Genomic DNA, 226,707 nt, shown 5'->3' on the forward strand with positions numbered 1-226,707 from the left:
ACTAAACCTGTCTTAAAGGATCTGTGTTGACTGGGAGTCAGTAGACGGAGGGGAGTTGTCTTCCCTGAGATGAATCCACAGTAAAAAGATTTAACTGCTTACCAAATGTTCACAGTTGCTCACTGACTTGATATGGTTTGTGAAAACACAAACCAGGATCCTATTTTCCATTATTTTAAGTAGGAAAAACTAAAATCTGTATTAAACCAGTCCCAATCCCCAATCAATTTTCTAAAACACAGTAAAAATGTCACTATATAAGTAATAATCATGTTAGGGTATAAAGTCCTTGAAACTTTGCTTCATAATTTCGGAAAACAATGTGATTCTTTGCAAACTTGCTTTCTGTGCACCAAGCATTTAAGAAAGAAAAATTCAAAAACCACTACCATCATGTTCCGTATTCTGTGTCTTTTCAAACATTTATCTTTGCATTTGAATTTGAGTCTTCATTTGCATATAAATATGTTTTCATATTATATTGAGTTTTGGAGTTGCTAATGTTAATATTTCCCAAACAATCATTGGTTGTCACTTTTTATTGAGTGATATGCTCTCTGAAGTTTAAGTAGTAACACCAGAGTTTTTCCCACTGGAGAAATATTCTGCAGGGTGTTCCTATAAATGATGAATTTGGTTTAACAAATATATGTCCACATACTAGGTTATCACAAATCCTTAATATATTAGATGGTGTTCTCTGCTAACCGTTAGCTTCATATTACTCGTAGCTTGTGCTTTTATATATCAGAGACTGCTTTAATGACATTCAATGCCCACATGGGAGATGATGTCCAGAAAAATATGATGAAAAATTCAAATTCCTGCAGAGACTAATGACATGCAACCACAGACACTTTCTATAGGGGGATTTCTTTACCCTGTAAAGAGCCAAAAATAATTTCCTTGCATGTGCCATGGTTTCATTAAAGAATAAAAATGACATCAACAATCTTAAAATAATTTTAAAATCAGACACTATAGGGTTCATAATCTCTACACAAAATGTACAAAAACTAAAAGTTACTAGTTTTATAACAATACTTCACTGGGCAATAAAAAAAAAACCAAATCTTTCTATACTACTTCAGCCAAAGCAGTTTTTGAAATTGCCACTATGGAAAACAGAGCATTTTCATCTTCTAGGATTTAACCTCCAGGCATTTCTCATTGCTCCTTTCCTTTCATCATTGTTTTGGTTTTATCCATTTTCTTTTTTAAAAACTTGGTCTTGGCTTGGTCCCTAACAATCTTGGGATTCTTTTCCTGTTTGGGTGCAGGGATTTCTAGGTCCCTCATCATCATCATCATCATCCCATTATCACAAATATGTAGACTGCATTGCTAAAACCAAACACTGTTGTTTTTAAAATGATTTATTATTTATTTATTTGGCTGTGTTGGGTCTTCATTGCTGCGTGCGGGTTTTCTCTAGCTGTGGTGAGCAGGGGCTACTCTTCTTTGAAGTGTGCCGGCTTCTCATTGTGGTGGCTTCTCTTGTTGTGGAGCACGGGCTTTAGGTGGGCTGGCTTCAGTAGTTGTGGCACATGGGCTCAATAGTTGTGGCTCATGGGCTCTAGAGCACAGGCTCAGTATTTGTGGTGCATGGGCTTAGCTGCTCTGAGGTATGTGGGATCTTCCTGGACCATGTGCCCTGCATTGGCAGGCAGATTCTTAACCACTGTGCCACCAGGGAGGCCCCAAATATTTTTTAAATTGCATTACTTAACTAACTTATGCAATGATAATTTTATGTCACAGATGAGAAAACAAAGGCTTAGTTTTAACTTTTTATTTTGGGAGGGGAGGATAACTTGCTCGTTTCATGGGGACAAAATGCCAAGAATGTAACTAAGATATGGTGTGTGAGAGGCAAATTTTATGATTCCTAAATGTTTATAATCTGTTTTACATTTTGTCAATAGCTGACCGCTAAAGATTTCTACATTGACCATCAATCACCCAAAGCTTAAGTGTCTCATTTCACTTTCTTTGGTCATCAAAAGCAGCTAAGGAATTGATACATGGATTTGTATAGTCTTTTATAGGAATTTTTTAAAGATATTTTTTATGTGGACCATTTTTAAAGTCTTTATTGAATTTGCTACCATATTGCTTCTGTTTTATGTTTTGGTTCTTTGGCCACGAGGCATGTGGGATCTTAGCTCCCTGACCAGGAAATGAACCTGCACCCCTGCATCGGAAGGTGAAGTCTTAACCACTGGACTGCCAGGGAAGTCCCATGTAGAAGTTTCTTTAATGCTTTTTTTATCTGTAAAGATTTTAAGATCTCTATATTTGGTGTTTGTAAATTGTATCGTTATACCCAGGTACCAGCCTTTTTAATATTTGAGCTGTTCATACAGGCAATTTGGAAATTGTCTGGTTTATTTAATAATTTCTTTCTTTTTCCTCTGTTCTCTCTTCCAAAATCCCCAAAAACAGAATTTGGACATTCTAGAGCAATGATTTCCATGTTCTTTTTCCCTCCCAACAAGGTTTCTACTTCCTTTTCTCTTTGTATTTACTTTCTGCTACCTCTTCATTAACTTACTAGCAATTCTAATGATTTTTTTTCTTTCAGCTATTTTGAATTTATAATTTTTTCCTTTATTGATTTGTTAAATGTCTTTATCCAGACAATGGTGTTTTAAGGAAGCAATAATGTCCTGAACTGCACTGTACTGGATTTTGTTCGTTTTTCATTCTCTTTTCCCAGGGAGAGGGAGCTTGCAGCATTTATTTCCACTCCCCATTATTCTCTCCTCTAGATCACGGCAGCTGGCATCCTGGGAACTACATTTGAGGGAATCCCTTGCCAGCAGAGATCCAGATTCAATCCCATAATACAAGGCATTGTGTGATAGGAAGGTAGGAGGAAAGCAGAGCTGTTATTATTCCCCCAGAAGTGTTTGGTGTGTGAGTAGTAAGGAAAATGGTATCAAAGAACTGAAGACTGGAGAACACTGTGTACTCGTCGCAAAGCATTTAATAAAAGTGCAGCCTCCAATTACTCAAAATGCCACTCACATCCCCACTGAAGCCATCGTGGTCTTACTAATGCAAATCTGACCATGCCATTCCAGTGTTTTGACAAAATAAGTGTCCTCTATTGCCCTCAGGATACACTTAAAATAGCACCCACATATCATACTATTTTGGTCCCTGAATTATATCTTTTTTCCATTCAACTCTCAATTTGTACATGGTATTTCACATTACTTATAACTTAGACCCTGCCTATGCCTTCAGCTCTTTTGTATTCCTTTTTCATAGCACCTTCACATATAAGTATATGGAAGTATGCTGCATGATTTTATACCTCCATGCTTCACAAATGCTGTTGATCACCTTGAAATGCCCTTCATTTTCATTGTCCAAGTGGAAAATTCCTCATGTCTTCTAAACTCACCTTTTCTATGAAGTCTCCAAAATATATAAAGTACTCATATGCATCAGTGACATAAAGCCAAACAATTAAAAATAAGCAGCCGCATGTGAATCAATGAAGTTAGAACACTCCTTCACACCACACACAAAAATAAATTCCATGGCTTAAAGACTTGAATGTAAGACATGACACCATGAAGCTCTTAGAAGAGAACATAAGCAAAACATTCTTTGACATAAATCATAGCAATGTTTTCTTAGGTCAATCTCCCAAGGCAAAAGAAATAAAAGCAAAAATAAACCAATAGGACCTATCAAACTCATAACCTTTTGCAGAGCAAAGGAAACCATAACAAAATGAAAAGACAACTTACAGAATGGGAGAAAGTATTTGCTAACAATGCTACCAACAAGGATTTAATTTCCAAAATATGCAAATAGCTCATACAGCTCAATATCAAAAAAGCAGAAAACGCAATCAAAAAAATGGGCAGAAGACCTATCTAGACATTTCTTCCAAGAAGACATCCAGATGGCCAATAGGCACAGGAAAAGATGCTCAACATCACTAATTATTAGAGAAATGCAAATCAAAACTACAATGAGGTATCACCTAACACCAGTCAGAATGGTGTTCATCAAAAAGTCTACAAATAATAAATGCTGGAGAGGGTGTGGAGAAAAGGGAAGCCTCCCACACTGTTGGTAGGAATGTAAATTGGTGAAGCCACTATGGAGAACAGTATGGAGGGTCCTTAAAAAAACAAAAAATACAGTTACCATATAATCCAGCAATCCCACCCCGGGCATATATCTGGAAAAGATGAAAACTAATTGTAAAAGATACATGTATCCCAATGTTCATAGCAGTACTATTGGGTTGGCCAAAAAGTTCACTTGGGTTTTCTGTAAGATGTTCCAGAAAAACCTGAATGAACTCTTCGGCCAACTCCAACATTTACAGTACCCAGGACATGGAAGCAACCAAGTGCCCATCAATAGATGAATGGATAAAGAAGATATTGTGTGTGTGTGTGTGTGTATACACATATATATATATACCATGAAATATTGCTCAGCCATAAAAAAGAATGAAATAATGCCATTTGCAGCAACGCGAATGGACCTACTTCATACTAAATGAAGTAAGTAAGGCAGAGAGAGACAAATATCATATGATACCACTTATGTGTGGAAACTTAAAAAAATGATACAAATGAACTTATTTAAGAAAAGAAAACAAACTTATGGTTACCAAAGGGAAAAGTGGGGAGGATTAGTTAGGAGCTTGGGATTAACAGAAACACACTACTGTATATAAAATAGATAAAAACAAAGGTCCTACTCTGTAGCAAAGGGAACTATATTCAATACCTTGTAATGACCTATAATGGAAAAGAATCTAAATTTTTAAAAAAATGAGCAGAGCAACTAGATACACGTTTTTCCAAAGTAGACATACAAGTGAACAGTCAGTACATGAAAATGTGCTCAAAATCACTAATGGAAATTCAAACATCACCAAGGGAAATGCAAATCAAAACCACAATGAGATATCACCTGACACTTTCAAGACCTTGTGACTCTTTCACCTTGACATTTTCATTCTGCATATGGTCTCCCTCAGAGCCTGGTGGACCTGCTTGTTCCGTAGAGTGTAGATGACAGGGTTCAGCAGTGGGGTCACCACCGTGTTCACAAGGGCAGCCTCCCTGTTGAAGTCCAGCCTGTTCACTTGCTTTGGTTTCAGGTATATAAAGACACAGCTTCCGTACATCAGAGAGAGGACAATGAGGTGAGAGGAGCAGGTGGAGAAGGCTTTCTGTCGCTCCTTGGCTGATGGGAGATGCATGATTGTGATTACTATGTTGCTGTACGCAATGATGGTTATGATGAGGGATGTCAAAAGGATACACAGAATGAGGACAAAGGCCAACTTTTCAACAGACCTGGTGTCAGAACAGGAGAGATGGATCAGAGGACCGAGGTCACAAAAGAAGTGAGGGATGACACGGGGGCCACAGAAGGATAATTGGAACACCTTCACCACCAGACAAGTAACAAGAGTGAAGCCCAAAGCAAAGCAGGCTGTGATCAGGAGGAAGCAAGTCTTCAAGTTCATGATGGTTGGGTAATGAAGAGGCTTGCAAATGGCCAGGTACCGATCCAGAGACATCACTGCTATGAGGAGGAAAGCTGCTGCTCCCAGAAATATTAAGAAAGAGGCTTGTATGAAACAGGCGGCAAAGGAAATCGTTTGCTTGCCTAAAAGGAAGATGACCAGCAACTTAGGAATGACAGCACTTGTGACACAAGACTCAGTGAAGGAGAAAATGCTGAGGAGAAAGTACATAGGTGTCTGGAGCCGGGAGTCAGCACAGGTGATGGTGACTATGAGTGCATTGGCTGCAATGGACAGCAGGTATGCCAGCAGGTGCATCAGAAAGAGGACTTTTCCCAGGTGCTGAACAGCAGGAAACCCCTCCAAGGTGAATTCTTGGACAGTTGTCCCATTGCCCATTTCCATGGGCACTTCTTTCCACAACAGCATCACCAACTGCTCTTAATCTAGAAGAAAGATATTACAACAAGCACAAAAGTCTTAAGGGAGCATGAGATCAAGTTATTTGACTCCTCTAGAAAGCATCCAGGCAAATAGCAGTCTTGCAGTGAGTTGTTTCTTGAACTAGAAGGGCGTGAGTTCAATACCATTTCAATATTGACTTTTAACCCTGGAGAGATGGGTCATCTTTGGAAAGTTAAATTTTGTAAATTTCACTTTCATCCTCTGTAAAATGAAGATGTAAGTATCTATGTGTTCATGTTCTTGTGAGGGTTAAGTAAGATAAGCATGTAAGTCACTGACATACGATGTCAGTGTTTCTTTTATGTTCCTCAAAGTCTAACTTTAATATTAGGGTCAACTGTATACTCTTAAATACAGGGTGACCAGTAGGCAGAGTCACTGACATTTGCATATTTATGCAATAAATTATTGCATTTTACGTTATTATCTGTTTATAAATAAGAATAACATAATATTATGAATATTCCCTTTAAGTATCCCTTTTAAAATATACAATAAATTCTAGGGTCCAAAGCATCACCATCATCAGCATCACCATCACCGTCATATTTATGAGGACTGTAAGACTGCCTGATACTTTTATGGTCATCAAGACTCAGTATTTCTACTACTCCCCACGATAATGATGAGGGTCAGTTAGGTTGCCTCAACCCCTTAGTCTCCAAAAGGAGAAACTGAGGATTAGAGAAATTCCAGCACAATTTGGTCACACAGCTGGGACTTTAGCTAGATCTGCCAGAATCCAAAGCCCCAGTGTTTCCAAATGCTGTGACAAAATATCTTTAAATAGGAATATTTGTTGATAATCTCTCAAACTAAAGTGAAAGCTTAGCTTTATTTACCTTCATTTTTTTCTATCCTGTTAAAATCTTTTAATGCATTACTTACTTATAAAAAAACACGGGCCTTAGAGATGATCTCCTTTAGTACGAACACTTTACGGAGGAGACTGGAGACCAGAGACATTGTATAAATTGTAAACCCAGGAATTACTCCACTCTTCTGAGGCTCCATGCTGGCAGGTAAGATGTGTGGTGAATGACAGTAGTTCACAGGATTAGCCCACTAGGAAGGATATTTTGAGAACTTGGCAGCTGCACACTCACTCTTAGGCCAAAGCTCAATGAACATTCTCCTTCTCTCTTCAATCCCCTCAATAAAACACTTTTCTTAAGATGACAATGTTTGGCTCTCGCATCTCAATAGTAAACGGAAGGCCTGCTGTGTGGAGTGTGTGTGTGTGTGTGTGTGTGTGTGTGTGTGTGTGTCTCACTAAACCTGCCATGAGCCAAGTACTCTGAAGTGATGCTTATGCAACCAAACTGCTCACCCCGGAGTGGCACTGCCCCCAGGCAGCCTGAAGGTACCTCTGCTTCTGTTCCAGTTTACCTCCAGTTTACCACTGTCCCTGACACAGGCACACACAAGTCGCCTCATGAGGGACGGGGATGCCTCCTCTTGAAGTTAGTCTCTTCCAAGGAATCAAGAGATTTCTCTGGGATGTGGAGAAGGGATTGGAAAAGGAAACTCCTTTGTCATACCGTGTTGTCCTCAAATGGGGTGACTATACATCCCATGTTCCCAACGTTCCTGGTTGACAATGTCTTGATTCTAGAGCGCAGAATTTTTCATACCACAAGGCTTCTTCTCAGCCTTGACCACTGAAATCCCAGAAAGGAGCAGACAGAATAAAGCAATCACATTTCACTGCCCCATTCTGGGTGAAAGCTTGGTTCTGGAACTACTGAGGGTTCCGATTAAAGGTGTGGCTCTGCCTCCCCCAGCTGCTAACAGCCCAGCCTAACATGCTGTCCATCTCCTATACCAGCTAACAGGAGCAGGCAGCTTCTTTTGAGTCCAGCCCTGGGAGCTGCTAGGACAAGGCTCCTTCTGCTGCAGTACACCGTTGTGCTGACACATCTGCTGCTAGGCACCTATTGCACTATGCTCCTCCATCATATGCTCACCTTTCCACGTGAGAAGCATCATTGTTCCACTGTATTATTGACACATGCTCCTGACGTGCACGTCTGAGGCCTCTGTAATAGTGGCCTCATGACACTGTTTGGTCACCAAGCAGGATGTACCCAGCCAATAAGCAGAGAGCCCAGGCTCCCAAACTGCATTAGGAACTGAAAGGACAGGGACAGAAAGTAAAGACAGGGCTGGGGGAAGCCAACTGGTCGCTGTTGAGAACAAGGGTCACTGGCACACCCTTATAGTTTTCTCCCCATTGTCTATGGTGACACTGGCTCCCAGATGTCCACGTTGTTTTCTGCCAAGATTTGTCCAAGAAATTATACAACTTAATTTCCCAAGGGCTCCTAAAGTCCCAATTTGAATGTTGCTATCTATTCGAGGTTAAAGTCTAGATTAAAATTATCTACATGGGATGTGTGCACTGAGGCCAGAGCACTGAGGTTTAAGAACAGAGTTTATCATGAAGACGGGCTGGATCATACACTGGATTTTGTCAGGCTTTGGGAAGGATACTGGATTCTGAGGAAGGAGGTTGGGAAAATCCACCATCCACACTCAACCATTCTTCACGCCTCTACCAACATTATGATTCTTTTCATTGGATATTTCTGTCTGAAGGATATTTTCGTTGCCCTCCTCAATTTCTTTGAAAAAAGGGGAAGCACAAATTTCTTCCTCTTCAGGGAAGAAACAGGAACACTATGTGGTATCTTTGACATCTCTAACATGGCCAGCCTCTCTTTTTTAAATAAAATCTGTAACGTGGATGCTAGAGTTCTTCAAGATACAGGAGAGGAAGTTTGAGACATGACCTCCACTGTGAAGAAGCTGTTGCCATAGCAACCACTGGTTGGAAGCCTGCTTCTCCTCCTGGGTACCTCAGCTGGGCTGCTGTGACAGGAGTGACCCATTTTTCTTCAGCCTCTGGCTTCCCATTGAAAGCCAAGGAAGGCAACTAAGTTCCCAGAGTATATTTTCTGGCAATCCCGGGGCAAATGGTAGCTGTCTGGAGATCTGTCTCAATATCTCTTCACCAATCTTCAAAGTCAAAGCAAATTTCACAGAAAATTTCAGGAGTTTTTATGTGTGTCCCCACTTCCCACAAATTGACAAAATGGTTTCCATAACATCTGTCCTTCTACACACGCTGGTTTCAATCTAGGCCAAATGTGGACCTCCTGGTCATAACCTCTATTGGGAGTTAGGGAAAACAAAGAATGATGGGAGATGAATTACAGAAACTGGAACAAAGTGAGACTATACATATTAATGCCCAGAAAAAGCCTCATTTGCATGGGGTTGTTTATTTTATTCAGTGTATGATGAAGAAATACTTCTCCCACGTGAGCAAGTCTCAATGCCTACAAGAGCAACCGTAGTGGGAAGGTGGAAGGAGAGTGGGCTAGAATGTGGCCTGATGAAAGGCTTGTGGAGGGGACACACAAACAGAAATGGGGGGAACCTCCTATACTACACATCTAGCTTAAGGGGTGGAGACCTGGCAGGAAGAAATGTTTCAAATTTACCTTGCTCTATGTTTCTCTTTTCTGGATAGTGTCTTCACAGCTCCGAAATATCCAGTTTTTCTTTCTGCTTCTTAATGATACTTTGAGGTCTCAATTATCTTTGAATTTTTCAATATTCCTTGTGCTTTGAGGATTTAGTTGGCCAGTTAGAGTAATGAAAAGCATAGTTCTTTAAATTGTATTTGTCATTAACAACACATGGAATAAAACAAATATCCGCTTGTGGATTTTCCTCTGCAGAATACTATTATGTTTACCACTCTGTCCCTAAGCCAGTCTTGAAAAATAAGATCACACTAATAAGAAATTAGATAATGAGAAATTATATTTTTAAATATATCTGGTTAATTAGACCAGTACAGGGAAAGGTTTTGATTTCTATATTAACTACCTGAGTAAGAAGGCTAAGCAAGGACTAAGGAAAGGTGAAAAGATCCTGCTGGGGGATGGAGTCAAGACGGCGGTGTGGGAAGACGCGGAGATCGTGTCTCCCCACAAATAAAACAGTTGCCGGAGGCCGGCAGGGGACCTGAGGCCCAAGCACACCGCAGGAACCCTGCAGCAACCGGGTAGGACCTGGGGGAAGTCAGGAGGGCGGGGAAGGGGAAGCCGGACTGGACCAGAGCCCCTGGGGGGTGACTGGGTGAGGGGGGAGGTTCCCACCTGGAGGGGCCGCTGGGGGCTGGGGAGATCAGGAAACTGCAACTGGGTTTCTCCCGCCCAAGAGGCCAGGAGGCCTGCTGAGCTCCCCGGCTTGGGGGCCTGCTGGGCTCCCCAGCGGGGTCCTCCACCCTCCAGGGCCCCCTCCAGGCTGCCTGGGTCCTGGGGGTGTGGAAGGAGGGAGGAGGGGTGAGGAGGTGGAGAGGCGGACTGGTGGGGGTTGGGGCTTTGAGATTGGGGGATGGGGAGGTGAGAGGGCGTTTTGCCTGCCCTCTTGGCCAGGGAGGCCGACTGGGCTCCTGGGCCTGGTCCTTCACTCTCCGGACCCCTCCAGTTGCTTGGAACCTAGGAGAGTGGGGGGCAGGGGAGACAAAGAGAGGCAGACAGGGACCCTACCAGACTGGGAGATCTCGGGAAGTGCCACAGGCGTTACCCTAGCCCAGTTGGCTCTGGGAAGCCTGTTGGGCGTCAGAGTCTGGTCTCCTGCCTTTCAGTGCCCCCTGCAGCTGTGAGGGCTCTAGGGGAATAGGAGAGAGGGGATGAGAAAGAAGAAAACCCAAGGGGGGAGGGACTCTGAGACTGGAGGACTAGGGGAGGTGCCTAGCATCTTTCCCACCAACTCGGGCCCAGGGAGCCTGCTGGGTACCTTGACCTGGTCCTTTGCTCCCAGGACCAGAGGCATTCCTGGGCCCCTCTGCCTCACTGGGCCTAAGCCCCATTCCCCACCACCCCCAGGGCCTTTTCTAAGCTTAGGCCCTGCCCATTGCCTAACTAACCCCCCCTCACCCCTGCCCTTGGATAAGCCCCATCCCCACAGCCAAGGCCTTTTCTGGCTTTTTTTTTTTTTCTTTTTCTTTTTCTTTTTTTTCTCCCCATCTCCTCACTTAGGCTATTGCAGTTGTTTTACCTTCCAGTCATTGCTCCATCTTTTTTTTTTTAATTTTTTTCTAACACATCTGTTAGTTTCCTATTATCGTATTTTTTATCTTGCTATTGTCCTGCTGTTCTACTACTTTTTTTTTTTTCATTTTTCCCTGCTCCATACAGCTTGTGGGATCATTTTGTTTGTTTGTTTGTTTGTTTGTTTGTTTAAGAACTTTTATTGAGATACAGTTAACAGACAATAAACAGCATATATTTAGAGTGTACAATTTGGTATCCCAATCTCCCAATTCATTCCCTCCCATCCCTCCCTGCTTTCCCCACTTGGTGTCCATATGTTTGTTCTCTACATCTGTGTCTCTATTTCTGCCTTGCATTTCCTCTTTCATTGTTGTTAGCATTTGCCTTATGTACTGAGGTGCTCCTATATTGGGTGCATATATATTTATAATTGTTATCTCCTCTTCTTGGATGGATCCCTTGATCTTTATGTAATATCCTTTCTTGTCTCTTGTAACATTTTTTATTTTAAAGTCTATTTTATCTGATATGAATATCGCTACTCCAGCTTTCTTTTGATTTCCATTTGCATGGAATATCTTTTTCCATCCCCTCACTTTCAGTCTGTATGTGTCCCTAGGGCTGAAGTGGGTCTCTTGTAGATAGCATACATATGGGTCATGTTTCTGTATCCATTCAACCAGTCTGTGTCTTTTGATTGGTGCATTTAGTCCATTTATATTCAAGGTCATTATCAATATGTATGTTCCTATTATCATTTTCTTAATTGTTTTGTTTTTATTTTTGTAGGTCCTTTTCTTCTCTTATGTTTCTCGCTTAGAGAAGTTCCTTTAGCATTTGTTGTAGGGCTGGTTTGGTGGTGCTGAATTCTCTTAGCTGTTGCTTGTCTGGAAAGCTTTTGATTTCTCTCTCAAATCTGAGTGAGATCCTTGCTGGGTAGAGGATTCTTGGTTGTAGGTTCTTCCCTTTCATCACTTTAAATATATCATGCCACTCCCTTCTGGCTTGCAGAGTTTCTGCTGAGAAATCAGCTGTTAACCTTATGGGAGTTCCCTTGTATGTTATGTGTCGTTTTTCCCTTGTTGCTTTTAGTAACTTTTCTGTCTTTAATTTTTGTCAATTTGACTACTATATGTCTTGGCGTGTTTCTCCTTGAGTTTATCTTGCCTGGGACTCTCTGCACTTCCTGGATTTGGGTAGCTGTTTCCTTTCCCATGTTAGGGAAGTTTTCAACTATAATCTCTTCCAATATTTTCTCAGGTCCTTTCTCTCTCTCTTCTCCTTCTGGGACCCCTATAATGCAAATGTTGGTGCATTTAACATTATCCCAGAGGCCTCTTAGGCTGTCTTCAGTTCTTTTCATTCTTTTTTCTTTATTCCTTTTCACATCAGTGATTATCACCATTCTGTCTTCCAGGTCACTTATTCGCCCTTCTGCCTCAGTTAATCTGCTATTGGTTCCTTCTAGTGTATTTTTCATTTCAGTTATTGTGTGCATATCTCTGCTTGTTTGCTCTTTAATTCTTCTAGGTCTTTGGTAAACTTTTTGATCTTTGCATCCAGTCTTTTTTCAAAGTCCTGGATCATTTTCACCATCATTATTCTGAATTCTTTTTCTGTAGGGGTGCCTATCTCCTCTTCATTTAGTTGTGTTTCTGGGATTTTATCCTGCCTCTTCATCTGGTACAAAGTCCTCTGCTTTTTCATTTTCTCTATCTTTCCGTGGATGTGGTTTTCAGTTCCACAAGACGAAATACTACTGATACTGCTTGATCCTGCTGTCTGTCCTCTTGTGGAGGAAGCTATCTAGGAGGCTTGTGCATGCTTCCTGATGGGAGGGACTGATGGTGGGTAGGGCTGGGTGGGTGGAGCTCAGTAAGACTTTAATCCATTTGGTGGGCAGAGCTCAGTAATACTTTAATCTGCTTGTCTGCCAGTGGGTGGGGCTGTTGGTTGTTTGGCCTGAGGCTACCTAGCACTGGAGCCTACAGGCTCTTTGGTGGGCTAATGGCAGATTCTGGGAGGGCTCACACCCATGAGCACTTCCCAGAACCCCTGCCGCCAGTGTCCCCATCTCCTTAGTGAGCCACAGCTGCCCCCCACCTCTGCAGGCAACCCTCCAACACTAGCAGGTAGGTCTGGTTCAGTCTCCTATGGGGTCACTGCTCCTTCCCCCGGGTCCTGGTGAGCACCTGTTTTTGTGTGCCCTCCAAGAGTGGACTCTCTGTTTCCCCCAGTCCTGTGGAGGCCCTGCAATCAAATCCTGCTAGCTTTCAAAGTCTGATTCTCTGGGGATTCCTCCTCCTGTTGCTGGACTTCCAGGTTGGGAAGCCTGATATGGAGCTCAGTACCCTCACTTTAGTGGGTGGACTTCTGCAGTATAACTGTTCTCCAGTTTGTGAGTCACCCACCCAGCATTTATGGGATTTGATTTTAACGCAATTGCGCCCCTCCTACTGTCTCATTGTGGCTTCTCCTTTGTCTCTGGATGTGGGGTGTCTTTTTTGGTGAGTTCCAGTGTCTTTCTGTCAATGATTGTTCAGCAGTTAGTTGTAATTCCAGTGCTCTTGCAAGAGGGAGTTGACTTGTGGGATCTTGATACACAAGCCCAGTGACAGGCCTGAGCTCCTGAGGTGGGAGCTCTGAGTCCAAAACATTGGACTAACAGCGAAATCCAGTTCCCAGGGAATATTCATCAGAGTGAGGTCTCCCAGAGATTCTCACCTCAACACCAAAACCCAGCTATACTCAACAGCCTACAAACTCCAGTGCTTGAAACCTCAGTCCAAACACCCAGTGGGACAGGAACACAATCCTGCCCATCCAAAGTGGGGGGAAAATGAGATGACAAAAAAATATGTCGCAGATGAAGGAACAAGGTAAAAATACACAAGACCAAATAAATGAAGAGGAAATAGGAAAACTGCCTGAAAAAGAATTCAGAGTAATGATAGTAAAAATTATCCAAAATCTCAATAACAAAATAGAGAAAACACAAGAAACAGTTAATAAGGACTCAGAAGAACTGAAGAGCAAATAAACAATAATAGATAACAAAATAAACAAAATTAATAATACTCTAGATGCTCTAAACAGCAGAATAACTGAGACAGAAGAACGAATAAGTGAGTTGGAAGGTAGAATGGGGGAAATAGCTGCCACAGAGCAGGAAAGAGAAAAAAGAATAAAAAGAATGGAAGACAGTCTCAGAGACCTTGGTGAAAACAGTAAGTGCACCAACATTCGAATCATAGGCATCCCAGAAGAAGAAGAAAAAAAGAAAGGGTCTGAGAAAATATTGGAAGAGGTTATAGTGGAAAACTTCCCCAACATGGGAAAGGAAATAATCAAGTCCAAGAAGTGCAGAGAGTCCCAAACAGAATAAACTCAAGGAGAAATACACTGAGGCACATATTAATCAAACTAATGAAAATTAAATGCAAGGAAAAATATTAAAAGCAGCAAAAGGAAAGCAACAAATAACATATAAGGGAAAAGCCATAAGGATAACAGCTGATCTTTCTGCAGAAACTCTGCAGGCCAGAAGGGAGTGGCAGGATATACTTAAGGTCTTCAAAGAGAAAAACCTACAGCCAAGAATACTCTATCCAGCAAGAATCTCAATCATATTTGATGGAGAAATCAAAAGCTTTACACACAAACAAAAGTTAAGCGAATTCTGCACCCCCAAAAAAGCCTTACAACAATTGCTAAAGGAACTTTTTAAGCAGGAAACACAAGAAAAAGAAAAGACATACAAAAAGCAACCCAAAACAATCAAGAAAATGGTAATAGGAACATACATGTCAATAATTATCTTAAATGTAAATGGATTAAATGCTCCAACCAAAAGACACAGACTGGCTGAATGGATACAAAAACAAGACCTTTATATATGCTGTCTCCAGGAAACCCATTTCAGACCAAGGGACACATATAGACTGAAAGTAAAGGGATGGAAAAAGATATTCCATGCAAATGGAAGTCAAAAGAAAGATGGAGTAGCAATACTCATATCAGACACATTAGACTTTAAAGTAAAGACTATTACAAGAGACAAGGAAGGACACTGCATAATGATCAAGGGATCAATCTAAGAAGAAGATGTAATAATTATAAATATCTATGCACCCAACATAGGAGCACCTCAATACATGAGGCAAATGCTAACAGCCATAAAAGGGAAAATCAACAGGAACACAATAATAGTAGGATACTTTAACACCCCACTTATACCAATGAACAGATCATCCAAACAGAAAATAAATAAGGACACACAAGCTTTACATGACACATTAGACCATCTCGACTTAATTGATATTTTTAGGACATTCCATCCAAAAACTACAGAATACACTTTCTTCTCAAGTGCATACGGAATATTCTCCAGGACAGATCACATCTTGGGTCACAAAACAAGCCTTGGTAAATTCAAAAAAATTTAAATCGTATCAAGCATTTTCTCTGACCACAATGCCATGAGACTAGAAATCAATTACAGGGAAAAAACTGTAAAAAATACAACCACATGGAGACTAAACACTACACTATTAAACAACCAAGAAATCACGGAAGAAATCAAAGAGGAAATCAAAAAATACTTAGAAACAAATGACAATGAAAACACAATGATCCAAAACCTATGGGATGCAGCAAAAGCAGTGCTAAGATGGAAGGTTATAGCAATACAGTCCTACCTCAAGAAACAAGAAAAATATTGAATAAACAACCTAACCTTACACTTAGAACAATTAGAGAAAGAACAAAAAAACCCCAAAGTGAGCAGAAGGAAAGAAATCATAAAGATCAGATCAGAAATAAATGAAAAAGAAAGGAAGGGAACAATAGCAAAAATTAATGAAACTAAAAGCCGGTTCTTTAAGACAAACAAAATTGATAAACCTTTAGCCAGACTCATCAGGAAAAAAAACAGAGAAGATGCAAATGAACAGAATTAGAAATGAAAAAGGAGAAGTAACTACTGACACCACAGAAATACAAACGATCATGAGAGACTGCTACAAGCAACTGTATGCCAGTAAATTGGATAACCTAGAAGAAATGGATAAATTCTTAGAAAAATACAATCTTCCAAGACTGAACCAGGAAGAAATACAAAATATGAACAGACCAATCACAAGTACTGAAATTGAGACTGTGAATAAAAATCTCCCAACAAACAAAAGCCCAGGGCCAGATGGATTCACAGGTGAAATCTATCAAACATTTCAAAAAGAGCTAACACCTATCCTTCTCAAATTCTTCCAAAATATAGCAGAAGGAGGAACACTCCCAAACTCATTCTATGAGGCCACCATCACCCTGATGCCAAAACCAGGCAAAGATGTCACAAAAAAGAAAATTACAGGTCAATATCACTGATGAATATGGATGCAAAAATCCTCAACAAAATACTAGCTAACAGAATCCAACAGCACATTAAAAAAATCATACACCACGATCAAGTGGGATTTATCCCTGGGATGCAAGGATTCTTCAATATATGCAAATCAATCAACGTGATACCTCATATCAACAAATTGAAGGATAAAAACCATATGATCATCTCAATAGATGCAGAAAAAGCTTTTGACAAAGTTCAACATCCATTGATGATAAAATGGCATAGAAGGAAATTGGGCATAGAAGGAAATTACCTCAACATAATAAAAGCCATATATGAGAAACCAAAAGCCAACATCATTCTAAATGGTGAAAAACTGAAAGAATTCCCTCTAAGATCAGGAACAAGACAAGGGTGTCCACTTTCACCATTATTATTCAAGATAGTTTTGGAAGTTTTAGCCACAGCAATCAGAGAAGAAAAAGAAATAAAAGGAATCCAAATTGGAAAAGAAGAAGTAAAATTGTCACTCTTTGCAGATGACATGATATTATACATAGAAAACCCTAAAGCCTCTACCAGAAAACTGCTAGCACTATTGATGAATTTTTAGTAAAGTAGCAGGATACAAAATTAATGTGCAGAAATCTCTTGCATTCCTATACACAATCCTTTAATAGTATTTCTTTTTCAAAGTATTGTGCCATTGTAGTCTCATTTACTTATTTCCAAAGAGAAATCTATGTTATCTTTATCTTTGTTCCTTGTATGCAACTGTCTTTTTTCATCTGGCTGTTCTTAAGATTTTTCTCTTTAATACTGATTTTGAGCAATTTGATTATTATGTGCCTTGGTGTAGTTTTTTCATATCTCTAGTGCTTGGGTTTTGCTGAGATTTTTGGTTCTGTTTTCATGAACTTTGGAAAATTTTTGGCCATTACTTCTTTAAAACTTTTTTGTCATCCCTCTTTCACATATACACTTCTCCTTCAGAAATCTAATTATATGCATGGTGGATTGCTTGAAGTTGTCCCATACTTCACTGATGCTCCTTTCCATTTAAATGAATTATTTTGTGTGTGTTATTTTTAATTTCTTCTATAATTATATCTTCAAATTTGTTAATCTGTTGTCTGGAATGTCGAATATGCTACTCATTCTATCCAATACAGTTTTCATCTGAGACATATTGTTTGACTCAAAGAAGGTGCACTTTGCTTTCTTAAAGCCCCCTTATTGAGGTATGATTGACATATAAAAAGCTGTGCATACTTAATGTGTACAACTTGATGAGATTGGATATAAGTATGCACACAGGAAACCATCATCACAATCAAGGCCATAAATCTATACATCACCTCCAAAAGTTTCTTCCAATCCCTTTATTTTTGTTTTCTTTTGTGATTAAGAACACTTAATATAAGATCTGCCCTCTTGGGACTTCCTAGGTGGCACAGTAGTTAAGAATCTGCCTGCCAATGCAGAGGACATGGGTCCGATCCCTGCTCCAGGAAGATCCCAATGCCTTGGAGAAACTAAGCCCATGAGCTACAACTACTGAGCCCATGTGCCACAACTACTGAAGCCCATGCATCTAGAGCCCATGCTCCTCAACAAGAGAAGCCACATCAATGAGGAGCCCACGCACCACAACGAAGAGTAGCCCTCGCTCACCGCAGCTACACAAAGCCCATGTGCAGCAATGAAGACCCAACACAGCAGTAAATTAATTAATTAATTTTAAAAAATTAAGTTTACCTGTCCCTTTCCTTTATAAAAAAAAAAAAGATCTGCCCTCATCAAAATTTTAACTACACAATACAACATCATAACAATAAGCCCCATGTTGTACAGTAGATCTCTAGAACTTACTCATCTTGCAGCACTGAAATTTGTACATTTTGACTGCCACCTCCCCCTTCGTGGCCCCCTTCAGCCCCTCTTAACCATTATTCTACTCTCTGTCCTATGAGTTTGTATATTTTATATTCCCCATAAAAAATAAAATCATGTATTGAATAGTATTTGTCTTTCTGGGTCTGGCTTATTTTACTTAGCAAATGTCCTCCAGGTCCATCCATGCTGCCATGTATTTCAGGATTTCCTTCTTTTTTAAGGTCCAGTAATATTCTATTGATGTATATACCACATGTTTTTATCCATTCATCCATCGATAGACAATTAAGTTGTTTCTATTTCTTGCCTATTATGAATAATGTTGCAAGGAACCTGGGAGTGCAGATATCTCTTCAATATCTGGATTTCAATTTCTTGAACGCATACTCAGAAGTGGGATTTTGGATCATGTAGTAATTCTATTTTTAATTTTTTAATGAACCTCCATATTATTTTCCACACTGGCTGCACCAGTTTCCATCCCCATCAAAAGTGTACAACGGTTCTCTTTTCTCGACATCCGCACCAACACTTCTCGTCCTTTGATTTTTTGACAATAGACATCCTAGCAGGTGTGAGATGATATCTCAGTGTGGTTTTTATTTGCAGTTCCATGATGATTAATGATGTTGAGTATCATTTCATGTGCCTGTTAGCCATTGGTATGTCTTCTTTAGAAAAGTATCTACTGAGGTCCTTTATTCATTATTTCATTGGGGTTATTTGTGGGGTTTCTTGTCATTGATTCATATATGTTCTTTCTATGTTTGGGGTATTAACAGCTGTGTGGGGGCCCAAATTTGGCACTGCCTCCTATCATTAGCCTGCATGCTAGGCTCACCTTAAGCTAGCCCTTCCCAGCTGTGCACTTGCATGCCCCCAACTCCCCCCAGCCTCCACTGCCACACGCACTCACGTGAGGAGATCCTGCTGTCGATAACTACACAGTTCACTAGCAGTCCTGAGAAAAATCATTCTCAACACAATACCTCAAGCCAAAGGAACATCCCAAATGTGAGAAAAAGAGAGAAGCCTACACACAGAATATATAGGAATCTTTGTATATGCATAGAGTGGACAAAAATGTGTTCTGTAAGTTGAGTAAATCTATTCTTCAAATTCTTACATAATCGTGTGCAAAAATCTTCACAATATGGTATTTTATTACACCTGCAATCACAGAAAAATGTAGTCAGAGCAAAGCATGGTGGCTATCAACCAACCATGCCAAGCGATTTCCAGCTCCAGGATTTTTCTCAGTGTTTTAACCCAAAATCTATCATTTTCTATCAAAATCTTGAATAATTAAATTACAGTTGGAATTCTTTCATTGAAACATCCTATCATCTTCTCTTTGCCATGCTCAAACTGTATTTATATTACAGCATTTCTCATGTGTCATATCAGGCAGTAATAGTGTTATTTCATATTAGTACTAACAATGGACACCCAGAGATTATTGTATCAAACCTCTCATTCCACAAATGAAGATCCTTGTTTATAGATTTATTTGATGAGACTTTACAGTCACAATTAGACTTCTTTCCACCTCTGATTAGATTACCCCCAATTCCTTTAAATTTTCTGTAGTTTCCCTCCCTGTGGTCCTTCTTCTTCAGGTCTTTGGTACTGAAACCAATCTGGCAAAGCAGTAAAACCAATGGAAACTTTCCATTTCATCTAGAGACATATATGTTTTCACCATAGTGGGAACTAGAATTGTAAAGATTTATATTCTACTTATACACAACATATTCAACATTGAAAACAATTTTATTGAGTCATTTTAAGTAATTTTATTACTACCATGACAGTTATGTACATATGTGTCCTTCAAAACTCAATATAATGACCATGTTACATCTATCCTTGAACCAATTTGACATTCTTAATACTTGTGAATTTTACTTAACATTCCCTTGCACTTCACAAGTAGATACTTGAAACCACATCTTCCCAACTTTGAGATTCCACATGCATCAAAGAGATTTATGTATATTGGGTTCTTCATTAAAATTTGTTGAATGTTATTGATCTAAAACTAATGAATAGAAGATCCAGGAAGATTTTTTATCTCAATATAAAGAAGAATATTAAAGTTTTCAAATCGCGGATTGTACTGGCTTATAAGACCAACTGATCCCTATTCTAAGAATAAACAAGCAGAACCTTAAAAAACAAGTCTATATGGGAGATTCCAGAAATAGGAGGGAAACTGCATTAGAAGGAGAAGGTGCATTTCCCCTCTGAGAGTCTGCGGTTCTATTTCTGTAATGTCACCCTGGACAGAGCATCTCTCAGAGCCTGGTGGACCTGCTTGTTCCGTAGAGTGTAGACGACAGGGTTCAGCAGCGGGGTCACCACTGTGTTCACAAGGGCAGCCTCCCTATTGGAGTCCAGTTGGTTTGTTTGCTTTGGTTTCACATATATAAAGACACAGCTGCCATACATCAGAGAGAGGACAATAAGATGAGATGAGCAGGTGGAGAAAGCTTTCTGTTGCTCTTTAGCTGATGGGAGATGCGTGATTGTGATTACTATGTTGCTATATGCAATGACGGTTATAACAAGGGATGTCAAAAGGATAAACAAAGCAAGGTCAAAGAGCAACATTTCAATAGATCTGGTGTCAGAACAAGAGAGATTAGCCAAGGGCGCAAAATCACATAAGAAGTGAGGAATGACATAAGGGCCACAGAAGGATAACTGAGAAAGCATTATAACTGGAACCACCATGAGGAGGAATCCCAAAGCTAAGCAGGCAGTGACCAGGAGGAAACACATCCTTGGGTTCATGATGGTTGGGTAATACAGAGGTTTGCAAATGGCCAGGTACCAATCCAAGGATAATACAGCCATAAGAAAGAAAATAGTTGCTCCCAGGAAAAGAAAGGCAAAGGCTTGTTTGAAGCAGGCAGCAAAGGAAATTGTTTGCTTCCCTGACAGAAAGATGGCCAGCAATTTAGGAATAACAGTGGTTATAAAACAGCACTCTATAAAGGAAAAACTGCTGAGGAAGAAGTACATAGGTATATGGAGGTGATGGTCAGCCCAGGTGATGGTGATTATGAGTATGTTTCCTGTGATGGAGGCCAGATACTTCAGCAGGTGCACCAAGAAGAGGACCTTCCCCAGGTGCTGGATAGCAGGAAACCCCTCAAGGGTGAATTCCTGAACTGCTGTTCTGTTTCTTGCATCCCCCATGATTGACTTTTCCATTGCTTCCATAAGCTCTCTTTGAGCTACTCTGCAGAGTGTCATGACTGAAGAATGGAGAACCTTATTTTATTAAACATATAAAATAGTGTAGGCATGGTGACTAGATTTATTTATTATTTTAAACATTTTATTTTATATATAGCTTATGGCCATTATTAAGTAAAAATAAGTGATTTCTATCTTTGATTATGATTATGTTGACACAGTCTAAAATCTTGGACAAATAAGAACTGCATGTGGCTACAAGTTTTCACAAAATCATTTTAAAAGTGTTAGTCATTTTCCTATATAGTCTATTGCCAAGCAGAAAAAAGTCCTTCTTTTAGTTATATATCTAATCATGCAATATATTCCTGGTAAGATATCACTCACACCATGCATCTAGGAGGTGAATATTGCAAAAGGGAAATTGTAGCCTTAAAAAAAATTTTGGCCATGGAGTCTGTCAACCCACACAAAAAAATATCCTTGATGTCCTTAGGATTTTGACATCCATATTTGAGGTCATAGCATCACTTGTAGGAAAAATTCCTGTGAGCCCAACTGCAGCTTTCTAATGTGAGTTAGATTAGAAGAGTAGTAGACAGATTCTGATCAGATTGTTGGAGAGTCAACCAAGGTCATTTTCCTACAGAGCTTGAGACTAGTCAGTAAGAGAGGAGAATTTTTCCTTTGCCTGGTGCTAAGTGGTCAGTCTATGGATCTTTCCAGTCTATATATTTGGGAACACTAGGCTGAGGACAGAAAGACAGAGTGCATGCTTTGACTCCAGCAATTCTTTTCTGATTCATTCTCTCTCCTGTTGTCTACCTAAATAAATTATTACCTTTCACTCTTTAATCTATAAATTTCTTTCATGTGAGTCTTTCTCATTCAACTAACGTTCATCTCAGATCTCTGAACTAGCCTCTAATATTTCCAAACCCCCACTCTTTTTTAGTATGTAAGATCAGCTTAAAGAGAAACAGACTTTGCTTCAGTTTAAAAATAAATAAATGACAAAATAATCCAATGACACTAAGGTCGTGTACTCAACCACATGCAGCTTACAGTAACAAGAGACTTGTCCCCTGCTCTTTCACTCTTCCAGCAAACTAAGATGCTGGTTTTAGGCAGAAGGAAGGGAGAAGGAAGAAAAAAGAGAGAGAGACAGAGAGAGAGGAAGGAAGGAAGGAAGGAAGGAAGGAAGGAAGGAAGGAAGGAAGGAAGACAGAGAGAGAGAGTGTGAGGGAGAGAGGGGGAGGGGGGAGGGAGGGGAGGAAGGAGGGAGGGAAACACTTGTATTTGAGATGACCCTAATTTGTCTCAGAGAAAAGTTCAACATGTGTATCATGTGTGCTAAGCATCCTTCTTCATATGAATCCAGAGTTTTCCAAACTTGGGATAAACCAAAGTGATAGTGACAATCTTGCCTGATGAAATCCTGGGAAAGAAAGGAGAGCACATACTGCCCTCAATGCTCTACTGTAATCTGGGAGTGAGTTCTCTGGGAATTTCAAAAAGCCATCATACCCTCCTTGCAGGAGACCCTGCTTGCTGGGAAAATGCTACAGGGCATTTTCAACATGCTACAGCCTCCTCAACTCAAACCAGTCCCTGGTACACACACTACTCTAAAACAAATTCCAGGGCAGGTAAAATGCATTACCACTCCCCCACCTCTCCAGATTTGGGAAAATGCACATGTCACTGGGAGCAGAGATAAAAGTGAAATGAATTTTCCCATCTATATTTTAGCACTGGATTGTCTCTTGGCTCTAATCAGGATCCACTAGGACCAGTGGGCAGATCCCAGACACACCTGACCTCATTAGAGGAAGATAGAACAAAGCCTTCTAGAGATCAATGCCCCACCAGGATCCCTGGTGGCTGCTAATTAGGTGTTGTTGGAAATATAAAATTACAAGACACATTATAGTTACTCTTTCATTATGTATGCAATATAATAATATTGACTCCCAAAGGTCTGAATTTTCCTCCATGAATACCCTCAATGGTAGACCACATATAATCCTCCTGGTGTTTATAAAGTCTCATTGTATTATGTTACTAAGGTGGAGTTGTAAGTTCAAATGGAGAATATGGACCCATACCTAGCTGTAATAAGGTAAAGCTCTCCCTTACTCTGCCACAGCAGTGTCAAAGACACCAAATAAAACAAAAAAGTTTGAATAAGAGCTAGGGTCTCATAACCTAATACCCAAAAATGTCCAGGTTTCAGCTGATAATAACTAGTCATACCAAGAACAAGGAAGATTTCAATTCAAATGAAAAAAGACAATAAATGAACATCAATATCAAGATGACAGAGACACTAGAATTATGTGACAAAGAGTTTAATGTGTCCATGATAAAAATGCTTCAACGCTAAATTATAAACATGCTTGAAACAATTTTAAAAAACAGAAAATTTCAGATAGGAAATAAAAGACACAAAGAAGAACCAACTGGAAGTGAAAAATATAGCAACTAAAGTTTTAAAAAATTCAATGGATGGGTTCAACAGCACAATGGAAGGGAAAGACGGGGAAATCAATGAACTGATAGAACAATAGAAATTACCCAGTGTGAACAACAAAAAGAAAATAGACTGAAAAAAACTAGATACAGCCATATGGACCTGTGGAACTATAACAAAAGATCTAACATTTATGTCATTGGAGTCTAAAAAAGAAGAGAAACAGAGTAGGGCATTTCTGTATACCAGCAATGAACATGTGGACATAGAAACTAAAAGTACAATAACACTTATAATCACTTCATGTAAAAATGTAATGCTTCAGGGTGAATCTAACAAAACATGTGTAGAATGTATATACTGAAAACTACATGCTAGTGTAGAAGGAAGAAGACCTAAATAATAAAGAGATATACTATGTTTGAAAACTAGAGAGGAGAGATTAAGATGGAGGAGTAAGAAGACATGGAGCTCACTTCCCCCCATGAACATATCAAAAATGCATCTGCATGTGGAATAATTCTCAATGAAAACTACCTGGAAACTGGCAGAAGGACTCCCGTATAACCAAGACTGTAAGAAAGATACACACATAATTGGGTAGGAAAGGAAGAAAAGTGAAGGTTGGGACCTGTGCTCCTCGGAGAGCACTCAGAGGAAAAGGGAGATTGTACGTGCACTGGGAAGTGAGCAGGTCAAGTGACATCCTGGTCATCCCAGTCCTGGGGTCCTATGCACGGAGGATACAAACCCCCTTGGCTGGTTGGAGGACCACTGGGACAGACAGAAAGGCTAGAGAAGCCTGGACTCTGCTCATGAGGCATGTGTGTACAATGGCTTGCACCCAGGCAGGGTGAAGAGAGGTCTGCCCTAGTGGTCCCTGGGTTTCCCGCAAATACCTCACCACATGACCCAGCCCAAGCTGAGGAGACACTCTGGCCCCACTCATTCCATGCACTGAATTTTTGGTGACCAGGGCTAGGAAAAAGGCTCAACCTTGGAACACAGAAGTGACCCAGTCCAGAGTGGAACACAGGCAGGGTGACAGTGACCATTGTGGGCACTTACTCAAGCTTGTAACCACTAGTTTGTTCTCTATATCTGTGAGCCTGCTTCTTCTTTTTTTTTTTTTTTTGGATTATATTCACTAGTTTGTTGTGTTTTATGGATCCAACATATAAGTGGTACCATACGTTATTTGTCTTTCTCTGTCTGACTTATTTCACTTTAATGCCCTCTAAGTCCATCCATGTTGCTGCAAATGGCAAAATTTTGTTTGTTTGTTTTTATCGCTGAGAAGTATTCCATTGTATATATACCACATCTTCTTTATCCATTCATCTGTTGATGGACACTTAGTGTGCTTCCTTATCTTGTCTATTGTAAATAATGCTGCTGTGAACATTGGGGTGCATGTGTCTTTTCAAATTAGGGTTTTGGATATATATCCAGGAGTGGAATTGCTGCGTCACATGGTAGCTCTGTTTTGAGTTTTTCGAGAAACCTCTATGCTGTTTTCCACAGTGGCTGCACTAATGTACATTCCCACCAACAATGTACAAAGGTTTCCTATTCTCCACAGCCTCACCAACATTTGTTATTTGTGTTCTTTTTGATGATACCCATTCTAACAGGCGTGAAGTGATATCTCATTGTGGTTTTGATTTGCATTTCCCTGACGATTAGAGATGTTGAGTATCTTTTCATGTGCCTATTGGCCATCTGCATTTCCTCTTTAGAAAAATGTCTATTCAATTCTTCCACCCATTTTTTAATCAGGTTGTTTGATTTTTTGATGTTGATTTGTATAAGCCGTTTTCCAAGAGAAGAGGGGTTCTTAGGGTAAATTTAAAAGATAAAATAAAATAAGAATTTGCTCCATGCAGTGGAAATTAAATGTGATGCAACTTCTTCAGTCTTATGGAGGTGCCCTTTCTCTGGAACAAATGCCTGCACCTGCCAGTCAGAACTCTAAGAAATCTACATTTGGGAAAGTGGCTCAGGTATGCTGTTTCTGTTAATTAAGTGGCAGACAGCATTGCAACAATTCAGTAGTTCCAACAAAAGTTAGTAGAATCTAACTGTCCTCCGCTGAGGCTAGTGTAACATTTTTCAAAAACTTTGAAAAAGATTGCTCTTCCAGGCCCATTGGTTGGGTTGGGCAGGAGCTTCAGCAGGCTTGCCACTTATTAGCAAAGTCCCTTGTTGTTACAACCATGGACCAGAAGCTGGAGTCCATGACAGGCTATAATATACTTTGATGGTTAGGAGCTTATGCTCTGAATTCATGGAGCTTCCTTTCAAATCCTATCTCTGCCACCCACTCATTGCGTGACTTGGCTGTGTTACCTAGCCTCTTACAGCATTGCTGGAAGACTAGAGACAAATTGCCGCAGTACTTAGTCCCAGACCTGACATACAGAAACTCTCCTATTAGCTGGTTGCAGTTGTCATAGTGGCAGAAGGGGCATAGCAGCAACCATGAAGCTTCCAAATGTGAGAGAGGCCATCTCTGGTTGGCTCTAGTTCAGTGGTTTTCATCCAGGGACAATTTTGCTCCCTCCCCCCTCACCTCCCAAGAAGATCTGGCAATGTTTGAAGACGTTCTTGGTTGTCTTAAACTGGGGTTGTCTTACTGGCATCTAGTTGGTAGAGGCCAAGGATGCTGCTAAATTATCCTACAATGCACAAGACACCCCTACAACAATGATCCAGCCAATTGTCAGTGGTGTGAGGTTGACCAACCCTGAAGAAAAATGAAAGCCAGTCTAAAACACAACCATACAACTACCATGTTGTCTTGAGCCAAAGGACAGGAATGTGGCTGAGACTGCAGTTCATGAAGCAGCCTCCACAGAGAGGGAGCTGGATACACCGCAGGCCCATATCTTATCTCCACCAGCCAGAACCTTCTTTGTGTGGCGCTGGTGCTGGTTCCATTTGCAGGAGGTCTGCTTGAGTCAGTGAAGCCAAAATGGTAAGGGCTCATGACTGGGGAATCATTAGAAGGAAGGATGTGCTTTCCTTGACCGATGCTTATCAAAGATAAGAAGCAGAGAAATAGGAGAAGTGAAAGTTCTATCAGTTCCTCTCAATGGCTCTTCAAAGAACTGATAATGTGAAGCCATAGGAAGCGTTGCGTGCTGAATGCACATGGGATTATGAGTCTGTCTACATCAAATTACAAGGACTAATTTTAAAAGATAACATTACAGGAAAGCAAGAGCTGCTTCTCTGTCTCAGCTAAGGGAGGCACACTGGTGCCAGTTCCCACAAAAAGAACAAAGTCTCAGTTGCCAGGTCAGTTTAAGGAAAAGAATGCATTTGTTCTGAGAAGGCAAACTCCAAGCAGGACTAAGCAGGGAAGGATGCTCTACCTGGACCAAAAGGGCTATAGAGAGAAACATCAGCTTCTCAGATAGGGCTCAGATGCATAAGATGAATAGAGCCTGAGACAGGGGGGAAAAGAAGAAGTGATCTGAAAAAAATGGGTCGGTTTGAATTGGAAGAGCAGGAAAAAAAATTGGTTCTGAAAGAAGATGTGCTTGGGAGCTGGGAGAGACTCTAGGACTAAGGAAAGTTTGATGATCCATTTCTGTTAGGGAACCCCCTTTCTTGGCCTTTCCTGAGTAGGGATGGTGTCACTCAGGAGCCTGAGGCTTTAAGGTTTCTCATTTACCCATTCCAATAGTTTCTCCTCACTAGGTCATTTTTACAGTCAAATCCACAGCAGTCCCAGCGGCCCCTTTCTGTGTGGTCCCATGCTGCTTAGCTGCCACTTACCCTTTCCAGCTAACCACTGCAAGCATCACTCTGAGCCAGGCAGGGGTGAGAAGCTGTGACGTCCAGGCTTCCTTGGCTGCTCCTGTCCTCAGTGATCACTCACCAATAGCAACATCTTAAACCTACATAGCACTTGGTATCACTGTCTTCAGGTCTCTCATTCAGTCTTGGTCACATCTCTAGGCTGATTTATTGTCCTCATTATACTTAGAAAGAAACTAGGGTTCAAATGGATTGAGTGCTCTGAAAGAGCCTGAATATGAACCCATTTCTTCTTCCCCCCAGTTCAGGGCTCTTTCCACGTTACGCACATCTCTGTGCATCCCAAGCACCATTCTACCACACCCCGTAACGCAGCCCTCTTCATGCCTTTCCTTTTTATATTTACCAGCATGGGTACCAGTGTCTTCTTAATTGGGTTACCAGTTTTCTAAGGATATAAATCAATCAGAAAACAGAAATATTATATTTCTGTTTTGTCAAATGAGGAATGCTCTGTTAAACACTCAATACTTGTCTAAGTATTTTCTTTTTTAACCCATTACAAAATGTAGAAAAGATAAAAATTATAAGAAACCAAGATGAATAACACAACATATGCTCTTTACGGCATGTTGAAAATCTATTAGTGATCATATTGACTCATTAGCAGTAGTTTTCAAAGCCTTATTCATTCCACAGTCTCTGAGACCACTGAGGGCTTCGACATATTATTTGCATGGTCAGAATTCCATTAGAAGAGATTAGATTTCGTCCCTACCAATCTATGTGCCAATGCTGCAGTCAACCTATGGTTGATCAAATTCTTTAATTTCATGCCCCAAATCACTGTGCTTCTGATGAATGGCAATGAGAATACTGGATGAAGAACCATGGACAACACATCCCTTGTAAATTAATATCAAATTGTACTCTCAGCTTCCATCTACGATAGCAAACAACATGTGTTTTTCTTCAATCTCAAAGATTCAGCTAAACACTCACAACTTGCTTCTATCATTTTTATTGGGTCATAATAAAGAGAATCAATTTTTCAGTCCAGTTAGACGTGGAGGATTTGTCCACTCAGTTGTATTCTGAAACAATGGGAGGATAGCACTGCCTTCCTGCAACGCTGTGTAACTTTTAGAGCTAAATCATAGTAGTTGTCACCACTTCAGGTCAATCAGGTAGGTCAGATACTCATGATTTGGAAGAGTGAGAAATCGCAGGCATTATTCTAAATGCATAGCCCAGGTTTTAAAATTCTACATTCAAAACAAAGTAGTGATGGCATACATCATACTCATCAAGCTGTATGCATTAAATATATGAAGTTTTTATATATCAATTATAACTCAATAAAGCTGTTAAAACAAAGTGATGATCCTATACATTTCACCTTGAGTGTTACTGAGAAGAAAAGGGAAAAACAGAAACAACAGTTTTCATTAGAATCAGAAACTATTTTTGAAGTCTATTTGGCTCCAGAAGAAACACTTGGGGTAAAATAGTAGGAGTAGAAGCTTTCTTTGGGGCTAGTGGTCACCTTTAAGAAATTCTTGTCTGGCAATCTTCCAAGCGCTGTAAGGTCCACACATCCTGCCTAACTCTTTTCAGGCCCACACACCTAAATTCTAGGTGTGATTTCAGGATTTACAATTTGAACATTGTACAAACAAAAGAAAAAGAAAGCAGGAAAACATTTCCATACAGCTGTAAGTCTAAAACACAAGGAGTCTACTCTTCTCCTAGACAGCTTTGTTCCCCTGCCAACTTAGTACTGACCTTACTTTGGGGTCAGACCATGAGATCCCACATATTGGAGGCTCACATCCAGCCACAGTCCTCATGTCAGCCAGCCTCAGGGCACCAGAATTCCAAGCTCATCCATTCTTCTGGGCAGAAGAGACAGATCTACTTACTTTCCAGTCCAGAAACTTGCTCATCAGACCCTTCACAGAAAAGTCAGCTCCCACTTAACCTGCAGTCTCCAAGAAGAGCTTCAAAAGACACAAATTAATTTCTGAAGAAGGGGAAAAGCTTCCTGAGGGCTGCTTTGACCTCCTTGTTTCTCAAAGTATAGATGAGGGGATTAAGAGTAGGGCTCAACATGGTGTACAGCACACCAGCCAGCTTGCTCTTCTCTGCACTGTAGCTGGAGACAGGGCTTATGTAGGCGTAGAAGACAGCAGTGTAATACATGCACACCACAATAAGGTGGGAAGAGCAGGTAGAGAAGGCTTTCTTCTTCCCCTCCACAGTCTGCATCTTTAGGATGCTGGAGATAATGAAGCCATACGACACGATGGTCATGAGGAAGTTCAATATGCCGTAAAAGGCATCGGCCAGGACAATCATGATGCTGTTCACAAAGGTGGAGCTACAGGAGAGGAGTAACAGAGGAGGGGCCTCACAGAAGAAATGGGTGATGACATTGGGGCCACAGAAATTCAAGCGCAGCATCAGCCCAGTATGGATGGCAGTGTTGAAGGCGCAGAGCACCCATACACCTGCCGCCAGCATGCCGCAGAACGCCTTGCTCATCATGGTGCTGTAGTGCAAGGGGTGGCAGATGGCTGCACACCGGTCATAGGCCATGACTGTGAGGAGGAGCAGCTCAGAGGATGCAGCCCAGGTGAGGAAATAAAGCTGGGCCATGCACCCCCCATAGGAGATGGAGCTCTCCTCTGATACTAGACCCTCCAGGGCTTTGGGCATGATGGAAGAGGTGCAGATGATGTCCATAGTAGCCAAGTTGAAGAGGAAAAAGTACATGGGGGTGTGAAGCCCGGGGCTGAAGGTGATAGCCAAAATGATGAGGATATTTCCTGTGAGTGCCACAGAGTAGAGGGAGAGGAAACAGCTGAATAAGAGCACACGGTATTCTGGGTGCTCTGAAAAGCCCTGCAGGACAAACTCTGTTGCCAGAGTCTGGTTACTCATGGTCCTCAGGCTGAAACGGGTTTTTAGAACTGTCAGGTGAATCTCCACCCACAGTTTCATGTGATTTCAGGGCTAGAGAGAGAAACAAGAGGTGCCCTAAGGAAGGCTGCTACCCTGTTTCATTAATACCTGACATCAAGGCACAAGCACTATTACATAGATGTATTGTACTAGGACTCTTTGATCAGGATAAACACACAAGTATGACAATAAGCAAAGGGTATGAACATTCAATTCATAAAAAGTAGGTACAAATGGCCAATTTAACTCATGAAGCATCACTCAACCTCAAAGAAGTACAAGTTAAATCAGCGGTCCACTCTTTATCAACCATGATTTGACAAAGTTAGAAAAGCATGATATTGGCTAACGTTAACATGAGTGCCAAGATGCAGGCCTTTTAAAATTCATATTCCATTTGAGACAGAACATTCACCTCTAGGAATTTATCCTAAGGAAATAGTTAAGAGCATCTTCAAGCTGTCATCACAGCATTATCTACGCGTATAACAGTGAAAATTTAAAACCTATACTCTTACTAAAGATGAGTGTATATGATATTTTGATATATTATACTGCCGTGTAATTAGAATGATGCTTTAGAAGTGTTTTACTGATGCTTATGAAAATAAATGAAAAAGGTTCAAAAGTAGTGTGTACAACAGATCTCATTTTGAGTTAAAAAAAAAAAAAAAAGCATGTTTGTATATGTACCTGTAGAAAAAACAACTGGTGAGTGATAGACTAGAATTTGAACAGTGAGAATGGATTGCAGTTGATTTCGTGTCCTTGTTTTTCCTGCTTTGTATTTTCTGCTTTTTCCATTTCATAACCTTGCTAAAGGCATATATATCATGGAATTCTCCTTCTAAGAGTTCTTCCATAGCTCCCCATTGCTGACAGAATAAAGGCTCTCACCAACTACTCCTGGAGTCCACCTTCTCCCCAGCCACTGGCTTCCCCCTGGTCTTACCCCACAAAGCCAAAGCTCCAGCCACACCCAGAACTCCTGGTCTTGCCGATGCGTGAGCCATGCCAGGCTTTTGTGGCTTCATTCTTGCAACCCACTCAGCCAGGAATGCTCTGCTTCTCATGAACCAGGTTTCTTACCAGCAACCGCCCCCCCCCCCCACCCTTTTCCAACATCCCTTCCCTAGAAACAAAGGATCACTTTCTCCTTCGTGGCCCTTTAGGATTCTGTACTGACTTCTGTCCTTGAATCCATTACAAGTCACTTCATGATCATGGTATCCAACTATCTCCCTTAAGGTTGATACATTTGCCACATTTCTCTCTGGACATCCCTTTTGAGCACTAACCCCCATGCCTGGCATGGAATGAGTGGGCCCTCAAATATGTCTGTTGAAATAATGCTAAAGAATAGTCTAGTACAAATAAAAGCAGAGTCCTTTCTATTCTCAAGACAGGGTACATTCTGTATTGTTTAATATGAAATCGGCATGGTACCACATTTGCTTTTTCCTTCTTTTCAACTTTCTATTCATTAAAATAGTTAATTGAAGGAAGATGCTCACTTTCAATTCAGAGTTCTGTTTTTTGTCAAAATTCAATAAATGTAATTACATCCGAAGCATTAAAAAGTTTATACAAAATGACTAAACTTCACCTACAATTGAGTCATATCGCCATTTTGTAAGGTGTAATAATTTTGTTTTTTGAATAGGAGAGCATAAAATTCCTCTGACTCAGAGCAATAGGCTATGTTAGTGGAGAGTCTGTTTAAATTGGATGCAAATGACGGAGCTCCACTTGTATCTTCCCTGCAGCAATGTATTGGGTCCACTAATCATCTTGGTGGATATAATAAACACAGTGTGCTTCAGCTTATTTCATTTTTGCATGGGACAAAAATAATAAATACTACTTTGCCCAGTTTGTGTTGGGGGTCTGGAGATATTATTTGCTTCCTCTGTAACTTTATTTGCTCCTCACCAACCTGGTAAATGATTCCTGTTTAACTTCAGGGACTCCTGTGAGCCTGAAAAGCTGAGGCAGGCTGAAAAGGAACAGAGTTGGGTGTGGCCCCATGGACATCACCAGGTGAGGTTTCTGCATTTCCCACTATATCCTCCCTAGGATTCTAACCACCTGGTGCCCCCAGTCATCACTCTCAGTCACTCCACAGTATAGATTACAAACCAGAGACTGAAAATGCTGTGGCCACACCTAGGAGGAGACAGACACTGAGCAGTTTTGTGCAGGCCCATCACTTACCATTACGGGAGCACCAAGAGAACGGATTATGAAGGAAACCTTAAACCAGGTCCTTCTCTTAACTCAGCTCCAGAAAGAGGGTTAAATTTTTTTTTTTAATTTTTATGACATAAATGGAAGTTTTAAACAGATGCTGAGTACAAGGAAGTTTCAACAAACTGATTCACATCCAAGGAACAATTTACCCCTCAGATAATTACTTCTCTCACTGTAATTTCCAGGACAGGTGGACATCCTCCCCATCCAATTGGTCAACAGGGAGATCAGAGTCAGGGCACCAAGACTTTCTCTGTGAGAATGATCATGAAATCTCTGTTGGACCTCAGCCAGTTATTTCCTCTTCTGAAAACAGCACAAACCTTTACTCTCCTGAGGTTCAGAGGGCATTGGCTTTAATTCTCATCAAGGATCACAAAATTATTACAAAGGTGTGAGGGGAAAAAAGATTTCAGGTACCAATTGCCAAGTTTTAACACATAATTACATTCAGACAACATGACTCCCCACACGCAAAGTGATAGGACATTTAAACATTGGTCATTTTCCACACTTACCAGATCGTTTGGCACTCCATTTTCAGGGAAAATAAAAATGCATCTTGGATGATTCAATCACTTTGAGAAACAGTATACAGTGTCCTCAAAATTCCTGAAATTAAAAATGCATTTCATTGAGGTGGTTTTCATTTTTTTGCAAAAGAAATAGATTAAATTTTCTGTGGAAGACAATTTACTTTTAGTGATTTTTTGGTCTTAGTTGCAATTTATTATTCTTACTTTTACAAATGGAGAATTATTACTGTTTTAAGATATTTGATTAATAATAATAAGTTGAATACTCCCATTACTTTCATCTCTGAAGGGATCTGAAGATGTTCACAGACACCATATAATTAATCTCATGTCCTATTATGTGAGGGTGAATCAAAAATTATCTGTACTCCGGTTATATTAAAACTTCTATAAATTCTACAGCCAGAGTGCAGATAATTTTTGACTCACCCTTGTATATGAAGGTAAATATTCCTATTGTAAACATAATCCAAGAACAGAAAACTAAAATCAGAAAATGCCACAACTCATATGTTCAGGCTTAAATCTGAAAGATAGTTTGAAGATGACCCAGTTCAATCTATTTATTGTAAAGTCACAAAGGCGTCTAAGTGACTTATCGTAGTCACATAGATTAATAATGACAAACTCAGTATTTAGTCCAGGGCTTTGGGATTCTAGCCTAGAATTCTTTGCTATGTAATTTGTTAGTTGCCCTGTTAAATCCAACCTTGTCAAATGTCCAAAAAGAGTCAAGAAAAAGAAAACTCAAACAACCATTTATACGACAATGTATTATGATTGGGGTATGGAATACAAACCCTAAATGCTCAGCCAGTTTTGGCAACCTATTTGCTCCGTTATTTCACTTACTAATTAAGTGGTAAAAATATACAGTGAGAAATCCAGAAATGTTACTGACTCTGGGTCAGCTAAACAAAAAATATCAGGTCTTTTATATAGCTAATGATCCAAATTAAGCTGACTTACAGCTGTGAGTAGAATGACCCACCTTCAGAATACTGTTAATTATCTCAAAAAAAATTCTTTCACCTTTGTGGATTTTAAGTATAGCCGTCACTTCTCTGTCAACCACAGCTAAGGTTGGAAACATGGTGACATTGAGGCACTATGTAATCTAAGACAAGATCATTCCAGACAGGATGAAAGCTTTCTTTCCCTATTTAAGCTGATCTTGGAAATATTTTGTGGCTCATTAGCAAAGTTTGTCACTGCCTGTGGGAGACACTAAGGAAAGATGTTCACAGCTATTTCTCTAAGTGGACCCTGAAGGGGCAATTAAGTGTCTTTTTGCTGGCTAGTTGGCTGTCATTGGTGTTCATATAAAGGCCAATTCAGACTTCTGATTCAAATGTACAAAAATCTGTATAAGCCTGAGCAGAGGGCAGAACCAAAACTCTCTTCTAGTTCACAGAATCTGGGGCTGAGCAGACCCAGGTTCAGGTATTCAGAATAACGTGCTCACATATATGGACTGGGGAGAGGCTGCCTGCAGGCAGCTAGCATTTCTGGACTGACTCCTCGGAAGAGTAGAGGCATATAGCAAACATCCCCATGCTCCCTTGCATAAAATACCCCTGCCAGGGATGAGCTGGCCCCCTTGCTGTCCCTCACTCACACCTTGGCTCCATTACCAAGCTACCTCCCTTTCCCCTATCCCCATATTTTCTCTCCCTATCCCCATATTTTCTCTCCCTATCCAAATTCCACCCAGATCTAACTTCATCTCCTCTATCAAGCCTTCTCTGACTCCCAAAAGGGAAATGATCACTCTCTGATGAATCTCTGTCACGTTCAGGTGTTCCCCCACCATGCTTTACTGGTAATAACAGAGTCTTTACAGACCAGGGGTCAGATCCCAACCCTGAAAGTTACTGGTTGTGTGACTGTGGGTGAGTCTCTTAACCACTCCAGGACTTAATTATAATAATGATAAGACCTACCTCATTATCACAGTACCTAATACATGAAAAGGATTTAGCAATATTTTATCTCTTTTCCCCCAATTTGGCACATATATATAAATTCTATATTCATTAGCAATCAGAGAAAAGGCTGCATATCTGTTACCCATGAAAATTCCCTGAACATAACTGGCACTTAACACATGACGGTTGGTTAAGTGACTAATTTGTTTGGTTGGAGGGTTAAATGGGTTTGCTATTAAAAGACACTTCAAAGAGTTCTAATTTTATAAACAGTATGATATACTTGGAACTAGCTCTAAACTAAATAGTTTACAAATAGCTTTGAGACCTGACTCTCTTAGTTAAGTAGCTGTGTGAATTTGTGTAAGTCTCACAATCTCTCTGAATCCAAATATTTTAATAGATAGAATGGGAATAATACCTACCTTGGAGATATTTCCTTGGACTAAAAATTATGATACATATGAATCTATTTTAGTTATTAGTATCAATGGGTCATCAATAGAAACAATTACACAGAAAAACTCTGGTTTGGTAGTATTAAGCACAAGTAGATTTTTTTTTCCAACAAAATTAAAGATACATAAGCAAAAAATTCCCTTCCTGTGATGTTATTCATATGTTACCATTTGGGAATAAATGTGTATTAGTTAGATTAAGAGCTAAACTGCTATAATGAAGCAACCCAAATATGTGCTGGCTTTACCTTTTCTCTTTCACTCAACAATCTGAAGGTGTGCATGAGTGATGGGGTAGTTTTCAGATTGATGGGGTACCCTTGCTCTGTTAAGTCATTAAAGGACCCAGGTTTCTTCCACATCAGTAATTCTTGACCTTCTAGGCTATTATTCTTGTCACCATAATGAAAGTTGCTGTAACTGCTACATTTCAGCTTGTAGTAAGGGAAGAGACAGGAAGCCCAGGGAAAGCAATTTATTTTAAGCACATGAGGAAGATGCTACACACATAACTTCTGCTCACATTCTACTGGCAAAAATTTAGTAACATTGTCTCATCTAGCTGCAAGGGAAGCTAGGAAATGTAGCCAAAGCTGGGAAGTCACATGTAGAGGAAAAAGGGAGAAAAAATTTTTGTAAAAAGTTAACAGTTGCCACAGATCTGCAAGAGGAAACTGAAGACAATTGATTTACAAAACAGACTGGCAGTCAGAGTGAATTTTATGCTATTCCCTAAACAGAGATTCAAAACAGGAAAGGGGAATGATTATACAATTATACAGGAGGGAGGAGAAAGGTGATGGGAAGGTGAAAGAAGTAGAGAGGCAAAAGATCAACACTGAAAGATAAAGGAGGAAAGTAAGAAAATGAATGCAACAGTTCTAATATCCTTATGTAGTAACCAGAAAAATCCCAGAGTGATGGGACTTTGAAATGTGAAGCATACCCTTCCCCCTATAGCTGCCGTTTGATAGAGAAGAATGCCAAGCAGAAGTGTGGCATGTCTGACTGAAAGAGAGTAGCATCTGTGCTATGAGACTTAGCAGATAGGGGAGGCCTTCTGACCAAGCAGATGCAAACTTAGGGGTCTACAGAACATCATGAGGAGTCCTGCTTGGGCAATACAACCGCCTAACCTCAGATAGGACCAGATATTAAAACAATGCAATTATTAACTTTTTGTTGATTCTTTATTACCTGGCTGTAGCCATGAGCCTTTCATACTCTTCATGTCCTTCCTCTTCTACTTTTCTCTCACACGCAATTACTGGCCTTGCCTCATATCTTCCTGAGAAAAGAAATTCCATCCTTTCAGAGACTCCTCCCCACTTCAACCTTTCTACATTTTTATCCTCAGTCTTTGTTGTATCCTGTCCTCTGTCAAGGTTCTATGAGAAACCAGCAGAAGAATCAAGAAAGGCTCATTTTTCCCTAGAACAAAATGATGAACACGTTATTTTTTTTAAGATGACCACAGAATCTTCAAATAATTCCCATGCCAATCCTAATCTGCATACCAGACATGCAAAGAAGTAGGGAAATGTTCCCATAGTGAGAAAAATGAATCAAACCCAGTTCAAAAATGACAAAAATAACAAAATTAGTAGACAAGGATATTAAAACAGTTATCATAACTATATTCCATATGTCCAAGAAGCTAGAGAAAATCATACTATCTGGAGACAAAGAAGATGTAAAAAGACTCAAGTTGAATTTCAAGAGATGTAAACTACATCTGAAATTAATAATATGCTGAATGGAATTAACCGCATATTAGGTATTGCAGGAAAAAAGATTAGTCAATTGAAAAAACAGCAGCAGATATAGTACAGAGAACTCCACTCAATCGTCTGTAATGGCCTATATGGGAAAAGAATCTAAAAAAGAGTGGATATAGATATAACAGATTCACTTTGCTGTACACCTGAAACTAACACAACATTGTAAATCAACTATACCTCAATAAAAATTTTTTTAAAAAGAAAAAGAAAAAATAGCAGTAGAACCTACCCAAATGAAGCACAGATGGAAAAAAACAGAAAACCCTAAGATTAGTGCCTCAGTGAGCTATAAAACAACTTCAAACAGCCTAATATATATGTGATTAAACCCTATAAGTAGATAGATAAGAAGTGGGGTAGAATGTAAAAAATATTTTAATTAATAATGGCTAATTTTTTTCCAAAATAATGAAAAATGCAAAGTCACAGACCTAAGTTCAATAAACCCAAAGCACAATAGATACAACAATTCTAAAAAAATTAAAATTTAGTCAATCAAATCCTAAAAATATATTAAATGGATAATACATCATGACCAGGTTGAGTTTATCCTACAAATGCAAGATTGCTCTAACATATGAAAATTAATCAATGTCCCATATAAACAAACAAAAAAACCCAAAAATAAACAAAAAAGAAAATACCATGTGCTCATCTCAATAGATGCAGAAAAAAATTGACAAAGTCCAATACACAATATCCATTTGTGATGAAAATGCTCAGCAAACCAGGAATAGAAGGAAACATCCTCATTCTGATAAAGGAATTCTATGAAAATCCAACAGCTAATATCACACTTAATGGTAAAAGACTGAAGGCTTTCCTCTAAAGACCAGGAAAAAGACAAGGATATATGTGTTTTCACAGACAACTTGGTTGTATATGCAAACAATCCTATAGATTCTAAAAACAAAACAAACAAATAAACAAACAAAAAACCCTGCTAGAACAAATAAGTGAATTTAGGGGTGTTGCAGATACAAGGTCAATATGTAAAAATCAATTGTATTTCTATGTGCTAGCCATGAACAATTAGAAACTGAAACTAATAATTTTTCCTAAATATACAAAATATATAGAAATAAATCTGACAAAAGTCATGCAATATATGTACACAAAAAAAAACTACAAAATATTGTTTAAAGTATAAAATGAAGAGATGTTATTTGTGGATTAAAAGACAATAGTGTTAATGTCATTCTCTGTAAATTGATCTATAGATTAAAAACATCCAATCAAAGGTCCAGTAGGCTCTTTTTTGTAGATATTGCTAAACTAGGTCTAAAATTTATATGAATATACAAAGGACCTAGAATTGTCAAAGAAATTTGAAAAAGAACAAAGTTGGAGAACTACCACTACCTTACCTCAAGACTTATTATAGATTCCATACATATGAGTTAGCATATGGTATTTGTTTTTCTCTTCTGGCTTACTTTGCTCTGTATGACAGACTCTAGGTCTATCCACCTCATTACAAATAACTCAATTTCATTCTTTTTTATGGCTGAATAATATTCCATTGTATATATGTGCCATATATTCTTTATGCATTCATCTGTTGATGGGCTAACTCATATACATGGAATCTAAAAAAAATGGTACTGATGAACCCAGTGACAGGGCAAGAATAAAGATGCAGGTGTAGAGAACAGACTTGAGGACACGCGGTGGAGGAGGCAAAGGGGAAGCTGGGATGACGTGAGAGAGTAGCATTGACATATATACACTACCAAATGTAAAATAGATAGCTAGTGGGAAGTTGCTGCATAACATAGGGAGATAAACTCGATGATGGGTGATGACTTAGAGGGCCAGGATAGGGAGGGTGGGAGGGAGTCATGGGAGGGAGGGGATATGGGGATATATGTATAAATACAGCTGATTCACTTTGATGTGCCTCAAAACCTGGCACAACAGTGTAAAGCAATTATATTCCAATAAAGAGCTTAAAAAAAGACATTATAAAGCTTAAGCAATTAAGGCAATTTGCTGTTGGTGAAAAGATAGATACATAAATCAATAGAATGGAACAGTTAGTCCACATATATATAGTTAACTGATGTTGGCCAAATGTGCAAAGGCAGTTTAGTAGAGAAAGGATAGTCATTTCAAGCAAGTGGTGTTGGAAAAATTGGACCTCTATAAGCAAAGAAATGAACTTTGATTCATACCACACATTATAAACAAAAATCAACTCAAAATGAATCAGAGACCTAAATGTATAAAAACCTAAAACTATACAATTTCTAGAAGAAAACTTGGGAAAATCATTTTTTTAAAATTTTGATTAGGGGCTTCCCTGATGGTGCAGTGGTTAAAAATCCGCCTACCAATGCAGGGGACATGGATTCAGTCCCTACTCAGGGAAGATCCCACTTGCAGCAGAGCAACTAAGCCCATACACCACAACTACTGAATCTGTGTTCTAGAGCCCAAGAGCCACAACTGCTGAGCCTGTGCACCCCAACTACGGAAGCTAGGGCCCAAGTGACACAATTACTGAGCCCAAGTGCCACAACTACTGATCCCATGTGCTGCAACTACTGAAGCACCTACAGCCGGTGCTCCACAAAAAGAGATGCCACCACAATGAGGAGCCTACACACTGCAACCCACTCACCACAACCAGAGAAAGCCCACATGCAGCAATGAAGACCCAACGCTGCCAAAAATAATAAATGAAAAAATAAAATTTTGAGTGGCCAAAGATTTCTTAAATGCAAAAATGATAAATCGTACTTCATCAAAACTATGTAAGCTCTGCTCTTCAAAAGAAACAGTTAAGATAAATCTCAGACTGATATAAAATATGTGCAAATGACAGACCTGCTAAAGAACTTTTATGCAGAATAGAAAAGAACACTTAAATCTTAACAGTAAGAAAGAAAACTATCCAATTCAAAAATAAAGGTGGGGGGCTGGGGAAGAGATTTGACCAGATACTTCACCAAAGAAAATATACAAGTCACAAATAAGCCCATGAAAACATGTAAACATCATTAGTCAAGAGGGAAATGCAGATTAAAACCACAGTGAGATACCCATACACACCTAAATGGCTAACATTAAAACGACTATACCAAGTGTTGACAGTACACTGCTGATAGGAATGTAAATGGTATAACCACTTTGGAAGACAGTTTGTCAGTTTCTTAAACGTTCACCATCCCGTCCAAGTGGGCATTTACCCAAGAGAAATGAGAACATGTGTCCTTACAAAGACATGTATATAAATCTTCACACAGCTTCATTTTAACAGCCAAAAACTGGAGCAAAACTGATATGTTCATCAACATGTGAATGGATAAACTAACAGTGATATACAATTGAAAAGCTCTCAAAAATAAAAAGAATGTGCAGTTGATACATGCAATTACATGGATGAATCTCAAAGTAACCATACTGAGTAAAGAAAAAATCCAGACAAAAAAGGGTACATACTACATGATTGCACTTATGTAAAAATTCTAGAAAATTCTACCAATCTGTAGTAACAGAAAGCAGATCAGTGGCTGCCTGGGGAAGGAAGGGGGAGTGATTAGGAGAAAGCACGGGGAAATTTCTGAGAGTGATGATTGTTGCTTTTCTTGATTGTGGTGGTGGTTTCACCTGTGCCCAAACTTTTCATATTGTACACTTTAAATATGTGCAGTTTGCTGTATGTCAATTATACCTTAATACAGTTGCTAAAAATTTATTTTTAACCAAAAAAACCTACTTGACAGCAACTTGCAGTTGTCTAAGCAATGAATCAAAATAAAGGACTCAGAATGAAGAAGCTATGGCAAAAAAAAATACTGATAGTAAATATCAAATGCATTTAAATATAGAACCATCTCTGGAACTTATGGTTACAGGACAGACTAAACATAGTAATATAAGATAAATGTTTTAGACCTAAAATTTACTGTGACAAGGGATTTTGATAGATATTGCCTAATTGCCAAGCAAGGAAATGTTTTCACAATATACCCATACTCTTTTGGTATTTCATATCTGCTAAGTGAAAAATATGTCCTTGATTTATATTCTATTTCTTTAATTAGAGAGGTTGAACAGCTTTTCATATATATTAAATTTACATGGTTATTCTTTTTCTCAACTATTTGCATGGGGTCTTGCTATATTAAAAAACTATTTCTTCATCTACCACACATTACAAATAGCTTTTGTTTAGTGTGTGTATATCTATGTATGTGTCTGTGTGTGCAGAAATTTTGAACTTTTTAATGCAGTCAAGTTAACAAGTCTTTCCTGTTGTGAGTTTTGGCTTTTCTGTCTTGCTAGGAAAAGCCTTCTTTACTCCAGAATATTAAAAATATTTAGTGTTTCTACTTAGTAATTTTAAGGTCTACTACTGTACACCTAAAACTATAAATCAGCAGTTCCTCAAAAATTTAACATAGAATCATTATATGATTCAGCATTTCCACTTCTGAGTATATACTCAAAAGAAGCAAAAGCAAGTACCCAAACAGATATTTGTACACACATGTTCATAGCAACATTATTCACAATAGCCAAAAGATGAAAGCATCCCAAGTGTTCATTGACAGACAAATGGATAAATATTTGATATATACATACAGTGGAATGTTATTAGTCTTAAAAAGGAAGGAAATTCTGGCACATTCTACAATATGGATGAACTTTTAAAGACATGATGCTGAGTAAAATAAGCCAATCACAGAAGGACAAATATTGTATGATTCCACTTATATGAGGTACCTAGAGTAGCCAGCTCCATAAAGATAGAAAAGAAAACTGTGGTTATCAAGTTCTTGAGGGAGAGGAGAATAGAGAGTTATTGTTTAATGAGTATGAAGTTTCAGATTTGGAAAATGAAAAAGTTCTGGTGATGGATGGTTGCACAGCAGTGTGAATGAACTTAATGTAACTGAATTGTACAGTCATGGTTAAGACGGTAAAGTTTATGTTATGTATATTTAACCACAATTTTTAAAAACTGTGATTCATCTGGTAAGCATTAAGATGGGAAGATGGCAGCCATTATTCTAACCCATTTATTGAAAAAATCAACTTTTCACTACTGCTTTGAAAGGCAGTATTTATCTTACTTCAAATCCCCACCATTATGTTGAGATTCTCAATTCATATCTGCCTATTTCTGCTTTATTGTTAAACTTTTATTTATTGTAGCTAAATGATATATTTTAATATAGTTTCCAGAATTTTTTTGACTCTTACCCTATCTTTACCCAATGTGAACTTTAAAATCATCTTGCATATTTTCAAATATAATCTTGGTATCTTCACTGATATTACATTAACTTATGGGTTAATTTAAGAGGATTAGACATTTTCACAATGTTTATCTTCCTCTCTAAGAGTTAGCCACATCTGTCCATTTTAACATCTTGTTTCATATTCCTTACTAAAAGATTAAAGGTTTTTGACATATAAATCTTGCACGTGCATTATCACATGTACTTGTGGGTCATTTATCTCTTTGTGACTGTTATAAATAGATCGTTATCATCATTCTTGCTTAATTTTGCAAAGTTTTATATTTCTTGATTCATTTATTGTTTCTAAAAGAAATGAGTTAAATTTATCTGTTTGTGCTTATATTTCTTGCAGTTTTACCTTGTAAATTTGATATTATGTTAGTTAGTATATTGCATTATTCAGCTAGGGCTGCCTTACAAAACACCATAGACTGGGTAGCTTAAAGAACAGAAATGTATTTTCTCATAGTTCTGGAGCCTGGGAGGTCCAAGATCAAAAATCAGTCAATTCCATTTCTGGTGAGAACTCTTCCACTGTAGCCACCTCAGGGAGTAGACTTCCTGGGCAAGTCACTTTACCTTTCTGAGCTTCTCCTTCCCAACTGTCAGCTGAGAATAGCAACTGAAACTCACCTCTCTTAACTCTCAAAGCCATCATGAGAAGCACAATAAAGTCCTGCTGCAAGAAAATGTTTTGTATTACTTAAAGTTCTTTGCAAATGTTAGTTGATACTATTATCATTAGTTTCAGGAATAAAAAAGTTTAAAATCTAACTCTTGAAAGGAAAATATTCTTTTTCATTCATTTTATAAATCATACCTCCCTTCTCACCCCCATCTTTGGTTAAGAGCTAGGGCCCTGTGGTTAGCCTGCCAAGATTCAAATCCCAGCTCCACCACTCACTAGCTATGTGACCTTGGGAATGCTATTTGGCCCCTCTTTACTTCAGTTTCCCCGTTTGTAAAATGAGGACTGGAATAGTACCTGCCCAAAAAAAGATGCTCAGTACAGTGCTTGACAGCATGCAGCCCCTAGTAAAGGTTAGCTAACATCACACGCATGATTGACATTTTCAGGTATTGGGGGTTTTTTTGTTTTTTGTGATTTTTTTTATTATTTTATTGGCTGTGTTGGGTCTTTTTTGCTGTGCGTGGACTTTCTTTTTAGTTGCGGTGAGTGGGGGCTACTCTTTGTTGCAGTGCGCAGGCTCCTCATTGCCATGGCTGCTTTTGTTGCGGAGCACGGGCCCTAGGTGCATGGGCTTCAGTAGTTGCGGCACATGGGCTCAACAGTTGTGGCTCACGGGCTCTAAAGCGCAAGCTCAGTAGCTGTGGCGCATGGGCTTAGTTGCTCCGCGGCATGTGGAATCTTCCTGGAGCAGGGATCGGACCCCTGTCCCCTGCATTGGCAGGAGGATTTTCAACCACTGCGCCACCTAGGAAGCCCAGGTATTGGGTTTTTAATCGTACAGGACCATTTTCCTTCTGTAAGGTCTCTTGGCACTTTCTTGGGTACTGACTGCATTCCTCCCTACTTGAGACATTTAAATACACACACACACACACACACACACTGCCATTCAGGAGATATTTGAACTTGGGCTTCCTTCTCTGTAGAACTGAGTAATGATATTTACTTGCTGGTGAGGTGCAACAGGCATTTCATTGTTATCCTTACAAAGACACTCAGGCTTCTTAAGACTTAGTCTTACTCATTTTATTCTTCCTGGGATAGAACAAATGGTAACCAAGTGAACAATGAGGCTGGGAGGTGGTGGTAACACCTACTCTGAGGGGAAGTCAGTGAAGATTATGAAGTCATCTATCCTAGGATAGGGGTGGGGAGGTGGGGGTCTGGACAATGATTTCTTTTTCTCTCTTTCTCTAAATCCCCAATGAATGAGCATTTCCTTTAAGTGTTCAGTGGTAGATAGTGCTTAATTCTGTTTAAATATGCAAATGGGCCAAGAGAAACTGAAATGAGCTATAAACATTTGAGGCCAGAAGAAACTGTGGTCCTACAAAACACCCTCCAGAGAAAAAGGACTGCTTACAAGGATCTGTCTCCAGTCACTTCCCAGGCCAGTCAGAGCACCAGGGTTGTTTTGTAATGTAGGAGGGGCACACTTGTCCTGCTGCAGTTAGGAGTTCAGCGGCTGGCAGGGCTTCCTGTGGACATGCCACAAGTTCCACTCCATGACTCAGGGCATCATGTGACCAGCTAGAGGGGAAGTTAGAGCTGTTCTCTTGAGCTTAGGCTTATGCTGGCTGTCTGCTTTGCCAACCACAAAAACCATACTTACCTACCAAGTTTCTGGTTCTCCAGTAACTCAACCCACCTAGGAACTATTCACAGCTTCTCTATGCCTGGCATTATGCTGGAGACCAAGACATGAATAAGATATAGTCCCTGCCCTAAAGTACTTCAGAATATGTTTGGGGAGATGGAGATAGAAGCAAATACTGATGGGACAGAGAGGCAATATACCAAATTAGGGCATGGGCAAAAGTTGTGGGAACTGAAAATAGGTGCAACTATCTCTGCCTGGGGAGGTCAAGAAGGGCTCCATGGAAGAAGCAACATTTGTGCGGGGTTTGGGTACAGGAAATGAGACTGGGAAGAAGGATAGGAGTACTCCATGCCAAGGGAAGGAAACACGCCAGAATTTCATGGGAATGAGAAGATGTAGAATGTGCAGGAAAGAACAGAGTGGGTAGAAATTTCATGCTAAGAGAGACAGTTCCATGCCAGGAGAGGCAGAAGAACAAGGGCTACTGCCCCAGTCATAAATAAGGGAATTCACCTGAGAAAAGCATCCCACTGTCTTACCCAGCTCGAGAAGTGGCATGGAGGCCCTGCCCACACACAGAGGCAGGACATAAGTAAAGACCTCCACTGGTCTCCCTGAGGGGACTAAATTTATTTGGAAGAGAGCATGGGGAAGTTCAACCCTAAGGGTACCATCAAAAACAGTGGAGATTTTGGTGGTAAGCAATTAAGAAGAGTCTGGAAGCATTATGAGAGCAACAATCTAAACCATAAACCAACACAGTGTGTGTAACAGAAACCAAGTAAGGAAACAGTTAAGAAGAGACTTCCTAGTTAAAACAAAATTCAAAGATGGGTTTCAAAGACTACCCCTGTAAAGGGTCCAAATTTATTTAGATCAGACTGCAGAGCAATTTACACCCCAGGGTACTGTTGAAAACAACAGAGCAATTAACCAGTAATTAGTGGAGGTTAACAGTGGAGTGTCCTGTTACAAGAGGCAGAAAATTTAACAGATCAGGGAAAAAGACAGTCAAAGAAAGCACTGCTAAAAACCTTGTCATCCCAGCTTCAGAATACACATGCCCAAGGCTGTGCCCCTAAGAAGTGACATCAGGGCCCCGTCCCCCACATTGCAAGTAAAATAGACTTCACTATATGTTCCAGTCAAGTCAACCAAGTCAATAAAAAATAAACAATCAAATGACAACATGGGGGGGGGTGCAGAAATGAGTATCCAGAATTGCAAAAACAAATAAACATTATCTAAAACATCCAGTTCTGAATATGAAGAGAAACAGTAAGGTGTGACCCAAACAGAAGGACAAAGGCAAGCAACAGAAACTGCCTTTGAAAGAGTCCAGATGTAAGACACAGTGTTAGGGGAACCACTGACTGAAACTGCCTGCCCTGGCCAGGCACCATAGTCACCACTTGCATGCGTTATCTTAACAGGAGGTCCTGGTAAGGAACGTGGAACTAACAAGCTACCACCAACTGAAAGAATTCGGGAAAGGTTAAAAGGAGAGAGGAGACTCCAGTCCATATGTCCTAACAACCTCCCAGAATCCTTCTTGCTGGAATCCATCTTGCCTGAGTGATGGAAGGACCTTGAGTCAGAGTGATTGGCCCGAGACAACCCAGAAACTAACCCAATTACCATAAATCCTGAGACTGCGAGCCACATAGCAGAACAGATCTCCTCAGTTCCCTTACCTTGCTGCTCTCTGCCTGGGCACCCCTTCCCAATAAAGTCTCTTGCTTTGTCAGCACGTCTGTCTCCTCGGACAATTCATTTCCAAGTGTTAGAGAAGAGCCCACTCTCAGGCCCTGGAAGGGGTCCCCCTTCCTGCAACAATAGCACAAAACTATCAACCAAGAATCTTACATCCATTTAACATAGTATAGGAAGTGCTAGCCAAAGTAATTAGGCAAAGAAAGGCATCCAAATTGGAAAGGAAGAAGTAAAATTCTCTTTCATCACAGATGACATGATTTTATGTGCAGAAAACCCTAAATATTCTACACCCCTCACAAAAAAAAACTGTTAGAAAAAAAATTAATGAATTCAGCAAAGTTGCAGGATACAAAATAAATACACAAAAATCTGTTGCGTGTCTATATAATAATGAACAACCTGAAAAGGAAATTAAGAAAGCAGTTCCATACACAATAGCATCAAAAAGAATAAAACACTTTGAAATAAGATTAACCAAGGAGATAAAATACTTGCACACAGAAAACCGCAAAACATTGCTGAAAAAAATTAGAGACACAAATAAATGAAAGAAACATCTCATGTTAATGATTGGGAGATTTAATCTTAAGATGTCATTGCTACCCAAAACAATGTACAGATTCAATCCAATCCCTATCAAAATCCCAACAATATTTTTTGGGTTTGTTTGTTTGTTTTGTAGAAACGGAAAGTCCACCCTAAAATTCATATGGAATGGCAAAGGATCTTGAATAGTCAAATAATCTCAAAAAAAATTAAACATAGAATTACCATATGATCCAGCAACTCCACTTTTGGGTATACATCCCCAAAAACTGAAAGCAGGGATTTGAACAGATATTTTACACCAATGTTCACAGCAGCATTATTCACAATAGCCAAAAGGTAAAAACAACCCAAATGTTCATCAATAGTGAATGGATAAACAAAATGTGGTAAAATTGAATATTGTTCAGCCTTAAAAAAAGGAATGAACTAACTCATGCTACACAGCGTTAGACGTGTTTGTGGTGTGCTCCAAGGACAAAGAACAAGATAGACTCAAAGGAGCAATATTGCCGGAACAAAGAGCTACAGGACTCCTATCACACTGTACTATGCAACAATTGCAATGTCCCAAACTTTCTCAAGCAGCATGCCCTGTCCCTTGCCCATCCCATATAAGGAAAAACATTTGCCCCATTTTTCTCCCGCTCAGCACACTAAAAGTATACATTCTCTGCCCAGTCAGCAGATAGCTGCAGGTTCCCTGGCTATAAAAACAGGCAAGCAACCCATGCTCAGGGTCGGCTTTCCCTGGCTACCAGGAAGTCGGTCCGCTGTTCTAATGCATAGTGTTGTCCGGGCCGTGGCTGGCTGATATTCTTGTTGCATTACCATTTGGAGGTTCACTTGTTGTATCCTAGAAGAGACAAACTTAACAAAGAGTAGTAAAAGTTGAATGCTGAGGCAGAGATCTGAGGCCAATCAGTGGGAGACGACTAAAAGATTAGACTGAGCAGGTAATTTATGGTATACATTTAATTTAGGTAAGGGTGTAGTTAAAATTATGCCACCTTTGGGATGCTTGAGTGAGACAAAAAGACCAATGGATAGTTTCACTGGAGTAGGTTAGGATAACTTATGGGAGAAGAAACCCAGAAAAGGAAAGAGAGAGTGATTAAAAATCAGGTTATGGAGGCTTGAAGGCTGTGGGGCTTCACCTGTTTGTTTTCTAAAGAGAAAGCGGAGGTCATCCAAGGGCTCGAACCTATAGGAAGCATCTGGTGAACCTCTGTTCAATTGAGGAGTATTGTCTTCCACAGGAGAGGCTGCCTTTAGAGTTGTGACACATGGATCCAAGGAGTGAAGCCTTTTACTTTGGCAGCTGTGGGGGTTGTCAGCAGGACTTGGTGAAGTCCTGTCCACAATGCTTCGAGTGGTTTCTGATCCTGTGGAAGGGTCTTAACATATACCCAGTTGCCTGGATTCATGTGGAGGGGTGTTTTTGTGTGACCTCTCTCTAATAACTCTATCTTCCCTGCATTCTGCCTTGTGTCTGGAAATTCTTTCCCAACCCGCACTCGGACCATGACAATGTTAGACGTTATGCTAAATGAAGTAAGCCAGGCAAAAAAGGATGAATATTGTATGATTCACATATATGAGGTATTTAGAGTACCTCAAATTCATAAAGACATAAAATAAATTGGTGATTGTCAGGGGCTGTGGATAGGGGGAAATAGAGAGTTACTGTTTCACAGCTACAGAGTTTCCATTTGGTAAGTTGAAAAAGTTCTGGAGAGGGATGTAAAACATTATGAACCTAATTAAAGCCACTGACTATACACCTAAAAATTACATAAATGGTAGTAAATGTTATGTTATTTATATTTTACCACAATAAAAAGAAACTTTTGTAAAATACAATTTCTGAAAAAATACATGAAAATTAAAAAATGATAAATTTATTTTATGTATTTTTACCACAGTAATAAATAGAATTGTATACCCACCAAAACTACCTTTCAAAGAGAAGGGTGAAATAAAGACATTCCCAGATAAAATTCATTGATAGTAGGCTAACCTTAAAAAGGAGATCAACTCGATGATGGGTGATGTCTTAGTGGGCTGGGACAGGGAGAGTGGGGGGGAGTCGCAGGAGGGAGGAAATATGGGGATATGTGTATAAATACAGCTGATTGACTTTGGTGTATCTCAAAAACTGTTACAAGAGTGTAAAGCAATTACATTCCAATAAAGAGCTTAAAAAAAAAGAAAAGAAAAGAAACACTAAAAGAAGTTCTTCAGGATGAAGCAAGTGACATCAGACAATAATTTGAACCCACTCAGAAAAACAAAGAGAACTAGTAAGTGTAGTTATATAGTTAATTATAAAATACAGCACAATTCAGTACAAGTGTATATTTTTTCCTTTCTTCTCTTAACTGATTTTAAAAACACGTGTATTAAATCAGAAACAAGACAAGGATGCCTGGTTTTACCACTTAGATTCAGCCTTGTGCTAGAGGTTCTGGCCTAGGCAATTATGCAAGAAAAAGAATAAAAGGCATCCAGAAAGGTGAATAAGAAGTAAAATATCTCTACTCTCACATGACATGATCTTGCATAAGAGGAATATGCACACATTCACATCCAAAACCACTAGAATCAGTAAACAAGTTCAGCAAGTTTGCAGAATACAAAATTAATATACATCAATCAAATGTTTTTCTATACACTAGCAATGAACAGTCTAAAAATAAAATTTAAAAAACAATTGCATTCACAATGATACCAAAAACAATAACACACCTAGGAATAAATTTAACCAAGGAGGTAAAAGATCAGCACACTGAAAACTACAGGATAATGATGAAAGAAACTGAAGACACACAAAAATGGAGATAATCCATGTTCTTGGATTAAAAGAATTAATAATGTGAAGATATCCATACTTCACAAAATAATGTACAGATTCAATGCAATTCCTATCAAAATTCCAACAGGATTTTTCAACAGAAATAGAAAAAGCAATGCTAAAATTCATATGGAACCACGAATAGCCAAAGCAATCTTGAGAAAGAACAAAGATAGAGGCATCACACTTTTGGATGTCAAATTATATTACAAAGTTTATAGTAATCAAAACAGTATGGTGCTGGCATAAAAACAGACACGCAGAGCAATGGAACAGAATAGAGAGTTCAGAAATAAACCCACATATATATGGTCAACTAACCTATGAAAAAGGTGCAAAGAATACACAATGGGGAAAGAAAGGTCTCCTCAATAAATGATATTGGGAAAACTGGATATTCACATGCCAAAGAATGAAATCGGACCCTTATCTTATACCATGTACAAAATCAACCTAAAATGGATTAAAGATTTAAATGTGAGACCTGAAGCCACAAAACTCCTAGAAGAAAACATAGGGGGAATCTCCCTAATATCGGTCTTGGCAAAGATTTCCGGATATGACACCTAGAGTGCAACAAAGGTAAAAATAAACTAGGACTACATCAAACTAAAAAGCTTCTGCATAGAAAAGGACACAATTAACAAAATGAAATAACAACCTACTGGATGAAAGAAAATATTTGCAAACTCTATAAGGGGTTAACCTCCAAACTACACAAGGAACAAGGAACTCATACAACTCAACAGCAAAAAAAAAAAAAAAAATTCCAACAGGTACATGAAAAGGTGCTCAGCATCACTAATCATCAGAGAAATGCAAATCAAAACCACAATGCGACATCACCTCACACCTGTTAGGGTTATTACCAAAAAGACAAGAGATAAGTGTTGGTCAGGATGTGGAGTAAAGGAAACTCTTGTACATTGCTGGTATATAAATTGGTATAGCAACTATGGAAAACAGTATGGAAGTTCCTCAAAAAATTAAAACTAGAGCTACCATATGATACAGCATTCCCACTTCTGTGCATATATCCAAAGGAAATGAAATCAGGATCTCAAAGAGATATCTGCACTCTGGTGTTCATTGAAGCATTGTTCACAATAGCAAGATATGGAAACAACCTAAGTGTTGATGATGAATGAATGAATGAAGAAAATGTGATCTATATGTGATGTATACATATATATGTGTATATATATATATATATATATATACACACACACACAGTGGAATACTATTCAGCCATAAAATAGGAAATCCTGCCAATTGTGACAACATGGATGAAACTGGAGGACATCATGCTAAGTAAAATAAGCCACACACAGAAAGCAAATATGATCTCACTTCCATGTGGAATCTTAAGAGGTCGAACTCAATGCCAGAGAATTGAGCAGTGGTTACCAGGGGCGGAGGTAAGGAAAATCAGGACAGGTTGCTCAAAGGGTAGAAACTTTCAGTTACAAGATGAATAAGTTCTGGGGATCTAATGTACAGTACGGTGACTAAAGTTGAAAATATTGTTTTGTATACTTGAAATTTGCTAATAGAGTAGATCTTAAGTGTTCTAGCCAAGCCCACCCCCCCACAAAAAAATTGGTAACTTTGTGAAGTGATGGATGTGTTAACTGGCTTGATTGTGGTAATCATGTCACAATGTATTTATACATCAAACCTCACGTTGCACACCTCAAATACATGCCATTTTCATTTGTCAGTTATACCCTAATAAAACTGAGAGATCAAAAAATATGTATACATATATATAGCTTTCCTTCAAAAAAAAGTACAAAATATTCACCAATAAATTTAACAAAATAAAGCGCAATGAAAACTACAAAGCAAACTACAAAACTGTTAAATTAGAAAAGTTTATAGATAAATAGAATTATACCCCATGTTCCTTGTTTAGAGGACTTAATAATGTTACTATAGCAATATTTCCCAAGTTGATCTGCAGCTTCAATGCAATCCCTATCAAAATCCAAGCTTGCTTTTATTTTTTGCAGAAATTGACAAGTTGATCCTATAATTTATATGAAAATGTAATAACACATAATAGCCAAAATATTCTTGAAAAATAAAGAACAAGGGAAGATTCACACTTCCCTTGTTTTATTTCCTACAACAATAGTTCCTTACTTTCATCAAAAAACGTATTGTACTTTCTTATTTCAGAAAAACAATATCCCTATGATTCTTAGATTTGAAGAACAATTTCGTAGCCACCCTTCACACCTTCTCCAGGGTTTCCTGCAAGATATATTTTGCCTGGCAGGGGCTGGATCCCACTTTTGTGCTATCTTCACCTGCCCTATCTCAACTGCGACCAGAGTCTTTCATGTTCTGCAATTTGATTCCCAGAGAATGTCTCTGGTGCTTGTCCTTTGATAAATAAAGCCAGTGCCACTCAATCTGCCCTCATCTGCCACCTATAGAGAATGACAGGCACTCTCTCTCTCTGCCCAGAGTGGTGGTCCTGCCAGGCAGAGAAGGAAATAGGACTTGCCGCCAGGTAGAATCCAGGGTCCCAGAAATGGGGAGCCTGCCTTTAGCTTGCCTCTTTGCCCATCCCCAAAAGTGAGTGTGCAAAACAGATGACTTGATGTATCCACCACCTCATATGGAATGAACTTATTTTTAAATTTAATTCAACTCATTACTGAACATGTACCACAGTCAGACCCAGTTCTGAAGTTGGGTACGGAGGAGGTTTTGGGGAATACAAAAGACTCTTGAGATCAGCTCACAGTGGTTAGAAAACTTACCACCCACAGGAATCTTCCTTCCAGTGCACAAAGCCTTCTACTACCATCCCTTCCAGGCCTCTGCCCATCATCAGTCAGAAGGCTGATAAAAAAATTTAAAATAAAAGTAAATAAATAAATATATAAAGCCGACCTATTACTCTGCCAGGCAGCAGGTTTTCCATGTACCAGCTCTAACTCATGGAACATCCTTGCTGTGGAGTCCACATCTTCTTCCCTAGGGCTTCCAGGCATGGGTCCGCTCCCAGAAGCCATTTGCAAACAAGGCTAACTCCTTTCCCATCGCATGCCCAGCCTCCCTGCCCCCAAGTTCTGCAACCCCTCGCATCCCAGAGCGACCACGCCCTAGGTGTCCAGATTCGGATTTTCTTGTCCTGGCCTCCCTCTCTCTGGCTGCCCTGCCTCCCGCTATACACTGATACAGCCTGAACGTGGCTGGCACCTGACTCACATCAGTGCCCACCTGCTCGCGGCCCAGAGTGACATTCAGCCAAGCCTGTGGAAGAAGCCAATGCCCACGGAAGTCTCTGCGTTCCAGAGTACCAGCTCAAGTGTCACCCATCCAAAAGCTTTCCTGACTCCCCAGATGGGCCCTTCTTCCCGCCGTGGACTCCCAGAGCACCCTGGCTCTTGGTAATCACAGCCTGGCTAATTGCCCCAGTCGCGCGGCCTCGCTCTAACCCTGCGGCCTTGGTGAGAGCAGGGACTGGTTTTCTAGGAGTCCCTGGAGTTCCACCCTAATGTCTCACTGGGGCCTGGCACTGAGGGAAGCCGAGGCAAGAGGGGAGGGTGAAGAGTGAAAACAATGAATGAGAGACCGAGTGAAAGAACGGATGGAGGGCGGGAGGCGGGGATAGCTGCTGAGGTGGCCCCAGTGCCCCGACTGCTAAAACGGACGCCAAGTCGAGGGGGTGAGGTGCAGGAATGGGTGACGCCTACCGCGTGCGAGGCGGGTCCGGCGGGGTCCGAGCGGCCGGAGGGCGGGGCCGGGGCGGAGAGGCGGGGAGCGGCGGGGGCCCCCGGGCGAGCGGAGAGAGGAAGCGGCCGCTCGGGGCGGGGAGGTGGGGAGGTGCGGCGGCGCCGGGGACCCGCGCGCCGAGGCTGCCTGTGCTCGCTGCGCCCGCGCCCCTCGGCCCCCGCTGCGCGCCGTCATGCCCTCCTACACCGTCACCGTGGCCACCGGCAGCCAGTGGTTCGCGGGCACCGACGACTACATCTACCTCAGCCTCGTGGGCTCCTCGGGCTGCAGCGAGAAGCACCTGCTGGACAAGCCCTTCTACAACGACTTCGAGCGCGGCGCGGTGAGGGCGCGCGGCCCCGACGGGCTGGGGCGGCCGGGACAGGGCGTGGGCGCGTCCAGGACCCGTCGGGGCGGCTGGGACCCAAGTGCGTTCGGGGGCCAGGGGCTCTGAGGGGCCACGTAACTGGGCAAGGGCTGGGACCACCGTCCCTTGTGCCCCACGTCGTAGGGCTCCACAGAGGGCATCTCGGCTGTGGGAAGATGGGCCGGGGGTCCAGAGGCCTGTGTTCCATCTGGACCTGACCGCTGGCTCACTCTGCCCGCTCTCTGGGCCTCAGTTTCCCCAAATGTAAAGCGCAAGGGTTGGCTTCAGGCTGGTGTAGGAGTCCCAGCCGGTGGCCCAGCGTGGCACTAGCTTATGTCTCCACATGTGCGCAGCTCACATTCTCAGCACCGGTGCGCAGAGCAATGCAGAGGGAAGGAACGGGAGACCCAGGCCGGGAGAAGCCGCTTGCAAACCTGGAGGTCGTCCCTGGCTCCCAGCAGAGTGTTCAGCAGGGAACACTTCCACCCAGAGTGTGAGGGCTCAGAAGAGCAAGAGGGAGGAGGGCTTCCCCTCTCCCCTCCTCGCCAGAGACCCCGGATCCTGGGCGTTCAGGGAGCAAAGGGAGCGCGTGTTGACTGCACCTCTCGTCTGTGGTGCCAGGCCCTGTGTGAGGATTCACTGAGAAGGGGTCTCCCGATGCCGACCTGGGCGTTAATTTCTCAGGGAGCATGGCAGGTGACGGTCCTCACCAAGTGTTCAGTGTGATGTGCCCAGTCCCCCGGGCTTATTAAATGCTCATTGATGAAGTGCTGGTGAAATGACTATTGATCGCCCCAGCCATACCACAGGTGCCCAGGGAATATCCATTCCCTTCTGCCGCCCCCGCTTCTGAACTGGACCAGAAAGATTTAGATTTCACAAAGTGGTCTTTTTGTCTCTTTATTATTTGGTTGAACCATAAGGAGTTGCTCATGGTTGACTATTTTTGACGGATAAAATTGGCAATTTCATATGGTTCAACCAAATACTTCTTGGATAATGAAGCATGTTCTAGGTCTGCAGAGTCTAAAGCAAGCAAATAATCGTCCACTCCTTTTCCAGATTCCAAACTAAAAGTGGGCTTGATTCCTACTCAGGAGCCTCAGAACCTCACTATGAGCTCCTCTTGACACTTAGCCAAGTTCAGCATATTAATGTGGCTAGAGTGCCCTTCTAGAAGAGTTAGGTGTTGAGTGTAAAAACTACCAACTATTGTTTGGTTTCCCCAACCAGGGAACTGGCCCAGAGGATGGTGGTGCAGGAGGGCTAATGAGTCATCCATTTGGGATGGTGACACCCTTGGTCGTTGCTGAAGCACCGTCGTTTATTCCATTATTTCATGGATTCCCCCAACACTTATGGGGAAGGACAGGTTACAGACTGCTCTGCCTTTATAAGTGGTCTGCAGTGGGTCCATTCTCCTCCACACACCACACACATCGGTGTTCTCATGCTGTGCAGCATGGAGCACCCTGGTGTGGCTTCTCAGAGAGGAAGTATGAGGGTGTGACCATAACAGGGTCTTTGGAAGAGAGGTGAAAGCATCCCTCTGTTCATTATTTCCTCACCCTGAGAATTCATGCAAATGACACTGATTAAACACCTCAATGAGAGTCCCAGAAGCAAATTTCAGGAGAGATTTGCATGTCACATTTCCATTGGGGTGAAAGGGGACCGGTCAGGGGGGGCACTGCAGGGGAATCGCTAGCCCCGAAGGGCTCTTTGGAAAAAACCAGCTTTTGAGAAAGTTCCTGTTGATGCAGTTACTCCACACTTGGTCTTGCACAGCCCAGAGCGACTTCCTCATTCTCCAGCCAACATCTCTTTAAGGACAATCTGTCCCTTTGCGTAAAGGTGAAGGAGAAATGTGCACTCCCCCTATGCAAAATTCAGTCCTATAATGGATGGGACTGATTTTTTTTTCTCAATAAATTGAGTCACAAATCCCTGGTATTCTCATCAGAGTTCTGGACAGGACTAGGTATTAGAGTGCTTCACAGGTGAGATTGTCCTGTCAGTGGTCGCGCATCTGCTGGGAAAGCCCAGGCTATGGACCCACATGGCCCAGAGACTAGCCCAAGTTTAGCAAATTGATTTGTTTCTTTGACTCTGTCGATTTAAAGTAATTCAAGTCCAGATGGGATAACTTTCACGGATCCAAAGACTTCTAGGAAATCTTACCTGACCCTTTTTTATTCCCTGGCAGCACTTTTAGAAAAGCGAAAGTCAACAGAGTGATGTTTAGTATATCATCCTTGAATGTACTCAGTAAGTGTGAACAAGTCTTATAACTATACTTCTTAAATATTTTCAGTGAATAGTCTTACAATATATTCATGAAGAATATATTTAGAATACCACCTTCTCAGAAATAAGAATATATTACTGAAGAATAAATATTTCCTTCTGACCCTCTTTCTCTCTATCCCCCACTTTCCCTCTCTGTCCCACCTCTACCCTACATTTGCCTCTTCTTCCTCCTTCTCATCCTTCCTTTGCTCCCTATTCCCCACAGTTCCCCAATGTCCCTCATTTCTCTCTTCTCTTCTGCTCCAGTTTCTCCCTTCTGCTGTCTCCTAGATTCCCCCAGCTCCCCCATTCTTTGCTCCCTCAACCTCCCTAAGCACTGCCCCTTTACTCCCTCTCTCTGCCCCAGCCTCTCCCTTGTCCATCCCTTAATTATCTCCCTCTCTCTGCTCCACAGCCCCTTCCTCTTCCCTCCCACCCCCACCAGCCCCTCATTAACCCCCTCCTAGACAGGCAGTCCAGGCTGGGCCACATCATGCCTCTTCTCTGTCCTTGCTCTAGCAGGGGTCTGGAACAGAGACAAGAAGCCTTTCTTTAAATGCTGATATAAAGGTCAAACTAAAACTGGCCAACTAACGCTTTGCTGAAATATTCAAAAGCCTTAAAGCTGTGTATCCAATACAGAATTGAGAGCAATGGGCAAATCAGCAAGCTGGCCCTTCTGAGAAAGGAGGCTGGTGAATATCGTGTTTGCCTGGCTCCATGTCTCTCTCCAGTGTCTGGCCACTGCACCTGCCACCTCTGCCCCAAGAATTCCATGCTGCAGCCTCCTCCTCCCACGTGCAAGTTCCCCACCTCCTTTCTCTACACTCAAAATGCCCTGCCCATTCCCCTCTTCTCCACTCAACTCACCTCTGAAATCTTACCAAACTCCCAAGAGCTGCCTCAAATGCCATCTTGTAGGAAGCTTTTCTATGTCCTCCACCCCACCCCACATTGCCCCTTCATATTCCATGGGGGGCTTGAACCCTGGCTCAAAGCCAGGTCACCTGGCTCCCAGGCCATGGCTTTTCCTACGATATGGGCATGGGGAGAAGTGAGAGGAAGCCAGGGTGGGCCATCACACAGGTGTGGGTTCTAATCATGGGGCCACCAGTTACTCACTAGCATGGTAGCTGCCTGAATTCTCTGAGCCTCAGCTTCCAACTGTAAAATGAGATAATCATCCACTCGGCCACACACATGTACTGTATTTATTGAGGGTCTGTTATGTGCCGTGCCATCCACAGTTGATACTGTACACTGTGCAGGATAGACATGCGATGTTAACATGTCAGTGAAAATTAGACGACAAACACAGTATCTGCCCAGCATACTGGCCCAGGGAGAGGAGGAAGGAAGGTTGTCACACCCTATAGCTCTTTGTACCTTCCTAAGACCTGACTTTGCTGTTTGACATGAGGGACCCTGAGATCTTCCTGGAGGCCTCTCTCTATCTTCAGCGACTCTCCAGCAGTGGCTCCCTTGGATGCCAGAGCCACAGTCACCAGACTTTGTCCCTAAGACTGCCTGAGTTAGGTAGAACTGAACTCCCTGGTTCTCCTCCTGTAGCACTGCTCTAAAGCCAGGGCCAGTCAGAGACAAGCCAGACTGGCAGGCCTCTCCCTCTCACCCTGCCTAAGACCCTGTCAGATGGCATATTGAGTCCTTGTGATTTCATCCCGGGTGAAGTTCCAGGGCCCTTCACCAGATGCCTGTAAGGATCACTGGGGGACCTGGAGGGTCCATTCTTCTGTGACTGCACCACAGGTGTACACAGGATGACCCTGCTCTCCCTTCTCTCAGACAAGCTACTCCATCTCTTCTTTATCATTCACCACCTGCAGCTGGACGTCTGGCCCTTCCTCTGAGAATCACCCTGGGGAGACTTCCTTCAGCCCCATCTCCCTTCCCTTTGTGGTCCAAGGTGCTGGGTTCCTCCCTCCCATGAGAGTTGTCCACCTCAGATGTTCATGACACCTGTTCCTTGAGATGGCCATCATCTACCACTTCGCCTCAGCCTTCCTGGCATCAACCTCCCAGACACCTCCAGCCACCTCAAGTCCCTCGGAGCCACAGGAAAGCCACTTCCCCAGAGCAGCCGCCCCAGGCCCAGGCCCAGGCCTCACCACACACTGACTTCCCTTTGCTCGGTCTGCACTGCCAGCAACAAAAATACCTCCAGTTCTCACTCGGCCTCAAGGCCCCTTCTGCATCCTCACAGGAATTCCTTTCAGGTTTTGAGCCGAGATTTTTTTCTGCTCACGGGCTCAGTTTCTTCCTCCTGTCTCTACTTCTGGCTACTCAATCTGGCACGTGTTGTCAGGCATGGACCAAAGTGCAGGGGCCCACGAGAGCTCGAAGGTGCTCGCAGGCAGCGTGGGGCCTGCTGCCCCCCAGGAGTCAGGGAGGGAGGACCAGATGTTTCTGATGCACACAGCAGCTGGTGGAGAAAGGCGCCTACTCAGGCATCATGTCATCAGGATTTCTCAATGGTTATGCAAGCTAAGCGAGATCTCCCCTTGATACATGAAGGAACAGAGCCTCAGGGAGTAAAGCAGTTTGCCCAGGCCCATTGTCAGTTACTTTGGTGCTGAGATGCGAACTCAAGGCCCCTGAGGCTTTCTGAGCTGCCTAGACACCTGGACTCACCTCACCCTCCGTATCTCACTGCCTTCCCTCCAGTCCTCGGTGGGAGTCTCTGTCTTGGCCCCACAGGAGGGCCACGGTCTCTGCAGATCCGCATGGCAGGTGGGAATTGGAATGGAGTGAGTCCCGCAAACCTCCAGTCTTGGGCCACCCAGTCCCCACTCTGCTTCTCCAGATGGACATTGTGCCTCTTGGTCCATCAAAACCTTCCTGCCCTGGCCCACTGATGCCTCAGCTCAGGGGTCTCCCTTCTCTCCCCACCCCTGGGAAGCCACCCAACAAGAGCTGTGTCCTTCCTTTCCTCTCCCACCTCCCAGCTCCTCAGGCCATCCAGCCCCTCACTGGGACTCCTCTCCCAACTCTGTACTTAGGGACTGCCACCTTCTCTCCAGGGACTGGCACCCTGTGGTACAGACAGGTCCCCTCTGCCTGAGGTCCCACAGGCCCTGGGGGGATCAGTGCTGTCTGTGACATCACCTGTGGCCCCTGCTGTCTCACAAGACACGCTGTGGGGCAGGAGGGTTCTTTCACCTGCAGGATGGGGCATCTAGCAGGACGGATGTGCTGGCACACCCGTTAGGGACCCAGAACATAGGCTGGCTCCTCTGTCCCCAGAAACTGTTTCTGAGGATGCAGGCCCAGACCACAGGGCACTGGGAAGAGGCTTCTGCTTTCCAACCACAAACATCTGGCATCTGTGGTAGCCAGGACATGCAAGCTGCTCACTGCGCTCAGAGCCAAGGGGTTTGCTGAAAATGTCCAACTTCCTACTCTTAAGAAGTCCTCCCAGGGGTCTCCTGGCATTTGGAGGGAGAAAGGTGGAAACAGGGATGCACAGGGTCGTGTGTCAGATGAACACCCTTCCCCTTCACTTACTTCACTATCACACTGAGAACTCGGAGTTCTGTCACCAAGGAAAAAGTTCAAGGATGGGTGAAATCTGGCTTAGAAAGTGCCTCAGAGGGCATTGGGTCTGCGGCTTCCCAAACCCGCTGGTCTTTGGAATGCCCAGTGCAATGCTTGAGCCCCCAGCCTTCCTCCCCATCTGCCATCAAGAGCCGCACACACTGGATCACGCAGCAGCCGTGGAGGAGCTGCCCAGCACGGCCAGCCTGTCTCCTGGGGTCGGGAGCCTGGCAACAGCCTGGGGAGTGGTGCTGCACACGGCCTGAGGCAGTAAGGCCAGCCTCAACCACCACTGCCTTGGATGTGATGGGAACTGCTTATTTGATTTTCCTGGTATCACTGTGGCTCAGTGAACTGCGGAGGTCCCAGGACGGCTTCCATCTGTATGACCTCACTTTTATCTGAGCCTCCGCATTGCACTCAGTGATTTGCCCCACTGAGAGAGCGATACAGAAAAGCCTGGATTGGAATTTCAGCTGTAGCCAATCAGTAGTGGACATCAGGCTTACGGAGCCTCCCTGTCTTTATCTGAGATACAGATCGTAACTAACTCCCTGCTCCTCCCAAAGTTGTTGTGGGATCTGCAGCAATGTGAGCAAGCCCTTTGCCAACGGTAAGGGGCTGCCCTTGTGTGCGAGGGCACGTGTGCCCTGTCTGGCCCTGTGGGTAGCAGGGCCAGCAGCCTTGCTGCCCTTGTTGTGAGTGGGGGCAGCTGCAGAGGCCCTCACTGAGCCCGGCCTGGGCCGTGTGCAGACAGCAGAATGTCTCTCTCTGTGTAGCACCTCCTTTATTCACTAGGCTTCTGTCTCCTAAGGGCAAAGCTGGGGAACGGGCCATCTGTGTCACCCAGGGCACAGCACAGAGCCGTGCCGAGGGCAGGCATTCAGCAGACATCTCGGCTCAATGAGTTGAGGGTGATTCAAAGGCTCAGGAGCTCCCGGATGGTGTGACTTGCCTTTTCCTCTTCTCAGGTTGATTCTTACGATGTGACCGTGGATGAAGAACTGGGCGACATCCAGCTCATCAAAATCGAGAAGCGCAAGTACTGGCTCCATGACGACTGGTACCTGAAGTACATCACACTGAAGACGCCCTGCGGGGATTACATCGAGTTCCCCTGCTACCGCTGGATCTCAGGCGAGGGCGAGATCGTCCTGCGAGATGGGCGAGGTGAGTGGCTCAGGCCCCTTCCACTCCCTGGGCTTCTGGGGAATGAGAGGGCTTGCAGGCGCTCCCTCCTTGAAGAACTATATCCACGGGAATAAGAACAGTGCTGTCCATGGTTGAGCACCTGCTCCATGCCTCGATGCGCCCGTAGGAGGTGTGGCCTTTCTCCAGGTACTACTAAGCCCCAGGTTCAGAGGGTGGAGTGACGGGCCTCAGGCTCCATCCAGCCGTGTCCCCGCTCTGCCATTCAATCCTTCAGGGGAAGATTAGGACCCCCTTTTTGTCAGAGGGTAACTGGGGTTCCTAGTGGCACATACCCCTGGGATGTGCCCCTGGATGGGCAGCTCTTCAGCTGAGTTCTCAGCTCTCCTCTCTGTGAGGTCACAGTGGGGCTTGGGCTCCGGGGCAAGGAAGGGGTTGACCAGAAGTGCCTGTCAGCTCAGAGGAACCATGGGCAGGCCTGGTGTTCGACGGTCACCAGTCATTCAACCTGAAGTCCCAATTTTTGCTGAAAGAGAAAAGAATCTCAAATGTGCCCTCTTAAGCAAGACCCTCAAATGTGCAGACCCCAGTCTGGCACTTCCTCAGGAGGCCGTTCTTGGTAAGAGACATGCAGCTGGCCTGGCTGGAGGAGGAGAGAGAAGCAGACGGTGGGGGTGAGCTAAGGCTGCTTTCCCTCTGAATGACGCCCCCCCCCCCGTGCACACCAGCCTCCTAGCACGCGTGAGTCAAATCCATGCCTCAGCAAAATTCTGCCTTACTTTAGTCATGGCCCTTCGACTTGCTCACTCTCGAAACCTGGAATGAGGATAGCCTCATGATCCACTAGAATAATGAGGAGGGGCGGAGGACGGCTGCGTCTTCCAGTGCCACTGTTTACCACCTCCTATCACCGGCTCATTTGCTCTTCACAGAACTTTGGCAGGTAGGTAAGACAAGAATAATTAGCACTCCCTCTATTTTAGATAAGAAAATCGAGACACAGCAGGAAAAAATCTTCTCTGCCTAGTATTCTTAAACTATCAGCCCACATCCCATTGTTTCTGACATGGAATTTAACTTAAGAAACAAAATTCCAAGAATATCTCTAAATGATTGGGGCAAGAAGGATTTTTATCCCCTGTTCTCCTGGCAGGGAAAAGATTACAAAAGTCACTCTGTCTTGTTGTGGCCAGCATGGGAAAGGTTGCAGACAGGGCACTTCTCTTTTACCAGGATTGTAAAAACATGAGCTTCACATCTTCCTCCTGCCCCGCTCCCACCCAAGGTCTCAGTTGTGAAATCCTTCTTCCCACAGACCTAGAATCTCTTTCAAGCAAAAAAGCATACAGCACATTGAAATTGGGATATTTAGAAGGTATAGGCCGGTGTGCAGGGCCGTTAGCACTGCTAGTCCTGGTAGGGTGGGGGGAGGGATAGAATGCCAGAATAATCCAGAAGGGGAGTGTCCTGGAGCCAGAGCTGCCTTGGGAGGAGCTGTCATCCTCAGTAGAGATGCAGACAGCCTGGGGAGACACTGCAGAGAAAGGCTGGGGAAGAAACGTCCCCTCCTCACTGCCCCATGCCCTCCATTGGTTGGGGTTCCCAGTGGCTGAACCCAATGTGAAGGCCATTGGTGCATTGATCAAGGACCTTCAGGAACAGGACAAGGTAAAGGGTGGATCTGGAGGGGCACTTGGAAGCCACACAGCATGTTCCACTTATCAGTTGCTGTGTAGCAACCTTAGTGGCTTTAAACAGACATTTTATTTTGCTTGTGACCTTAGGGGTCAAGAATTTGGGAAAGGTTCAGCTGGGCGGTTCTTCTGTGAGCCCTGGGGCATCCGCTGAGGGCGGAAGGGCTGGAGGATTCACTTCTAAGATGGTTCTCCTCTCACTTGACTAGAGCTTCAGGGCTCCGTGGTCTCTCCCTCTCCACATGGCGTCTCCTTTTTAAGGCTTCCCTGTAGAGCTTGGGCTTCTCACAGTTTGATGGTCTCAGAGTAGTTGCACTTCTAATGTGGTGGCTGGCTTCCAAAAGCAAGTATTCCAAGAGACACAAAGTGGAAGCTGCCCATTTCTTCAAGCCTGGCCCTGGAAACTGGTACAGTGCAATTTCTACCACATTCTATTGGTCCCATCCGTCACAGAGCCCACCCCAACTCAAGGGGAAAATAGACACACCTCCAATGGAAGGAATGTCAAAGAAGTTGTGGCCATCTTTGGTCCACCACATGGCATAACAACCAATCCTTTGGACAGTCTGGAAATGAGGGGGCCCAGCCCAGAAGCAATTCAATCACTCACCACATGGTAACCTCTGAAATCTAATATTTCACCACTGCACCTGGGGTGACCATGAAAGTCAGAGGGCCATCTCTGTGGTGACTGACATTTTTTGTAAAATACAATAAAAATTAACTACTAGAAAAATGAAATTAAAAGCAAACAAAAGATACTCAAAATACAAGCCCTGTTTTTATTATTAGATGCAACAGTCATAGAAGTATTTTAGCAAGTTACTCTAAGTTTGTAAACCTGTACACTTAATCTCTGTTCTTACCTCATTGCAGATCAGCACCTAATGGTTCTGAGTCGCACTCAGAGCTCTCTGGCCCATTGCACCTCTGCCTCAGGCAGCTCCAGTCCCAGGCTTGGAACTGGGGCCCAAAGCAGAAGATCAGTGGGTCACTGTGGTCCCAGGGATCCCATGCATCTTTGTGAAGGGGCAGCTTAATATGAGGCACTCATATCAGTCTTTTGGAATCTGTCCCCTTGAACTCTGCTGTAGTCAGTCCGGGCTTTGTCACCTGCCGTGTTCCCAGAAGTTCCCTTAGTCAGTGTGGCCAGGAAAAAGGATGCTATATGTCATTTGAAGCTTGGCAGGTTGCAATTCTACATGTTCTCTAATTTATTCCTACAATGAAGCTAAAGAGATTCAACTCCTCAGAGCAAGGAGCCTGAGAAATAGGCAGCTTCTTGGAGGTGGATTAGAGATGATGAATGTGCCAATGATAGCTGTTGTTACATTTAATACTCACCTTGCCTTCAGTGGCCTTGAGCCTCCCCACTGCTTTACAAAAATGTCAGTCTGTGATGGAATGGAAGTTTTAAAAACCGGGCCCTTCTACAGAGAGCTGAAGAAGCACTACTATAGGCCCCCTTCTCAGGATGATCTGGAAACCTGCTAGTCAGGGCTCCATTGACTGTGTTCACTGGCTTTACCTTAAATAATAGTATAAAGGGTAACCATGATCTGACTTCTGCTCTGAAGGCCCCAAGAAGTGTGACTGATCATGCCCTTAGCCACCTGCCCACTCCTGAAATGAGAGATGAGACGCCCCTGAAGTCTGGCTTAGAGGAATAAAGAGGAAGCTCAGGTCCATGATGATTATAAGAACAAACAAATAACCATTGTTCCCATTTACTGGGCACTTACTGGTCCTAAGCTCTGTGTGGAGTGATTTACAGCAGTCTCTCACTAAATCCCCACCATGGCCCTAGAGATAGGCATTATCATCTCCGCTTTACATGGAAGGACACTAAGGCAACTTGCCCAAGGTCACACAGCTTTAAGTGACACAGCTGTGACAAACCCAAACCCAGGAACATCTCTTCTAAAGCCCACACTCTAGGACATGACAGGCTGTTTTAGAATTAAGCTTCATTCTTGATCCTCTGTGTGGGCGCTACAGAAACTGGACAGTGTCAGCATTTGTATGTTGAATCTTAAGCCACACATTCCTCCAGGAAGCAACCAATTGGACTTAGAAACATGAGAGCCATGAGTCCCTGCTGTTCTCTCAGGCAACATGGAAACCCGCAGTGGCCGCCAATTCTGCTCTGTGTGAGAAATGCAGAAATGAACTGCTCTGAAGTGGTTTAAAGAGATCCACCAAAGATCACAAAATGCCTTTCCTCTGGAGTAGAGAAGTAGCTCCGCACCAGAGGCCCCAGGAGTCTTGGCAAAGGCAGCGTCCTGGGGACCCCCAGGTGGAAAGTCACAGGCAGGCCAGAGATGGGCACACTGTGCCTTCCAGAGAATCATTGGCCTGCCCCCCTATAATACATGATGAGAACCAAGCCTGGCTCATGTATCTGGACGTGATTCTCATAGCCCCAAGGTGCAGAGCCCCCAGGTTTGCTGAGTGAGCAGACAGGAGGAGGAGGAACTGGATTTGTCTTTTATAAAGAAAGTTGGCTAAGAGCATGGGATTTGAGTCTTGTGTTGAAAATCCACTAATTAGCTGTGTGACCTTGGGCAAAGTTCAAGGGCAAATTTGTTCAACCTCTCTATGCCCCCATTTCTTTGCTCTAAAACAGAGGAGCGTTCTGAGGCTTAAATGAGATGGTACACGTAAAGCACTTGGCACAGGCCGGGTGTCTGAGGGAAACCTGAATACTGGATACTGTTAGTGTGCTTCCCTAGGCTCTTCTCACATGTGTCCTTTCCTCACAGCAAAGTTGGCCTGCGATGACCAAATTCACATTCTCAAGCAGCACAGATATAAAGAACTGGAAACACGGCAAAAACAGTATCGGTGAGTTATGGCACCGGAACAAATGGCCGAGGGGCCATGGTTTCTTCTGTCTTGGGGGCGTGACCCTGCCCACAGGCTTATGGCCCATCATTGCTGGTATGTGATGACCAAGGCACCAGATCCCTTCCATGCTCCTCAGTACCCAAGCTCCACCTTACCACCACTCCAGGCAGAGATGGTGAAGGAGTTATGAAAAGCTTGGGATTAACCACAGTGGCATTTAGGAGGAATGGGACAGCAAAGGCTTGAATTCACCTTTATGTTCTCCCACCTCACATCATAGGGATTACGCCTCACTTTTTATGTCTTCTTATAATTCAGTTAGAAATGTGATACGTAATCTCCAAGAAAACTGACAAATCCTTAGCTAACAGAGTAAGAAAAAAGAGAAGACTCAAATTATTAAAATTAGAAATGAGAGGGAACATCAATACCAACCTCACAGAAATTAAAATGAATGAAATGGAATAGTATGAACAACTGTATACCAACCAATTAGATAACTTAGATGAAAAGAACAAATTCCGTAGACAGAAAATACCAAAACTGACTCAAGAACAAATCATCTCAGTAGACCAATCACAAGAAAAGAGAGTGAATACTAATTTTAAATTAATTTTAAAACTTCTTACAAAATAGTTTTAAAGTAATTTTAAAACTTCCTACAAAGAAAAGCCCAGGTCCATAAACAGCTTCACTGGTGAATTCTACCAAACATTTTAAAAATTAATGCCAATCTTGTGTAAACGCTTCCAAAAAATAGGAGATTATGTCTCAACTCATTATATGAGACCAGTATTATACCAAAACCAGTTGTCATGAGAAAACTCTACATCAATATTCTTATGAATATAGATACAAATATTTTCAATAAAACACTATCAAACAAAATTCAGCAGCACATAAAATGCATTATACAATATGACCAGGTGGAATTTATTCCAAGCATGCAAGGTTGGTTTAACATCCAAAAATCAGTTAATGTAATACACCATATCAATAAAGAACGAAAAAATACTTGATCATCTTAAGAGACACACAAGAAAACCTGTGACAAAATTTTTTCTAAAAACACTCAAAAAATAAGAATTGAAGGAAACTTCCTCAACCTGATAAAGGACATCTACAAAAGTTCACAGTTAACATCATACTTAGTAGGGAAAGACTGCTTGCTTTCCTCCTAAGATCTAGGAACAAGGTAAGTATGTCAGCTTTTGCCACTTCTACTCAACATTGTACTGAAGGTCCTAGCCAGGGAAGTTAGGCAAGAAGGAAAAAAAGGCATCCATATTAGAGAACAATAAGTAAAACCGCTATTCACAGATGACATAACCTTGTATATAGAAAATCCTAAGAAATTCACCAAAAAATCGTTAGAACTAATAAACCAGCAAGATTTCAGCATCCAAGATCAATATACAAAGTTCAGTTGTTTTTTATATGCTAGCAATCAATAATCTGAAACTGAAAATAAGAAAACAATTCCACTTACAACAATATCAAAAGGAATAAAATATTTATGAATAAATTTAACAAAAGAAGTTTAAGACCACACAATGAAAACTACAAAATACTGTTGAAAGTAGTTAAAGAAGATCTAAATAAGATGAAAGACATCTCATGTTCATGGACCAAAGGACTTGTATTGTTTAAATGGCAGTACTCCCCAAAGTGATGTACACATTCTACACAATCCCTATCGAAATCTCAGCTGATGTTTTTGCAGAAATTGACAAGATGGTTCTAAAATTCATATGGAAATTCAAGGAACCCAGAATAGTCAAAAATCTTGAGAAAAAAGAAAAGAAAAATTTGGATAATGCACATTTCTCAATATCCAGAGTACTACACCACTGCAGTAATCACGACAATGTAGCATTGGCATAAGGATAGACATACAGATCAATGAAATAGAACTGAGAGTCCAGAAATAAGCCCTTTTACTGATGGCCAATTAATTTTTAACAGAGGCAGCAAAATCATTCAGTGGGGGAAAAAGTTCTTTTTAACAAATGGTGTTGGGACAACTGAATAGCCACAAGCAAAAGAATGACATTGAACCCTTACCTCACACCACATACATAAATTAACTTAAAATGGATCAAACACCTAAATGAAACTATAAAACTTTGAAGAAAACTTAGGTAAACCTTCATGATCCTGAATTTGGCAAAGAATTTTTAGATATGACTGTGAAAGCATAAGCAACAAAAGAAAAATATGTAAATCGATGTCATCAAATTTTAAAATTTCTGTGCTTCAAGGACACCATCAAGAACGTGAAGGAACAACCCACAGAATGGCATAAAATATTTGCAAATTATATATCTGATAAGGACTTGGATCCAGAATATATAAAGAACTCTTACAGCTCAATAATGAAAGATAAATATTCCAATTTTAAAATGGTCAAGGACCTGAATAGACATTTTTCCAAAGAAGATATACAAATGACCGAAAAGTACATAAAAAGATGCTTGACATCATTATTCATCATGGAAATGCAAATCGAAACCACAGTGAGTTACCACTTCACACTCACTAGGATAGCTAGAATCAAAAAGTCAGATAATAACAAATAGCAGTGAGGATGTGGAGAAGTCAGAACCCTCCTATACTGCTGGTGGAAATGTAAAATGGTACAGCTGCTTTGGAAAACAGTTTGATATTCCCTCAATCTATTAAACACAGAGTAACCATATGACCCAGCAATTCCGTACCTAGACATATACCCAAGAGAAATGAAAACACATGTCCACACACAGAGATCGGCACATGAATATTTATAGCATCATTATCCATAATAACCAAAAGGTGAATACAACCTAAATGTTCAGGAACTGATGAATGTCAGTGGTATGTCTATACAATGGAATATATTTCAGCCATAAAGAAGCATAACTAAACATTTCTCCAGAGGAAATATATCAATGGCCAATAAGCACATGAAAAGATGCTTGAAGCCTTTAGTCACCAGGAAACTGCAAATTGAAAGCACAATGAGATACCACTTCATGCACACTAAGATGGCTAGAATTAAAAAGACATAATATCAAGTGCTGTGAAGCATGTGGAGAAACTGGAGCCCTCATTCATTGCTGATGGAATGTAAAATGATGCAGCTATGTGGAAAACAGTTTAGCACTTCTACTCCTAGGTATTTACACAAAATGATGAAAACACACACACACACACACACACACACAACTTGTATACAAATATTTATAACAACACTATTAATAATACTCCAAAAGTGGCAACAACCTAAATTCCATTAATGAGTGGATAAATAAAATGCTATATATCCATTCAATGGAATATTATTTGGCATTAAACTATGGATACATGCTAAACTAGAGATGAACCTCAATAACACTGTGCTAAATGAAAAGGTCATTTACAAAAGGCTACATGTTGTGTGATTCTATTTATGTGAAATGTCCAGAATAGGCAAGTCTATGGACACACATTAATGGATTAGTGGTTGCTTAGGGCTGAAAGTCTGGGATGGGACATGGGGAAAGACTATTAATGGGTACAAAGTTTCTTTTGGGGGTGAACATATTCCAAAATTAGATTCTGGTGATGGTTGCACAACTCTGTAAATATAATAAAAACCTTGTAATTGGATACTTTTAAGGGGTAAATTTTATTGTATGTAAAGTATATCTCAATATTGCTGTTTTTAGAAATAATACATGATCTAGAGTGCACATCTAGAAAGTGGTGGTCAATGGGCTGTATCCAGCCTGCAAATACGTTTAATGGGTCATTGTGGAATTCTGAGTAAGCCGGGCTTTTATTCTCTAGGTCTCTCCAGTCCATCACCTGTCTATCGTCTTTAACAAGGCTTCTTTCATTTCCTATTTTGGCCCCTGGTGACAGTTGAGTTCGAGACTCCTTCCAAGGGAAGGAATAGTCAGTGTGGTTCCCTGGGCGGGGGGCGGGGTGAGGGATATTTTGGAGAGTGATGACTGTTACACTTTCCACATATTCCTCTACAGTTCAAATTCTTACGAGGAATATGTAATATGTCAGGGTTTTTTCAATCCAGTAAAGCAAGAGAAGGGGAATAATGTAATAGAAGCAGAATAACGAAGCAGAAAAATACCTGTAATCCATCCACTTTCACTTTTACTTCTTTGGAATTATATTGTATATACGACTTGACAACCTTCTTTTTTCCCTTAGAAGTATAGCAGGAGCATTTTGCCACATTTTAAAAATTTCATCACAAACATTATTCTGGTTTTTATGTAATATTTCACTGTACGATGCACCCTACTTTACTTAAACACCAACCTGATTGGACATTTAGGAGGTTTCTAATTTTTTATTCTTATAAGCAAAGTGAAAACCTTTCCTTTTTTGTGTGTATTATTAAGTATTTCCTCAGGATAGATGCCCAGAAATGAAACTGCTAAATTAAATAGTAGAAATTATTAGTATATATAGACAAATTTCTCTTCAAAAATCTTTAACCAGTTTTCATGACCAATGTATGGATGCCCATTTCACTAATACTTGCTGTAGCTGGGTAGTATGTTTTATTTTTTTAACTTTTCTAATTTGTAAAGGCATCTCTTTTCACTTCGCTCCTTATTCTTACCTCCCCTCCCCAGGGGCCCACTGCTATCCAGTGGTTGAGAAATCCCCACTGAGACCAGTGATTGCCCCAGTCTCAAAATTATCTTTAGCTCTATCCCTCTTTCCTTCAAAAACTTACATTTTCATGAAACAGAGTAGGAAATGAGAAACAGAGCTGTACACACATGGATACTTGATATGTTACAGAGGTACTGACGATGAGTAGTGTGGGGCTATTGGGCATCCGTACAGAATGGAAAGAGAGAAGCGGAGGAGAAGAAAAAGAAGAAGAAACTGGACTCTACGTCATATCGTTCAGAAAATGCATTTTTTGGGTTGAATAGACCTAAACGTTAAAGGCAAAACTATAAAACTTTTAAACCATAGGAGATGCTTCTTCATGACCTCAAGAAAAACTGATTTTTCCAACAAGACTCAAAATGCACTAACCATAAAGGAAAATAATAAGCTCACCTATCTCAAAGTGAGGAACTTCAGTTCACTACAAGACACCACAAAGAGAGTGAAGAGACAGTTCACAGAGTGATGCATAAGAATTATTATTCATCATGTACCAAGGACCGCTACAAATCTACAAGAAGAGCGTTGTCAATGCAGTAGAAAAATGGGCACTGAAGTCACTGCACAAAATATGATCAGCAAGTATACAAAAAGGTGCTCAACCTCATTTCACACACACACACACACACACACACACAGGCAAAACTGAAACAACGTGATGATACCCAAGTGTTAAAGAAGGAATGAAGGGATGGGAAGGCTCATACACTGCTGACAGGGGTATAAATTGACACAACCTCTGTAGAACACAGTTTTGCAATATCTGGTGAAATTGAAGCTACATTATGATCTATGACTCAGAAATTCTACTCCTGGATCTAAATCCAGGTGTGCAAGTGCACCTGGAGACGTACACAGATGGTCACAACAGTATTATTTATGAGAGCCCAAAAAATGGAAACCACCCAATGTCCATCAACAGTAGAACAGATAAATAAATTGTGGTAACTCTACCCTGCAAGGAAGAGCAATGAACTGTTGGCACTCACAGCAACATGAACAAACCGCACAAACACAATACTAAAGAACAGAGGGCAGACTCAATCCATGTCAATCCTTGAGATTTGAAATTATATTGTTTAGAGACAGGTGTATGGCAGTGGAACAATAAACACTAAACAATAGCAGGAAATGATTATCACAAAATCGAGGTGATTGGGGAGGTTAAGTGGGGGGGGTTAAGGCTACTGGCAATATTCTGATTCTTGATCTGGGTGTTGCTTATACAGATGTTTTGTGCATTTTTCTGCATATGTGAGTGGGTGTGCGCATATATACACGTGCATGCATATGTATATTTTTATATTCTTTTCTATAATACAAATTTTAACAAAATTGTGATTTGAGTACCAGGTATGGAAGAATAATCTGATTAATACAGTGTGTAATGTTAAGGACCTATGAATCTGCAGTTTGTTGTAGAATATTTGTGAGTAAGCCTCTCAGCTCAGGCACCATATGAGGTGTTTTGAGACTTTTGTACTTAGTGTAGTGCACAAGGCATTGTCCGAGAGCTCTGCACCGCCCATTCCCATCCTAAAGGGTTGGTGTTCATATGCCCCTTCCACAGCTTTCCTTCCTCCTTCAACAACCCATGGAAAGCCCCTACAGCGAGCACTCCAAGTGCTTCTGGCCTTGTGGAAGGATGGAATCCTAGATTATGGTGAGTTAAAGAGCTTCCAGAGAATCAGGCTAGTTTGTGTCCTGTTAAGAGAGGAGACAGCAAATCTTATCAGTTCCACACTAATTCAGGCTAAGATGTTAATGACTAACAAATCAGTCTTACAGGCATTTTGCCTTAACACAGTATTTTCCAAAGTGTGCCCTAGAGCATTGGTCCCAAAACTTTCTCCCAGAAAAGGATCCCATGGTAAAACAAATTTAGGAAACTGTATCACATCCCCCTCCTAGAAGTTCACAATTCACATAAGCACTGAGAATTCTGAGAAGTTCTGGAGTAATAGACCATGGTTAATTTTTTTTAACCCAGTATTTCCCAAGAGAATTTGACATATGACTCTTAACATCCTGCTGAAACAGTGCTTTGTGCAGCACGCTTTGGGAAACACCCCTTTGCCAGGGAGAGGTGAATTCAGTGGTGTCTTGGTTTTACAGGGATTGGGCTTTGGCAGGACCTGGGGAGATGGGGCAGAGGGTTTTCTGATGAAATAGTCTGCCCCTTTCTTAGATCTAATCGTCATTTTTTCTTCCTCCTTCTACTCATTTGTCCTTTGCAGACCTCCTCCTCTGCTTCCGTTCAGGAAACACTGAACTTTGCACTGTCTGCATATTCTTAGAGTTCCTCTTTCACATGAACTCTCAGGCTTCCAAATTAGAGTTTGGAAGTAGAGTAACAACTAAGAATAGTCTCCAGTATGTCAGAAGGCGGCCCGTCCAGCTGGCTCTCTTCACTCAATCAGCCGGGCAGGGAGACTTAGAAGCCCACACAGGTCATAACCCATGTTCTCTCACTGTGACTGCATACACCTGTGTGGCGCGCGCGCACACACACACACACACACACACACACACACACACACACACACCAAAATATAATGTACTGTAGTGGGTTTTTATCTACATCATTTTAATCTAATCATTCCGTGACTTGCTTTTCTTCCCCTGGTCATTCTGTTTTGAAGAGCAGCCAGTTGACACAGATAGCTGTCGTCCATTCATTTTAGCTTCTGCGTAGTGCACCATCGTGTGAATAAACCACAATGCCACCCACTCCTCTGCTGGTCGAAGTGTGGGTAGTCTTTAATTTCTGGCTATTACAAGCCACACGGCAATAAGCTTCCTCAGAAGACCTGTCTCCTGATGCTCTCATGAGTGAGTTACTCTAGGGAACATTCCTAGGAGTAGAAACACAAGGTTGAAGACCACATGTTAAGTTTTCTAAATTTTGCTGATTGTTTTCCAAAGAGATTCTGCCAATTTTCACCCCAAGAGCTGTTCCTGATTTATTTCCCTACATCATCGACTCACTTTGCACCTTGAGACATTTTCATTCTTGTCAACCTAATGTGTGTGCAATAGCATCTCATTTTTTCCCTCGTCCTTAAGTTGCCACATATTTCTAGCTTTATGTGAAGATACCATAACTTATTCAACCATTCTCCTATTGATGGACATTCAGCTTATTTTCCATTTGTGCATTGGGTTTTTTTTTTTTTTGGTATTAAAACCAGTGCTGCAAGAAGCAACCTTGTACAAACATCTTGAGGTACTAGCTCTTTAATTACTGTCAGATAAATTTCCAGAACTCACATTGCTGGGTAAGGCGGCATTTTTCATTTTCAGAAATAATGACAAAATTCCTTTCACAGAATTTTACAGCAATTTTCAGTACCACCAATGGTATGTAAAAATAAGCTATTACCCATACCTTCACTAATACCTGATGACATCAATATTTTAAATTTAAATATTTAAGTAAGAACCATTGCTGTCTTAATCTGCATGCCCCTGACCACTGGTGAGTTTAGCTTCTGATTGCCTATTTATGTGCTTTATTTTCTCTGTGGATTTATTATTAATCTAAAGGAACTCTATATACTAGGACAGTATCCTTTTGTTATATGTGTTATATGTGTAACAAAGACAAATGTTACATCATTTGTCTTCTGTTGCTCTTGTCACAGATTTTAGCTCTTTATTTTTTTAATATATGTATTCTTTTTTTCCACCCCAATGTTACATAAATATTCATATTTTTGTCTAATATTTTTATAATTTTGTTTTTAACTTTAGGCTTTTAATTCATCTGCTCTGTATTTTTATACATGATGTGAAGTAGGGGTCACATGTCCCTAGTATCATTTATTACATAATGAGTTTCTTCCTCCTGCTTTGGGATGACACCTACAGCACATGGAGTTGGCGTGGCGACCACGTGTGTGGGTTCTGCAACTGGTGCCTGGGCTCAGTTCTTACTTAACTGCCACACTCTGTGTCCTGTGAAAGTTGTGTAATCTCTTTGTGCCTCAATTCTCCCGTCTGTAAAATGGGAGCAATAATAGTACCACCTGTTAGGGTTTTTGGAAAGAATTAATAGGTTATACCATGAAAACACAGACTGGTATTTGACACACAGAAAGCACTGGATAAGTATTAACTACCTTTGCATTATATTCACATGTTTTCTTGGGTCTGTTTTTCTACTCCATGCCCCAGCACCATCTTTTGGTTATCAGAACTTTCTAATAAATGTGAACAGCCATTTTGTTATCTCACTGTTCTTTTTGAAGCTTTTCATGACAAGAATCGCTTTGAATTACATACAAACATGTCCTGTACTGGCATTTTAATAATGTTCCATCTTTCCACCCATTTAGATCTTGTGTGACGTCCTTCAATAGAATTTTTAGTTTTCTTCAAGTTCTTTCACCTTTCTAGTCACTTTATATCAAGGGAAACTATAGCTTTTACCCTTCTAAGTGGGATATTTTTCCTTTTGTCAATGAATATTGCTGGGATAAAGATAAATTACTCATTTTTTAATATTTGCTTTGTATTGACACCTTACTAAACTATTTTATTGTCTCTATTTTTAAGTGAGTTTTTATTTATTTATTTATTTATTTACTTACTTACTGGCTGCATTGGGTCTCCGTTGCTGCACACGGGCTTTCTCTAGTTGTTGCAAAGCACGGGCACATGGGCTTCAGTAGTTGTGGCACATAGGCTCAATAGTTGTGGCACACAGGCTTAGTTGCTCCGCAGCATGTGGGATCTTCCTGGAGCAGGGATCAAACCCATGTCCTCTGCATTGGCAGGTGGATTCTTAACCACTGCGCCACCTAGGAAGTCCTGAGTCTTTTTAATTGCCTAGTTATTTGATCATATTATGTAACTGATGATACTTTTGTCTCTTAGTTTACATTATTTACATCACTGATAATTTTTTCTTATTGCCAAAACAAAGTAACAGTAGCAAGGATGAACATCCTTTCTGGGTCTTGAGTTTTGAGAAAATGCCTTTGATATTTTTATTGGTTCAATATATTTGCTATTGTTTTCTGATAAACACTCTACTATATTTAGGAACTTCTTGGTTTGTTCTAATGTCTTTTTTGTTTGCCTGAACTTGTTCGAGTAGTATATGAAAGGGTGGGTAATATATGGGGGTAACATAATGTCTGAGTCCATACTTGTCTCCACACATACCCCAAAAAATTTCTCTGGCCCTCACCAATTCCTAGACTTGATATTAGAGGCTTAAATGATGATCTAAGAAAGTCTGTAAACACCTTACACTGTCTCTCCATTTTCAGTATGGCAAATGAGAAACCTAATGATAGTTTGGTTATTTTCCTTTTCTCAGAAGCTTGTGAGTTTGTGGGAGCATCTCTCCTCTCTCTCTCCCTTTCTCTCTCCTCCCTCCCCCCTTTGACATCTTACAATTTAATCAGTATATGTCTAGGAATGCCTTTTCTTCTTTCTTTTTTTTTTCTGCCTAGGATTTACTCAGAAAATTGAGGTTCCTTCAGCGTAAGGAAATTTTTCTCTTTTTTTTTTTTTTTTTTTTTTTTTTTGGTTTTTACTTCTCCATATATCCCTGTCTCTACTTTGGGACTCTGTCTGCACAACAAATCTTCTATATCCAGCTTTCATGCCTCCTGTGTTTTCTTCCATGGCTTCCATTTCTTTGTGTATTTGTGTTACATTTTCTTCCGTTTGGCACAGAGAAGTGCCTGGCACGTAACAGGCGCTCAATAATTAGTTATTGAATGAATAGATTTTGTCTTCTAGGAGACCAATCAGATCTCACAGTGACTATTATTCTCTTTTCCCATTTTCCTGTGGAATGTTCAATTCAGAAATCATGTTTTGTGGTTGCAGAAAGTCTTTTTGGATTCTAATTGCTTCTCCTTAAGACTCTCTCTCTCTCTCTCCCCCGCCCCCCCCCCACCCTTTTTAAATTAAATGTCTTTTCTGCTTCTTCCTTCCTTCTGCCTGGTTATTCAACTTGGTCTTCCCAATGGAGTGTGATTTTTTTTTTCTTTGCCTATTTATCTGTGGATGTGAAGACCTTTGGCCCCTGTGCAGGTCAGCCTGTCAGGTCTCTTAGGCAACGTGCCTGCAGTTGAACATAGGCATTTGGTTTCAGGTGCCAAAAGTAAACTAGCTGGCAAACTCTCCTGCCTCTGTGCACAGAGAGGCCATTGTCTCCTGACCACCTGAGGTGGGGCACTTTGGAGGCTGGGGGTTAGCGGGAGGGTGGAGGTCTGGAGGAAATGTGCTCCAAGTAAGCTCTGCTCTTAAGAAAACAGGATGCATTTGCTGCCACATCTCTCCTCACTGGGCTCAGTGTTGACACACTGAAAAAATCCAGCTCTACTCAGCTCTTAAAATTAATTAGAGCCCTTGGACTTCCCAGTGGCTAATAGAAAATGGTTAGTAATATTTAAATTGGTTTCACCAACGGTAATTAAGTAATTGACAATTAATACCAGTGGGGCTACCAGATGACTGTCTCAATTTTAAACATATATTGGAGATGCCTTGAACCATTTTCTAAAACAAAGAGGAAAAAATTAATAAATTAGTCGACGTTTGTGCATTCATCCACATGTTTAGCCTTGTTAACGTCCCAGCGTTGGCGGTAATACAAACAAACACAGAAGGTTATTTTAATGTCTGGGAAAAGAGAACGTTGTAAGTAAACCAACAGCGAGAAATGTAAGGTTCTTTACAACAGAAAACACTTCTCAAAATGCGTTTTGAGTGATCATATCCAGTTCCTGTTCACCTCGAATGATGCTAGTGAGAGGCTTACTGGGCCAACAGGACACTTCAGAAAACACTGGGAATTTTTGCGACAGCAAAAGTGTACGATGACACTAAAGGGCCTTAAGACTTTTTTAAAAATTTTATCGGAGTATAGTTGATTTATGATGTTGTGTAGTTTCAGATGTACAGCAAAGTGAATCAGTTATACATATATATATATATATATATATATATACCCACTCTTTTTTTTTAGATTCTTTTCACAAATAGGCCATTACAGAGCACTGAGTAGAGTTCCCTGTGCTATACAGCAGGTCCTTATTAGTTACCTGTTTTACAGATAGTAGTGTGTGTGTGGGTCAATCCCAATCTCCCAGCTTATCCCTGCCCGCCCCCCATCCCCAGTAACCGTAAATTTGTTTTCTACATCCCTGACTGTACTTCTGTTTTGTAAATAAGTTCATGTGTACCTTTTTTTTTAGATTCCACATATAAGCCATACCATATATTTGTCTTTCTGTGTCTGACTTACTTCACTCAGTATGACAATCTCTAGGTCCATCCATGTTGCTGCAAATGGCATTATTTTGTTCAATTTTATGGCTGAGTAATATTCCGTTGTATATATGTACCACATCTTCTTTATCCATTCCCCTGTTGTTGGATATTTAGGTTGCTTCCATGTCCTAAGACTTTTTAGTGACCTAAATTCTCATTGTTTTACTTCCCTCTCATAAGAGAGATTAAAAAGGAAAGAGAGGGTTTCCCTGGTGGTGCAGTGGTTAAGAACCTGCCTGCAAATGCAGGGGACACAGGTTCGAGCCCTGGTCCAGGAAGATCCCACATGCTGTGGAGCAACTAAGCCCATGCACCACAACTACTGAGCCCACGTGCCACAACTACTGAAGCCCATACACCTAGAGTCCATGCTCTGCAACAAGAGAAGCCACTGCAATGAGAAGCCCACACACTGCAATGGAGAGTAGCCTCGGCTCTCCACAACTAGAGGAAGCCCACGTGCAGCAACAAAGACCCAACACAGCCAATAAATAAATAATATTTATAAAAGGAAAGAGAATTAGGAATACAAATGGAAACGTTGAGATCCCAGAATGTAAATTTTGGTTTTTAAACAAATAGAAGATTATTTAAATAAAGGTAAACAAAAAAGAAAAGCAAAATTAAGAAAATAAAAATTAAAAAATACTTAAATGCCCAATGCTGCAGGATAAATTTTAAGGACATCAGGCTCTAAAAATTTTGGCTGGATAGAGTGCACGGCTGGTCCTTGAGGGGAGCTGTTTTGGTTATAACCATCTCTGAACCCCCTATTGGCATTGGTCTATGCCTGGAGGTCCTCACTCAACCACCCTGCTGACTTGTGCCCCCTGTGGGAAGGCATAACCACTTTCCCCTTTCCCTTGATCGCCACATGCAATATAGGGGTGTTGACCAAGCTAGTGGGACGTTGGACGTCCAGGCCAAGAGTGATGGGGCAGCCTTAACCACTTCCACCTCCAGTGACCCACAAGGCAGCTCTGTGCCGGTCTGGGGGCACATCACCCTTGGATGTCACCTCAAATAAATAAAGTCTTCTGATGCTCTCTGTACACACTGATGGGCACCTACCATTCACCAGCCCTCTGCTGTAAGCCCGGCCTCAGGTTTAGGGGACCTCAGGCTTCCCACTGCGAGCTTCAGGGCACAGCAATGTGGGGGGCCACCAGACTTTGGGAGCCATCTTAGTACCAGACACACTCAGCTACAACATGGTGACCTGATGGGCACATCCTCAGACCACAGGCAGCCTTCAGCCTGAGGGGCTGACCCAAAGGCCAGACATTTAGCTCACTTTTCTTCTCCTTCTTTTTCACACTCAGATGGATGGAGTGGAACCCTGGCTTCCCCTTGAGTATCGATGCCAAATGCCACAAGGATTTACCCCGAGACATCCAGTTCGACAGTGAGAAGGGAGTAGACTTTGTTCTGAACTACTCCAAAGCGTAAGTGTTCGAGAACTCGAGGGTGCTGGGCAGCCCTCCAGCGGCTGGAGCCAGAGATGGAAGCCTCGCCCCGCTCCTCCTGGGGGCCTTGGGCTGGGGGAGCAGCTCAGCCAAGCAACTCTTCCCAAGTCGTTTGATTACATCTTGGCAATAGCGTGGATCCTTAACGCACAGTCAAATCACAGGGAAACCCGTACCTAGACAGAGTTACAGCCTGCGGGACTCCGGACGCCAGCCGTAGCTGTTTTCAGCCCACCGTGGAGGTCTTTACTTGCAGTGCCCCATCCCCACTCACAGCTCACCGCCCCTCAGGCCAGTTCAAGGGTAGACAGGGTCCAGGCTGTCACCTAGCTGGCGGGGCACTGCACTAATAACGGCCCGCATGCCCAAGCTAATCACTCACACGCATCCCCATCTGTCTTTCACTGCAACCCCTCGAGGCGGGCCCGAGTCTCTCCCCATTCCGCAGTTGAGGAATCTGTGGATGAGCAAGTCCAATCCCGTGCCCACGAGCCCCTGCTAACCCGTGGCAGACATCCAAGTTCTGTGCTCCTTCTTGGCAGCCGAATTACTGCCCGGTTTTCAAAGACTCCCCGGTGCTTGTTATCAACATGGAGCCCCGGCCCCCAGGGCTTGAATCTGTACTCTGACACTTTAGGGAATTCTCACAGTCATGCAGATCTGGAAAACCCTAAACCCGTGGTCGCGCAACCTTCCTTGGACGGCCCTGAGGAGTTTCAGCACCTCCCGGTGCCAGCACCCCCAACCGCCAGGGTGAGAGTCTCCCAGGGTGGGCACTGCCCTTGGGTTGGCATAACCAGGAGGCAGACAGGTAACTACCCCAGTTAGTTTCTGTGGTAACATATGCTTAGTGGCATAGCTGCTCCCTTCAAGAAGTTGCCTCATTTGGTGGAACTTCTGTAAAGAAAGAGTGGGAGGCCACACCTCCAGGCCTTCCTCTTTGGGACATTTGAGAAAAACCCTACACACACACACACACACACACACACACACACACACACACAGAGCATTACAATCCGGCTCCTCAGAGAATCCCCTCACACCAGAGAAACCGGAAGCGTTTGCCTCCCTGAGGCTGCATCTCCAAGGAAGGGAGGAAGTAGAAAGAGCCTGACACTTATCAGGCCTCTACTAAGTGCCAGGCTGTAGGTGTGGGTGCTTTCTGTGTATTGTCATCTGGTTGAACCTTCACAGCAACCCCAGGAAGTAGATACTGTTCTTAACTATCTCCAGGTAAGTAAACTGAGGCTCCGCTGGGTCCAGGTCAAGGAATTTGCCTTAGGCCATTTAGGCAGGAACTGGCAAAACCAGGATTTGAATCCAGGTCTGTTGGGGTTCAAAACTGGAGATTTTTCTCCCTGCTACTATCGAGAACAAATGGAGAGAAAAATTAAAACCAAACTGCTGGATTAGTAATGGCAGCAGTACCCAACATCTGGCTCTCTGGAAACTTCAGGGCAATTAAATGTCTCATTTCCCATCCAAGGGTTGGCATTATCGAGTCAAAAACATGTGACTTTAGGAGAGCAGAGCCCAGACCAGGATGGAACAAGCAGGACAGTAGACCCTTGTGAAAGAGGCAGTTTGGAGAGAAAACAATAATGATAGAGAGGCAGTGATGTCAGAGGAGATGATACTGCTTTGCGGAGTAGTGGTGGAGGGATGGATGATTGAAAGGATGGTGTGTGGAGGGATGGATAGTAGATGGTGGATGGATGGATGAATGGATGGATGGATGGATAGTGGGTGGAGGGATGGATGGTGGGTGGATGGTGGGTGGAGGGATGGATGGTGGATGGTGAATGGATGGATAGTGGAGGGATGCTGGAGTGAAAGCCAGGCTGTGCCTGTCTTATCTGCCCAGTGTTCCTTAAGGTCATTGTCATCTTTGTATCTCAGGAGCCCAGTGCACAGCTGCTCAGTAAACTCTGTCAGAATGAATTGAGTGTGGCCTTTGTGGCCACCTCACAGGCCCTCACTTCACATACACACACACACACAATCACACACTTACCTCTTCCTTCTCGTTTATCCCTGTCATGGCCAACAGCATCTAGATCAGTGGTTCTCAGGCCTGAGTGTGCATTTAATATTAAGATTCCACACCACCTCACCCCAGTCAGGCTGTGAAGCCAACATTTGCAGCACAGGTATGAGTATATTTTGAAAGCTCCCTGGGGGGTTCTAACGTGCAACCAGGGTCGAAACTACTGGCCTCGATGCCTCCCTTGGCCTCATCCTCCATCCAGGTGAATGTGGGACCGTGTCCACTCTGCCATGTCTCCCTGGGATGTTCAGGAACATTCTTCTACCTGCTTCCCCAGGCTCTATCCCACACAGAAATTGGAAGATCATTCTCAAGTGCACATATAATTTGTTGGAGGCTCTTTCTACAAGCCCTTGAAGGCTCTTCATTCATTCCTAGTAATGAGGTCAGACTAGCCAGGACCCACTTCTCCATCATCACCTGCTGAGCATCCTGCTCCCTCAGATCGGCCCCTGCCCTCAAAGGCTCATAGAGGTACCCTTCCTCTGTTTGGGGTTATCTCATTATGGGGTCCAGAAACTCTTCACAGCAGAAGGGCACCTGGCATGGCCTTGCGGCTACCAGACAAGTGGGGGCCTAGAGAAAGGGGACAAGGATGCTCTGGCAGAGAGAGCATCACACGTAAAGGTCGCACGTGGCTGGGCCTGCTCACAGAACCAAGTAGATTGTGAACTTTCCTGGTGGCATCAAAGGAGGAGCAGCTTATTTGTTTACTCACCACTACTGTTTGCAGCCTGGAGCTTTGATTGCAGGAGGTTGACAGGACTAGTAAGGGAATGTTCCCTTCAAAGGAAATTGAGAAAGAGAGCTTCCTTCCCAGTAGATGAGAACAGTGCAGAAAAGTGACTGAGTTCTGAGAGAGGTGACCGGCCTCGAGCGAAGACCAGGGTGCTCGGACCCTCACCCACTGCAACTTCTCATCAGATGAGGTCAGGTGGGGAAGCTCTTTGAAGGGCCATCCTTCTCCTTGAGGTCTGGATTTGCATTGTAGGATGAGAAACGGAGAGGGGAGGGAAGCAGGCCAGAGACACATTGCAGAAGCTTGACCTGGCAGCCTTCGAGGGTCAGAGGCATGAGCCCGGCAGTGGGGAAGTGGCTGAACAAAGACAAGGAATGGGAGAACAGGGAGGACTTTGGGATGTGGTATGGTTGCCCTGGGATCCAGTTGAAATTCAGGTCAAAATGGGGAGAGGCTGAGGGGAGAACCCAAGGCACCCTCAACGTTGTGCATCTGGCTTGTAGGCAAAATGGGGTGGTCATTAGAAAGGAAAGCTGGACGGGAAGAGGTGGGGGGAAGATGAGTCCAGTCTGGGGGCGTGTTGATGTTGAGAGCCCTGTTTCGGCCTCATTCTAGCAGTTAGGCAACAATGGCCTCATTTTATTGGAAGGAAACGGGTGAAAAAACAAATAACTCTCCCAAGATGGCGCAGCTAGAGTCTGAAACAACCACTGCTCTCCAGGGTCCAAATAAGGCGACCTCGTGCTTTTAAAGGGTAATTAGAGACGATACTTGTTGCTGGTGCCCAGTCCAGGCCAGCAAGCGGTTCAGCATGGGCTCCCCCCTGGCTGTGTCTTTACTTGGTTCTGCTTTTACCTGGCTGTGCCATTACCTGACCATGTTGTTACCTGGCTGTGTGACCTCCAAGAAGCCCGGTGCCCTCTCTGGCCGCAGGTTCCTCTTTGTGTGATAACAGATCTTTGAAGTCCCTAATATCCTGTGGTCTGTAAGTATGCAGCAATATTTTGCCTCTCGATGACTTGCAGATGTATTTCTCTTAACTCCACTTCTTGCTGTTTGTGTGGCTTCCGCAGAGTACTGCACACCCCACCCTGTGTTCAGTGCCAACCTTCTGTTCTGAGGTCAAAGAGACCCAGCTGGAGAGACTCGTGACCCACGTGGGGCTATGACTCACTCCCAGTTCCCTGCAAGATGCCCTACGGTCCGGGACCTCGTTTCTGGGCACCATCTGGTGCTGGGCCATCCTCAGGGCTGTGAGGATTGTACAGGCCTGGGAAGGCCTCTCCTCTCCCATATACCAGAGGTCATTAGAGGCTTAGTCCTCCACCTTAACAAGGATTTCTGTCCCAGGACACTCAGCTAACCAGGAGGGCTGGGATGCTGGTTGAGGAAGGAGGTAGCATTGCTGGTAGAAACTTAGCTGAGGGCATTCCCAGAGGCCTGCCTAGCAGTGGTGAGTGGTGAGGCAATAAGCATGTGTGTAAAATAAGTATGTGTGTAAAAGCTCCTCCTTCCCCATGAGGGGCTGGATAAAAGTGAAGATGATACCAGACAGGATGACGCCAGCGTTCTTCTCCAGCTCTGAGGTGCTGAGCACCTGCTATGTGCAGCCACCATGGCCCAGGCTGTGCTCCAGCATGTTCCAGGCCTCACAGCGTCTCCATAACCTGCAGGCAGCTGATGTCTCCAACTCATAGAGGTCATTGGCCTCCTGGCCCCAGGACCCTCCCTCAAGCGCATGGGCTCCCAGGTCTCCAGACGGCCAGTACCAAGCAGAGAAGCATTTGCTAAACTGAGGCAGGACCCAAAGAGGAGTCTTCAGGCAGGTGTGTCATCTTCTGTGTCAGGTGCCTTTCCCGTGCCCGGCAGGACCAGGAGGGTCCCCAGCGTCTCCCTCTTATTTGCTGAGTCCCTGTCTTTGGTCACTGGGACCTGCTGCCCTCATGCGCGCTCACAGGTGGCTCCCCTGAGATGCTGTACAGTGCCCTCTGTCCACGTCAGCCAGGTTCACTCCGGGCAGAACACCCAAACCTCTGATTATGCTGAGACAGGGAAGGCGTGAGGAGGCTTCGGGATTCCCAAACCTTCCCGTGACACGCTCAGCCCCCGGCCAGCTCACTGCCCCAGGAGTAAATGCAAGGATGGTGCTGGGCCCTAGCCATTAGGGCAGCTTCCTGGGGGAGGCACCCTTGGGGTTGGGTGGGCAGGACTGGCAGCCCACTGGAGGAGCACCAGGAAGGTCCCCTGTCCCAGGCCCCTGACAGTCAGTGACGATGCCGCCTGAGCCCTCCAGCACCGGAAGCCTGGGCCTCCTCGGGCAATGCAGACCCGCCCTCGCCCTCCTGGTGTTTGGGCAGCAGGCAGGTTTTCATGTAAATGGGTGTGTACTTAATCTGCCATCAGCGTTGGGGAGGTAACATCACAGGCCCAGCCTGGTGTGGGGAGGGGCAGGGGCTTCATGAGATCAAAGGAGGAGTGGGGTTCATTAGACAAGCCCTCCAGACACACTCACCCCATATGCTCAGGAGGAGAAGAAAGAGGGGCACAGAGCGTTCCAGAGGGACGGAATCACGCATGCCAAGGCCCCCAGGACAGGACATACAAGAGACGGAGCCTGTGGGGAGACCTGAACCCTGGAGGAGTGGGCAGCGGGCACTGATGGTGGGGAGGAAACAAGGTGACTGCTCATCAGTCGCAGCGGTGCATGAGCCTGAGCGGGAAACTGAGGCAGGGGCTGTCCCGATGAGCACCGGCCAGAATTCCCACACCCCGGTCCTGCGCCTTGCTTGAGTTCTGTAGGAAAGGCTGGGAAGCCTCTTCCCACCTTCTCCACCTTTCCCAGACACATCCCACACCCGCCTCCTTCAGGACCTGCTGGGGGTTGCTCAGGCCTCTCAGATCTCACTCCTTATTGCCTGCAGCCTGCATTTTGAATTTAGCAAGTTCCTGTCCTGGGTTAGTTTGCTTTCCTGTGTAATGAATATTTGGAAACTGTCCTGCTCAGCACCAGGCAAAGAGCCAAGGTTAGGCAGAATGTAAATGAGGGTTAAATTCCATTGAACTGCTCACCCCACCCCACCCCCAAATCCAGAAGACTCGGGAGAGAGCTTCATAGAGATAACAGCGCTCTGTCCCTGGAAGCTTGCATCAGGCGGGGGCGGCAAAAAGTCTGATGAATGAATGAATGAAGGCACGGACCAAAGCCCGTGTGAGTGGGGACAGAGCACTGTAGACTGTTGTCGAGGGCAGGCGACTAGTCACTTTCTTAGGGGAAGTGCGGAAGGAAGAGCGTGGGCATGGGTGCCGGTTTCTGACCTGGTTTCCGCAAGGCCAATCAGCGGTCCCCTTGGAGCTGCCCTGGGTTCAGGTCCCCCGGAGGCCCCGTGAGGCCCGGGCGCGCAGGGGCTTGGCCGGCGGAGGCGGGGCCGGAGCGCGCGCGAGGGCCCGCGTGTCTCGGTCCGCAGGATGGAGAACCTGCTCATCAACCGCTTCATGCACATGTTCCAGTCCTCCTGGAGCGACTTCGCCGACTTTGAGAAAATCTTCGTCAGGATCAGCAACACTATTTCTGGTGAGTGTGCTTTTGGGGGCTCTCGTGGTGCTGGGGAGCCTTGCCTGGGCTCGGGAAGGGCTGCCCCACCGGCTCCAACACGGGGACTTCCTGTCCCCCTAGGCCGGCACCAACTGGCCCCACACAGTGCGCTCCGCTGGGGATCACCTTCGTGACTGGCGGTTTCTCCTCCTTGGATGTTCAAGGCTGAACCCCCTTAACCTCATTTCACCATCGAACGTCTCAAATTATCAAAACTTTTTCTTTAAACAAATCCATCATTTATGATGCTTCTGAACAGAGAAAAGGCAGAAGTTATCTTGTTTTTTAAGCATTTACATGAAAGCAACAATGGGTTCCTTTGGACTCGGGTGTGTTTAGTAGAGCGGTAGCATCGTAACTGCCAGGGATGGCACAGGAGGGACCACATGGCAACAGAAAGATTGGGAGACAGAAAGGAAACAAGCATGGGGGAAAACTGCCTTCACAAACTCCTCCCCAGGATGCCCCCCTGCTCCCCTCCTTCTCCCTCATCCTGGGGCCCCTCCTTCCTGGGCATAAGGACCTGGGTTCTTTTTTTTTTTCTATAGGTAGAGTGTTGTACCACAGACCTCAAGAACTTATTCATCTTGCTTAACTGAAACTTCATGTTCATGGATTAGTTACTCCCCCAGCCCCTCCCCCCAATTCCTAGCAACCACCACGCTAAGCTGCTCTTTGATTCTATGAGTTTGACTAATTTCGATTACTCATATGAGTGGAATCACTTGTCCTTCTGTGATTGGCTTATTTTGCTTAGTGTAATGTCTTCTAGTTTCATCCACGCTGTCACATATTGCAAATGTCCTTCTTTTTTAAGGCTGAATGGTATCCCCTTGTGTGTATACACCACATTTTCTTTATCCATCCCTCTGTAGGTGAGCATTTAGGTGGTTTCCACATCTTGGCTGTTATGAATTGTGCTGCAATGAACATGGGAATGCAGATATCTCTTCAAGATCCTGATTTCAATTCTTTGGGATAAATACCCAGAAATGGGATTGCTGGATCATATGGTAGTTCTATTTTTAACTTTTTGGGGAACCTCCACGCTGTTTTCCATAGCAGCTGTGCATCCTCTGTTCCCACCAACTATACACAAGGGCTCCAACTTCTCCATGGCCTCGCCAACACTTGTCTTTTTTTTTTCTTTTTTTTTTAAATAATAGCATCCTCCAAAGGGAGATCAACTCGATGATGGGTGATGCCTTAGAGGGCCAGGACAGGGAGAGCAGGAGGGAGTCGCGGGAGGGAGGGGATATGGGGATATATGTATAAATACAGCTGATTCACTTTGGTGTACCTCAAGAGCTGGTACAAGAGTGTAAAGCAATCACATTCCAATAAAGAGCTTAAAAATAAAATAAGATAAAATAAAATAAAATAACAAAATAATACTACTAATAATAATACTACTACTAATAATAGCATCCTCACCGGTGTGAGGTGGTATCTCGTGGTTTTGACTTGCATTTCCCTGGTAATAGGTCATGTTGAGCATTTTTTCATATACCTGCTGGCCATCTGTATGTCTTCTCCAGAGAAATGTCTGTTCAAATCCTTTGCCCATTTTTTAATCGGGTTTTTGGTATTTTTGCTATTGAGTTGTAGGTGTTCCTTATATATTTTAAAGATTAACCCCTTATCAGATACATGGTTTACAAATATTTTCTCCTATTCTGTAGGTTGTCTTTTCACTCTGTTGTTTCCTTTGCTGTGCAGAAGCTTTTTAGTTTGATGCAATGCCATTTGTCTATTTTTGGTTTTGTGCTTGAGAGAGGGGTTCCCCAGGAACCTTCTGAGCCACTGAGGGAGAGCTCAGGGAAGATGGGGTGGTGCTATGGCCTGACCTTGTGGTCAAGCAGTTGCGCAGGGACCCAGCAGGGACTCTGGCCCTCTGCCAGCATCAGGAAGGCCTGAGCCTGGCTCAGAACTCAGGCTGAGCTGCAATTCTTTCCCCCATAGAGCGGGTTATGAATCACTGGCAGGAAGACTTCATGTTTGGCTACCAGTTCCTGAATGGCTGCAACCCTGTGTTGATCCAGCGCTGCACGAAGCTGCCGGAGAATCTCCCAGTGACCACAGAAATGGTAGAGTGCAGCCTGGAGCGGCAGCTCACCTTGGAGCAGGAGGTCGAGGTAGGACCTCGTCAACTGGAGACGGTGGGCCAGGCCAGAGGCCCAGCTCAGATGTCTGGGTCACACTCTGTTGGGCAGAAACCACTTCCTGTTGACCAGTGCTCGACAGCCCCCGAGCCACTATCTCCAGGCTCATCTGGCTGATGGCAAGATCAGCTGCCCTCGGTGAAGTGGCCTCTTCATTTTCCTGAGCATTTATGAAAACTGTCTTGTCGAAAGTAGGTGGAGGAATTGAGACATATTTCTCCATGATGCTCAGGTCTGAGAGCATAATATCCATATTTTCAATATCAATATTATAATTAAAAGAGCTCCCTCTAACTAAAGGCCTGTTGTGGGCCAGGCATTGTGAGAGATGCTTTATTTACACACAGGACCATCAATTGCTACCCACCTTTGCAAAGGTGAAGAAACTGAAGAAGAAGCAAGCCTTGCATCAGAACAAAACAAAACAAACAAACAAAAAAAAGGAAACTGATGGTACTTTTGACTTTCTAATTAGATGTATTAGTCATCTGCTTCTGTCCTCACTCTCTCCCCAGCACTTCTCCTGGCCCTCACCTGCAGGGTCAGCCCTCTCCGGTTCCAAGACTGATGTAGTTTTGAGACAGAAAGGGTTCAGACCTCCTCCTCTGGTGGGACTTGGTGTCAGCCACCTTCCATGCCGGGAGCTTGCGGCTCCAGGAATAGCCCTTAGTTTCCCATCAGTTGGCCCCTTCCCACTAGAGCCAGGATGCGCAGGCCTCCTGCCACCTGCCCCCAGGTGTCTAGGTGGCCTTCTGCTGCTTGCAGTCACCCTGTCTTGCTTGCTCAGCTCACCTTGGGGCCCCAGCAGCAGAAGGATGGTCAGTGGCACCGTGAACAGATCTCCCAGCCCTCACACGCTGCCCACCTGACTCTGGAGGGCCACCTGCCCATGTGAAGTCCCCAGGCAGGGCTCCTGCTCTACCTGGTCATATGGACAGGTGACACCCTGTCCCTATGCAGGCAGGCACACACAGCAGTGCTCTTCTGTAGATTTAATTGCTGGATGTAGTAACACTGATTCAGTGCTATTGGTTTCAAACTTCAAATCAGAGAATCAGTGAACCATAAAAGCCAGAGAATCCTAGAACTGGAAGGGACTGAGCGGCCATCTGTCACCCAGCCACCCTGGCAGGGGGACAGCCTCCACTCAGGAGTCCTTGCCACCACAATGGTCATCTTTCCTTTGAGTGACAGTCTTGATGCTCAGCTGTGGTTCTGGTGGTGAAGCAATAAGCCAATAGCCACCATTGACTTGGAGTCTTACACACACACCACACCACCCATCTCTTACACATACATTGCTCCATCCCCTATGATAAGGTTCTTAATTCCCACAGTCACTTCTGCTACCCCTCTTTGGCAGCATCTTATGACCTTCATTAAGTTCGTGGCCTACTGAAATTGCTAAGTTGTTTTGTTTTTTACTCTTTACCTATGCAATTTCTTTTTTTTTTTTGCAATAAGAATAGAGAGATTCTAGCCCACTTGTTGTTTCTGAGTCATCGCCACAACTCCTCGAGAGCCCTTTAGTTCTTAGACTTTATATTAGGATTTTGTGGTTTCAAGTCACAAAAATCTACTTCATCTAAGAGATGCATTGGTTGAGGCAACAGCAATAAGCACAGCAAACTAGCTCAGGCATAGCTGGGTCCAAGGTCCAGATAATCCATTGACCTCATTTCTCAATTCCTCAATTCTCTGCCTCTGTTAGATATTTTTTCTTAGGAGGGTGTCCTTTTGTGGAGGTAAAGATGACCACCAACAGCTTCAGACTTACCTTCCGCCATTTTAGCAAACACTACCAGATCCCAGAAAGAAAGTCCCTATTTCCCAACACTTCCAGCAAGTGTCATGGGTCCAACTTGAGTGGTGAGATAACTCCCTGAACCAGTCACTATGGTCAGGAGAATTGACTGTGCTGACCAAAAGAAGAGGACAGGGACACCAGACGGGCAAGGTCACCACCACCTTCAACAGAACCTAGAAGAGCAGAACTGAAAGACAGGGTTGGTCCTCTCACCTTCCAGAGGATGAAACTGACGCCCAGAGAGAGGAAGTGGCCTGGAATAACAGAGAAGCAGGCGGCCCCAAATCCAGCCCTCCTGGTTCCCAGGACCTCCCTTTAGCCTGTCATTCATCAGGTTAAATAACCTAGGTCCGCTCAAGATTTGATTGGCAGCCATTTCTTCTGCACAGTGGTCACTGATGGCCATATCAGCTCTGAAAGTCCATTTGTACAGCCCATCACAGAAACCTAGCCAACCGTGTGACCCACCAGGCTGCGTGTCTCCAACTTCTGGCCAAGGTGTCCTGAGGGACCATCACTTGGTCTCCTGGAAGCAGCCTCTCCCCACCCACCCTCTTCCCTGGCTGGCCGAGGGCACCATCCCCTCCTTCCCCGACCCCGTCCCATTCCTGCCCCAAACACATCTTGGGTAGACTGCTCAGAGCTCATCACTGGTGTCAGACAACTGCCAGCGTCCTCCGCGTCTGAAAAGGAGGAAGATGGTGGCTAGGCTTTGGTCCTCTCAGCCGGGGTTCCGGACGTGTGAGCGCAATGGCTACAGCGCGCCCTCTGCAGGCAGAGTCGCGGACGTGCAACTGCCGAGCACCTGTTGACCAGTCTCTACCGTATTGTAAACCCCGACCCCCTCACCCAGCCGGACCACAACTCCTGCCTCCATTTCTTGCTTAAAACATGAAAGGCTTTAGAAGAAACGGCGCTTGTTCTCCACCCGAACTCTTCTAGCTCTGGCCTGAGCCGGCCCCAGCCCTGCGAAAGGAGCCCTTGTTGTGATCAGGTTAGGCTAGTCCCCTAGAGTCTAGGGGACTCAAGTGTAGTCTGGGATGGGCGGCTCTCTACCTTGTCCAAATTCCAGGTGCATTTTTGTTCTATATTGAAGTATGATATCTACGGAAAAGGGCACGAAAAAGGATTAGCAGCAAGCTCAATGAGTTTGCACCAAGTTACCCCACCGTGCCACCAGCCTCAGAAAAGGACACAGAACACACGCAAGCCCTGCAGACTACCCCCTGCCTCTGTAGACCTCCTCACCCCTGAAGACCCGCCACTAAAGACCTCCCCTGGCCCTGACAAGCCCCTCCTGAGGCGGTGGACACCTGCTTTTGTAGACCCCACCCCTCAGAACCTCCCATCTACAAACCTGCCCCCTTTCCATCTCTCCTCCCAAGGGTGACCCTTTTCCTGGCTCTGACACTGAGTTTACCCAGCTTTGAACTTTCTGTAAGTGGAGTCCTGCAGCATCACTCTTGGCATTTGACTTCTCTCATCTATTTCATCTAAACTCTGTCTTCCTTCTTCTTCTTAAACTATCACTGTAGCTGGTCTCTCAACATCTTTCATAAGGGTCAGGCAGACTTCAGGTGCAGCAAGTGTGGATTTGGCCACTGCCATTCCTTCACCTTACTGAGCCCCACCACAACCTGTGAAAACTGATGTCAGTCAGCCTTTGAGTCAGAGGACAAAGAACTTTATAAGTTCTGAACTCTACTGAGATGCCATGGCCACCAGAGCCACCTATCCCTCCCTCTGGGCCTGATTCCTGGGTCCATCTCAGGCTAAAACTGATTTGGATATATTTCCTCTTGCCTCCTACAGCAAGGGAACATCTTCATCGTGGACTTTAAGCTGTTGGATGGCATTGATGCCAACAAAACAGACCCCTGCACTCTGCAGTTCCTGGCCGCGCCCATCTGCTTGCTGTACAAGAATCTGGCCAACAAGATTGTCCCCATTGCCATCCAGGTAGGCTACTGGGCCCTGTTCTCTTCCTGGGTGGCTCCACCCTCAGCAGCCAGGGCTCAGGGAGGACTCCCTGGGTGGCTCCACAGAACCTCCGGGAGGAGGAGGCAGCTCTGCCTTGAGTCTCCTGCTGAAGGGGGAAGGCTCTGACTGGTGGACAGGAAAAACAAGAACTTAGGGCTTCCCGCCAGTCGTGGGGAGGGCTGACCACAAGGGGCAGAAAGGGCTCCACCCCCCAAGATACCCTTGAGAACTTTCTGGCTCTGGGGGGTACCTGCCCTGGGGTAGTAAACTGCGCTCCCCGCCCAGCATACTGACCAGACCTGAATCAAAACCCCAGCAGGACCTGGGCAGGAGCAGCTGTGAGATGAGCTAGAAACTAAGGCCGCCGAGGGGGAACCGTGGGGTTCAGGAACCATGCCAGGCCTGAGAGGCTCCCTTCAAGTGCTCCTGGGGTTCTTGTCTCCACCAAGGACAATGGAGGGGGAGAGGGGAGCCGTTCAGGGACAGAGCTTCACCTCTCCCCATTCCTGGCTGTATCTGCTTTCTCAGAGCACCAGGCCACTGGGACACTGTGGGAGCTGGTATGCAGACAGCACGAAACCACACCCAGGCTAGGATGAGGTATGGGTGCTTGAAGAGGGGAGGCTGCACAGGGGCCTCCAAGGGGAAAGCAGACAAGCACTCAGCAAATAGTACTTTGAGTCAGCCATGAACCAGGCATGGGGGACCATGGGCATGATAGCAGCGAGTTTTGCCGGATGTTAACCACATGCCAAGACTATAGCAAAGGTTTGCCAACACAGTCCACAATCCCTTACCCTCGATTCTGAAATATAAAAAATTCTGAAGCTCTTAGATTTTTCAAAAATTTGTAGCAAATTCATTGGCAGCAAAGTTTGCTTTGTACCAATAGGAGAGACTATTTAAGAGGCTTTCTCCCACTCAGTGTGAAAGGCATATTTTTCACTGCAGAAATACTAACATTTTTGAGTGTCAAATATTGTGATGCCCCAGACCCAGGGAGGGAGAGAGAGGGGTCACATAATGAAACGTACACACTGCTAAAATGCTAAAAATTCTGGATTCTGAAACCTTTGACCATCAGGGTTTCAGACCAGGAAACATGCCTTTATTTATGTAATTGTCACTATAAGCCTCTGAGTAGATGGGCACTAGTGCTACCAAGCATTTTAAGCAGATAAGGAAACCGAGGCACAGGGTCGGTCAGTGGCAGAGCTGGGGTTTGAGCCAGGTCGTCTGGCTCCAGAGTTTATGTCCTCCTGCCTCAGTCTCCCAGTCTCTGGGGCACCTCTCCCCCAGAGAATTCCCAGCCTGTTATCAGAGAGAAGCCCTATTCTTCAGAAACTGATGCAAAAGGTAAAGGGACAGGTGATGGAGAAGTAAGCAGAGCTAGGAGCCCCGTTCACCACGGGCAGGTGCCTCCGAAGCAGCCTGTCCTCCAGAGACAGACCATGGAGTATTATGCCTCCTTTACAACCAACAAATTACGAGGATGAGTCAAAAATTATCCGCACTCTGGCTGTAGAATTTATTTTAATTAACTTTTGGAAAAGACAAATACATCATTTTTCGACATAATCTCCTTGCTTTTCAATACACTTTATCTGTCAACAAGCTTTCGTATTCCTCATTAAAAAATGTTTTAGGCCGAGCTGCGAGCCGTGAATGCACCGCTGTCTTCACGCCTTCACGTGGACTGGTGTCCGGCTCCTTGATGGCTAAAACTTGTGCGACCTTCCTTGAACTCCTGTATCCATTCATACACACTTCTTCCGACAAAACGCTTTCTCCATACTGCGCACAAAGTCTTCGATAGATAACGGCACCAGGTACACCCTCAGACCACAAAAAACGAATCACTGCCCGCTGCTCTTCTTTCCTGCACGTCACAAGTGGGGCATCCATTTTCGTTCACACCTGCACAGCAGGGACTGGGGGGAGACAGCAGCTGATAAGACAGTGCGGCCAGCAGAAATTTTAATATAAGCAGAGTGCGGATAATTTTTGACTCCTCCTGGTATGATTCATATAAAGTTCACCTGCTTGTTTTTACTTTTATTACTGTAACTGAGCAGGACCCTAAGGAGCTTTCCCAGGACAGTGCCCCAGCCCTCCACCGCCCCCGCCCCCCACACAGCCCCCCCCACACCCCCACATCCCCGACACCCCCAGGCCGGCCATGCCCTCCGCCTCAAAATCATTTTCCCGACTTTACAAACACATTGACGCAGAGGGAAGGAGCCGCGCCGCGGCGGGCGCCTCCCGGCTGTGAGTGCCGGCGGCGAGCCCTGGGGGGCGCTGCGGCCGTGCGCGGCGAGGGCCCCGGCGGCGGCCGCGCGGCTGCGAGAAGGGGCTGGAAGGGGCGCGGCTTCTCCCGACAGTGCTTCTTGCGGGCGGGCCCGCCCTGCGCGGGCCCTGGGAGCCGCAGTCGTGAGCCACCTGGCAGCAGCCTAAGATGCTGCGCTCCCGGAGCTGCTTCTCAGTCGTCGCGCAGGGTGGGGAACGGCTCTCGTGGAAGGTGCTGGAAGTGTGCTCGTCTTGCACCACGTCCCTGTTGGCGTTATAGTACCGGGTTACATTCCGCACCGGGAACTGCTCCCCTGTGGGGTCCGTGGGAAGCTGCTGGATCGTGAGTCAGTATAAGCTTTGCTCCCTTCACTTGGTGGAGGTCTCTGACTTTGGGCCGCCAACCGCACGGTACCAGCTGCAGGTTGTCCAGGCAATTGTCCTCGGCGACATCATTGAGGTGCATCGCCTGAAACCTGGAGCGAGGCCCCACCCCCACCCCCACGCCGCTCTCACAGAAGCTCAGGAAGGAGTTTGCCTGACCCTCATCCTCGGTTTTTGTCAAAGGCGTATACAAACATCTTAGCCCCATTTCTGTCTGCGTCTACTTGCGTCCAGGCCTCAAAGGAGGAGCCTTCTACCAGCAGGGCTGTTCTGCTCTTCTCTCAGTGTGTACTTGCTCCTCATCTGACTGCCTCTGCTCCTCTCTCCCAACAGAAGCTCTCGCCGCTGGTGGTGGGAACAGGTTCCCATTCAGGTTAAGGTCGGTGGCTGGTGCAGCTGCACCGCTGGCTCCTTTCCAGAGGTTTGTGGTAAAGGAAAGTGCAGCATTTATTGTAGGGCGCCAAGCAGGGAGTCAAGGCAGCTAGTGGTTAAAAGGTCCGAACTCCCGGATGGCTTTCAGGGAAAGGTTTTTAAAGACAGGGTGAGAGAGGGGGTTTGTGGGATGTGTGATCAGCTCATGGACATTCTTCCGGTTGGTTGGTGGTGAGATAATCCGGAGTCAACATCATCAACCTTCTGGTTCCAACCAGTCTGGAGTCTATGTGCTTGTGGGCAGCACACAGTTAACTTCTTCCAGCCAGTGGCAGTTTCAGTATTGGCAAAACAGCTCCAAGGATATGGCTCAGAATGTTATCTATAGCCCTTGAGGAGGAACTAAAGTCCTTGACTTTGTTTTAATGGCTAAAGTACAATTATTTTGTCTTCCTTGACTGTTTTCCTTTCTTTCTACATTTTCTTGCTTCTCTGATTAAACTTATCCTTTGGAACTCAGGGAAGGCCTAGGAGGCTAAAGTTTTTCTGTAGACAAGAGGCAGGCAGAGGACTTGAGGGGACATCTATCCTGGGAAGGCCCCTATGGTCCTGCTTGGTTACAGGGCTACCTGAAAATTTTAAATTCCACATGTGGCTTGCATTGTATTTCTACTTGACAGAACTGGTTTTGAGGGAGAGACAGGGAAATTACCTTCCAAAATACTTACCATGACCTTGAGGACCCAGATTGGTCTGGTCTCCCCACATCTCAGGCAGCTCTCCTCCTGGGTCATCCTGTTCTAGCCACACGGCTCCCAGCAAGAGTCTAACACCCGGCCCAGCCCCTTCCCGGCCCAGCCTCAGCCCCCAGTTCCTACAGCCGGATTTCGGCTCGTCCCCTCTCCACCACTCGTCTGGAGAATTCATTCTAATCCCATGTGTCCACCCCTCCCAGGCTCCGTGTCCTCCTCTGAAAGATGGGTCATGACAGCACCAACCTTGCAGGCGCACATGACATGGGGCCATCAGGTCCCGAGGCTGCACCTGATGCTAGGGCAGAGCCCCAGGAATACCAGAGGCAGTTGTCATGGACAAAACTAGGGACCAGGGGCTTGGGCAAGGAGGGCCAAAAACGTGGATACGTCAGGGCCAGATCACGGAGTTTGGCAACATTATTTTCTGGCATGAAAAGGTGACTGAGTGTTTTTAAAGAGGGCATTGACCCGATGTGATTTACGTTTTAGAAAAAAAACACCCTGGCCCCAGTGCAAAGTTGAAATGGGAAAGGGAAAGACAAGCCAGCCTCTACTAAGGAGGCACCTGGCCACAGGCCTGGGCTCAAGGGACAGTGACTTGGGACACGGCATCATGCGGGCCCTAGAGCCCCGGGAACTGGAGTTGCTAATCTAGGGCAAGACGGGAATTCAGGAACACCAAGGCAGGGCCTGGGGAACAGCGTGTTTAAGGGGAGAGCAGAGGAAGGGAAAGTTGGGAGACCAAAATGCAGCTGCAGAGAAGCGGGTGGGACCAGGAGGGAGGAGCCGAAGATGGGGAGCGGGTGGAAGACCACAGACTTTACATGCGGTGCTCACTCCTTGCTGATGCCTTCATGCCCTTTCATTCACGTCCCCTAATAACTGTGAGGTGAGTAAACCCTGTCCCCTTGTTACAGACGGTGAAGCTGGAGCTCAGAAAGGCTAAGCTGTCCAGGGTCCCACAGGTAGTAAGTGATGCAGCTGGAGTGGGAAATACAGACGCTGGGCCTCTGCCCTCCTCCATGATCCTCTCATGATTCAGAAGTCACTGTTTAAGAAAGTGGGATTCTCCTGGAATTTCCTGAGAGGCCAGTCTCTTCTACAGCTACAGTCTGGAGCAAAACATCGTGATGCGTTCTCTTTCTCCCATGCATCAGCTCAACCAGGTCCCAGGGCATGAGAACCCCATTTTTCTCCCGTCGGATGCAAAATATGACTGGCTTCTGGCCAAAATCTGGGTGCGCTCCAGCGACTTCCACGTCCACCAGACCATCACCCACCTTCTGCGCACACATCTGGTGTCTGAGGTTTTTGGCATCGCCATGTACCGCCAGCTGCCTGCCGTGCACCCCATTTTCAAGGTACAACACGCTACTGCCTCACCTGGTAGGAGAGGGTATCTGGATGTGGGGGTGGGGGACTGAAGGGAGGGAGGAGGGTTATTGACATCCCCACAGGACTGTGGCTGGGAGTGGCCATGAGAGGCCCCTGGAAAGATGCTGGGGACGGGGAGAGGTACCCCCAAGGAAGGAAGCCGCTTCGAGCCTGCTGGTTCCTGAGGACACAGCCTGGGCCTGACTCCAGCTTGAGCTAGCCTTGGGGGAGGAAGGCAGATTCTGAAGAGGCAAATGAGTTCACTGTGACCCTGTCTGATCCCAGGTCGCAGCCCCCACTATCCCTGCCCTTCTCGCTTCCCAAATCCTACAGGCATTGACTGCTGGGGTGGCTGCAGGCTCAGATTACCTCTGTGTGCCTCCGTGTCCCCGTCCGTAAAACAGAGTTCAGATCGTACCCCTGCCTCCTAGGATCACTGTCAGGGTTACAATAGTTAACACGTTCGGAGAGCTTCAGACAGCGCCTAGCACACATTTAGGCCCCATGTAAGCTTGACTGTTACTTTTATCGCGACCGTTGTGGCTGAGCATCAGAGCCGCCTCCCCCAGGCTGCCGGCAGCCGCTCGGCAGTGAAGGTCAGCACGTTAGCTTCGCTCCCTCCCTGGGCCCTAGCGTCGCCCCTCCACAGTGGACCGGGGTGGGGGTGCTGAGGCTCCCTGGGGTTCCCGAGGAGGTGCAGACCTGGTCAGGAGCCCCTGCCCGGGCCTCCTCTGAGTCTCCTCCTGCCCCTCCACCCAGCTCCTGGTGGCACACGTGCGGTTCACCATCGCCATCAACACCAAGGCCCGGGAGCAGCTCATCTGCGAGTACGGCCTCTTTGACAAGGTGGGTGCCTCCCGCCCACCTCGGCGCCGGGAAGAGCCTGGCCCAGCAGGCACCTACTTCTCAGAACCTTGGCGGAATCCATCCTGACCTGAGACCCAGATTTCCTCTCGGGTGACCAGCACCCCCGAGGCGCCACGGGGGTGGAGGCCTGGGGAGGGTGCTCGGAGTGGAGCCTCCCAGGTTCTCTGGCCAGTGTCCTCCCCTTCCACACAGCCACTTCTGAGGACCATCCACTCTTCTTCCTCACCATGGTCTCCCTGTCACCTCCTCCCACCCCTCCCCTCTCCATCCTCTGGCATGTAGGTGTAGACCCTGCCTTCTGGCATCTGCTCCCCACCTCTTACACACTAGAGACCTGCGTCTCCCCTCCCACTCTGCCTCCCATCACTCTGAGCACAGCCTCCCACCCTCAGCCCTTCCAGGCCATTGGTGCTCCAGCCCATTCTCCCTCTCAGCAGGGCCTCGGGTCCCCACCCACTCATCACATCCTCTCAGGCAGCACTCCCACCCCTGTTTTGACCCGACGCCCCCACCCCAGAGGCTTACGGAGCCTGGACCCTCCAGGCAGTCCTACCCCCAACCTTCCTCCTTTCCCACCTCCCATTAGTGAGCCTGCCAGATGATCACTAGGGTTGAGTCACCATTTGGGTGGAAAATGACAAAACCCACCTCAGACCAGCTGCCGCTGGTAAGGAACTGTATTCACACACCTGGACATATTTGGGTGCGGGAGACTCAGCTCCCAGCTCTGTGTTTCCTGGGGCAACACTGGCCTGTGGACCCCACCTCAGCACCAGGTGCTGGGCCCGGAGCCCCCAGGTGACCCCTGCCCACCGTGATTCCTCATACGAAGGGACCAGGGACTCAAATAACGTCCCCAGGGTACAAGCCACTGGCTGGAACTCTTCCACTCTTTAAACTGTGTGGGCCTCACTCTCCCAGACAGACTCTATAGACAGAGAGCCCTGTGGGAGAGGGGACAGGACCTCATCACACCGAGCTCCAAGCTCAAGTTCTCATGCAGTGACATCATCTTCCATCCAAATAGAAAGTACCGGGGAGCAACTCTATTGGTCCTGCTTGGGTCAAACACCCACTGTGGACCAATGTCCGGGCCCCAGCACCCAAGTCCTCCTCTGAAGAGTCTGTGCCCTGAGCGCCCAGCCACCGTGTGTGCCTGCCTGCGAGCACGTGTGCCTGCACCTCAGCAGCTGGGATGAGGACCCGCATCCCTCCTTGTGTGTCCCTCCAGCCCTCCACATGCAAGAGGCACACAAGAGGCCCTCAACAGAGTTGTGAGGGTCCTGGGGGCTGGTATCTGCCCCCGTCTTGTGCCCAAAGATCAGGTCCCCGAGAGTAGTGCTCAGGCTCTGGGCAGCCTGTGCTCAGAACGAGGGCTGCTGCGATCCAGGCTCCACCCTGCCAGCTGTCCCCGCTGCCCTGGGAGCTTGTCCCTCCCTCCTGCAGCTGCCCCCAGTCTCTGCACGTCAGCCCCTCGCGCTGGATCCGATAGGCTCCTCCCTGTAACTCCTCATTGGCCTGCCCTTGGCATTCTCCCAGTTAAACATCCCTCCCTCCCCAGCGCATGGGACCTGGGTTTGCCCTCCAGAGTCCTGGTCATCCCCCTGCCCTTTCACAGTTTCTCCTGCTGAGCTTTGGGGCTGGAAGGCTGGAGCGGGGAGCCAGCCTCAGCTCACGGCGCTCTCTCCCCTCCCCTTCAAGGCCAACGCTACAGGGGGCGGTGGCCACGTGCAGATGGTGCAGAAGGCCATGCAGAACCTGACCTACACCTCTCTGTGCTTCCCTGAGGACATCAAGGCCCGGGGCATGGACAACGCAGAAGACATCCCCTACTACTTCTACCGGGACGATGGGCTCCTGGTGTGGGAGGCCATCAAGACGTGAGTGCGAGCGTGGGGGCCGTGGGATCCGCTCTGGGCAGCAGCAGCAGAGGGCCTGCAGGAGGAGTGGGCGTGGGCACCGATGGACCTGGTCAGGGGCCTGGACGGCTGACTCGGGGGGCCGGAGCCTGGCTGCATTGTCAGGGCAGTGATGGGGGAGCAAGGCTATGCCGGGGCTGGGTGGGGGTGGGGGAGGGTGGTGAGCTGAGTCTGGAGTAAGTGACAGGGTCGCTGATGGCCCTGCCTGGGGTCCAGGGGCGCAGCTCTGCACACCCTGGCTGAGCCACCCACTCTGAGCTGGCCTCTCCTCCTGGGCCAGGTTCACGGCCGAGGTGGTGGACATCTACTACAAGAGTGACCAGGTGGTGGAGGAGGACCAGGAGCTGCAGGACTTCGTGAACGATGTTTACGTGTACGGCATGCGGGGCAAGAAGGCCTCAGGTGGGGGCTGCCGCCCGCCTTCCCCCACCCCGGCCCCCTCTTCGGCTCTTCCCTGACTTTCCTTGGGCGACGCTGGCCTGTGGCCTCCCCCTTAGCACCCGGAGCTGGGGCAGAGCCCGCAAGGGACCCCCTGCCCACCAGTATGCCTCATGGGGACATCTCTGGGACTTTGTGTCCCCTGAGAGCCCAGGTGAGGAACAACAGGAACACCTGGGCCAAGCGGCTGTCCCCTCCCGGTGTGTCTCGCCCAGGCCTGGGCCCTCCAGCACTCGTGTGTGGGAACCCAGGGACCAGTGTGGGGGGGTGTCTTCCAGTCGGGTGTCCCTCCTCCGGGTTGGAGCCTCAGCCAGCCCCTGGCTCTGCCTTAGGCTTTCCCAAGTCCATCAAGACCAAAGAGAGGCTGTCCGAGTACCTGACCGTGGTCATCTTCACGGCCTCAGCCCAGCACGCGGCAGTGAACTTCGGCCAGGTGGGCAAGGGCAGGGCGCACCCTCTGGGTGGGAGGTGGCCAGGGCCACCCTGACTGCTCCCGAGGGCCCCGGGCAGGCTGCCCTGCTTCTTCATCTTCCAGACATGCAGACGGGGGCGGGGGAAGCCCGGGCAGCCTCGGGGCCAGGAATCGGCTGTTCCTGGTGTGGTTTGGTTCTGTGCTACACGCTGGGCACCCGTCGGCTGCCCCGGCCTTGCTGGAGCGGGAGGAGGGGGCGCGAAGGTGAAGGTGGCAGGGCTACGCGCGGGGGTGCCCACCTGCATCGATGGCTGTCCCTGCAGTACGACTGGTGCTCCTGGATCCCTAATGCCCCCCCAACCATGCGAGCCCCGCCGCCGACGGCCAAAGGTGTGGTCACCATCGAGCAGATCGTGGACACGCTGCCCGACCGCGGCCGCTCCTGCTGGCATCTGGGCGCCGTGTGGGCACTGAGCCAGTTCCAGGACAACGAGGTGAGACCGGAGGCCTTCTCGCCCCTTCTGGGAGGCAGAGGGTTTAACCCATGCCTCAACCCCAGGGTTTTGAGATTCAGGGCTCAGGCCGGACCCCTGCTGGCCAGGAATCCTGACTTGCAAGGCTGGAGGGGCCCACGAGGTCCTCGGCCCGAGTCTGGGTGGAGCTCAGGGTGGGTGGGGCAGGAGAGCAGGGGGAACAGCTCCACTGTGATGCTCCCCACAAGGGCACACCCCCCCACCCCCATTATCGACAAAGCTCTTTCACGTGGGTTTCTCCCTGGCATCCCAGAGGTGAGGGCTGAGAGTTTCCTGGGTATCTTTTGAGACGCTCCCACGCACTACTGAACCTAATCCCAGAGCCAGCTCTCAGTGGACACAACCCCACGGCATGGGCTCAGGGCTGCTCAGAACGACTGGGCAGCTGAGCCAGCCCCAGACCGAGGGCATTTGTTGGTATCTGAGTCGCTTTGGGACCTTTTCTGAGGTCCCTCTCTAACATCTTCACGTGTGGGTCTTGGCGTGTATGTTCAATAGAACCAGTACATTCTTTGTAGAGGAGTTTCTTGGTCAAAGAATGTTGGGACTGAATTGCCCTCCACAAACTAAATCTAAAATCCCATCAACAGCACAGGATGTTTCTCCCACCCTTTCCAGCCCTGGGTGTGAAACTTTCCAACGTTAACAATCCCATAGTTTGTTTCTAAAAGATAGGCCTAGTTTTAATTTGCAGACATCTGTGTGAGCGTGCAAATGAGCACGCCACCCCAGCAGAGCCTGGCTGTGGCCGTCCTGGGCTGGAGAGAAGGCCAGCACCGGCCCCTGTGCCCCTGACGCCCGGAGTGCAAGCGGGAAGGCGGGAGTGCTGCGTGGGACCGGGCCGCACGCCCGCCGCAGCCAGGCCCACCCCGGCCTCCACCTCCGCGTGCACCGCTGCCCGTCCTTAGTGCCCCCCTGCAGCGGGGCACTGATCCGCAGGTCCCAGCCCAGGAGCGCTCTCAGGGCGCTCTCGGCAGGTGGCAGGGGGTGGCGGTGGGGGGTGGGGGTGCTGAGCACACACCCGGCCTCCGAAAGGATGGGCTCTGGGGCTGGGACAAGGCCTGTCAGTTGACATCACCTCATCGCGGATTAACGTGTCTCTCTGTCTGCGTCTGGGTCCTCAGCTCTTCCTGGGCATGTACCCCGAGGAGCATTTCATCGAGAAGCCTGTAAAGGAGGCCATGGCCCGATTCCGTAAGAACCTTGACACCATCGTCAGCGTGATCGCCGCGCGCAACAAGGACAAGAAGCTGCCATATTACTACTTGTCCCCAGACCGGATTCCCAACAGCGTGGCCATCTGAGCGGCCACCGGAGCCCGTCTCACTCCAGGACAGCCAGCTGCTCGCGGCTGGGCTCGGCACCCAGACTCCAGCCTGGCCGGGTGGGAAGGCTCCCAGGGCGGCTTCGGGGTGGGCCTTTGGATTCCTGGGAATCTGCCCGCGGGCCCCAGGCTCCCGGCTTCAAACCAAAGGCTCCCCAGGTGGGACCATGATATAGCTAAGCTTTGGTGCATTTTCCTGTTTGTTCCTCAGTCTCCAGTGACTCCCACAGTTTGATTAACGTGTGTAAACACTGTAGGCACCTTTTCCCCACGGAGCAGGACTGTGTAGCTTCCTGGCCTCCACGCAGCTCCGCGCCTGTGCGGCAGGCAGCCCAGCAGAGCAGTAAAGCTGATGGATGTTTGTTCTTGGCGACGTGGGATGATTATTTTCTGTTCTATTTACGCTTAGTCCAATTTCTTGCATACAGCAGGTGCCCAGATAAATTCTTGTTGAATGAATTGAGACTTGGTTGTCATAAAAATAAAGGAGTTCATTTCAAACAGGTCTCCTTCTACACGCTACATTCCAATCACACCAACAGCTACATTCCAATCACACCCTCCCCGCCACAAAAAAGCCATAATCATTGCCATCCCATCCAGGCAAAAGCCTCGCTCCACGCCCAGTCTGGAGAAAAGGTGCTTTTCTCTCTTCTTTGCCCAGAAAGCTCCTACTCTTCCTTCAGAACACATCCCAAATCTCTTCCCCTCTGGGGAGACATCCTAATTGCCCAGAGAGAGCTCACCTCTCCTCCCGAACTTTGCTCAAACCTCTTCTGTCCTCCCATGTGGTCTCGCCCTTGGAACTAGAGCCTCTGGAGGACAGGGAACCCACCTTATTTATTTCTGCCCTAGTGGTGGCCTAGGGCTGGCATAAGACAGGAGCCTGCTGCTCCTTTGTTTTCCTCCCGGCAGGACACCTAACAGACAGATTCCAGGCTTTGTCTCGGGAGCTGGGGGCTGCTTTCCCTCTGGCAGAGGACGCAACATGACTTTTTAAAAAATGCATTTTCTTTCCTCAGGCCCAAGAAGCAGAGCCAGCCCCCAGCTTGGGGCTGATGCACCACTGTTTCCTCCTACACACACCCAACCTCCAGCCCCTAGCCCTTGGCTCCAGAATTGGGTCAGCAGGCTCTACAGGATTTCAGGAAGGTGTATACCTGTGGTGCTAGGCCAGCCACCGCTGGCGGTCTGGTCAGCTCTATCTTAAGTATCCACTTACTTCCACGTGCACTGGTATTCAGCAGAGAGGGTCTGCCCCCGCCCACAGATGACGAAACTGAAGCTCAGCCAGGATCAGGAACCCTTGAGAGGCCGCCAGCTGGAGGGGAGCTGGGCCTTCCAGGCCAAGCCAGTGCTCTGCTGTCATCCTCTGGGTGATCTCGCACCAGAGCGCCTTTCATCTCCAACATTATAAGAACCTACACGTGCCTCTGAAGCAGCGAAGCCTTTGCCAGCAGGCCTCTGGGGAGCAGGACTCCAACAGACAGAAGTCAGTCAGGTAGCTGCGAATTCAACCCAGCAGGCAGCCCTGCTCCCGCGAGCTCCTCGTCCTCCCTCGCTTCCTCCGTTTCACACGGTGGGATGAGCCCAGACAGCCCAAGCCCGCCCCTTGGGCCTGGGCCTCCTCAGGGCAGAACCAGACGGGGTGGGAATTGACTGCATTTCTTCCCAGATACCCCAGAAAGTGGCTGAGATCTGGAAGGTGGGGTCTCCGTGACTCAGAGCAATGCCCTCCCTGGGCCTCAGTTTCCCCGTTGTACACGGGGGTCAGACTGGAGTAACTGTTCTTGGTGTTGGGTGAGGGACACTCCTGTGGAGAGGAAGCACAGACCACTTTGGAAATCGGATAAAAGCTATGGATGTCCTCTCAGGAGTGTGACACGGGCACTTATACAGTCCTCAGGGAACCACACACACACACCTCCTATGGCTAGGAAAGAGCCCCGGAACCAGGGTTCCCAGGTGACTGGATTTTATGGACCAGGAAAGTTTTGCAAGAAAAGTCCAGAAGGACATTTGTGTTATCAAGTTTTTGCTGGTAGGAACCAATCAATCCACAAAAAGCACCCCTGCCAAGAGCAGCCATCTACTCTCATCACTGTTTCACAATAGGGCATTTTAACAACAGAAAAGCAGGAGAATAAGGATAACAGACAACTCTACTCTTTCTTGCAACAACCTGTGTTGCCTTTTTCCCATCTCTCCCTGGTCCCCCACCCCAGCCAAAGACTGTGCCACAGCGGTGCCGGGAAGCACCTGTGTGTCTGCTGAGTGCCTGGCACTGTGTGTCTCAAATGAAAGGAAGGAAGGTGAACAAGAGACCAAAGTGGAGCCCAGCTTGGCTCCCTGGACCACTGGGCCTCCAGATGCCTACCTCATGCAGAGGGGACACTGAGATCACGCCCGCAGAGGCTAGACTCTGCTCCTCTCATCTCAGCTCTGAGTGGTGGCTTGGTGAGGCAGGGCAGACATGGCTTCTCTGATGGCTAAGGTGTGGGCCTGCCAGCCCGGAGGAACGCTCAGCAGGACGGCAGGCTCTTCCCTGTCCCTCTTTCCCTCCTGAACTACCCTTCTCAGCTCTTTTCAGACCCGGCAACATAGACATGCAGCAGGACTCCTGGTCACCGTGGCACTTCTGAGGCTGGGAGAAAGGACAGGCCCGAGAGATGGCTGTCTATGCCTCTGACACCACGTGGGCTGTGCACCAACAACTCTAGGGACACCAATGACACAGACCAAGGGTTGGCAAACTTTTTCTATAAAGGGGCGTGTAAATATTCTAGGCTCTGCAGGCCATACGATCTGCCATTGTAACAGGAAGAAAGCTGAATACAGTCTGTCAATGACGGGGGAAGGCTGTGTGTCTGTAAGGGTATTTACACAACAGGAGGCTGGTCTGAGAGCAGCAGCAGGCCACCTCCTGACCCAGAGGGTTCAAAGGGCCCCCAGTGGTATGCCATCAGCAGCCCTAACCTGTTATTTTGTGGCTGGTGTCAAAGGGCAAAGAGGTCTGGGGGCGGCGTTGTCTCCGGCCTGCTTGCAACAAGACCTTATTTGGTGTCTCTTTAGCCAAACTCAAATTCATCGGGTCCCCAAAGCACAGAGGCTCACCAGCAGCCCCCACCTCGCAGTCTTACAGAAGGTTCCTCTTTCAGCTCCACACTCACCACTCCCTCCAACCAACAGTTGAGCTCAAGTGAGCTGGGAGGGGTGGAGGGCACTAACCTCCATCCCTCCCACAAGCACACACCCCAGCACACTCAGCTGCTCTGCGGCCCCCTCCTCTCCTAGGAGCCTCAACAGCTCCACCCAGTTCTGGGGACCTTTTCTCCCAAGTCACGCAGGGAGGACATTTGGCAAAGCACTCCCCTGCTTAGCCCCCCAGTCTCCTGGCAGCCCGCTGCAGCGCCCTGAACTCACAGATGGATTCTCCCGGCTCACCAAGTACAGTATGTCGGGGCGCCCTTGGCCTCCCTCCTTTCAGCTGGTGCACGCGGGTGAAGCCAGGTGCCCACCCTTGGCACTCCCAGCCCTGGGAGTGGTTTGCAGTCCCGAGACTGGAGGATCAACGGCACTGCCGTTACTCAGGGAAGCCCCGCCAGGAGCGAGGCTAAGCTATCACCAGCAATCCTGTCAGCCCTGCCCCGTCCCCTCACTCAGCTGGGCTGTGCTTCAGTGTATGTTTCAACAGGTAAGGCTAGTATAAGCGATGTACGGCTCCAGTGGTCATGGTGCCGTACACACCCTCAACTCGCACCTGGCTTCTCTCAGTGCGGTGAGTCCAAGCAGAGCCTGAATGTTTGAAACGAGCACACTTGTGAGAACGACTTCAGCTTTCACTCTTTCGCTCACACATCCTCCAGAACCCATTCCTCCCCACTGACTGCCAGTGTCTGAGGAACCCGTCCTCCCTTACAGGGACAGAAGAGTCCGCAAGCCAGAGGATCTCGGAAAGGGGACCAGACCACTGGAGTGCCTGCCAATGTCCCAGCCTCCTTGCAGGAAAACATTTTCATAGCAAAACTCCTTTTTAAAGAAATGCTTTATTGCTGCAATTAGACACTCCCGTGTATAGTACAAACAACCCCCCAGTAAAGAGAATTATTCAAGCAGTAATACTGAGAAACAGAGAACATACACAAAAGGATACAAAACTAGACATTTAGATAACTAGAAATTGTCTAAGTTAAGAAAAAGTTCAAATGTGAAGTGCCTTTTAGAAACTACACCACACATGCCAGTGTAAATTTGGTCTTTATTAACAATCAACTTCCTACAAACATTGCATCTAAATAGGTGATGAGTTGCACAATTTAATTACTTCCAAAACAAAGACAAATGCTTTTACTTCCCTATGTTTCAGCCTTTCCTTGGACTAGAGATGGAAGCTGCATATTTCAAATCAGATCCAAGCGGGAAAGTATCTCAAAAGTGTATCTGCGTTAGGCCAAGTCCACACTGTTGTGGACCTTTACCCTGCCGTGCCCAGTCCTCCTCCAGCTCTGCAGCGACCACCAGGCAGCAGGGGCAGCTCAAACCCGTGTAGGCACTACCTGAGGCTCTTGAACCCGCCCAATGCCTGGGGCCTGTATGTCTGTAGCCAGGTAGGGCACACCTGCAGGTTTTGAAACTGGACCCATAAGATTGAAGAGTGGACTGAAGCAAAAAAGGAAGAGATATTAGAGGCCTGTGGTAGGAAGAGATCTTTTACAATTTTCAGGAAAATCTTCAAATAAACTCGGACACAAAAGCCCTTCACTTTAACTATAATTTGAGGGGAAGCAGAGGCCAAATCAGAGATGTCTGGCTGGCGACACCTGAGGCTGCTTCCCTCTCCTCGTCGCCTGGCCTACAAATACCACCCCTCCTGGCCCTGAGACCTGCAAGCTCAGTCCACATATCTATTAATTCAACCAAGTGCCATCTTCTCACTAAAGCCAGGTGCAAAATGATGAGGAAATGGGGACCAATTAACCCCCCGAAAGAACCTAGAGGGCAAGCTGACACAGACGAAGCGAATACCTGGCAGACCCACAGCTCCCACTAGGTGGCAGCACAGCACAACCTTGCCAGGGCTTCGCACTTCACTGCTGGTCCCAGCGGGGAAGAGATTAGTGCTGGAACTAAGCAGGGGATCAGAGGTGCTCAACAGAACCTGCAAGGAAAGAGAAAGGCAACGAGATAGCTGTGCGCCATCCCAGGAGAGGAAAGAATGACACGGGGCTGACTGTCCACAGGCTCAGGCTCTTAGGAGCCTGGCTGGAGATGACAAGATGGCCCTTTCTGAAAAGAAGTGACAGGGCTTCCCAGGAGTCTGGTTGGGCACAAGAGCAACACAACAGTGATGGTTATAAAGGCACCTCTGCCATAGGGGGTGCCAGTCACACCGGGTGGGCTGCCCTGGGGCGATCCCCACCTAAGTACACTCTCCTCTCTGCACCAAGTCTCAGTGCTTTTCAAGTCCAGCATAAGGGATTCCACTGCGGGGAAAGGGAATGAATGATTCCCACTTAAAAATCTATCCCAGTCTTCCCTTGACCACTCACCTGCCATTAGAGGGACAAGGGGGACTTGCCCAGGGAGTTCCTAAGGGGCACAGGCATACCTGGGATTCAGCTCTCCTGAGTGGACTATCGGTAGCTGCTTGGCGTCCCCGGGCTGAGAAGGGGTGTAGGTAATTGCACTTTGGGGCACAGTGAGCACAGACATGGGCTGGATATGGCCTGGGAGATGAAGAGGGCAGGCTGACCTATTTCTAGGGATGGGTTATGACTGGACAGCACCTGCCAGGCCTGAGAAGCCATGGCAGGGCAAAGCCCTCACCCAGAGCTTAAAGACCCTTCAGCCTCCTCCTGGCTTTCAAAACAAACCAAGGGGCTTCCACTCTGAAATGTAAGGGAATCATCTTCTGTTCGCTTCCTCCTCTTAACAGGTTGGATGAAGCATCTAAGGCTCAGAGAATGGAGGGCAGGACCCCCAGGCATCTCACCCCAGGCATTTGCAGAGCTACCTGGAGAGCAAGTATCCAGGCATACTCATCTTACACTGCGGACACCCCCCGGCCTATTTTCCTGGAGTTGACTCTTACTTGCCTGGCATGATGAAACTGGTCTTTAAAAACATAATTTTAAGCAGACCTTTTTAAAGGGACAAAGGCCATTTGATGGTAGTGATTTTGGTTTTGTTTTATGAAAAATGGTACAGGAGATAATCCCTGATGACAGAATGGACTGATAGCAGGGCCAGGGGGCCCTAAAGGATCCTCTCTGTTCAGTCCAGTTAAGGCGACAAATGGGCAGGGGTGTGGCTGGGAGCAGGGACACAGTGGACCATGGCAGTCTGCGGCTCACTCCTGGCCCTCGCCCCAGAGCCAGGCTGCCTGCCTCTCTGTCCTGGGCAGTGACCCACAGAACGTGCCAGGAGCAGGGGCTGGCCGAGTGGCAGGCACCCAGGAGCACCTGCAGTGTGCACGCCCCAGGCCAGGGCCACGCATGCCTACTCCATCAGTGTCAAGCCAGCACAAACTGGAGAGGTTTGTCTGTAAAGGAACAGTTTTCAAATATTCAGTTTTGTTCTAATTACTTCCTTTCATTTAGATCTCATGAACCCTTCTTCTTCTGGGCTGACACACACACACACACACACACACCAAGAAACATTCAGAGCAGCCCTATGACATGAAGACTTGTCATAAAACAGGCTCAAATCCATAGGAATTATGCTCAAATTGCCATTTAGCATCCATTAATTCTCATAAAATGTTATGAAAAAGCCTTAGACCTGTTTGTCCTGCTTTAGAGTCACAAGTCCCTTTTATGGACACAGAGTAGATGTCACGTATCTTAGCATATATAAGGCAAAAAGGGTTTTCAACCTATTACAATGTGAAAGAGAATCAGCGTCGTAAAGGGAAGGTTTCTAAATGAGACGTTCTTTTAAATGTCAATCCCATGGGATACACATATTACAAAATAAAGACTCTCTTTTTGTAAAGTGCTTTGCTTTGCTTAGTGAATCGCTCACCACCACGCACAGAGCACCGTGGCCCGTCTGCTTGGGAACTGTCCGTGGCGGCCTCCCTGCAGTTAGTGAGGAGGAAGGCACTCCCCCCATGGCCAGACGTTCCCAAAGCTCCACTCCAGAGGGTGGGGGGAAGGGTGGGATCTGCCCACTGGAAGAGGCGCACCAGGGCCCCGGCACCACCAGCTCCCGCTCTTCCCTCAGGTTTGGCATCTTATTCTCTTATTCTGCTCCAGACTCCGAGCCGGAACCCAGCCAGCGCCCCATCACGGTGTCCCAGGCTCTCCCACCTTCCCTTCCCGCAGGCAGCTGGCAGAAGCGGAACCCAGCCGTGCACAGCTGACGTGAGGGTTTTCCAAGAGAGTCACTAAGGAGGGTTTAGAAAAAGAGAAGCCATTAAAAATAGTCACCTGCCCGGTCTACACTATTAAAGGACATAAGAAAAGGTACACAATTGGCAGTAAACAATTTCCTTCAGCTGTTCGCAGATGTCCAGGAGAACTACACCCTCCACATAATCAGACGTGAACGATCTCTGCTCCAGTGTCTTCAGGTTCTGTGCAACAAGAAGAGTTTGTGTCGGAATGACAGATTCCATGTCCATCTTTATTTTCAAAGTTGGGCTCTGTTAGTGCAGATTTTTCAAAAATATTCTTTTTGCTTGTTTCTGGACAGTTTTGGACATAGATTACTCTGTTATAAGCCTTGAGTCTCTTCCATAATTGTACGTACACTTTGCACTGAACGTACATAAAAAGAAGTCCACCAGTAAAGCCAATGGCCACAACCACCAATTTAGTCCAAAAGGGCCACTCTAGGATTCCTGGAAGGCAAAAAACCCAGTTAGCCTATCAGCAGACCTCACTTAAAATGTGAAGTAAATAACACGCAATTTCCAAACTTCCCATAACCATGGATGCTTAACTCATGGAATCTTGTTTCGCTGGAGGAGGAATGGAAAAGCGTATCCACTCCCTTTCATCCTGCTCCTCCAGGGGCCACTTGTGGAGATTCTCTCTCCGTGATTTGATCTCTTCTGACTGGGTTTTAAAAACTACCACGACAGCAAAAGAAACATCCAAAAAGGATGCCTCCTAATTGATGCCTCCCTCCAGAAGCCCAGACAGTTGAGGTCTGGGGTGAAAATCAACGTGGAGGAACCTAAGACCCACTGGGCCATCCAGGAGCCCCGGGCGCACCTTTCGTCCTGAGCACATACCTGTCGCCTGCCCCTGCTTGATCTCCTCAGCGGTGCGGTCGATGAGCACATACAAGGACCAGACTACACACGTGATGGCGATGACGTGGAACGTCACGGAGCACATGATCTTCCTGCGCTCGCTGGATGTCATCTGCAGCTTCTCCCACTGGAAAGACAACACACAGAGTGTGAGGCTCAGGCTAGTGGGCACAAAGTGCTGCGATGGGGTGAGAGCTCTGCTGATGGTCAGACTGGCTTCCCTCTTCCCTCCCCCTTTCCCAAGGTAGGTGAATTCCCCCAAACACCCAGGGTTGTTTCCTTTAAACCACGTGGCTTCAACCAGGTACCAGGCACTGGTATTCTGCTGACAGCCAACCTTCTATGCAATGAAGAGAAGCTGGGATCAAACGGAGCTATGAACTGCCACCAGCAATCTCCGTGGCTGCTTATTCTGGCAAGCAGGCAGTCAATGGCTGGATAAAAAATTTCATGGTTTTGGTCCTGATGAAAACAGCACGTTGGCCCAAGACCCAGGTGGCGCTCCCTGACCTGCTGACTGGCATGAGTGAGGGAAAGAAGGGGGTTGATGACACCACAACACACTAGCAGATGGGTCACACTATGTCGTGAAGGTGATGGCGGAGGGCGCTCACTCTTTGGTCCTCTGCTACTTTGGCAGCAACACCGTGAAATCGATGCTAAGAGTTCCTGGTACAAGCAGTCTGTGCCAGTCCCATCTCCTCTAGGAGCTCATTAATTTATTCCAAATAGCCAGATTTTCTTTTTCATTTACTGGTTTCCGAATCAGAAGAAAACACATAGAGGTAGAGAGAAAGAACAAGTGTAAACACTGCATATCCCCTGCCAGCACTCCTCACAGCCTTTCCAGATGGTTCTATTCAGGGTAAGCTGAAAGCAGAGCCTCACGGACTATTTATATTGGTCAAAGTGCCATATGCCTCCCTTGCGGGATCAGCATAGAGTGGGTACCCAATCAATGAGAAGGCTTTTATGGGCAGAACATTTTTTTTTACGCAGTTTGCGCCTGCCTTCTCTAACATCCAGATTGCTTTCTGCTATGATGTGATACAGTATCTTTATCTGGCTTCCCTCCTATAACGCTCCCCTGATTTTCTAAGACACTTTCAGTTCAAGCCTTTCACACTCCCCGGAAATGCTCACCCTACCTTTGATACTTTTCTCCAGAGACAATCTGACCTCTCTAGACTCCTTTCACCTCCCCTCTGAACGCTACTGATCTTTCAAGAACTGCTTCAACACCAGATATTCACTGTGCTTCCCCAGAACTCCAACCTGCAATGAATACTTTCTTCCCTGAATATCTGATATGCCCTATCACCATGGAAGTTAGCATTTAACTGGCACATCAAGTGCTGTTACCTGATTATGTGATTCCTCTTGCAATTTGCGTATTAAAGTTCTGAGATAAGAACAAGTCTTTTATTCTTCCAAACAAAATCTCTCCATGTGCTGGGCACACAGACAGATTAAACAGTCAATGTTTACATGGGGGGGAGCGCCGGACGAGGCTCCTCTCAGAGGAAGCAAGGACATGGGACCTGCCGAGAGCTGTGTTTCATGTAATGCCTGTGGTTCCTTTCTTTTCCCATCCGCCCCCACCTCCCATCTAGCAAAAACTTGTCACAGCTATACAGAAATAAATTCACTACGTTATCCTGTGCTTTGTGCTGGGGAGACCATATAATCTCTGCTATATGGTCCTAATTAGAGGCAACGCATGAATAGTTAACATATACAAAGTTTAATGCTGACTAAGATGTCACAAGACAGTCTCTGCTCAAGGGCCAAATGACTGATACAGACAAGCAAGCAGTCTTAGTTTTAAGGAAAAAGAAAACATTGTGACTGAATCGTCAGAAAGAGCTTCTTCCTCAGAGGCGGGGCTTGGAAATCAGTACCAGACACCTGAATGTACACACCAGCCCCCACTTCGTAAAGAGGTGAATGCAAGCCAACTGTGGCTCCACCCAGTCCCAGGTGCTAAGTCTTTCCGGCGCTCATCTGAGCGAGGCTAAAGCCCTCCTGAGGCTGGCCTTACACGTACTTTTCTCAGAGGCTTCAGCTTGGTCTCCATGATGAACTCGTACTTGCATAGCTCACAGCAGCGCGTGTCGGAGCTCTTGATCCACTGCTGCAGGCAGGTCTGGTGCACGAAGTGGAGGCTCCCTGTGCAGTGGCAGGGCGTGATCAGAGGGCTCTCGTCATCCCCTTCACAGTGACAGATCCTGCGGCGGAAGGAAAGCCAGTCATTACAAGAAGGGCCACACGACAGGGAAGATGACGCTTCAGTGGAAGGTCAGTCCCCCCAAGGAAAACGTTCAGAAACAAACATCACGAAATGACTATAAGCACGAAAACATACAAACACAAATGAAAACAATTACTACAAACTAAAATTTCTAGCTTACCGCACCAACACGGAAAGTCTGGATGGCATTTGGCATCAGAGAGGAAAAAATGATATAAGAAATGACAAAGCAGTCCTTTTGGGTAAGACTTAAGAACGTCACTAAAAGACAGAGTTAAGGCAACATGGAAGCATCGTCCAGAACTTATGATGTTCAAATAATTAGAGGTAAAATTTCTGTGTAAAACAAAACCACCACTCTACCTTTCAAAAATATCAGTGACTTGAAAAGAGGATGAACTCTGCTTGTTAGCTATAATCACTGCCCTCACCTTCACACACCACAACTACATATTTTCGTCCTCTCTCAGAGAGTAAACAGAGAAACCACAGTGCTTCTCCTGGACCTGAAAAACCATTATAAGACGCTGCAATTTCTTTTTTCAGGACCACTCATAGCAATAAGTGAGAAATTTAAATCATTCATTATTTCTAAGGGTGCATGCAACAGGATGTAGCTACTAACCTCAAGGAACTTAACAGACTTTTGAGAAACGAAGTGTCTTTCCCAGCAGCTGGAGAGCAGGTAGGGACAACTGGCCTGAAAGGAGCTGGGGTCTGGCCCAGGCCAGGCTCTCAGCTGTTTGTTTCTGTGAGAGGGGTTTCTGACCTAATTATTTTTCAAAAGAAATGATAATAGCTGATCCTGAGGAAGGGCCCCTGGGGAAAGGTTAGAATGGGGGAAGCCTAAAAGTGGCAACAAAAGTGAGTTCTGAAAGCCTCTGGAGGCCTGACAAGGACGCTGCGCCCGGGAAGGTAAGGTGGGGAGTGGAGTCAGGACCTGGGCAGAGGTGACTACATCAAGTTACAAACAAGGAAGGAAGGAACTGCTGAAGAACAGCCCCTCCTCATGCACACTGTGTGGAGCAAGGAGTAAAAACAAGGTCGAGAGGGGAGGCCAATGCTTAATATCTAGACAATCAAGCTGGAAGACTGGAGATACTACTTTCTTTCTTCCACTTTCTTTAAGCAAAGGCTACTTATTTTTAGTTGAGAAGAGTCAGCTTGGCCTTTAATATGTGTAGCTTCTTCCTCTTATCCATGAAACTACCTTGGGACCCAAGTCATAAAAATTGGTTTTTCAAATGATATCAATAATCTATTCTGGAGAAAACTATTAATCCGTAACTGTGTACAGCTGCCTATTCACTTTCCTGAAACTTCACATATTAAAGCAAGATGAGGCCATGGAGGTGTGGGGAGCAGAGATGGCCAGAATGGTGGTTCTTGGCAAACCAACCTGCAGGCATCCCCTGACGTGGACACAGGAGAGATTGGGGGGCCCTTTTCAGAGAGAGGGGAAGGACAATCCAGGTCACTGTCCTTCTCCACCGAGCACAGGGGCGCCCGCAGGACCCTGCTCTTGAGTTTTGCGGATGTGCTGTCCTCAAAGACATCGTCATCTCCCATTTCATCGGAGCAGAAGCCTGCGCTCCCGGCCAGCCCGCTGGAGGACTTGGCGGGGTGCGGGCCGGCGGCGCAGCTCTCCAGCTCGTGGAACCGGTGCAGGCTGCTGGCGCTCGAGCCGCGTGACAGCGAGAACAGGTACCGGAGCAGCCGCCGGCTTCTGGACACGGCCTCGCCATCCGCCTTCTCACCCAGAAGCGGGATGTGCAAGCCCCCCTGGCCGGCTCCCGCCTCCGAGGCTGCCGAACGACTGGCAGAAAGGGATGAAACACAAGAACGCTTGGAACTGCCAAGAGGTTTGCGACTCGGTGTTCTTTTTTCTTTCTGGTGGAACCTGTTAATTCTGAGACATGGGTCTTGAGGGAGTATCAGTTTCCCTTCAGAGCAAGTTCTCTCCACATAGTCAAAACTTTCCAAAGTGTCTTGGGCCTTCTCACCCACATCATTCAGGGATTTGGAGAACCTTAGTGTTCTTCTGGCTCTGGTATCCTTAGCAGGCTTCAAGGCCTGGGCCCACTCTGAGCCACAGGAATTCCTCTTTGACGCCTGCACTGTGTCTTGACAGACCACTGTCACAGTGAGCCCTTGTGTCAGAGAACTCTGGCAGGGAGGAGCTTTCAAGACAACAGCAGACTGCACGGGACTGTGGTGACAACACTCAGAAAACACTGCACTGGAACTGCATGCAGAGAACAGTGGAATAAAAGCACAGAAAGTAAAATCAATTTTAAAAGAGAACAGACATCAAAGTGAAGAAATGAGACTTGTGTGGTAACCTGGTGAGCAAACAGCACATAAAACCAGGCTGACCGTTTGGAGCAGAGGCACATGGAGAACCAAGACCCCGCAGACACGAGCGCTTGCTCCCGGGACACACGTGAACTGGCGCAGCGCGGCAAGCAGAGCATTACCTGCAGATGTCCTGATTGGAGGGCGTGACGGAAGTGCGAGAGAAGGCGGACACCGGAGCGGACGCCACTGAAGAGCCCCCGGCCTGCAACAACACACCTCCAGTCAGTTTTCAGGAAAAGCCAGGGCACCGCAAACACCAGCTCCGTGTGAGTGGCGAGGGTCTGCCATTGCCCACTGCTCAGTGAACAGCACACGTGAGGTCCCTACAAGCCAAGGTAAGAACAAACCAAGCAGCACCCCTCTTTTCTCAGATGAGGGTAAAACTGTAGTCAAGAAATATCTGAGACTCTGGAACAGCACCATCACCTCCTGCAGATTCAGTGTCATCTATCCTCTAAGCATCTAAACGTCACTAACGCATACATACGTCAAACAGCCAAGCACTGAGGCAACCAATGCAACACAAACATGAGGCGCCTTCCCTGCCAGCCTTGCTTCCCTGACCCCGCACTCTTTAACCGCGTGCCTGGGATCGCCCTCGCTGAGGCGGGCAGAATGTGACAGCCTCTCCTCCATCACCACCTGGCGGCTGGTCCGCAAACCCTCACTACCCTGGCAATGCTCTATATACAAAGGGGAGACGACCTGAGCACAGGCCCACCAACCCAGAGCTCAACCCTGGGCCCAGGAGGGGCTGAGCACAGCATGCTCCCAAGGATCCCAATCTTGCGATTGTGTACTGAGAAAATTATCAAGAACACGTACATTTGGAAGAAAGTATAGGAAGAGGTCATGAGATAAAGCAGGGGCTCAGACGGGTCATGAACAAGCCAAAATTAAAGAAAAGATCCGGGAGGGTGAGGAAGTACCACGGTGGAAAGAGGAGCAGAGGAGAGAAATAGGAACAGGGAGTGTAACTGAGCTGAGGATATGCGACCACCACCAGCGGGTCCCCCAGCCTCCCCCTCCAGCCTCTGTGGGGTGCTTGCCAGGCCTCATCAAGACTGCCTCCTGAGCATCATGGCCCTCACAGCACCCTATGTGTTCCTCCCTCCTTAGGACACTTATCTTGAGTGAGCATCTGCACTTATCTTGAGGGAGCATCTGCTGCATGCAACCTCAAGGGCCACGTGAAGACAGTACTGTGATTCTCTTATCAAGAGCAAGCCAACATCTCCTCCCCACCCTCCCCAGGCCCACTCAAGTGGCCCTCAGCCCTGCTCCTTGATTCTGGAAAGCCTACTCTGGACACCATTCCCTGGCTGAGGCCTACCCCTACTCTTGCTCAGTGCCACCCCCAGGATGTACCCTCATCCTAGCACTCCAGCTGTGGGACCCCTGACTTACATCAGCCACCAGGACAACTCTCCCCAACTCCCCTCTCCAGCAGATGCACCAGCATGGGAAGAGCCAGACAGAACCGGCACTCTGATTGAAGTGTTCACTGGACAGCTATTCCTGCTCCCCAACGCGGGAATGAAACATCATTTTAAACCCAACTCAAGCTAAAGAAACTTGACCCAAGATGTTATCTGTTATCATACCACATGTATATGCTAGAATTATGCAGCATTACTCAACAAGCACATCTTCTGAGTCATCAAAGAATCCACACTTATTTTCTAAGGGTAAGTGTATATGAACATTGGGTATACTTTCTGTAAAAGCTGGTCAAAGTTCTTAAGAATCTAAAGTTTATCTGGAGCCAGGAAAAGGACATCCCCCAGATAACCTTGCACTACAGGGGGTCTCCACATTATGCCGCTACATTCCCGCTGCACAAGCCACGCCCCCTCCTCTGCTTTCTCCTGTGCCCTCCTCACACGCAGCCATCATGGGCTCCTCTGTTCTGAGATGCGCACACAGGGTCTTTACTGTGAATCACTGCAGGGAGGCAAGCTGAGGAGAGCCATACTAACATCCTCAGCTCCTACAACCGGCCTGGTCTCTGACATTCAGTCCTAACCCCGCTCTGAGATGCAGAGCCTTCCTGAACTTCTTGCTCCCTTCTTTAACTTGTGAGGGTAACCAGCTCTGTTCAGCATCCACGGGTAAGGCCACAAGCTGGCCACGGTGTGGAGCAGTGAGCATCGTCAGTAAGCCTCCCCAAGCAGACCTGGGAGGAAGGGAGGACGGGAAAGCAGGTTTGAGTCCTTGTCCCCTCACTGCTATGAGGTCAACTCTTCTTCCTCTAGGTTGCTGGGTCAAGTGTAGTCACTCAGACTGAGGTAGAGAAGGAAGCACTCTCTCCACGTGAGGAAGGGAAAAGTGCACTGCTCACGAAGAAGACAGGGGCAATACCTAGTTATCTCCCTCCCTGTTACGTTCTAAGGACAGGAGCCTCTTGAAACCACACATACTTTTCTGTATTCTGAAGGGAAGGTAAATCCTGTGAAAGGAAAGTGGCATCTTATCTGGAGAATGAGGCCCTCCCAGAATCGGTGTCCATGAGAGGAGGAAGGTCTCAGATGTGAAGCTGAAACCAAAACAAAAGGTCCTCTCACTCCTGTTTTGAACCTCAAATAATTCACGTAAAAAAGGGAAGTCTGGGGTAGAGCTCACATTATCACAGGCCCGTGCCGGGAGCAAGCCTCGGTGGTAGGAGGGAAGAGCCTCAGAGCAGAACAAAACCTGCACCGAGGAAGCAGCCAGACTATCCACACACTTGACATCCGTGATCCCTTTCCCGGGGGCTTCCCGCTTCAGGTGTGTCTCGGGGACTCACACACAGTCGTGTCTGCACTTGCAGCAGATCGGCAGGCCTGCGGACGGCGGCAGCCCCTGCTCTGTTTGTTTAGGAAACAGGAACAGCCTCGGCATCCTCTATCTGTGCTCCTGTCCTCACTTCATCGTCTCCGATCCCACAAAGAACATCATGAGACACTCTCAGCAAGTAACATCCAAGCCTCAAGAGGCCTCCCAATAACAGAGAAAAAGTCTCCCTTCTTATTAGGTCATGAGGTTATAAGGAAATTTTTAAAATCTACTTACTGTTGTTTCACACACATACAAGCCAACAAATGCCTTATCCTAGCTCCTTCTCCTTAAGGGCAAGAAAATGAGCTAGATTCATGGGGCCATCACAGCCCCCAGAGAGGTTCCTTCTCTCGCCAGCTAAAGAGCAGCACATGTTGACGTTCAGGACCAGATCTCATGCAGAATAATCACCAAAGCACAGCAACAGCAACTGTAAAGAGCTTGTTGCTGGTATCAGGCTGAGTAACATCTATCCACCTACCAACAAGGATTTAAAAGACTGGCCTGATCAACAATGGCGACGACCAAATGAAGCCAGAGAGGTTCACACACAGTTCCAGGGTCCAACCAGGGAGGTCAAGGCACGTCAAGGGGCTGGCAGTCTCCTCTCAGAGGCTCCGGCTGACAGCTGCCCAGCCCCTCCTGAGAGCAGTGGGCAGGGGGACGTGCGGGAGGCTGCAGCGCAGCACTGGCTCAAGAGAAAAGAAGACTCTCTGCTCCCACACGGTCGCCAGAGAACACCTCCACAAGGATCAGACCACACAGGACTCCACAGTTACCGATAAAAGGGGTAAAGGTTCATAACAAGAAAATTTAAAGCCCTCTGTTCCTGAAGTTCTTTGTTGGTTCTCAAACAAGACACATTCCAGTCATGAAAAAGAATGTAAAGCAACTTCACGACAAAAAAATTTTCATAAAAATCCCCTTTTTAAGATGTTGTAATCAATTATGCCAAAACAAACCTCTGGATTCTCTCTAGGCCTAAATCCCAGTTGCTTTTATTTCTTAGGAATGACAAGTTTGTTTTGCTGTCCTCAAGTCACTTAATGGTTGCCTTTCCTATTAACCCACTGTTTTAAATGATTTTACCAAGGCTGCCAAAAACGAGTAAGGAACAGAAAACTTTCCATATATCCCCTGGTAGAAGTTGGCATGCCCCCTACCTCTGTTTCCCTTTAAGAGAACTTACTGCCATTGGGAGGGCTGTCATAACAGACTCACCAAGTAGAGTTCTCAGTCCTTGGCAGGAACGTACCAGTTTGACACTGGAGGGGACTTCCTCCCTGCAGGACACCAGCTGTACCTTCCTTAACCCTAATCTTCCCTGCTTGCTTTTTGCATCACTTCCTTCCCTTGCTCCTTCTACTGCATTACCTTCCAACCTCCCTCTCAGCCACTTCCTCCTCCTTTTCTATTGCAAAACACCACTGGGTCCTTTTTCATTTACCAGCAAAGCTTATTTTAAAACATTTTGCTCCCTAACAAAAGTGAATCTGCCCACCTGATTTTCATCAACAGGTATAGGGCCACAAGAAATGGTCTGGTTGGGCTTGTTTGCTTTTAAGCCTGGAGGGGAACTTGAGGAAAGGACTAGAGAGGGAAGGCAAGATGCAAAGAGGGCTCATGTTTACAACAGACCTCAAATGAGAGTTTATCAAACCAAAGACAATCAAAAAATAGGAAAGGAAATACAGATGGCTCTTAAAACATAAGAAGATGCTTAAATTCTCTCACAACAAGAAATACAAATTAAAGCTCCAAAGAGAAATACATCATCAACAACAAAAAGTTTAAAAAAAGCCAAATACCTGTGTTGGCAAAAGTAAGGTGTAACAAGCATGCTTGCACGTTGCTTGTGGGAAAGTAATCTGGTAAACCTCCATCCTAAGACGGCAATTTCGCTGAGAAGTAGAAATGCACATCCACTTTGTCCCAGCAACTCTTCTTTTAGGAATTCACCCTCACACATATGCATGAAGACGTTTGTACAAAATTGTGGGAGCAAAGGGACGTAGGCAATCATTAAAAGAAGGGAAAGCTCATTCTGTGCAGTAAGGGGTATATGGAGGGAGCAGGCAGAGGGGAGAGCCATGCCATGCATGCTGGCATGTGCAAACTATCTGTCAATGGCTCCCAACAGTGGTTACCTGTGAAACACGGGAGAGCAGGGACCCTGGAGAGGAGGGACGTCAACTTTTCATGAAAACCCTTCCCAACCTTACAACACCTAACTATGAACAGGTATTTCCTAAACACAAATTTATTTTTAAATTAACGTGACTGAAAGTCTAAGAAGGACAATAAAACTGCACAATCAACTGTTATGATTTTCCAATTCTAGGAAAACTGGTAAAGAACTTGATTTCATGGGTCATGACCTACATTTTTTAAAATGAAATAAAATAGATGTCAGAGTGCTTCTGACATGATGATTAAGTCTTTGAGGGAATTTTTTTTTCAGTTGTGTGTGTCAGTGAACTGAGTTTCAATGTAAAACTATTTCTTAGAAAGGATCATGGCCAACATAATTTGAAAGTCATTGCACTACTGTATATCTACCAAAAAAAAATCCAAAATATCAAAATAAGTAAAAGAAGAAGCAGATGGCTAAATCAAGAAAACATGTCAGGGACTTCCCTGGTGGCCCAGTGGTTAAGATTTCACCTTCCAGTGCAGAGGGTGCAGGTTGGATCCCTGGTTGGGGAGCTAAGATCCCACATGCCTCACAGTCAAAAATAACCAAAACATAAAACAGAAGCAATATTGTAACAAATTCAATAAAGACTTTTGAAATGGTGCACATAAAAATAATCTTAAAAAAAAAAAAAAGCAAGTTACATTGTTAGCACAGAGATTTTGAAAGTGAAGGGCTCTGACAGCTATCAAGAGAGAGGTTTTTCCTCTACAAAGATGGCATTTGCCACCTGTATTAGATTTCTATTACTGTGTTAAATTACCACAAAATTAGTGGCTCAAAACCACAAATGTATCATCTGACGCACAGCATGATGGGACCCTCTGTTCAGGGCCTCCCTTCTTTGTGGCGGCTCTGGTGAACAATGTACTTCCATGTTCATTCAGGTTACTGGCAGAAGGCAGTTCCTAGCAGCTTTAGGACTGAGGACCTGTTCACTTGCTGGTTGTCAGCCAGGGGTTGCCTGCATTCCCCATCCATCCCTCCCCATCTTCAAGCCCATTCTTGCTTCCAATCTTGCACCAGCCAGAGAAAGCTCTCCACCTTTAAAAGCTCACATGATTCCATTCATACAATCATCTTGGCAGCAATATCTCATCATAGTGACTGGCTCTGGGCATCAGGGTGGGACATCTTTGGGGGCGCCACTTTAGAAATTCTGCTTACCTGACCACCTTACCTTTACTTCCTCTCAGGAGGTTAGTAAATGCAACTGCCCTCCTGCCCCCAAACTAAGAGATAGTGATCGGGTCCTTACTGCTGCTCAGCAGGCCTGATTTCATATAATAAAGCCAAACAGAGAATCATTTGGTGTTTAGACACTGTAATGTACAGACTGAGATTGCATTTCAGCAAACTTTCTGCTTAGCACAGAAGTTCCTCTGTGAAAAGAAATGCTTCATTATGAGAGCTTCTGATTTCTAAAAATAAACACCCAGTTGTATTCAACTTGCAAAATGACCTACAATTAAAGGAGGAGAGGCCAGTTCTGTGGCTGCTCTGATAAATGCACAATGACTCCTGATGAAGGGCTGTGCCAAGAATGAGCCTTCACAACAGCAATTAATTAAAACTGACCATTAAAAAGGTCAATATAGAATATATACAATATAGAATTCATGGAGGAGAGTGTACAATAAAAACTACTGAATTCTAAAGTGATTTCCATTATAAATGACTCTTGGCATTGTCTAGCAAGTAGCGCTAACACTGAATTCTTTTCTTCGGTGGCCTTTTAGCAAGAGCTGGATTTATGTGAATAATAATCTATCCCCAGCATAATGAGGGGCATATGTCATAGCACTACTAGAGGGAAGACAGCTGAAGGGACTTTCTCATGGCTCATCTTACAAAGCACGTCTTTAAGCTACTGTTGAGGATCTTGCAAACATAACTTATTTTCAATAAATTATATTGAAAATAATTTCTGAGCAAAGATGGCTTCATGTTCTCAGAAACTATAAGCGTAACCATATAAAAACCCCCAAATCACCAGAAATACCATGGTGAAAAGGCTGGGTTTCTGAGTTATTACTCAAAAGCACCCTTTACTACTACAGACTTCCTTTAAATATTTAATTTTTCAAATATAATTGAAATACATTTTTATTCCTAATAATTCTTTTGAGAAAATCCTGAGGTGCTAGCAAAACCACTGGCTTTTGACTCCAAAGTCCTCAGTCTGTGTGTATCCTGGGGCCAGTTCACTAAGCACACCACCTCCCAAGAGCATACCACCTGGAGCAGGAATTTAATCATTTAAAAATCAGGTCAATAATCCACAGGGCTGCGATGAGGATCAAATAAAATCAGAGATGCAGAAATGCAACACACACCATTCTTGGAATGCCTCCACTGTGAAGAACGCTTCCAGGTGGACTACTACTGCTTGATGGTCTGCAGAGTAAACTTGCAGGTATCTCAGGTTTAAGAACCAAACTGAAAACTGCTGGTCTAAAGCCTTAGCCAAAAACTAAATTGTAACCAGTCAGAAGGAGAAGAGAAAGAAGAGAAGAGAAGAGAAGAGAAGAGAAGAGAAGAGAAGAGAAGAGAAGAGAAGAGAAGAGAAGAGAAGAGAAGAGAAGAGAAGGAGAAAGAAAGAAAGAGAGAGAGAGAAAAAGAGGGAAAGAGAGAGAGAGAAAGAAAAAGAAAGAAAGGAAGGAAGGAAGGGAGGGAGGGAGGGAGGAAGAAAATATGGTCACTCTTTGCAAAAAGGGAGCCAAATAGCAAGACATTGACCACAGAGCTCCATCAGGGCCCAATGTGAGGCTACATGGTGTTCATGACACACATGAAGCAGGCTGTTACCATTTGATGTCATTCAACTCTGCCAATTCATTTTCCTTGTTTCTGCTGTATGAAAATGGGTATCTTGTCTTTGGGACAGTTGTTTTCTTCAGTATAAATTAAGAAAGGCACATGTGTCTTATACTTAACCCATAGGTCTGAGTAGTCTAAATCTGTCACTGGTTAACTCTATATTCAGAAACAGAGAGAAGCAGACCTTGGTCTTGACAATCGCATCAAGGTGTGTGGCCAGCAAGTCACCATCCTAAGGCTGTATTTACATCTGACATGTGACATTCTGCTGTATCTCATCCTATCTAATGGCAACATTAACTAGAAAATATTCAAGGGCTCTAGGAGAGTCACTGCTCAAATTCAAACAGAACAGCAGAAATTTTAAGTGCTCATTAAACATGTCCAATCTGACTTCTACCCAGGAATATTTGATTAACCAGAGGCAGGCACATAATGCTCATGGTATCCGAATAAAATTATGCAGAGCTCTAAAATATTCTGCCAGGTACCAGTCTTCAGCAACTTCTGGAGTTTAGTGAACTTGCTTGGCTGCAGGGAGGAGGGCACCCACACTCCAGGCTCCATGACGGATGTCTAGCTTGCCACTGCCATCTCCCTGTGGTAAGTGCTGCCAATCATGAACTTGCTCAAGAAATTGTGTCACCTGGACCAAATCCAATTCCCAGGGATGAATAAGAATGCTTCCCTCAGGGTAAACTAACACCATGGCTGTGTGCTGCCCTTTCCTGCACATAAACCCTTCTTGAAAGAGATCAGCAAGACTCGAGAAAGCCCAGCCCCCACAATGAACCTGGCCAATTCCTCATATCTTAAAAAATTCCATTTGGACAGAGTGAGTTCAAGCCTCCTTAGGGAATTCTAATCTTCCTCTAAAGGGTTTTAGGTCAAAGTACAATGGTCCTCACTGGAATGGCCCCAACTATCACAGCCCCAGGGTTTACAGGTACCTTGCGATTGGGTGGCCATGACAGTCATCACTCCTAGTAACTCAGGCTGCAAATATCTGCCTTTCATCTCTACCTAAAGAACTGGATTTCCCAAGGAGGTGACAAACCAGTTCTCTACTACAGCTGAACCCCATTCTGGCCAGCTCCTTTTTGCCTTTTATGTCCTGCTTTAAGTATCCCCTCCTTAGCCATACTTTCCCTGAGCAGCCCTTTTAATACTGGTTCCTCACAGTTCTGTGCCTCAGCCCCTTTTCTTTCACCTTCAGAATAGCTCTGCCTGCAGGTATTTTATAGAGGTCTGCTTATTCCTCTCTTCTCTGTTTAGTTCAGCATTCAAAGCATCATGTCTGGCACACAGTTAAGTGTTGGACAAAATCTGAACTCACGCAATACTCATAAACGCTGCACTGGGCCTCCTTGTACACGTTACCGTTGAGGATACTTTAGGCCGAGGGATGAAACAGCCTGCAGGTAGGGGGATGGGGTGGTACAATACCCGCAGACAGGGAGGCACGTCATCTCACCCTAACATGGCAGGCCTTCCAGGAGCAACCTCCATGACCACTCGCGTCCACCTGAAGGCCGTGTCAGTACCTCACTGCATTCCCCCCACCAGCCTGGGCTCCGAGTCACGCTGGGAGTAAGGCTGCACATCACTCCTACAGCAGAGACCGCACCTCCACCCCTCCCCCTCTCTCCACCACACAGCCTCCCAAATCCCTTTGTCTGTCAGGGCTCTAGTTCACAAAGGTCAGAATCGCGACCAGCGGTGGGTGACAGAATAAGAGTTTAGGTGACATATGAGGAACATTTTGTAATAGTTTTTTTTAATAGGAGCATAACACAGACTTCAGGTGACTGACTAATGTGAGCACAAACTAGCCTGAAACCCAGCTAGAGGCTGAGTGGCCAGGGAAAGTCTCTTGACAAAGACAACAGAGATCTCAGGTAGCATAAAACATGTTGACTGTCTGACCTTTTTTTGTATCTTCTATCTCAAGTATATGAAGCATCTGCTTAACTATGTCTGCTACCCTGAAAACAAGAGTTTTACATGTCTTGGCCTAAAAGTAGCCTCAAACAACAGGCTCATTTTATAAATACCACAAGAAAGAACTGCATTCTCAAAAAGAAGTTATCTTTCACAGCAGTCCTGCCCTCTGTTCTTCAGCCCCATTTAACTGGTTCATGCCTAGCATACTTAAGGAGGCTTACATTTTGCAACAAAACTTCATGCTAAGGCCATCAATGAGAAGTCAGTGGTGTGAGCAAACAAGACTCCCCACTTATGTGGTTTTCTTTTGATCCCAGTTAAGTGTGCAGGAACTCCTGTTGTGGAAATGCAAGATACCCAAATCTTCTTTCTGCTCTGTGGCAGAAAGCTTTGAGGCTTTCACAGTTCCCCTGTTCCTAAGAGTGTTAAAGTGTGAAGCTAAAACTTCTTGTTAAGAAAATTCCAACCCTGACTACAGGAAAGCTCCACGTCAGTGGCCTTGTTTTGCTCAACATTTTACACCAGCACCTAGCTCAGCGCCTGGCATGAAGGCCCCACGATAAAAATGTGTGCAAGAAGGAAAAAAGGCAGAGTTTTGATTAGATTTCTTGATTTCCACCCCCAGGCGATATTTATTTTAAAGCATATACAGGCAAACCTCGGAGATATTGTGAGTTCGGTTCTGGACAACCCTAAATAAAGCCAGTCACACAAATTCTTTAGTTTCCTAGTGCACATAAAAGTTATGTTTACACTATACTGTAGTCTATTAACTTTGAAGTAACATTGTAACTAAAAAAAAATGTACATACCTTAATTAAAAAATACTTTATTGTTAAAAAAGGTTAGTCATCATCTGAGCCTTCAGCAAGTCGTAGTAGTGACATCAAAGATCACTGATCACAGATCACTGTAACAAATATAATACTAACGAAAAAGTTTGAAATATTTAGAGAATTACCAAAATGTGACACAGAGACAAGTGAGCAAATGAAGTTGGAAAAATGGTGCCGAAAGACTTGCTCAATGCAAGGTTGCCACAAACCTTCAATTAGTAAAAAACTCGATATTTGAAAAGGGCAATAAAGTGAAATGCAGTAAAACAATGTCTGCCTGTAGTTCTGTCTCTGATGAGTAATGAAGTACTAACAGCTACCATCAAGGACTACCCTGCCCCAATCAACCTAAGATCACCAGAATTCAACTAAGTCTGAGAAGAGTCAGTTTACTGACTCACTGCAATGCGGGAGCTGTCCCATGGCCCCTTGCAAACATTATCCCAAAGACTCACAACAGGTCTGAAGGTTGTGTTATTACCCTAATTTCACTCATCAAGAAATTAAAGTTCAGAGAAGTGTCCTTTCCCAAAGTCACGTGACTAATAAACCTTATCTACCTAACCCTCTAAAACCCTCACAGAACAACTCAGAAGGCCCACACCCCAGGCCTGTGCCAAGCCCATAAAATGTTCCTTGAGACATTGTAAGCCAGTAGTTTACAAACTTTTTTAACTATAGGAGGAAACTTTCCTTCAAATAAAATCCTACTAAAACCATAAACAAACAAAAAAACATATATTTGAGGCACAGGATAATAACATCCTTCAGAACTGCTCTTAGCCATTGGAGCAAGGCAATGAGTGCTACTGTGTGCTTTTAAAATGTTTAATTCAACTTAACCAGACAGGCCATTTGGATCTACACCTTCTTACCTTTCTCTGTGCTTATATGCTGGACAGCTCCTTCAAAATGTGGCAGGGCAAAACAGGCCATTTTACTCAGACAGTAATGATCTACCACTACACAGTTCTAGAGTTCCAGCATTCCTGGCTGAAGGAACAGCAAAAGAAAAGGAGGCTGGAAGAGCAGATGTGGTGAAAGGTATTTATACAAGGTGGCTGAGCGACCTCGCACTGGTCTGGGGGAAGGTCAGGTCAGCAATGAACCAAGAAGCACTCTGTAAAGGGCCTTTAGGCACACTAAGCACTATGGGCTTTTCTTTTTTACCCAAAATTCAGTGGCAGAATGACATGATTAGATCACAAGTATGCCTAAGAACAGATTAAGTAATGTGTAAAAGGATTTTCTATATTTTACTTTTAATTCAAAAGTATAATATAGAGTGATATGAATGAAAAACATTTGGCATATAATGTGACTGCTTATTTTAGAGAAATTAAGAGGCCTGAGACAGCAGGACAGGTTTTGTCACACTGTTCAGATCTTCCTGTCAGGACCTGACATAGACATGGGGAGAAGGTCCATCTTTGCAAGAAACCTTCACAGACACGCCTGCATGGACAAGGGGTTGGCCAGAGCCCGAGTCCGGGCTGAGAAATGAGCAGTGCCTGGGAGCAAGCTCACAGCATGGGAGACACCGTCTGCTGGCTCCAAGCATCTGATGTGCTCCTGGCAGGCTACTCAAGTGACTATCCCACAGGTGCATCAGCTGCTGCTGGTTGGCCGATTTACCCCCTCTGTCCTCCTTTTCCTAGCCACGTTCCAGCTGGCGGTGGTCTTGTGATCCAGTTCTGACCAGTGAGACGTAAGCAGAGGTCAGGCAGCTGAGTGGGGCTTCTGTGAAAGCTTTTTTTGCCTTCCTGTTGAAAAGGGTCACTCTCAACTGACAGACTCCATAGCCAGGGTGCCTGGAGGTCCAGCTCCCAGCTTGAGACCAAACATGAGGATGCCAATGTGCCAAGGAAGGAGGCACAAAGAAAGTGGAAAGAGCCTGCGTCCCCAGCAACATATGTGAGCAACTACACCAGCCCTGAACTGTTCACCTCCAGAACTGTCATCAGAACCACATAAATCACAGTTACTTAAGTCAGTAGAGTTGATTTTTTGTTAGCATCAGTCAAATGCTTTCCTAATTGAGGTGACAGATTCTCTGAGGACTCTCTGAGATTTCTTTTACCTGAAAGTAAACAATTTCTACTGGAAGAAATGGGATTTTCTCCTATCAGTCACTCCCCCAACACACACTGAGAATTGCCTCACTAGAAAAATATAACTGCTATATACCTCACATGGTCCCAGAGCAGATTAAAGCAGTATGTTGAGAACTTTATGTCTTTAAAAGAAAAGAGTGTGAACACATGCCAGGTATAAGAATATAAAAGCCCCAAGCTACAAAAATAATGTTTCAGTGGCACTCTACCTTAGAAATGTTACTTGAATGACTCATGGAATGTCCCAAAGTCTTCTCATTCTGCAAGAAAACCAAACAGGTGTTAAGTAACAAGCTTTGATTAAAGTGGGCAAACAAGTAATTGAACATAACAATCCCATGAACAAATCATTCCCTCAACTAGAATTTGCTGTACAAACTCTTATGTACAGGGCCAGCTATTAGATACTGGAGGATTTGCCAAAGATGAATAAAACAACAGTCCTTGACTTAAAGGAATTTATTAACAGGAAAAGGACAGGAATTTGGAACTAACTCTAAAAATAAGAGGGCAGTAAGTATCTTAAGAAGCATTCAGGTGGAGGTTCAGAGGCAAGAAGCTGCGTGTTCAGTTGTATATGATGTGGTCCAAGCAATAAGGAGCCACTGTAAGATGGGGAAGAAGAAAGCAGGACAGCTGACCCCACCCAGGCTGTCTGGCTGCAAAGTGTTGGGTACTCCACAGGGATACTGCACAGCTCACACCTACTCCCTCAAGCTTGTTTCTCCTCCTGGATTAGAGAAATCTGAAAGTCCAGCTAGCCTCCTTCTCACACTCCTCCATCTTCAAGTCACAAAGTCTTTCTTTATCAAATTCTTCCTCCCTAATGTCTCTCAATCTCAAATCCCATCTCCATTTCTACTGTCAATGCCTTCGTTTATGTTCTCTTCACTTCTTACTTGGAATTCTTTAATAACTTTCTACCTGGTCTTTCTGCTTTTAAATTGACCTCCCTGATACATAACTGTTATAGACTGAATTGTTATCCCTTCCACCCCCAACTCATATGTTGAAGTCCTAACTCCCATTACTCAGAAGGTGACTACATTTGGAGATGGGAGTCTTTAAAGAGGTAACTATGTTACAATGAGGCCATTAGGCTGGGCCCTAATCCAATATAAATGGTGTCCTTATAAGAAGATGAAATTAGGACACAGATATACACAGACAAAAGATGTAGGGAGAAGATGGCCATCTATCCACACATTAACGAAAGAGGTCCACAGGAAAAACCAAACCTGATGACACCCTGATCTTGGACGCCTAGCCTCCAGAACTGTGAGAAAATAAACTCCTGTTGTTGAAACCAGCCAGTCTGTGGTACTTTTCTATGGTAGCCCTAGAAAATGAATACAATAATATTCAACACTATAAACTTCTAAAAAAAGCAAATGTTCCCAAATGTAAATCTGATTTTTAAAAATAATAAAGTAACTTTCCCTGAATCCACTCAGCCTTGCTCTAAATCAAATGAGTTAAAAAAAAAAAAAAAAACTATTACAAATGGAAGAGATGATCTTACGTGTATTTTTTACATTATCTATTCTCTATTCAGTTTACATGCCATGCAATAACCACAGTGAAAACCAGAGAAGGTTGAGATGTATGTAAAATTCTTTGATCAGAAGGAAGTACAAAGGAACTGGTAGATCATTTAAAAACTCCTTTGAGGAAGAGTTGATTCCAGACCACCAAGGCTCTCCTTAAAGAAAGCTGGCCATGAAGAAAATTTTGACTTTCTCCTTCCCCTCAATCTACCAAATCACAGACTGCCTTGACTTCTGTACACGTGGCTTCTGAACACTTGATATCACTAAAATAATGATGAAGAAACGTTTCAAGAACTCCCAAGTATCCTGCCAGTCAGCACATGTTTTGGTAATGTTGTCTATAGCAATGTGTTTGTGTAATTTGGGGAATAATTTTATTATATTCTCCCTTACTTTGTAAGTCTGAGTAGAAACAGAAGTTCAAGTCTCTTAAATGTAATACAATACAGACAGTGCTATTAAGTGTTTCGTCTCATGGAATGCTTCTTGGTCTTAAGTTCATCATTTAGATAGGTATAAAGGAAAAAAATACAGTTATAAAGTATGCTCAAGATGTTGGCAATATATCACCAATATCTATTTCTCTGGGAAATGAGAGTCCCTCTGTTCACAGAAAAGGTAAATCTACAATCATTCAGATTTCATTCATGAGTCAAGAACGTACTAGGGACAAACACAGGGCACTGTTGTGAATCTGATTTAAAGGCTCATCTGCTGGCGATTTACTACTAAATTTTAATTTACTAAATTAAAACAAAGATACCATATGCTTTGGATTACTTGTACAGAAAACCAATTATAACTGCTATCAAATTACCCACTACCTTACAAGAAATGGCCAGTTTAACACCATCTGGAAATCCACAAGAAAAGTTCTGAGCAGCAGTAATTCACGTCCTAGACCTTTCTGACATTCATTATTCTGTAGAGAATGGCACTGAGGTGGGGAGAGGCCTAACTGTTAAGCTAGGTAACATTATAAATCCAGACTGCGATCTAAAAGGTGCTCTTTACCTTATGAACTTGAGAAATAAATTTAATGATGTAAGCCTTTATTCTGTTTTCCTTGTTAGAACAATTCAATATTTTACATGGTAAAAGCAAATAACTAGCCACAGAAGATACAGATATTTTAAAGCCTGAAACCTGTCAATATTTGGTATTGTTTCTCTATTAACTTCATAGGAAATTAACAATTCAGTTCCAACAGAACATACTTTTGGCTTTTTTTTTCCCCTTAAACATCGCTACGTTTATTTGGATTTACTGAAAGGAAGCAAATCCCAGGATTCATTCAAGTCAGTTCATACTCATTCATTCCACACTTATTTACTATGCAACTGCCATATGCAAACAACTGTATGAGGCACAGAATATGGACAAAAATAAATCTAACTCCTAGGCCTGTGCCAATGTTAACATTATCGCAGAAGTGCCCCGAAATAGTGTTTCGATGAGGAATGTACAACTAGGGAAAAGGTGAAGAATGACATAAAAAAAAGCACATACATAAATTACATCAGGGTAGAATAGGTGACACCATTCCCTCCTACAGTCAGACTGTCAAGTTTCTGAATAAGAAGGAAAGTTTACCAAACATCAATGTCTAGAACTGGAATGCGTCATAACAAAGAGAAAAAGAGTTCCATTCCAGTTCAAGCTGAAGTGACAAACACCTGGCAAATTATCTTCACACAATCTCTAATACGTTCCGTCATTGCTCAGTGGGTCCCACCATCCTGTAACCCTGGGAGAGACAAGAGCCTCTTGCACTCTCCTTCCTCACAGAGGACATGGGATGTCACACTGCTATACCACACACCTCCCTGGCTGGCTCTCATCTCCACATCTCTTTATGGGCTCTTTTTGTCTACATTAAACAAGAAAGCTCCTCAGAACACAGCTCCATGCCCTCTTCTCATCTGTTGTCTCCCTTAGACCAGTCTTTCTGAAACTTTGCACACCTGAATTACTTAGGGATCTTGCTAAAATGCAAACTGTTAGGTCTGAGGTAGGTTGAAATTCTGTGTTTCTAATAAGCTCCCAGGTTATTCTCATGCTGCTGATTCCCAGGCCACACTTAAAGATGCAGGTCTGATTCTAAATCTTGGGCCAGAATAATTCATACAGGCTATAACTCATTTTTAAAAAAGCAAATCTGGGCTTCCTAGGTGGCGCAGTGGTTAAGAATCCGCCTGCCAGTGCAGAGGTCACGGGTTCGATCCCAGCTCCAGGAAGATCCCACATGCCACGGAGCAACTAAGCCCGTGTGCCAAAAAAAAAAAAAAAAAAAAAATTTAAAAAAAATAAAAAATAAAAAAATAAAAAAAATAAAAAAGCAAATCATGACTACTGAAAGGGTAAATTTCTGTGTAAAAGCTGGCAGTGAGCTTACAACTCAGTTACTACAAATAACGTCAGTCAGGAAACAGACTGACAAATAGACTGAAAAAAACTGAGTCTAAGTGTGAGAAAGGAAAGTTTTGTTAATGTAAGAAATTACCAATCACAAAGATAAAGAGAAGCTCTGTTGAAAATTATGGGACATTTCCAATTTAATCAGTCCTGTCAATGATTTTGCAAGTCCATGTGTGAGTCCAATAAAATGCACCTTGGGGGCAGAGCCAAGATGCAGAGCCTACTGAGACCAAACATGCCCTGGAAGAAGCCAAGAATTAACAAGATGACAATGAGGTGAGATGTCTAAGCAGGTTCTGGGGATTCTGTACAAAGGAGTCAAATGATAGAACTTCATGTGTGAGTATCCCTGAAACTCTGAACATGACCAGTCATTAAACACACACACACACACACACACCCCACTACCTTTGAGTAACAGACATAGGTAACTGTCTACCCAATATCCATCGCCACCAGCAGAACTCCAACTTTGTTCTGAGCAGCAACAGACGTAACCAAAAGTTCTCACTTTCTCACACTATTTTTCAATTAAGGGTAAATATGTAAGAAAGTTCTCTCTAAAGATATTACCCTTGAGGTTTTCTAGGAAAATATTTTCCTTTCCTGATACAACTGCCATTCCTTTCTCCAGCATTCCTCTTGCCCTCATCCACCCTAGAATATATATGTCATACCAGAAGGAACAGCAGTATCTCCTTTACAACATAAAAAGTTACTGAGGATTCCAAAAACCTTTTGTTTATATAGGTTACATTTATTGATATTCACATTAGAAATTAAAATGGACAATTTAAAAAATATGAATCTCTTCATTCAGAATTAACAATAAGCCCAGTTAAAATAAATTTCTATGAAAAGCAACTATTTTTCCAAACAAAAGTGAGCATAGTATGTTTTTACATTTTTATAAAAATTAATAAATAGAAAACAGCTGGATTCTCATATCTGTGCATTCAATCTCTTCTGATACACTGTTTTGACTGAAGTAAACAAAGACTATTTGGCTTCATACAGTTATGTACTTAGAAATGGAATATGTATTTTAACAGCCATGAAACAACTGTGAATATTATTCTTTGTACAACACAAAAACTCAACAATTACCTGGCATTTAGACTCTGAAATGGTATTAATGAACTTTTAATACTCCATTAAAGTCAACTGCCTCCATTTCTCCAAAGAAGACATGCAGATGGCCAACAAATACATGAAAAGATGCTCAGCATCACTGATCATTAGAGAAATGCAAGTCAAAGCTACAATGAGGTATCACCTAACACTGGTCAGAATGGCCATCACCAAAATATCTAGAAACAATAAATGCTGGAGAGGGTGCAGTGAAAAGGGAACCTTCCTACACTGTTGGTGGGAATGGAAAATGGTACAGCCACTATGGAAAACAGCATGGAGGTTCCTTAAAAAACTAAAAATAGAACTATCATACGATCCAGCAATCCCACTCGTGGGCATATACCCTGAGAAAACCATAATCTGAAAAGAAACGTGTACCACAGTGTTCACTGCAGCACTATTTACAATAACCTGGACATGGAAGCAAACTAAATGCCCATCAACACATCAATGGATAAAGAAGATGTGGCACATATATACAATGGAATACTACTCAGCCATATGCATGAATGAAATTGAGATATTTGTAGTGAGGTGGATCGATCTAGAGTCTGTCATACAGAGCGAAGTAAGCCAGAAAGAGAAAAATACCGTATGCTAACTCATATACATGGAATCTAAAAAAATGGTGCTGATGAACCCAGTAACAGGGCAAGAATAAAGATGCAGATGTAGAGAAGGGACTTGAGGACATGGGGTGGGGGGTGAAGGGGAAGCTGGGACGAAGTGAGAGAGTAGTATTGACATATATACACTGCCAAATGTAAAATAGCTAGCTAGTGGGAAGCTGCTGAGTAACACAGGGAGATCAACTTGATGATCGGTGATGCCTTAGAGGGCTGGGATAGGGAGGATGGGAGGGAGTCCCAGGAGGCAGGGGATATATGTATAAATGCAGCTGATTCACTTTGTTGTACAGCAAAAACTGGCACAATGTAAAGCAATTATATTCCAATAAAGAGCTTAAAAATAAAAAGAGTTTTAATATTTGCTTTCAACTAGACACCTTTGCCCTGACTTTCCCAGCCTTGCCCTTCAGTAGGATTGGTTCCCCCTCCCAGCTGTAGGAGTGGGTGCTGAGTGGCCTAAAACAATCACCGTGATGAGATTGCCTATGTATCACCATTTAAATCTATTTGGTCAATTCCCACATTAGGGTCTGTTACTTCAAACTCTCCTGTTCCTGGTGCCAAATTATGTTACAGTTAAGTTGCCATCCATTTATTTGTTTCTAATCAATGGCATAGGCTGGTAACTAACGCCAGTCATTTGGTCTAGCCACTGTCTGAGCTAGGGAATTTGTGTTTCCTAGCAACATTCTGCCCCTACTCCTTGGCACAGTGAATGGTTGAAGGCCAGGATAACATTAATTGCTTTAGGCCAGTCAGAGGTTATCTCTTAGAGCTATTCTATTCAAACCACATGATTCTATCCTATTCAAATATCCTGATGGGAAATCTGGGATCTGCTTGAAGAACTCTGGCTCTCTACTAAATTTGTCTTGATTTGTTTATCTTTGATAAATTATCCTCCATTGAGAATTTGGTTTTATGGTCTCATCATCTTTATAACCTTTGTATTTCTACAGGTGGGTTAACGGGTGAGACTATAGATAATCTGGTTTGTTAGTCTTTTCTGTTTGTCTATTTGTCTGTTCAGAGCTCAAATCAATTAAGAACTCATACCCACAGGGAAGAAAATAGCTCTTTGATACAGAGCGATGCATTTTGTAATTTTGTGTCTACTCTTGACCCACGGCTGAAATTTTAGAATTGAAGCTATAAGCTTTGTGCCTGCAGGTCTATATGCCTGTAATTCAGAAAGGTCTTTAACTTCCATTGTGTGAAGATGTAATAATTTTCTACCTAGGGATAGTATTAAATTATATTATAAATCTTATCAGATTATAAAGCCTATGATATTAAGGGAATCTAGAACTAGAAGTTGACTTAGAGAGATAGATAAGTACTTGTATAAACAGAATATTCTTAAAATTCCTAGAAAGTAGGGAGGGTGAAAGTCTAATACTTTCAGTGTGCTAGATGATAAAAACATCACTACAGAAACCAATTCAGAAATGCCGTAAGAAATCAGATTAACATAATTTAGGCAAATTTTTGGCAAATGAGATTGGTTTAATATTTATAGTTTAATAAACATAGCTAGGTCTTTTCTGATTTACCAGTGTTGAGTATAAGCATAGATTTTTTATTCTATCTAGGTATTTTTCCTAAACTTATAAGTTTTCTGACTAAAAAAAAACTACCATTACCTCCACCTAATGTTTAAGATTATGAAAAATGCATATCTGTGTTTCACCAAATCCAATCATTATTCTGATGAACTCATATTTCAACAGTATATATGCCTTGTAGTGTGTCAGCTTAAAGATAAATCTCCAAGATTTTTAGGTAACTTAACAACTTGGACTAATAAATAAGTTAATGCATATTCACTGGATGCCTAGATCATTTATAAGTGAGAATCCAGAAACATTTATTAGTAAGCATAAGTTTAAATTTACATACTTTTGCTTCATATTTTTATGTGCTACAAAGAGACTGCATCTTTGAATCTGTTAATCTGTTAAACGTGTTCAATTTTTGCCTCTACAAGACTTGTATAAGAATACATGTAGCGGGCTTCCTAGGTGGCGCAGTGGTTAAGAATCCGCCTGACAATGCAAAGGTCACGGGTTCGATCCCAGCTCCAGGAAGATCCCATATGCCACGGAGCAACTAAGCCTGTGTGCCAAAAAAATAAAAATAAAAGAATACATGTAGCTAGAAAAAGTTGTGTTAACTCTGGATGTTAGCCCTGCTAGTCTGTTAAAATGATGGTGTGTATAGTTTTCTCTGTGTAACAGAAGTTACTTTGGTTAAAAGTCAACACTAACACCTGTGAATAAGACCATCAGAAGCAATGGATAACAAGAGGTACAACTTAATGTGTCCAGCAATGAGATGGGTTTTGGTTTATTAAGGGGAAAAAATAGTTTTGTCCTAAAATAAAAGGGTTGGTTACTCCAGAATGAGAAAGAGCTCGTGAAGAACAAAACAAGAAAGTTGTAGAAAGTTTGAGGAAAGGGAATTTTATCTGCCTTAGCCCAAGCTAGCTCATTTTTCATGGGTTAATTAGTGAGATTTCATAAAAGAGCTTCTAATTCCTTTAGTATCAATTATTATGCTGATGCAAAATTAGGATTTTATTTAACTGCTAAAGTTACAAATTTTCTTGATAATTGGTCTGCTCTCAGAGGTTATTCTTTAACCTCTTTATTCTCAGTAGTTATTCTTTACGTTCTCTGCAGTATCTCTAGGTAACACTGTTTTATCTGATTAATTTTCTGTGCTTTTTATGTTAACTTTATCATGTCCTTGATTTAAGTAGAAAACAAAGGTTCCTCACTTATGATAGAGTTTAATTCTTTACAATAATGTTACCTTCTATGCTTATTTTTCAAATGTTTATTGTCACTTTAAAATGAGTAGTCATTGTTTCTCAAGTACCCATGATCAAATTTCTCTTTTAAACGTTCAGATCTCCTGAAAACTTTTGGTTGTTGTCTTCACAAAATCAAATCCTAAATGTAAAATAAAATGAAATCAAAATCTCATGATATCTTTTGCTCCTAAACCTGTCTTTGAGATTTCCCAGGGGGCCCTGAAAGATCACAAAGATTTATCTTTTCATCCTATAAAAGGAAAGGTACTGAGACTAACTAGGTTTTCTGGATTTCTTACTACCGATGAACTGCATGGGAAGAGTTATGAAATGAGAAGAGATTTGTCAGTACTGTGCTGTCATGATACGTTTCTATTTATCAGAGTCCTAATGCTGCTCTGTACTCTGTAGCTGTTATCAGACATGATTTCTGTTATTTTTTTTAAATGTTAATTTGGTCACTGCTTTACTTTTAATATCTGAATCTAGCATATTCTAGGCCAATGGTTTTCAGTTGGGGATTCCCATTACCTACTATGGAGTTTCATTAATATACAGAAAGTTTAGGACCTATATCAGACTTACTGAATCTCTTTAGTTGACAGCCCTGGTATATCTGTGTTGCATTCATGGTACTTTAACATCTAAGGATTATTATATCTCAAGATTTTTTCTCTGTAAAGTTTACGCTCATTCATTTTTTATAAATCAGATGTACTATTCATTGCATTCCTTAAATATAGAGTTTATTATGGTTACAATTATTTTATCCAACATTTGGGGAGGATTAACTTAATTATCTTGTCTTGCATGTCAAAGAAATAACCAAATTTCCCTGCCGGTTATATATTTTTTTAAAATAAACTCTCTCATCAGATATTTCTTTTTTAAAGTTATCACTAATAGAGTAAGCACAGCCATTGTAAGTCTTTTGTCATCTACAGATATTTTCTGTTTTATTTAGTCTTATGTTTCCCTGAAAGTTCTTACAATCAGCTATAGGCTAGAGGGCTGTGTACCTATGTCAGGTACTGATGGCATCGTTTAAACAACTCTGAGACCATAAAAGTGGACTAAGTCATGATTTCCAGAACTCTTACCAAGATTTAGTGGAATAAGAATTAATCAAACAACTGATTTAGTAGACTCTGCCTTCATAAACTTAAATGAAACCCCTGTCAATGATATCTTATTCTCCCTGTCTGAGCCCTCCAGAATTCAGAATTCTTATTGAAAATATTCTTATTTTCATAGCAATAAAGTTACCTGCATAAGTTCAATAAGAATTTGTCCTCTTTCTTACTAGGACATAACTGGAAACACTGACTTTGCAACTAAGCTCACATTTGAGGATGGTGCTCATTCAATCAGATATGACCAGACACACTTAAGGAACTTAGGTTGCATTTTTCAGAGCCATGAATGCAACGCCTTCTTGGGAAAACTGGCTTACAGAGTTCCCAGCCTTACAGACAAGTAAGGAAAGCTACTTCCTGGCAGGCCCTGGAAACTAAAAATATTTGGGGGACCTCAAGAAATTAGGAAAATTTATAGGGACTATAGATGAAATTCAATAGGTTTTTGGCTTGGCTTCCTAAAGTCAGGACCACAAATAATGAGGCTTTAAAAAATCCAATCTGATATTCCTTAGAAAAAATTCCAGCAAAACAAACTTAAGAAGCCCCATAAGGGAAATTAATACTCTTATTGTGCCTATATAAATAATCGGGCCAAATCTAATAGGATCTTAATTTCGATCAAGAATAATTTTTCTATGAGATGTTTTTTATCAAAAGAGGGGAGTCCACAGGGAAGAAATGTTGAGTTTCAATGGAAAACTAGGAGCTACGTGCATTTCTTTGTACACTGCAGGTACTTGATAGATAAGTGATGTCCTATTTCAGAGTGACTTTGACTTCCACCCCACCCCCTCATGGAAAAAACAGTTTTTTCTCTGTTTGCAATAGTCTCAATATTTCCTTTACATAAAATTGGTGCTCTCCTGACTTTTCCTTTGAACTGGTTAAACATCTGCTAGTTCTTTCATATCACATGAGTGTAATAAATTCCTTAATATGTGTTCATGAGAATCACGATTTTAGCTTTTCCTGAAAAAATTTTTTTCTGGTTGTAAGCTCATCTTTTTTGTATTTTCTTGTGGTAAAACACAGAAAACTTACCATTTCAACCATTTTAAAGTGCACAATTCAGTGACATTAGTATACTTACAACGTTCAGCAACCATCCTCACTCTCTGGTATCAGAACATTTTCATTAGCCTAAAATGAAACCCCATTCCCCTCTTCCAAGCCCCTAGCAATCACTCATCTGTTTTCTAACTCTGTATTTCATATAAATGGAGTCAGACAAGATGTGGCTTTTTGTGTCTGGCTTCTTTCTCTTAACATAATGTTTTCAAGGTTTGCTGATGCTGTGGTATGTATCAGTACTTCATTTTTTTATGGCTAAAGAACATTCTATCACATGGATTTACCGCATTTTGCTTATCCCTTTGAGAACGGAAAGAGAGAGAGATACTGTGCTGTCTCCACACACATGAAATGTTTTATTAAGGCAACCCAAGCAGACTAATATAATCGATAAAAAAGGACTTGGAAAAATTATGCAACAATCTATATATATCTCAAAAATAAAAGCAAACCCAGATAGTTTTAAGGAGCAACAAAAATAATACAAAATATCATTTTACAAAGAAGTTCAAATCTGAAATAAAATTTAGGGCACATTTAGTCATTACAACTTTAACTCAGGAAAAAAATTACATTACAAAAGGGTGAAAAGCCTACAATTTATAAAACTGTATTTCAACAAATGGAATAAGGCAATTTATTTAAAGTATTGCAAAATGCATTAATAGTTGTCTTCAGTAAAATAATACAATCCAAATGTATAATAGTGTGATTATCTGCTTCATTTTCTTAAGCTTTAATGTGGCAATAGTAAAGTAACAAGCAACTAGAAAATGTGAAACGGTCAAGCAGAAAACCTTAACAGCTAACCATTCGTTCTTGGGCCATTCATCTACTGTTCACTGGATTTCAGTTTTGTCCTTTATAAAATGGGCTTGTGTGGCAGCGGGGAGGAGAGAGAAGTTAACAGAAATGAGTGGAACCCCTTTTGGTTCCACTCAAATGAGCTTTCAAATGTCATATTATCTATGTGGAATATGCTGCCCTGCTTAGTTCCACTCAGCTCCACACATACTGCAGTCTTAAACTTACCCTAGAAGTTATGAATAAATGGGTTTATAGTTTTAAAAGCCTTCTGACATAGAATGATAAATGCTTTTTAAAATGTTACATGTAGGACTTCCTAGGTGGCGCAGTGGTTAAGAATCCGCCTGACAATGCAGAGGTCATGGGTTCGATCCCAGCTCCAGGAATATCCCACATGCCACAGAGCAACTAAGCCCGTGTGCCAAAAAATTAATTAATTAATTAATTAAAATGTTACATGTAACATGGCATGATTAGAATGATAATATTTCTAGTAATGTATTGATGAATACACTCTTTTTCAAATACACTTTCTATTAACAATTTTCATTAAAGGTCTTTGTAACCACTGTTGCTTTTTTAAAAAAACCTTAATTATACAAACTGTAAAATGAACAGATTTTCATTTCTGCCACTTTAAAACTCTTCATATATCCAAAAAATACATAAATCCTTGAAGTTACCTGAAAAATCTTTACCAATACAACTCAGAATACATTTGTTATAAAAGTTTTCACAGACATTGTAACACTATAAATACTACAACTTTTGTAGGAAGACTATTCAATTTCTTTATAGAACATTCTCATTCAGAGAATACATTTATTACATTTATTAACCACTTACTATGTGCCTGGTACTGTTCTAGGCCCTCAGGAATGACGAAAGAACAAAACAAATATCCCTTTCTCTTGTGGAGCTTAAGAAAATGATGTAGAAGGAGACTGTTGATCATCTCTGGGCTCAGAGTGTATGTGTTCAAGGGATGTTCGTTTACTTAAGAGTTTCAAAATTATAAATGGTATTTCATGATGAAATATGTATACCCAATTTAGCCCAGATTCCTTGAGGCTGGCTCTTCTCATCTTTACTATTTCCGTCCCTCCAACTTAAGAGCATCTCACAGCCTCAGCAAAGTTAACAGAGAGAGTATCCATACCAAATAAGACAGACATGCAAATGGCAACATTAGAATGTCCCTGCCAAATGAAATTACATGTCTGGCTTGCTGAGAAAGACAGAGAGAGAGACAGTGCACGTACGCGTGCGCACACACATACGTACACGCACACACACAGAGTAAATAATACCAACAAATAGAACAAAGACTCTTTGTCACTGTTCTATCTTTTATGCATTTTCCATCTTATGAGAAGCAAAAAGATCTTCCCAGAATGAATGCTCCAGCAGAAAGAACCAAGGTGCCTTTCCTCTAGAAAATACAATGGAGCCTGCAGCCGTGCTCATTCAGATTATAAACTAAGTTGTCTTTCTCATGATTTTCCCAAGTTATAATTCCATGATTTTAAATTATATGACCAATATTATGTCAATAAAAAAGACATTTTTTACACCAAGAGTAGGAGATATCATTAAAAGATACACTATAATTTACAGACTTAAATGTTTATTTGGCACGAGAATACTTTTCACAATTTCAAGGAATCGTTTTTTTAGAAACAAAGAACCCCCTTGAAAATGGAAATAAACTGCTAAGCTTCTCTGTTTGGCAACCTCACTAGCAAGGCACCCTTGAGCAACTCCAGTTCTATGTAGAGTTGTTCCATAAGGCCTAATGGCATCCCTAAAACCAATGAGAAATCCGGCCAGGCTAACAGAACACTTCTCCTACCTGAAGCTTCATTTTCTGGCAAGAAGCATCAGGGAGTCCTCAGTGCAGCTCTCACCCAGCAGCATTTCCGTGGTTCCGCCTGCAGTGCACAGCAGCTGCTGCCCTAACAGCAGCTAGCAGAAGCACATCGTCGCTGCTGCCGGACGTGCAAGGGCTTGCTGGAGTCCTTAGCATACCACTCCTGAGATCAAACCGGACTAACTACTTCCTCCAGCTGATTTCCTAGGAACTAGGTAGTGAATGAATAATTCATAACAAGTCCATTCCAGCAACCAATTCCTGCTCTATGGTCTACTCCCCACAGCAATTTACAATGTAAAGATTCTAAACCATACCTGGTGACATGCAAGGAATTAAAGTTCAATTTTCTAGTCAACTGAAGTAAACAGTCGTGGATTTGTTTGCTCTTCTTTCATGTAAACCTATCACCTGGACATACTTAAGAGCTTTTGTTTTGTTTTGTTTTTTAATGAAGAAAATGTAAATGATTAACTGTAAATGTCTGACAGAACAAAAAAACATTTTTTTCCTTCACAGACCCTGTCCTACAAAGTGGGTTCCGGCTGTAGGAAAAGCAGCGTGACCTGAGACCAGCAGGTCAGTATTTACACGTAACAGAAGACCAGTTTCTGCAAAGCACAGAAAATCATCATGTGATGGGGGAAGGGAGATTTCAGTATCACTGCCAGGAAACAAATTGCTTCAAAGGGGAATTTTCCTGGTCTCTCAAGCTATAAATAAATCTTTCATCTCACTGGTATTCTTCTAGGAAGAACATGAACATTCATTTCCACCATTTGTCAATGCTTACACATTTCCAAGTGAGTGCTGTCTAAGGCAGTCAATTCTTTGCAACCAAAATCCTAATCCCAAGAGGAACTTGAACAAAAAAAACTGAAGGGCCATACTTCTAGCTCAGCTCTGCCTCCAGGAAGTCCAACACCACACCTACCATTTTCACCTGTTTCAATCTTTGTTTCTTTTTCTTCTGCACTCATTGAATATCTCAAGATTGTGCTCTGTCAGTAAGTTAATTTTTCAGCCATGACTATTCCTTTCCTAGCTGTTTCTAATTTGTCTGTTCTGCAAATTGGTTCTCTATGAGTCTAACCATATTTTCCTCTTTCCACCTCATTCTGTTATTTTATTATTATCATCATTTCTGAGCCAATGTTCTATGAAACTCAGGTTCTTAATAGCTCATGCGGAATTCTCTTTTTTTGAAGGGAAACTATTATTTCTTCCAGAACAGACTGCATCTTTTTTCCGCAAGCACTGTGCCTTTCTCTCCACCTTGCTGTGAGTGCAGAGGCCTGGCCGTGTCTTCTCACTGGCTCAGGACGTTCTTCACAGGATGTTCTGTGGAGCACTTCTGTTGGTGTTACTGTGTAGTCTAGGGGAACCCTTCCCCTCCCAGTCACATCCTCAGCTGATGCTGCATTCTAGCAGCTTTGTGCAGGTGTGTTGGGGGGAAAGGAGGTTCAGGAGTGTGATAAAGGGAAAGGAGAAAGCTCAACTGGGGCTACGGCTATAAGCAGCCTAACTCTGCTCTCTTCTCCCAGGGATATATTTTTCTCCTCTCTAACATTCTGTAATTTCCTCAGTCCTTGTGAGATTTCATTTCCATCAGAAAGAGTCAGCCCAGGTTGTTCCTTTGTAATCATTCCCTTTCCTCCAAATCCTGACTACCCACTGTGCACCCCCACCTAGCCCATGAGTGAGAAGTAAGGGAGCCCTGTCACCCCGGGCTCACTACGTGCCCCTTCCTCCACTTACTGTTCTCCAGAGACTCACTTTATCAAGGTTGCCTTCTATCAGGTGTTCTGCTAACTCCCCATTCACTGATGAAGATACTCAGCTCCAGGGTTTACTGTCATTCTACTTTTCTCCTCTACTTCTTTCCGAGCCTGGACACACCAAAATAATGATCTCCAGTATGTTTTTCTTTGTCACATGAAAGAAACGTTCAGGAAAGGTGTTCCTGGAATTCCCAGCGCTCCTACAGCACAGCACTGCCTGTGCTCACGCACTCTCCTGCCACACCCAGGAGGGACTGTGCAGTGTTTGCTCACTACCCTTTTCTCTCATAGAGCCTCTGCACAGGGGAGGTTAAGAATGACTCTGAGCCAAGCCTTCTGAATGCTTGGAGACTTTCCTTTCTCTCACGGACCATCAGCTGTGTTCTTTGAATTTGCTGCCGGCATATTTCTGCTAATTTTTATTCCATTGCTGTTTATATATTTAGGTCTAAAAGGATGGATATTTTGAAATTTGGTTTCGCTCTGCCATCTTAAAATAGAAGTCACACTACTCAGAAAAAAAGAAAGACACCTGATATGGCCACATAAAAAATAGTTTTAACTCAAAAACCTCATGGCATAATAGACATCAAAAGAGTAGCATTAAAACAAAATGACTATAGGGAATATTGTTGGTTGCCTCATCTTCTTCCTCATCAACAGAGTCCCAATTCTCTTCAGTACTCCCCTTTCCCCAGAGCTACCATGCATCTCAGGATGCTCACCTCACCCTTTTTTCCTGGAGGAGGTAGACTGGCAAGAGCCCACTTCTGGCTCATGAGGTGAGATGGGCTGGAGGCATCTGGGAAATACCTTCTCACCCTTAGAGACAGCAACAAGCTTCTCTTCTTCTCTTCCTCCCATGTGCAAGGTCATGTACAGCCATGAATGCTGACAATGACCTACAACATCAGTGGAAATCTGCCTCGAGATGAACTAAACCCCACGAATGGTAGAGCAGATGGACAGAAAGAACCCGGGCCTTTGAGCATGCCTCTGATATGCTGGATCAACCACCCCTGAAGTTCATCCTCCCCTTTTACACAGACCTCCTTTTATATGAGCTAGTAAAGCTTTCATTGTTCAATCCAGGTTGGGTTGGTTGTTCTGTTACTTGCAGCTGAAAGCATCCTAACCGATGGCATTTGGACTATCTAGCTATAATATTAAATGCTCTTACGTTACCATGTGTGTTTTTAAAGTTAACATAGAATTTCAAATTGATTACTAAGGATCAACTGTGTCTGAGCATGCTCAAGAAAAACAAAATCAATGATTCTCAGAATTAACAGAGACATAAAGATCATTGAGTCCAACCCAATCCAGGGCCTGAACCCTTGTATAACACTGCAGCTCTGGCTGCTTCTCCTCAACACTCCCAGAAATGAGGGAGCTGTCCAGTCACCTCCCTCAGCAGCCAATTATTCACTCCGCTTAAAAAATGTATCCTGATTACTGATTATTGTTTGGTGTCTATGGGAATATTGGACTTTAAGAGCAAATTAAAAGGAAGGCGAGCTGTTCTGTACAGTGGTGCAGCAGCAGCAGAATGATGGTATGAACAAGGCACACCATGGACATCAATTTTCCCTAGAGTATCAGTCAGCTGACAGCAGAATTATGAATCCATTAGCATTTAACCAAGTTATTAAAACTCCTTCTTATGGACCATACACCACAGAATTATATCCTGTGTTTCAGAGCCTTCTTCTACTCCCTACTCCAAGAATGACAGTATGTATATAGTCATCCCTTGGTATCCATGCGGGGGGGGGTGGTGGTGGTTCCAGGACCCCCACAGATACCAAAATCAACAGATGCTCAAGTTCCTTATATAAAATGTGTTAGCATATAGGCTACACACATCTTCCCATATACCTTAAATCATCTCTAGATTACTTATAATACCTAATACAATGTAAGTGCTATGTAAACAGTTGTGACAAATTCAAGTTCTGCTTTTGAGAACTTTCTGGAAATTTTTTCTTGAATATTTTTGATCCGAATTTGCTTGAATTAGCAGGTGTGGAACCTATGGATGCAGAGGACTGAGTGTATACTGTGAAAAGAGAACTTCTATAAGATGGGCCTGTAACTGTCATAAGAAACTAAAACTTTACAAGAGACACAGTGTCATTCACATTTTCGTATATTTTCCATGTCCTCCATAGTAGGCTAAGGCTTGGGTGAACACATTTTAAATATATAACACAGGCAAGGGTTTTCAACATTTTCCCCATGACAAACCATCAAAGAAGCACAAGGGATTGTTGGGTAATACATTAATTCTATGTGATAAACTAATTCTCCAATTTTAAGATAATCATCACCTTCGTCATCAATCTACTGCTTATATATTTTAAACTATAATGTAAATTTTTTGAGTTATTATTTTGTTTGTTCTTATTGTCTCTCAACTACTGTCATCTATCCCTTGACTCATATCCTCTTTACAAATATCTCTGTGCCCTGGCTTTAACATTCCCACTGACAGAACCATCCTTGAAGACCTTAAAACCTATGTGTGTACAGGAAAAGGTATTCCTCCAAAGAGGAGCCTCCCTGGCATTTAACATAACAAGTGATGGACTCACACATGTTCCAAGTGTCTCATAAGGAATTCTGATTCCTTTTGGGCATATGAGATGAAAGGCTTGATTATGGAGGGCCAAGCTTTCATAAGAATTCTGAAATAAGGCAAGGCAATAGTTGTCAAGCAAGTCCTTCCAATCTCCATAAATACTCTGCATCAAAGTTGAGACTGTCCACAGAGTACTTTTGATTCTATGATCACAGTGCCACATGAAATGCAGAAAAGAGAGACCCAAGTGAGACAGAATGCAGAGTCTGCACTTGATGACATGTACTTTCCCCACTACTGACATTCCAACCAAGACCTTCAAACTCTTAAGACAGCTGCAACGACATATCCCTGAAGCAGCACGAATTATAAAAGGAAAGTATCAATAATCCTGCCTGCCTTCAGTCAACACCCATTCATGGATGGGTGAATTCTCTATCATTGCTCTGAATACCCTTGACCTGATGAACTCTTGCTTCCCATAATCTTGAAACTTGTTCCCTTAAAGGTTGCCCAATATTCTGGATGAGAGATCCAGTTTGCTCTGACCTTTACTATAAGCTTATCTGGGCATTTCAGGAGGACTGGACTTCCTCAGCTACGAACAGGTTGCCTAAGGGAGCACCCTGTGGGAACCTTTCCACATTATCTCTATAATGCCAATCCTGGCCTGGCCTGATGATTCCAGCTCAGCCGCAAACCATGCCCTCAGACACCAGTATAGTTTTATACCTAGAGCCCTCTTCTTCTTTATAAGCCACATTCAAGAGCACTCTTGAAGCTATCAATATCATATCACTGCTCTAGACCACAATGCTTCTAATAAGGCGTGCATCATACACTAATTAAAACAACTTAGCTTTCAAACCACTGAATTTGTCGGAGACCTGTGGACTGTGCCAGTTTTATAACAGAAGCATTGAGAACCCCACAGCTATGGATGTGCTAACAGATATACCGGCGGGAAGTTTACACAAGAAAATATTTGTCAGAGTTTTCCAACTGCTGTCTTATACTTTTTTGACCTGCTCTCAAAATGAAAATAGAATTACAATTACCATTCACAAAAGATTGAGTGTGTCTTCATTTAAACATGGATAGCACCATCTTGTAAGCTACAAGAGATTTCTGTTATGAAGAAAATATCATCCCTACCAGTAAGGAATTCATACTCTACTATAGGATATAAACAGGTAAACAACCAACAGGTAACCACTACATGGTAGAATTTTTTAAATGCCACATCAGAGATAGAGATGCCAGCTTCTCTTTCTCTCTTTTACATATCCACCCACTACCACCCATCCATGGAGCAAGAGAATGGAGAATGGAGAGGAAGAATGGAGTCCCTAATGGACACATACATTAGAGAGAGAGTTTATAAATACCTTACGTTGGCCTACTTAAAAACAGGAAAAACACAGTTTCACAACAATAACATTCTTAAACATTTAAGTAATCCTTGAATTCTTGACACAGTATACTGTATTTTTAATCTAAATTATAGCAGATAAATTTCCCTCCATGCTGGAAAAATCAATGCTGAAGCAGTGTTGGCCAGGATAGAAAGAACAAATGAAGATATCCATGGTCTGGGCAAAGCAAAGTCAGACTTAAGATTCAGAATAGGACTAGGGTCTAAATTAGGTGTGAAGTAGGATTCAGGCCTGGGCCAATCACCAGGTTTCCAGGGCAACTCAATCATGTGCTTTTGTTATATTCTAAAAACTTATGTAGGCTATGAATTCCATTCTACCACACAGGAGAGGATGTGGAGCAAATACCAAGGTGAAATTCCTAAAAACATACTGTAATTACTACTTTGCTAAAAACAAATCAGTCTGGGAGCAAGAATATAATTTCATTTTTTATTAATAGGTGGCAGAAAATATAAAATATTTTATGAGGATTAAGTATAACTGGAATAAATATTTCATAATATGATTCAATAAAAGAGGTATTAACTGCTCTGTTGAATGACACACATTTCATAAGAATGAGATCAAAAACATGTTATCCTCATATTTTACCTGGAATATCTCGAAAAAATACAGTCCAAGAAAATATTCCAGTCACATTTAAAACAACTGGCTTAGCTCCAGTTATAATTCTTGACAAGCATATAATTTTGCGGGTTTTGCCTTTACGAGGCTCCCCTATTTTGCAGTCCAGTGGAACACAATTTAAGTGCTTCCTGAATCTGTGTCTCCCAGACTATAGCCCTCAGTCTGGCTCAAATAAAATTATCTTCTATTCCAAAAAAAATTTTTTTAATTAAAAAATAAAACAACTGGCTTCACTAACAAGTTCTGCTTCAGCTGTCCAAATGTGCAGTACTCTATGGCTAACAACCCATCCTAGCAACTAAGAACTGAGAAGAGCTGAAAAGTCAGCTTATCATTAAATAAGCTACATTTTTTTAAAAGCCATTTTTGTCACTTGAAGCTTACTTTTGCTTTGCTCTCAAAAGTTTCACCCTCAAAAGCTCTTCATTGGAGAACAGCGTTTGGGGGGACGGAAGAGGTGAAGTCACTTTCCTGAATCTATATCTATAGTGTATCTGAGTTCAGAATGTGTAATCATAGGCCAGTGCTGAGGCTACTTCTGAAGCCTCAGAAATAGTTTGTATAAGACAGGAAAAGATAAACTAACCAGGCAGGTCTACAGTGATTTGATTATTTATTAAAAGGAGATTTCCCCAAACTCCAATTGTCCCTTTGATGGTCTGAGATTTTTATTTCCTAGGACAATGCTGCCGAGTAAAATTAAGGGGTGTCTTTTCTTCTTCGAAGTAGAAGAGGAGATGCTGGTGGAAAACTTATAGGAGTAGTTTTAGGCTCAAGTATACATGGAAAGGGAGGATCTGCAAACAGATCCCCTTCAGCCCACCCATGCTTGTGTGCCCTCTGGAAAGTCTGCACACATCTCCTGGCCTTGGACACACCAATCTGAAGACTCTTCTTTAATACATCACAGAAGAAAGGTCAGCAAGAGACAGAGTGAGCCACACATCTGAAAACACCTAAAGTACAGATATTTGACAGCATGAAAACCTCAACAAAGGAAGTAAATCTCCTAAAATACAACACAGAGAAAACCTAACCTAGTCACAGCTTCCATTTTGAATATTCCACTAACGTGACAGATGAGAAACACCAATGATCAGCAATAACCACAATTTAAAAACAGAACTCTTTATTTCAACAACTGGGCATAAAGATCAACCAATGACTGCAAAATCCTAAAATATCATAAAAAATGTGGAATCAGATTTTAAAACATCTGAATACCTATGAAGCATCTCATTAGATAAATTCATTCGCTGGCCTTTGAGTTGTCTATCACTGTTAACTATTTATCACTGTTTACTGCAACTCTGCCTTTATCTCATGTTAGAAAATGGCATATTCTTTTATTTCCCCAAATTTTTATCTTGAAAACCTAAAAATCTACAGAAAATTTGAAAGAACAATATAATGAATACCCTATATCCTTCAACAAGATGCGTCAACTGTAATAAAATCTGTCACATTTGCTTTCTTCCTCTCTTTCTCTGATACACACATGCTTTTTTTTTTTTCTTTTCCTTGTTATTTTTCTTTTTCTGGCCGAACCACATGAAAGTAAGTTGCAGACATTACTAGTTACCTCTACATATTTCTGAATGCATGTTCTAAGAATAAGAACATTCTCCTATATAATCATGGTGCCATTTTCACATCTAAGAAAATTAGCCATAATTCTATAATTATTATCTAATATACAGGCAATATTCAGATTTCCCGGCTGTCTCAAAAAACACAGTTTATAGCTGCTTATTTTTCCTAGCAGGTTCCATGGAGGTTTACACGTTGTATTTGGTTGTTATGCCTCTTTAGTTTCTTTAAATCTAAAATAGTCCCCCAGAATTTTTCTATTTTTCATGATAAATAATTTTTTTTAAAGTAAGGGGCTCAAAGTTCAAATTTTCTTAAAAAAAAAATAACCAAAAAAACCCTCAGTATTAACTTGAATTTAATGGAATTTTTTCAAAGGCAGTTTCAAAGTTCACTTGGTAAAAGATTCTAGTCTCTATACCTGTGAGTTAGATTTGGAATGACAACTGTCATCAGTGGGTTAGTATGGGAGGGCCACTGAGACCCAGAGAGGAGGATGGTGCTACTCCACTGAGTGGCCACGAGAACCATGCGAGTAAGCAGGGGCTCACACAGCTGATCTGAAGAGAAGACCTTTGCTCTCAAGGAACAGATACTGATGAATCACCTTAGGGAACAGTATGAATAACCTGAGCGTGTCTTTCACAATTTGGATGGTGACTCTGCTTATATTATAAGTGCTAATTACACAGCTAGTAATACACAAGCATTATGCCTTAATCAGCCTAAGCCTAATTCAAAAACCAAAGCCCTGGGGCAAAAGATATTATTAAGACTTTATTGTAACTGCAACCACTACTAGTTATTCACATATAACTTGATGCTGTGAATCTAAAAGTAGTCTCCTGATGTTTATTTTTAATTAATTTTTATTGGAGTATAGTTGCTTTACAATGTTGTGTTAGTTTCTACTGTACAGCAAAATGAATCAGCTACACTATACATATATCCCCTCTTTTTTTGGATTTCCTTCCCATTTAGGTCACCACAGTGCATTAAGTAGAGTTCCCTGCACTATACAGTATGTTTTTATTAGTTATCTATTTTACACAGAGTATCAGTAGTGTACATGTGTCAATCCCAATCTCCCAATTCCTTCTACTGCCACCCCCCCAACCTCCTGTCTCCTGATGTTTAAAAAAGACAGGCTTCTGAAATGTGGTAAATTGAGTTCATAAGCAAACATGAAAAATGCAAAAACACAGGACAAGGACAACTGAATGAAAGGGGCAATATTTTATCGCCTATGCAAAAGTGGCATGGAAGAAAGATATAAAATATGCTGAAATACAGCAAGCACCAAAGGTACCTATCAGCACGAGGTATCTGTGAGATAAGGGATGTCTGTGAGACAGTGACTCGACACAGTAGCTCTGCTTCCTCAGGGTCCTATCACATACCCTTATTTCTCCTCAGGCTATTCGTCGTAACTGAATATTTTATCTATTCCTAAGGCATCCTTTACTGTCTATATGTCACCAACTCTAAAATTTCTATCTCAAGTTTAGATAGATTTTCCTCTAGAGATTCAGACACAACTGAAATCTGGATATTTCCAGCTGGACCCCCCACAAGTACCTCATACTTGCACATCTGCCAGCAAACTCACCAGCTTTCCCCTAACCTGCCAACTCACCTCCGTTGAAGTGAATGAGGTCAGCCTTTAGCCTCGGCCAGACCTCACCTACCCAACCACCACAATCCACCAGCCACCAGCATTGTCGTTCACAGCTCCTGCTCATCTCCCTGCGATCTGCTCACTCTCTCATCCTCAGCACCACCTCCCTGGTTCAGACCAGCATCAGCCTATTTCAATAGCTTTCTTTCTTTTTTTTTTTGTTAAAGAATTCTTTTCAGGTGGACCATCTTTTTTAAAGTCTTTATTGAATTTGTCACAGTACTGCCTCTCCTCTATGCCTTGGCTCCCTGGCCACGAGGTATGTCCTAGCTCCCTGACCAGGGATAGACCTGCACCTTCTGTACTGGAAGGCGAAGTCCCAACCACTAGACTACCAGCGAAGTCCCCCAATAGCTTTCTAACTCCCCTCACCAAACTGCACAGTCACCTACCTAAAACAGAGCTTCAGCTGTGTAACCATATCTGCACTGCCATCTCAGTGCCCTCAGCACCAATGTGGCTGCTCCTGACTCATCTCACTGCCCCTACCTGCACACTTCAAGTTCCAGCATAGTGAGTTTTTCTCAGTACCTCAAACATGCCACGTGTTCTTCTCTTTCCTAGGAGTTTTGGCCTTGTACCTTTCTCTCTGCCCTGAACACTCTTCACCTCTACCTTCACCTAACTCTTACTTCTTAAGGACTCACCTTTGACATCTCTTCTTCCAGAAAAACTTCCCTGTCACCATGAGACTGAATCAGGGACACTTCTCTGGACAATGGCACTTACCATGCTGAACTGTGTACTGTCTATCTTCCCTGCCAGCAGTGCCCAGAGCAGAAGAGACAGGATGAAGCACAGAGACCAGAATGCCGGCTGCTGCAGCCGTAGAAATGGTAAGGTCCTGGACGATAGCTGTGGCCTGGGGACTTACAGAAGCATACGACTTGGGAGAGATTTAGGCAGCACAGAGGGTGTCTCTGTATTTACACCATAGTTATGCTCAGTGCCTGACATGGCACCCACCGTGTAAGGGATGCTTAATACACACTTGTCCAAAGAATGAATAAATTAATGAACACACAAGACTTAGACATAGGAAGCAAACAGAAGAACACCTGAAATGGGCTCAGTATAGACTTATTAAGTGCCATAGGAATGTAGACGCAAAGGGAGTGGAGTTGGGCGAGGTTCATTAAGAGGGACGTGTGGCTTGAAAAGATAGTGGCTGGCTGAGTGGCATGGAAAGAGCAAGTGAGTGAAGAGCATGGGTGTGGAGGCTGGAACGGAATACCAGTTTCACTGCAGGCCAACCGCCAACCAAGGAACCTTGGGCAACTCATCCAATTTTTCTGTGCCTCACCTATAAAAGGAGAGTGACAATGACAATACCTACTTCACAGTGTTCATATGAGGATCAAATGAATTAGCATTTGTAAACTCATGAGAAGAACAGTGCCTTGCAAAGAATAAACATGATATAAGTATATGCTATGTTAAATTAAACAAATCATTAGTGGTAGCTTTACATATTTAGATGCTGTAAAAATGGCCACATGTGAAGTGAATAATTAGTGGATGACTGCACACCTCCACTTAGAGGATGACGTATCAAGCACATTTACTGCAAACTATGAAGAATTTTCAAATCTAGAGTTTTAGGTAATATTTACAACCGAATTATTCTTATACATAAGCATACAATTCACAGTATGGGGAAACTAAAGGAAAGAAACTTGAATTGTATGTTCACAGAGATAAATGAAAAATAAAAAAATGCAAAGACAGGAAATAATGGGAAAATGTAGGAAATAAAAACATGTAGATGTTAAAATCTCAATGGCTAGTCTAGACTCCTTCGAGGAGACCGTTAGTGAACAGAAAGAGAACACTGAAGAAATCAACCCAGAGTGCAGTGCCCAGAGACAGACAAGACGCATGGCAGAAGACACAATAAGCTTTATTCCCAGAAAGAGAATGAAGAGAATGGGGGAGACGCAAATTATCTGAGGAAATAATGGGTGGAAAATTTTCAAAAGTGAAGAAAGGCCTAGGTCCAAAAAAAAAAATCTTTTTTGAAAAAAAAACATTGAAAAAGCACACCCAAATCCCAAGCAAAAATGAGATAAAAACAAAAGCTATATCTAGTCACATCATAGATCAAAAAAGTTCCCATTACACTACACTGGGGAGGCTGCCATCACAGCATTCACTGCATTTCTGACATGGCTCTTTCCTGCCTCCCTGCTGGATTACAGGTTCCTGAGGGCAGGATTCTTTCCAGTATGTAAAATACTGTTAATACCTGCTTGATGTATAGGTGAGTGAAAGAATAAATGTGTGGAGTATATTTATATTCATGTGAAAGCATTTTTAAAGAGGAAACAAAATAACACAGAAAAAATATCATACAAATTTAAGTGTCCACAGGCAAGGCATTTCTCTTTGGACCTGTTTTTCCATTTGTGTAAAATAAAGGAGTCATTTCCATGATGTCAAATATAAAAGTTACTAACAACTATTATAGGATGCTATGGCTATAATATTATTTTTTGAAACCTCTACATTTAAAAACAAATTTGGGTGGTTCTCTTATTTTCAACAGGGTTAGTAACGGAAAATCATGAAAAATTATCTGCCTTCCAGTCATTTAATTCATAGGACAGCTGTAAGAGAATAGTGACAACCAACAAACCATAATCACCGAGTCCTGCAGCAGTACCAAGACAAATACTCATGCGCCATTTTAACTCAATTTATACACAACACACTGAAGCCAACTGCCAGCACTTCACTCCCATATACCCAAACCAGACTTGTCATTTGACTGGTGTGATGTGGACTCTTACTTAGCAAGCTCTCACCAAACCAACATCACAGAGGTCAGCTACAGGCACTATGCACATCCTTCCATTTCCATACCCTAAACAAGTAAACAGCAAATCGTTACCAGTCCAAGACTTACGTGAGAATTGGCTGGGAAAGGTAAGCTGCTAATATATAAAAGAGCCAGAATGAATACTGCTGGCTTTTGACTAAGAATATTTAAAATAGCAGGACCACAAAGTTGTATATAATTTTGACTACATTTAAGCTTCAAAATCTATGTGTGCACAAGAAAATGTAACAGTTCAAACTGATCAACTCGTATTTAATGTTTGATAATAGCACACTCTTTTTATCACTAGAAAAACATCTAATCTTATTTGTTCATTCTCAAAGAAAACAAGTCTTACAAGGTAGAAAACAACCATTTAGAAAAGAATTACTCATGCTTGGTTCTTAAACTGCAATCGCACTGTAATTTCCTATGTGTACTTGAGCAAACTAGAGTAGCTCCCAGCAGGTTATAGTGATAGATTTGATTACCAGACAGGAAAAACGTACTTGGAAGCAAATTTGAAAAAAAAAAAAAAAACACTCCAGGGACCAATAAAAGGTAAACGACAAAAGAAATCCTGGCTTCTAGGTATGAGATTAATCTCATGGGGCTCTCCCAGGTAAAGCAGAGAGATGATTCAAGAAGCCATACAAATGATCTCCTGGAGGGTGATGCCCAACCAAAGGCAGTAATTTGGGACAGGTATATTTTAAAGATGTATATTCATCTCTTCATTTAAGCATACTTCCAGGAAGAAACTAGGCATGGTCTAAAAGAGAACAACCAAAAGGTTGAGAGAGTGAACTTTGTAATACATGAAACAGTGGATTTTTATGCCGCAGAATAAGAATGCCGGTTCCTAGAGGAAAAAAGGAGGGCTGTCAATAAGAGAAAGCTACAGAGAGTTAGTTCTTATATGGGATCTCAAATCTCTGGTAACCTCAAAAAGTATAGACTGCCTTTGGAAGTAGTGGGTCAGCACCATGAGAGATGCCCTAAAGAGGCCAAGAACAAGCAAGCCATGATGACACAGAGCACGTTCAAGTATTAAAATGGGGGTTGGCCAGATGGCGCTGGAGACTCTGAGATGTTAAAACACAGATTGTTTTCTCCGGGTTCCTTATAATAGATTTTTATGATTTAAAGGAGAATAATTTATCTAGTAGAGAAAAGAGAACAATTATTAAGAGGTAAAAGTATGGTAATTATGCCTCAAAATACTGTTATCACTTGAACAACTGTGAAGGCATCTTTTCAGATGTCAGGTAAAGATGAGTACGGTACTGGCTGCCAACACTCATACATTTTCATAGTAAATATAAGTGTGTTTAGATGGTCATCATCTTGATGCTACATGGTAAAATCCCTTGTTGACCTCAGAAGCAAGATGGTGAGCCCAACAGGGCCAGAAATAGAAATGTCTATAAATACATAAAAGAAAATACCACGTTCATTTCCTATGGAGTGTACTGTTTAAATATAAGCTAACCATTGAATTACCTTTTTGTTTATCCTCTTTGAGAGATACTGTGATGTGGAGTGAGTTTTTCAGTTTCCATACCAATTACATTTTAAAGGGGTATAGGGCAGAAAGTTAAAAAATGTATTTTCTGGACAATCTCGCAATTTGGGTTCCAGACATAATTAGGAATGCACTAATCCAATTAATCCATAATTAGGTTGTACTCACACTCAAAGCTTTGATTTGGAGATGGGACATAGGGAGAAAAGCAGAGGACAGAGCATCCATTTTGCTTGTTGAGATCACAGCAAAAATGATGTGGTTCTAGAGCCACCAGCTTCTTCCTAATTCAGCAAAATCCACAGCAGCAGTGGTAGCTTTTCAAACCATGGTAAAGACAGTGGTGACATGGTAAAAACATGGTGACTTTTCTTCACCAGAAGTATCAAAAGGAACTTTCTGACTTGTCAGCTCCTGATCTCAGCAGAGTGTTCCAGGGATGCTGGGAGTTAGTTTTCCTCGAAACCAGTGAAGGCCTACTCCTCCAGCCCTTCAAATACATTATAAGATTCTACTTTCCTGTATTAAACCCCTCTCCTTAAACTAATTAAAAATAATGCTGTTTCTTACAGTGGACTTGGAGCCTTGTTAATAACAGTGTTCTAAGATGGAAAGTAATTTACAAGTATTATCAAATGAAATGTGTATTTCTAAATACCTATTTGATGACCAGATACAAAATGTCTTTTAGACTTTTTTAAAATACATGTTAATAATCCTACATAGTGCACAGAAGGATATTTTCAAGTAGGCCTAGGGATAAGGAAAGATATCAAATAATGGGGTAAGGGTACAGAAGAATAAGAAAAACACGGATTTATTTTTAATGGTGAAATTATTTGTATGAAAAAGAAAAGAGAACTGGGAAAGAAATGAAGAAAAATCTTAAGATAATCAGATGGAAATATATTCAAGATACTACAACTATGCTAACATTTTAAAAAATACTACAAAGATACTCATCACTTGGTATCTTAAGTCAGTTTTATTTTAAAATAAATTTTTAGAAGTTCAGTTTGGATCTTATAATCAAAAAGTTGCATAGAGACATGGAAGAAAGATCCAAACTGAAGTTGTAGAGATTAAAACTATACCATATCTGAGATGAAAAATACACTAAGCAGAGTCAATGGCAGATCAGACATTGAAAAAAAAAAGATTAATGAACTTAAAAACCTAGCAATTAGAATTATCCAAAATAAAACAGAGAAAGAAAAAATAAATCAAAAAAATTAAAAACAATATCAGAAAACTTCAAGCCACTTAATATGTGTAATATAGTCCCCAAATAAGGGAGAAGACAGAAAAAACATCTGAAAACTATTTCAAATTCAATGAAAATTGTAAACCCACAGATCCACAAAGCTCAACAAACCCCAGACGCAAGAAATGAAGAAAACAAAAAAGAAAAAAAAAAAGCTGAAAGAAGTCATAACCAGCCAACTCACAATAGAAGAAACGTTAAAGGCAGTCCATCACATGGAAGGAAAGTGACAGTAGGAAATACAGCTCTGCTCAGAGATGAAGAATACCAGAGATGGCAGTTACGTTAAATGAGGGCAAATGGATATTTTTTTCTTATTATTTTAATCTCCTTAAAAAAAGTGTTTAAAAATAACATCATATTCTAGGGTTTATAACATATATATAATAAAAACATATGACAATAGTAACATAAAGGCCGGGGGAAGAGAAATGAAAGTAAGGTTCTTACAGTATTCTTGAAGTAGTAAAGTATCACTAGAAGGATGACTGTGACAAGTTATATACTATAAACCCTAAAAAAATAAAATAAATAAAATTTAAAAACAATGAGATAGTTATAGCTTATAAAGCAACAAAGAAAAAATTAAATCTTAAAAAATACTCAATGTTTTAAAGAGCAGAAAAGGGATGAAAAGGGAAACAAAGAACAGATAGGATAAACAGAAAACAAGCAGGAAGACTTAACCTAACCATATCCATAATCTCATTAGACATAAGTGGTCTAAACATCCAAATAAAGAGAAAGATTGTCAGATTGGATAAAAAGACTCAACCACATATGTTGCTTACATGAAAAGCACTTTAAATAAAGACACAAATAGGTTAAAAGTAAAAAGATGGAAAAAGTGATACCATACTAACACTAATCAAAAGAAAGCTGTAGTGCCTATATTATCACATTATTGACTAGAGATGTATTAATACATCTTTTGTTACCTGAACATTATTGACCGGAGACATATCAATATCACTTACATAACAAATCACCAGCCACAGGCGTTAGTTTCTATAAAAATCCCCCAGTCAATAATGAGTTATTATCAAAGCAGAATTCAGAGCAAAGAATATCATCACCAGGGATAAAAATAATTATTTCTTAATAATAAAGGGGGTAATTTACCAAGAAGACCAAACAATCCTAAATGTTTATGCACCTAATAAGAGAGCATACATGCAGCAAAACTGGTATAACTCTAAGGAGAATAGACAAATCTGCAATTATAGCCAGCAATTTAATTACCACTCTTTCTAATAATAGAACAACTAGACTGCAAGGGTATAGTAGACTTGAAAAACATTATCAACCAACCTGATGTGATTAACATTTATAGAATACTCCATCCAACAACAGTGGAATACACATTCTTCTAAAGTATACATAGAACATTTACCAAAAGAGACCATATTCTGCACCATGAAATAGGTCTTGGTAAATGTAAAAGGATTTAAGTTATTCAAAATATATTTTCAGACCAAAATGGAATTAAATTAGAAATAAATAAAAGCAAGAGCTCTGGAAAGTCCAGAAATTTTGGAAATTAAATAACACACTTAAAAATAACCCATGGATCTCAGAAGAAATGCAAAGGGAGATTAGAAAGTATTCTGAACTGAATGAAAATGAAACTCAACACAGCAGAATTTGTGGAATGCCATGAAAGCAGAACTTGGGAAATTTATAATCACTAAATCCTATGATAGAAAATAAGAAAGATAAATAACCTTGACTTCTACCTTAAAAAGCTAGAAAAAGAAGAGCAAATTAAACTCAAAGGAAACAGAGGAAAGGAAATAATAATGAGAGCAGAAATGAAAGAAATAGAAAACAGGATGACAACAGAGAAAATCTATGAAGCCAAAAGAATTCTTTGAGAAGATTTATAAAACTGATGAACCTCTGTCCAGATCAGGAAAAAAAAAATGAAGACACAAGTTACCAGTATCAAAATTGATCAAAACCCTCAGCAAACCAGAAACAGAAGGGAACCTCCTCAACATGCTGAAGAGTATTGGGGAAAAACATACATCTAACACCATACTTAGTGTTCAAAGAATGAATGCTTTCCCTGTAAGGTCACAAACAACACAAGGATGTCTGCTCTCACCACTTCTATTCAATATCGTGCTGGAGGTTTTCATTAGAGCAAGAAAGAGGGAGGGAGGCATCCAAATAGAAAAGGGCAGCATAAAACTATCTTCATTTACAGATGACATGACTGCCTATGCAGAAAATTCAGTGGACTCTACAAAAAAGCTACTAGAACTTAATAAGTTACTTTGGCAAAATTGCAAGATACAAGATCAATATACAAAAATCAATTTTATTTCTCTGTACCAGCAATGAACAAGAGGAAATTAAAATTTATTATTTTTTTCTTAAATATTTTTTTAATTGGTATATAATTTCATTACACTCTTGTACCAGTTTTTGAGGTACACAAAGTTCAATCATCTGTATTTATACAAATATCGCCGTATTCCCTCCCTCTCTTGACTCCCCCCCACCCTCCCCGTCCCAATCCTCTAAGGCATCATCCATCCTCCAGTTGAACTCCCTTCGTTATACAAAAATTTAAAATTTAAAAACAGTATCATTTACAACAGCATCAAAAATAAAAAGTACTTAGGGATAAATCTGACAAAAGGTGTGTAAAACCTATACACTGAAATCTATAAAACACTGCTGAGAGAAATTAAGTAAGACTTAAAGCTAAGATATACCTTGTTCATGGGTCAAGGCTCAATATTGTTAAAATGTCAGTTCTCCCCCAAAATGAACTACAGATTCAACAATCTGAACAAAAATCCCAGGAGACTTTTTTGTATAGAAACTGACAATCTGATTCTTAAATTCATGTGGACGTGCAAAAAACCTAAAATAGGCAAAACAAGTTTGCCAAAGTCTGATTTTCAAGACTTATTATAAAGCTAGAATGTACATGACAGGTGGGTGTGGATGTAAAGATGGGGAAATAGATCAATCGAACAGAAGACAGACTTCAAAAATAAGCACACACCTATATGAGCAAAAGATTTAAGATAATACAGTAAAGACAATCTACTTAACAAATGTTACTGACAGAACTAGATATTCACATAACAAAAAATGACACTGGATATATATTTCACACAATCAACAAAAATTAATTCAAAATAGACCACAGATGTTCATGTAAAACCAAAACTATAAAACTTCTAGAAAAAAACATAGAAAATTTTGCAACCTTGGGTTAGGCCAAGATTTCTTAATAGAATGCCAAAAGTACAATGCATATAAGAAAAAAATGGATAAATTTGACTTCAAAATTAAAAGTTTTTCGTCTTTAAAAGACACCAGCAGGAGCATGAAAAGACAATCCAAACCTCTGGAGTAAACACTTGTAAAGCATATATCTGATAAAGGACTTGTGTCTAGAATATATAGGGAATGCTCAAAACTTAATAAGAAAACAAACTGGTAGGTTTTTTTAAATGGACAAAAGATTTGAATAGAGAGCCCAACAAAAAAAGACATACAGATGGTAAATAAGCACATAAAAAGATGTTCAACATTATTACTCATGAGGGAAATGCAAATTAAAACCACCATGAGATACTAGTATAACTTATTATATGACTAAAATTAAAAAGACCACCCATACCAAGTGCTGGTGAAGATACAGAAAAATTGGAACCCTCATACCCCTGGTAGGAATGTGAAACAGTGTAATCACTTTGAAAAACAGTTTGGCAGTTTCTATCTTAAAAAGCAGAACATACATATGGTCCCACTCCTATGTATTCACCCAGGGGAAAGGAAACACGTGTCCATACAAGGGCTCGTGTGAATATTCACAGCAATCTTGTCTGTAAGAGCCAAAAACTGTAAACAATCAAATGTCCATCAATAGGAGAATGGATAAACAAACTGTGTAGGTCCATACACGCATACTACTCAGCAAGAAAAAGAACAAACTATTGATGATACACACAATCTGGATGAACTGCAAGAGAATTAAGCTATGAAAAAAGCTAGATAAAAAAGAATACATAATGTATGATTCCATCTATATAAAACTCTAGAAAACGCAAACCAATCTATAGTGAAAGAAAACAGATCAATGATTCCTTGAGGAAAGGGTTGGAGAGGGGTGGGAGGGAGGGATTACAAGAGGCATGAGGAAACTTTTGGGAGTGATGGATATGTTTACAATCTTGACTGTGGAGATAGTTTCAAGCGTATATATACATATATTTCACAACTTATCAAGCTGTATATTTTAAATATGTATTGTCTACTGTATGTCAATTATTCCTTAATAAAACTATTTAAAAACAAATAAAAATAATCTCAAAAAACATAAAGAGATGTATCAAACCACAAAACAGAATAACTCCAGATAAGAAATTAATCAAAAAACAACCAGATGGCAACAGATCAATTAAGAACCTTCTCGGACATAGGAAGAAGCAAAAATCAACAGTGTAGAGTCAGCAAAATTGGGCAACTTGGAAAATATCAATTCCAAAGGACCACAGAACAGAACTAGGTGGAATGAATCTGAGAATACACAATAGCCAAGAGAATATGGAAATTTAACCTCTAGTAGTAATCCCTTAGAGAACCAGAGTTTAGAGTTCATCATTAAAGCTAGAAGAAAAGGTTTCAGAATTGAAAGAAGATTTAAAGGCTCAAATATCCCCCACAAGAACCAAAGAAAGCCACCAAGAACAGCAAGACATTAACCAAAGAACTCCTCATAAGAGAGTATTCTGCAAAAAATTATAAAAAAAATGTTTCTTTTGAAAGAATGCAAATAACCACAACATCAGGTTTCTAAATGCAGACCAGAGTGTAAAGGTAATGGAGCAATACTTATAAAATGCTAAGAAAAAGAAAATTTAAGAAACATTTACCCAGTTCATAAGCAACAGCAGGAGGAATCCTTTGATGGATTGCAAAACATTCCTCTCACCTCCACAGTAGTCCCCATATCATTAAAACTGAACTCATTCATTTATTCATCAACTGTACTGACTTACACTTAAACGACAGTGTAAAAGTCATTAACTCTTAGAATTGTAGATATGGGCTAGTGCAATGGGTGCTACAGAGAGACTTTCCCATCTGATAAACACAAGTAAAACTGTGTCCACGTTAACAGTTACATTATTTGATTCTGTGTAAACTGCAATGTTCCTTTCTTCTCACAAGATTGAGAAGGAATAAAATTGTTATTGATGTAATGGACTGTCTCAGGTTACCACCTTTCAGGTTCTGAGAACAGTGGATGATGGGATGGAAGGAAGGGGTGCCTTTGCATAGCTTCTTTTTCCCTCCTCTCCTACCTTCCCAAGCACAAGAGGATGAGAAATTGTACCAAAGGATTTTGTTTTGAACTCACTGCACCTGGGAAACTGGATAAAGGAAAAAAGCCTTCACTGGACAAAAAATTACCTTTCAAACCCATCCTGATGCCACATGTCAGATTCTAGAAACCTACAACAATCATTTTTCAGAGGCTGTGCCAGCTGCTAACAAAACTCTTCTGGGGCTCTTCAAACTCCTGTCTCAGTGGCTCCTCCACTACCTCCCACCTCACCTTGGCACCATGATGCCCAGAATTGCCACACTTGCAATCATGTATTCAAACTATTCCCCATACGAAGGTGTGGCAGGATGGTTCTTCTTCCCACTATCAAGCAAAACCCCAATTCCATGAAACAGCTGGTTAATACTACTTATTTAAACCTTAAAAATACCATCAAATAGATCATATCATTCAATAAGTGTTTACTGAATATCCACCTACAACAAATCTGCAATAGGGTTTTATACAAAAGAGATCTCTCTTCCTTGCTAAAATGTTGGACATCTTCCTTTCTCTATCCCAAACAAATATGTACAGCTTCCTCATATATATATGCCAAGAAATTCCCACCATCTGATACCCAAACTCGACACTACAATGGGGAACTAACAGCCTCAGCTTGATATCGGCAAACACCCTAGACCAAGGAAATGTTCTACTTAGTGGTATTTAAAAATCCATTTGGGCCAAGAAGGATTATAAGAAAAGACTACTAATTTAACTGAACCTTAAATGAAGACTAATAACAAATGAAAATTGACAGAATATGGGAAAGATATTTGGGGATATTTTCCCATCCCCAGCAAGTTGAAAAAAAACTAAAATACTGAAAATATAACATCCAGAAACCATCTGCCCCACCACTACCCCAGTCAGCCAATGCTGACCACACTTCTCCCTCTAAGAGCTCAACAAAATGGAAAGGGTGCAGACTGACAATACAAGCAATGAAAAAAAAAACCCACAACTAAAAATACAGAGATCCTTTCAATTTATCTGGCATCTTTTCATTTTCCATAGTCCATGTACTTCAAGAAATATGACAGATCTTTTCTTTATTCTATATGTAATAATAGAAAGAATGGTGTCCCATCGACTCTAATGATTCAGCTTCACACAAGACATCAATTCTGATTTAACAAGGATGCTTTAGAGTCTTGGGCAAAGCATAACTATAAATTAGGAATGCTATAAGAACTAATGAGCAGATGTTTGTAAAGCACATTGTAAAGGCAAGAAGACAGTAGGGGTCATTTCTGATTCTTCCCTGTGGCATCACCACATTCAGTCATCAAGCCCATTGGATTAATACTGTAAATCTCTATCCCCACTACACCTATCCTAGACAAAGTCACCATCAACTTTTCCCTAGGCCAGAGATCAGCAAACTACGGCCTACAGGTGAAATCTGACTTTCTTGTTTTTATAAATAAAGTTTTATTGGAACAACGGTCATGTCCATTCATTTACATATTGTCTTTGACTGTTTTCATGCTACATTGCAGAGTTGAAGAGATGTGACTGTCTGACCCACAATGTCTAAAATATTCATTATCTGGCCTTTTACTGAAAAAGTTTGTCAAACCTGGCCTAAGTAGGCTATTAAATAATTCTCTGACTGGTCTCTCTGTCACCCATTCAATTCATTCTCCAAATTGCAGGCTGGATGAAAGATTTAAGAACACAAATCTGATCGTTCATGCTTTTGCAAAAATAAATCCAAACTCCTTAAGGTAACTCCTATAACTTTTCTAACCTCCTATCTTACCACTACCTATTCAGCCTTTATGTTCCAGTTATTCTATTTTAATATCTTCAAATTCACTTTGCTCTAACCTTTGGCCTTTCAGCACGTCCCAGGAACACTCTACCTTTCTCCTAGCTAACTCCAGGTTTGGGTTCTCCATGTAAATGTCAATTTTCTCATGGAAGCCATTCCTGACCCCTTGGGTTGGGATTAGGTGGTCCTGAACTTCCTCCACCACTGATCTTATTAGATTCTAATGCATATTTAGTTGCCAGGCCCAATCAAGAGAGCAGAGATAGACTCTGTGATGTTAACTATGACACCCTTGCAGCAGGCAGAGACTAGTATATACAAGGCATATGTTTTTGCTCAAATAAATTTATCCTTTGCATCGTATTCTGAGAATCCAAAGAACTTATTCTCATTGATTTACCAGAAATACTTAACCAGTGAAAATAAATAAGTTATGATATAACCATGGCAGAATAAGTTGACTGCAAAATCTGAAAACTAGAAACTACAAAAAGACAACATCTTCTGAGCAAAACTGTTTACACCATATGCTTTTTAAATTTATTATTAGAGAAAATCTGACTGCCAGAGCTTATTCTAGACTATACTGAATGAAAAGAACAAAAATAATGAAACTAAGAAGGGTATTCCCCTAATACCTGCTCTTCCCTCTCCTTGTCTTTGGTTTTACTTCTGTAGACTCTAGCAGATGTGACATCCTGGGATGGAATGGCAGAGATCTGATGCAGTGGCATGCTCATCCCAGCCTCCTGTCTGGTCTTCCTCTTTACGGAAGAAAGTCTCCAGTGGTAGAGTCATTTTGGGCCATGGACTTCAAGCTGAGAGAGAGAAGGGAAGACAAGACATAACTGAGCTAAAACACTTTTTAAATTTCCAATGAGATTAGCATTTTATATTTATATTCATATTTATTTAAATAAGTTAGGTCTAACATAAAGACTTCGTCTTCAAAAATAACAGATGAATGCCTCTGGGGGGAACTGTAACATTTTTCTCATGTAATAAGATGAGAGCAACCTGAAAGAGGCTGGTGGATCAGGTACCTGTATAATCGGATAGTAATTTTCCAATGGCTACTTAGGTTTTAAATATAGCAGTGTATCCTTTAAGAATATTTTTGAAGTTACACATTTTTTCCTGAACAAGCATCCATCCTGATATAAGCAGTGCTCCTTCCTTAAGACCACTACCCCTGAGTCCATATAATGGTAAGATTAAAAGTTAAAGAAGTCTAAAATAGGTTTAAGATATCTATGATCCATGCTTAACCTTCTAAAAGTCTAGGCTTTCTACACCAGTTATTGGGAAACTTTTCCTGTAAGAGCCAGAAGTAAATATTTTATACATTGTGGGTCACATATGTTACAACTACTCAATTTTGCCAGTGTAACATGAAAGTAGCCACAGTGAGTGTGTAAGCAAATGAGAATGGTTATGTTCCAATAAAACTTTACTTACAAAAATAGGTGGCAGACTAGATTTGGCCTATGGGCCTGGAGTTTGCTAACCCTACTCTAAGAATTCTCTAGGGAAGATGACGGACAGACATTCCTAGGATCATAAAAGGCTGCCCTTAGGTAAATAATAGTGTCCGAATAAGCTATATTCATGATTCCAGGCAGCCCTTACTTTTTTTCTGGTTTTCTCCTACATTCCTCCAAAGTACCTAGTAACTGAATTGTGTGTTCTCTCTCTGCCCCCACTGAGATCTGTCAAACTCTGTATACAAAACCAATTAAATATAAGTTATCCAAACTATCCATAATGTTTAACAAGGTAATGTTTCATGCTGTTTGAATTTTAACAAAGGATGGAAGCCTTAGTCCAAAAGAATGAATCTCTAATTTGGGGATTTTCATTTATTAAACATGCATTGGAGGTAGGGCGGTAAACAAGGAGGGTGAACAACAGGGCCTGACAACCCTAAGTTCACATTTGTTGCGCAACCATTTGCTCCACCTCTTCCTTAACTGTGCTCTAGAACAAAGGCATAGTTTGTGTGGCTGATCCCACCTTTGACAGCGTTACTAACCAAACTGAAGAGCAACAGGATGCACAAATCAATTTCTTCCATAGGACTCTGATCAACAAGCAACAGGAAGGAACAAGAAACTGGAAAGGATCAATACACGTGAGAAAACAAGCTAAAAGAATATCCTGTTTTTAAAAAGTCTAGTTTTAAAATAGGTGGGTGATCACCAAGAAGCAATAAAATAGGAAAACAGAGTAGGTAATATTAGTGTCTGGATATTATATTCAATAATAAATAAAATGTTAATGTCTAGATATTATACATCACCTACTCTATTTCAAGCCTTTGATGAGGCTGACACAAGATGGAACACTGTGCCCAAACAGACGGTCTGAATATATGTGTCCACATTACGTAAGACAAGAGGCACTCACTCACTGCTGCACTGTCTTACACTCTCTGGAAGATCACAAGAGTCAGTAGCGAGCCGTTTTTCATTACTAATGCATTAAAGTCCTCTGTCAGAGATGACAAACTCCATGTGGCCTCTTAGAATACTTAGTCAAACTAACCATGCCCAGAGCCCCACCACATAGCATGCCAATAGCTGCCTTTGGTGCTTCTGGTATAATCGTCATTATTACATCATTGGTACTTGACCATGACAAGCCTGGGGAAGACTATTTATGCCACAGAAACACAAATGTGAGAGGGTTTTAAATTTTACTGCAAAGTTTTGAAGGACCTCCCTCCACTACAGTCATGTAAGCTACTCTTCTGATAGGCACCCCTATCTCCAGGTACTAGACCTGAAAGTTTTCCTGAAGCAATCCCTCTCCTATGTCAGACATATTTAGGGCAAAAATGATAATTTAAAAGGCAAACTACAAAACAAATCATACCACTTTGTATGTGAAGGTTCATATGAAAAGCATAAAACAGGTATTACTCATACTATTTTCTTTACATGATTTTCAAGTATCGTTTTATATCAATCCAAGTCCTGCTTAATTAAGAGCAAAAGTTAAACCTCTGCACTATGCCTGACAATCCAGGCATGAGAACTTCAATTCCACTAATGTTACCTTGCAAAATACAACACATCTAATACAAACATCCACATCTAGAAGAACTAGACTGACAAAACTGGTTGTTTAAGAGTATGGAAATGGTGCGCCAGTGCTCACTCACTCCCAGGAGAAGGAGCCACTATTGCACCCTCTCCCTCACCACACACCGAGGCTTACAGACGAACAATAAAGGAACCTCTGCTGGTCACAGAATAACGCAAAAAAAAAACCCAAGGCAAGGAGAAGGACACTTACAGCTGAGACGCTAAGGAAACAGAAATAGTAGTATCAATACCTATTGAACTGGTCCATTCGGGGATCAGTTCTGGATTTTTTTTTTTTTTTTTCCTTTCTCTTTTTTTTTTTTTTTTTTTTTTTGATTTATTAAATACGATCTTAGCCCTAAGGGATCTACAAGTTTTACAACATAATTTTTTAAGGATATTTTTTACTCTTTTTTTTTTTTGCCTTTTTAAATACTTCTATATCTAGCTAAGTTTTTGGTAGTACGGACAAAATATCTTTCATACTTTCCTTTCATCCCTTTCTTTAATACACTTCTATTCCTTTCTTTCTCTTTGCATATTTCCAACCACATTACGCTCTTCTGTTCCCCTTTCTTCCAGCCATTTTAAGTGTATTTTATCTTAACATACTTATAAGCAACACTATCGGTCTGCTCAGACTCCTTGCTCTATTCTCCAGATGATGCACTGCCTTGGTATTAATATTAGGCTTTTGTCTTTATCTTAGTTCTTAGTACAGTTGTCTAATTACATTCTGAGAATCTCCATTCTCTCTGGTGGTACTCCAGCTCATTTCTATATTTGATCCTAGCTTACAAAATCTCCCTGGATTGATGTTTGTATGTGTAGGGTGTTATTTGTTGTTTGTTTGCTTTTGCTTTTGTCTCTGATTTGTTCTGTTTCAGTTGTCAATTTCTGCTGGGTTTCTCTCTGAATATCTGATAGCACACTGGGGTTCTGTCAGGTCTTTCTAGAGCCTTATGTCCTAACGGATTCAATAATTGTGTGTCTTATACATGTATGTGTTTCCTAGACTGAATATTCGTCTAATCCAATACTTGGACATTAGTCTGAGGCTTGGACAGTCTTCTATAAACACCTCTATCACCAGGACAAGCAACCCCAAAAGCTTGGACAACCATGAGGAAACAAAGAAATACCATGCAGGCAAAGGAGCAGGAAAAAAACCCACAAGACCAAATAAATGAGGAGGAAATAGGAAAAATGCCTGAAAAAGAATTTAGAGTAATGATAGTAAAAATGATACAAAATCTCGATAACATATTAGAGAAAGTACAAGAAACAGTTCATAAGAACTCAGAAAAACAAACAGCAATGGATAACAAAATAACTGAAATTAAAAATACTCTAGATGCTCTAACCAGCAGAATGACTGAGGCAGAAGAACGAATAAGTGAGTTGGAAGATAGAATGGGAGAAATAAACGCCACAGAGCAGGAAAAAGATAAAAAAATAAAAAGACTAGAAGACAGCCTCAGAGACCTCAGTGATAACCTTAAACGTACCAACATTCGAATTATAGGCATCCCAGAAGAAGAAGAAAACAAGAAAGGGTCTGAGAAAATATTTGAAGAGGTTCTAGTGGAAAACTTCCCCAACATGGGAAAGGAAATAATGAACCAAGTCCAAGAAGCACAGAGAGTCCCATACAGAATAAACCCAAGGAGAAATACACCAAGACACATATTAATCAAACTAACGACAATTCAACACAAAGAAAAAATATTAAAAGCAGCAAGAGAAAAGCAACAAACAACATATAAGGGAAAACCCATCAGGATAACAGCTGACCTTTCTACAGAAACTCTGCAGGCCAGAAGGGAATGGCAGGATATACTGAAAGTCCTGAAAGAGAGAAACCTACAGCCAAGAATACTCTACCCAGCAAGAAGCTCATTCAGATTTGAGGGAGAAATCAAAAGCTTTCCAGACAAGCAAAAGTTAAGAGAATTCAGCACCACCAAACCAGCCTTACAACAAGTGCTAAAGGAACTTCTCTAAGTAGGAAACACAAGAAAAGGAAAACACCTACAAATACAAACCCAAAACAATTAAGAAAATGGTAATTGGAACACACATGTCAATAATCACTTTAAATGTCAATGGATTAAATGCTGCAACCAAAAGACACAGACTGGCTGAATGGATACAAAAACAAGACCCTTCTATATGCTGCCTACAAGAAACCCACTTCAGACCAAGGGATACATATAGACTGAAAGTGAAGGGATGGAAAAAGATATTCCATGCAAATGGAAGTCAAAAGAAAGCTGGAGTAGCAATACTCATATCAGACACATTAGACTTGAAAGTAAAGACTATTAAAAGAGACAAGGAAGGACACTACATAACGATCAAGGGATCCATTCAAGAAGAACATATCACAATGGTAAATATCTATGCCCCCAATATAGGAGCACCTCAATACATAAGGCAAATGCTAACAGCTATAAAAGGGGACATCGACAGGAACACAATAATAGTGGGAGACTTGAACACCCCACTTACATCAATGGACAGATCATCCAAACAGAAAAGAAATAAAGACACACAAGCTTTAAATGACACATTAGACCATCTCGACTTAATTGATATTTATAGGACATTCCATCCAAAAACGACAGACTACACTTTCTTCTCAAGTGCACACGGAACATTTTCCAGGATAGATCACATCTTGGGTCACAAATCAAACCTCAGCAAATTCAAGAAAATTGAAATCATATCAAGCATCTTCTCAGACCACAACGCCATGAGACTAGATATCAATTACAGGAAAAAAACTGCAAAAAATACAAACACATGGAGGCTAAACAATTCACTCTTAAACAACCAAGGAATCACTACAGAAATCAAAGAGGAAATCAAAAAATATCTAGAAACAAATGACAACGAAAACACAACAACCCAAAACCTATGGGACGCAGCAAAAGCAGTTCTAAGAGGGAAGTTTATAGCAATACAGTCCTACCTTAAGAAAGAAGAAAATGATCGAATAAACAACCTAACCTTACACCTCAAACAACTAGAGAAAGAAGAACAAAGAAACCCCAAAGTGAGCAGAAGGAAAGAAATCGTAAAGATCAGAGCAGAAATAAATGAAAAAGAAAGGAAAGAAACCATAAGAAAAATAAATAAAACTAAAAGCTGGTTCTTTGAGAAGATTAACAAAATTGATAAACCATTAGCCAGACTCATCAAGAAAAAAAGGGAGAAGATGCAAATCAACAGAATTAGAAATGAAAAAGGAGAAGTCACAACGGACACCTCAGAAATACAAAACATCATGAGCGACTACTACAAGCAACTATATGCCAATCAATTGGATAACCTGGAAGAAATGGATACATTCTTAGAAAAATACAATCTTCCAAGACTGAACCAGGAAGAAATAGAAACCATGAACAGACCAATCACAAGTATGGAAATTGAGGCAGTGATTAAAAATCTCCCAACACACAAAAGCCCAGGACCAGATGGATTCACAGGCGAATTCTATCAAACATTTCGAGAAGAGTTAACACCTATCCTTCTCAAACTCTTCCAAAATATTGCAGAAGGCGGAACACTCCCAAACTCATTCTATGAGGCTACCATCACCCTGATACCAAAACCAGGCAAAGATGTCACAAAAAAAGAAAACTACAGACCAATATCACTGATGAATATAGATGCAAAAATCCTCAACAAAATACTAGCTAACAGACTGCAACAGCACATTAAAAAAATCATACACCACGATCAAGTGGGGTTTATCCCTGGGATGCAAGGATTCTTCAATATACGCAAATCAATCAACGTGATACATCATATCAACAAATTGAAGGATAAAAACCATATGATCATTTCAATAGATGCAGAAAAAGCTTTGGACAAAGTTCAACATCCATTTATGATAAAAGCTCTCCAGAAAATGGGCATAGAAGGAAATTACCTCAACATAATAAAAGCCATATATGACAAACCAAAAGCCAACATTGTTCTCAATGGAGAAAAACTGGAAGAATTCCCTCTAAGAACAGGAACAAGACAAGGGTGTCCACTCTCACCACTGTTATTCAACATAGTTTTGGAAGTGTTAGCCACAGCAATCAGAGAAGAAAAAGAAATTAAAGGAATCCAAATTGGAAAAGAAGAAGTAAAATTATCACTCTTTGCAGATGACATGATACTATATATAGAAAACCCTAAAGACTCTACCAGAAAACTGCTAGCACTCATTGATGAGTTTAGTAAAGTAGCAGGATACAAAATTAATGTGCAGAAATCTCTTGCATTCCTATACACTAACAACGGAAGAGCAGAAAGAGAAATTAAGGAAACTCTCCCATTCACCATTGCAACAAAAAGAATCAAATACCTAGGAATAAACCTGCCTAAGGAGGCAAAAGATCTGTATGCAGAAAACTTTAAGACATTGATGAAAGAAATCAAAGATGACATAAACAGATGGAGGGACATACCATGTTCCTGGATTGGAAGAATCAACATCGTGAAAATGACTGTACTACCCAAAGCAATTTACAGATTTAATGCAATCCCGATCAGATTACCAATGGCATTTTTCACAGAACTAGAGCAAGAAATCTTACGATTTGTATGGAAACGCAAAAGACCCCGAATAGCCAAAGCAATCTTGAGAAGGAAAAATGGAGTTGGTGGAATCAGGCTTCCTGACTTCAAACTATACTACAAGGCCATAGTGATCAAGACAGTATGGTACTGGCACAAAAATAGAAAGGAAGATCAATGGAACAGAATAGAGAACTCAGAAGTAAGCCCAAACACATATGGGCACCTTATCTTTGACAAAGGAGGCACGAGTATACAATGGAAAAAAGACAGCCTCTTCAATAAGTGGTGCTGGGAAAATTGGACAGCAACATGTAAAAGAATGAAATTAGAACACTTCCTAACACCATACACAAAAATAAACTCCAAATGGATTAAAGACCTACATGTAAGGCCAGACACTATAAAACTCCTAGAGGAAAACATAGGCAGAACACTCTTTGACATACATCAAAGCAACATCCTTTTTGACCCACCTCCTAGAATCATGGAAATAAAATCAAGAATAAACGAATGGGACCTCATGAAACTTAAAAGCTTTTGCACAGCAAAAGAAACCATAAACAAGACTAAAAGGCAACCCTCAGAATGGGAAAAAATAATTGCCTATGAAACAACAGACAAAGGATTAACCTCCAAAATCTACAAGCAGCTCATGCAGCTTCATACCAAAAAAGCAAATAACCCAATCCACAAATGGGCAGAAGACCTAAATAGACATTTCTCCAAAGAAGACATACAGATGGCCAACAAACACATGAAAAGATGCTCAACATCACTAATCATCAGAGAAATGCAAGTCAAAGCCACAATGAGGTATCACCTCACACCAATCAGAATGGCCATCATCACAAAGTCTGGAAACAACAAATGTTGGAGAGGGTGTGCAGAAAAGGGAACTCTCCTGCACTGTTGGTGGGACTGTAAGTTGGTACAGCCACTATGGAAAACAATTTGGAGGTTCCTTAAAAAACTACAAATAGAACTACCATATGATCCAGTAATCCCACTACTGGGCATATACCCAAAGAAAACCATAATCCCAAAAGAAACTTGTACCATAATGTTTATTGCAGCACTCTTTACAATAGCCAGGACATGGAAGCAACCTAAATGCCCATCAACAAATGAATGGATACAGAAGATGTGGCATATATATACAATGGAATATTACTCAGCTATAAAAAGGGATGAGATGGAGCTATATGTAATGAGGTGGATAGAACTACAATCTGTCATACAGAGTGAAGTAAGTCAGAAAGAGAAAGACAAATATTGTATGCTAACTCACATATACGGAATCTAAAAATGGTACTGATGAACTCAGTGACAAGAACAGGGAAGCAGATACAGAGAATGGACTGGAGAACTCGAGGTATGGGAGGGGGCGGGGGGTGAAGGGGAAACTGAGAAGAAGCGAGAGAGTAGCACAGACATATATATACTACCAACTGTAAAATAGTCAGTGGGAAGTTGTTGTATAACAAAGGGAGTCCAACTCGAGGATGGAAGATGCCTTAGAGGACTGGGGCAGGGAGGGTGGGGGGGAATCGAGCGGGGGGGCGTCAAGGAAGGGAGGGAATATGGGGATATGTGTATAAAAACAGTTGATTGAACCTGGTGTACCCCCAAAAAAATAAAATAAAATAATAAAAAAAAAAAAAGAGTATGGAAATGAATACACCATGTTCATGGATCAGAAGCCTTAATTTGTTAAGATGGCAATTCTCCCAAAATTGATCTACAGATAAAGAAAACCCTAATCAAAAACCCTTCTGACTTCTTTGCAGAAATTGGACAAGCTGATCCTAAAATTCACATGGACCCAGAACACCCAAAACAATCCTGAAAAAGAACAAAGTTGGAGAACTCCCACTTCCTGATTTAAAAACTTACTACAAAGGAATGGTAAGAAAACTGGGTTCAAGATGGCAGCATAGGAAGATCCTAAACTCACCTCCTCCCACAGACACAACAAATACACAGCTACACAGGGAACAAATCCCTCTGAAAAGAACCTGAGAACTACCTGAACAGCTGCTCCACAACAAAGGATAAAAGGGCCACATCAAGATGGGTAGGAAAGGCATGCTCTCCCCAAAAACCCCACTCCCAATATGGTGACCCACAATGGAGAGAAATCTTAATAAAATCAATCAAAAAATCAAGTAATAGACAAACAAACAAATAAATAAACAGAGCTTCCTCCCGAGGAGTAAGGGGTTTATACCCAAACCAGGCACCACAACCCTTGGGTCCTGCATCAGCAAGAAGAGCCCCCAAAACGTCTGGCTTTGAAAACCAATAGGGCTTAGGTTCAGGAGAAACTCAGGATGGTAGGGAATGAAGACTCTGCTCTTAAATAGCCTGTGCAAAGAACCACTTGCCCCAGGACCCAGAGCAAAGAGCAGCAGTTTGTAAAGACCTTAGACCACATGTGAAAGAAATTCACTTACTAATCTTACAGCATCTGCCAAAGGGGCAGAAGTCTGCTGGGATTCTCCAGGGATGGAATACTGGCAGATGCTATTTTTACAGGCTCCCTCTACCTTGCTGGCACTGGCAAGGACCATTTTTGCACTCTCATTCTAACTTGCTAACAGCGGCGTGTGAATAGCCCTGCTCAAGCGACAGCACCAACAGACACAGCTGGTGAGCAGCCACACACCTCCATTCCACTTGCACAACCCCACCAAAGCCAATAGGCATTCACAGCCCACGCAGGGGACACTCTTTGAGCACCAGGCTCAGGCTGACAGGAGGACTGTGTTTCTGGACTCCACAGACTAAAACAAGTGGAAAGAGAGTTCAAGAGACAACCAAGAACCAGGGCAAGGTTAAACAATAAGGTTCATTTCCCACACAAAGCCACCCCTTCAAGACAGGGTGAGATAGCTGCTTCACATGATACACAGAAACACAGAGAGTCAAGCAAAATGAGGAACATGTTCCAAATGAAGGAATGAGATAAAACCCCCAGGAAAAATACCTTAATGAAATAGAGATAAGTAATTTACCTAATAAAGAGCTCAAAGTAATGGTCATAAAATGCTCACTGAACTTGGGAGAAAAAAGGAGGAATACAGTGAGAAATTCCACAAAGAGACAGAAAATATAAGAAAGTTCCAAACGAGACACACAGAGCTGAAGAATATAACAAATGAACTGAAAAACACACTAGTGGGAATCAATAGCAGCCTAAGTGATACAGAAGAACAGAATAGCTACCTGAAAGACACCGTAGCGGAAATCTACAAACAGAACAGCAAAAAGAAAAAAACAATTTTTAAAAATGAGGATAGTTTAAGGGACACGTGGGACAACATCAAATGCACTAACATCCACATTATATGGGTCCCCCAGGGAAAAGAGAGAAAAAGGGACAGAAAGCATATCTGAGAAAATAATGGCTGAAAACTTCCCTAACCTGGGGAAGGAAACAGACATCCAGGTCCAAGAAGCAAAGAGAGTCTCAAACAAGATGAACTCTAAGAGATCCACACCAAGACAGATTATAATTAAAATGTCAAAGAGAGAATCTTAAAAGCAGCAAGAGAAAAATAACTAGTTATGTACAAGGAAACCTGCATAAAACTATCAGCTGATTTTTCAGCAGAAACTTCGCTGGTAAGAAATGAAATACAGGTACATGCTACAACACGGATGAACCTTGAAAACAGAAAATGAAAGAAGGACCACATATTGTATGATTACATTTGTGTGAAATGTCCAGAGTAGGTAAATCTAGAGAGACAGAAAATTGATTTGTGATTGCCAAGGACTGGGGTAGGGATTGTGGGGGGAGGGGGGCGGTGATGGCTAAAAGGTTTTCTTTTTAGGGCAATGAATATATTCTAAAATTTATTATGGTAATGGCTGCATAACTCTTCAGTATACTAAAAGCCATAGAATTGTACCCTTTAATGAGTGGATTGTAATGGATGTGAATTATACCTCAATAAAGCTGCTGAAAAATATGAAAATAACTAATATGGATTAAGATAGATAATTTTTAATTTTTCCTTTGTGCTATCCCTAACCTAATTTATCTGATGACATGGACATGGGCACTGTTATCCTATCACTCTTCTGGTTTTAAGAAAGGTAACAGAAGTATATAAAATTGGCAATCAGAAACCTAAACTCAAGTAGTGACTCTATTAAATACTAACTACGCAATGTTGGGCACACTGATGAATTTCAAAGGCATAATTTCTACTCAGTTCACAGGGTTATTGTGAAGCCAAATAAGATTATGTCCATTTACACAAATATCAGGGTTCGTAGCATCAGCACATTTTCCAGCCTGCTTTTTCAAGCATCTGCAATGATGTCTCTCACTGCTTCACAAAGGCCAGTTTGTTGGCTTTGTCTTTCCAGTGCTATTTTCTGTCCTTCTACACCTCAGTCTGACACAAGATATACACAATTGGGACCTCAGATCCTTTCTGACGATCACTTAAGACCTCTAGCAGCATGACTCTGAGGAGATGCAAGGCTGACAATGCTATCCCTATAAGGAGAGAGGTAGGAAGGCCCAATCCAGAAGACGACCAGAGCAGCTTAACAATCAAGCTGTTCTATGTGCTTTCCAGATGGTCAAGATAAGTGAAGGATTCTGTTCATTTCAACAATGCTGGGGACAAATACAGATGACAAAGAGGCAGCCAGGAGAAGACACAAGATGTCAGTGGCAGCCCCCCTAGAGATGGTCATCCCAGGTCTGCATGCTTCCCTGCATCCCTGCACACAGGGTACCAGGCTCCAGCAGCGCCCTCCTCCTCCCCATTGTGAGTTGTTGAATCACAGTATCCTAACTGACACTCTAAATAAACAACTTTAAGTTAAGCCTGTTTTTATCAGAAGAACATTTCATATAAGAAATGAGAAGCCTATGAACAGCAGCTAGCAGACACAAAAAGAAGAAGAGCAGTAAGAGTAAGGAGACCAGTTGTAATACACAGCACTGAATGACCAAGGCCAGACCTAGAACAGTGAACTTGGAGGGAGGAGAGAGACCATTTGAAAAAGGAGGACTGACATAATCTGGTGAGGGGTCTCAACCGCCCCCTGGTTTCTAACTGTGCATTCACAAGACCAGAATGCACAGAGGACTGGGAGATGCAGGAGGGGTTGGCCATGAGCTTGGCTCAGGGAGGGCACACTGAGCTTGACATGCCTGTGGGAAACCCAAGATATGCACACAGTGCACACGGGGATTCTCCAGTATACTGTAACACCTGAATACACAGGAATAGAATCTGGTTTCCAAAGAAAACCTGCAGAATCAACCATTTATGTTATTAGATGCTATAATCAAATGATAAAATCTAATACCAATACAGGATTTTAAAATCTTTTAGGAAAAAGCAAAGGAAAATCCCTAAGTATAAAAATAAAACCTATCTCAACCAAAACTTAACATTATATTCACACAGCAAAACTCTTAGAGACATTTTCTTTAAATTAAAAAGCAAAATAAGCATATTACCGCTGCCATTATTTAATATATAGTTAGATACTAGGAGAGAAACTCATAAAAAAAATGCTAACAGCAGTTTAATGCTGTGCCAATACAAATGACTTTTCATTTCTCTATTTTCTAAACTTTTAGTAACAATATAGTACTTTTATATATCGATAAATATATACAACCATAAAAGGGCTCATTTTCTGTGAAGAATACATTTCTGAAGGCCTCAGCAAAATCAAGCCTAATTTTCCCAAAGGAATAAAGTAGGAGGATGCATTCTCAGGACACCGATGTTTTCAACCACTGTAGTGTTTGTTTCATGCTCCTTTTAAATTTTTTCAGCAATTCCTCTAATATTTTTGCAGAGTGTTTTTCCTTAAAAAACAGCACAGTGTATCATGGGATAGTTTGCCTTTCTTCGTGGTATTTTATTACATCTGACTTTCATTCCAAAGTTACTGATTTTGGAGACTTCATTATTTCATATTTTATGCATAGTAAGCCTTTATTAGTATTTCCATGTCACACTATTTCCAATTTGCATACTTCCACAAAATGCAACTGCAATGGGATGGCGTTTACACATCTAGAAATGGAGGCTCGGAACATGCAGTGCTAGGAATACAGCGTTATAACATGGCAGACAAGGGGAGGTAAGTACTTGTCCACCGTCAATAAATCTGAGCATCTGCCCAGCGCCAAGAAGACTATCTGTTGCTTACACTGCTTTTTTTCCAGTGTGTGTTTGTCCCTGTTGCTATGGCAAAAACAAATCTGCAGCAGGAACCATCATCATCTTTTACAGAACACAGAAAAGAATAATAAACATGGGCTATTAGTAAATGTTTTTTTCTTTTAATCATGGTTATAAAAGAAACCTCTTGTTCCAAAATAGTGAAAGCCTTTCCACCAGAGGAGAATAGACTGTTCTCTCTTAACAACAGATTTCCTTATGTGAAGGAAGCCCCTGTGGATCTGACCATGAGATCAGGCACTTTCGCTGTTTAAATGATATTTATTGTAAAAGTCCCTCAATTTCCTGCCACCAATCATATAAACTTGCCCAACGCCCCCAACCCTTTCACGAATTAAATAAATTATATTGTCCAGCCAAAGGAAGAGGTGGCCCCAACTCTGGGAGTGTACCTGGGCTCTTTGCCATCCTCCTCACCTCGCTATTCAGGGGCCTCACTCTATCAGCCACCCTCCTATCCCATCTTTTCATTCCATCCTTTATGAAGGCTCCTTCATATCAACAAAGTAACAGAATCCATTTTGCAAGAAAAATGCACAGAATAGGTAGTTTATCTCACTAGATGCTGTAAAAAATTATAAAAGTCCACACTGATACAGAATTTCAAAGTGCTTCATGGTTCTCCCATCTTTCAAAACAAAAGTAAAAATGCTTTCGATGTTCCTATTCTCTTTCCCTCTATATCCAAACTTTCAAAGTTGCATCTACAATGCTCTTCACTTTCTTGCTTCTGCAGCTCAGTTCAATGCAAACCAACCTCTGCTCCCCCATTCCACAAACTGTTCTTGGCCTTTCTCATTTACTGATCAAACTCAGGAGAAGAGCTCCAAATGAAAACACACACACACATACATACAAAAAGAAAAAACCTAGGGGAAATAAAGATAACTTTCTACAGTTTTAAAAAATCCTTTTAAACAAGTCAATCAACATCCTCCTAGATGTACAGCCAGAAAATAAATTTCCTATGCACTCTTTTAAAGGAAACTCCTGGAAGATGTACTCTATCAAAATAAAGGACTAAATCAAGGAAGAGAAAACACAGAATGCACAAAACAGTTATTACAACTTAGGAGAGGCACAAAGTGCAAGTTCCAGGATTGTAGCTGCACAGCAGGCCTAGAGACTACTGGTAGAGAGTGAAGCAGACATATAGAATACTTTCAGGGGCAGGTCTCCAGAAGAAAAGAAATCTCAACAGGGAAGATGGAGTGATGGGTAATATCACGGACACCTTAAAAGAATTAAGGATAAGTATATTAATGATCATACAAGTGAAAAAATAAAGTAATAACAACAAAACTACAGTAGAATATTCATTTGGCTCTAAAATGAACAATATTTTAATACTGATAATGGTGTAAACATTTTAATGATATAAACAACATCGTGACATAACCAAATCCGGAGGATGGAGAGAAGAGAGATGGAGTAAAAAAGGAAATCAAGAGATAATGTCTACTATTTATAAGTCAAGAAATAGTATAAGCATATCATTTGAAAGTATGGGGGCAACAATCAGAAGATACAACTATGGCATATACACAGCTGCCTCTGTGGAGCAGGGCAGGAGTGTGGAGGAGTGGAGCAAAGGACTACTGTTTTTCATCTGGGTACTACCATCTCCTATCCACAGTTCTAAAATTCAGAAAAATACCACAACAAAGCAAAACGAAACCCTAGCTCTTCTTTACTTAATTTAACAGGGAGACCTAATCTTATACAAACTCTCTGGGGGCCAAAACTTGACCTGCACTAATAGGAAGCTATTTATAATCTCTACTTATGCAACTCACTGTAAATATTATACTTCAATGAAGAAATATTCATGTGTTTTACGGGTATTACTCCAATAAGAGTACTCACTAATATATACTATGTATTGATTACCTTTCTAAAATCTGAAAATTTCTGAAGTTAAAATATTTCAGACCTAAGAGTTTTGGATGAGAGTTTGGGCCTCCATTTCATTTTTCAAAAAGCTATATGCATTTCTTATTTTTTTCATTTTGAAAATATTCTGAAGAAATAAATGGAGAGAAAGTATAAAGAGAAAATAGGCAGGAGACTCATGTGACCTTAAATGGAGCAATACCTACACCACATATTTTCCAAATGTGGCATTATACCTGGGTCACTATTTAGGTGCTGAATAAGGAATCTCCCTCTCTCATCAAAGATTTTAAAAAGAAAGAGAAGAAAAAAGAAGGAAGAAAACTTCATTTGCTTCATCATTCATTCCTGGGATTTTCCCATCTATCCTGCTTTTCTAGAGCAAGACAGAGCTCTTCTTTTATACACTAGAGCTCTCCGACATTTCTTTACCTCCCATGCATGTTTCATCTCATTGCAATCTGGCTTCAGTACAGTAAGGTTAACGGCACTTTCCATGGCTGTTAAGCCTAAAGGACAGTTTCTGGGCCCACGTTATTTGACCTGAAATATTTACTCATTCACACAACAGTAAATATTAGGATTCCTCAAAGCTCCAATTTACCCTCTCCCCTTCTCATTCTATGTTCCCTTTTCCCGAGTTAACTAATTCATACCTTTGGCTTCAATGACCACCTTTGTGCATTTTACTCAAAAAGAAAATACTGATAAATCAGACCTGATTACATTTAAGACTTTTGTGCTTTAAAAGACACCATTAAGAAAATAAAAGATGCCGCTCTCACCTTCTCACCTTTAAAAGACACCATTAAGAAAATAAAAGATGCCACTCTCACCTTCTGTCTGTGTAGTGTGTTTCTCTCTAAATAAATCCACTTCTTATCTATCCAAAAAAAAAGAAAGAAAGAAAACAAAAGATGCACTGGGGGAAAAAAATGTGACAATCAGCTATCTGATAAAAAAAACTTGTATCCAGAATATCTAAAGAACTCCTACAACTCAAGAAGACAAATAACCCAATTTAAAGATGGGCCAACATCAACAGATGAATGGATAAAGAAGAGGTGGCACATATATACAATGGAATATTACTCAGCCATAAAAAGGAATGCAATTGAGTTATTTGTAGTGAGGTGGATGGACCCAGAGTCTGTCATACAGAGTGAAGTAAGCCAGAAAGAGAAAAACAAATACCATATGCTAACGCACATATATGGAATCTAAGAAAATGGTACTGATGAACCCAGTGGCAGGGCAAGAATAAAGATGCAGATGCAGAGAACAGACCTGAGGACACGGGGGCCGGCGGGGGGGTGGGGGGGGGCGGCAAAGGGGAAGCTGGGACGAAGTGAGAGAGTAGCACTGACATATATACACCACCAAATGTAAAACTGCTAGTGGGAAGCTGCTCCATAACAGGGGAGATCAACTCGATGATTGGTGATGACTTAGAGGGGAGGGGGGTGAGACAGGGAGGGTGGGAAGGAGTCATGGGAGGAAGGGGATATGGGATATATGTATAAATACAGCTGATTCACATTGTTGTACAGCAGAAACTGGGACAACAGTGTAAAGCAATTATGCTCCAATAAAGAGCTTAAAAAAAAAGCTCATATAAACAATATGAAAAGAAAAAAAAAAGATGGGCAAAATTTTTAATAGCCATTTCACCAAAGAAGATAAATGAATAGCTAGTAAGCTAATGAAATGGTCTCCAAATTAAAACCACAATGAGATAATACTATATGCCCCTTAGAAGAGCTATAATCAAAAAGACAGTCAATATCAGCTGTAGGATGTGGAGAAACTGGAGTCCTCATATACTGCCCTTGAGAATGTGAAATGGTATAGAAACCCTGGAAAACAGTTTGGTAGTTTCTTAATAAGTCAAATATAAAATTATCATACAACCCAGCAATTCCACTCCTGGGAACTGACTCAAGAGACATAAAGACATATGTCCCCTGTGGACATACTGTATAAGAATGTTCACAGCAGCACTATTCATAACAGCCGAAAACTAGAAACATTTCAGATCAATCAACGGACATATGGACAAAATGTGGCATCTCCACACAATGGAATACTATTCAGCAATTAAAAGGAACAAACCAATGATAAATGTTACAACATAGATGAACCTCAAAAACATTTTGCAAAGTGAAAGAAGTCAGACACAAAAGATTAAAAACTGTATGATTATATTTTTATGCTGTTTCTTGAAAAGGCAAATTCATAGGGACAGAAAGCACATCAGTGGGTTGCAGCAGGAGTAGGCATAACTGAAAATATGCACGAGGGAACTTTTGGGGACAATCAAGTGGATGCACAACTCTAAATTTACTAACCTCATTGGGTGCATACTTAAAATGGGTGAATTATACCACATCTAAATTATTCCTCAAGATGCTCATATTACACAGCCTACAAGGCCCTATGTGGTTTGACCCCTATTTATGTGTCCAATCCCATTTTGTACCACCCTCTCACAATACAGTTCAGCAACAGTGGCCTTCTTTCAGTCCTCTAAGACACTGCAGCTCCTTCTACCACAGGGCCTTTGTATATGCCGTTCCCTGCCTACAATGCTCTTTCTGCCCCTCATGATCTAATTAACCTCTGACCACCCTCAGGAAACCCCACATTTATCGGTCTTTATAGTATCAATGAAGAACCTCTACTTCATTAACAACTATCACAATTGGAATTTTACATGTATTGAATTCTTTAATTAATGAGGTTCTCCCTTACTGGGCTGTAAGCTCCCTAAAGGCAGAGATCCTGTCTCATTCTGCTCACCCTTGTATTGGCGCTCTCTAGCCCAATGCTATCACATAAAATCCATTCAGTAAACACTGACTGAATCAACCTTTCTCAGACAGGAGCCAGAACTAGCTGGGAATTTTATTTGTAACTCAAACTATAGCCAATACTGTTCACTGTCTCAAATGCTGATCAATAGTATAGTGGAAATTTAGACAACACAAACAAAAATTCAGTATTTTTCGTCCCAGTACAATTCATCTCAATTGGGGAAAAACAACTGATCTTTAAATATCTGGAGCAGATTGACCACATCAGACTAAGTCCAAAATTATAATGTAATTCAAAATGCGATCCAAGTATTTTTAAGAGTAATTCTAAAGGGCACAATTAAAAGTTGTTAAGAATTGCTGATAATAGCTCTTTCAAGACAAAGGAAAACCTAAGTTTCATAAGTTACAGGCAAGCAATTTCAATCTTTTGAGTCAAAAATCCAACGAATATGTAGTAAGTTACTAAAGACATTATCTACAGAGTCAAAAAAGGTTATAAAACATGCTATCACACTAACAGTATCACCTCAAAGCCTATTCCCTTCACTCAACCAGTGAAGAAAGCTCTCTCAAAAGCAACGCACATCTGGCCACTGTCTTGCCCTCACTAGACCAATAGGTAGCAAGGCACAAACCTTAAGGTATCAAGATTACCCTACTCCCACTCTACTGAAATTAAGACCAAAATTAAAGTTCAGAATTCTGAGAATTTTAGGGAAGATGGTAGAGTAATACCACAAGGTCTCCATATGCCACCCACTAAAAAGCAATCTGAGACAAAGCTTTGTTTGACTCGGCCTGTTAACACTATGAGCTTCAAGAACAATAAGCTTATTTTTAAAATAGCTAAATGAATTGAAAAATTTAAATGCAACAGAATAAAGCAGTAATTACCAGAAAATATGCATGCAATTACCAAAAGTGAAGAAAAAAATCATAAAATACACAAACACATCCCACAGACTAAACAAAGTTTACTCAGAAACAAAAAAAGAAGATTTTGTTAGTTTTAAAATCCCCCAGAATACTTCAGGGTATGACTAGCGGTAATAAAGAGTAATATCAACGTTACATTACAAATAACTAATAAGCAATGCTGAGGATAATTATAAAATGAAATCCAAAGTATAAACAGTCTAAAAATGATAATGCAAGAGAACCTGAGAAGTACAGAAATACCACCTTTGAATAGTAATGCTGGAGGAAAAACACACCAGTTGAAAGCACCAGCAAATCATAAGTGTTTCACATGCCTTATCTCATTGGATTCTCACAGCAGTGCCAGGGGGTAAAGAAACTGTCTTATCTCCAATTCACACATGGCTTAGAGAAGTGAAGCAACCTGCCCAAGGTCTGTTAGCCATGTTTCACTAAATGTAGTACCTGTGGCGACTTACAAGGTGAACCTAAAATATGTAGGTTTTTTTCTTTTTCATCTCACTGTAGCACAGCTGTTGGAAAGGAAAAGATAAATCCTGGTGTGGTGCTTGCTGGCTTTGTTATGGTAAAGAAGAGTTATTATAATCACCATGGATACAAATAACAACATGGAATCCACATTTGAAGTATTAAATAGTAACATGCTTTTTGCTGCAATTTGTCTACATGGAGGGATATTTGACCAAAGCAATGGGTATACTTGCTAAAAATATGATAAAAATAATTTTAGATATTTCAAGGCAGTAAGATGTGCCTGAAATAGCTGAGTCCAATTTATAACAAATCTTTATCATTTTGAGTGGACTTGCAAATTTATATCACAAGCCATGGAAAAATAATGCATTTTAAAATTATAGTTCATATTCTTAAACTATTATATGTTATAAATATATTACATATATAACATAACCTTTGAGAGAGTAGCACAGACATATATATACTACCAACTGTAAAATAGATTGTCAGTGGGAAGTTGTTGTATAACAAAGGGAGTCCAACTTGAGGATGGAAGATGCCTTAGAGGACTGGGGCGGGGAGGGTGGGGGGGACTCGAGGTGGGGGGAGTCAAGGAAGGGAGGGAATATGGGGATATGTGTATAAAAACAGATGATTGAACTTGGTGTACCCCCCAAAAAATAATAAATAAATAAAATTTTAAAAAAAGAAAAAAAGAAAAAAAAAATAACATAACCTTAAACTATTATAACTATATAATACTAAAGCTGCACCTTTAAACTACTCCAGTAGATTATTCAAGGTAATCTTCTAACATGCAACCTCAAAGGCTGGAGCCAAGAAGAGAGACAGAGTGGACTCCAGGTATGTCCAACAATGCTGCCCAGTGGGAGGAGAATGGGCCACTAAGGAAAACTCAGGGAGCCTGGTGCTGGAAGTCCTAAGCCAAATGCAAGCACTTGGCCAGGAGAGAGGAGAGTGCTGCCGACTAAAGCCCGCTATGAGCAACTGAGAATCTCCAGGAGCAGAGTAAGCGAGGGGTGGGCCAAGGCTGATGGCGAGTAAGAAGATAATTGGGGGGCAGGCGGGACTCAGCTCCAGACAGTGTGTGCCATCTGTGACTTCTCCAGTGACTCAGGGAGACCTCAGCAGAACCACTCCACTATGTGTATGAATCAGGTGAACCAGGGGTGATTACAAGGAAAAGGGCCCGGACTATAATGTCTCAATTTTCCATAAAATTCTGAACCTGAGGAAAGTTAAGGAGGAACCTGAGGAACGTTAAGGAAATTCTGAACCTAGCATTCTCCCAGACAAGTACAATAATACTGAAAATACTAGTAGTTAACAAAAGGAAAAGAGATTTGTTGGGGTTCTTTCAGCATTTCAATTCTGAGAAAAGGAAGTGTGAGTCTGATGGACTTAAGAGATGGACAATACCTTCAATGAAGTACAGAACTAGTCTACTTCATCTAGTTCCTCCAAGTGCCCTTTAATGCTTGTCCTGTAGAGAAAACTCTGATCCTTACAGATGAGGGAAGGGGGATGGAGGGAAAGTCAAGACTGCAACAGCCCAGAGCCCCTCCTGGGCATCCACCACACCATAATGGCGGGCCCTGCTTATATTTCTGCCTCCGTCACTGGACTGTGGGCTCCTTGAGAGTTCAGTAGTGAAACCAGAGTTAGAATTACTGGGATAAATTCCTGCCATTAGTCACAGGATGTTTCTGTTTGCCTTTACTGGGTAACAAATTACCCCAAACTCAGTTGCTTAAACAAGCAACAATTTCTTATTTCTAACAATTCCATGGGTTGACCGGGCAGCTCTTCTGCTGCTCTTACCTAACTTACTTGTGCTGCTGAATTGGGCCCAGGTCAGCTGGGGACTGGACTCAGTGAGGAAAGCTGGGCCTCCCTTTCCATGCGGTGCTCCTCACAGCCTTCTTCAACATAATGGCAGCAGTGTGCTGAGAAAGCTGGCCTACTGCACATTGTGCTTCCACCTGTATCACGTCTGCTGATGCCCCTTTGGCCAGTTCAAGCCACATGGCAAAGCCAAGTACCAAGGGTGTGGAAACAGACTCTAGCACTTGATGGGAGAAACAAGCAGACCCACATTGCAAAGGGGCAGAGGTATGGGGAGGTGATTCATTAGGGGCTACTGTGTACCAATTTACCATACATTGTTTTTGCTACTTTTTTCTCTGATGATAATTATTTTTATTGGTAGAATTTTTTATTATAAAGTGTTTTTACACCTATTACATCTAAAAATTATGTTCTTTAGTTTATTGTAATGTGTGTGGGGGGGGTGGTGGAGAGTTACTGGGCTCTATTTCTACTTCAAAATAATGGATCCAAAAATATTTCAAGGCTTGAAGACTAGAATTACTACTGGCAGCAATTCACATCATTGGAAGATCTCATGTTTCTTCACAAACATATAGATCATTTGAAGCAAATTCATTAAACTGACAGAAGAAAGAATTCTGGCCACATTTTGTAACAGAAAAATCGAAGGCAGCTATATTTCATTTGAAATGCTTCCTGCAAAAGTAATTCTTATCACATCACACTATATAAGGTAGCATATAATGTTGGTGATACAGACGGCCCTGCACCAGCCAGCTGTCATCTCAGGCTGGAGTAAGTATCTTCGCTACTTAATGCAGTAAAGTAGAGAAACCAGAGTAGGGCTTGCCTCACCATCAGAGAAGTATTTGTCCAACCAGGACAAATCTTCCCAAAGACCCCTGCCCATGCCACGGTCAACTCTACCTTTGTTCATTCTGATCCACCCTCTTGGGATGCTGTTCACACTCTGCACACCAGGCCAAAAACTCCCTGGTCTTCCGAGCACATCTCAAAGCTCATCTCCTCTATGAGCAAAGAAACATCAAAACAAGCTCCCCCACCCCATCTTACCTCTCACAACATGTACTCAATATTCTTTACAGTTTGACATTTAATTATACACAAAACGGTCCTTCAATATACGTGATGGCTAATTTTATGTGTCAACTTGAATAGGCCACAGTACCCAGATATTTGGTCAAACATTATTCTAGACATTTCTGTAAAGGTATATTTTTAGATATGATTAACATTTAAATCAGCAGACTTTGTATAAAGGAGACTACCCTCCATAACATGGATAGGCCTCACCTAATCATTTGAAGGCCTTAACGAAACAAACAAACAACAACAAAAAAACCTGACCTACCCTGGAAGAAGACAGAATTCTGCCAGCACACCTGGGGTCTCAAACTCCAGATTCAACTCTTCTCTGAGTCTCCAGCCTGCCAGCCTACCCTGAAGGTTTTGGGCTTGGTAGGCTCTACAATCGCATGAGCCAATTTCTGAAAATCGATCAATAAAAGTCTCTCTCTATCCATCTATCTATGTATATACTATTGGTTCTGTTTCTTTGGAGAACCCTAACACAAAATGCTATCTAGTTATAGATTATTCCCTACAGTGTGGAAAGTTTGGCCTACTTAAAAGGCTGAATTCTCTCTGGACCATTACATATTTCTTTAGCACTCCCTACAGTGTTCTGGATCATCATATATTTCTTTAGTATTCCCTAAAGAGTTCTATATAGAGCAGGGGTGAAATATTTCTGAAATGTTAACTGGTGTTTCTTTATGACTAAACCTTGAATCCTTCCAGTTTTCTAACCTTTCTGCCTCAACTACTGTGATTTGCATGGTAATGCATAACAATGCATAAGTTGAAAGAAAGAAAAGCAACATTGGCCCCATTTTCCTCTGGATAAATCTTAAAGGTGGTTAAAGTGTATTAATAACTGGGAATTTTAATATTATATTAATTTGCACACAGGTGGTGAATGTAAAAATCTTGGGTTTACTGCTTGCTCTAGGATCCTTAAACCCATTCTTTTTAGTTTTCTCCCTGTAGATAGCACTTTCCAGTGAAAAAAACTATAATTAGAAAAATGTTTCAGTCAATCATCAAAATAGTAACCCAAGACCTAATTTTTTTTTTGGGGGGGGTACACCAGGTTCAATCATCTGTTTTTATACACATATCCCCGTATTCCCTCCCTTCCTTGACTCCCCCCCCCCCGCGAGTCCCCCCCACCCTCCCTGCCCCAGTTCTCTAAGGCATCTTCCATCCTCGAGTTGGACTCCCTTTGTTATACAACAACTTCCCACTGACTATTTTACAGTTGGTAGTATATATATGTCTGTGCTACTCTCTCGCTTCGTCTCAGTTTCCTCTTCACCCCCCGCCCCCTCCCATACCCCGAGTTCTCCAGTCCATTCTCTGTATCTGCATCCTTGTTCTTGTCACTGAGTTCATCAGTACCATTTTTAGATTCCGTATATGTGAGTTAGCATACAATATTTGTCCTTCTCTTTCTGACTTACTTCACTCTGTATGACAGATTGTAGTTCTATCCACCTCATTACATATAGCTCCATCTCATCCCTTTTTATAGCTGAGTAATATTCCATTGTATATATATGCCACATCTTCTGTATCCATTCCGCTATTTGTTTTTAAACTCAGTTATCACTTCTCAGAGATTTTTACCTCATTATAAATCCCTACTCTTTGGGAAGACACATGAAATATCTGAATCAAACAAACGGACGAGCATGTATTTTCATAGGGATAAGAAAACTAGCATGACCCAAACACTGAAACAGCTCATCGAACATTTTCTGAGCACCTTTAAGTACCAGGCCCCTACAGGGAACTGAGAAATTTTAGAAGAGGACTGACGCTATCCATTCCCTTCCTAAAATACAGTAGCTAATGCTCAGAACATACAGAATGCTCACATTTAGTAAGCAACTCCCTGCGCTATGTACATGTCTGCTCCCACCAGCTGAATTATGAGCGTATCAAAAATCTGTTTATACCTGATAAAGTAAGCAGATTAGGCCCCAAGATGGAGTCGCTCATGCTAAACCCCATGCCAAGAATCCAAAACTTAGAACTAAGTTTCTGCGCTTGACTCTCCCATAAAAGGAAGGCCTAGGTCAACCAATCAGCATTGCCTGCTCAACACAAGTTACCTTACCTGGCTCCAAGGCTTGCCTTTGCTCCACATAAGGAAAGTAGCCTGCTTTAACCAATCAGCAAATGCCTAGTATGACTTCCTTGTTTCTGCTCACTTTGGTCTATAAAAATCTCTCACTTCATACAGTTCACCAGAGCTCCTTTCTAACTGCTAGACGGGATGCTGCCCAATTTGTGAATCACTGAATGAGAGCCTAATAGATCAGCAACTTGTCTTTGGAAAATTTTCTTTTAACATACCCAAACCTGTTTATGTCGGTTGTATATGTTATTGCAATTGTATAATTTAATTTAACACCATGTAAACTAATCACAAATGAGTAAAAATGTGGCTACAAAAAATAAGAAGTTACTATTTCCATAAAATAATTAGTTGAATACTTTGGAAATTATCTATAAAGACATTATTTTCCTTAAAAATTTTTGACAAATTGGTTATAAGTAAAACAATTACAAAAGATCAGGAAAAAACACTCCAAAGGACTATAATTCTGTGCTTGGATTGCTTTCTGCCTAATATAGACAGATCAACTCGATGATTGGTGATGGCCTAGAGGGGTGGGATAGGGAGGAGGGGAGGGAGGCTCAAGAGGGAGGGGATATGGGATATATGTGTAAATACAGCTGATTCACTTTGTTGTACAGCAGAAACTGCACAACACTGTAAAACAATTATACTCCAGTAAAGATCTGAGGGGAAAAAAAGTTTCTGAAGTCTCAATCTACTTTAAAGAAATTGAAACTAGAAAATATAGAAGTTACTGTATGGATATAGTTAATAAGAGAACAATGATCCAGAACTCCAATCAGTGGACCCATACTGAAAGAAAAGACTCCAAACCTTGGTCAAAAGACTGGTCTCCTGAATTCCCCACTCCTAGCAGAATAATACATCAGTAGCAGTAATTTCGCATCTGAATGCTTCCCGAATGCAAGTTATTCTACTTAAAATTGAAATCCCCCTATAGGGTCACAAAATTAAAAAAAAAAAAAACACACATACGTACCAGGTATTAAATACAGTACTAATTCGTAATAGCAAGAGACTAAAGACAACCAAAATGTCTATTAACATGGGTCTGGCTGAATAAATTACAGCACATTCACACAATGGAATATGATATAGCTGCAAAAAGGCATAAAGAATGTCTATATACTTGAATCGAGTGATCTCCAGGAAACAACAAGAAGAGTAAAATGCAAGGAAAGAAAATTATATAGTGTGCCACCATCCATCTAAGATGGTGTTGGGAGGCAGAAACAAATATGTACCTATGTACATTCATACACACACACTTGCTTATATATTTTAAATGGAATGTGGGAGAGAGAGGAATAGAAATGAGGGGGCAAGGATCAAAGCTAGACTGTTTGATTCTGCCTTGTTCTGCAGACTTGGCTCTGGGACCATGTACATGTTTTCCATACTTATTAACAACAACAAAATCAAAAAGGTTTTTAATCCCTAAAATTCAAAAGTGAACAACACAAACCTAAATATTTATTGAATTGCTGGTGTAACCAAGCAAAAAGGAATTATTTCAAATAATTTAAAATATAATTTCACTGTACATTCCTAGCAGAAACTATCCTAAAAATAAAAATGGGAGAAAATGTTTTTTAATTCTTAAAGCATTTTCAGTACTCATATTGTTAGTATAATACTGATAAATATGTAATGATATCTATAATGTTATGGACCAAGATTTTCAGCAAATATGAAATCAAATAAATTCAGCAGAATCCTCTATTTCTAAATTTAGCTTTTAAAAATCAGTATGAAACTCATGAACTATTATCTTTTAAAAACCACAACTTACTTCATAGCTCTGTCCACTGAAAAAGACTCAGAGCAACAACTGACCTCTGGTGTCCAGCCTGTGGTCTCTAAATACAACTTTCCATTAAAAGGAACCGCAGCTCACTGAAGAAAGGGCTGATTCCAGAGCCACAGCTGGAAATACACAAGCTGAGCATGGATATCTTGTCACACCAGAAAGCAAGAAGCCATCCCAGGCATGATGTCAAGGACCCAGGAGGCAACCTAAAGGTGCCCTCGCTAGCCAAAGAAGGGACAATTTGATCATCCATGAAAACAACTTGACCATTAAAGAATAATCAAATACGTAAAATTCATGTGTTCATAATGATGTTTTTAAAAATAAAGAAAAAATCATTGGCCATCTTTGGCAATATTAAGGGCCCTCCAAGAGTTATAAACAAAGGAAAAGAATCATTCATTTAACCTATTTTCACTCTATGGTTACCTTCAGGTAACCAAGTAACTCATAAAGAGAAACTCCTCTAAGGAAGTACACTAAAACTAATAAATGAAGGGGGAATTATGAAATTAGAATAGCAACATCTTGCAAACCCCAATTAAATAACAGATCTATGCAAATTGTAAGTGTCCACTAATATCACAAAGAAAAAACAAGCCATTACATGCTGTTGGAAACTACTGCCTATGAAACATTCTTGAAAAAAAAAAACATTAAACCTCTAAAACTAACAGCTGGGTAGGAGGATGAACATGTTAAATGACACCACTGGGATGCATTCAACAAAGATCACAGTATGGGCAGTTCCACAAGACAAACGACAAGATTTATTCAGCAGATACATCTCAAGAACAAAGAAAATAAGAAGGGGAAGCTACAGATTAAAAGACAGTTTTAAAAACACACATCAACTGAATGTAATGTATGGATAGACCATGTTCAGATCCTGATTCAAACAAATCAACTGAAAAAAAACAGTATGAGACAACTTTGGGGTGATAGCAGTTCTATGGTCAATTCTAAGAAAACAACCCTTATCTTTCAATGAAAGTACTGAAATATTTAGATAAAACTATATGATACATGGAATTTGCTGGAAATATGCAGTGGGAGACGGAATATAAGGAAACAAAAGAGGCTGTGAGTGGATGCCAGCTGGGGGATGGACAAACAGTAGTTCATCATAGTATTCCTCTATTTTTGTATACATTTGAAATTTTCCATAATTAGGTTTTGAACATTTGATGAATGACTGTATATCTCTATGCTTTAAGGTATTGATAAAATGTTCATAGTACGCAAAACTTTTCCCTGCTACAGGTCTTTCAGCATAAGTGGCAATACTTATACTCTTTTACCTGTCTCTCCTCTGGGGCACATACCCCTTATTTCTCTGAATTATAAACTAAAAACACAGAGCCTGCTACATAGGAGGTGCTCGATAAATATTAGGTGAATAAATTCTGTTTGCTATACATCTCCTCTACTATGGTAAACCCTCTGATAACTCTAATTTGTTGATTCAATTTGTGGTAAAGGATGAGTAAACAGAACCAAGTACAAACAAATAAGGTAAAAAAATCTCAAACCCTACCCTTAACCTTTTAAATCTATATTCCACAAAAGATGCTCATTCTTTTATTATAGTAAAAAAATATGTAACAAAATTTATCAAATTAGCCATTTTTAGATGTACAGTTCAGTAGTGTTAAATATATTCACATTGCTGGGCAAAGATCTCCAGAGCATTTTCAATTTGCAAAACTGAAACTCTATACCCATTATAAAAAATACAACAAATTCACCAAACTTATTATAGTAGTCATTTCATAATGTATGTAGGTCAATCATCTTGCTATACACCTTAAACTTATACAGCGCCGTATGTCAATTATATCTCAATAAAACTGGAAGAAAAAAATAAGTCAATAGCAAAAAAAAGGATGCCTATTCTTAATACTTTCTACCCATTGTCTATTTTAACCTGTATGTGTTTCTAGCTACCACAACAGCTTTTAACATATAATTCTTTTCACAATAAACCTAATGGATCACTAGCGTAATAACAGATTGAAAAAAAATAGTCCTTAAAGGAAATGGGAGAGGTGAGAAGTACAACTATGAACAGAAGATCCATATAAACCCCTGTGCAGAGGACAGGGCTGGAGTGTGGCTTCACGGTCACTCTGAATGGGAGGAAGGCCCAGAGGAGGCAGGACCACAGCTAAAGGAAGTCAAACGAGGCAGCACCAACTATGGAGGTAGTAATCCTTTTGTGGCTGCATTCAATAGAGGCTTACCACTCCTCTGGCTGCCCCATAATAATGATGGCGAGACAGCTGGGAAGTACACAGTGCCAATCTAACAGGTGCCTTAGATCAGGTAGTTAGGAAAGCACTGTGCCAAGCCTCATTCAACAGACTTTTAGTTAAATATGCCCATTCAGGCCTACAAAATAATAATAATATAATAATAATAATGACAGCTATAAATCTAGCAACAATAACTTACCATAGTATAAGTGTTTAACAAATAAGAAAAAGTATCACTGATACTTTTCTACCTGTTCCTATAGTTTTAACTAACTTTGGTGTTTCTATTTTAGAAAGACGAACCCTGAGTAAATCACTACTTTTGAAAATCACTCACATACAACATTATTCTTCCTAAGCATGACTCCCAGCTGAGCTTGCACTGGGACCACTCCAGGAAAGATAAGAGAGATTCTGCACATGACTGAGATTATGGGCAGGGTCAGTCCTGCTAAAGGCCAGTTTACAAAAAAGTCTGGGAACTTTCGAGAAGGTGGGGGGGCAGGCGGTGTGGCATGATCCATTCTAAAGCAAGAGTCTGAGATTAACCCAAAGAAAGCCACAGAGCATGAGAACAGAATGTGGCCCGGAGAACATGGTGTCTGTCATTATGCACTACACTGCATAAAACAAGGGAGCTGTAAATAGAGTTAAAGACACTTCTCAAAAAGACTCTGTAGAACCATGCAAGTTCAAGGAATTAGCAGTACAGGAAGTGGCAGCTGTTAGTCACAAAACTGAGAGTGGCATGGGTGATAATGACACTGTAGAACTCCTCCAAAAGGCTGAGTAATTGACAACATTGAATAGCTCCTGAAGGACTAAGGGGTGAAGGTAAAGTTAGAATCAGGAGGATAACAGATAAATCAATCAAGAAATGATCAGAACCCCTTTCCGCTCACAAGGCCAGGTGAATAAAATGTACCTGAAATGAGTACTTAAGTACTGATACTCTGAAAAGCGGATAATGTTATCCAGGACAAAAGTGTACCCTACTTCCTGGCAGAATTCATATTCAAATGGACTCATGAGGAAAATATCTTCAATTGAGGTCCTTTGGACTCTCATAGAATAAATCTGAAAAAAAGAAAAAAAAAAGCTCACAATCAAAATTAACCAAATACACGAGCAAATATATCTCTAAGAATGACAATCAGAAATAACCAACAGAAACAATATTTGAAGAGATAAGAGCTGAGAATTTTCAAAAATAGATGAAAAATTTGGATCAAGATTCAAGAAACACAATATACACCAACTAGTATAAACAAAGAGAACTAAATACCTAGACACATAGGAGTAAACTGCAAAATAAAACCAAAGAAAAGATTTTAAAACAGCCAGAGAGGACTTCCTTGGTGGCACAGTGGGTAAGAATCTGCCTGCCAATGCAGGGACTATGGGTTCAATCCCTGCCGCAAGAAGACACCACATGCCGCGGAGCAACTAAGTCTGTGCACCACAACTATTGAGCCCTGGTGCCGCAACTACTGAAGCCCACACGCCTAGAGCCCATGCTCTACAACAAGAGAGGCCACCGCAACAAGAAGCCCATGCACCACAACGAAGAGTAGCCCCCGCTCACTGCAACTAGAGAAAGTCCGTGTGCAGCAACGAAGACCCAACACAGCCAAGAAAATAAACAAACAAACAAACAAATAAATAAACAGCCAGAAAGGAAAGGACAGATTACAATTAGATTTGACCAGAGAATTCTCACCAGTAACAACAAAAGCCAGAAGACAGAAGAATATTATCTTCAAAACACAGAGAAAATGTAGCTGTCATCTAGTACTGTATGTCCAGCAAAACTATACTTCAAGAATGAAGATGAAATAAAGAATAAAAAATAACAGAGAATTTATTACCAGCATACTTTCAATAAAGACACTCTGAAAAACTGTATCACAGAAAAGAAAAAAAAGAAAAAAGTAAAAAAAAAAAAAAATCTCAGAAAGGAGATCCAAGATGACAGAAAGAATGATATACAAGTATTGGTAAACATGCAAGTAAATAAAGGTAAACAAACAATTCTCATGCTAAAAATAATAATAGTTTACTATTTGTGGGTTTACACCAGAAGAAAATAGAAATCTGAAAAACCAAAACATTTAAGTGAGGGAGGAGAGGTCACTAGAGTTAAAATATTTTTAAGTATTTTTATTTCTTGGGGGGCAATTAAGATATTGATAACTTTCAGTTTTGTTATCTCAAAGTCTACAGTAGTATCTCAAGAATAAACATGAAAAAACTCCCAAATGAATACAGAGGGAAAGCATTATAAGAAAAAAATAACTGCAAAGACCTTATTTTTTTTAAAGAGAACGAACAAGAAAAGAGAAAAAAGGGGCACAGAAAAGTACAAACAGAAAGTACAAAGTAAAATGACATGTATCACTGCAAATACATCAATAACCATAATATACATAAATTAAAATTGCCAATTAACAGATTATAAGATTATTTTATAAAATATAAACAGTCCCAGTTATATACTGCTTACATAAGACACAATGAATAATAACACAAAAAGCTGAACAAAAAAGGATTAAAAATGTTAAATATTAATCAAAAGAATATAGCAATAGCTCTAAGTATAATAATAATAATAATAAATAGGACTATTTCAGCTGTTACCCACTGTAAGTCAGAGAAAGTTGAGAAAACATGGTCTTAATGAATGGAAATCTCAACTGAGAAATGAAAATTATGAAATAAAACCAAACGGAAACCCTAGAACTGAAAAGAAAGAAAACTCAATGGATGATCTTAATCACAGACTAGATGATGAAAATGGGAACTAGAAACAGACCAATATAAATTATCCAAGCTGAAAAAATGGAGGAGAGAAAAAAACCTGGAGAAAAGTGAACACACTCTCACAGACCTGTGAGATAATATCAAGCAGTATAACATATATATAATTGGATGGGGAAGAGAGTGAAATTGGAGCAGAAAAAGTATTTGAAGGTACAATAGCCAGAAATCTCCCAAATTTGATGAAAAACACTAACTTATAAATCCAAGAAACTCAGTGAACCCCACGTAGGATCAATATAAACAGAACTGCACCTGAGCATCATAAACTGCTGAAAACCAAAAATAAAGAGAAAAATCTTGAAAGCACCTAGAAAGAAATAATAACAGTGACAACAATAACAGTAACAACAGTATGAATGACCACTTTCTATCAGAAAAAAGAAGCCAAAAACAATAAAATGACATCTATAATACTGAAAGAATTCCATATGCAGCAAAAATATCCTCCAAAAATTAAGCAAAATGAAGATGTCCAGATAAACAAAAACTAAGGAAATTCCTTCCCAGCAACTGACACCTGATAAAAACTAGAATCTACAAAAGAAATGATGGGTACCAGAGACGGAAAATATATGGGTAAACAAAGAACTCTCTTTCATTTTCTGTAACATTGGGGCTTACAATGTAGGTTTATGTAAAATATATGAAAACAATAGCACAATGAACATGATATGAATGGAATTATATTGTTGCAAGGTGCTTCTTTTTTACAAGAATTGGTAAAATATTAACTCTAAGTGTAGGACAGACTGGAAGTTTAGGATGCATGCTGCAATTGCAAATGCAACCACTAAAAAAAGTTAAGTGGAACATTAAAAAAGTCAATAGAGTAAGGGAGTAAAAGAGTAAAAGGAAAAAAAAAAGATCTAAACCCAACTACGGTCAATACTCATTGTGTACAGTTATGTTCTATAAAGTTGCCACAAACATGGAATTAGTGAATACAGAACCACTGCTCCTAGGGGAAATACAGGATTAGGTTCCTGGGAGCCTCTGGTCATAACACTGTAGTCAACCATCAATACCTAACCTTGTTTTATGTTTGTTTCTATTTAAAGATACCTTATTTAGCAAATATATTTTGTCCATCCATTAACAATGAATTCATGACTAACAGCACTTTAACTCCTGCCTGCCTAAAGGAAGCTTATCTAATAACATGTCTGTTTTCTCTGTAAGGCACATTACAGCCTTCTTTACTTAGGAACACTACACAGCACCTCAGCACTACGCTTAGGGGTAATTTTAAACAGTGAAATCATCAACAAAAAAACACAAAAATGTGAAAAACATGGCACTGAATAGATCACAGAAAGGACACATGTTTACAGTATGAGAAATGAAACAAGAAGGCGGAGTATGACTTGTTCAGCCTCAGCTGGAAGCCTGCATACTAGATGACTCAAAAATTTCACTTCTCTGTGCATGTCTGTGAATAACCCTAAGAGCACTGTGAGTACTGACTTTGGGATCAGAATTAACCAATAATGAGAATCAACTGTGTACTGGTAAGTATTCAATATATTACATATAAAGGGACTAAATATTCCAATTTAAAGGCAGAGATTGTCAGAATGGGGAGACAAACAGAAAACAAAAAAACCAAGACCCAATCAGACCCTACAAGAGATACACTTTGAATATAAAGACACAGGTCTAAAGTAAAGAGAATGCAAAAAGAGAAACACAACTTTCCACAACTGACACAAGCTGAAATTTTAAAAATCTGAATAGCCATATATCTATTAAACAAATTGAAATGGTTAATCTACCCTTCTGCAAAAAGAAGACTCAAAGCTCAGATGGTTTCACTGGTGAATTCTATTAGACAATAAAGAAGAGAACAATTCCCAACTCATTTTAGATGCTATGCATAAACCTATTAGCGAAATCTTAAAAAAAAAAATTACAAAAAAACTACAAATCATGAACATAGTTCATGAACCCAGATGAAAACATCCTTGGCAAACTAAAGGAAAAATCAGTAACTTTAAAAAAAGTAATATATCATGATCAAGTGGGATTTATCCCAGGAATATAAAGTTGGATTAACATCTGAAAGTTATGTTCAGTGTCATGTAACATAACAGATGCAACAAAAGCAGCTGACAAAAATTAACATCCAATTCGAGTTAAAAAAACAAAACAAAAAAAAAACAAACCCTCAGCACACTAGAAACATAGAAATTTCCTCAATCATATAAACCAACAGCAAATAACACACTTAATAGTGAAATCCTGAGGCCTTTCCCACCTGACTGGCAACAAAGCAAGAATGCCCATTCTTACAACTTCTATTCAACAACAGACAGAAGGTCCTAGCCATTGTAATGTGGCAAGGAAAGCAAATATAAGGCCTAAAAATTTGGAAAGAAAGGTATAAAACTGTTTCTTATCACAGAGTACATAACTACTAACAAAGAAATTTCTAGGAAATCTACCCAGACTAATTTAGCCAAATTAATCTAAGTCAATTTAGCAAAAGCTGCAGGATGCAAGGTCATTCTACATAATCCAAAAGTATTTCTACATACTAGCAACAAAATAAAAATGAAATTTTAAAAATTTATCTTAATGTCAAAGAGCAGATTAATTATGCACAATCTGAGACAGACATGCTTGTCTCATATACTGAAAACAACAAAACACTGCTGAGAGAAATTAAATATCCAAGTGCATGGAGACATACATCTTGTCTGTAATTTGGGAAATTCACTACTAAAAGATGTTGATTCTGCCCAAATCAAAATTCCATTCATATTCCTACCAGATGTTTTTGTAGAAATTAGCTATTTGATTCTAAAACATACAGGAAAATGAGAAGGATCTAAGACAGCCTAAACAATTTAAAAAAATAAGTTGAAGGACTTATACTTCAAGACTTATTATAAAGCCACAGTAATCATCAAAGTATAGTTCTGGCCTAAGAACAGACAAATAGATCAGAATAGAGTGTCCAGGAATAGACTCATACTTACATGGTCAACTGATTTTCAAAAGAAGCACGAAAGCAATTCAATAGGAAGTGGAAATCCTTTTCAACAGATAGTGCTGGAGCAACTGGATGTCCACATAAGAAAAAAGATAAACGTTAACCCCTATCTGATATCATAAACAAAAAATAATTTGAGACAGATCACAGATCTTTTTTAAAATTTTTGATGCATTTATTTTGAAAAATAAAAGTCTTCTAATTTCAAAATTTAAAACAAGTTTCATGCTCTGAATTTTATTTTTGTTGTTTTTCCAAGCCAGTTTCAAAGTATCAAATTTTCATGACACAATAAACTTCAAAAGTTTTAGTTCAGTACACACAGAAATGTTTTTCCTTCCATTCTTACTGAGATACAATTGACATACAGCACTGTGCAAGTGTAAGGTGTACAGCATAATGATTTGACTTATACACATCATGAAATGATTACCACAGTAAGTTTAGTGAGCATCCATCATCTCACACAGAAACAACATTAAAGAAATAGAAAAATATATTTTTTCCCCTGTGATGAGAACTCTTAGGACTTACTCCCTTAACAACTTTCGTATATAACGTATAGCAGCATTAACTGTATTTATCATGTTGTACATTACATCGCTAGTATTTATTTATTTTATATATCAGTGTTTGTACTTTTCAACCACCTTCATCCAAATTTCCCCCACCCCAACTCCAATAACAGCAAATCTCATCTCTTTTTCTTTGAGTTTGTTTGCTTGTTTTTGAAGTATAATTGACCTACAACCCTCTGCTGGTTCCTGGTACACAACATAGTGATTCAATATTTCTATACATTTCAAAATGATCACCATGATAAGTCTAGTTGTCATCTGTCACCATACAAAGATATTATATAATTATTGATTATATTCCCCACACTATATATTTCATACCTGTGAGTCATTTATTTTGTAACTGAAAGTTTGTACCTCTTACCTAAAAGCCAACACTATGAAACTCCTAGAAATAAACATAGGAGAATATCTTTACACCCTGTGTGCAAACAAGATGCAAAAGCATATGACAATATTCAACATAAGGAGGGACACCAGAATGATTCCCCTGGTGTTGGAGTATCAATACAAAATCACACTTTTTAATATATATAAGTAAAAAATGCAGATATATGTGTGCATGTGCATGTGTCTACACACACACACACATATCCTAGCTCTGTCCACAGAAAGGGAGTAGAAGTAATGACACTCTAATTGCACCCACCATACACCCAGATCTTGTTCCCCACTAACAGGAACAAGGTTCCCTGGAGAAAAGCTGATTTGAGGGCTCAGGCACACAAAATGAGCCCAGAACACTTTGTTGCACCAGAAAGCAAAAAGATGTCCAAAGAATTATGGAGACATATAAAAAGGAGACAGGAGCCAGCTTGAAAGGATTCACACTAAGTCTGGGACAATTATCAAATAATTAGAGCAATGAATTATAGGACACTAGATAAGAACAGATCTATGGATAATTCAAATAAACAAATAAATGGGGGTGTAACACTTCTTTACCACAGAACACCAATTAATAAACAGAGAAGGAAGTATGGAGATGGAAAATCATCACTGGATGCTAAAAGGGGTGGGTGAATGTTCAATGAGAAACAGGATATTTATACAGTGTTAATACTTATTAACTTCAAAGGGAAAATTTGTATCTTGGCAGTAGAAAAATCTGGCAAATAGCAACTTAACCAAGTGTCCAACATTATCACCAATATTGGAACAAACATCAGGTGGCTCCAAACTGTCTTGCACTGAGCACAATAAAAATCACTTCTGTGTTATTCTGTCTATAATGTATAACCTGAATCTAACCATGAGGAAAGTTCAGACAAACATGAATTGAGGGACATTCTAGGGGGAAAAAAAAAAAAACTGGTCCATACTCTTCAAAAATGTCAATGTCAAGAAAGACAAAGACAGGTAGAAGAACTATTCCAAACTAAGAGACTAAAGAAACATGAGAACCGAATTCAGTGTGATTCTGGATTGGACACTGGACAGAGAAAACACAAGAGCAATAAAGGACATTATAGGGACAACTGTTGAAAATGTAATATGAACTACGAATTAGATAACAGTACTGTGTTAAGTATTAAATTTTACTATGTCATATAAGAGAATGCCCCAGGTCTTAGCAAATACACAACTTTAACTTGAATCATAAAAAAATGCATTTATATATATACGCATACAGAGTGAGTGATAAAGCTAATGGGGTAAATTTATAACAACTGGTGAGCCTTAGTAAAGGATATGTGGTAATTTCTCATACTCTTACACTTTTTCTCTAAATCTGAAATCATATCAAAATTAAAAGTCACACATAAAGCAAAAGATAGAATCATAAAATTGGAAAAGTGTCCTGAGAAACACAACAGAAAAGATCACCTCCTTCAATACATAAATAAATTGTATAAAGAAATCAGAAAAAAGCAGTAACACCTCAAAAGATTAATGGGAAAAAAACACATACAGCCAATTCGCAAAAGAAACTAATGTACTTTTAAAGGAAAAAGAAAAACAATAACAACAAAAAATCAACTTCACTAATAATTTAAACAGGCAAAGGAAGAAAACAATGAGATGTCGTCTACCTGTTAAGTCAGTTATTTTCTTTTTTAAAACACCCAACGTTGGCAAGAATGCCCTAAAATGGTCACTCAACACCCTGCTAGTGGGAACGTTAATTAGAAACTTTTAGCAATGCAGTTCAGCAATATAAGCCAAGAGCCTTAAAAATATCCACACCACGTCACCCAGTGACACTATCCTAAAGAAACCACCTGAACTGTGGATTCAGATGTATGCCCAAAGCTACTCATCAAACAGCATTTACAGTAGCAAAGTTCTTTAAAACAAGCTATATGTTAAGCAATAGGAAAATGGTTAAATAAATTGGGATATAACCATATGTGTGGGGGGAGGTATAACTAAAAATGGAAAATGTCATGCAATAAATGTTAACAGAATAAAACGTAAAAATGGCATTCAGGATGACCTTGATTAGGTAAAAAAACAGTCAGTAACACTCAGAAAAAATTACTACTAATAAAAATTGATCGTTTGAAAATGACTGTGAACACCTGTTCCAGTCTCGAGTTTACCTACAAAATCTCTCCTTGCCCACCCCTCACTACCTGCCCCATCCCAAGACAGAGCCACCATTCCTTTCATGGTGGTATCATCTGCAATTACCTGTCTTGCTCCCCCAGCACTGAGCATTTCTTGAGGGCATGGCACCATTCCCATCTGTACTCATTAAACATTAGTTGTTTCATATTTACGAACTCTCCCACCTCATTCCATACATGTAAAAAAATTACTGACTCTATCTAGCTACTAAAGTCACCTCAAAAATGAAATCGAAATTGAACATGGAAGTTCACCAAGATGCAGTTTCTCTTTTCTTTGCTTCTTTCAAATAAAAACATTAAGGAGAAAAGAGCTTTCTTTCAAAACCCCAAACTCCCAAGGCAGGCTTCAGACAACATGAAGATATCACATACCTGATGAGTGCTGTGTGCTAGGACCACCAGTATCATTGTCAGCTCAGTTTCGTGTCAAAGAACATTTGTTTTTAGGTCTAATCATTAGCTGTCACCAAAAACCACACCCATCTGCATGCTGCAGCGCTCAGCCACTACCCAGGGCCACACCTGACTCCAGCTCCACCCTATTCCCCTGCTGATTCCACCTTCCACTTGGCAACTTTCCACCTAATTAGCTGAGCAGAGCACAGTTAGGAGGAAGAGGCTGTGAGCAAGGCTGGCAACGTGGAGAAACCAGATGGGAGTAGGATGACCACAACCGTGGCACAGGGCTGGCTGAGAGGCATTCACAAGTCAGTGGTTTTCAACTGGAGTGATTTTGCCACCCAGAAGACTTTCAGCAATGTCTTGGAGATATTTTTGGTTGCCGTAACTGTCGGGATGCTACTGGCATCTAGTGTGAAGAGGCCAAGAAAGCTGCTAAACATCCTAAAATGCACCAGACAGCCCCCACAACAAATTATCTATACCCAAATGTCAACAGTGCTAAGGTTGAGAAACCTACCATAAATTGACATATCCATAAATACAGTAGAGTCTAATCCCGACTCAGCAGGAACAGGATACAGAGTGGGTACAGGAGATCTGAGGTATTTTAGGAAATGTAAACACACACACACACACACACACACACACACACACCCTCCTCAAACAGATGCTAAGGCAGGGTGAGAGAGATGTTCCTTTGGACCAAAATTCTACTGCAAGAGCTGGGAACAAGAACATTATAATTTAATAAAAGTAACAAGAATACCTTTTCTCCCCCAAGAGCTTGCTCCGCCACATATCATATATTTCTTCAGAGACTGCCTCACAGCAGAAACTGTAAGAAGATAATACTATCAAAATTGCCCAGACTGGTAAACGTCTCCAGAGAAGTTGGCAACGCACCTACATAGTTGATGACAAATTTAGCTGCATATCTCAAGGACCTAAGAACCCAAACTCACAGTTCCCAACTTAGCTTAAAAAAAAAAGTGGCAAGCCTTCAAAGATCATTCAAAAAGAAGAAAATAACAGTGCTTCTTTTCCCACATGAATCATCAAAACTACATAAGTCTTAAGAGAAGCAACATTTTCAACACTGAGAACAAAAAAGTAGTTAGTCTGTACTTCAACCAAAAAAAACTACAGATAAAAAGGAATTGAATATTATATGAATTATCATTATTATAATTCAGTTAAAGTTAGTGACCTCTGTGCCACATTACAGTATGTTTTTTTTCTTGATTATTTTAGCAACTTTATCAGGTCATGATTTCCACCCATGGGAGGCCAGAAAGTTAGAGAAGTCATCCAGCACCATCCCTGGCTGAGACTTAAATAACTGTGACCTGACTCTGATACATCATTTGCCAGTCTGACCTTGACTTTTGTCCTTTCAGTGTTAGGAAGCATCCGGGAATAACTGTTAGAAGTGGGCCCACTGGGCTGAGACAAGAGCGCCCCCCCACACACACTTCCATCCAAAGGCATTAGTTTTGCCTTTGATTAGAACTGTATGAAACAAACTTAGTTATTCTCCATATATCAGCACTTGAAAGTTTCTGTAAAATTATCTTGCCTTCCCCCCCAATTCTTTTTTCTTCTCCAGATTGTAAAATGTGCTCTCCCAGAAACTGTGTTACAACTAGCTCAATTATGATTCAGTGAGACAAAAAAACCAGAATGGAAGAAACAGAAGGAATCTTAGAGATCAACCAGTTTAAATTCAACCCTGCTTTTATAAATGAGTAAAATAAGGTAGAAAGGGATGAAGCAAAAGTCAAGCAGCTATTCAGGAAAGCTGGGTGCGGAACTCAGGTCTCCTAACTCTTAAGTCTAACATATAGTTCCACAGAACTATATTAGATGCTGTTACTAACAGAATTGACATTTTTTGAAGTTTTATGATAAAACAGAAAAATATTTGCAGTTTTAACAAGTTAAAAACAACTCACATCAACACAATCCCTTTAAGAAGTAGTGTAATTGTGCCCATCCACACTTTATGGATGAAGAAACCCTGGCCCAAGGTCATCAGTGAGCACTGAAGCTGGCTCCAGAAGCCATATCCTTAACCACTATGCAACCTGGGTAAGCACTAGAACATTCCTAACACTATCCCAACTGAATTAACAAACTTAAGACTTACAGTGGTTCCTTAAAATTGTAATGCTTTGATATAATCTAATATAAAAGACATTCTTCCTAACATTTAATTTTTAACAAATCAAGATAAATTTAAAGATTTATAGTATGTAGCCACCTAGTATAAAATAAAAGCCCGTTTTAGCTTAAAAATTTGGTTAGAGTATTAAAGTATCATCTTCTACATCAACTACCCTAAAGAAATTCAGCAAGAAGCAACTAACCTTTCTGGGAGTAACACAGAAGGAATTCATTTATGGCAGAGAGCTTTTTGAGAAACCTTAGCCAAGCAAAGCTTCATGCTCTCAATTATTTCCCAAAGGTTCTTCCACATAAGATTGTGTGCCATGAGCAATACAAGCACTAAGCAAATAAGACATTCAATCTGCCTAATTCATACAAACGTAATAAAATGTTAAGTAATAAAGGTGTGGACTGAATACTTAGGTTTAGTTCCTCTTCCACCAAGACTCTATTAAAATGATAATAAGAGGATTTTTTAAAAAGAAGAAGCTTACACTTCTGGGAAGTTAGAGTAAATGTACTTTTCCTTATTTTTCCACTAAGGACAAGTAAAAACTCTGCACATTGTATATAAAACAAATACATGATTCTGAAGGCAGAGAGAAGAAGGTAGACCAGCTAGGGACCTCAGGATTCAAGGAATGACATAGTGTTCAGTTTCCTGGGTTTTCTTTTTGCTTCATATAATCCAAACGTGAAGCTGAAGAACTGGTAAATCCAGAAACACCAAAAAGTATAAACAAACAAACAAAAAGCCCCAAGAAAAGCCTGCTCTTTATAATAACCAAAGGAGTAGGAAAGGATCAGCCTAGACACACACACACACACACACACACACTCAAAGTAGACAACAATCACCCTACACCAGCCAAATACCACAGGAAAAAAACCTGTGGCCAACCCTTACCCATGCCAGCAAAGACCAAGGGTAGACCAGACATCTTCTCTCACCAAGATGTAACAAAGCATCCCAACATCCCCATCAGGACAATATCAGAGGAGGCTGATTAAGTAGCTGGGACTTTCCCCACCACTGCTGTGTCTTGGTTAAAAAAAATCAAAAAAAAAAAAAAAAGTCTCAGCAAAGAAATAAAGATATAAAGAAGAGCCAAAAGGAAATTTCAGAACTGAAAAATACAATTACCAAAACACAAAAGCCAAGAGATGGGCTCAGTGGAATGGTGCAGACAGAAAAAAAGCAGTGAACCAGAAAGACCAATAGGAACTACCCAATCTGAATGACAAAGAGAAAAATAAACTGAAAAAAATGCACAGAGCCTCGGGGACCCTTGGGTCTATAACTAAAGATTTAACATTCATGTCATTGGAGAGAGCTGAGCTGAAAAAGTACTTGAAATAATGGCTGAAAATTCCCAAGTTTGGCAAAAGATATATTTACAGACTCAAGATTCTGCACAAACCTCAAAACAGGATAAACTCAAAGAAATTCTCAGCAAGATATGTAACAGTCAAACTTCTGAACACTAAAGGGGAAAAAATATATCTTAAAAGCAATGAGAGAAAAATAACACCTTACTTATAGGGGAAAAATCATTTAAATGGCAGCAAATATTTCATCAGAAACAAAGGCGGCCAGAAGGAAAGACACAGCACCTTTCAAGGACTGAAAGAAAAGAACTGTCAACTAAGAACCCTATATCCAATAAAAATAACCTTCAAAAAGGAAGGGGAAATCAAGACATTTCAGATAAAAGTAAACTAAGAGACTGTGTCACCAGCAGATTTACCCCCAAAGGATGAAACAGCAACAAGAAGTTCTCTAAAGAGAAAAAAGAATCCTTAAAGTATTAGCAAATAGAATTCAGCAAATATAAAAAGAATTATAAGCCATAACTAAGTGAGGCTTATTCCAAGGATATCAGATTTTTTTCAATTTTTGAAAATTAATCAGGGGAAGGATAAATTGGGAGATTGGGACTGACATATACACACTACAATATGTAAAATAAATGACTAATAAAGACCTACTGTATATCACAGGGAGCTCTACTCAATACTCTTTAATGACCGATACGGGAAAAGAATCTAAAAAAAGAGTAGATATATGTATATATTTAACTGATTCACTTTGCTGTACAGCAGAAAGTAGCACAACACTGTAAATCAACTATACTCCCAATAAAATTTTTTTAAAAAAGAAATTTAATCAATGTAATCTATGCTGTTAAAAGACTAATGAATAAAATCATATGATGATACCAATGAACAAAGAAAAAGCATATGACAGAATTCAACACCGATTCATGATTAAAAAAAAAAAACCTCTCAGAAAAACAGAAATAAAAAAGAACATCCTTAACTTGAAAAAGAGCATCTACCAAAAAAAAAAAAAAAACCTACACCTAATATTATACTTAATGATGAGAAAACAACTGCTCTGCCCCTAAGATTGGGGAAAAGGCAATTATCGTTTAACATTGTGCTGCAAGTTCTAGGCAATGTAGTAGGCAAGAAAAGAAACAAAAGGCATGAAGAAAAGAAAGAAGGAAACAAGGAAGGAAGGGAGGGAGGGAGGGAGGAAGGAAGGAGAAAGAGAGACAAAGAAAGAAAGAAAGAAAGAAAGAAAGAAAGAAAGAAAGAAAGAAGGAAGGAAGGAAGGAAGGAAGGAAGGAAGGAAGGAAGGAAGGAAGGAAGGAAGGAAGGAAGGAGGAAGGAAGGAAGGAAGGAAGGAAGGAAGGAAGAAAAAGAAAGAAAGAAAGAAAGAAAGAAAGAAAGAAAGAAAGAAAGAAAGAAAGAAAGAAAGGAAGGAAGGAAGAAAGGAAGGAAGAAAGGAAGAAAGAAAGGAAGAAAGAAAGGAAGAAAGGAAGAAAGAAAGAAAAAAGAAAGAAAAAGAAAAAGAAAGGAAAAGAGAAAGAAAGAGAGAGAGAGAGAAAGTCTATAAATAAAACAACTGGTCCCTTGGCCACCTCCCGAACAGAGAAATCTCTACCAGAAGTGGTGTGCTATCATAACAAAAACCTGAACAAGCTGCATTTTCCTTAGTCACCACTCTGCAGGCGATGGGGAACTTCATATCATAGAATGAAAAGATGATGACCCACTTTATGCAGTTGAAAAAAATAGTTACAAAACCTGTTGATGGCTGTAACTCAGAAAGCAAATCACACACATATGATGACTTTAAAACTATACCAGGGAAAAAATGAAAAATGAAATTTTATAGTGTATGCTGGTTACTACTGGCTGTTTCTAGCAAAAATCAAAGATATGTTTGGTTATTGGTACTCTGAATTGACTGGAAGCAAATGGATAAGGAGTCTGCCAAGTTTCTGTAGGACATGTATTGGCAGAAAAACCACAAGCCCAGATTTAGAATGTCTGATAATTTAAGACTTAAAAACAATTTCTGGGAGTTCAACCTTCTACAAACAGGCCAATTTCATGATACCCAAGAGAATATGCTTCCAGTATCAATTTTGGATGTAGGGTGTGGGCAAACAAAATAATGGAAAAAGAGGAACATTAAGGTTGGACCCTGGGGCCACGGAGAAAAAAGGATGTGAGTGTTTCTTCCAGGAAACAAAATCAGAGTCTAATCAAGAAACATCCTTCCCTTCCAGGGAAGAGAGCCCTCCTGTATAATATCTGTCTATAGACTGAAGAACTGCTACAGAAGAGTAACTACTGTGTGTCTATGATTCACCTTCCAAGTAGAACTGTCTAGTAGTCCTGCTGTGCCTTTAGGACAATGCTTTGGGGAGGAGGGTAGCAAATAATGTTTTCTTAACTCAACTGAAGAAGAAAGGCTCGTCTGGACCTGATGAGATAGCCAGGGACCATTCAGAGGTCCTGTACAGGCACACCTCATTTCACTGCTCTTCATTTTACTGAGACTTCACAGACACTGCATCTTTTACAAATTGAAGATCTGTGGCAACCCTGCATTAAGCAAGTCTATTGGTGCCATTTTTCCAACAGCATTTGCTCACTCTGTGTCTCTGTGTCACACTTTGGTAATTCTTACAACATTTCAAACTTTTTCACTATGCTTATATTTTTATGGTGATCTGCAATCAGTGTGATCTTTGATGTTACTATTTTAATTCTTTTAGATGCCATGAACCATGCCTATGTGAGATGGCAAACTTAATCGATAAAAAGTTGTGTGTTCTGACTGCTCTCCCAAGCAGCCATTCCCGCCTCTCTCCCTTCCTCAACCCTCCGTATTCTCTGAGACATACGATACTGAAATCACACGAATTAATAATCCCCAAGAGAAAGGATGGTTCAAACTAAAGGAAGAGTCCTCGCACTTTAAATCAAAAGCTAGAAATGATTAAGCTTAAGGAGGAAGGCATGTTGAATGCCAAGACTGGCTGAAATCTAGGCCTCTTACAGCAAAGAGTTAGCCAAGTTGTGAATGCAAAGGAAAAGTTCTTGAAGAAAATTAAATGTTACTCCAGTGAACATATGAATGATAAGAGTGAAACACCCTTACTGCTGACATGGAGAAAGTTTTAGCAGACTGGACAGAAGATCAAATCAGCCACAACATTTCCTTAAGCCAAAGCCTAATCTAGAGGAAGGCCCTCACTCTCTTCAATTCAATGAAGGCTGAGAAAGGTCAGGAAGCTGCAGAAGAAAAATCTGAATCTAGCAGAGGCTGGTTCATGAGGTTTATGGAAAGAAGCCATCTCCATAATATCAAAGTACAAGGTGAAGCAGCAAGTGCTGATATAGAAGCTTTAGCAAGGTATCCAGAAGACCTAGGTAAAATGATTAATGAGGTTGCTATGCTAAACAACAGATTTTCAATGAAGACAAAACACCATTATATTGGAAGAAGATGCCATCCAGCACTTTCATAGCTAGGGAAAGTCAATGCTTGGTTTCACAACTTCAAAGGACAGGCTCATTCTCTTATTAGGGACTAAGCTGAGGCCAATGCTCATTTATGAAAATCCTAGGGTCCCTAAGAATTATGCTAAGTCTACTCTGCCTGCACTCTATAAATGGAACAACAAAGCCCGGGTGACAGCACATCTCTTCACAACATGTTACTAAATATTTTAAGCCCACTGTTGAGACCCAATGCCCAGAAAAAAAGATTCCTTTCAAAATATTACTGCTCACTGACAATGCACTTGGTTACCCAAGAGCACTGAGGGAGATAAACAGTGAGATTATTGTATTGTTGTTTTCATGACCATTAACACCTCCATTCTGCAGCTCATGGATCAAGGAGTAATTCTGACTTTCAAGTCTTATTATTTAAGAAATACATGTCAGAAGGCTATAGCTGCCATAGATAGTGATTCCTCTCATACATCTGGGCAAAAGTGAAAACCTTCTGGAAAGGATCTCATCATTCTAGATATCACTAAGAACATTCATGATTAATGGGAAGAGGTCCAAATAACAAAATTAAGGGGAGTTTGGAAGTTGATTCCAACCCTCATGGATGACTTTGAGAGGTTCAAGACTTCCGTGAAAGAAGTAACTGCAGACGTGGTGGAAACAGCAAGAGAAGTTGAATTAGAAGTAGAGCCTGAAGATGTGATTGAATTGCAGCAACCTCATGATAAAACTTTAATGGAGGGCTTCCTAGGTGGCGCAGTGGTTAAGAATCCGCCTGCCAATGTAGAGGTCACTGGTTCGATCCCAGCTCCAGGAAGATCCCACATGCCGCGGAGCAACTAAGCCCGTGTGCCAAAAAAAAAAAAAAAAAACTTTAATGGATGATGTTGCGATAGAAAACATTGAAAATATGCTTACTTCAGAGAACCAAACCATGGAACTACAGTATTTTGGCTTGGCATACTTATACCGAAAAGTCATAGAGGAACAGTTAGAACCAGCACTTGAGAAGATAAGCATCATGGCGGAGAGACTGGCCAATCAGTTCGCGATTTACAAACCTGTCACGGATCTTTTCCTTCAGCTTGTGGATTCAGGCAAGGTGGATGATGCCAGAGCTCTCCTACAGAGATGTGGTGCAATTGCTGAACAAATCCCAATTGTCTTGGTGTTCTGTATTAGGAATTCTCGGAGATCGGGAAAGGCACCAACTATGAAGTCTTTGTTAGAATTGATTCCTGAATTAATTGAAAAGGAAGAAGCATACACTTCCATCATGAAAAGCTATGTCTTGGACAGTGATGTCGCATCTGCTAAAGCACTATATGAAAATTTGGCTGCGAAGGATGTAAAATTGAATGATCTGTTTCTAAAGCATTATGCAGTTTTGCTGAAGAAGGCTGGAGAGTTTGTCCCTTTCACTGAACCCCCTGAAAGCTTTGAATTTTATGCAAAGCAGCTAAAGGATTCCAAGGAAGACCCTTTGTGAAGCAAGGCAGCACTACTTTGTTTTGTGTGTATTTGTGATTCTGTGTCTAAAATGTTATTTTTTAAACATATTTGAGAGGACAAAATAAACAAATGAAAGTTAAAAAAAAAAACTTTAATGGATGAGTTGCTTTTAAGGATGAGTAAAGAAAGTGGTTTCTTTTTTTTGGGGAGGGGTACACCAGGTTCAATCATCTGTTTTTATACACATATCCCCGTATTCCCTCCCTTCCTTGAAGGAAAGTGGTTTCTTGAGATGGAATCTACTCCCAATGAAGATGCTGCTGAAGGCTGTTGAAAGGACAATAAAGGATTTAGAATGTTACATACACTTAGTTGATAAAGCAGTGGAAAGGTTTGAGAGGACTAACTCCAGTTTTGAAAGAAATTCTACTGTGGATGAAATTTATCAAACTGCATTGCATGCTACAGAGAAATGGATCATGGAAGGAAGTGTCAAGCAATGCGGCAAACTTCACTGTTGTCTTATTTTAAGAAACTGCCACAGCCACCCCAACCTTCAGAGACCCCCACCCAGGTCAGTTAGCAGCCATCAACACTGAGGCGAGACCCTCCACCAGGAAAAAGGTTAGGACTCACTGAGGGCTCAGATGATGGTGAGCACATTTTCACAATAGAGTATTTTTTTTTTTTTGGTATTTATTTTTTTTTTGGGGGGGGGTACACCAAGTTCAATCACCTGTTTTTATACACATATCCCCGTATTCCCTCCCTTCCTTGACTTCCCCCACCTCGAGTCCCCCCCACCCTCCCCGCCCCAGTCCTCTAAGGCATCTTCCATCCTCGAGTTGGACTCCCTTTGTTATACAACAACTTCCCACTGACTATCTATTTTACAGTTGGTAGTATATATATGTCTGTGCTACACTCTCACTTCGTCTCAGCTTCCCCTTCACCCCCTGCCCCCTCCCAAACCTCGAGTTCTCCAGTCCATTCTCTGTATCTGCGTCCTTGTTCTTGTCACTGAGTTCATCAGTACCATTTTTAGATTCCGTATATGTGAGTTAGCATACAATATTTGTCTTTCTCACAATAGAGTATTTTTAAAGTAAGGTATGTACGTTGGTTTTTTAGACATAGCACTATTGCACACTTAACAGAGTATGGTATAGCGTAAACATCACCTTTACGTGTACTGAAAAACCAAAAAAAAATTGTGACTTGCTTTATCTCAATATTCGCTTTACTGTGTTGGTCTAGAACTGAACCCACAACATCTCCAAGGTATGCCTGTACTTTGAACTGAAGGCAATGACTGGTTGGACAGGGGGTTCACGTGCCCTACATGTGGGAAGGAGAATTAAACAATTTGGGGACCAGAATGGCCAACTGAAGCAGAGTCAATCCTACTTATCCACTACACTGTTCCCTGTTCCTGGGCAAATTAGAACACTATATTTTCCAGCCTCCCTTGCAATTATGTTAGAGGTAATGTGACTGATTCCTAACCAATATAATATGGGGAGAATAACGTTAGCCACTTACAGGCCTGGCCTTTCAAAACATTCACTGAGATCCTCCAGCTCTCTTCCACTGCCATCCTGGAAGCCAGATGGCATAGCTACAGATGGAGGAGTTGCATCCAACTTGTGTTGGGCTTTGCACGACAAAAATATTTTGTTGTTGCTATTGCTGCTGTCCAACACAGTCCAGTGCTTTCAACACAGCACAACACCGTCCAGTGCTTTCAAAATTTTTGGTGCAGATAAAACATCTTATTCTGGGGCAGGTCTGGGATGTGGCCTGAGAGTCTATATCTCTAACAAGCACCAAGATGATACCAATGTGGACAATCTATGGAATACACTTTGAGGAGCAAGACTAATACACAGTGGGAGAACAGATGATTCTCTGGAGACACCAAATAGCCCAGAGAAAAGGTCTCCCATAGGGACTGAGCACCAAGACTAGAGAATTCAGGCTCACATTAAAGCAGGATGATGGAAGGCTTCAGGAGGAAAAATACCCAGAAGAATAAAAGATTGAAGGAAAAGATGATATTGTAGACAATATGATAGAGCATGTGAAAAGCAATAATTTGTAAATGAAAAGGTGCATAGGTGAAAAAATGAGGTAATTTAACTTTAAAAAGATACATAAGAAAGGAAATGTAGGGACTTCCTTGATGGTCCAGTGGTTAAGACTCCACGCTTCCAATGCAGGGAGGCACAGGCTCTAATCCTGATCAGGAAACAAAGATCCCACATGCTGCATGGTGTGGCCAAAAAAAAAAACAAAAGAATAAACTAAAGCAAAGTCATACTACAAAATATTTTTTTAAAAATATGGAACGTAGTCACAGACTAAAATTTGGCTCTATAGTTGAACAGGAGTTAAGTGGTCACTGACTAAATACTAACTATTGATTTCAAAAAAATAGGGCTATAACCATAGTTGGAATGAAGAAAAGGTAAGTGGGGAGTTCAAGATGCCCACATTCTCAAAACAGGAAGGCAATACATAACATTTAAAGTTGATAAATCAACAACAGTGGGATAAGCATTAAGTTTAGGAACACGGAGGTAACCACCATAAGAAACAAGAAAACAGAAGTTGCCTCTGTTTTTCATTAAAAGTCTTTACATTCACTATTTTCAAACAATATCCAAGTATTATTTTGATAAAAATTTAATTTTAAAACACAGAAAAATAAAAAGACTGGTAATGGATAACATGGGAGAGGAAATGGGAAAAAGGTAAACATTATTAGGGAAAATGCAGATTGAAATAAAAATTGAGACAACTGTCACTGCCCAATTTAAATCTGCTTTAACCAGACAATTCCACTTCTAGGACTCTATACTATACAAACACTCCCACAAATGTTCAAAGACATACACAAGAATGGTCACTGTGACACTGTTAAAAAAGAGAAAAACCAGAGAACAATAAACATCCACTAATAGGAGAAGAGTTGAATAAATTATCAATAAATGTATCCAACTTGATTTCAGCCTTGAAAGACCCAGCGCAGATAATCTAGGCAAGCCTACCTCACTTATGACCTAAAGAACTATGAGATTACAATGTGTGTTGTTTTAAGCCTTTACTTTTGTGGTAATTCGTTACAGATCAATAAAAAACAAATACTTCTAGAAAAATTGAAGAAATGCATCACCCTACAACCCAACAGCTATAGTTAGGAGTAATCATATTCCTAGAGAAAGTCCTGCCCGTGTGCACCAGAAGACACACACACAATGTTCACATCACCACCACTCATGACAGAAACAAAAAAATGGACAACCCAATCATTCATCAAGAGTACAAACGTAAAATGGTGGAACATTCATATAACATAATGCAATACAACAACAAAACATCAATGAACCACAGCCACACATAAATACAGATGAGTCTCAAGTCTCATATTATGTAGGATAAGAAAGCAAGTGACAACTATACAGTCAGTATAATTCTAGCTAATAAGTTCAACAGTACACAGATAGAAACAACACAGCTTAGAGATGCACATGTGGCAAAACTATAAAAAAAAAAACCAAAGAAATAATAAATACAAATCTTAGGGTAGCAGTTATATTTGTGGGGAGGAAAGAGGATGGGGTAAGGGAGGGACAAGGGATATCTAAGGTAATGTAAGGTTTTGTTCTTAACTGGAAGTGATTACAGAGTAACAGTGTTTAAATTCCAAACATATTTTATAATTATTAACGATGTTTATTCAATATTTAGAGGACAAAAAAATCTAGGAATAAAACATCCACATAACAAAGAAAAACATTTTTCTTTTGTCAAAACGTTCATTAAAAAATAATTCAAATAATATATAAAAGTCCAGTCATTTTTTAAATTACCTAAAATCCCACCATCTAGACAAAATCAGTAACAATTTGCTGAACATACTTCTGGACATTTCATATACATGTGTTTATACATTTAAGTATTTTAAATAAAATCACTACATATACCCATATAGTTGCCTATTCTATTAGTGCTGTTTAGACCCTTGCTTTTTTAAAATCAACTGTATTGAGTTACAATTTACATAAAACCATCCACGTCAAGTGTAATGTTGGAAAAGCTTTGACAAAAGTGTATGTAGTGTAGCAACTACCCAATCAAAATTCAGACTAAACATTTTCATCACCACAAAAAGTTGCTTCTTTTGCCTCTGCAGTCAATTCCCTCACTTCTGACCACAAGCAATCACTAATCTGCTTTATTATACATTAGTTTTGCTGGCTTAGGATCAATGTGAATGGAACTATACATATGTACTCTTTTGTGTGGGGCTTTTGCTCAGCATAAAATTTACAATATCAGTCGTTCCCTTTATACTGCTGAGTAGTACTTCATTGTATACTTCTTGACAGACATTTGGCCTATTTCCAGTTCTGATCTCTAAACACTGAGGTATAAGTTATTCGTGATGTTAAGTTTTTATTTTATAATCAGGGGTAGAACTGCAGGGCCACAGTGTATGTGTATCTTTAAGTGAACAGAAAACTGCCAAACTGTTATTCAAAGTGTCTGTATCATTATACACTCCTGCTACCAATCTATGTAAACTCTGGTTGCTCTGCAACCTCACCAACACTTAATATTGTCAGTCTTATCAATTTTAACCACTCCTGTGGACGGTTATTCATAATTTTTATCTGCATTTCCATAAATGATAAAATATGTTGAGAATTTTTAATGTACCCGTTGGAAATTCAAATATCTTCTTTTGTGAAGTGTCTGTCCAAATCTTTTACCAATTTTGTAATTTGGGTGTTGTCTGCCTTATTATTACAGAGGTCCTTTATATACACTGGATAAAGGTCCTTTGTTAGATATATGAATCGCAAATATTTACTCCCATCTGTAGCATATCTTTCTCTTTTCTTAAAACAGTACAGGAAGTTTAAATTTAAAAGTTTAAATTTTAAAGTACAGAAATATTTAATTTTTATTAAGTCTAATTTAACACTAAAAAATTTATAGTTAGTGGGTTGGTTGGTTTGTTTTGTATCATGTATAAGACTGAATGTTTTCCTCTCAGACTGGGAATAAAATAGGGATGTCTGCTTACCACTTCTATCATCGCATTAGACTTGAGGTCCTAGCCAGTGTAATTAGGCCAAAAAGAAAAAAGGAGAGAAAGGAGAGAGGGAGGGGAGGCCAGGAATACTGATTGGAAATGAATTAGTAAAACTGTCTTTATTCGATGATTGTATATGTATAAAATCCTAAAGAAACTGACCTAAAGACTACCAGAAGTAATAAGTGAATTTTCAAATGCTATAAGATACAAAGGGAATATACAAAACTAACTGCATTTCTACATATTAGTAATGAAAAAATGGACAATTACTTTTTAAATCCCATTTATAACATCAAAACCCATATAAGATATAAATTTGATAAAATATGTGTAGGGCCTGTACACTAAAAAACTAAAAAGAATGTTGCAAAACATTAAATAAATAAACGGAGATATAACTCATTCACAGATTGGAAGATTCAATATTAAGATAGAAATTTTCCACAAAGTGATCTAGAGATTCAAAGCAATTGCAATTGAAATCCCAAGTTTTTTTTTTTAAACTAAGCAGCTGATTTTAAAATATTTATGAAAATATGAAAAACCTAAAATACCTGAAACAGTTTTGAGAATAAAGAACAAAGGTGGAGGATTTATACTAACCAATTTCAAACCATACATAAAGCCACAGTAAGGCAAACAGTATGGTACTGACATAAGGACAGACATAAAAATCAAGAGGAGATATAGTCCAGAAACAGACCACACACATATAATACATCATCAGCTAATTTCCAACAAAAACGCCACAGTAATTCAATGGGCAAAAGACAGAGAAATTCAATAGGGAAAGGATAATCTTTTCAACAAGTAATACCAAAACAACTGTGTATCTGTAAAGGAAAATAATGAACCGAAACTCACACCTCACACCACACGCCCCATCAACCCCCAAAATACATCACAAATTTAAATATATGAGCTAAAATTGTAAAACTTTTAGGAGAAAACTTGTATGGTCTACATTTTTCATAGAATCATATCTCAGATATCTTTGTATGTTAATAAATACAAACCTTTTGCATTTTTAAAAAGGTAAGAAAAATAGAGCTTCCTCCACAAGAGGGCAGACAGCAGTATCAAGCAGTATCAGCAGTATTTCGTCTTGTGGAACTGAAAACCACAGCCACAGAAAGAGAGAGAAAATGAAAAAGCAGAGGACTTTGTACCAGATGAAGGGACAGGATAAAACCCAGAAGAACAACTAAATGAAGAGGAGATAGGCACCCGTACAGAAAAAGAATTCAGAATAACGATGGTGAAGATGATCCAGGACTTTGAAAAAAGACTGGATGCAAAGATCAAAAAGTTGCAAGAAAAGTTTACCAAAGACCTAGAAGAATTAAAGAACAAACAAACAGAGATATACAATACAACAACTGAAATGAAAAATACACTAGAAGGAACCAACAGCAGATTAACTGAGGCAGAAGGGCAAATAAGTGACCTGGAAGACAGAATGCTGAAAATCACTGATGCAGAAGAGAATAAAGAAAAAAGAAGGAAAAGAACTGAAGACAGCCTCAGAGACCTCTGGGACAATGTTAAATGCGCCAACATTCACATTATAGGGGTCCCAGAAGGAGAAGAGAGAGAGAAACGACCCGAGAAAATATTGGAAGAGATTATAGTTGAAAACTTCCCTAATATGGGAAAGGAAATAGCTCCCCAAGTGCAGGAAGCACAGAGAGTCCCAGGCAGGATAAACTCAAGGAGAAACACGCCAAGACAAAGAGTAGTCAAATTGACAAAAATTAAAGACAAAGAAATGTTATTAAAAGCAACAAGGGAAAAACGACACATAACACACAAGGGAACTACCATAAGGGTAACAGCTGATTTCTCAGCAGAAACTCTGCAAGCCAGAAGGGAGTGGCATGATATATTTAAAGTGATGAAAGGGAAGAATCTACAACCAAGAATACTCTACCCAGCAAGGATCTCACTCAGATTCGAGAGAGAAATCAAAAGCTTTCCAGACAAGCAACAGCTAAGAGAATTCAGCACCACCAAACCAGCCCTACAACAAATGCTAAAGGAACTTCTCTAAGTGGGAAACATAAGAAGAAGAAAAGAACCTACAAAAACAAAAACAGAACAATTAAGAAAATGGTAATAGGAACATACATATGAATAATGACCTTGAATGTAAATGGACTAAATGCACCAACCAAAAGACACAGACTGGCTGAATGGATACAAAAACAAGACCATATATACGCTGTCTACAAGAGACCCACTTCAGACCTAGGGACATATACAGATGGAAAGTGAGGGGATGGAAAAAGATATTCCATGCAAATGGAAATCAGAAGAAAGCTGGAGTAGCAATACTCATTTCAGATAAAAGAAACTTTAAAATAAAAAATGCTACAAGAGACAAGAAAGGATATTACATAAAGATCAAGGGATCCATCCAGGAAGAGGAGATAACAATTATAAATATATATGCACCCAATATAGAAGCACCTCAATACATAAGGCAAATGCTAACAACTATGAAAGAGGAAATGCAGGGCAGAAATAGAGACACAGATGTAGAGAACAAACACATGGACACCAAGTGGAGAAAGCGGGGAGGGTTGGGGGGGGATGAACTGGGAGACTGGGATACCAAATTGTACACTCTAAATATATGGTTTATTGTCTGTTAATTGTATCTCAATAAAAGTTTTTTTTTAAAAAGTAAGAAAAATAAAGGACAGAGAAAATTCTTAAAAAAAATCTGAAACATGTATTCATTTTTTAATGTAAAATTTCAAAACTCACTGTGAGTTCCTTATCCATATAGTCACATAATCTTTCTTCCACCAAAATACAGAAATATTCAAAGGAAAAGGACAAAAATCTTCTTTAACTTTCTTTTATATGGTTCCAGTAAGAAAAGGCTGCTTTCTAGGGAACTGAAGTTTTGCTTCAATAATTATTTTTTTTAGTGCCTTTGCTAGAGCCATAAACAATAAAATAAATTTGGCTAAGATGTATTAATATCATCAATAACTTTTAAATATAAAACAGTTACCAGAAGATCCTGATAATACGATAAATGCTCTGTACTGCTATATGAACTGGAAGTGACCTGTCCTGGTTGATAAAGATTCAGAATGCATCACACAGAGATTATATACCTTTATATTACAATAAAACAAATTTAAACTATTCTAAACACAGTCCCCATCCCAATAATTCAGAGGATAATTTAAGAAATGTATTACTATCTTCTAGTCATGAATTGTTTTTAAGAAAAAGATAAAAAGTCAATTATAGCTCATTAATTTAATAATCATGCTTTTCCACAACACCAAAATTAATAGCAACACATAATGCAATGCTGCTGCCATACTAGTTATTTACTGTACATAACAAATTACCCCCAAAAATGAGTGGTTTAAAACAATGAACATTTATTATCTCACAGTCAGGTCAGGAATCTAGACACAGCTAGGCACCTCTAGCTAGGTATCTCTGGCTCATATCACAAGGTTGCAGTCAAGCTGTAGTAGAAGGCTTGGCTCTGTGAATGAGCAGGGAAGAGGGATTTGCCTCCAAGCTCACTCATGTAGCTGTGGGCAAGTCTTGGTCCCTCTCCACATGGGCCTTTCCAAAGGGCTGTTCACAGCATCTTTTCTTTCTTTTTTTTTTTTTTTAATTTCCTTCCTTCAACCGATTGCTTTTTTTTAAGTATACAGTTCAATGGTTTTTGGCATATTCACAGAGTTGTGCAATCATCACAACAATCAATTTTAGAATGTTTCATCATCCTACAAAGAAATCCACTACTGCTTATTAGGTACATGACTTGCTCATACTGAACACTGGGGAGCACGTAGACAGGATACCAACAGGAACACTCATACACTGCTGGTAGGAGAGTAAGTTAGCACAACTACATGGGAAAGAAATTTGGCAATATTCAGTAAAATTACACATATGCACACTTTACAAGCAGCAACTCCAATCCTAGGTGTCTACCTCAGGGAAATCGTTACACTTGGGGAAAAAAACCAACATGAATGAAATACAGTAATCTAATTATAAGTGAAAAAAGTCCCAGAAAAAAATGTACATAGCATGATGCCATTTATACAAAGTTCAAAAATATGCAAAAGTAAACAATGTTTTAGAAGGATGTATACATATAAAGTAAGATTATCAAGAAAAGTAAGGAAATGGTAGACACAGACATTCAGTATGGCGGTTGCTTCTGATGTGAAGGAAATGGGAGTCCAATCAGGAAGCAGCACACAAGTTTCAATGATACGGTAAAGGTCTATATTTCAAGCTTTATATATGCAAGTTACAATATGTGTCACGTATTTTTCCAAAGAGCTGCACTGACATCTGAAGGCCTCTCTAAAACAGATACACACTGCAACAGTTCCAAGCTAATGTACTTAATGCAGATGAGGAGTATCATAATGAATCAAAAACCACATATAAACAATATTACCAACTATATTTTCAATCCAACAAAGTGTACACTTTGTAGAACTGAGAAGATGGATGCCCCTGCCCTTTCCTGCATCTCCCCACCTTTCTGTAAGCCTGTCTTCTTGACCCCACCTTACCCCCCACGACCTGGATTAAATACCACCCCCTCCAGGAAGTTCTGCCACTCAATCTAACAACCTGTTGGGCACTAATCCTCCTCTCAATTTCTGTAGTATCTGTATCACTTCAAGGCCCTCATCACATTATCCCCAGGTGGCATGTGATTTAACTCATCGATCAGAATAAGCACCTGAAGAACTACAACACTGATCACACCAGCCTGGCTCAAAGGCAGAACTCAGGTTTTTTTGTTGTTGTTGACTGTTAAATGAATACATGAGTTAGAAAATTCAGGAAATTTCAGAGTGAGTTGAACAAAGAAACTAGATCAGGCCTAGTTTAAAATAAAAATCCTCAAAAATGAAGAATTAAAAATGACACCCCTTGAAAGAAATTTCAACATTGAAAGCCTTCAAAATATAGCAAAGACAAAATTGATAAAACTAAATGTTTATAGAGCATATACTGGTCATTTCCATACTCACCGGGGGCCAAGGCAAAAGGCCTAAGAACTTCCTGAAGTAGTATTTACCATCAGAGCAGTCCACTGCTTTAAAAAATGTCTTGAAGTCAATCAGATAACTAAAGAATAAGTAGAATTGTAAAGTATCTTTTCTAGGGAAAAAAAATAGTATATGCCATTTCATGACCCAAATTTGTTACTTTTAGAAGTTTTGGCAACTTTTTTTTCTTTCAGTTATTTAAATCGCTTACCACCAAGAGTATAAATGTAAATATTATGTGATTATAGCAGAAAAGGAACTGCTACATGGGACAGGGGAAGATCAAAGTGAAACAGAGCTATTCTTCAAGAACTAGACTGTTACTGGTAACAAACAAGGGGTCTTGACTGGTTGAATCAATTCACTTCCGTCTGCGCATCTATAATACCTTCCTGTAACTAATTTAAAGACAAAAACGCTGGAGTTACGGTTGCCAGACTTAGCAAATAACAATACAGTAGGCCCAGTTAACTTAAATTTCAGATAAACAATGGATTTTTAGTAAGGCATGCCCTATGCAATATTCATACTAAAAACTTATTCACTGTTTACTAAAATTCAAATTTAACTGGGTATCCTGTATTTTATCTGGCAACCCTAAGGGAAGCCAAAATCAATCCAATTTCCTCACTTTGTAGCAGAAGCTGTGACCCCAAGAAGGGAAGTGACTTGCCTAAACCTAAACCAAAGACCAAGGAAGTGAGTTTGCTTTGAGGAGAGAAAACATATTCCACTAGGTCACCTTGGGTTCCACTCAAGGTCCACTCGACCTCTGGTTTTCACACACCTCACAGAAGCACGAAGCAGACAAGCTGTCAGAGGGTATGGTTTTCCTCTTTTAATATCAAACTGTGAGTTCTAGTAAACTTACCAACTCTAGTCTTCAAAACTAACAAATTAGGAAATTATGTATTTCTTGTAACTTAAAAAAAAATCCTCCTGATAATCTTCTTGCCTATACACCACTACCTCAGATTCTGTTTATGTTCACTCACTACATAAAACAGGACTTCCTTTTCTGCCAAACCTAGTTCTCTCACCATCCAAAATTCTCTTGCACCAGGGTTTCAAAATTTGGAATGAGTCCATGAGTCCAACGATTTTAGTTCACATACTCTCCCAACTTTCCTTTTGTTCAGAGGAAATATTCTAATGCATTCAGTTGGTCTCAAAAAGTTTTGCAAAATCTTCCATTCCCATTCTGTGCCTGAGCAGCTAAACCAGCAAAAAAGGTATGAAGTCTCACTATCATAAACACACTTCCTTCCCCGGGACTAGGATACAAGAAAAGATGGAAAGAGAAAGGTCTTTCTAGGAAAAACTGGGGGCCTTCTTCCATTATATATGCGGAATATACTACATAACATCCAGCTAGACAAAATCAAAGGAAAAACAGCAAACTTTACATACACAAAACAGTCATCTTCCGGATCCCATTAAATTAACAAATACATAAAACATTCACTCTATGACAGCACTTCTCAACCTGGGATCTCTGGGGGCCTTAGGGTAGTGGGAGCCAGGGAGGGGAGAGGAAGACAGTGAGGCAGACAAAGATTTTGGTTTTGACAAATTGGGTTTCAAACAAGGTTTTAAGAAAGAAGGTTCCATTGCATTTTTAAAAGCCTGAAAAAAAAGTAACATAAGCCATTACGACTTTCTCTAAGTTTTCTATTAAAAACTTCACCCTAGTTAACAAGAATCCAAATCGTGTCTGATGAAAAACTGAAAGTCAAACAGAAACTCAGCAATTAAAAGACAAAATATCTACCTATGCTTCCCCTCTGGCAGCTTCCAATGTATGCAGGTCTCTCTCGAGATCACACACGTCGGAAGGGGAAGGTCTTCACAAATCACCTAGTCCGGACTTTCATTTTACAGATGTGGAAACTCAGGCCAAGGCGAGGGCTGACTTGCCCAAGGTCTCACGGCCCGTGGGTTCGTCGGGGGCAGGACTTCAAGTGGGACTCCCCGCTGGCAGCCCCGGACTCCCCGGGCCCACAGCGCCCGATGGCTCCTGCGGCCCCCCGCTCGGCCCGGCCCAAGGGCAGCCTCGAGCGCCGGGGCGGAAGAGCTCACAGCCCGGGGTCGCTGCCGCCTTTCGGCCGGCTCGGCGCTTGGGGCCCGGCCCAAGGGCGGTGCTGAGCCCGGGCCTCGACGGCCGCCCCGGACCCGCCCACCTGTCGCGGACCGCACAACCGGCAGCCACACCCCCTGCCGGGGCCGGGAGCTCCACCGGCCTCGACGGCGGCCGGCAGCGGCGGCTCCGCGCGGCGCGGGCTACGCCGGAGGCGAGGCCGCAGGAGTTACCTCAGGTGGGCGCTGAGCTCGCGGCGGGACCGCCCCCGCCCGCCTGGAGCATGCCGGAGACGCGGACGCAGCAGGGCTGCAGCTCGGCCACCGCAGCGCCTGTTTACACCCCTCCGCGGGTGGACGCCGACTGGCCCGTCACGTGACGCACACGTCACGTGCTCGCCCGGGGTGGGGCGGAGGCGTTGCCCAGCGACGACGGCGCTCTAGGGGCGGGCAGCGGCGGCGACGACGGCGGCGCGGTCCCACTGCTCTTCCACCTCACGAGCCTCTGTCGGGAGTCGACAACCGGAGCTCCCTGACCAACCCGGCAGAGTCAGAGGGAAGACTGCCACCACCGGCTTCGTCCTTTAGTGACTGCTGGGCCTGACCGCCTGTGTTATTCTTCTTTTGAAAGGGGGACGGAATTTGGTCCGGCATTATAATGTTTAACTTCAAAAGAAAAATGGAAAATATTTCCTTATCCAAGGCAAGCAAACAAAGGGAGAGGAGAAGAATAAACAATAATGGATTGATTTGCCATAACGAACACTTTTGTTTACTTTTGCTTCCTAATGTGGAATGAACGCCCACAGCCTACCATCCCCCTTCCTTCCCCTACCCGCCCCTCTCCCTCCCCGTCATAGAAAGGGTGTTGAGGAAGGCTTATGGGACTTCCAATTTTTATTTTAAATTATATTTTATTGTCATTTACATGATTAGTCTCTATATGTAAATACAAATATAGCTAAGTAAATATTTGATTTGGCATTCAGCTTTTGTCCGCATCAAACTTTCCGATTGTAGCTATGTCACTTTGTTTGTAGTGACCACTTCTACCAAGTGTAGTGTTCCTAGATCAAATTTTGCAGTAGTTTCAGCCACTGACAATTTCTCCCATAATATTCATTATAAACTGCGTAGTGTATTAAATAATTTGTATTATTTCTTGCTAAATTCATGAGTGAATTGTGAGGATATACCCCCAAATATTCGAGTTGTTATGTTGTCCAGGTGTGATCTATTGGATAATCACGTTCCACCATAGATTTCCGATCACCTTGCATGCTTAGCTATCTATGAGCAAATTAACACAGTCAAAACAGTGGCCTCAGAATATCCTCCAGGTCAATAGGACAAGGTCAAATATCCTCTTCATTTCTGTAACACACATAAGATGCAACACTACAAAGAGTACAAAACATAGTAATGAATCTTCTGCATATTCATCTTTTACTATAGAAAATAGGTTACAGGGCCAGTTGCCACAACCTGGTTGACCTTTTCTGCTGCCTCTGGCAGCAGATGTTCCATGCAGGCAGGAACAGTATCCTGCATTGGTATACCTTATCTGGGAAGCAAAGAAAGTTGGCTGATCTGTGGATGTGGAATCCTGCCATCCTTCTGTAGGAAGTGGCAAAGAATGTTTGTAGATCCAGAAGGATCTGTGAGTTAGGCAGCGCTCATGGAGGCAATGCTAGGGTAAGTCCTGGCTCAACCATTACTATCTAGGCAACTTACTTAACATTTGAGCCTCTTTCTCCATATATGTAAGATAGCATCTATTGGATAGTTATAAAGATGAAATAATGCTAGCATAACACTTTAAAGTGCCCAACACATACAGTGCTCAATAAATGTTAACCAGATTACAGGACTTTGGCAAGAGGGTAGTAGTTAGAGTCCCAAGGGAAGAGGAGCTGACAACTTGAATGTGTCCAGCTCCTGGGTCTGGATTCTTGCCACCTGGACTGGAGTTGAGGACAAAATTGCCAGCAAGGAAACTAAGCACAACTGGAAAGAAGTCTTTGCCCTTAGAATGGAAGGCTGCTGGTAATGGAATTGCTCACAGGTGAACAGGTGCTCACTCCAAGGGGAGTACTGGCCTTTTGGCACACGTTAATTCCACCTCCTGTTTGTGGTGATGGGGACTCCTAATATACTACCTTTCCGTTGCTTCATCCACACAGAGCAATCGCCTACCTTTTCCTAGAGTTGTGGGCAAGGGGTCAGGCCCGAGCCAAGTGACCAGTGTTACCACGAGAGCCAGTCAAACTTAACTGTCCACCAAATGGTTAAACATATCTAACCATTTTGGGTTTTTAGTGTTTCACTGCAAACAACAAAACGTATGATAAGATATACTGCAATTGTATATAACTCAATAATGGCATTTCATCTAACACAGTGGATATACTAGTATTCCCGGCAGAATGATGAATGTAAAGGAACATGGGTGACTTGCAAACTAAGAGTGATCAATAACCTGCCAAGGTGCTGCCAAGCTATGATGTAGTAGTGGCAGCCTTGAATTTATGTTTCCTGATTCCAAGTGCCTTTTAATTAATAACTAAAAAGTTGTGGTTTCACCGTGCTATTTGTCTATTCTTTCTTTTTTTTAATATAAATTTTTTTTTTTTTTTGGCTGCATTGGGTCTTCGTTGGTGAGTGTGGGCTTTCTCTAGTTGTGGCAAGGGGACTACTCTTTGTTGAGGTGCACAGGCTTCTCAGTGCAGTGGCTTCTCGTTGCGGAGCTCTAGGCTCGTGGGCTTCAGTAGTTGCAGCACATGGGCTCAGTATTTGCAGCTCACAGACTTTGTTGTTCCGCAGCACGTGAGATCTTCCCAGACCAGGGATCGAACTCGTGTCCCCTGCATTGGCAGGCAGATTCTTAACCACTGTGCCACCAGGGAAATCCCTTGCCTATTCTTTCTTGATGTTTGGTCTTCCCATGCTACACTGGTGGCAGTTTTCTTTCACACAGTGTTTGGTATATTTCAAAAGTAGAGTCAATGCAGGAATTCCCCGGCAGTCCAATGTCTAGGACTCCATGCTCTCACTGCTTAGGGCCTGGGTTCAATCCCTGGTTGGCGAACTAAAAATCCCAGAAGCTGCACAGCGTGGCCAAAAAAGGAAAAGAAGAAAGAGAGACAGGAAGGGAGGAAGGAAGGAAAATTCTATAAAAAAAAAAAAAAGGTAGAGTCAACAGAATTTTCAGATTGATTAGAGGTGGATATGAAAGAACAGAGTGAAGGATGACTGGAAGGTTTCAGGCCTATACAACTAAAAGAAGGGAATTGTGATTTAGATGGAGAAGAAGGCATTCTGGATGAATAAAAGCAACTTAGTATGAATAAATGTTCATGCTGTACAGAATCTGTAGCATGCCGTTCTGGATTAATAGATGGAGAAGAAGGGATATGTGCAGTTTGGGGGAAAAATCAGTAATTTGATTTTGAACATTAAATTTTACATGCCTAACAGACATCCAAATGGAGATATATAGTTAGCAACTGGATAGAAGATACTGGAATTCTGGGGAGACATACAGAGATAAAAATTGATTGGTCAATGGATTAAAGTCACACAGAGCACTAACTTTGATACCTTCTGACCTCAACCCCGAAAACAAAATATGCTTTCCATACTGACCAAATATATGTATTGATCAATATATAACTTAAAAGTTTAAAGAAGCAAATGTACCCTCCCTTTCTCTTCCACTTTATT

At 41.8% G+C, this 226,707-nt stretch overlaps 5 protein-coding genes across 7 annotated transcripts; 1 reads left to right on the plus strand and 4 right to left on the minus strand.

The window, feature by feature from the left end:
• Positions 1-4,978: 4,978 nt before the first annotated feature.
• On the minus strand, positions 4,979-5,941 carry LOC130853022 (olfactory receptor 6C74-like). Its single transcript, XM_057734110.1, has one exon. The coding sequence runs from the start codon at positions 5,939-5,941 to the stop codon at positions 4,979-4,981; it is 963 nt and encodes a 320-aa protein (XP_057590093.1).
• A 14,607-nt stretch (positions 5,942-20,548) lies between these two features.
• LOC130854594 (olfactory receptor 6C74-like) lies at positions 20,549-21,505 on the minus strand. Its single transcript, XM_057737578.1, has one exon. It carries the CDS (start codon positions 21,503-21,505, stop codon positions 20,549-20,551), a length of 957 nt encoding a protein of 318 aa, XP_057593561.1.
• Positions 21,506-29,744: 8,239 nt separating this feature from the next.
• On the minus strand, positions 29,745-30,731 carry LOC130854575 (olfactory receptor 13A1). The gene has a single exon (XM_057737544.1). It carries the CDS (start codon positions 30,729-30,731, stop codon positions 29,745-29,747), a length of 987 nt encoding a protein of 328 aa, XP_057593527.1.
• A 23,403-nt stretch (positions 30,732-54,134) lies between these two features.
• Positions 54,135-102,838, plus strand: ALOX5 (arachidonate 5-lipoxygenase). 2 transcript variants are annotated; one of them, XM_057737494.1, is made up of 14 exons: positions 54,135-54,376; positions 61,213-61,411; positions 65,847-65,928; positions 79,212-79,334; positions 85,606-85,712; positions 87,696-87,868; positions 91,515-91,661; positions 96,637-96,840; positions 97,613-97,699; positions 99,422-99,600; positions 99,920-100,041; positions 100,410-100,510; positions 100,813-100,983; positions 102,147-102,838. In XM_057737494.1, the coding sequence occupies exons 1-14, from the start codon at positions 54,227-54,229 to the stop codon at positions 102,324-102,326; spliced, it is 2,025 nt and encodes a 674-aa protein (XP_057593477.1). In that variant the 5' UTR covers positions 54,135-54,226; the 3' UTR covers positions 102,327-102,838. The 2 variants fall into 2 exon arrangements, with proteins under 2 accessions (XP_057593477.1, XP_057593478.1); XM_057737495.1 differs by having other exon boundaries at positions 99,518-99,600.
• A 3,545-nt stretch (positions 102,839-106,383) lies between these two features.
• MARCHF8 (membrane associated ring-CH-type finger 8) lies at positions 106,384-223,353 on the minus strand. 2 transcript variants are annotated; one of them, XM_057735093.1, is made up of 9 exons: positions 222,680-223,163; positions 198,748-198,829; positions 164,451-164,630; positions 128,153-128,203; positions 115,338-115,420; positions 114,260-115,105; positions 112,657-112,837; positions 110,589-110,736; positions 106,384-110,192 (listed from the first exon to the last, which is right to left on the minus strand). In XM_057735093.1, the coding sequence occupies exons 3-9, from the start codon at positions 164,550-164,552 to the stop codon at positions 109,888-109,890; spliced, it is 1,716 nt and encodes a 571-aa protein (XP_057591076.1). In that variant the 5' UTR covers positions 164,553-164,630; positions 198,748-198,829; positions 222,680-223,163; the 3' UTR covers positions 106,384-109,887. The 2 variants fall into 2 exon arrangements, with proteins under 2 accessions (XP_057591076.1, XP_057591075.1); XM_057735092.1 differs by lacking the exons at positions 114,260-115,105; positions 222,680-223,163 and adding an exon at positions 223,219-223,353.
• Positions 223,354-226,707: the final 3,354 nt, after the last annotated feature.

This window comes from Hippopotamus amphibius, chromosome 5 (genome assembly GCF_030028045.1).
Source record: "Hippopotamus amphibius kiboko isolate mHipAmp2 chromosome 5, mHipAmp2.hap2, whole genome shotgun sequence".
NCBI lineage: Eukaryota > Metazoa > Chordata > Mammalia > Artiodactyla > Hippopotamidae > Hippopotamus > Hippopotamus amphibius.

Excerpts from the sequence above, each read along its gene's own strand:
- LOC130853022 (XM_057734110.1), bottom strand. The coding sequence starts at position 5,941 with ATGCTGTTGTGGAAAGAAGTGCCCATGGAAATGGGCAATGGGACAACT.
- LOC130854594 (XM_057737578.1), bottom strand. The coding sequence starts at position 21,505 with ATGGAAAAGTCAATCATGGGGGATGCAAGAAACAGAACAGCAGTTCAG.
- LOC130854575 (XM_057737544.1), bottom strand. The coding sequence starts at position 30,731 with ATGAAACTGTGGGTGGAGATTCACCTGACAGTTCTAAAAACCCGTTTC.
- ALOX5 (XM_057737494.1), top strand. The coding sequence starts at position 54,227 with ATGCCCTCCTACACCGTCACCGTGGCCACCGGCAGCCAGTGGTTCGCG. Across the intron at positions 96,841-97,612 it reads CCGTGCACCCCATTTTCAAG|CTCCTGGTGGCACACGTGCG; the intron begins GTACAACACGCT and ends CCCTCCACCCAG. Across the intron at positions 100,511-100,812 it reads CGGCAGTGAACTTCGGCCAG|TACGACTGGTGCTCCTGGAT; the intron begins GTGGGCAAGGGC and ends CTGTCCCTGCAG.
- MARCHF8 (XM_057735093.1), bottom strand. The coding sequence starts at position 164,552 with ATGAGCATGCCACTGCATCAGATCTCTGCCATTCCATCCCAGGATGTC. Across the intron at positions 128,204-164,450 it reads ACAAGGAGAGGGAAGAGCAG|AATGAGAAGACTTTGGGACA; the intron begins GTATTAGGGGAA and ends GTTTTCTTGCAG. Across the intron at positions 110,193-110,588 it reads CAAGCAGGGGCAGGCGACAG|GAATCCTAGAGTGGCCCTTT; the intron begins GTATGTGCTCAG and ends TTTGCCTTCCAG.